This window comes from Rhinoderma darwinii, chromosome 4, assembly GCF_050947455.1.
Source record: "Rhinoderma darwinii isolate aRhiDar2 chromosome 4, aRhiDar2.hap1, whole genome shotgun sequence".
In the NCBI taxonomy this organism is placed as follows: Eukaryota; Metazoa; Chordata; class Amphibia; order Anura; family Rhinodermatidae; genus Rhinoderma; species Rhinoderma darwinii.
Genome location: NC_134690.1, coordinates 257827837 through 258096862, shown reverse-complemented (window position 1 = coordinate 258096862; position 269026 = coordinate 257827837). Strand labels below are relative to the sequence as shown.

The 269026-nt window shown below is 42.3% G+C and overlaps 2 protein-coding genes across 3 annotated transcripts; one reads left to right on the top strand and one right to left on the bottom strand.

Moving 5' to 3' along the window:
• Positions 1-75015: 75015 nt before the first annotated feature.
• CEP85L (centrosomal protein 85L) lies at positions 75016-202183 on the bottom strand. Its single transcript, XM_075862417.1, has 13 exons — positions 201584-202183; positions 169318-169473; positions 139846-140603; positions 109532-109656; positions 105248-105365; positions 97261-97449; positions 95084-95236; positions 89323-89477; positions 87364-87481; positions 87052-87102; positions 85330-85437; positions 81818-82031; positions 75016-80452 (listed from the first exon to the last, which is right to left on the bottom strand). Exons 1-13 carry the CDS (start codon positions 201636-201638, stop codon positions 80286-80288), a joined length of 2367 nt encoding a protein of 788 aa, XP_075718532.1. The 5' UTR covers positions 201639-202183; the 3' UTR covers positions 75016-80285.
• Positions 124420-134269, top strand: PLN (phospholamban). 2 transcript variants are annotated; one of them, XR_012883200.1, is made up of 2 exons: positions 124420-124544; positions 133148-134269. XR_012883200.1 is itself a non-coding variant. In XM_075862416.1 (2 exons), the coding sequence occupies exon 2, from the start codon at positions 127068-127070 to the stop codon at positions 127224-127226; it is 159 nt and encodes a 52-aa protein (XP_075718531.1). In that variant the 5' UTR covers positions 124420-124544; positions 126954-127067; the 3' UTR covers positions 127227-127395. The 2 variants fall into 2 exon arrangements, 1 of the variants encoding a protein (XP_075718531.1); XM_075862416.1 differs by lacking the exon at positions 133148-134269 and adding an exon at positions 126954-127395.
• Positions 202184-269026: the final 66843 nt, after the last annotated feature.

Genomic DNA, 269026 nt, shown 5'->3' with positions numbered 1-269026 from the left:
TGTGGTACTATGTACAAGGGGGGGGCTGCGTGGTAGTGGCACTATACAGGGGGCACAAAGGGGGCATTATTACTGTGTGGGGCAGAAGGAGGGCACAGTTAAGGGGGTTTTTACACTGGGAGATAATCGGGCAGACAAGCGTTTATAGAACGCTCGTTGTCGATAATTGCCCTGTGTAAACAAGGCAGTGATCAGCAGATGAACGAGCAAACGCTCGATCATCTGCTGATCGTATAGTTTTATAAAAGTAAAATATTATCGTTGTCAGCAGCACATGTCCCTGTGTAAACAGGGAGACACACTGCCGACATGATGATAATGTATTGGGACGAGCATTCGGAGTAACGACCGCTCGTCCCCATCCATAGCTCCGTGTGACAGGAGCAAACGAGCGCCGATCCACGATGTCTTGTTGATCGGCGCTCGCTGCACCGGCCGATTATTGTCCGGTGTAATAGGACCTTTACTTACTGATTAGGCACTTTTATTGTGACGGGCGCTGAGGGATCTTTATTACCATCTGGGGCACTGTGGATTACGAGTTTGTTTAGAGGATGGAGTGAGTGGTGAGTAAGTCGGACTCCCCAATTACAGCACCGCTTGCAGCTTTCCCGCGCTAACTTAGTTTGGGAAAGCTACAAGCAGGGCTGTGATTGGTGATTTTGTTATGTATTCGTGTGGTATCCCAGAGGATGCAGATGTTATGAGAGCACCTGATGGGGGTAGTAGTCCCTCTAATGGCTGGTTTATTAGTGATGTCACGGTCGCGGCAGTGGGGTCCTACCCTGGGCACCTCTCTTAGGACACACACAAAGTCAATTGTCAAAAAATGGAAAGCAAAATCAGACACAGGCCTCTGCTAACCAAAAGTCTGTTTACTGAGGAGAACTTCCATAAAGTGCAGCAATAATTCACAGCAATGCAGTCTCTCATTACAAGTATAGTGGAGTGTGCATGTGAGGAGGACCTCTTGTTAGCTGACTTGCAGGGATATGCTTGTGAGGAGTGATGCTGACACAGTACTTTCCTCAGATTATGCAGTTTATGGTTTTGGGGGAAACACAGTCCTTATTATGGCTACAGAAGGGATCTGCACCGGTTGGCTCCCGGCGGGTGACTAACTTGAGGGAAATGTAGTTACTCACGGTTACTGGGCCGCGGTATCCGACAGCCGGACGCGGACCTAAGACACGTGGCTTGGAAACCACGGAGCACTGGACTTGACCGGAGGCCTACTTTAAGGTCCAGGATTGCAGAAAGGCTCCTCTTGAAACTGCTCCTCTCTGGCAGATAGATTCTCTCCTTCTCGGAGGCGGTAGAAATTTATATGTTATCCCCTCTGTATGGACTGGTGAAGGGTCCTAGGAATATCTGTGCTTTGCATGGGCCGTGAGATTCACCATGCAGCTCCTAGGCGTGGCAGGTAGGTAGTTGTAGATTCCCTGCCATCTCTTGCACAGCATGGGTTGCTGCCACCTCACACTAGACTCCCCAGAAACTCGTCTGCTCTGGTTTTACTAATACACTTTTGCTTTATTTATGGGTCTTTATTTGCACACCTATAAAAGTTTTAGTATCTCCCCAGCAATATGATTTAAGGGGAAACTGTCAGCAGTTTTAAGGCATCAAAACGGCTTACAAAGTGATATGGGGGAAGGGGGAGTATTGTAACAATACTTGTCTTGTTCATTCAAGTTGCATAAACGAGAAATCAATGTTTAAAAAGGCGCTTCAGTCAAGTGAGACTAAGGTGGCCCCTTGATGTGTAAGTTCTCTGGGCTCCTCAGAGATCCCTGCCATACCCTGCCCTTTGAGTGATGGATCTTGAAGTCTCCTGCTTGGAGTACTATTCAGTCGCCGGAGCAAACTGCTGCGGTGCCTCCCTGCACCTGCATGTAAGTCCGGTGCACGGAGGCACCGGAGCAGCTGATCTGTGCGGGGCCCTGGTGTCGGACCTTCACAGATCATGTACTGATGACCTATCCGGTGGATGGGTCATCATCTGTCAAAACCTGGAAACCCCCTTTAAGGGGTTTAGGGTCTGTATATTTAGGGGTCTGTGTTAGTTTAAGGGGTCTAGGGTCTGTATCAGTTTAAATGGTTTAGGATCTGTATATTTAGGGTCTGTGTTTGTTTAAGAAGTCTGTGGTCTGTATTTAGGGGGTCTCTGTTAGTTTGACGTCTGGGGTCTGTATTTAGGGGGTCTGGTCTGGGGTCTGTATTAGTTTATGGGGTCTATTTAGGGGGTCTGTATTTAGGGGTCTGTGGTCTGTATTAGTTTATGGGGTCTGTATTTAGGGGGCCTGGTCTAGCGTCTGTATTAGTTTAGGGGTCTTTATTTAGGGATCTGATTTAGTTTAGGGGGTCTGGTCTGGGGTCTGTATTAAGGGAGTCAGGTCTGGGGTCATTATTAGTGTAGAGGGGCATGTCTGGGGTCTGTATTTAGAGGGTCTGTATTTAGGGGTCTGGGGTCTGTATCAGTTTATGAGGTCAGTATTTAGGGGGCCTGGTCTAGGGTCTGTATTAGTTTAGGGGTCTTTATTTAGGAATCTGTATTAGTTTAGGGGGTCTGGTCTGGGGTCTGTATTAAGGGAGTCAGGTCTGGGGTCATTATTAGTGTAGAGGGGCATGTCTGGGGTCTGTATTTAGGGGGTCTGTATTAGTTTAAGGTATGTATTTAGGGGTCTGGGGTCTGTATTAGTTTGAGGTCTGTATTTAGGGGGCCTGGTCTAGGGTCTGTTTTAGTTTAGGGGTCTTTATTTAGGAATCTGTATTAGTTTAGGGGGTCTGGTCTGGGGTCTGTATTATGGGAGTCAGGTCTGGGGTCATTATTAGTGTAGGGTGTCAGGTCTGGGGTCTGGTCTGAGGTCTGTATTTATTTAGGGTGCTTGTTATGGGGTCTGTGTTTGTTTAGGGGGGTCTGGTCTGGGGACTGCAATAGATTAGAAGGTCTGGGTATGTATGTATTCTATGTTCTAGTCAAGGGTCCAAATGTATTAGTCTGAGTAAAAGGAATTGTATGGTTCTGGGCCTTGGTGTCTAAATTTGTGTGTTTCTATAGAGGCTGGAAATGGCTGCAGAAGTGATGGGCAAAGATGTCTCAGGAAAAGTTGCCATAGCGGTCTGCGTCAGAAGGAGAAGAAAAGAAAACGACTCCCATCAGAGAAGACGTCACTTGTGAATCACTGGATCTATAGGGGATCTGTCCCCTATCCTGACATGTTTGTTGTAGGAAATCCTTGTATTCTACATATCTTTGTGTACCCAGGTCTAATAAACAAATGTGTGTTACCATTCCCATTGTCAAGAGAAAGTGTCCCTGAACAGTGTGATACTGTCAGCGATGGTTGGAGACTGTCAGTATGTAGGGACACAGCCCTTTGACAAGGGGAATTGTAACAACCATTTGTCAATGGTCGTACAAAAAGGTGGTGTTCACTATAGACACGGTAGATCGGCGGTGGGAAAGGGGGCCCAAGTTTGTGGAACAGCCCAGGGCCTATGGTCTACTTAACCCGCCACTGCTCAGAGCAGAGGGTGACACTAAGGGCTCATTCAGACGAGCATGTATCTCGTCATATATTTCAATGGGGCCGTTCACACGACCGTTGTTTCATCGGAGCGTGTAAACGGTCCGTGAAAATATAGAACATGTCCTATTTTACTGCATGTCACGCATCCCTCATAGACTCTAGTCTATGAGGGATGCGTGATAACTCGTCCTGCATGGATACACCTCGGACATGAAAAACTGTCGTTTTTCACTTCCAAGTTTGGCCACGTACGTGTAAATGTAGCCTTGCAAATGCGGTGCTGGTGGAATGAAACTTGCATGACTGAGACAACAATTATCGTTACAATGCGCTCCACCTCCCCTATCCAGCGCTGTCAGCAGTTTTGAGACCTCAAAACTGGTGACAGATTCCCTTTTTTGTTTCACCGTATGGCTATGCTCACACTGTAGATTTTTCTCAGGTTCCACAATGTAAATCTGCTTAGATTTAGCACAAAACAGCATTGACATGTTGTGTCTCTCATAACTTAAATATTGATGACCTATCCTTCATATGCTTTAATCACACCAGCTAATTCGTATGGACAGCTTTACCTGATTCCTTAGTTTTGCTGATTCGCAGGGCAAAATGAGTTAGGCTTCCATTGATTAAACATTGATGGCCTAATATAAGGCACTGATAAGATTTCATAAGCCCATACCTCCATTTATCAAGGCACACAGTGTTTTTTTTTCTTCATATACACTACCATTCAAAAGTTTAGGGTCACTTAGAAATTTCCTTATTTTTGAAAGAAAAGCACGGTTTTTTTCAATGAAGATAACATTAAAATAATCAGAAATACACAATATACATTGTTAATGTGCTAAATGACTATTCTAGCTGCAAATGTCTGGTTTTTAATGCAATATCTACATAGGTGTATAGAGGCCCATTTCCAGCAACCATCACTCCAGTGTTCTAATGGTACATTGTGTTTGCTAACTGTGTTAGAAGGCTAATGGATGATTAGAAAACACTTGAAAACCCTTGTGCAATTATGTTAGCACCGCTGTAAACAGTTTTGCTGTTTAGAGGAGCTATAAAACTGACCTTCTTTTGAGCTAGTTGAGAATCTGAAGCATTACATTTGTGGGTTCGATTAAACTCTCAAAATGGCTAGAAAAAGAGAGCTTTCATGTGAAACTCGACAGTCTATTCTTGTTCTTAGAACTTAAGGCTATTCCATGCGAGAAATTGCCAAGAAACTGAAGATTTCCTACAACGGTGTGTACTACTCCCTTCAGAGGACCGCACACACAGGTTCTAACCAGAGTAGAAAGAGAAGTGGGAGGCCCCGCTGCAATACTGAGCAACAAGACAAGTACATTAGAGTCTCTAGTTTGAGAAATAGATGCCTCACAGGTCCTCAACTGGCAGCTTCATTAAATAGTACCCGTAAAACGCCAGTGTCAACGTCTACAGTGAAGAGGCGACTCTGGGATGCTGGCCTTCAGGGCTGAGTGGCAAAGAAAAAACCATATCTGAGACTAGCTAATAAAAGGAAAAGATTAATATGGGAAAAAGCACACAGACATTGGACAGAGGAAGATTGGAAAAAAGTGTTATGGACAGACGAATCAAAGTTTGAGGTGTTTGGATCACACAGAAGAACATTTGTGAGACGCAGAACAACTGAAAAGATGCTGGAAGAGTGCCTGACGCCATCTTTCAAGCATGGTTGAGGTAATGTGATGGTCTGTGGTTGCTTTGGTGCTGGTAAAGTGGGAGATTTGTACAAGGTAAAAGGAATTTTGAATAAGGAAGGCTATCACTCCATTTTGCAACGCCATGCCATACCCTGTGGACAGCGCTTGATTGGAGCCAAGTTCATCCTACAACAGGACAATGACCCAAAACACACCTCCAAATTATGCAAGAACTATTTAGGGAAGAAGCAGGCAGCTGGTATTCTATCTGTAATGGAGTGGCCAGCGCAGTCACCAGATCTCAACCCCATAGAGCTGTTGTGGGAGCAGCTTGACCGTATGGTACGCAAGAAGTGCCCATCAAGCCAATCCAACTTGTGGGGGGGCCTTCTGGAAGCATGGGGTGAAATTTCTCCCGATTACCTCAGCAAATTAACAGCTAGAATGCCAAAGGTCTGCAATGCTGTAATTGCTGCAAATGGAGCATTCTTTGACGAAAGCAAAGATTGAAGGAGAAAATTATTATTTCAAATAAAAATCATTATTTCTAACCTTGTCAATGTCTTGACTATATTTTATAGTCATTTTGCAACTTATTTGATAAATATAAGTGTGAGTTTTCATGGAAAACACAAAATTGTCTGGGTGACCCCAAACTTTTGAACGGTAGTGTAAATTCAGTGTGCACAAAATTATGGCGTTATCCAGTGCAAGGTTGTGAACATGGACCCTATAGCTGGATTCATACACAGCATTTTGCTGAGATTTTGTGCCTTTTTCGTGGCGTTTTTCTTTGTGTTTTTTTAGTGTGTCCAGCTGTTACATTAAAGCATTAAAGTCTTCAGTAAAATATTTTTGAGCCAATTGAGGGGTCAGTGTAATTTTTTTTTTCCAAACGCATCATGCTCTGGGTATGGTGTTTTTCTTATAGGCTTCTCTATAGGACTTCAAAAACAGCAGGAAAAAAAAGCTTGCTCAAAACTTCACCAAATGAAAAACGCCACTAAAAAGGATATATCCAACCATTGCCACTACTTACTCCACACATACATACATGCATGAAATGTCAGACTGGAGTAACTTGGGCCAATCAGAGGAAATAATTCTTGGGGTCCACCCTTCAGCTAAATAAAAAAAATGCAACCACTCTTAATTATGTAGTAAAACGTGAGTAGTAAAACAAATGCCAATGTTACCTCCATACAGTGGTAGTTCTACACAGGCGCTCTGCATACCATATAAGTTAATACAGTACAGTAACTCACAGGAGACGTCCTCTCAGATTTGAGTCATTCATTTTTCTTCTTGATCCGGCCCAGATCGCCATGACGTCTTCTTCCAGCCAGGATGTTAGGGATCTGCCAGGTACTACGTCCAGGTATACTCCTGGGATTAATCAATCCACACCTGAGGCCACACCTGTTCGACTGACATCGTCTCCCACCAACCAGGGTGGCAGGCTCAGGAGTGGGAGAGCCTATCGCGGCCTGGTCAGTCGGAGTTAGCTCCGCCCCCTGTCCTTTATTACCTGCCCTGTTCTCTTCCTCTTTGCTTGTAATTCTTCTGGATTCCTGGCCTCACTGCTGCTCGCTCCAGCCTGCTTCTGCCGTGCTTCTGCCTTGCTGCAGTTCCGCTTAACCTGCTCTGCTTTGCCCCTGGCTTGCTTCTGTCTCCGTGCCCACGTTGGTATACTCACTTCCTCCTGGTCCTGACTCCCATTCACCGCTCCGTTTCCTCGTGGCGTTCCGTGGCTACTGCCCCTTCCCTTGCGTGTTCCCTGTTTGTTCTCCCGTGCACTTAGACAGCGTAGGGACCGCCACCCAGTTGTACCCCGTCGCCTAGGGCGGGTCGTTGCAAGTAGGTAGGGACAGGGCGGTGGGTAGATTAGGGCTCACTTTCCCATCACCTCCTTCCTGTCATTACATAATTACAAGCCCTTACCTAGTCTACCATTTCTCCTATGCTGACGCTATCATGGACCCCCTTGAGACCCTGACCCAGCAGATGCAGGGCCTCTCCCTACAGGTCCAGGCCCTGGCCCAGAGGGTCAACCAGGGTGACGCTGCTTTAGTAGTACCCCTCACCTCACCTCTAGAACCTGACGTTTCTCTCCTTCCGGGAGAGTTGCAGACTGTATTTCCGCCTAAAACCCCACTCCTCAGGTTCCGAGAACCAGCGGGTGGGTATCATCATATCCCGACTCCAGGAAGGGCCCCAAGAGTGGGCCTTCTCCTTGGCTCCTGACGCCCCTGAACTTTCCTCTGTGGATCGTTTTTTCTCTGCCCTCGGACTCATTTACGACGAGGCTGACAGGACTGCTTTAGCCGAGAGTCAGCTGGTGACCTTACGTCAGGGTAGGAGACCTGTTGAGGAATACTGTTCTGATTTTAGAAAGTGGTGCGTAGCTTCTCAGTGGAACGATCCGGCCCTAAGGTGCCAGTTTAGGTTAGGATTATCTGACGCCCTGAAGGATCTGCTGGTTAGCTACCCCTCGTCTGACTCCCTTGACCAGGTTATGGCCCTAGCAGTACGACTTGACCGACGTCTCAGGGAACGTTAGCTTGAACGCTTCAATGTGCTCCCCTCTGACTTTTCTGCGATTCCCCCCCGAGGTCCCGTCTCCTCGCCCCTCCACGGAGGACTCGGAGGTACCTATGCAACTCGGGGCCTCCATGTCCCCTCGACAACGTAGGGAGTTTCGCAGAATGAATGGTCTCTGCTTCTACTGTGGGGACGACAAGCATCTACTGAACACCTGTCCCAGGCGCAAGAATAAGAAGCCGGAAAACTCCCGCGCCTAAGTGAGCATCGGGGAGGTCACTTGGGCGCACAGGTATTTCCCGTTAATGTGAAACGCAATAAAATTTTGCTTCCCTTTCAGGTCTCGTTTGCTGGCCGGTCTGCTACCGGCAGTGCCTTCGTGGATTCTGGCTCATCTGCTAATATCATGTCTGTGGAATTTGCTATGTCTCTAAAGATGCCTTTTATTGATTTACCTTATCCTATCCCTGTAGTAGGTATCGACTCAACTCCCCTTGCTAATGGTTATTTTACTCAGCATACTCCTGTTTTTGAACTCCTGGTTGGCTCCATGCATTTGGAGCAGTGCTCTGTACTGGTGATGCAGGGATTGTCGTCTGATCTGGTATTAGGTCTTCCCTGGTTGCAGTTGCATAATCCCACGTTTGATTGGAATACTGGGGATCTCACCAAATGGGGTAGTGAATGTCTTATGTCATGTCTTTCTGTTAACTCTATTTCTCCCCGGGAGGAGGTAAACACGCTTCCTGAGTTTGTTCAGGACTTCGCCGATGTGTTTTCTAAGGAGGCCTCCGAGGTGTTGCCCCCCCATAGAGATTACGATTGCGCCATCGATTTGGTGCCTGGTGCCAAGCTTCCTAAGGGTAGGATATTTAACCTTTCATGTCCTGAACGTGAAGCTATGAGGGTGTATATCCAAGAATGCCTGGCCAAGGGTTTCATTCGCCCCTCGACTTCTCCTGTAGGTGCTGGCTTCTTCTTCGTGGGGAAGAAGGATGGTGGTCTTAGGCCGTGCATTGATTATCGTAACCTGAATAAGGTCACCGTAAGGAATCAGTACCCACTTCCTTTGATTCCGGATCTTTTTAATCAGGTTCAGGGAGCCCAATGGTTTTCCAAGTTCGATCTACGGGGGGCATATAACCTTATCCGCATCAAAGAGGGGGATGAGTGGAAAACTGCGTTCAACACACCCGAGGGTCATTTCGAATACCTGGTCATGCCCTTTGGGTTGTGTAATGCCCCTGCTGTCTTCCAGAATTTTATTAATGAAATCCTGAGAGAGTACCTGGGTAATTTTCTTGTTGTGTACCTTGATGACATACTGGTGTTTTCCAAGGACTGGTCCTCCCACGTGGAGCATGTCAGGAAGGTGCTCCAGGTCCTTCGGGAGAATAATCTGTTTGCTAAGACTGAAAAATGTGTCTTTGGGGTACAGGAGATACCATTTTTAGGGCAAATCCTCACTCCTCATGAATTCCGCATGGACCCTGCCAAGGTTCAGGCTGTGGCGGAATGGGTCCAACCTGCCTCCCTTAAGGCGTTACAGTGTTTTTTAGGGTTCGCCAACTATTACAGGAGATTTATTGCCAACTTCTCGGTCGTCGCTAAGCCTCTTACGGACCTTACTCGCAAGGGTGCTGATGTCCTCCATTGGCCCCTTGAGGCCGTCCAGGCCTTTGAGACCCTCAAGAAGTGCTTTATCTCGGCCCCCGTGCTGATTCAGCCCAACCAAGAGGAGCCATTTATTGTGGAGGTTGACGCATCCGAGGTGGGAGTGGGGGCCGTCTTGTCCCAGGGTACCAGCTCCCTCACCCATCTCCACCCCTGTGCTTACTTCTCTATGAAGTTTTCGCCCACGGAGAGTAACTATGATATTGGCAACCGCGAACTTCTAGCCATTAAATGGGCTTTTGAGGAGTGACGGCACTTCCTGGAGGGGGCCAGACACCAGGTAACGGTCCTTACGGATCACAAGAATCTGGTTTTCCTAGAATCGGCCCGGAGGCTTAATCCTAGACAAGCTCGGTGGGCACTATTCTTTACCAGATTTAATTTCTTGGTTACCTATAGGGCTGGCTCCAAGAATATTAAGGCTGATGCTCTGTCACGTAGTTTCATGGCCAATCCTCCTTCCGAGAAGGATCCTGCTTGTATTTTACCCCCTGGTATAATCGTTTCTGCCACGGATTCAGATTTAGCTTCTGATATCGCGGGTGATCAGGGTGCAGCTCCCGGGAACGTCCCTGGGACAAACTGTTTGTTCCCCTGCAATACCGGCTGAGGGTACTCAGGGAAAACCATGACTCCGCTCTATCTGGTCATCCTGGCATCTTGGGCACCAAACACCTCATTACCAGAAACTATTGGTGGCCTGGGCTGCCTAAAGACGTTAGGGCTTACGTCGCCGCTTGTGAGGTTTGCGCTAGGTCCAAAACCCCTAGGTCCCGACCTGCGGGCCTACTACGTTCCTTGCCCATTCCCCAGAGACCTTGGACCCATATCTCCATGGATTTTATCACCGATTTGCCTCCATCTCAGGGCAAGTCGGTGGTGGGGGTGGTAGTCGACCGCTTCAGCAAGATGTGCCACTTTGTGCCCCTTAAGAAGCTACCTAACGCCAAGACGTTAGCTTCTTTGTTTGTGAAACACATCCTGCGTCTCCATGGGGCCCCAGTCAATATCGTTTCTGACAGAGGGGTACAATTTGTTTCCTTATTTTGGAGAGCTTTTTGTAAAAAGTTGGAGATTGATCTGTCCTTCTCCTCCGCCTTCCATCCCGAAACTAATGGCCAAACGGAAAGGACTAACCAATCCCTGGAACAATATTTAAGGTGTTTCATCTCTGACTGTCAATTCGATTGGGTCTCATTCCTTCCCCTTGCTGAATTTTCCCTGAATAACCGGGTCAGTAACTCGTCAGGGGTCTCCCCGTTTTTCTGTAATTTCGGGTTTAACCCAAGGTTCTCCTCCGTTTCCCCTGGTTGTTCCAATAATCCTGAGGTAGAGGATGTTCATCGGGAACTGTGCACTGTCTGGGCCCAGGTTCAGAAGAACCTAGAGGCGTCCCAGAGCGCACAAAAGATTCAGGCGGATAGTAGACGTTCTGCTAACCCCCGGTTTGTCGTCGGGGATTTGATCTGGTTGTCGTCCAGGAACTTGCGCCTTAAGGTCCCGCCCAGGAAGTTTGCTCCCCGATTTATTGGACCTTACAAGATCATTGAAGTCCTCAACCCTGTATCCTTCCGTCTGGAGCTGCCCCCATCCTTTCGCATACATGACGTCTTCCATGACTCCCTCCTTAAACGCTGCTCCCCGTCCTGGTCGCCCTCGAGGATACCTCCTGTTCCCGTTCTCACCCCTGAGGGGGTGGAATTCGAGGTGGCCAAGATTATGGACAGTAGGATGGTCCAGGGCTCCCTCCAGTACCTGGTCCATTGGAGAGGATACGGGCCGGAGGAGAGGACTTGGGTACCTGCCCGTGATGTTCACGCTGGGGTATTGATCAGGAGGTTCCACCTTCTCTTCCCTACTAAACCGGGTCCTCTTAGTAAGGGTCCGGTGGCCCCTCATAAAAGGGGGAGTACTGTTAGGGATCTGCCAGGTACTACGTCCAGGTATACTCCTGGGATTAATCAATCCACACCTGAGGCCACACCTGTTCGACTGATATCGTCTCCCACCAACCAGGGTGGCAGGCTCAGGAGTGGGAGAGCCTATCGCGGCCTGGTCAGTCGGAGTTAGCTCCGCCCCCTGTCCTTTATTACCTGCCCTGTTCTCTTCCTCTTTGCTTGTAATTCTTCTGGATTCCTGGCCTCACTGCTGCTCGCTCCAGCCTGCTTCTGCCGTGCTTCTGCCTTGCTGCAGTTCCGCTTAACCTGCTCTGCTTTGCCCCTGGCTTGCTTCTGTCTCCGTGCCCACGTTGGTATACTCACTTCCTCCTGGTCCTGACTCCCATTCACCGCTCCGTTTCCTCGTGGCGTTCCGTGGCTACTGCCCCTTCCCTTGCGTGTTCCCTGTTTGTTCTCCCGTGCACTTAGACAGCGTAGGGACCGCCGCCCAGTTGTACCCCGTCGCCTAGGGCGGGTCGTTGCAAGTATGTAGGGACAGGGCGGTGGGTAGATTAGGGCTCACTTTCCCATCACCTCCTTCCTGTCATTACACAGGACTCGCCTCTTCAGAATTTGCAACACAAACATCTTTGGCTCCTCGCTTTTCCAGCACCCTCCCCACCTGTTCCTCGCCCACTACAAAAACTCACCGTTTATAGTGACCCATATGGAAATAATACCCCCTCTTGGTTCTCCTACACTGCAATAGTACCCCCAATAGGCCCCATGCAGTAATAGTGCTTCACACAGCAATGTCCCCCTTTTTGCACCCATACAATAGTTAGGTCCCCTTTGTGTCCCATGTTAGGCTCACTTTGTGCTGCCCCTATATAGTAGTTAGGCCCGCTTTGTGCCCTATATAGTAGATAGGTTCCCTTTGTGCTGCCCATGTTAGTTAAACCCCCTTAGTCCCACCCATATAGTAGTTAGGTTCCCATTTTCACCTGTCATGGGTCGCCAACGTCATCTGTGCCCTTCCGACCTCTAGTAGGCCACAGGTCTTAAACAGAGTTTAAGGCCTACAAGAGTAAGCGGCGGCAGTTCACTGCCTGGGCCAACCAGAGGATCCTCCGGTGGGCTAGTATGATGCTGCATCCATGAATCCACATTAACCTTACACACGCTTACCACCATTATTCCTAACCACTCAGCCTTCTTTATCTTCCTACTGCAGTGTGCCTGCCCCCCTCAGATACTCTGCACACATACTTGGCATTAAAATTTGCAGCTGCCGACAGTCCTATTATTAATACAGAAGTATAACTGTAAATACTTGCTAATGTTTTTAATTACATTTCTATGATTATTTTATATCATATAAATAATGTTTAGTTGTATTGCTGTAATTTTTCCTATCCCCATCTTGTTCCATATCACTGTGATTCTATTATGTTGTTTTTCTGTTTACCCACATGAATTGTTTTTTTTTTGCTATCTATTTCACAAACATCTCTTAATTTATTCCCACCATTTACCTCTGTAGTTTTTCCCCTCCCCCTCTGTCATGTTAGACTATAATGTCCCTGCTCCTCTATTCTTCAGATCCTACATCTTATGATGATTTTCTGTCACTTGTCTCTTTTGTTATTTGTTTTATTCACCTCAAGGTCAAACAATGAATATAATTCCTAGTGTATTCCGACTTATCAGATGACACTGCAGTCTGTGTGTGCATCAAACAAGATATCAATTCATTGGAGGATTAGAAAATATGATGAGGCGTAATTTATCTTTTCTTACCCTGTGGCAGCTGGAATCAATTACTTGTACTTCTGAACCTTTGTATTTCTAATGCAACACTAGATATGTGTTACTGAGCACTCGCTCTTGTGATCAAAGGCTGGAAACGTGACCATTGCTGATTTTTTTCACCCAGTTTGCTTTTAAAAAATAAAAAATAAAAAATATTTAGTCTCTTTCATTGGCGAGGATGCCATGTAATGTTTAGAGTTTGGGTATGTGCACACACACTAATTACGTCCGTAATTGACGGATGTATTTCGGCCGCATGTACCGGACCGAACACAGTGCAGGGAGCCGGGCTCCTAGCATCATACTTATGTACGACGCTAGGAGTCCCTGCCTCGCTGACGGACAACTGTCCCGTACTGTAATCATGTTTTCAGTACGGGACAGTTGTCCGGCAGCGAGGCAGGGACTCCTAGCGTCGTACAGAACTATGATGCTAGGAGCCCGGCTCCCTGCACTGTGTTCGGTCCGGTACTTGCGGCCGAAATACGTCCGTCAATTACGGACGTAATTAGTGTGTGTGCACATACCCTTAATCGTTTAAAAAAGAGTTCATTACAGATAATGCAATTCAGTCAACAGTCAGAGAAATGGGAGTTGTGCAAAGGTCAATAGCAGCAAACTGTTCCCACAGTGTACCCCAGGACACGGCATGATCTCCATGTTGTCATTATAATGCCAGCATTGGGACCATTGACTGCAACTCTTTAAAGGGACAGTGTCATTAATTATTATTTTTTTTTATAAATTTGTGATTTTATTTAATAAAATATTATATTTACTTTATTTATTTTTTCACACAATGTTTTTTTTTATTAACACTTTCTTATTTTACTGGGTGCGGCCATGTTTTATTTAGTCTGTGTATGTGTCTCTTAACGACACATGCACAGGTAGAATACGGCAGCACAGTGCATAGGACGTAATGAACGGCTCCCGTCCATTGCATCTGCCATCTGCCATCTGGCTCTGTACTGCGCAAGCGGAGTTCAGAGAGTCCCAGCATAGAAGCTGGTTTTAGGGGGAAAGCCGGCGCCATTTTGAAGTCCGGCCGCACTGCAGGTAGGGTGTGTGTATGTCTGTCTCTCGCTACCCCCTTGCACACCTGCTGTAACTGTGTGTGTGTGTATATGTGTGTGTGTAGCAGAGCTGTGTGTGCGGCCGCGCAGCAGAACTGTGTGCGGCCACGCCACAGAGCTGTGTGTAGTGTGTGCGTGCACACACACATAACACACACACATACCCCCCAAACATGCAACTGCGCCACACACAGTGGTGGGGGTAGTGTGATGGCTGCGTGGGCATGTGTGTGTGTGTGTGTGTGTGTGTGTATGTGTGTGTGTGTATGTGTGTGTGGGGCGGTGCATGCAGGGTGCTGTTGGGGGTGTCTGTGGGGGGGGTGCGTACAGGGTGCTTGTGGGGACCTCTAGTATTTATTGTGCGGAAAAGATAGAAGTCGCTGTAGGTGAGTATAAGTATTTATATTTTTCATACTACTAACTTTATTTTTTTTGTTTTGCAGGTTGCGCTGGACCTATTGGACTACGTCGTAGATTCAGTGAACCACTGCGATGATCTACGTTTTTTGTTTTTAATAAAATGGTTAACGAGTGTTGTGTGGTTTTATTTCAATAAAAGTATTTTCTTATGTTTCTGTGTTTTTTTAATACTTTATTAGCGCCTGGATAATGGCAGTTGTCTGACGGCATCCATTACTAAGGCGGGGCTTGGTGTTAGCCAGTAAAAAGCTAGCACTAACCCCCATTATTACCCTGGTACCCACTTCCACCAGGGGTATCTGGAAGCCGGGTACGATCCAGTACCCGACTATCCGTTGTGATGGCCGGGCACTGGGGCGGCCACAGGCTGGTATTATGAGGCTGAGAAAGGGCCAGAAATCGTGGGCCTGCCCACCCTGGTAATGCTAGGCTGCCGCTTCTGTGTTGTTTCTGGCTGGTTATGAAAATGAGGGGGACCCCGCATATATATATTTTTTTAAATTAATTAAAAAATTACGTTAGGCCCCCTCCCCATTTTTTATAACCAGCCAGATACAACACGGCAGCAGCCGCCTAGCATTACCAGGGTGGGAAAAGTCACGGTTTTTGGCTATTCCCGGCATCATAATACCAGTCTGCGGCCGCAACAGTGCCCGGCCATCACTACAGATGGTCGTGTACTGGATCGTACCCGACTCTTCCCGATACCCCTTATGGCGGTGGGTAGCGGGGTAATAATGGGGGTTAGTTGCAGCCTTTTTACTGGCTAACATTAAGCCCCCGCCTTAGTAATGGATGTCGTCAAACAGACAACTGGCAATACTAAGGTGTTAATAAAGTTATAAAAAAACAGAGACATAAGAAAATATTTTTATTGAAATAAAAACTCCGCCACACAATCCTCGCTAACCATTTTATTTAAACAAAAACCGTAGATCATCGCAGTAGTCCAGCCGAATCTACAACGTAGTCCAACAGGTCCAGCGGAACCTGCAAAAAAAATAAAGTTAGGCTTCAAGCACACTTTAGTGAAATGCTTCAGTGTGCTATCCGTTTTTTTAACGAATAGCACACGTACCCATTCATTTCTATGGGGCCATGCACACTTCCTTTTTATCTGCGGGCTGCTTTTTGCAGTATTTGTGTGCGCTTTTTGCAAGTTTTTCGGCATGTAGTTAGGACTCCCACTGACTCTGGGAATATTTCGCGCATTTTATGCACCAAAGAATTGATCCAACGCTTCTTTTTTACGCAACACATTTTTAAAAACGCTTGCTTTCACATTGATGTAAATGGGAAGCTTAATCAAGCGTTTGACGCTTTTTTCAGGTGTTTTTTTTACGCATTTTGTGTTTGCTTTTTGGCGAATAATTAGGACTACCATTGACTATCCTCTCTTTTAGGGGGAGGCGCCCTGGCAACTCGACCCACTTCAGGGTCTATTCTTCATCTTATGCTTGCCAGCACTACAACATCCTACTGCACTCAGGGCTGCAGCCAGTGCACTCAACCCTGTTTGGCGGGAAAAAAAACTTTAGCAAAGCGCAGTGTGGGGCATACAGCGTTATGATGCTGGTTGTGTCCTCACACCACTGTTGGTTCAGAAAATACACTATAAGATTCAGGCTTAAAAAGAAACAAAAACTTTTTAGGTCTGAATATAGCATGAGTGGGCCCATTCTGCCCAGCCCATCACATAACATTTATGTGCCGGCCAGGGTGGCACAGGCCCCCTTCTGCTTGGTGGCGTCGCTAGTGTCGGGCATCCGGGGCCCGGGCGACTGCCACATTCAATAGTATATGCGCAATGACATCATAGATCAGGTTGGCCCACACAAGGGTACCGTCCCGTTATCACTTAGCCTGCTGAGGAGGCAGTGGAGCAGCTCCGTTCATCGCAGGAATTGGGCTAGGTGAGTACAAGTTTCTTTTTTATTTGTTCGGTGGCACTATCTACAAGAGGGAGGGTATGGCACGATCTACCAAGGGGATGTGTGGGGCACTATCTACAAGGAGGGTGTAGCACGATCTACTAGGGGGGTTGTGTATAGCACTATCTACTAGGGGGGATGTGTATAGCACTATCTACTAGTGGGGTTGTGTATGACACTACTAGGAGAGGGGGAGATGATATTCAACTTAGCTGTATTTTTAAATTGAACACAGAAATTATAAATGTTCATTGTCAGAAGGGCGGGGACTGTAGTGGTGGGGGGGGGGGCATTGATTGTGGGGAAGGTGGTTTGCAGAGTCAAAAGTTTGCTATGGGTCTCTGTCTTTCCTAGTTACGCCCCTGTAGGGAAGTTTATTTTTTAAAGGTAGATACACTTGTTCTCTACATGGGTTTGAGCATGAACCAGAGTGGACAAGGCAACTTTCTACAAGTTTGGGAACTTTAGTGTTTGCTGACAGTTTGCTGTTTCCCATTTGCTTTCTTTAAACCTACTGTTTTTCTCTCTAGCTGGCAATACATTATGCATTCTTAATAGAAGCAGTGTTTGAGGGCAGATAAGGAAATGCTGCGCTCCGGAGAGACCGACTCTCTGATTTACTAGGACTAATAATTAACATAAAATGTTTATAAAAGCTTAAGTAAGCTAATCAACTGCAAAGCTTGGAACAGCCTAGGAATTAATGTTTTTTTAAGCATTTTTTAATTATTTGTTATTTCTCTGAAATCCTGCATCTTGGCCAAATACATAGAAAGCCTTCCCTGGTCTGGGTAGGTTCTGAAATGCATCTCCTTAAAGGGTTTTTCCAGAATCATAAATGATCACCTATCCACAGGATAAGTGATCATTTTCTGACCGCTAATTTTCTGACGGAAACAGCCAAGCGCTGTACTCTGCGGTTTCCATTATTCCCACAGACATTGAATGGAGCGGAAGCACATATGCTCAACTGCCTCTCCAATCATTGTCCTTCTTACTGCGGTTGAGTGTTGAGGAAGAACAGCTGTTTGAGACCCCTGTTCTCAAGATTGGTGGGGGCCCCAGTGATCAGAAAATTTTCACCGATCCTGTAGATGGGAGAGCTTAAACATTGCATTGGAGGTTTTGTATAAATAAAGCTGTAAAGGGAAGTGTGTCCCCCCTTTAATGGAGATGGAGGGGGGTATGTGTATATATATATATATATATATATATATGGGTATGTCTTAATGTCCCATGAGCCAGGTCTGTAGAAACACGGGCCTGGCCATGGGAACATACTCATAACAGGACAGTGACAATTAGTCACTGTCCTGACTTGATGTTCAGAGAGTTAGACAGGAGATACTACCTTTGATCTGATTGGACTTGCCCCCCCCTGCGCGCTCATGAGCCGGCCGGTGACATCATATCATCACGCCGACACATGTGAGCCGGGCGCGAGCGGCACTATTGTGCCTGTTCCTGGCTCAGGAGTGAGCGTGCCGGTGGGGTTTAAATAGCCCTGCGACGGTACGTTTGCTCTCTGTTTTCTACTCCCCAGTGTTAGGAAAGTTTTACATTTATGATTACTTTATCTAATGAAGACTAAACCTGTGTATCTGTAAAGCCTTGACTAACAAAATGTCTAATATGTTTTATTGGTAAGATAACTGATATATATGAGGAGGGAGTAGAATTTCCAGACAGAGGTTTAAATTCTAGTTGTCAATTGTGATATATGAAGCAAAATGTAACAAGAACTAGTCCAGACATGTTATTCTCAGAATATGTATAAAAATTCTGTCATTCAGGATAGAGGCAGACATTTTGCAATACTGTCTCCTTATCAATAAGAATAAAAGACGCATAGTATCTCTATTCAGATGACTCCTTTAATCTTCTCGATAAGTACATAAATTCTTCTATCATTTGTTCCTTCGTGAGCCGGGAATCCAACATCTCCTGACCCCTCGTCTACCCGACAACTGCATATATTGTGCACGGGGTGAGTTATTCAATAAACTTACTGAATCTAAAGACCTCCGGCTGAATTGCCATCAAACAGAGGCCAGTCTGATGGGACAGACGGGGTGGAGTGAAGGATTCTAAAAGAGCGTATAGAGAAGAATTGAGCATTCGAGTTTTCATCTGAATAAAGGTAATATAATTTTGTTTATATATGTTTTTATTATTTTTCATATTTAGATGTTCTAAGGTTATGTGATAAAAACCTAAGATGTATCTTCGGCAGAAGAAAGTGAGGCAGCACTACCAAATATATGAAAAATTATCCTTTTATTCCACGTGCGACATTTCAGCTCAGTGTGAGCCTTTCTCAAGCATAACAGTGTGACACACAAAGCACATATATATGCAGATCACAATTATAAATCCAATTACAAACATTTCATAAAATAGTGATGGAACTGTAAAGCTAACACACACAACATTGTGTCAATAGAATCCCTTATGGATATAGTCATATATACATTGGGATATACATATCATGGACATGCCCCAGAGGAAGCCAAAAGGGCGAAACCCAGGGTCGGGCGAGAGTGTTTGGCGTGCCGCCTAGAAATTTTAAAGATTTTTACTTACCTTGATGCTTTTATTTCTTGTTACTTCTGTGAGTATGGATTAAACTTGGCGTGGAGCAATCTTTTTGCAGAGGGTGTTGCACTATGTGTCTTCCTTTTTCCATCTATTAGAGACATAAGATCCTTTTCCTACCAGGAGTTCTTTGAATGTGGAGAGAGACGATAAGGAGCTTGGTGGAACTACAAGGATAAGAATTACCATCCACACCCTCATTGGATTGCGGACTGTCCACTGCATTTTTCTGGGAGAGAGCCCATACTGAATGATATTGGACTGTTACCAGTGCCGTCTGAGCGGTAAACTTCACTGTACTTTATATACTTTATTATACACTCTGTGTGTGAAGTGGCGGGTAACCACTCCAGTCGGCGAATCTGGACAGCACACTTGCATGTCCACATTGTGACTATTATTGAGTTCGTGGTCAGGAGTGAGTTAGTGAGTTAACAATTGAGAAAAGTAAGATAGTAGTGTATGTATGACTCTTTATGTATACATAAATTCTGCATCATTTCTGTTGGGGTTATAAGCGTTTTCTACTATACTTCTATGTTGTGTTTTTTTGTGATGTAAATGTATGGACTGTTCTCTCACTAACAATACAGTGAATGGGTAATAGAAGGACCTTTGAAAGGTGTGTGAATGTATAAGGCAAGTGAAGGGTTACCCCTGAACTGTCTGTCTGCTATGAGGGATGGTAAAAGTCTCTGAACCCCATAAAAGGTTTGCTGTCTAGTTCTAATGCTCCGTGTTACACTCAGTAGCAGGAATTAGTAGAGAGTGAAGCAGGGAATGTTTGTGTACTGGCTGATGGTTCGACCCTTTGTATCTATAAGGGCTTATTTAGACGAACGGGATATATGTCTGTGCAACGCGCATGATTTTCACGCGCGTCGCACGGACCTATATTAGTCTATGGGGCCGTGCAGACATGTGCGTGATTTTTACGCAGCGTTGGTCCGTTGCGTAAAAGTCACGACATGTCCGTTCTTTGGGCGTTTTTCACGCATCACGCACCCATTGAAGTCAATGGGTGCATGAAAACCACGCATGCCACATGGAAGCACTTCCGTGCGGACAGCGTTTTTCACGCAAGACTTAAGTTAAGTCTATGTAAATGAGTTGAGAAAACTTGTCCAAATAAGCACAAACCAGGAAGTTGGTTTTCACTTGTTGGGCACATGCTGGATATTGAAACTGACAACTGCTGCAATGCCGCGTGCTTGTGATGTTGAGAAGCTGATCTGCCTGGTCCAGGAGAGGCCACAGTTGTTGGACACGCGGGCAGAGGCCTACCACGATCGCACGGGCAAGGAGGTTGCCTGGGATGAGGTCGCGCAGACCCTATTCGGCCAGGAGTGGGCTAAAGGCAGCACACGAGACCGAAAGAGCATTGGTAAGTAAATTGGTTTATATATGCCATGTCAAACACACATGCTGTAGTGTATCCATGTGTTAACATGTTCCAAATGTGCACGGTAGCGGCTGTGTCACAGCATCATTGAGCTGGTGCATAATGTATCGTGGTGTGTAAGGAATGGCAACGTTTCGAACAAGCGCAGATTTAAGTTATGTCACCTGGTGACATGCCCATTTTTTTTGTTGTTCCTTTGTACAGTTGATGATGTCAAAACCCACTGGAGGAGCTGCCGGGATCAATTCCAGCAGGAATATGGCACCAGAGGGCGAAGTGGTGACGGAGCATCAAAGAAGCGCAAATATATCTACACACAGCAGCTGATGTTCCTCAAGGACATTATGGAGATGCGCCCGTAAGTAATGACTGTACCTTGAAGAAATGTCTGTGTTCACATGTCATTCAACCTAAACAGGTTGTTTGTCCCTTGTGGCAATGTAAGGAATAACGGAAAATGTTTCTGACAGATGCAATGACAATCTACTCGACACGGAAGAGGAGGCTGGGCATGAAGAGTCGCAGGCGGCACAGGAACCACATCCTGTGCTGCCCTTAACCCCAGAGGCGACTGCACCACAACCAGCCACACAGGCATTCACCCAACCCCAGCTGCCACGGGACCGAGAAAAAGAAAAGATGCCACCAGCCAGGCGCAGGCGCAGCCACGTTGGTTCCGCAGGTGCCCAGGTGGACTCCCGGGTACTCGAGTACCTGCGCCGCTGCGCCGAGGAGGTCGCCTGTGATGCCTTTTGCCGCAGCCTTGCGCCGCTACTCAGGCGAGTACCCGAGCACCATATGGCGCGCGTCCAAGGCTCCATCCTCGGCCTAATCGACTCAGCCACACCTCATAACAATCCATGCCAGTGCTTCCAGGCAATTGAGCATTGGCGTGGATTGCCTGAGCCATCAGTGCCCTACACTGCACCTGGCCTTTCCCAGCCTGCCACCCCCTTGCCATGCCAACAATACCAGCGCTCAATGGCAACCAGAATGTCACCAGTTCATGTGCCGGTGTGGGACCGGCCTTTACCACCCTACAGCCGACCCCTGGAACCCTTTCCCCACAGCCCACCTGCAGGGTACCACACTCACCATCAGCACCACTATGCTGTTGAGGAACATCCTCTGCAGGCCCATGGACAGCATAGTGGTGCTGAAATGGCCAGCTATAACTCCCCATCCCGCCGATATCAGGAGTTGTAGTGCTGTGTCGGCAGAATAGCTTTTGTTTGGAATTTGGGCCAAAACCTCTAAAATGTATGGGGATTGTGCATCATGTTGGTGCGTTTATGTGTTGTTATTTTGTGGTCGTTTATATATAATGTTTAGTTCGCACCTTACACAAAAAAGTGTGGTTTTGTTTTGCAACAAAAGTGTGTGTGTTTGCCTACATATATATGGTGTATCAAACGTTCAAAAACATGTCCTTAGGTAACGTTGGAACATGCAGGCCAGGGCCAAAGATAGTTGCATGCCATAATTGAGGTATTAGTGTATATTTTGCGGTTTAGCTCGAATCCAAAAATTATTCTCTGCCGCCTTGCAGTGCTATGATAAAGGGCGCGCAAAGGACATTTGTGATTGTATTTGTGAACATTGGATATGCCAAAGTGCTTCACGTACAATTACTTTTCGGGCAGAAAAACAATAGGGCGAAACCACAAAATATATAAGCTCGCAACCCACGTCAAGGGTCCTCATGTCTTGCGAGTCCCTAATACTAAACTCCCCACCTTAAATTACTAACTTTTCCCTGACTAATGATACATTGTGGCACTAATCTCCACGAAGCCACCCTTCACAGAGAATCGTCCTGCCATGGCAGTGCTCCATCGGGGCTGTCAAAATATTCTGCAAAAATGTCGCGCACTCGGATACCAGATGTTTGTGCCCTTCCAAGTGGAATTTTGGCCGGAATGGTTGATGTGGTAGCATTTCTTCTAATACATTCAGCATCAAAACCTGCGTCATGTATGCGGCTAAAGTTATGAAGAACGACAGTCGCTTGTATGACACGGGTCACATTTTGCGGCGTCAGTTGCATTGTTGTGAGAAACACCCGCCATTTGGTTGTCATAATGCCAAATGCACATTCAACACATCTACAAGCTCGGCTTAGCTGGTAATTGAAGATGCGCCGACGGTCATCCAAGTCCCTTCTTGCAAATGGACGCAATACTTGGCTTGTGAGGCCAAAACCCTCATCTGCAACGATGACATATGGGACTGGTGGTCCTCGCGAGCCAGGGAGGATGCTCTGTACCGGCACAGAAGGTTGATTGGCCATAAGACGATGGCCCATTCGGGATGAGCGAAATATGCGTGCATCAGCAGAGCTTCCATATGACCCAATGTGTACAATGGTAAAACAATAATTACTGTTGGCCAAGGCCAACAAGACTATGGAAAAATACTGTTTGTAATTATAGTATCTTGAGCCAGAGTGGGGGGGCTTCTTCACACGAATGTGCTTCCCGTCTAGGGCACCAATACAATTAGGAAATTGGGTGGCGGCCAGAAAATCTTCCGAAATAGTAAGCCAGTCATCTGTCATTTGCTGAGGCATCACTGTGGGCTTTAATCTCTGCCACAGCACAACACAGGTGCCTGTCACAATGCCAGAAATTGTGCTCACTCCCAGAAGGAATTCTAAATGTAAGGAATGGTAGCTGTTTCCTGTAGCAAGAAATCTACATGGGCGAGAAACAAACACACAAACAAAAATACACTTTATGTAGGACATGACCCCCACACACTATCCTGTAAGCTGGAATTGTACAAAACACACATACCTCAATGTCACAAGGAGTCGCTCCTCGGGGGAAATGCAGCGCCGCATGTTTGTGTCCTGGTAGGTGATTCCTGTATGAATCAGGTCCAGCAGAATATCAAACGTGGCCACAGACATGCGGCAAAACGACCTAAATTTATCTGGGTGACGGCGGAGGTCATCATAGAGAGTATGAAAGTGGCCTTTGGAGGTGTGCTGTGCCACAAGAGGATGAACCCAAATCCTCCCTCTTCTCCGGGTTCCCTCCTGAAGCATGGGTCGGCGCTCGCCAATCACCGAGAAACCATCCACGATAGCAGCACACGGCCCAGCGGAGTCAACGGCATAATTTCGCTTTTAGACACCAACAAGCCAAGAAACACAGTAAACGACCCAAAGTATTTTGCAAGGTGAGAACATGTGCTCACATGAAGCAGGTGTTTGAGGAGGGTGCCTTTTTGTAGGCTGCCCTCTCCATTACTCCACCCTCCAATTTTTTAACGCGCGCGAAATACGCATGCCATACGTGCGTAAAAAATGCAGAAACGCAGCCATAACACATGCCACGTCACGTCACGTTTTTTACGCGCGCAAAAACCACACGCTCGTGTGAATCCAGCCTAATAGTGTTTCTCTATTGTATATTTCTGTGCCTGTGCTTGAGTTACTCATCTCTGACTGCTATGCTATAGAAGCAAAATGTGATGTGTAGTAGTAAGGCTTAGTACGATGATATTGCCTATTAAAGGTGGTCTGACAAGATCCATATTGTGTCCCTGTAGTTTGGAACTTCCATAGATGAGAGTGAAATTTGGGGTTATGGTAAAACCCCACCGCAGGGGATACGGTGTGTGGCATATCTAGAAGGAAGCCATATGATCATAATAATCTAGGCACATGGTAAGAAAGTATACAAAATGTGGAACGGCTGGAAAACTGTGCTTCCAGCCCCACATTTGAGAGTACTCTAGATATTAAAGTCTTGAAAACTATTGCTCTGTATTGTAAAAATGATGTAGAAAAGAAAATGTATTATAAATGGTTGGATTTAGTTAACACAGATATTAGAGTAATGCTCTTATAGCAAAAAGAGCCCTACATGCTTGGTCACCTAACATGATGATGATGATGATGATGATGATCTACTAACCATGATAAGCAGAATGCCAAAGCCTAGAACAGGGGGAATATATCCAGTTAGTGAGTTACAGGAAGTAAAAGAAGGCTTGATGACAGATGGTTACACTAATGTAGATATCTCCAATGTTATTAAAGGGAATGTGTTGCCAGCAAAACATGTTTTGTTTTTTTTAGTTAAACAATTCGTGTGTAGGTGATTAAACATTGTTCTAATTTTTTTTATTTTTTTCACGAGTCAGGAAATATTATAAATTGGATTCAATTTATAATATTTCCCAGCACTGGTCACTAGATGGAGCAATTCCCAAAATTGCAGCATTGCATGTGGTAAAGCAACCACATTGCTTTATGCTGCAAAATTGGGAAAAAATCCCTCGCTCTAGTGAGCTCTCAGAATCCCCCCCCCCTCCTTTATCCTGGCTAGTGCCGGGAGAAACGAGGGGTTTGAACGGTCTAACCTCCAACACTGTGTGTCGCCATTTTTTGAGCTAACACACAGTGTAGAAGGTTTACATACACTAGTAAACACACACTGAAACACTAACATACATAGAAATCACTTACCTGCTCCAGTTGCCGGCGCTCCCTCCGGTCCGTCCGCTCCGTCTGCTGCCGCTGCTCCATGTGCACAAGTCCGGAAGCCGCGACCGGAAGTAGTAATCTTACTGTCCGGCTGCGACTTCCGGTCCACAGGAAAATGGCGCCGGACGGCGCGCATTTCAAATTGGACTGTGTGGTAGCGGCGCATGCGCCGTTCCCACACACACGGCGTACACCATAGTGGATGGAACGGGCCCCGTTCACATTCCCTATGGGACTGGAGCTGCCGTATTCCATGTCTGTATGTGTCGTTAATCGACACATACAGAAATGGAAAAAAAAATGGCAGCCCCCATAGGGAAGAAAAAGTGTAAAAATAGAAAAAAGTAACACACAAACACACAAATAAATATAAACGTTTTTAATAAAACCCTAACATAAAACTGATATAAAAAAACAAATTTTGGTGACAAAGTCTAGGTGATTATAGAAAGCCTTGAACTTGTACTAAATTGTTGGAGTTGAAGAAACAAAGAGAAAGGTAATAATAATAATAAATATTATATTCATCCTGTGGGCAACCTACGTGTTAAAGCTAGTCTAACAAAAATAGCTGATTTCCGAGAGAAGTAGCTACAAGAAGAAGAGGTTAACAAAGACTCATGGTGGAATAATACCTCTTCTTTCTTAAATCCAGCTAATTGGTTTAAGCGAATAGCAGGATGGCTGATGAGTATACTTCAAACTGTGTTCCAAATTATTTTGTTTTGCATACTTGGCTATATAGGCTTTCATTTGTTAATATGGCTAATGAACTGAAGTATAAAGTTGTGTAAAAAGACTGTTTTGTTGTTGTTTTTATGTACCGTATCTATAAGGTTTAAATAATTAAAGTTGTCTTTGTACAGTCAGGTTTTAGAGTTATAAATATAGCAGAAATTTTGTTTCCTTTCAGCATTTTGGTTCGCTGAAGTTTATAGTGCTAAAAGAAAAGGATGGGGGCAGCAGATGATTGCAATATATGAGCATGTTAGAAGGAATGTAAAATGCTCTCTCTATCTCTCTCTCGCAAGTGAAATATAGATTGCTAAGTTATTAAGAAATAGGCTGATAACTCCCATTGTGTCTCCCTATAATACCCAGTTTTTCTCTAGCCTTCTGTCTCCGGATTGTTACTAATATTTTGCTTTACACACAGAGGCAAACAGTATGCCTGGATGGTGCTTCCCCAGGGTGCAGCAAATTCCCCTGATATTGTCATCTGTGCAATGAAAGAACTGTTGTATAAGTGGTCCCCCATAGACTCCACCACTTGTCTATTGCAATATGTTGAAAATGTGCTTTTGTGTTATATCTCTGTTGATATATGTGCTCAGGAAACAGTCTCATTATTGTTGTAATTTTCCCATATAGGTTTACTGCTATCCAAGACCACCCAGTCCCACACAACCATCACTATGGCTATGGTTGTAGAGAAAGGAAGGGGGGATGCCAGACCCTTAATGTACGAACTTGCAAATGACAATGTCTTGTTTGATATGGAACATGAGCCTGATTGTCCCAGTTTAATGCCACTTGAAGCCCAAGGGTTACCAGGTGTCACTGATGTACCTTTGACTAACTATGATGTTCAGTATTTTGTAGAAGGATCCAGATACTGGAATGAGCAGACGGGACATTTCACCACCGGGTATGCAGTAGTACAGGAAGGTAAGAAAGTGCTGCAAAAGTCACTGCTGACCCAAGAGGCAGAACTCATGGCACTCGCAGAAGCATGTAAGTTGGGCACAGGTAAAAGGGAGAACGTCTACAGACTCAAGGTACACCTTTGGAGTCGCAAAAGATTATGACACAATATGGCGAGCAAGAGGCTTTCTGACTTCAGCAAGCAAACCAATACAACACTGGTTTGCCCCTGGATTTCAGAACGCAGCTGCTCAACATGTAGAGGGTTGCCTGACATGCGCCAGACACAACCCCAGTAAAATGACAAAAACACCCAGTAAGCACACGCCTCGCCCTGATTACTCCTTCCAGCGACTGCAGGTGGACTACATACAGCTACCCAAGGTAGGCGTATATAAATATGTCCTCGTATGTACTGACGTGTTTTCAAACTGGCCTGAGGCATGGCCAGTAACCAAAGCCACAGCTAAAAAACACTGCTAAGAAAATACTCAGTGAAGTAGTATGCCGATATGGGTTCCCTGAAGTAATTGAGAGTGACAGAGGAACACACTTCACAGGAGAAGTACTAGGGCATATACTTACTAGCCTCGGCAACACACAGGCATTCCATAAACCATATTACCCAAGAAGGTAAACATCTAGATGAAGGAAGAAGGTCAGCAATACTCCAAGCACCGAAACCTCTGACAAAAAGGCAAATTATGTCCTTTTTGGGTATGACTAACTTCTGCAGAAGTTGGATAGCCACTTATGCTGCTATTACAGGACTATTGATGTGTTTGATTTATGCAGATAAAACAGGTTCTTGTAGGATCTTCAGTTCTTGGACTACCTGATTATTCAAAACCCTTTATTCAAACTGTAGATTGTAAAAATGGATACATGACTTCAGTGCTAACGCAGGAGTATGGGGGAAAGGATAGACCTCTAGCTTACTACTCATCAAAACTTTACCCAGTAGCTAGAGCCTTACCTCCCCGTGTTCAATCAGTTGTAGCCACTGCGGAAGCTATAAGCTCATTAGTGTTATTTATGTTAGAAAGATGTACCACTTTAAATTCTTCACCCTTGATGTCTACTGCGGAGGATGGTTAACCACATGATTGCCTATCCTCCATAGCAGAAAGAGTGTTACCAAAATCAGATCTTAACCGGTTAAGGACTAGGCTGTTTTACAGCTAAATGACCAGAGCAAATTTCACAATTTTGCTATGCGCTTCTTTAGATGACTATAACTCTGCAGGTGAATAAAGTTCATCTTTGAATTTTACACTCTTTTTAAAGGACAGATAGGGCTTTGTTTTAGTGGCATTTGTCAGTATATATAATTTTTATTTTTTTCTCTAAAGTGGGCAAAATTGGAAAAAAATGCAAGAATTTAGCAATTGCGTCAGTTTAGGCTAGCATTTTTCACACACAGTATGGACCACGGACAAAATTAATCTCCTTTCACATTCTTCCACTTCTCCCGTGCATGGGGATACCAAATATGTGTGCCTTATTCACTGTGCGGGCATGTGCCAGGGCTTGGCATAAAAGGAGGCTTTTTGGCCTTTTCAGTGCAGGAATTCTGCACTTGATTATAGCAGCATACTGTTTTCTGGGGGGCCTAATGCTGCTGAAAGATTAGAATCACCCCATAAATTACTTCATTCACGCAAGTAGATCCCACAAGGTTTTCTTCAAGGGGTTTATCATATTTTTAGACAGTCCTGTTTTCTTCTGAAAGTTTCTTGAATAAGATGGATCAAAATAAAATTAGCAATGTTTTAGCAAATGCGTCAGTTTATACCAGCATTTTTCACACACAGTATAGACCACGGACAAAATTAATCTTCTTTCACATTCTGCCACTTCTCCTGTGCATGGGTATACCAAATATGTGGGCCTTATTATCACATAGAGATGTAGGAGGGCGGACGATAGAAGAAGATTATTTCACAAATCGCTTTTTTTCAAAGCTGGTTTTACAAAACTCAACAGAGTTTCTATAACACTTCCAAAATATCTGCTCTTGAAGCAGAGATCCCAAAATAAGAAATTGCAGGTTTATGCAAATGGAGCTATTCAGCAGATGAACTTTAGAAAACATGCAAATATGACATCCACCCCCCACCCATTCCCTCCCTCACCCTTGGAGTAAAATCAGGGGAAAAATAAAAAAGTAATGTAGGGCAAATATATTTTCAACAAATTAACTAAAATCTAATAATGCAGAACAGTGTGGTATTTTTTAAAACATGGCTCAATGCACAGGCCTGGTTGCGAGGGACATGATGGACAGAAATATCGGGAATCTTTTCGGTGCCCGTCTTTTCTGCAGACGCGGCACTTTTTCTGGGGGTTGCTTCCGGTTGGTGTTGGGGGAATCCGACTGATGAAGTGTCTTTCAGTCAGTCGCATGACATCCTCAGACTGGGGGTATTCTCGGGTGTCCTGAACATCAAATATGAGGCCTTCAATAATTTTCTCCTGGAAATCCAGGTATGTGTCTCTGCCTCTGTTTTTTTTGTAGAGCACAAATGAGTTGTGGATTGCCACCTGTAACAAATAAATGGCCACTTTTTTGTACCAGGTTTTTGTTTTTCGCTTTACTAAATAGGGCTTAAATCCACCCCCCCATGTACTTGTTATATTCGGACACGCTCACTGGTTTGTGCTTGTCCGATGTTGCCCCTCTTTCCCTCACTGCCACTGTTCCTGCGGTATGAATCGTGCTTAGCACATACACGTCTTTGCGATCCCTGAACTTGACCGCCAGCAATTCCTCAGATGCATAAGCACAGGAGTCCCCCTTTACCATGCGCTTCCCCACTAATTGCTGTGGAAAACCAATTCGATTTTTGCGCATGGTACCACATGCCCCAGTACTTGCAGCATGCAAATGCCTAAACAGGGGCACACTAGAATAAAAATTGTCGCAGTACAGGTGGTACCCCTTGTGAAGCAGAGGCTGCATTATCTCCCACACAATTTTGCTGCTGGTGGAAAGATCAGGGGGGAATCCAGGAACATTTATTGAGTGGTTCCGCCCCCTTAATAAATCCTGAAGGCGGTGGTATATCCTGACCCGCTTTCGCATAGTTTATAAAGCTTAACGCCATGTCTTGCCCTTTTGGAAGGTAGATATTGGCGAAAGCTAAGTCTTCCATGAAAGTTGAGGAGGGATTCGTCCACGCTTACATTCTGCTCAGGGGTGTAGAGTTGCAGAAATAAATTATTCAGGGAATTTATCAGTGGTCTAATTTTGAACAACAGATCAACAGATCCCGGTTTGCATCGGTACTTGGGGGGGCCTGTGCGTTGTCGTTGAAGTGGAGGATACTCATTATTGTCTCATAACGAGACCTGGGCATTACTGCAGAATATACTGGGGTGGCTTGGGCGGGTCTTGTTGACCAGTAAGACCTAATAGAGGGCCCCAAAAAAAATTTTAATTCCTGCAAATTGGTGGGCGTCCAATCTCTGGCATGGGTGGATGAAGGTTTCTGCCTTATATATTGAATGGCATATAAATTTGTTTCGTGGACAATCTGATTTAGGATGTCGTCCGTTATAAATAAATGGAAGTAATCCATTTGGACAAAATTTGTATTGTCCACGGTTATGCCAGGAGTGGCAGTAAATCCGTGGATTCTAGGCCAAAAAGATGGTGCAGGTGCCCATACAAGAGCCTGGACTGGAGGGACCAGGCTGTCCCGTGCTACAGCGCTACTTGGCCCTGCGCTTTCATGTTCTGCAGTTTCAACTGCATCAGGGACAACGTCCCCAGAAGATGAACCTGAAGTGACGCTATCATCGTCACTGCCAAAAACAGGTTCCATCTCTGATGCCATCTCTGATGCGGTCTCCGACTCAGAACACAGCATGGCGTATGCCTCCTCGGCGCTAAACAACTTCCTCGCCATAACGTCACTAACACTAACACAACACATTTTTTTATTTTTTTTTATAAAACACACAAACTGGTATATATATCTACACTACCGCTAACATAAAAATAAACCGCTATTGCTATATATATTATATATATATGTGGATATATATATATATATATATAATTATATACTCCCTACCTGCCTATTCTAATAGAATAGAAGAAAGAAAGGTAGATAGAAAAAAGATAGATAGATGGATGGATAGATAGATAGATTGTATAGATAGATAGAAATCTATCTATACAGAGAATGTTTTACAGTGTAAGGGGAGATACAGACAGACGTTGCGTTTTTGCGCGCGCAAACAACGCTGCGTTTTGCTCGCGCAAAAACCATTTGACAGCTGCGTGTGTCATCCGTGTCTGATGCGCGGCTGCGTGATTTTCACGCAGCCGCCATCATAGAGATGAGGCTAGTCGACGCCCGTCACTGTCCAAGGTGCTGAAAGAGCTAACTCTTTCAGCACCCTCGACAGTGAATGCCGAACACAATATCGAAAAACCTGTTGAAAAAAAAGAAAAAGTTCGTACTTACCGAGAACTTCCCAGCCGTTGCTTTGGTGACGCGTCCTTGGTGACGCGTCCTTGGTGACGCGCCTCTCGACATCGGGCCCCACCTCCCTGGATGACGCGCCAGTCCATGTGACTGCTGCAGCCTGTGCTTGGCCTGTGATTGGCTGGAGCTGTTACTTGGACTGAATTGTCATCCTGGGAGGTCAGACTGGAGGAAGACGCCGGGAGTTATCGGTAAGTCAGAACTTCGTTTTTTTTTCTACAGGTTCATGTATATTGGGATCGGAAGTCACTGTCCATGGTGCTGAAACAGTTTAACTCTTTCAGCACCATACCATGGACAGTGACTATCTCCTGACGTCGCGTACCGATAATTTTTTTGCCGGGTTCGGCCAAAACGAGTTTGGCCGAACCCGGTGAAGTTCGGTTCGCTTGTCCAGCTTCGCTCATCGCAAAGACACTCCGTTTGGATGTTCGGAAACAGAAAAGCACGTGGTGCTTTTCTGTTTACATTCATCCTTTTGACAGCTGGTGCGCTGTTTCAGTCAGTTCGCACGGAAGTGCTTCCGTGCAAACTGCGTGGTTTTCACGCACCCATTGACTTCAATGGGTGCGTGATGCGTGAAATACGCAGAGTTATTGAACCTGTCGCGCTTTTTGCGCAGCAGACAAACGCTGCGCAAAAAGCACGGACTGTCTGTACTGCCCCATAGACTTGTATTGGTCCATGCGTGCCGCGTGAAAACCACGCGGCCCGCACGGACCGAATACACGCTCGTGTGAATCCCCCCTAACACTTTTTTTTCACAGTATTCTTCTGGCAGCAATTCTCTCGAGTCTCTTCTTCTCCTCAAACTGAAACAATGTTTGAGGAGAAGAAAAGAGGCAGGAGATTTGCTGCCAGAAAAGTCAAAATAAAACAAATGTGGTCGCTGTGATAGGTTTTCACAGCGACCACATGTTCAGGGACCATCAGATTGGTCCCTGATACTCTGCCCAGTGCCCAGAGCTGCTGGTAACAGCGTGGGCACAGGGCTGTGTGCACGCGATCGCGTGCACACTGTTTAATACGTAGAAATGCATGTGATCGCTGTGATTGGTTGCCACAGCGATCACATGTTCAGGGGCCAAAAGATTGTCCCCTGACATTCTGCCCAGTGCCCATGGCTGTTAGCAACAGCCAGGGCATAGAGCTGTGTGCACGCGATCGCGCGTGCACAGTCTCTGAAGTGCCGCCGTAATTAGTCTATACGGCGGACTTCAGAGACCCTGACCGCTGGCCGTATAAATACAGCCAGCAGTCGGGAACCTGTTAAAGATACTCCACTACTAGATAGTGATCTCATACTGTTTGCAGATGGATCTTGTAAGAACAAATACATCCTACCCAGAAACTTATTCAGATGTGCAGTTATATTGAGCCATGGGACAAGCCATGTCTCAACAGGGGGGATGGTAGAAATCATATCTAAAGTGTTCATGGCATATGGCTTTACTAACTACTCTAAAAATTTGGTTTAACCTGTTTAAAATGCACCAAACATAATCCACTGGGGAGTGCAAAACCAAAAAGAGGACTGTTCCCAACTCCACAATATCTATTCTAACATGTATTGTATGGATTTCATTGAATTAAACAAATTGTTTTTAGCTTCCTGCTGAAAAGTGTAACACCAAGTGCAAATAAAATGTACCCAGTAACTACACATTTTCTATGTGCCCTGTCCAGAGGGACAGAGAATTTTTTCTTATATAAAGGTGTTTGTTGTTTGATTTGATGTACAGGACTTGTCAATGAACTGATGGGACCCAAACCTGAGGGGTAATAGTATGAGATTGGTGATAGTATTATTTTATTAGTTGAAACTCTATTGTTTATATTGTCTGAGGTTTATAATTATAATGTATGTAAACATGCCGCGGTATTGTGAATAACAACTTGAGATGTTTTATGTGGCGTTATGAGGTGAAGGTCACTGGTTGTTATCACTCATAAGTAAAAAATACATGGCAGTAATGAGAGCCCTGAGGTAATGTTACCTGGGTGTCTTTAGGTTTGAGAAAGATGCTGCCCACAACCTGTTATATCTGCAGGGCTAAATGTCCCATTAGGACAGTAAGAGACAGTGCAACACAATTATGACCAATACGTGCCGTGGCAGGACAAGTTTTGATTATTGCCAATATTAGTAAGGTTAGCAGTAAAGAATGCTCATAATATAGAGAAAGTGGCCGACAGATTGGACACTGTTACAGATTGTGTTTGATGTTTTGAATGCTGCCCAAGAGGGCATTTGCCAAGTAGTTGGCCCAGCCTGTTGCCATTGTATAGACCTTTTTGGCATTATGCAGGACAAGTATGACCGTAGAGCAAGCTAAGAAAATAAAGTCTGTAAGGGGGATAAGCCCTCTTTTAAGTACCTGGCTTGGGTAAATGTGAAAGTGATTAAAATAATATTTAAATGAATTCATTTTGTGCAGCACCCATCTTGTCTGCAGACCATATCTTGTTCTTATGTAGTGAATAAGAAATATATTGTTCCTTTAAGACAAGAATATTAATGCTGATTTTGGATGTTATTAAAGTTTGTTAACTTTGACCTTGGTTCTCATGCGAAACTCAAAGGGAAGAAATATTGCTTAGTGATTATTGATGTATTTACCAAATGGGTAGAAGTATTCCCCACAACAAACCCAGATGCTATCACAGTCGCTAAAACATTGCTAAAGTGTACAGCGACAATGGGATACTAAAAAACAAACTTAAAGGAACAGTGTCATCACAAATTATTTTTTTATATGTTAAAGATGTTAGTGCTTTATTAAAAACGTTTATATTTATTTGTGTGTTTGTGTTTTACTTTTTCTTATTTCTACACTTTTTCTTCCCTATGGGGGCTGCCATTTTTTGTTCCATTTCTGTATGTGTCGATTAACGACACATACAGACATGGAATACGGCAGCCACAGTCCCATAGGGACTGCGAACGGCTCCCGTCCCATTGACTTCAGTGTACGGCGTCTGTGTGGGAACTGCGCATGCGCCGCTCCCACACAGTCCAATTCGAAATTGGCGCCGTCCGGCGCCATTTTCCTGTGGACCGGAAGTCGCGGCCGGACAGTAATATTACTACTTCCGGTCGCGGCTTCCAGATTTGTGCACTTGGACCAGCGGCAGCAGACGGAGCGGACGGGCCGGAGGGAGCCGCGGCGGCAGGAGCAGGTAAGAGATTTCAATGTATGTTCGTGTTTGTGTGTGTTTACTACTGTATGTAAACCTACTACACTGTGTGTTAGCTCAAAAAATGGCGACACACAGTGTAGGAGGTTACACCGTTCAAACCCCTCGTTTATCCCGGCACTAGCCAGGATAAAGGAGGGGGGATGCTGAGAGCTCACTAGAGCGAGGGCTTTTTACCCAATTTTGCAATGCTGCAATTTTGGGAATAGCTCCATCTAGTGACCAGAAATGGGTAATATTATAAATTAGAATTAATTTATAATATTTCCTGACTCGTGAAAAAAATAAAAAAAATTTGAACAATGTTTAATCACCCACACACTAAATGTTTAATTTAAAAAAAACAAACATGTTTTTCTGGCAACACATTACCTTTAAGAAAACAACGGAAGAGACTGGGAAGAATTTGGTATATTGTTTATCATTAGTAGTCCTAAATATGCATGTGACTCCTATAGCATCAGTTTTGACACCTTTTGAAATGATGTATGATAGACCATTTGTAATACCATATTTAAAACCATTCTCCAGGATGGATGAGGAGTCTGATTTTACACTTGCTGAATATATGGCAAAAATGTTAACCAACAAGGAAGTTCCTATCTCTAATTGTATTCCAGGTGACCCTGTACCTGAACCTGAACCTGTGAAGCCAGGAAATTGGATCCTGATCAAAGTTATAAAAAGAAAACACTGGTATCATCCTCATTGGGAAGGACCATATCAGGTTCTGCTTACCACACCTATGGCCGTAAAGATAGCCAAACGTACCTCTTGGATACACTTATCACACTGTAAAGTAGTTAGGGAATTTCCACTATCCTCCTAGTCTATATAAGACTGATTACAAAGGGTGGTAATTTGTTAGAAGTGACTGGTCTCAAACTTCGGCGAAGAAAACATTCAGAGCCTGGGGGAGACAGGGCAAAATGTTATTAATTATTCTAGGTATCGTATGGGGGTCCAGGTGTGTCAACCTAAAGTATGGGATCCCTGGGAAACAGGGTCAGGGGAAAGGATTCCCTAAAGACTTAGTTTGGAGAGTTAAATATTTTAATTTCACTGAAGGTAAGACTGCAACATATGAAATAGATTTCTGCGCTGTGGTTAGAGACCAATGCAAGGATAGAAACATAACTCACAAACTAGCATATTCAGATAAGTACATTTGTACTATCTATGTAAATACCCTAGGGACAAGAAGATGTTCTTCATGGTCTTCGGACAAATGGATCACAGCCCATAATGATTATGGATATTCCATGATGTCTGCCATTAATCCCTCTTTAAAAGAAAAATTAATTATTATTAAGAAACCTACCTCTCACTGTACAAGTTCCAATAACTGTAACTAGTTATTTTTGACCTTCCGAAATCCAAATAAAAGGATAAGGGACTATATGCTATAGGAGCTGATGTTTCAGGTACTGACCCTATAGGGCATTTCTTTATTGAAGTTAAGAAAAAGGATGTAACTGAAAGTACTTTAGCCCCAAAGATAGACCTACCCTCTATAGTTTATGTGACGAACTTCACTCATGAAGATAAACTGGCTTTAGAAACAAGTTACAGTGATAAGAATGAATGGTTAGCCTGGATGAGATACACTGCAATCTAAAATAAAAAGAACTAACTGTATCGCTTGTGCAAAAGCTAGGCCACATCTGGCTATTATACCTTTCAGGCTATCAGATAAGGAGAACCCACTAGGTCTGCAATGCATGTTATATTTATATAATGCGTCATATAATCCAGGTGATTACCAAGGCAACTACACCTGCTTTCTGAGGAATGGGCAAGGTAAGAAAGTAGGGAACCTCACTGAAGAGTTTTGTGAAACCATCATAGATATTGGTACCGATAATGGTAATTACTCCTTTAATTGGTTTACCAACCAGTCAAGGGCAAGGACTGATCTTGGATGGCTATGTGGAGACAGGAAGCTGAGACCTAGGCTACTGGCCAAGTGGCGAGGAAGCTGTACTCTGATTCAGCTTCTGATGCCATTCCACTTGTTTTCAGCCCTTGAATTTTCAGAGAATAAGAAAATAGCCCTGGAGACTATCTGAATCGCTATAAGCTGTCTATACCTGGAGGTTCCTTTAACCATAGAATATACATAGATGAAATAGGAGTACCCCGAGGGGTGCCAAATGAGTTTAAGGCCCGAAATCAGATTGCATCAGGCTTCAAGTCTGTATTTTTCTGGTGGTCTACGATAAACAAGAATGTCGACTGGATTAATTATATTTATTACAATCAACAGAGAGTTGTTAATTATACCAGAGATGCAATAAAGGGCATTATAGATCAGTTGGGACCTATATCTTTAATGACATGGCAAAATAGAATGGCCCTGGATATGTTACTAGCAGAAAAAGGGGGTGTCTGCAAAATGTTTGCATTTTCTGTTGTACTTTTATTCCCAATGATACAGCTCCTGATGGCAGTATTACCAAGGCAATGGAAGGACTCAATTCCCTGTCCGAAGAGCTTGTGGAAAACTCTGGAATAAATGACATCTTCACTAATTGGCTTGAAGGATGGTTTGGAAAATGGAGGAACCGCATATCCAGTCTATTGATTTCCTTAGCAACAGTGGCAGCCATACTTGTAACTCATGGATGTTGTTGCATTTCTTGCATAATGGGACTAATTCAGAGACTCATTGACACTTCAATTACTAAGACAATGTACCAAGAGATTCAAAATGAGGACTTAATACGATGGCTTGGAAACACCTCATGGCAAAATTCTGATGTATGAAAAAATTGGTGAAAACTTAAACAAGAAAATCTGTTTTGGATGTGTCACAGAACATTCCTTGATAAATTTACAACAGGGGGGAATGTTAGGAAAGTCTTAAATTTATGATTACTAATGAAGACTAAACGTGTGTATCTGTAAAGTCTTGACTAACAAAATGTCTAATATGTTTTATTGTTAAATGAACAGTGTCATCACAAATTTTTTTTTCATATGTTAAAGATGTTAGTGCTTTATTAAAAACGTTTATATTTATTTGTGTGTTTGTGTTTTACTTTTTCTTATTTTTACACTTTTTCTTCCCTATGGGGGCTGCCATTTTTTGTTCCATTTCTGTATGTGTCGATTAACGACACATACAGACATGGAATACGGCAGCCACAGTCCCATAGGGACTGCGAACGGCTCCCGTCCCATCCACTTCTGTGTACGCCGTCTGTGTGGGAACTGCGCATGCGCCGCTCCCACACAGTCCAATTTGAAATTGGCGCCGTCCGGCGCCATTTTCCTGTGGACCGGAAGTCGCGGCCGGACAGTAAGATTACTACTTCCGGTCGCGGCTTCCGGACTTGTGCACTTGGACCAGCGGCAGCAGACGGAGCGGACGGGCCGGAGGGAGCCGCGGCGGCAGGAGCAGGTAAGAGATTTCAATGTATGTTCGTGTTTGTGTACGTTTACTACTGTATGTAAACCTACTACACTGTGTGTTAGCTCAAAAAATGGCGACACACAGTGTAGGAGGTTAGACCGTTCAAACCCCTCGTTTATCCCGGCACTAGCCAGGATAAAGGAGGGGGGGATGCTTAGAGCTCACTAGAGCGAGGGCTTTTTACCCAATTTTGCAATGCTGCAATTTTGGGAATAGCTCCATCTAGTGACCAGCAATGGGAAATATTATAAATTAGAATCTAATTTATAATATTTCCTGACTCGTGAAAAAAATAAAAAAAATTTGAACAATGTTTAATCACCTACACACTAAATGTTTAATTAAAAAAAAAAAACATGTTTTTCTGGCAACACATTCCCTTTAAGATAACATATTATATATGAGGAGGGGGTAGCTGAATTCCTAAAAAGGGAGATTAGAATTTCCAGACAGAGGCTTAACTTCTAATTAGTTCAATTAGTTGTCAATTGTGATATATGGAGCAAAATGTAACAAGAACTAGTCCAGACATGTTATTCTCAGAATATGTATAAAAACTCTGTCATTCAGGATAGAGGCAGACATTTTGCCATACTGTCTCCTTATCGATAAGAATAAAAGAAGCACAGCATCTCTATTCAGATGACTCCTTGAATCTCCTTGATAAGTACATAAATTCTTCTATCACACTGCTATACCAACGGGCATCTCCTCTCCTGGTCTCTCCCCTGCTGATCTCCTCTGCCCTCGTGGTCTCCTCTCCCCTCGTGGACTCCTCTTCCTTGGCTCACCGCTCCACCGACGTCCTCCACTCCACCAACGATCCCCTGGACAACGAGCGCTAAGTATCATCTCCCCTACGCAACAAGCTAATACCTATACCTCCCCAGTAACCCTTTCTTCCATGCTTGCAATCCTCACCTGCACATTCCCATACCCTGTTAACACTTGTTGCCCCGTGCTGTCCCTGAGTAACCCTTGCAGTAACCCTTGCTGTCCCTGAGTAACCCTTGCAGTCCCTGAGTAAACTTTTCAGTAACCCTTGCAGTTCCTGAGTAACCCTTGCTGTCCCTGAGTAACCCTTGCAGTAACTCTTGCTGTCCCTGAGTTAACCCTTGCTTACCTGCATATCTCCTGGTACACAGCAACCCATTCCCCATGTTAACCCTTTATCCTCCTTATCCCATGTTAACCCTTTATTGCATAGGGACAGTTATTGCTAGGAGGGAGTGGGACAGAAATAGTGAGCATGTGTATTGTATTGTAACGTAACTTCTATGTATGTTTAGGTAAGCGGGTGGTGGTATAAGGTAGGATTGTGATACCGTGTTTATACTGTACTACGTATAGTGAGAGTATACTCAGTATATATTAGCTTGTTATATATATTGGGGTATACTGATACTATACTGTGATCAGTTACTGTGTTCTGTGTTTGGTGTATTTTATATGTAAGTGTTATTATTGTTAATAATAAATATTACCCTTTATTTACTATACAATTGTATTTACTGGACGGTCTTATTACCTTATGTAGCAGCAAAAATAATTAGAGTGACGTTAGTATAAAGGAAAGGTAGGGGAACTAGGCATAACCCTAGTGACCCTGAAATATAAAGGAGGTAGTAATAGTGGGCGACACAAGGAAGTGAACCCTGGTATTGCACCAGCTCTTTAACAAAAGAACCACACTTTTTTCACTGGCAAGTTTGGAGTGCTGCCTGATTTTGAAATATATATATATATATATATATATATATATGGTTTTGTTTTTTAGTCCTTACCGTAGCAGGCACCCAATCCGTTTTTGCTGACTGTGCGGCAGTTTTTGTGTTTTTATATAGTTGCATTCATTTTTATTTTTATGTTCGGAAGTGCACATAAAATTTGCTCCAATTTACGCTACAACACATGTGGATACAGGGCTAGACAACAGTGATACCTTGTTCAAGAAGATTATATGGACCCCATGTTCTCCAATAGCCCACCGCATTTTTCCACAATCCACCAGTAATTGTAAACTATGAAATTCATTATATTAGTCCCTTGACTAATCTAATAGACAGTGGAAAGCTGCTGGCTGCTTTTTAGGTGGCACCCAAGGGGCACTCTTACCCACCACAGCTGCATGGGTTGCACATATGGTACGTCTGCCCCCTGTGTGGATAGGATTTTAAAAACCCCATCCACACCTAGCGGTAAAAATCTGCGTGGATTTCAGGGCATGCTGCAGACTTATTTCGCGGAAATGTTCTTGCTTTTCACCACTGGTTTGCAAAGGATAAAACCTGCAGCAAGATCTGCTGCCAAATCCGCATGTTACACATGGTTTTGCTGTGGATTCGCTTCTGATAAATTCTGCCAAATCTGTATTCATCCTAATGGTAGCTTCTAATGAACCTGACTAAAGGATTCTGACTACAGTCTCCTCTGTAGTTAACCTCATAAAGGCTATGTTCACATTGCCTTCAGGGGCTCTATTTGGAGCCTCCATAGACAGTTCTGTCAGATTTGAAGGGAAGAATAGTACTGTATGCAACAGACACCAAGGTGGAACTGCACAAACCCTGCTACGACAGATCCGGCAGTGCATTGTTGTTCCTATTATAAACGGAAACCAAAACGCAAGTGTGAACTTAATTCTTTACACCAGAAGTAAATATACCCAGCAGTAAAACGGGATTAAAGATGGCAAATAATTAAGATGTAATACAAAGTGATATATTTTAAAGGTATTGGCCTCAACTTGTCTACAGGGACCTGTTTTATGACTGGTTCAATGGGTACAGTAATTCATACCATTTCTTTGAACACTTGATCATAAAAATCACATTACCTACCCTACCTTGCACTTTATTTGTTATATACATACATTTATTATGTACTGTTTATAACAACTTATTATGCACAAATTACATCCCAGACAGGGGTAACAACCCTGTTTGGGAGGAGGCAGATAGGTTTGGACCCCAGAGGTCTTAGATCCTATGTCTGCTTTCACTAACCTATTGCTTAAAGTTTTACCTCTACGATATGCCAGCATAGGTGATTGTTGAAATTCACACACCATGGGGAAGGCCTTAGTCAGTAAACGCCAATCCCTACATAGAATATTACCAATTTCCAAGCTGGAGGTGGACAAGGTGGACACAAATGGTATTCGTACATTCTTTTCTTTATCTTTACCCAACAACTGGTATCTATCTAGCTTCTCAGCTCGTCCCTTACAGTTATCCCAAAAAAGTTTTAGGATATCCTCTGTTTGAGAATTTTTTACACATCTGATACAAGCGTGAAGATAATTTATCCTCACCACTTACAATTCTCCTGACCCAAAAGAGTTGGCTAAATGGCAATGATTTAACCATTGCCCTTGGATCTCCACTGTCAGAAATAGTTTATTGCATTATATCTGTCTTCTTGGAAAAAATACCTGTAGTTAGCGTACTACCATGTAATTGAATCCGTGTATCCAGAGACTCAATAGAACTTGAATAAGATATTGTAAGCTTGATCCCTGAACAGACACTATTCAAAAAAACATTACATTTTTGTAGCCCTTCAACAGATCCGGTCCAGATGAGGAAGACAGCATCTATGTATCGCCACCACCAAAGTTGACTAAAGTGGTGGGACACATACACAAGGTCCTCCTCAATCCACCGCATGAAAATATTCACATAACTTGGGGTCATGTTTGACCTCATACCTATACCCCTGCTTTGTAAATAAAATTTGTTGCCCACTAGAAAATTATTTATTGTAAGTATAAATTCTAATAATGCACTAACAAACCCTGTGGTATTGATACTGTCCCCTAAAAAAAGAGCTTTGTATTGATCGTCCGACAATTCAGAATCAATAACAAACGTATCAGCCACTTTATGGCGACTTCTTATGCCTCTCTCCTTTCGTACTGGACCTCTGGGTTCAACTTCATCACTTTATCGGCCACATAATCATCAAGGTCACATTGCCATTTTTGATGTTTGGTTGTCTCAATTTCACTATGAAATTTCTGTATAAAGCCAGATATTTTATCTTTTGTAGGTCTGTAATTCCGGTTCAGACATAATCTTGCTGAGTTGACCAGCCCTTTAATTGAGATGTGTATTAACTATATCGATTTCCTTTTGTAACTCAATATTGAGGAGTAAAAAGTCCTGGGAATATTTGTTAAAAATAGCCTCAAATCTCTCCTTAAAGAGGCTCTGTCACCAGATTTTGCAACCCCTATCTGCTATTGCAGCATATAGGCGCTGCAATGTAGATTACAGTAACGTTTTTATTTTTTTAAAAACGAGCATTTTTGGCCAAGTTATGACCATTTTTTTATTTATGCAAATGAGGCTTGCAAAAGTCCAAGTGGGCGTGTTTAAAGTAAAAGTCCAACTGGGCGTGTATTATGTGTGTTACATCGGGGTGTGTTTACTTCTTTTACTAGCTGGGCGTTCTGACGAGAAGTATCATCCACTTCTCTTCAGAACGCCCAGCTTCTGGCAGTGCAGACACACAGCGTGTTCTCGAGAGATCATGCTGTGACGTCACTCACAGGTCCTGCATCGTGTCGGACGAGCGAGGACACAGCGGCACCAGAGGCTACAGTTGATTCTGCAGCAGCATCAGCGTTTGCAGGTAAGTCGATGTAGCTACTTACCTGCAAACGCTGATGCTGCTGCAGAATCAATTGTAGCCTCTGGTGCCGATGTGGCCGACACGATGCAGGACCTGGGGCAGGAAGTGAGTGACGTCACAGATCTGCACTGCCAGAAGCTGGGCGTTCTGAAGAGAAGTGGATGATACTTCTCGTCAGAACGCCCAGCTAGTAAAAGTAGTAAAAACGCCCCGATGTATGCACATAATACACGCCCAATTGGACTTTTACTTTAAACACGCCCACTTGGACTTTTGCAAGCCTCATTTGCATAAATACAAAAATGGTCATAACTTGGCCAAAAATGCTCGTTTTTTAAAAATAAAAACGTTACTGTAATCTCTATTGCAGCGCCTATCTGCTGCAATAGCAGATAGGGGTTGCAAAATCTGGTGACAGAGCCTCTTTAAAAGCGGTGTTGGTTTGAAACAAATTAGGTCTCAGATGTGAGCGCATTTCATGTGGTATGTGTTGACATTTGAAATATTCACCCAATGTGGATAGATATAGCTCCAAAGAGATCAACCTTTTTGATTCTGCTTCCTATTTTTTTTTCCTCACACCTTCTATAGTGGGTATACTTAGGAAGGTGGCATCTCCAGTGAGCCGCTGTAAAATACGGTAAGCGTCCTCCTGGGTATAGGTAAACACCAGTGGTGCATTTCCGACCGATTCATTATCTTCCAATACTTTCATTATCTTCAAAAAGGGTGAATGTGTTAAGTTTCATAGAATAGAGAGAACGAAAGCAGAAACACAGCACATCTCATGATACTGTAGATCAGGCGATGTGCACTTTACACAAAAAAAAAGAATATTAAATTCCTTGACTTGGAATGAATAGCAAAGATGTAGTACAAGTAACAGTACCAGTTCTTCAAGCTTGATGGAGAGATGTTTGTTTATTCACCACAAAGTGAGCGACTTTTCGGTTTCGCAAGCAAACAAGTGACGCACTTCAGGTTTCGGCGACATCTTGCATATGTGCCGCTATGGATGCAAGACTCCGGTTTTCTACACACACTTCCAAACGTGGCGTTGTAAGTCTATAATGTATTGTTATAATATAGTTATTTAAATATATGTTGGGCCTCTGCCCTACCCCTTGTTAATAAATGTTAATATATTCAATATATTGAGGTATCCCCTAGGTTCTTTCAAATTATATTTCACTATATATTGGATTGTCATATATCATATAATATGGATGGGTAATATATATATATATATATATATATATATATATATATATATATATATAGCAACAGAAAGCAGCAGCACTCACTAGAAACAAATGTATAGGTGCCAAGCAAGTCGTCCAGATCTAAGGACAAAGCAGTATATAAAAGTAGAAATCTTGCAGCACTCCAAAATGTGAAAAATAGGTGGTTTATTCAGCCAACAAACAGCAACGTTTCTGTCCAACAATAGGACCTTTATCAAGCATGGTGACAGACTGAGTAATAACAGTTTATAAAGAGCAAAAAAGCATTTACATAATTGATCTCATTAAAATACAAATAAAGTGCTGAGTGCAAAAAATACAAAGTATTATGTGTATGTATGGTATCAAATACAATTGAAACATTGATATATAAAGTGCAAGTGCATATACATATATAATAAACAACAATACAGCATAACAAGTATGCAACATTACGTGATTACAACATAATCATATATACAGCAGTTGTGTCAGAACTAATCATGCTAGTTCCACTCACCAATCAGAGCTTCAGGACCTTCTTAATGCAAATCGCATACAGGTTATGTATATACCAGCAATCATTTCACAAAACGTGGTATTACAAAATGTGTGGGTGTGTGAATGTGTTGCCGACCTCCGGTTAGAAAACCGGAAGTCTTGCGTCGCTATGCAACAGGATGCTTCAAGAGCGTAATGATGACAATGTATTCTCCGCCCCGAGCACCTCACTCGCAGAGCGTCCACCGATGTCAGGCAACCATCAATCACTAGGCTCTGTGTGATTAAAGGGGTAAGTATTGTAACGCAATTGTTGTTGGTATAGTGTATAGTCACAACCAGGAGAAAGATCAAAACTTAATCTAAAATATGCTCGTAGGGATAATCAGTGCTGATATATAGATAGCGATATCTCTAGTGATTCACATATGTTGACGGATAAAGAGCACCTAGACGAGCAGGACGCAGGAGAAACAACAGAGGACAAAGACCACCGAACAACAGCAACAGGAAAATACTATCCAAACAGTGGTAAATATTTCTACCTATAATTTGTCTGATATACAATTACAGACTTTGTCAAAAGGTCTTTCTTTCTGTCCCAATCAACATACTGATTGGTTCCAATTGGAGTTAGATTTGTATCGGTTTATTAGAGCTATTAAATTGAAAGTCTGGTTTAATATACAGTCTAGAGAGGTGGTGGAGCATGACACTTCTCTAAAATGATCTCTGGGTAAAGTAGGACTTCGTAATAAAAGTTCGTTCCAACCCCCGATTATGTCACATGCTATCGAGACATTTAGAGAATTGGTTCAAAAGGACCTAAATACATTAAGAGCACAGACAAATAATGAATTTTTTAAACACCCTAACATGACCTCTTCTGAGATCATGGCTCTTGATGAACTAATCCATAACCACGATCTTACGATCAAACCCGCTGATAAAGGGGGTGCGATCGTGGTTATGGATACAGTTATGTACATCAATAAATGTAACAGACAGTTACTTGACACTAATGTTTATAGGTTGTTAAAGGGAGATCCTAGACATGACATTGAAAAGAAAATTGGATTACTAATCACCCAAGCAGTGGAAGAGGGTACTATAGATCAACATCTACAAAAAATTTTAGTAATAGAACATCCAACCATTCCCTGTCTATATTTGTTACCCAAGATACATAAAAATTTGTCAAATACACCTGCCAGAGGGTCACCTATAGTGTCTGGCAGAGGGTCACTGTTGAATAACATCTCTATTTTTGATGATAAAGTTCTGAGAGACTTTGCGATCAATGCTAAATCTTACGTGAGGGACACCTCTGATTTTTTACAAAAACTGAGGATGGTTACCCTACCGGAAGGTTTTTTATTGGTCTCTTTCGATGTAACATCACTGTACACTTCAAATAATCATAACAAAGGGCTAGATGCTGTGAGACGTAAGTTGTCAGACTCAGACTATGACGTCACATCTTGTGAGTTTATCATGGCACTTGTTGAGCTTATTTTGACATCTAATTATTTTTTGTTTAACGACAACTATTATATTCAACTCAAAGGAACGGCCATGGGGTCCAACATGGCACAAACCTACGCCAACATATTTATGGACACGATGTAGGAGATGTCTATCTATGTATCCCACCACTTCCAATGGGTCTTGAAGTGGTGGCGATACATAGATGACATCTTCCTCATCTGGACCGACACAGAAACCTCACTAAAAGAGTTTCACCAATTTCTTAACTCCTTGGATAGTGACATTCAATTTACCATGGTATATTCCACAGAGTCCATCCAATTCTTAGATGTTACAGTGATGGTCATCGACAGTATTCTGAAAACTAAATTACATGTGAAAGACACTGATCGTAATACACTTTTGAGATATGAAAGCAGTCATCCTAAAAATATGATTAGATCATCACCTTACAGCCAGATGATCAGGGTAAAAAGGATCACAGATGGTCATGATGATCTGACTAAATCATTGGATATCATGACTTCCAATTTTTTGGAGAGAGGATATCCCAGATCATTGATCTCAATGCATAGAGATAAAATTGGTGATATACCGAGAGAGAAATTATTTAAAACTTCAAAACAACATGGACCCAAACGAATCCCTTTTATCTCCACATATAATGAATTAAGTGGGGACATCTCTAGGATAATGAACAAACATTGGCCCATTGTGAGAGATAGTTATGAACACATTGATGAACTAAATAATGGACCATTGATGTCATATAGACGAACATAACATTTTAGAGATAGACTGGTCAAGACAAAGGTTAAAGAATGCAAAAATGTTTCACAGTCTCTATTAAAACCACTGAAATTGGGTAATTTTCCCTGTTATAATTGCGTAAACTGTACATATATGTGCAGAGGTAACGTCTTCATACATCCTCAAACTGGGAAAAACTATAATATCAGACACACACTTGTGATTCTGATTGGGTTGTCTATGCGCTATGGTGTCCTTGTCAATTAGTATACGTAGGTGAAACTACTTGTACTTTTAAAACTCGCCTAAATAATCACAGATTTTCAATTAGGAAGAAAAAACTAGATTTGCCTGTTGCAAAACGCTTTTCTGAGAAAGGACACACTGAGAGAGACCTAAAGTTTATGATCCTTGACCATATTCCACCACTACACAATGGTGGTGACAGACACATGGCATTACACAAGAGGGAACTGAAATGGATATGCTCACTGAATACATTGAGACCTAATGGACTCAATGTAGAGTTCAATGTGGACAGGATTACTATGTAACGCTTTGTCTCCCCTTCTTCCCCATGTATTCTTGTCTATAGGTCCTCATTGGTCATCTTTTTTGGTGACATGTTTTTATTATATTATTAGTTTATTTTTTGGACATTAACATATTTGTTTTGTATCATTCTATATCCCAGCAGAACTTCGGGACCATTCTCTTATCATCATTGGTTCAAATGTATTCGCCAAAATTGATTGCTGATGTTAGGCTTAGTTCCAACCTATACAATAAAGATAATTTTGATTATATATTGCTTATTTCTTGTCTCTAATGGTGATAATCAGTAGATGATATTGGGTTGATTACCCAGGCACAAACATTTTATTAATATAAATATCGCTTTTGTGGATTTGGTATTGCATCGATGAATATAGGTCCGTTACACGTGCGTGATCTTTTGGACTCCCCATATACATGAAAATGTGTTTGGATGAATCCTATAGATCCTGGGGACTAGAACCCTTTCGACCACGGAAGTGTGGCCGGGGATCTGGTATACCCACGTGTGGACCTCTAGGTGCTCTTTATCCGTCAACATATGTGAATCACTAGAGATATCGCTATATCAGCACTGATTATCCCTACGAGCATATTTTAGATTACGTTTTGATCTTTCTCCTGGTTGGGACTATACACTATACCAACAACAATTGCGTTACAATACTTACCCCTTTAATCACACAGAGCCTTGTGATTGATGGTTGCCTGACAACGGTGGACGCTCTGCGAGTGAGGTGCTCGGGACGGAGAATACGTTATCATCATTACGTTCTTGAAGCATCCTGTTGCATAGCGACGCAAGACTTCCGGTTTTCTAACCGGATGTCGGCAACACATTCACACACCCACACATTTTGTAATACCACGTTTTGTGAAATGATTGCTGGTATATACATAACCTGTATGCGATTTGCATTAAGAAGGTCCTGAAGCTCTGATTGGTGAGTGGAACTAGCATGATTAGTTCTGACACAACTGCTGTATATATGATTATGTTGTAATCATGTAATGTTGCATATTTGTTATGCGGTATTGTTGTTTATTATATATGTATATGCAGTTGATGTATAAATTTTTCGATTGTATTTGATACCATACATACACATAATACTTTGTATTTTTTGCACTTTGCACTTTATTTGTATTTTAATTAGATCAATTATGTAAATGCTTTTTTGCTCTTTATAAACTGTTATTACTCAGTATGTCACCATGCTTGATAAAGGTCCTATTGTTGGACAGAAACGTCGCTGTTTGTTGGCTGAATAAACCACCTATTTTTCACATTTTGGAGTGCTGCAAGATTTCTACTTTTATATACTGCTTTGTCCTTAGATCTGGACGACTTGCTTGGCACCTATACATTTGTTTCTAGTGAGTGCTGCTGCTTTCTGTTGCTATATATATATATATATATATATATATATATATATATATATATATATATATATATATATATATATATATATTACCCATCCATATTATATGATATATGACAATCCAATATATAGTGAAATATAATTTGAAAGAACCTAGGGGATACCTCAATATATTGAATATATTAACATTTATTAACAAGGGGTAGGGCAGAGGCCCAACATATATTTAAATAACTATATTATAACAATACATTATAGACTTACAACGCCACGTATGCTTGAGAATGCCCTCATTGTGAGGGTGAAACGTTGCACCGAGATGTGGTGGTGAATAAACCTTTTTTTTACCTTTGGAGTGCTGCTTCCTTGCCCACTTTTTGTACGTATTTGGAGGAGAGGTCATTCCTTTTGAAGCTCTGCACCCGCCATGAGGTCTTTTGGCTACAGTGCTGCTCCAACGTTCTGCTTTTTATATATTATATATATATATATATTGTAAACAATCAGTGGGTAAAGTAGTTGATGGCAGATATGTGTCATTGAGGCTTCTTGTCTCAGTAATATAAGTAACTGGAGTTCTGGGTCCTGGTTTTATAAGTGACTAAATATGTAAGAAGGTCGCTCCATACTCCAGTCTGGTATTATCTACCTGAACCTGGAGTCCAGGTGAGTCCAGATACACTAATAAAGAAGACTGCGAGAGAGCAGTGTGGGGTGTGAGGTGTTGCAGAAAGACCAGACTGGGAGTGCAAAGCCTGAACTTACCAGGGTGCAAAGAGTATTTTCTACATTTCCTGCTAAAGCAAGCCTGTTTAAATTGCTGTTTGTGACTGTGCACAATAAACTCTGGACAACTGTACATGTAAATCTGCCAGTTTGTGCCTGATTGTTTGGCTACAAGACTGACTGGAAGGTCCCATTTTGCATATGGTGGAGAACGTAGGCAATCGTTGCTAGGGGCAACAGTGTACAGATTTGTTGGTTTTGAAATCTCCAACCTTCCAAGTGGTGAATGTCCTGGGTGAAAGCAGCAGCAGAACTAAAAAAAATACACTGTTGTAATGGAGGATCTTGTTCAACAGATGGTGCACGCCAATATGCAACAGCAGGAGACGAACCGCTTACTAATGGAGCAAATGGCTGCACTCCGAGAAGTAGTAAGAGCGCAACGAGTTGGGTCTATACCTGGTCAAAGCTCTAATGTTGATGGGCGGAAAAAGGTGCAAACTGCTTTACAGAAAATGACTAATGAAGATGATGTGGAAGCCTATTTAACTGTCTTTGAGCGGATTGCAGACAGAGAAAAATTGCATTTAGACCATTGGGCTGAAGTGCTGGCTCCATACTTGACTGGTGAGTCACAAAAGGCATATTTTGACCTCACCATGCAGGAGTCTAAGGACTACAGCATATTAAAGGCTGAAATACTTGTTCGCTTGGGGGTCAGTCTAGCAGTACAGGCCCAGCGGGTACAACAATAGACTTTCTCCAAAGATAAACCACCAAGGTCACAAATGTTTGATCTGTTCCACTTGGTAAGGAAGTGGTGGCAACCAGAGACATTTACCCCAGAGAAGATGGTAGAAAGAGTTGTAATGGAACACTATATCCATGCCCAAGGAGACCCACAGCGGAGAATCTTCTCTCTGGGGGTGAAAATGCAAAGTCCTCTCCGAAGAACTACAAGGTACACGCTGAACTCCGTCAGAGATTATTTAAACCTGGGGGAGAGGGGAGACACATAGCAGTGGACAAGAAAAAGGATTTGGGAAACCTTTCAAAAGCTCAGCCCCACCAAATAATCTGTTGAAGGTGTCATAGCCCTGGGCACATAGCAGCACATTGTCCTTTGGGGTCAGAGCCCATGGAATGTGATGTGACTCGACGATGCTCTTTGTCTGCATACTCTGTCTGCAGTGCAGTGCCATACCGAACAGGGGGTCCCCAGATGTGCCAGGTGACTGTCAATGGCAATGTCAATGGCAATGCACTCCTGGACTCCGGAAGCCTGGTAACTCTTCTTAGGGATAATCCTTCCCATGTGTTGTGTACGCCTGGAAAAAGCATGGCGGTGATGTGTGTACATGGGGATGTTAAGGAATATCCCATTGCTCAAGTGACTATAGAGACTGAATGTGGTAATGTCTCCCACAAAGTGGTCATGGTAAAAGACTTCATGCATGCAGTCATATTAGGGAGTGATTTTTCTTTTTTTCTGGGAGCTGTGAGGTAAATCTCCCAATGTTGATAATGTAATGCACACTGGAATGGTAGAGGAAATCACGGATGTACCTGATTTTCCCTTAGCCGTTCTAGTAGGAGTTGAAGCTGAGACCACAGAGTCTGAACCAGCCTTGCCAGACCTTGAGGTGTCTCGGGTTAATTTTGGGACTGCTCAGTTGCAAGATCTCGCACAAAAAAATGCCTTAGAAAATGTGACTGTTCTAAATGGTGTTCCCCAAGAGCCAGGAGCTGACAATCGATATCCATTTTTTGAAATTAACAACAATCTATTATATCGGATATCCAAAGCTAACAATGAAGTTGTGGAACAATTAGTGGTCCAAGGGACCTATAGAAAAATGGTGTTAGACGTGGCTCATTCTCATGTGTTTGTGGTCATCTCGCTACAGATAAGACTAGGGAGCGTATCTTTCAGAGGTTCTATTGGCCAGGTTGCTATAAAGACATTGAAAACTACTGTAGATCTTGCCCTACCTGCCAGTTAAATGCTCCGGTCTCTCATTTCAGAAGCCCTTTGGTGCCTCTTCCTGTAATCGGGGTGCCGTTTGTGCAGATTGCCATGAATATAGTGGGACATCAGTACATTTTGGTAGTTCTAGATTATGCTACCCGATACCCAAAGGCGATTCCTTTGCGAAGCACCTCGGCTAAGTGTATTGCTCGTGAGTTGTTTCATATAGCCACTAGGGTGGGTCTTCGAAAAGAAATCTTGACAGACCAAGGTATATCATTTATGAACAAAGTGATGAAAGAATTATGTAAAATCCTTAAGATCAAACAGTTAAGAACTTCTGTGTTCCATCCGCTTAACCCCTTCCCACTTTGGTCACTTTTGACCTTCCTGACAGAGCCTCATTTTTCAAATCTGACATGTTTCACTTTATGTGGTAATAACTTTGGAATGCTTTTACCTATCCAAACGATTCTGAGATTATTTTCTTATGACACATTGGACTTTATGTTACTGGCATAATTTAATCGATAATTGTGAAAAACACCAAAATTTAGCGAAAAATTGCAAAAATTAGCATTTTTCACAATTTAAATGTATCTGCTTCTAAGACAGGCAGTTATACCACACAATTGTTGCTAATTAACATTCCCTATATGTCTAATTTATATTGGCATCGTTTTTTTAACTTTTATTTTTCTAGGACGTTACAAGGCTTTGAACTTTAGCAGCAATTTCTCACATTTTCAAGAAAATTTCAAAAGGCTATTTTTACCGGGGCCAGTTCAGTTGTGAAGTGACTTTGAGGGCCTTATATTATATATATTTTTACAGAAATTATTGGAAGTAGGCCGCTAAAATTAAAATCTACGTTTTTTTAGTAAAGTAAATGTAGGTTTAGTGATTTTTGTGCTAGTTTCCACAAGGACTAAAGGAGAAAAGCCACCACAAAATTTGTAAAGCAATTTCTCCCTAGTAAAACAATACCCCACATGTGACCATAAACGGCTGTTTGGACACAGGGTAGGGCTTAGAAGGGAAAGAGAGCTATTTGGCTTTTGGTGATCACATTTAGCAGGAATGGTTTGCAGAGGCCATGTCGCATTTACAAATCACCTGAGGGGACAAAACAATGAAAACGCCCAAAAAGTGACTCCATTTAGGAAACTACACCCCTTGAGGAATTCATCCAGGGGTGTAGTGAGCATTTTGGTCCCACAGGTGTTTCATAGAATTCATTAGAATTGGGCAGTGAAAATAAAAACAATTCTTCTTCTTCAACAAGACGTAGCTTTAGCTCAAAATTTTTCAATTTCTCAACAAATAAAGGAAAAAAAGAACCCAAGATTTGTAAAGCAATTTCTCCAGAGTATGGCAATACCCCATATGTGGTTATAAACTGCTGTTTGGGCACACAGCAGGGCTCAGAAGGGAAGGAAGGGCATTTGGCTTTTGGAGTGCAGATTTTGCTGGATTGGTTTCTGGGTGCCTGTGGGACCAAAACAGTGGAAACCCCCATAAGTGACCCCATTTTGGATACTACACCCCTCAATGCATTTACCTAGGGGAGTAGTAAGCATGTTAACACTGCAGGTGTTTTGTAGAAATTAGTGTGCTTTCGAAGTTGCAGAGTGAAAATGGGATTTTTTCCATAGATATGCCAATATGTGGTGCCCAGCTTGTGCCACCATAAAAAGACAGCTCTCTAATTATTGTGCGGTGTTTCCCGGTTTCAGATCACCCTACATGTGACCCTAATCTTTTGCCTGGACATTTGACAGGGCTCAGGAGTGAAAGAGTACCATGTAAAATTGAGGCCTAATTTGGCGATTTACAAAGTATTGGCTCTAAATTGAAGGACTCTGATGTGAAATTATAAAAATAAAGTGACCCCATTTTGGAAACCACCCCTCCAGGCATTTGTTAAGGGGTGTAGTGAGCATTTTCATACCACAGGTCTTTTCCATAAATGAATGCGCTGCAAATGGTGCAGAGTAAACATTTATATTTTTCCATATATATGCCATTTCAGTGTCAAATATGTCGTGCCCAGATTGTGCCACTAGAGACACATACCCCAAAAATTGTTAAAAGGATTCTCCCTGGTATGGCTATGCCATATATGAGAAAGTAAACTACTGTTTGGGTAGGGTTCAGAGGGGAGGGAGCGCCAATTTGGCTTTTGGAGGGCGGATTTTGCCTGGTAGTAGTTTTGTTTGAGCATTGCTGGTGTTTCAGTTTATAATGTGGGGGTACATGTAAGCCGGGCAGAGTATATCAGAGGCATAATCAGGTGGTATAATAATGGGGTAAAAAAACAATAAAATGATCCATAGATGTGTATTGCGCTGTGACACAATCCTTTCTGCACAGGCCAGTGTCGCACTGATAAATGTCCTTTCTTATCCCCTTTTTGGTCCACACTCCGCACCTTTGCAGTTTGGGGAATTTTGCTGGGAAAGTGTTGTCCTGGTATAAAACGGGCACCGTCGCTTCCAGCAGATATGTTTGGGCCCTTCCCTTCCTGGTTGCCTAATTTTAGGGCCTTGATAAATCGCCTCTTGAAACAGAAGACATTTTCCCCTCGGACCTGCACAACTGCATATTTTTTATTTCCTGACTAATTGGAGACTTAACTAATTTTATTTTTTCATATACATAGTGGTATGAGGGCTGTTTTCTTGTGGGACGAGCTGTAGTTATTATTGGTACCATTTTGGGGTAAATGCGCCTTTTTGATCACTTTTTATCCTATGTATTGGGAGGCAAGATGACCAAAAAAACACAATTCTGGCATAGTTTTTTTTTAGGTCTTTTTTTATACAGCGTTCACAATGTGTTATAAATTACATATTAAATTTATTCTGCGGGTCAGTACGATTCCGGCGATACCTAATTTATAGCACTGTTGTTTCTGTCGCCAAGTTGTGAGAACTATAACTTTTTAGTCGATGGAGCTGTATGAGGGCTTGTTTTTTGCGAGATGAGCTATAGTTTTTATAGGTACCATTTTTGGATACGTGCGACTTTTTGATCACTTTTTATTCCAATATTTGTAGGGCAAAGTGTCCAAATTCTGGTATAGTTTTTTACGGGGAATTTTTACTCTGTTCATCGCGTGCAATAAATAATATAATATATATAGCTCAGGCCGTTATGGTCACGGCGATACCAAATACGTATGGTTTATTATTTTTTTTAAATAATAAAGGACTTGATAAGGGAACAGGGCGATTGTGTTTTATTTTATTACTTGAAACTTTTATTATGTGTACCTACGTAGTGCAATGTATTCGATCTGTCAGTTAATTACTGACAACAAGCCGCTTAGGCTTCGCCTTCCGACGGGGCCTAAACGGCTTCCGTAATGGCAGAGCAGGAGGCCATTGTATCTCCTGTTGCCATAGCAGCAGTCGGCAGCCCTGATTGCATGTCAGGGCTGGCGATCTGCTAGCAACCGCTAAGATGCAGCGATCGCTTTCGATCGCTGCATCGAAGGGGTTAATGGCAGGGATCGGAGCTAGCTCCAGTTACTGCCGTTACAGGTGGATGTCAGCTGTAACATACAGCTGACATCCACCGCTGATGACACGGGCTCAGCTCCTGAGCAGACACCATCTTGCCGGCGGCTATGGAAGCCATTCAGGCTCAGCCGCCGAGCGGGTCCTGAACGGCTTCCATGCTAGGTAGACTGGGAGGCCAGTATTAGGCCTCCGGTGGCCATTGCAGCCACCGGAACCCTGGCAATTTCATTGTTGGGGTTGAGATGAGCTGCAAATACCTGCAAAATGCAGTGATTGCGTTTGATCGCTGCATTTTAGGGGTTAATGGCGGGGATCTAAGATAACTTCGGTCTCCGCCATTACAGCCAGATGTCAGCTGTAATACACTGCTGACATCCGGCGATGATGGCACTGGCTCAGCTTCTGTGCCGGTGCCATGCATTTGGCATATGTATACAGCAAAATGTGGGAAGCACTAGCTTTCCATGGCGTACCCATACATCAAATGTTGGGAAGGGTTTAATAAGACCTTGAAAGCAATGTTAAAAAAAGCTGTTGAAAAAGATGGTAAAGATTGGGATTGTCTTTTGCCATATTTCTTATTCTCAATAAGTGATGTTCTGCAGGCCTCTACAGGGTTTTCCCCATTTGAGTTGCAATATTGTAGGCACCCTCGTAGTCAGCTAAGGAGACATGGGAGTCTGAAGCCACCCCATATAAAAGTGTAATTGATCATATTGCACAAATGCAGGAAAGAATTTCTAAGGTGAGGCCAATAGTGAAGAAACCCTTACAGAGCTGCAAGAAGCTCAACAAAGTATATACAGTGAAGGAAATAAGTATTTGATCCCTTGCTGATTTTGTAAGTTTGCCCACTGTCAAAGACATGAGCAGTCTAGAATTTTTAGGCTAGGTTAATTTTACCAGTGAGAGATAGATTATATAAAAAAAAAAAAACAGAAAATCACATAGTCAAAATTATATATATTTATTTGCATTGTGCACAGAGAAATAAGTATTTGATCCCTTTGGCAAACAAGACTTAATACTTGGTGGCAAAACCCTTGTTGGCAAGCACAGCAGTCAGACGTTTTTTGTAGTTGATGATGAGGTTTGCACACGTGTTAGATGGAATTTTGGCCCACTCCTCTTTGCAGATCATCTGTAAATCATTACGATTTCGAGGCTGTCGCTTGGCAACTCGGATCTTCAGCTCCCTCCATAAGTTTTCGATGGGATTAAGGTCTGGAGACTGGCTAGGCCACTCAATGACCTTAATGTGCTTCTTTTTGAGCCACTCCTTTGTTGCCTTGGCTGTATGTTTCGGATCATTGTCGTGCTGGAAGACCCAGCCACGAGACATTTTTAATGTCCTGGTGGAGGGAAGGAGGTTGTCACTCAGAATTTGACGGTACATGGCTCCATCCATTCTCCCATTGATGCGGTGAAGTAGTCCTGTGCCCTTAGCAGAGAAACACCCCCAAAACATAATGTTTCCACCTCCATGCTTGACAGTGGGGACGGTGTTCTTTGGGTCATAAGCAGCATTTCTCTTCCTCCAAACACGGCGAGTTGAGTTAATGCCAAAGAGCTCAATTTTAGTCTCATCTGACCACAGCACCTTCTCCCAATCACTCTCAGAATCATCCAGATGCTCATTTTCAAACTTCAGATGGGTCTGTACATGTGCCTTCTTGAGCAGGGGGACCTTGCGGGCACTGCAGGATTTTAATCCATTACGGCGTAATGTGTTACCAATGGTTTTCTTGGTGACTGTGGTCCCAGCTGCCTTGAGATTATTAACAAGTTCCCCCCGTGTAGTTTTCGGCTGAGCTCTCACCTTCCTCAGGATCAAGGATACCCAACGAGGTGAGATTTTGCATGGTGCCCCAGATCGATGTCGATTGACAGTCATTTTGTATGTCTTCCATTTTCTTACTATTGCACCAACAGTTGTCTCCTTCTCACCCAGTGTCTTACTTATGGTTTTGTAGCCCATTCCAGCCTTGTGCAGGTCTATGATCTTGTCCCTGACATCCTTAGAAAGGTCTTTGGTCTTGCCCATGTTGTAGAGGTTAGAGTCAGACTGATTAATTGAGTCTGTGGACAAGAGTCTTTTATACAGGTGACCATTTAAGACAGCTGTCTTTAATGCAGGCACCAAGTTGATTTGGAGCGTGTAACTGGTCTGGAGGAGGCTGAACTCTTAATGGTTGGTAGGGGATCAAATATTTATTTCTCTATGCAAATAAATATATATAATTTTGACTATGTGATTTTCCGTGTTTTTTTTTATATAATCTATCTCTCACTGGTAAAATTAACCTAGCCTAAAAATTCTAGACTGTTCATGACTTTGACAGTGGGCAAACTAACAAAATCAGCAAGGGATCAAATACTTATTTCCTTCACTGTACAATCGCTCTACTAGAATTAGGGGATTCAAGCCAGGGGACCAGGTCTTAATACTAGTGCCTACCGTTGAGAGCAAGTTCTTGGCTAAGTGGCAGGGACCTTTTGAGATCCTGGAAAAAGTTGGAGATGTCAATAATAGAGTGCATCAGCCAGGCAAACGGAAACCAGTGCAAATATATCATGTAAACTTGATTAAACCTTGGAGAGAAAGGGAGTCCCTGCAAGCACTAGCTTGCTCTGGTCCTGACCTAGAATTCCATAAGGTGAAAATTCCTGATACTTTGTCTTGTTCTCAAAAACAGGAGAGTAAGGAATTTTTGCAACGCAATAAGGACATGTTTTCTAGTTTGCTGCGTTGCACTAATGTTATTGAACATGATATCATTACTGAGCCACAGGTAAAAGTGAAGGTAAAACCTTACAGAATTCCAGAAGCCTGTAGAGGGGCTATCTCACAAGAAATCCAGAGAATGTTAACGTTACGGGTATTTAAAAAATCCAAAAGTGAAGGGTCTAGCCCAGGGGTGGGCAAACTTTTTGACTCGCGGGCCACAATGGGTTCTAAAATTTGACAGAGGGGCCGGGCCAGGAGCATTTGGAGGGAGTGTTTGGGCCGGATATACTAAAGCATTAAATGTAGTGTGTGCAAACCTCATAGCACAGTAAGAACACTACAACCCAATTTATTAACTGTCTTTCAAATGTGAAAAATAGCCCTTATCAGTTAATAAATTTGTCTCAAGGAATATGCAAGATATGGCATTTACATACTATTTCGCAGATACTGGGAGGAGGAAATGTAAATAGATTAAAATAACATACGCACTGTGATTTATCAAGAAAAAAGTTCTGTTGACTCTGTAAATTAGCTGCCAACCTCTGAGCAGTAGCCGCCCGTTCTTGTGTTGACTGCTTGCTAGCATAGTTTGCATGCTTCGTGGCAAAGTGACGGCTGATATTGTACTCTTTGAAAACCGAAGGGCTTAATGGTGACGTGAAACGAAGTGAAAATTAAAGTGAAATAAAGAGAAATACGCGCCACATTAACCCCTTAATGACCGGGCCATTTTGCATGTTAATGACCAAGGATTATTTTTTGTTTTTCCACGGTCGCATTCCAAGAGTCGTAACTCTTTTTTTATTCCGTCGACATAGCCGTATAAGGGCTTGTTTTTTGCGGGACGAGTTGTATTTTGTAATTGTACCATTTTTAGATGCTTATAACATATTGATTAACTTTTATTAACTTTATTTTAGGAGAGAATTGAAAATAAGCAGCTATTCCAGCATTAATTTTCACGTTATAAATTTACGCCGTTTACTATGCAGCGTAAATAACATGTTAACTTTATTCTATGGGTCGGCACGATTACAGGGATACCAAATGTGTAAAGGTTTTATATGTTTTTTGCACAATAAAAACCCTTTTAGAAAAAAATTACTTGTTTTTGCATCGCCGCGTTCCAAGAGCCGTCATTTTTTTATTTTTCCGTCGATGTGGCCGTATGTGGGCTTGATTTTTGCGGGACAATGTGTAGTTTTCATTAGTACTATTTTGGGGTACATAGGACTTATAGATTAACTTTTGTTTTATTTTTTATGGGGGGAATGGGAGAAAAGAGAGAATTTTGCCGTTGTTTTTTGCGTTTTCTTTGGACGCCGTTCATCCGGCGGTTTAATTAATGTGTTGATTTTATTGGTCAAGTTGTTACGATCGCTGGGATACCATATATGTGTATGTGTGATTTGTTTTGACCGTTTTATTAAATAAAACCACTTTTTGGGGCAAAAAAGTAGTTTTATTTGACTTTGACTGTAATTTTTTTTATTTTTTTTTTCACAAACTTTATTTAACGGTTTTACTTTTTTTTTTTTAGTCCCACCAGGGGACTTCACTATGCGATATGACGATCGCATATATAATGCTTTGGTATACTTCGTATACCAAAGCATTATTGCCTGTCAGTGTAAAACTGACAGGCAACCTGTTAGGTCATGCCTCTGGCATCGCCTAACAGGCAGATGCTGAAGACAGACCTGGGGGTCTTTGTTAGACCCCCGGCTGTCATGGAAACCCGACGGCGACCCGCGATTTGTTTGCGGGGGCGCCGATCGGGAGACAGAGGGAGTTCCCCCCTCTGTCAAACACATTAAATGCCGCTGTCACTGTTGACAGCGGCATTTAATGGGTTAAACTGCCGGAATCGGCGCGTGCTTCGATTCCGGCAGTTGCAGCAGGAGCCAGGCTGTGTATAACAGCCGTGCTCCTGCCGCTGATCGCGTGGGTAAACTGTCAGTACCCGCGCGATCACAGGACGGATATATCCGTCCTCCTGCGCGAACTAGCAGCTGCTGAGGACGGATATATCCGTCCTTCGGCGTTAAGGGGTAAACAACGGTCAATGTGTTTTGAGTGCGCCATCTATTGGGAAAACGTGGGCATTGCAGGGAAAGGGGAAAAAAAAGGAGGTTTTTACTATTATTTGGACAAGTTCGGCGGGCCGGATTAAAAAGCCTAACGGGCCGTATGTGGCCCGCGGGCCGTAGTTTGCCCATGTCTGGTCTAGCCCAATTGTATTAGTCCCTAAACCAAATGGAAGCTGGCGCTTCTGTAATGATTTTCGGAAACTTAATGAGATGTCAAAAATGGATGCCTACCCTATTCCCCGGGTGGACGAACTAATTGAAGGTTAGGACCAGCTAGATACATAACAACTCTAGACCTCATAAAAGGGTAATGGCAAATACCTTTGGCAAAAGAGGCTTGAGAAAATACTGCTCTTTCTACTCCTGATGGGTGTTTTCAGTATATCAGGATGCCTTTTGGGTTGAAAGGAGCCCCTTCCACCTTTCAAAGGGCAACAGATGAAATATTAACCCCTTAAGGACCAAGCTCATTTTGGACTTTAGGACCAGACCCATTTTTTCAAATCTGACGTGTCACTTTATGTGGTAATAACTTGGAAATTGTTTGATGTATCAAAGTAATTCTGATAATGTTTTCTCGTGACATATTGTACTTTATCTTAGTGGAAAGATTTGGTCGATTAATTCATTTCTTATTATATGGCATCGTCATACCCGGGAGAACCCTTTTAACAATTTTTGTGGTGTGTGTCTCCAGTGGCATAAGCTGGGCATGACATATTTGCCACTGAAATGGCATATCTAGGGAAAATATAAATTTTTAATTTGCACCATCCGCAGAGCATTCATTTATGGAAAAGACCTGTGGGGTGAAAATGCTCACTACACCCCTTAATAAATGCATTGAGGGGTGTAGTTTCCAAATGGGTTCACTTCTCAGGGGTTTCTTTTTATTATTTCACATCTGAGTCTCTGCAATTGTGAACCAATACTTTGTAAATCGCCAAATTAGGCCTCAATTTTACATGGTACTCTTTCACTCCTGAGCCTGGTCAAATGTCCAGGCCAAAGATTAGGGCCACATGTAGGGTGATTCTAAAACCGGGAAACACTGCATAATAATTAGAGAGCTGTCTTGTTATGGTGGCACAAGCTGGGCACCACATATTGGCATATCTATGGAAAAAAATCCCATTTTCACTCTGCAACTTCGAAAGCACACTAATTTCTACAAAACACCTGCAGGGTTAACATGCTTACTACTCCCCTAGGTAAATGCATTGAGGGGTGTAGTTTCCAAAATGGGGTCACTTCTGGGGGGTTTCCACTGTTTTGGTCCCACAGGCGCCCAGAAACCAATCCAGCAAAATCTGCACTCCAAATGTCACTCCTTCCCTTCGGAGCCCTGCCATGTGCCCAAACAGCAGTTTATGACCACATATGGGGTATTGCTGTGCTCGGGAGAAATTGCTTTACAAATGTTGGGTTCTTTTGTTCCTTTATTTGTTGAGAAAATGAAACATTTTGCGCTAAAGCTACGTCTTATTGAAGAAAGAGGATTGTTTTTATTTTCACTGCCCAATTCTAATAAATTCTATGAAACATCTGTGAGGTCAAAATGCTTACTACACCCATAGATGAATTCCTCAAGGGGTGTAGTTTCCTAAATGGAGTCACTTTTTGGCCGTTTTCATTGTTTTGTCCCCTCAGGGGCTTTGCAAATGCGACATGGCCTCCGCAAACCATTCCTGCTAAATGTGCTAAAGCCAAATAGCGCTCTTTCCCTTCCAAGCCTTGCCGTGTGTCCAAACAGCCGTTTATTACCACATGTGGGGTATTTTTTTACTCGGGAGAAATTGCTTTACAAATTTTGTGGTGCTTTTCTCCTTCAGTCCTTGTGGAAATGAGAAAAAATTAGCTAAACCTACATTTGCTTTGAAAAAATGTCGATTTTTATTTTCAGGGCCTACTTCCAATAATTTCTGCAAAAAACCTGTGGGGTCAAAACGCTCACTATACCCCTAGAAAATGTCCTCAATGGGTGTAGTTTCCAAAATGGGGTCACTTGTGGGGGGTTTCCACTGTTTTGTCCCCTCAGGGACTTTGTAAATGTGACATGGCCTCCGCAAACCATTCCTACTAAATTTGAACTCCAAAAGCCAAATGGCGCTCTTTCCCTTCTAAGCCCTGCCGTGTGTCTAAACAGCCATTTATTACCACATATGGGGTATTTGTGGTTTTGTTCAGACAGCACCAGTTTTCTCAGGTGCTCGAAATAGGGTCCCAACCCAGTTCTAGGTAAAAAGAATTATATTCGGCACACATTTGTAGTATTTAACGTAGATTTATTTCTTTTTTCAGTATATGCCAAAGACTACATGTGCAACGTTTCGGTCGTAAGACCTTCGTCGGGCACTAAGGAAACAAATACAAGTATTTATAGCATTTTATATAGGTTCCATACAGAAATACAAAAATACAGGATGTGTCAAACATAGACCGTATTGAAACAGATATATACAAAGAACAGGTACAATTATGGTAAAAAAGGAAGATACAGTGTTTAAGTATCTTGGAGCTGTGGGCACATCCAGTGAAATGTGTTCTGTGGACACCAAGTGTTATAAATATGTCGCTGTAACTATATGTAGTTGTATAGTGAAGAATCGAATACATCTGATCCATCTGGATGTAGTCTTCCATGGTCACCAGGTGAATACTCGTAGTGTGAGTGGGTCAGGGGTGTCAAAATGTCGATTCAATATGTTCCATGGGGTGGATGTCCCCGGTGCATAGTTATCTATGAGGTAGTTAAGGCGATATCTCAATGTTTTAGATGCAATAACTGTAGGTAGCAGTTAAGTTATGCATATAGGAAAACCACATACTGGGCAGGGTGGAACAGGACTCTATCCTGAGGTCGGATTCATGTATTTTGTAACGATACATTAACAGGTACATCAGAAGATTAAGTGGAACAGTAAAAACACCAAGGCATTTAGAGGTAGAAAAAGCCACATTTTGATATTGTAACACATACCTGAGCCATACTAGGAACTGGTTTGGCGATTATGCTGGCGCTGCTACTAAAAAAATATGGCAACTCACCGCTCTCTATGGCGCTACTAGTCCCTAATTGCTTCCTACCTCATATTCCCCGCAGGAAGTGGATATGGCGCCTATGCACGTGGAGACCTCTCGTGTGGTGTCGGTGTTACAGCTCTGAAACGCACAGCAAGATGGCCGTGCGTTCCACAGAGCGTTCAATGGGAGGTGTAGAATGAAAGCGCATGCGCAGAGTATCTAATGGGCCGGTGTGGTCACGGTGACGTCTGATGCAGACCAGGGTTTCGCCGTGTTAGTACAGACGGGGTGATCCAGGAAGAAAATCAGGTAATAAGTATGTTATAGAGATATTTTTCATCTCTAATAAAGACTAGGTATAACTTACAGAAGATATTTTAAGATAATGTGGAGGTGAGCAAATTTGGTAATATCATGCTATGGATGTGACTGTGGACTGTTGACAGAATGAATAGGATGTAAATTAGTAAGCTCTAATACGCCCTATTATATAAAGGATACCGTGTTAATGATGAATAAGTGATGAATAGGTAAGATGGTCATAAAAGCAGTCCCCCTTGCGGTACAGACAGACTCGGGGAGTTTCAGCGGGTCTGAGATCTTGAGAAAATGCAGATTATTATGTTATCTATGTCATTTATATTTGAATACAGTAAAGTAATAGTCCATCATAGTACCATACATAGATATCGGCGTCGCAGATGTACAAACAGTATAAATACAAGCAGAATATTCTATTAGATGGATTTAAAGGAAACTGCTAATCCTGTACTCCCTATTGAGCCCCCTAGGTTCCAGGGTCTGGAGTTTGTGTATCCAATACGCTTACCTGCGTTTGAGTTGTTTTATTCTATCACCCCCTCTTCTAGGTGCTGGAACATGTTCGATGTTTTTAGTTGCCAAAGGTTTGCAGCTGGAATAGTGAAGCACACCGTTTTTATCCGTTTCTTTGGTATAGAGATCTGTGTTGAGTTTGCCATGTTCGTCTTTCTCAACCATTGTGTCTAGGAAACTTATTTTGGACCTATTGTGGCTAAGGGCAAATTGCAACTCAGGCCAGACGTTGTTGAGGTAGGCTGTGAAATTTTGAAGGCCATCAGGGGGACCCTCCCATAGGCAAAAGATATTGTCAATGTATCTTTTCCATAAACGGGCATATTTTTTAAAAAGGATGTTGGGATAAATGAAGTGTTCCTCGAAAAAGGCCATATAGCAGTTGGCGTATGGGGGGGGGGCAACGTTGGAGCCCATGGCCGTGCCCTGTAGCTGTATGTAAAAGGTATCTTCAAAAAGGAAATAGTTATCAGTCAATATTAAGTTGAGAAGATCGTCACAGAGGTTCATGATGTTTGGATGTGTATCAGCATTCGTAAGCATATCGTGTACTGCTCTAATACCCTTGCTGTGTTGGATAGATGTATAGAGGCTACAGACATCAAATGCGACTAGTATGGTTTCAGTTGGTAGTTGGTCATGTGCTCTAATAGATGTTAAAAATGCTGGTGTGTCAAGAAGAAATGATTTTGTTGTTTTGACTAGAGGTGTTAATAATTTTTAAAGACAATAGGGAATGGATAGAAAAATAGGAATTTCCCTCTGGCGCATCCTTCGCTGAAAAAGTAGTTTCATTCAAGAGAGGTGTTTCAGGCTAAAACGGACTTTATTCAGGTACAATTACCGAGAGCTCTCGGTAATTGTACCTGAATAAAGTCAGGTTTAGCCTGAAACACTTCTCTTGAATGAAACTACTTTTTCAGCGAGGATGCACCAGAGGGAAATTCCTATTTTTCTATCTATTCCCTATTGTCTTTGAAACATCGAGTTTGTTTACAGACTTCGATTTGGATCCCCGGCTGCACCTGAACCATAGCTGTCATTACTACAAAGGATCTCCTCCTTTATTCCACGCAACTATGGATGTTATGCTCCGAGCATAACTCCACAAGGTGAGCAGATATTATTACCTTGACTAGACCAGCACCATCACTGGTTCATGCACTATTGTGCGCTTTGCATTTTTTCTTTTGTATTTTATACAATAATTTTTAAAGGAATTTGTAAAGAGGTGAAAAGATCGAGTCAGTAGATGCAACTATTGGAGGGGACTTATCAAGTCTTTTGTGGATCTTTGGAAGGATATAGAACACTGGTGTAACTGGATGTCTATTGGTTAGGAACAATGCTGTTTCTCAGTCTATGGTCCCTTTAGCCATGTGTTTGGGACACATATTGAATCGACATTTTGTCGCCCCTGACCCACTGACACTACGACTATTCACCTGGTGACCATGGAAGACTACATACAGATGGATAGGATGTATTTGATTTTTCACTATACAACTACATATAGTGACAGCGACATATCTATAACACTTGGTGTCCACAGAACACATTTCACTGGATGCGCACACAGTTCCAAGATACTTAAATACCGTACCTTCCTTTTTTACCATAATTGTACCTGTTTTTTTATATATCTGTTTCAATACGGCCTATGTTTGACAGATCCTGTATTTTTGTATGGAACCTATATAATATGCTATAAATACTTGTATATGTTTCCTTAGTGCCCGACGAAGTTCTTACGACCGAAACGTTGCATATGTAGCCTCTGGCATATACTGAAAAAATAAATAAATCTACGTTAAAACACTACAAATGTGTGCCGAATACAATTCTTTTGACATGTTGGGTATTGTTTTACTCAGGAGAAATTGCTTTACAAATTTTGCGGTGCTTTTTCTCCTGCTCTTGCTAAACCTACATTTTCTTTGAAAAAATTTAGATTTTAATTTTCACGGCCTACTTCCAATAATTTTTGTAAAAAACCAGTGCAGTCAAAATGCTCACTATACCCCTAGATAATTTCCTTGAGGTGTGTAGCTTCCCAAATGGGGTCACTTTTGAGGGATTTCCACTGTTTTGACACCGCAAGAGCCCTTCAAACCAGACATGGAGCCTAAAATATATTGTAATAAAAATAAGGCCCCAAAATCCACTAGGTGCTCCTTTGCTTCTGAGGCCGATGCTTCAGTCCAGTAGCACGCTACGGCTACATGTGGGATATTTCCTAAAACTGCAGAACCTGGGCAATAAATATTGATTTGCATTTCTCTGGTAAAACTTTGTGTTATAAAAAAAATTGGATTCAAAATTAATTTCTGCAAAAAAATATGAAATTTGTCAATTTCACCTCTACTTCGCTTTAATTCCTGTGAAACGTATAAAAGGTTAAGACATTTTCTAAATGCTGTTTTGAATACTTTGAGGGGTGACGTTTTTAAAATGGGGTGACTTTTTGGGGGGTTTCTAATATATAAGGCCCTCAAAGCCACTTCACAACTGAACTGGCCCCAGTAAAAATAACCTTTTGAAATTTTCTTAAAAATGTGAGAAGTTGCTGCTAAAGTTCAAAGCCTTGTAACGTCCTAGAAAAATAAAAGGATGTTCAAAACACGATGCGAAACTAAAGTAGACATATGGGGGATGTTAGTTAGCAACAATTTTGTGTGTTATAACTGCCTGTCTTACAAGTAGATACATTTAAATTGAGAAAAATGCTAATTTTTCGCTAAATTTTGGTGTTTTTCACAATTAAATACTAAACATATCGAGCAAACTTTGCCAGTAACATAAAGTCCAATGTGACACGAGAAAACAATCTCTTGGATAGGTAAAAGCATTCCGAAGTTATTACCACATAAAGTGAAACATGTCAGATTTGAAAAGTGAAGCTGTCAGGAGGGTCAAAAGTGGCCAAAGAGGAAAGAGGTTAATAAAGTTCTGTAAAAAAGAAACAAACACTGATGAGACAATGTAAAAGCTGATCCTGCACAGACACTTACAGACATGACGCTGAGCTATTGCTGTAGGTAGAAATACTTTTTACTCCTCAGTAACATACTATTAACCTGTTACATACCTGGACAGTGTTACCTGAATGCCAGTGGGTCACATGACTAATGCCACGTTTAGTTTATTCAGTAAACCTGTAGATGCACTACTATCGACTAAGATATTGGCTATATCATTATTTTGGCGTTTTTTAAGACAGTGGCTATTGCATTGTTATTAGAAAGATAGGTCAGCAGAATTTCTAACACCTATATATTAGAAAAGTGTATGATTTCCTATTCTACATTAAAAAAAAACTAAACAAAAACCAGACAACCCCTTTGGGTGGTATTTGGTGTATTCTTTTTAACCGTTCCTTTTTGGTAAATAAAAAATTAAAATACAGATCCTCAGAAAGTATGCCATTCATTTCACTTTTTCTCTGATTTAAGTACTGCAAAATGTGATAAGACACTTGGCTGATTACCAACAATTAAGCACAACTGCTGATCAAGAAGATGGTGAATTTAAATTACAAACAAGTTTGAAACATCTTTATGAATAAGGCGGGATTCAAACGACAGGGTTTCCCGGCCGGGTGCCGGCCGTTCATAAATCGGCCGACACCCGGCTGCATTAAGAATAATAGACCCCTAATGGGGATATTCACACGACCGATTTTTTGACGGCCGGGAAAACCGGCCGTCAAAAAATGGGACATGCCCTGTTTTCGGCCGGGTGCCCGGCCCCCATAGAAGTCTATGGGGCCGGGTAATACACGGCCATCACTGGAATGTGCCCCGAGTGATGGCCGGGTCTACCGTGGCTCGCGCACTCTCTCTCCTCCTCCTCACAGCGCAGAGCGCATGTGAGGAGGAGGAGGGGGGTCTTTTTTTGCTCCCTGTAGGAGTCGGAATCCCCAATCCACGGCCGGGGATTGTGGATTCCGCTACAGTAGAAGTGAGTGACTACAATGTCCATATATGGACACAGCGAAGTCACTCACTTCTGCATCGAAATCCCCGACTCTATGGACGGGGATGCCGCTACAGAAGTGAGTGACTACACTGTCCATATATGGACACAGTGACGTCACGCACTACTGAAGCAGAATTCCCGACCTGTGGCAGGGAATTCCTCTTCAGGAGAAGTCAGTGACTACACTGTCCATATATGGACATTGAAGTCAGTGACTTCTCCTGGAAGGGGGGGGGGGATGGGTGCAACCTACAGGGGGCTGTGTGGCATCACCTACAGGGGACTTGGTGGCATCACCTACAGGGGGCAGGGAGGCATCACCTACAGGGGGCAGGGTGGCATAACCTACAGAGGGCAGGGTGGCATCAACTTCAGGAGGCAGGGTGGGTGGCATCGCCTACAGGGGGCAGGGTGGCATCGCCTACAGTGGGCAGGGTGGCATCACCTGCAGGGGGCTGTGTGGCATCACCTACAGGGGCTGGGTGGCATCGCCTACAGGGGGCTGGGTGGCATCGCCTACAGGGGGCTGGGTGGCATCGCCTACAGGGGGCTGGGTGGCATCACCTACAGGGGGCTGTGTGGCATCACCAACAGGGGGCTGGGTGGCATTACCAACAGGGGGCTGGGTGGCATTACCTACCAGGGGGGCTGGGTGGCATTACCTACCAGGGGGGCTGTGGCATTATCTACAAAGGGCTGTGTGTGGCAACAAATTTAAATGAAATTCATCCGATTTTAAAACGGACAGGGAAAAAAACGGATGCAAATCGGGTCCAAATCAGCTGGTAAAAACGGCAACTCGGCCCGGAACGGAATCGGAACGGATGCAAACCGGCCGGGAAAATCGGCCAAAAACGGCCGAGTTTCCCGGCCGACACTCGGACCCTGTCCTGTGAATGAGGCCTTAGGCGGGATTCACACGACCGGGTCCCGCCCGAGCCAGAGTGTCGGCCGGTAAAATCGGCAATTTTGCATAAAGTTTTGCATCCGTGCCGGGCAGATCTGGACAGTGACATCAGCGGCAACTCCTGAAGGGATTCCGCTTCAGGAGTTTCCCCTAATGTCACTGCCCAGATATGCACAGAGACATCAGCGCTCTGTCCAGGAGTGGAATCCCCGAAAACACGGGGATTCCGCTCCTTCAAGGAGCTAAAGTGCGGCTAGCACATAGCAGAGCGGGGAGATACCTCCCTGCAATGCTATAGTGGCGTCGCTACAGTAGTAGCAGCCGCAGCAGCTGCTAGCGGCGCCATCGAAGGTGTCGCAGGGCCAGGGCGCTTTTAAAACAAGCATGGGAAGGGAGCCAGCGCATCGCTCCCTACCACCTGCTGTACACCCCGGCCCTGCCACACAGCGTAGCCATTCGTCCGAATGGCATCAACTCCTCCTCCTCACATGCACTCTGCGCTGTGAGGAGGAGATAGAGCGCAAGCGACGGGAAACCCGGCCATCACTTGGGACACATTCCGGTGATGGCCGGGTATTACCCGGCCCCATAGACTTCTATGGGAGCCGGGCGGCCGGGTACCCGGCCGAAAATAGAGCATGTCCTATTTTTTGACGGACGGTTTTCCCGGCCGTCAAAAAATCGGTCGTGTGAATAGCCCCATTAGGGGTCTATTATTCCTAATGCAGCCGGGTGCCGGCCGATTTATGAACGGCCGGCACCCGGCCAGGAAAACCTGCGCTGTGAATGAGGCCTAAGTCTTCAAATAAGTATTTTTTGCATCTAGTTTAAAGCAACAAATATGCTCCCCAAAGTCCATAGATTTCACTTTTCCTCAGGCCAATTATGTGTTTGCATTAATACATGCTCATAATTCTGTTTGGTGGCAGTTCAATTATTATTTAATAAGTCTATTGGTTCTTTGCACTCTTATTCCGGTTAAAAACATACACGCAGTCAGTGGTTCTACAGGCATAATAATTTATGAAGATAACCCCATCTCAAAAAGTAGCCGGCGCATCGATCAGCAGATCACTGTGGGTCCGGCTTCTATCACCTCCGTCAAACAGCTGTCATCGCCAGGGAAAGCTACGGCCAGCCACACATGTAGGACACTGAAATGAGTGGCAGTCCATTTAATGCAAGGACGCGTTGGGTCCGCCAGAGCTCAAGCTGCTCTTAGGCCCTGTTCACATGGTACAATTTTTGCTGCAGAACCTGCTGCAAAATTTCACCTCCCATTAATTTCAATGGGAGTTAGACACTTCTTTTTTCTGCTAGCTGACTTTTTTTTAGCTAGTGGTTAAAAGATGCGTCCTGCTCGATCTTCGGGCGGATTCCGCCCGAACCTCCCATTGAAGTAGATGGGAGGAGGAATAATTCCTCTGTGGATTTTATGGCAGGATCCACCACGCAAAATCTGCTGTTTGAACAGGGCCTTACAGATAGGGCAAATGTACCTCTAACCAACATAGAAAACCTGCCACTATGACAGGCCTATTAAAAAAGGACATCAGTTAATACCCTAAGGGAAAGTTCACACGTAGCAAAAGTACTGTGGATTTTTGCAGCATAATACAGTAACAGCAAAATGGATGAGATTTGAACAAATCTCATCCACACGCTGCGTATATAATGAGCGGGAAAATACTTGAGTTTTTTTCATCTGCAGCATGTCGATTGTATTTGCGTAATCGATGCTTTTTTTTTTTTTTAATCTCTTGAGAAAATAAGCAAGGCATAATAACATTTAAAATTACATGTCAAAATAAGTACAAAGCTCGACACATCCAAGTATAATAGACGTATTCCAGGAAAGATTAGGCGCGCAGGCCTCAAGTAGAAATGTATGTGAGGAGTATAAACATCAACATAGAAAACAATAGAACTATATACAAAGTTCCCTATGATCTGTTATCATTTTTGAGGTAAGCATAGCAATAATATGTATACAATTGTGGAATCCATTGTGGAGGATAAGACCAATAGTGGCTATATCAGAGAAAATTAGCTTAGCAGAAGACATAATAAGCAAATTATTTAACTAAATATCTGTCATGTTTACAGAGTTCCCAACTCAAAAGTTCCTCCATCCTGAACATGTCAACCTTGGCAACCGATGCTTGGGTAGATGGGGGCATCACAGACTTGCAGTTAAGTGGAATAAGTAGTTTGGCAGCCGTGATTAGATGGGTAAGCAAGTCATACCGATTAGGATGTAAGTCACCTAATGGAATCCATAGTTATATCAGTTTGGGAGTAAATGTTATCGGACGGTTGGTGCGGGTTCTACATATAGACTATATTTTTTCAAAAGGGTTTAGTCAGTGGGCAGGACCACCATATGTGTGAAATAGTACCCTTATGTAGATCACACCGCCAACATCTATCCGACGCCGTGGGACATATTTTTTGTAGAAACTCTGGGGTTCTATACCACCTGGATAGCATCTTATAGAAATTCTCTTCCACATCTAGAAAAGCCATGTAAACAATGTAATATATTAGACACTTTATTTTTTAGTAAAAGAAGTATCGAGTTCTTTTTCCCAGGCAAGAACAAAGTTGGGTTTACTTGGTGACTTACTGAGAAGTAGTCCAGAGTATATTTTGGAAAGTAGGCCTTTTCTTAGGGTAGGGAGTAGTAAATACATTTCAATCCAGGAAGGCTCAGGTAGGTCACGAAATGTTCGCATGAACTCTTTACAAGTATGTTGGAAGTGCATGTTGTGCAGGAAGAAGGGGTGAGTTGTGTCCTGGACTGGGAGAAGGACATATAGGTCTGGTATCCCTTTATTTTTGACTCCAAAACAGTCAGGTTAGGTAACTTATTCCAGGAAGTTTAGTAAGGGCTGGGGGTATTTAGAAAGCTGGGAAGCAGTCGTGTAAGCGCTAGTGGTGATAGTGTTCTGATTGGGGACAGAGAAGATAGGAAATTATGAGTAGTAGGGCCCATTTAAAAGACCTGTTGTTGTGGACCTTAAAACACCAAACTTGGGCCGAGCCTGCCATGTTAAGGAGTGCTCTTTCCGCATCAAGATTAGGTGAGGAATCCAGATCTATTTAAGGTAACCCATCTACTTAAATGAACCGCTCTGTAGTATAAAAGGGCCTAAGGATCCTAAGGATAAGTAGTCTATGGAGGAGCCTTGGAAATTTATCTTGCCATAGGAATTTTGAGAATATATAACTAATTACGTTAAAGAAGGTTTGAGGGAGAAATATTAGGCTGTTTGTAAAACATAAAGCAGTTGGGGAAGTATGTAGGACTTTAGATAGCTCTTCCTTCGACCCTGTTCACACGGTGTGTATTTCGGTGTCCTTTATGCTTCACATTGACAAAGGGAAAACTCGCTTATCATACATAAGACTCGGTTTTTTTACGTGTTCGTGTTTAAAAAACGCGTCCCATAAAAAAAAGGTAGTCGGGTGAATGCTTTGGAGCTTAAAATGAGACAAAACGTGCCTAATTCCCATGGTCAATGGGAGTCCTAATTTCACGCAAAAAACACGCCGAAAGCTAAAAATACACAACGAAAACGGCTGTAGTTTAAAAAGCAGTTTACAAAAATGCTAGCATTTTTTACACATCAGGTTTTTTTAGCGCCGTGTGAACAAGGCCTTCCAGTCCAACAGATAAAGGGGATATTGAGAGAACCTAAATGAGTTTGAAATTTATGGAGGCAGTGGGGAATAATTTGCAGAGAACAACCTGGAGAGTGGATGCCTAGATATTTTATCTGATTCTCCGGCCACTGAAAAGGATCTAGTTTTTTTTAAGATCCTCAATGCCTTGGCTAGGTGCGGTAACATTAAGAACCTCAGATTTCGTATAATTTATTTTGAAATTCGATATTCAACCAAATGACTGAAAGATCTGAAATATATGTGGGAAAGCTTGTTTCGGATTGGTAATTATCAACAGTAGGTTGTCCGCAAGGGCCGCAGTTTTATGATGCCTGTCGTCTAAACGTTTACCCTGTAGATAGTCTGTTTGGACTATTTTTTGGATAAGTATCTCCATTGCCAAGATATACAAGGTAGGTGATAGGGGGCATCCCTGCCGTTAGTTATATGGAAGGAGGGGTATAGTGTACCATTCAATCTCAACGTGGTCGTTGGGGACGTATAAAAGGGAAAAAATTTCATTAATGAAAAAGTCCAGTAAGCCAAATTTGTGTGGAGTGGCTCGCATAAACGACCAAATGGCTATCAAATGCCTTTTCAGCATCTGTCCCTAGTAAAACTAGAGGGGTCTTTGTTGAGGAAGCGTAATTAATTAAGTGAATGAGTTTAGTGTTATGTCTGCCTTCTCTCATAGGGACAAACCCCACCAGTTCTGGAGAGATCAATTTCGATCAAAGAGGTTATATTCTAGAGGCCATGATTTTTGCCCACCATTTTGCATTCGTGTTCAAAAGTGAGATCGGCCAGTAACTTCCGCAACAAGAAGAATCCTACCCTTCCTTACGTATTAAGGTAATATATGCTTCTAGAGTCTGGGGAGATAATTTGGCACCATACAAAAGATCGTTACATGCTTGAAGAAAATGTGGTGCAAACAGTTATTGAAATTTCTTGTAATAGCTGATGGGCAGTTAGTCTGGGCCTGGGGCTTTACCAACAGGAATTGAAGCGAGCGTTTTAGACAATTCCAGTAATGTGAAAGGTTGTAACAAAGTTTGTTTGTCTACCTCTGATAGTGGGAAGATATATAGAGTCTAGGGAGGGATTAGTGGTCTCTTTAGCTTTTGGAGACTTACATCACCTCTGACAAAAGCTTTATGTGTTTCCTATACAATTGGAGAGGAAACATCTTGGGTAGTATTTCTAGTGTAGAAATCCACAAGAGAGGACTGTAGAGCGCCAGAGTGTTTAGGATAGTCTAACAGGGTTTCATTAAGTGTCCATGTCCACATTCTGGTGGGTAGATTAGAAAATGAAATAGCAAGGGAGATGGGAGAATGATCTGACAAGGTAATAGAGCCAATGGATGTAGATGTCACACTAAGAAACTCCACAATAATAAGATATAATCTATGATGCGAATTGTGAGCTTGGGAAAAATAAGAGTAATCCTTATAATGAGGATGTTGTAGGCGCCATACATCCATTAAGTCAAGCTGGTTTAGAAATGTTTTAACGTTTCCTCAGAGCAGCATAAGCAATGTGAGATTTCTGAGTAGACATCTCTAGGAGCGGGTCTAGTGCCAGGTTGAAATCTCCTCCTATTATTAATATCCCTTCAGCAAACTCTTTACATTTCTCCAAGGTAGAAATCAACCATGTGATTTGTGTTGATTAGGGATATAAAGGTTGGCAATCGACACCTTGGTACCAGCTATGGTTCCCTTGATAAATGTAGCTCAACCATCTGTGTCTGAATAAGAGAGCAAATGAAAATATGGAACATTTGCATTAATCGCTATGCTAATTCCTGTTGATGCCGACGAGGGGTGGGCGCTGTGGTACCAGTGTGAAGAGCGAGTGCAAGTAAGATTGGGGAATTTATGGAGCTTGAAATGCGTTTCTTGTAGACGTTCCGCCTCTGAGCTCCCATTGAAATTAATAGGAGGCCCGTGGTCGAAAAGCGCCACAAAAACCGCGGCAAGAACGTGCAGGCAGGTCAAAATTCCTGAAGGAATTTTGAGGCAGATTTCTTCTACCTGAAAAAAAACCTCAGCGTGAACAGGGTCTTACACTGCTTTTCTTGTTTTTTTTATACATAAAAGACATTAGATGCTAACAATGCCAGAAAATGATAGCACAGATAACCAAAAATGAGTAATGTTATTTTATGGTATTTACCTGAAAGTTTACTTCCAATATCCATTACGCTAGATAAAATAAATATTGCAGTTTTACACTTCTAAATATATTTACTGGAGGAAAGCAAACTGTAAGGCTTTGTTCATATATGTGTTCTTGTTTTCGGTTGTTCTGCTCAGTCATAGTAGAACCCACGAAAAACCAGAAGAACCGGATCCGTCACATGACGGACACTAAGGGTATGTGCACACGAGAACTGTCTTTTACGTCTGAAAAGACAGACAGTTTTCAGGAAAAAACAGCTGCGTCGTTTCAGACGTAAAAGCAGCTCCTCGCATTATGCGAGGCGTCTGTGACGCTCGTAAATTTTGAGCTGCTCTTCATTGAATTCAATGAAGAACAGCTCAAATTACGTTGCAAAGAAGTGTCCTGCACTTCTTTGACGAGGCAGTCATTTTAAGCGTCGTCGTTTGACAGCTGTCAAACGACGACGCGTAAATGATAGGTCGTCGGCACAGTACGTCGGCAAACCCATTCAAATGAATGGGCAGATGTTTGCCGACGTATCGGAGCCGTATTTTCAGACGTAAAACGAGGCATAATACGCCTCATTTACGTCTGAAAATAGGTCGTGTGAACCCAGCCTTACAGTGTCCGAAAAAACCCACTGACTTTAATCAGTTCCATCAGATTTCAGTCATGGTGTCCGTTGTCTTAGCGGACAAAATAGCATAGCATGAATCTGCAACAGGCTCCGACGCAGATGTGAATACAGCCGAAGGTAAAAACAAAGGGGTATTCCACTCTTAAGACTGTTATGACATATTACTGGGATATGCCATAACAATATCATCGGTGGGGGTCCCACCCCAGAAACCTGCGGCAATCACAAAAAAAAAAAAGAGCTTGGCTTTTACTTTGCACAGCGTGTGTGCAGAGGGCCTGAGACATATATTACAATTCCTATTGCAGTAAATGTGCACTTATTGCCATGTGCACCTTATTCCATTTCCCTGTAGGTACTTAACAGAATTTACTCCATATTATCTACAATCCATATTCACCGAATAGAGGAGCATCTTTAGGAATAAAGAAAAACAAGACACGTTGGTTTGTAACAAAATGCATTTTACTCTGCAATAACATATTGAAAAGCATAAACAAAATCCAGTGAAAAAGTTGTACTTGCTAAAATGGAAGATTTCTTTTCTCATAAATAGAACTTTGGCATTCAAAATTCTAGCTGTAAATCTAAAATTACAAAAAAAATAAATGCTGCCTTTGAAAAGTGAAAGGCATAAATTGGCGACCATCCAGTGGCGTCCATCTACTTATAACAACTGTATTTACATGAGGTATTTTCAAGGATTCGCACAAGGAACCCGCAAACAGTTTCCAATTCTCACACGCAAAGCTGTGCTTTCAAATAGCAACTGCCCTCATACAGCCATGTATTGATAAAACACAAATAAATAGTAACATACCCAATGCACACTATGTATAGCAAGTTATATATAGAGAAATTAAAATACATATATGTACAATAATAGTTTAACATATCAGTGTCCTGGGTCATCTTCAACATAAAATCCTACCAATTAAACGACACATTAATGAGATGCAAAAGGGTCTTTCGAGCTACGGCAAGATGTTTTTTATTTTGCTCTTGAAAGACCTCGGTTATGCTCCTTACACGATCTTAAGAACAGGTTAACTAACTAAACTTTTTTTTTTGTTTAAGGAAAATCAGGAATAGATCACATAGAAGGTGGATAGCATAAAAGAAGGCTATAATATTTTTACTGGTTTTCCTCCAAAAAATAGATTTATCGAAGAGTGGAGGAGTTGTCTAAAGAATCCGATCAGGTTTCAGTCTTCTTTCCCCAAAGCGCCTATGAAAAAAGAAACCTGGAATCTAATGGTTTACTACGGGCAACTCCTCTAATTTTCCTTGCTTTGATAGATCGCCCCCCAAGAGTCTCATGTTTTAAAATAGTCTTGGAAGAAAAAGGTGAGTAGCATAGTAACGAGAGTTCTGAAAAGAAAAATAATGGTTGCTAAGGGCAACTGACACTGCTTTGGTAACGTCAACCTGGACTTAAACTTTGCTCCCTGGCTCTAAATACTGATCGTAAATACCCTGTAAAATAATCGTGAAATGCATAAAGTGTTAAATAGAAGACATTCGCCTAGAAGATATATCCTGAAAGGGCAAACCCTGTCCATTTGCCCTTCATGGGTAAATGGACAATATTGAGAGGGACCTGTTTGGGACTCCTCCCTACGTGCCAGAATGAAGGGGCGCTCTATAAGAGTGGCAGACTCGGCGCCTCCATGAATTAAATGGACAGCCATCCACTTGAATGGCCGGCATGTAAAGTTTAGTTTCCCCTTCAGCTGGTCACAGTTTCCACGGTGAGAACAGCTGTTCGCTGGGGGTTAGAGTAGCCAGACTCGCGGCGATCTGATGATCACTGCTGCATTGGCTTCTTTTTGAATGGGGGTTGTCTTTATGAAAAAAGGTCTTTAATAAAAAAGGGTGACTAGATATAGTGGTGATAAATTCAGGCTGGTACAAGGCACAAGTAGGATAATATTGCTAATGAGTCATTTATCATATTTACTACAGTAAAACCTCTGAGATGACCACCCAAAATTGCATTGAAAAAGGTCTTATGGGGACGGGTGATCCTCTCGTAGAAGGGGCTACAATACACAGAAGATAGGGAAATTTGTATAGTATAATAGATGGGCGTCTTCTCAAAGAGGTGGTCTTTTGGAAAGGTTTCACTGTATTTAGAATATGATCAATGTAAGAAACTAGACTATAAATAGGAGATAATGGCATAAATGCCTGAAATGTCTGTTAACAAATATATTTACATCTGCATATTACAAATCTGTACGTCATTGTCACAAAGACTAAACCAAAAACAAGACGTTGTCTGGGTATAACACATTGGGAGAGGATTTATCAAAACTAGTGCAAGGAAAGTGGAGCATTTGCCCATCGCAACCAATTACATTCCTCATACTAGAGGCTATTTGTAAAATGAAAGCAAGAACCTGATTGGTTGCTATGAACAACATCTCCCTTTTTCTTTTGCACTAGTTAGAATAAATCCCCCACAATGCATATCGGGCCGAATACATAAAAACTGTGCAAAGTGTCAAAGCTGTCTGTAGCAACCAATCAGATCAGTTGTTTTATTGTAAAACCTGCTCTGGAAAAATTAAAGCTGGAATCTGATTGGTTAATACGGACAGTTTTTTCTCATGAGGCCTGGTGCTTGTATTACAATTTTCACTCGCATTCAATTAATTACTTCTTAGAAAACATGGGAAAGAAATTAATGCTTTAGCATTCTCTCATCTCTGAGAAACAATCTTAATATTCTTTCATTAAAAAAGTCGAAATCGTGTCATAAACATGGCGTGCCAACTTGTTCTAAGTCTTTAAAGAGTAAGCGTACTTTCATAAAACGTTTGATAGGTCATAGAGACATCAGTAGTCTGGATTGGTGGACCCTGGGTGGGGAGACCCCAATGTCGCTGAAACGAAGGTGCTGAAGCGCTAAGTTGAGCGCTAAGCACCTTCGGCTGTGATCGGCGTTCCCTGATAAGGCTAAAGTTGGCATACATAGAACGTCTATGTGAGCCGTCTTTAGCCTAACCGAGTGCGCCCATCACAGCGGAAGACACAGGGCGTTCAGCTGAGCGCTTCTGTACCTTAGTTTCATAGACGGTGGGGGTCTCAGCACCCAGACCCCCACCGATCTACTGACGTCTCGATGACATATCAAAAGTTTGCTGAAAGTCCTGTCACTCTTTAAGAAAGATAACTACTATCACTAGTGAATTATATTGAGAAATTAAATAAAAGTAGAAAAATATATTCTCTGCCCTCCCTCTGTGCCCATGGATGCAGAAAAGATTTAACTAAAGGTCCATATTTAACAGGTTAGTCATACAGCGTCAGTATGCTATGGAGGCACTACAGATTTTTATGAAAATTCCCATCATGCAGAGCTCATCTGCCCAGAAGGTCAGCCATTAGACAGCCAACATGCAGTATTTTGTGTTGTTTCATTGCTTGCATGAAAAACATTCATCATCTCCCTGTGCATGCAGGACTTAAGAGTGCACTTGAAAAATAGATACAAAGAACAAAAAAAAATAATACTAATAATAACAAATACATTTTGCGGACAATGAAATCATATGTAGCATATTTTTTCAATCATTTATCCCCACTGGTGTATACATAAGCAGTTAGTGGGCACAGCTAAAGCTTTTCAGTGCCATTTTGCTATATCTAAAGGTGGACCTAGGTACTGTGTATATAAATAGTAACGAGTTCTAGTTAATATTCCGATTGTCTTAGCAAGCTGCTGCAGTTATTTTAGGAGTGATGTTAGACTGCGTGATCCTAATAAATAAATTATAATATATACATTTTCCGAACTAATCTCAAATTAGTGTAGCGGTCATAAAAAGGTTTCCCAAATTGTACAAGTAGAAGTGGTATGAAAAGTGACATTGTTTACTGTATATTTAAATGGCAGATTAACCACTAAAATATATATATAGGTTTCTATGTATCTGAATAGCAAGTATAGTAGATGGAAAATACTAAGTGAAAGAAATAAAGTTATGCATAGTGGTTGAAAGGCAGAAGTCGTTTGCCGGTATTATTCTTATGAGATAAAAGCTTTTCCTTGTGACTGTAATCTACTCAAGTACCACGGAAGAATTTCTACGTGGAGGCTGCGAACTTAATGTGCAGAATTTCCTCTAAGAAAAGTAAATTGCAGTCATTTTCCCAGTTTTATCTTGATCACATATTTTACAGAGAAACCATTCAGACAATATCGCTGCAGAAAAAAAATTAAGAAGTCATTTCTGTGAGACTTCAAAACCTACCGGAGAATTCTTTTACTGACATCCTGAATGGTCACCCCACCGACGACACAGGAAAGACTCCGTTGTTTGAATATTCTGAAATGCCTAACAAATTTAGCATTACCAATATTAGACAAGTCCCTGTGATCGAGGTTTTGCAGTCAGTTCACATACAGTCCCTTATTTACTATACGCATGTATGATTAAGCCGAGACTGCTTTGTAATATTGCTTGTCATTTGCTTAGGAACATTGAATACCTCCTCTTTGCCGGTTTCCCCATGACAACACTGCCTGCTTCAGTACTTTGGCAGGTAGGCGTCATCACAACATCACTGTCATAGCAAGCAGATACAGCTTTAATAACCAATGAAAATTGATTTGTGTTCTGTGTATGTGAACGTAACCAGAAACAACAACAAATCTGTTGTACCCCCCCCCCCCAAATAAGTCTACACCGTTTATTATAGTGATCATTGAAATATTCAGACTTATGTTTAGAACCCCATAAACTGCACTATAGCATGTTTTCCTCACACCCCAAATATGAAAAATTATTGCCCTGGTTGTTGTGAGAGATTGTAAATACTGTACAACAGAGTAAAAATACAATAAAAATAAAATCTCTAGACCCTGCTCTAAACGACTTGGAAGTGAAAAGGATTCGCTATTAGGCCTTTCAACCACCAGATTGTAACATAAATGGAGTGTGCTTAATGGGACGGTAAAGCTTCCATTGGAAATAATGGCTTTCTTCACGTTGTGGTGGCTTTGTAAATGGACTAGTTTTGCCTCGCCAGTCCCTCTGAAAATGTAACACGTCTAACAGTACTGTCCATATACAAGGAACTTTTGCAATTGAGAGAATATGACAGATACAAAAGTCACGGCTGTATGAAAATGTTAATTATTGGGAAACATGAAAGACAGCGGGGAGATTTATGAAAACTGGTTCAAAGAGAAAGTGGAGTAGTTGCCCATAGCCACCAATCAGAGAATCTTTCCTTTTCAAAAGGGCCTTTGAAAAATAAAAGCTTGAACCCGATTGGTTGTTCTGGGCAACTACTCCACTTTTACTTAACGTCAGTTTTGATAAATTTTCCCCAAAAGCTCCTAACTAAGAAATTCTGGCCGGTGTCAATTTTCTAACACCCAGACAAAGGTCAAACCCACCAATTGGACATCAATAGATCAATGTATCAAAGATCAATACAGAACACCACAATTGCAGCCTCCACTTTCCAACCAGTCTTTTCTTCTAGTCTTCCACGTTCTTTCATAAGATATTGTGAAATGGGAGGATTTTCTTATACATTCACTAGTTCATTATTCCAGGGTGTCGGATGAGTAGGACAATCCATAAAATGACTGGTTTTATTTGTGTAGAGTGGTGGTGAAATGCAGACAAAGCACCTCAGGTGTTGTGCATAGTATATGGCTCCCAGACAGAAATGTAGCCGACGTATGGAGTCCCAGTCAATCATTGGGTAATACAATTATCCCCCATATCCTGAGCATAGCAGTCTGATAATGTCGTCCGCAATTCGTCAATGTCCTTTCGTAACAGACGTGCATCTGCCAGTTTCTCAGTCAGACCCTCAGTGCTGTGACTGCCGGCTTCACTTTCCTCAGAACAGGAGGTGGCAGCTGTGGAAAACAAGACGTGTAGTGTGGAATGTGAGTGTTGTCACAAAATTGATAAGACACGACACGGGGAACAAATCTACAACCGGATTTTACTATGAAAGCACACGTCATAATGCCTACATAGGTTCAGTGAATTTACGGTCACCTCTCCTAACAGGTCTGTTTTAGTAAATACTTGCATTCCCCAAATAAATAATTATTGGGCATTTTTTGTTAAAACAGAGTGTTGTGGCTTTCCTCTATTATTCCTCATAGAACTGTATGAATAAATTAGGTGGTCCCAGTCGTGGGTGTGTCCCTACATTTTGACAGTGCCATCAGCGCTGACAGTCAGCGTGTGCCTTTTGACAACTGGGTGTTGCCATTCCTCTTGACCCTTTATTCATATATTTCTAGGAGGAATAACAGAGGAACAGCGCAGCACAGCATTTCAAGAAAACATGCTGCAGAATTGTTATTTTATGGGGAAGTATTTACTATAATAGCGGGCTTGTACCCTTAATTATTAAGAAGCCGAGGAAAGCGTCACCATTTGTTGGGAAGTTCTTTGGCGCAAAGATCTGTAAACTGAATATGGATTCACAGAAGATTGACAATGCGCTCACAAAGCAGGCAGCACAGGGAATAGCGGCGGTGTGGCTACTTCAAGAACTCGGCACAGAATTGTTGTCGAATATAGGGCAGACATACTTTACTGAATAAGTTCTCCACGACCATAGGCTTTATGTAGGGCTTAGAAATCTGGCAACAAAGTTTAAAATGGACTACAATAATGTGGAGTCTTCTAAGACAATGTCCAAAGACACGTTTACAGAATGGACTTATCCCTGATCTATGTATTTAGACATCTCTTTTTTCCTCTAGTAGTAAACATGGGCTATTCTTACGATGGACTCCAAATGCTGCTGCTTACAAGCTGGTGTGGTCTACTAATGTCTATAGTTTTTCCCTTATTCTGTACCTGATAAGTATAAACATGTATTCATTGTAGAGGCCGTCCAGTCTTCTGTAAATAAAGTCTAGTGTGCACGTTTAATGAAATTGTCCTTCAACATTTTGATACACTTAGTGTTTTTTTTAACCATTCCGATCTTCAAGATCACTGCTTGCAGTCAGTAAACAAATCATATTACTGAGAACAGGTGCAGAGCTCTTAACTGTAACAGCATTCTCACTTACCAATTGGACATAAGGACAGGTCCTTAGCTTCTTGACGTAAAAATGTTTCCGTTCACTGACATGAAGCAGAAATCTTGAAATGGTGAGGCGTTGAAGCACTTTGTTATATACAATGAATAGGCTTTATTTGAATTAAACAGGAATACTAATTTAACAGCAAGAATAAGTATATTTGAGACGACTTACATCGAATGCCTAGGAGCAGAGAAAGATTGGGCTCCTTGCCCTGTACGCGTTGATTTAGAATACTGCAAAGAGCTTTCAAGTCAAACAGACAATGGGACATCTCCTTAAACAGCTGCTCAGCCACTGGCACTTTCTCTGAGAGTGGTTGTCTGGACACCAGTAACTCTTCCACCTCTATGCACATGGAAGCATTCTCTTCTTTTAACTTCTGGTTCTGCATGGGGTGAAGGAATTTTTTTTAATACTATTGAACGAAGATATCCTCAGCTTGTATTGATACAAGAAAATAGATAGTTATGGAAATGTATCATTCAGGAAAATGAATAATTAAATCAGGTTTTTATCATACACATTTTTTTTGGGCGTTTTTGGTGGTGGTTTAAAAAAAATAATAAAAAAAAATTAATTGTGACTATCCATAGAAAAAACAATCTACTATAAAATATGATACAGTTCACACACTGGCCACTAGAGCATTCACTACAGCAGATATTTCCTGTTCTCTGTAGCGCACTTGTCAGCTTTGCTGTATTTACAGGCACAGGATGAGGAGAATCATTATGATCGGAGGGTAGGCAAGTTAATGACCGCTCTATCGTATTACTAGAAACCTAGATAACATAAGATAGTAAAGGTGATATTACGTGGGCCATGTATACGAAACCCCGATCAATGAGATAGCGCGTTGATCGGCGCTCGTTTGCTCCTTTCACAAAGAGCTAGTATGGCACGAGTGCTCGTTTCTCCGATCGCTCGTCCCCATAAATTTCTATCATGTCGGCAGCACATCTCCCCGTTTACACAGGGAGATGCGCTGCGGACAACAATACTACTTTTGGCATTTAAAGCGATTTAATCAGCTGATGAACAAGCGTTCATTCATTGGCTGATCGTTGCCCTGTTTACACAGGGCAATTATCGAGGAACGAGCGTTCTGTTAATGCTCATTTGCCCGATAATTGGCCGTTTTGAAAGGGCCTTAACACAATGATCTGTATTCATCTCACCGAAACTGGTTGTACTCAATCTGGAAACAGTAAAAAGCTATGAGATTTCACAGTCCATTGACGGCCATTGATTTCAGCTATAATAAAGCACACACACTCTGCTATTCTAACTACACAGGAAGTACAGGGGAAAAAAGCGTGTATCTTCAATATGGCCGCCCCCACTAAATGTTTTTATAAATAAATAGCTACAACATAAAAAATAAAAAAAAGACCAAACACATAATTTATCATCTATAAACTGAAATCTAATTAATGAAATTAAAAATAAACTCTTTTCTGCCAAGAACAAATCTCATACGACCTGGCAGCGAGGCACCTAAGTAGCCAGGAACATATCTGATACATCCTTGGTTCTGAAGGCTCTAAAACAGGCGAGGTCACATCTAGAGCTGCGATATAGGTCTTGTTTTAAAGCCCAAAATAAACGATTCAAAGGGAACCTGTCTGTAGGTCTGCATGATGTTATACAGCGAAGGTTTTAGTGTTCTACAGCTGCCCACACAAAAATAGCTGTTTTTCGAAAAGTTAGTAAAGTAGATTACAACTTACCGTGAGGAGTCCAAGTAAGGAGTCCGGCAATACCGGACACATGGAAAAGGGTTGGAACACTAACACCCCCCCCCCCTGCATAACTACATACTGGTGGTTCAGTGGGTCAAACCTACTGAAAAGTCTGCTACAAAACAAGATCGCAGCTCTAGCAATACCTGTTATACGCAACAGCCATAGCAATAACGATTGTCACTAGAGAGGAATGTCTAATACATTTCTGATGGATGGAAAATATTTCTATCAGTCAGAAAATACATTTTCATCCACTGACCGTCGCCGTAAATGATAATTTCCAACTAGTTCCACTATAAAAAACAAAAACAGAAATAGTTAATGCGTTAGGTTAGGTTTATGGATATGCGATTATGGATGAGGGTTGAGGGGGTTTTACACAGGACGAATATTGGGCAGACGAGCGTTAATATGTTAATGCTCGTTGCCGATAATTGCCCTGTGTAAACAGCGGAACGATCAGCAGATGAACGTGCAAACACTGGATCATCTGCCGGTCGTATTGTTTTAAAAAAGTTAAAAGATTATCATTGTTGGCAGCACATCTCCCTGTGTAAACAAGGAGACACACTGCTGACATGATAATAATGTATGGGGACGAGCGATCAGAGTTTCGACCGCTCGTCCCCATCCATAGCTCCGTGTGACAGGAGCAAACGAGCGCCGATCAACGATGTCTCGTTAATGCTGCACCGGCCGAATGTCTGCCGGTGTAAAAGGGCCTTTAGGCGGTTTTCACACAGTACCAACAATGTGTGTTCTTGCTTCCATTGTCGAATAAATAGCATCAAAATAAAGCCGTTTTGTCGCAAATTTCTTCGCGAGTTTGTTTAGGAGGATGGAAAATTCTAAACAATATAATCCCAATTTAATCTGAATGCAAGCTTTGGTTGGAGCTTTCCTGCGGTTTTAGTATTTTTCATTTTACACACGCACCTGTGAACGTAGAATTGTGTGTTACGTAGAATTTCCTCGCATTTTACAGTTTTTTTGCAGAGTACATTTAGTTTGCATAAGTGGTCTGCTTCAGTACGCATTTTAATCGAAAAGTTTAATTTTGGCATATAATCACTGAAGTCGCGTTTAGGTGGTTATGTATATAAATTATTATGTTGTATTTTTACGCTTGGGGTGCTATGCGCTTGTGCATTTTATATTTTAAACACATTTAAACGCAACTCAGAAAAAAACAACTTATACTTACCCAGAATTCTGTGCGTCTTCGTCCAGGCCAGCCTCCTGGGATGATGGTTCATTTCATGTGACCACTGCAGCCAGTCACAGGCTGTAGCGGTCACATGGGATGAAACGTCATACCAGAAAGCCAGGCTGCAGGACGGCGTAGGGACGTTCCGCCATAGCTACGTAAGTATGATATTTTGTGCAGTTTTCCACAGCGGACATTCTGGCCGAAAAACTGCACCACAATCTGGTGATGTTTTTCCCAGCGGCGTACGGGGTGGATACGCTGTGTGCTTTTACTCAGCGTATACATCCGGTGTCAACGTTACCATAAAGACATTTTAATGAGTGTACTCACAACGTATAGAATACAATCTAGAGTAATTCTACGTTAGAGGTAGCAAACTACTATATGGCTCTGAACCTTTTTTTCTTTAAAGGATAAAGTAGGGAAGAATAAAAGAGCTGCAAGCTTATCCACCTAGGGTGTCACTGCCAATTACATGAGATGGGCCGCGTTGTTACCACCTCTCTGCGGGAAAAAGACGCGTTATCTAGCATACACAGAGGGAATTTAGTGATGTGCGGGAACTGAAGAAATGTTTGCTTCTAATTGTTAGATTTTCCTACAGTCCAAAGTGATTTCACAGAAATGTTACAAAAAAAAGATGGGAGTATTCCACAGGTGTTTCCCCTAACACACATGTCCCATTATATATATATATATATATATGATAAGAGTTTATAGATACATACTTCCAGGGAAAGCGTGTGCAGTTTTTGTGTACAGTCTGCTTGTGCTGCAAACTTCTTCTCAATCTCCAGAACACAGGAACCTTCCTGGAACAATTTATCTCTTAAGGTCTAGAGAGATAGACAAGGCAAGGACATGTGTAGCATTAACCATTTAATCATAACTAGAATAATACAACAGAATGTCATGCATTTATTGTCAAAGTCTGAGAAGTTTCTTCCTCCCATCACATCATCACATTTCAAGATGTCACGGTTACAAAAGTATAATCCTGGATAAAACCAGAAGCCATAAAGGATTGTCCACCAATGTGGACGGGTCTGTAAATTCACTATCGAGTTCTATATTCCTAACATATATACTGTCCGGAGTAAGATTCCCATTATAATAACTACGGGCCATACTACTGGGTATAAGAACACATTAATAGCTCTACTTTGGAAAATAAAGGCTCTCAAAATTCAAGCATCTTACAGTCCAGCAATACATTATGCTAGCCCACAGCTTCTAATTCTTCCATTTTTTTCCTGTAATATACAATATACCTCTAAGACAATAGGAAGCTTGGATAAGCTTGGGCTGATTTTTCCTAGACCTTCGTCCCAGAGGATGTCAATAACAAGGGTTAATGTATAGAGCTCCACTCCAGATTTTTAGTCCCCAGGAATCCTGCATAGACACCTTTTTTCTGCACAATTTATGGATTATGTATCACACGGCCACCTCCAGCATTAGACCTCATTCCATTGCATGAGGCTTCCTCACTCATACAACATTGTGCCCCCTATGTGTATGACCTGGAATAGTTTTTGGTTTGGGAAATCCTGATCCACTGTGATAGGTGGCTGAATTAATTTCCCACTTTTCTAAATGCCAGTGCTAAAACCCCCCCCCAATGAATGTCCTACATAAAATATTGAGAAGTGCACTCCCCGATTTACCGACACAATATGCAGTTAATCAAGCAGCGAGTGCAGCTTGGTGCGGTGGCAGGTAATTATAGGCGTCTGCTCCACCTCAGGCCATGTTTCGGGACAATGAAAAATGAACTACACACCCAAATCCCTTCAGTTATTAATCATTTGCCAAAAAAACACTTCTGAGGTTTGCGAAGTCTTAGCCGCCTATCTACATATTTATGGTACTCCCAAAAGAACTCACGTCCGATCCTAGTTTCAAAGTAACTTTGTAATTTCAAGTTTATTGATTTACATAAAACTATTAAAACATCAAGCTGTGGGTAAAAAAAAGAAAGAATGGTTGTAGCAGCTTAATTACAAATTAACACCTAAATAACAGTGATGAATTGCAGCTTGGAGTCTGGGAAATACACTTCAGTAATACATCAGTGTTGATGAGAATACATTTTTACTTCGGAGTATAACTAGTTTGGAGGAACTCTACATAAAATATTAGGGAACGGACCAAAGACCTAATGTATTGCTATTAATGAAAATAGAACCCGGCAGCTGTCAGCATGCTACAGGCCACTGTCTATGGTAGTCTACAATCTGCAAATGGTAGATTACGATTTCAGGGAGTGTGGTTCTTAATGGGCCATACGGTAAATGTCAAAGTTAAAAGGTAACTTTAATTGCCTGCTCATACACATTAGCAGTTATTAATATATATATATATATATATTAGTTTACAAACATATAGTTTCTTTTTTTTATAGTTTAAGAACATATAGTTTCTTGTGAAACCTTACAACAGGATCTTACCTGTATTTCTGCAGTCATGCCATCAATCTGACTCTGTTGATTGTCTATTACCTAAAAATAAAAGCAACAGTCAAGAATGATGTTCCTTAAAATAATAATAAATCTTTAAAAAGTGGGTGTACAGTGGGCGCAACATGATCCACAAGTTTACTTTATAATGAGTTCTGTCTGTGAAAATCATTCCCCCAAACCATGTCCAGGGATAGTTATATGATAAACTGGGTTTGGGAGTGCTGGTGAGTTCTAAAACGCTTTGCTGTGCAGTCTCAAATTTGAGAAATCTATACTCAGTCCACTCGTTTTGCATCTTACCTTGTTAGCACGTTCAGTTTGTTCTCTGAGCCGTTCATTTTCGCTCTGTAGTTGTTTCGTATCCAACATTGGGAGCCGGACACCATCCTCCAGACAATTTTGGACTTTTTGTTGTAAGCTGCAAGGACATACAAAGAGGTTATATTTACAATAAATTACTGGTAATACGACTTGACAGGTCAAGCAAGATATAAGGTGACTGGTTTATAGATATGAAGACAAGATCACATGTCATAAGTCTCTTTGGAAACCTCATATTTTATCAAATTTGCCTCATATGCTCTCTTCCTAGGTACATTTGGATCAGTATTAATTGAAATATCCTCAGCCATATTATGTCTGTATTCTACAACTTAAATAGAAGAGCAGGGATGGTAAACAAAATTATGGAAAGAATAAAAAAAGGCTCAATGTTTATGGCGATGGACTGATCAGTTATCTACATATGTTGGCAATAACTATATCTCTGTGGGTACACGGGTAGAGAACATTGGTACTTATATGAAGTCACAAAAAAAACAAAAACCTTAATAATTATAAAACATATACAAAAATGACATGTAACAATGAGAGACTTGAATCCCAGGTTACTTTAAAGAGACTGTCACCGGTGAAAACACCCTAAACTATAGTAATCTGTAAATATCTTAAAACACACCGATTCCGAAACTGCAATTTTATTTTTCTACTCACTTGCATTCCCTCGCTATAAGCCCGCAAACGGGCAGTGCGCTGCATGCTGATGTGTAGAGTGGACTACGAAGCTTGGCAATATAATGGAGAGGACTCGTCCTCAGCAGGCAGCACACGACCTGTTTGTGGGCTTATAGTGAGGGAATGCAAGTGAGTAAAAAAATAAAAATTACAGATTTGGCATCATCGTCTTTTACTGATTACTGTAGTTTAGGGGGGTTTCAGAGGTGACAGATTCCCTTTAAGAGATAGGATATCTGAAAGAGTAGGAGTCAATACAATGTTGGAATTACTATGCGGATTTTGTTTTTCTTCAAATTTTTACTATAATTATAATCATCGTCGTCAGTGCTATTCCCATACGACACCACTAGAGTAAGCTTGGAAGCTTACTGCGTACCGTCTGTATAACAGTATACAGTCAGCTTCCATCCTCGCCCTAGTAGCGGCTGCAGGCAGCATGTTATTTTCTGAATTTGTCTTTGCAGAGGATTTGGAGCTCTGTATCAGAAAAACTAAGCTGCGACCACTATAAACATAAGAAAATAAGGTTAACAACTTTTGGCCAAATGACGGCTGTGGTAAGTGAAATGGAGTCTATTACTTCGAACACTGAGAGCACGCGCACAGTTCTCTATGCGGACACCTTGAGTATGAGTCCGATTATTCAAGAGATGCATCGTTACTCCTCCCTCCTGTCGCTCCCTGCTTGTGATTGACCGTTCCTCCCTATAATCTCTCATCTCCCATTTCCTTATTTCTGCAAAACTAGGCAGATTTTCCATTCAGGCCTCTAGGGAGGAAGGTGACAATCTTTGTGGCAGTTGTGCTTGCAACCTTCCCCACTCATCTTTTCCAGATACAATCAATTATTTTCAGATTTTCTTAGCAGTTTGACAAAAAACAACAACTCTTTAATTTAGGCCCCATGTACACGGCTGTGCCCGTAATCACGGCCCCGCATTTACGGGCTGTGCTTCTATACAAAGTATGGGAGCACGGCCCGTAAAACACAAAAAAAAACAGACATGCTTCATAATTCCCGGCACAGTTCTACAGCACGGACACCCATCCGTAGCGATCCGGAAAGGTTTCCGCGGCCAATAGAACTGAATGGGCACGTAATTACGGGGCGATTTTATGGACATGTGCATGGGGGCCTAACTGGTAATTTTTCTTGTATTCAGACTAGTTACCTCTGGAAGATAAACACACATTCACACACGTGTGTGCAAAAGAAACACAACAGTGAGGGAGGGGTCTTACCTTTGAACTGTTAAGACCAGTTCTTTTTCCCTCTGTTTCTGACACTCTGTCTGTGCTTCTTTTTCTTGAAACTGTATCCTGGACTCGTTGGCAAGTTTTTCTAGACACTTAATGGTGTCTTTCAGCTGTTTGTTTTCTTCTTCTAATACCTGCAGCTTTAGACACAAAGTAAAACATTAAAACCAGCATCTTCAATAATGAAGTGAATCAGGCATCAGGAAAGACCCCTTTAACTTAGGGCATCTAACAAATGTCCTAAGAAAAAGAAAACCATTAGGACGACTTGGTTGCCTTTATATTCAAGCCACATTCAATATTCATAAGGGGCACGCTTTCTTGTTGACCCCTAATGGGAGTTCAGGGACTGCTCATTGGATGCAAGACCCCCAAAAGGTCTGTTAGGAGCTCTAAGTTAAAAGGAATCTGTTCCAGTGACCTTTAAAGGGAACTTGTCACATAGTTTTTCTTACCTAATCCGCTACCAGTTATGTAGCCTGTAGTACCCTCAATCATACCCCATTTAGTGTTTGTTTGTTTTTTTAAACTGTCCCATACGTCTGTAATCCCTTTTGAAGAGTGCGAGCACCATATGTAAATCAGCCCCACCGCGTAATTAGTCCTTTTCTTTGTCCTCCTCCCTCCTCCTTGATTAATAGCCCAGTTTCTTCCCCCTTCCCGTCTCAAATCCAACACCCGCGCAGTAAACGATTCTGCGCAACCAGGAGCTCGGCTCAAAGACACTACTGCACATGCTCACTGGCTGAGTAAGCAACATCAGCAATTAGCGGTGCTGAGAAAGGAGGCAGGTCGGACACCACTCAAAGACCATCAGCCCCCCCAGTAAAGTGACCATCACAGACATGAATGGCAGAATGAATACCTACGCTGCCCAGGACCAGTGTTAATGGCTCCTCTCTGTCAGGCTCTTCTGACGGGAAGTGGTGGGCGGTACATGTAGCAGACATGCGTAACGTCGGCTACAAGCATAGTTGAAGTAAGCGTCGGGGGCGGAACTTGTAGCTCACACGCATCAGGTCTGCTACAAGGAAAAGTATTTTATTTATTTTTTTCAGGGCAGTGGATGAGCAAAGTGTCGCGGCACCCCTGGATGGTTCTCCACCCCGGTTGGGAACCACTGATCTAGATATAGAAGTTGCTGGCCGAACTCACGAATACACCATACGCCTATGTATGGAATGCCCAATGGACTCCTTACTGCTGATAAACACACAGCACCGGAAAAGTTTGAGAACAATTATTAATGATTGGACAATACTGTTAATGGGCCACCACTAAGCTTTATTTACTTTACATGACGAACAGCGCAGCTTCAGTGCAAAAAGGGACAGGACTTTAAAATGCGCCTTACATCAGACAGACCTCCTTTAACTGCTTCCCGACCGCCCACTGTATATTCACGTCGGCATTTGCTGGGCTCTGTGCAGTGCCGACGTGAATGCACGGTGGGTGTTAAAAGTGCGATCCGGGTGTCTCAGAGTAGCGCTGACACCCGGATCGTGCTGTTAACCCCTGCCTCTGGTCCCGGAGACATGACCGGGACCTAATTTGTTCAGGTCCCGGTCATGTGATCGCAGGGAAAGCTTGTTGTAGCAACGAACTGGAAAGTTTGTTACTACAACAAACTGGAAAGTTTGTTGCTACAACAAACTTTCCCGGGGACCGATTGCGGGTGCTGCAGTCGGTTATAAGGCAGAACTGGGGGCCACACAACGGCCCCCGGGTCTGCCATGCACGGCAGCCTATGAGAACCAGCCGGAGGCCGGTCCTCATAAGCTTCCTGTCAGTGTGACTCTCAGCGTCACACTGACAGTTTATAATACGTTACACTACCTAGGTAGTGTAATGTATTATAGCAGCGATCAGTGCTGCCAGTCTTCAAGTAAAACAAGTAAAAAATAAAAGTAATAAAAATGTTTTATAAAAAAGTGTAAAAACAAGTAAAAGTTACAAAAACAAAAAATGCTTTTTTTCCTATAATAAGTCTTTTATTATAGGAAAAAAATGAAAATATTAAAAAAAGTACACACATTTGGTATCACCGCGTTCGTAACGACCCAAACTATTATATTATTTTTCCCGCACGGTGAACAGCGCAAAAAAAATATTTAAAAAACAATGTCAGAATCACTATTTTTTTGGTCATCAACCCTCCAAAAATATAGAATAAAAAGTGATCAAAAAGTCGCATGTACCCTAAAATATTACCAATAAAAACGACAACCCGTCCCGCAAAAAACAAGCCCTTACACAGCTTTTTTGACTGAAAAATAAAAAAAGTTATGGCTCTCAGAATATGGTGACACAAAAAATTAATAATTTTATCGAAAAGTGATTTTATTGCGCAAATGCCACAAAACATAAAAAAACTATATACATCTGGTATCGCCGTAATCGTATCGACCCGCAGAATAAAGTAAAATGTCATTTATAGCGCACGGTGAAAAGTGTAAAAAAAATAAAACACAAAAAACAGTCAGAATTTGTTTTTTTGTCACTTTGCTTGCCAAAAAAATCTAATAAAAAGTGATAAAAAAATCACATGTATCCTAAAATGGTACCAATGAAAAGTACAGATTGTCCCGCAACAAATAAGTCCTCGCACGGCTCCGGTGAAGAAAAAATAAAAAAAGTTCTGGCTCTCAGATTATAGCGACAGAAATCAGTGCCATTTATCAGTGCGACATTGGCCACATATCTGCGGATTATTATTTATTTACCGAATTATTATACCCTCTTATTATGTCCTGATGTACTCTGCCCAATTTACACATAACCCCACATTATAAACTGAAATACCAGCAAAACCCCAAACAGAACAGTTACCAAGCAAACTCTGCGCTCCAAAAGCAAAATGGCGCTCCCTCCCTTCTGAGCCCCACAGCGTGCCCAAACACTAGCTTATGTCCACATATATGATATTTTATATCCGGGAGTACCCGCTCAACATTGTATGAGGTATTTGTCTTCAGTGGCACAAACTCGACACAACATATTGTCCGTTAAAATGGCATATCAGTGGAAAATTTTAATTTTCACTTTGCACCATCCACTGCGCATTAACGCCTTCGCAAACCACGACTTAATAGCATGTTGGGGTTATATATGGAGCGGGCTCATGCGCTGCGCCCGCGCCATATTCTGCAGGTGTCCGCTGTGTATTACAGCTGACACCCGGTGCTAATGGACAGGAACAGCGATCGCGCTGTTACAGGAGCCTGTAAAAATGATATTATACTGCAATACATTAGTACTGCAGTGTATTGTACCAGCGACCTAATGATCGCTCGTTGCAGTCCCCTAAAGGGACTTTTGGGAGGTTTCCACTGTTTTGGTACCTCAGGGGCTTTGCAAATGCGACATGACACCCGAAAACCATTCCAGCTAAATTTGAGCTCCAAAAGCCAAATATTGTTCCTTCTCTTCTGAGTCTTGCCGTGGGTCCAAACAGCAGTTTATTACCACATATGGAGTAGTGCTGTAATCTGGACAAATTGCTTTACAAATTTTGGGGTGATTTTTCTCCTTTATTCATTGTAAAAATTAAACATTTCTATGTTTTTTCAGAAAAAAAAATCGATTTTAATTTTCACGGCCTAATTCCACTAGATTCAGCAAAAAAACTGTGGGGTCAAAATGCTAACTATACCCCTAGAAACATTCCTTGAGGGGTGTAGTCTACAAAATGGGGTCACTTTTGGGGGGTTTCCACCGTTTTGCTCCCTCCAGGGCGTTGCAAACGCGACATGGCACTGTAAACCAATCCAGCAAAATCTGCGCTTCAAAATCCAAATGGCGCTTCCTCCCTTCTGAGCTCTGCCGTGGGTCCAAACAGCAGTTTAGTACCACATATGGGGTAATGCTGTAATCGGGAGAAGTAGCTTTACAAGTTTTGGGGTGCTTTTTATTCTTTATTCCTTGCAAATATCTTTTTTTTAAATATTTTTTCAGAAAAAAAAGTAGATTTTCACTTTCACAGGCAAACTCCAATAAATATAGCAGAAGACCTGTGGGGTCAAGATGCTAACTATACCCCTAGAAAAATTCCTTGAGGGGTGCAGTTTCCAAAACCTTCTCACTTTTGGGGGATTTCCACTGTTTTGGCACTACAAGACCTCTTCAAACCCGACATGGTGCCTAAAATATATTCTATAAAAAGGAGGCCACAAAATCCACTAGGTGCTCCTTTGCTTCTGAGGCCGGGATTTCAGTCCATTTTCACACTAGGGCCACATGTGGGATATTTCTAAAAACTGCAGAATCTGGGCAATATATATTGTGTTGCGTTTCTCTGGTAAAACCTTCTGTGTTACAGAAAAAAAATGTATTACAAATGAATTGCAGCAAAAAAAATTAAAACATTTGTAAATTTCCCCTCTACATTGCTTTAATTCCCATGAAAAGACCTAAAGGGTTAAGAAACTTTCTGAATGCTGTTTTGAATACTTTGAGGGGTGCAGTTTTTAATATTGGGTGATTTATGGGGTCTATCTAGTACATAAGGCCCTCAAAGCCGCTTTAGATCTGAACTGGTCCCTGTAAAAATCGCCTTTTGAAATTTTCTTGAAAATGTGAGAAATTCCTGGTAAAGTACTATGCCTTGTAACTTCCTAGAAAAATAAAATAATGTTCAAAAAACTATGCAAATATAAAGTAGACATATGGAATATGTGAAATAGTAACTATTTTGTGTGGTATTACTATCTGTTTTACAAGCAGATACATTTAAAATTAGAAAAATCATAATTTTTGCAAATTTTCTCTAAATTTTGGTGTTTTTCACAAATAAGCAATGAATTTATTGACCAAATTTTTCCACTAATATAAAGCACAATATGTCACGATAAAACAATCTCAGAATCGCTTGGATAGGCAAAAGCATTCCGGAGTGATTACCACATAAAGTGACACATGTCCGATTTGAAAAAAATGGGGCTGGTCCTGAAGGCCAAAATGAGCTCGGTCTTGAAAGGGTTAACTAGAGGCTTCACCAAAATGTCCTAATAGAATTCATAAAATAAATGCTAAGAACCGCCACGATACAGGCCCTTGAACTCAGTTGTCCTACTCAACTTCTAAGTGGATATAGCCTTCAGCTTACTAGACTCTGACTTTAGGGGGTTTTAAAGAGGCTATCTGATCTCGGTATCCACAATGATAACCCTTTTCAGGTACCTTGTAGATGCCCCTCTCTAAGGGCTATGTACAACTTTAAGGCCATTTTTTTTTGTTATTGCATTGGCTGCATTATGTGATAAAAAAATACTTGGAGAACAGCTGGAGAATGAGCCAACAGTCCAGCTCTGTTAAATATGTCTGTGAACGGGATTCTGCAGCCTGTTATGTACTAAAATACATGCAGGCTGCCGAATCCAAATGGAACAACATTTTTAGTCCCAACCAATTGCAAAAGTGTTGTTTTTTTTTCTCCTTCACATAATACAGCGAATGCAATAACAGAAAAAAAGGAGCCTAAAGGTGTCCATATCCATCTTTCTCAAGACGGGTGCCCTTTAAAACAAAGTCACTAATGCCCTTAAAAAGAAAGTACCAAGCTCAGCATTACTGCTCATTGAGGAGTAAGCTCAACGAAAACTATCCCACTGAACTTCGGTCACTTTAAAAGAAAAGGGCATACCTTTGGCATCTCCAATTTAGACAGAGCAAGTGTGGTTTATAAAGAAAGCCAAATGTGCGACAGTAACGCATACCAAGCAGGAGTTTCCAATAAAGAGCTACTTACCCTTTCACTCTGCCGCTGCACATCATCAAGTGTAGGCAGGTCAGCCACGTATTTCTCCAGAGTCTCAATCCGCCTTTGCTTATCCCGGTTTAGCTCATTTTCTTTTTGACATTTCTTTCTTAGGCTGTTAATGTATTTGTCTCTAGTTTTTATCTAAATGTAGGGAGACAAATCAATATCCATATTTATTTAAAGTTTTATTACATTCCAAAGGCAAGTATTAAAGGCTATGAAACTTGTGCAAAGGTTTTTGTTTTTTTTATTCAAATTGATGTTTTATGTGATTTTAAAATTGTTTAAATTGACTTATCAAACATTATGTTTTGTGTTTCTGAGACAGCTTCTATGTTACCTCTGTATATAGAAGGTATATAATTTGTTATGAGCGGATACTTGGCTGAGAACGGGTCCACCATAATATCGATCACATCTACGTTCACATCTAAGGTACATACAAGACCCGCTATCACTTGAGCTGTCAGTTCAGCTTAACTAACAGAATCGCCTCATGACGAAACTGTACAGCTTCTATGTATAGAGGACACATGAAAGATATATCAGAAAAAGTAAACAAAACTTGTAATAAGTCAATTTAATGAATTTTTTTAAATCACATAAAAAACATTGAAAAGTGTACAAAGCCTTTAAGATAAATACCAGTTATTGACCAATATGTGCCCTATCTCCTTTGTAAGAAATTAATAGTAAACACAACTGCAAACTTTTCATCAGAACAGGCAGCCTTTACATTTGGGCTAAAGTAAGCTGAACTAGCGGATTCAACGATACCCATTAGGGTCAGTTCACACATCGTTTTTTGGCACCGATTGACGCAGAACTTACCCAATGGGGCCTTCCTTCTTTTTTTTTTTGATTCTGCATGGGCAGTATGGGCCAAAGGTTCCCAAGTGTCAGTTTAGGAGGCCACTTAGAGGGTGAAATTATGCCCACTGGTTCAGTACTATTATGGCATCTATTTGATGTCTACTGTAAAAAGATCTCTTCTGTTCCCATGTTCCCTTTAATGGGTATCTATTACCTGACAGATTTAGAACGTGACATAATAAAGAGAAGCTAATTTGTGCACATGCACCCACAAAGCAGCCCCTTGATCCACTGGACAGCGGTGCTGCGCTTCATAATGATTGAAAAAGAGAGGAATAAAGATTAAGATTCTAGGAAAGCACAGTGGCTACCCCTTTTGTGCTGGTACTAGTGGCCATATGATCACCCAGCTAGAACTAATTGAGATATAATTAAGAGCTTTCTACTTGGATGCTTAACAACAGAATATATGACACTGATAGATTTATTGTAGAATAATAATTTGAAAAAAAAAAGAAAAGCAAAAAAAAAAGCACAACATATACTGATTGCTCTGCAGTTAAAGAACATACCATACTACATTATTAAATAGGAGTCTAATCTGTTACACATACGGTACTATATACATCTTCCAGCACGGCTGATCACAACAGATGTTTCCTAGATACACATAGTATATCATAATGCTCATCCACCAGCGCTGAATCAATCAGAGCAGAAGCACTAATGTCCAATAGTTATGCACAGAACGAGAAGGAGCAAACAGGAAACAAAAGTCAATTTAACCGCAGCCCCAACGATTATCATGAAGGCTAAAGCTCGACTTCGCACCGCCAAGCTACAACGGCATGGAAATCTCACGACGTGGAGGTAGCCTGTGTGAGCAATCCCTGACTGGCTATGAAGGTAATCTTGCTGCATAGATAATCAGTGGTATTCATCGACATGCTCACAATTCTATAGCAAGACTTCTTATAATCAGGATCTCAATTCAGAGCTGGCAATTTCATCATATGATAACAGTCAGACACCTGCTGGGTTTTTCTCCCACAGATACAGGCTTATTGATTTTATTTTTACAAGACATGGTGAAAATCAAGCACCAACGCCTTCATTATCATGCAAGATCCGTTCATTTGCTGCTTGAAAACGGAGTCCTAAACCGAATGAGTTTGGGAATTTAAAGGAAAAACCAAATACTCAAAAGAAGAGAATGTGATGGTCCCTTCCATTGCTAGCTCCCTATTTCCATTTGTAACGGTGAGCCCCTTTCTTTCAGTCCTTCATGCATTTAAACATTATAAAAAGAATGGTTCCTGCCTGAATTACTACCACTTTATAGAATTGTATACCTTCTCCTCCATCTTCTTTACGTCATCGCTGGGTTTGATAGCGCCCGGTTTCGGGGCCTCATTGAGTTGTGCAACTCCCATTTCAGCGGGGGAAAGTTTTCCCTCCAGTTCACCTCTGTCTCGAAGGAGTGGGTTCAACCTGTCCATAGGCAAGTTCTGCAGTGGTTTACAGCTTTCACACGGAGATCCCTTGAGAAGAAAGTAATGACAAATTGAATGAGATTTGTGTTTCATTTGTTAGTAACGGTACGGGAAGTGGCATATTAGAAAAAGGCGATTTTACCAATTACCATTAACATTGAGATAATGTATATAGACACTTCCGGAGCTGCTAAAAAGGGAGCAGTTAACGGAGTTATCGATGGGTATAAAATGTGGCTTTACCTTTCCATGCCATTTACTGTGATATATAGAAAATATTGTGGACACCGGTAATTTTTTTTCTCCTGAACAACAAAATAGCAGCTCAAAGAGTCTAATTGTCAAGGTAGAACATTCTTAGCCTGCCGAGCCGCCATATTGTATGTCAGAAAGCGAATGGTAGAACACCACCCCAATGTGAAATTTGAGGTTAGCGGTGAAGAGTAAAATCTGAACATTTCTATTCGGATGTCAAGTGTGGAACTTTAGTTTTAATAAATACAGTATGAATTATTAACCGGTTTATTATTGTAATTGCAAAAAAAGTTTTTCAATAAACAAAGAGAATAAGGCCCTGTTCACACTGAGTATTTTTACATGTTTTTTGCCGTGGAAACAAACGGCCGAAATTGCCTCCCATTGTTCCGCGAGCATAAAAAAATGCGTTTTCCACCTCCAAAACCCCATTGAAATCAATGGGAGACGGAAAAACCGGTGCCAACGGCCGCCGCGGTTTTTTTTAGTTTTGCTTTTTTTTTTTTTTTACAAAAAACGCTCGCGGTTTTTCCCTTTGCCTGTTGGCCGGTGTTTCCGCTCCAGGAGAAGTCCCTGACTTCACTGTGTCCATATATGACGTCAGGCACTTCTCCTGGAACGATGGCACTATCTACAGACAGGTAGGGGGGAGGGTGCCATCTATGGGGGGGGGATGCTGTGTAGAACTACCTACAGGGGGCTGTGTGGCATTACCTACAGGGGGCTGTGTGGCATTACCTACAGGGGGCTGTGTGGCATTACCTACAGGGGGCTGTGTGGCATTACCTACAGGGGGCTGTGTGGCATTACCTACAGGGGGCTGTGTTTCATTACCTACAGGGGGCTGTGTTTCATTACCTACAGGGGGCTGTGTTTCATTACCTACAGGGGGCTGTGTTTCATTACCTACAGGGGGCTGTGTTCCACTGCCTACAGGGGGCTGTGTGCCACTACCTACAGGGGGCTGTGTGCCACTACCTACAGGGGGCTGTGTGCCACTACCTACAGGGGGCTGTGTGCCACTACCTACAGGGGGCTGTGTGCCACTACCTACAGGGGGCTGTGTGCCACTACCTACAGGGGGCTGTGTGCCACTACCTACAGGGGGCTGTGTGCCACTACCTACAGGGGGCTGTGTGCCACTACCTACAGGGGGCTGTGTGCCACTACCTACAGGGGGCTGTGTGCCACTACCTACAGGGGGCTGTGTGGCATTACCTACAGAGGGCAGTGTGTGGCACTACCTACAGAGGGCAGTGTGTGGCACTACCTACAGAGGGCAGTGTGTGGCACTACCTACAGAGGGCTGTGTGTGCCACTACCTACAGGGGGCTGTGTGTGCTACTACCTACAGAGGGCAGTGTGTGCTACTACCTACAGAGGGCAGTGTGTGGCACTACCTACAGAGGGCAGTGTGTGGCACTACCTACAGAGGGCAGTGTGTGGCACTACCTACAGAGGGCAGTGTGTGGCACTACCTACAGAGGGCAGTGTGTGGCACTACCTACAGAGGGCAGTGTGTGGCACTACCTACAGAGGGCAGTGTGTGGCACTACCTACAGAGGGCAGTGTGTGGCACTACCTACAGAGGGCAGTGTGTGGCACTACCTACAGAGGGCAGTGTGTGGCACTACCTACAGAGGGCAGTGTGTGGCACTACCTGCAGAGGGCAGTGTGTGGCATTATCTGCAGTGGGATGTGTGTGGCAAAAAATTTACAAATGAAATTCATCCGATTTTAAAACTGCCACGGAAAAAAACGGATGCAGAACAAGTCAAAATCGACCGTTAAAAACGTCAACACGGCCCGGAACGGAATCACAACGGATGCAAAACGGACGTTTTTATCGGCCGACACTCGGACCCTGTCGTGTGAATTAGGGCCTGTTCACATCACCGTTCATTTCCGTTCCGGGGTTCCGTCGGAGGGTTCCGTCGGGCGAACCCCGCAACGGAAAGTGAAACTGACAGCACAGCTTCCGTTTCAGTCATTATTGATCTCAATGGTGACGGAAACATCGCTAATGCTTTCCGTTCGTCACCATTCCGTCTGGTTTCCGGTTTTCCGACGGAATCAATAACGCAGTCGACTACGCTATTGATTCCGTCGGAAAACCGTAAACCAGACGGAACCCTCCGACGGAACCCCGGAACGGAAATGAACGGTGATGTGAACAGGCCTTAAGGCCTTAGGGGCTATTCCCACGGCCGATTTTTTGAAACCTGGCCGTCAAAAAATGGGACATGTCCTATTTTCGGCCGTTTACCCGGCCCCCATAGAAGTCTATGGGGCCGGGTAATACACGGCCATCACCGGAATGTGTCCCGAGTGATGGCCATGTATTCCGTCGCTCGCTCCCTCCTCACAGCGCAGAGGGCATGTGAGGAGGAGGAGTTGATGCCATTCGGACGAATGGCTGTACCCTGGAGGTAAGTATATACACTGTGTGGCAGGGCCGGGGTGTACAGCAGGTGGAAGGGAGCACTGCGCTGGCTCCCTTCCCCTGCTTGTTTTAAAAGCGCCCTGGCCCGGCGACACCTTCGATGGTGTCGCTAGCAGCTGCTGCTGCTACTATTGTAGCGACGCCACTATAGCAGAGCACGGAGGTATCTCCCCACTCTGCTATGTGCTAGCCCCACTTTAGCTCCCTGAAGGAGCGGAATCCCCGTGTGTTCGGGGATTCCGCTCCTGGACAGACCGCTTGATGTCTCTGTCCATATCTGGGCAGTGACATCAGGGGAAACTCCTGAAGCGGAATCCCCGAACACATGGGGATTCCCCTTCAGGAGTTGCCCCTGATGTCACTGTCCAGATATGCCCGGCCCGGAACGGATGCGAAACGGATGCGACAGGGTTTCCCGGCCGGGTGACGGCCGTTCATAAATCGGCCATCACTCGGCTGCATTAGGAACAATAGACCCCTAATGGGGCTATTCACACGACTGGGAAACCTGGCCGTCAAAAAAATGGGACATGCCCTATTTTCGGCCGTTTACCCGGCCCCCATAGAAGTCTATGGGGCCGGGTAATACACGGCCATCACCGGAATGTGTCCCGAGTGACGGCCATGTATTCCGTCGCTCGCGCGCTCTCTCTCCTCCTCCTCACAGTGCAGAGTGCATGTGAGGAGGAGGGTCTTTTTTTGCTCCCTGTAGGAGTCGGAATCCCCAATCCCCGGCCGGGGATTGGGGATTCCGCTACAGGAGAAGTGCGTGACTACACTGTCCATATATGGACACAGCAAAGTCACTCACTTCTGCAGCGGAATCCCTGACTCTATGGCCGGGGATTCCGCTACAGGAGAAGTGAGTGACTGCACTGTCCATATATGGACACAGCGATGTCACTCACTTCCGCAGCGGAATCCCCGACTCTATGGCCGGGGATTCCGCTACAGAAGTGAGTGACTACACTGTCCACATATGGACACAGTGACGTCACTCACTTCTGAAGCGGAATTCCCGACCTGTGGCAGGGAATTCCTCTCCAGGAGAAGTCAGTGACTACACTGTCCATATATGGACATTGAAGTCAGTGACTTCTCCTGGAATGTGGGGTGGGGGGATGGCTGCAACCTACAGGGGACTGGGTGGCATCACCTACAGGGGGCTGGGTGGCATCACCTACAGGGGGCTGAGTGGCATCACCTACAGGGGGCTGAGTGGCATCACCTACAGGGGGCTGAGTGGCATCACCTGCAGGGGGCTGAGTGGCATCACCTGCAGGGGGCTGAGTGGCATCACCTGCAGGGGGCAGGGTGGCATCACCTGCAGGGGGCAGGGTGGCATCACCTGCAGGGGGCAGGGTGGCATCACCTGCAGGGGGCAGGGTGGCATCACCTGCAGGGGGCAGGGTGGCATCACCAACAGGGGGCAGGGTGGCATCACCAACAGGGGGCAGGGTGGCATTACCTACAAGGGGCAGGGTGGCATTACCTACAAGGGGCAGGGTGGCATTACCTACAAGGGGCAGGGTGGCATTACCTACAAGGGGCAGGGTGGCATTACCTACAAGGGGCAGGGTGGCATTACCTACAAGGGGCAGGGTGGCATTACCAACAGGGAGCTGGGTGGCATTACCAACAGGGAGCTGCGTGGCATTACCAACAGGGAGCTGGGTGGCATTACCAACAAGGGGCTGGGTGGCATTACCTACAAGGGGCAGGGTGGCATTACCTAAAAGGGGCAGGGTGGCATTACCTACAAGGAGCAGGGTGGCATTACCTACAAGGGGCAGGGTGGCATTACCTACAAGGGGCAGGGTGGCATTACCTACAAGGGGCAGGGTGGCATTACCTACAAGGGGCAGGGTGGCATTACCAACAGGGAGCAGGGTGGCATTACCAACAGGGAGCTGGGTGGCATTACCAACAGGGAGCTAGGTGGCATTACCTACAGGGGGCAGGGTGGCATTACCTACAGGGGGCTGGGTGGCTTTACCTGCAGGGGGCTGGGTGGCTTTACCTGCAGGGGGCTGGGTGGCTTTACCTGCAGGGGGCTGGGTGGCTTTACCTGCAGGGGGCTGGGTGGCTTTACCTGCAGGGGGCTGGGTGGCTTTACCTGCAGGGGGCTGGGTGGCTTTACCTGCAGGGGGCTGGGTGGCTTTACCTGCAGGGGGCTGGGTGGCTTTACCTGCAGGGGGCTGGGTGGCTTTACCTGCAGGGGGCTGGGTGGCTTTACCTGCAGGGGGCTGGGTGGCTTTACCTGCAGGGGGCTGGGTGGCATTACCTGCAGGGGGCTGGGTGGCATTACCTGCAGGGGGCTGGGTGGCATTACCTGCAGGGGGCTGGGTGGCATTACCTGCAGGGGGCTGGGTGGCATTACCTGCAGGGGGCTGGGTGGCATTACCTGCAGGGGGCTGGGTGGCATTACCTGCAGGGGGCTGGGTGGCATTACCTGCAGGGGGCTGGGTGGCATTACCTGCAGGGGGCTGGGTGGCATTACCTGCAGGGGGCTGGGTGGCATTACCTGCAGGGGGCTGGGTGGCATTACCTGCAGGGGGCTGGGTGGCTTTACCTGCAGGGGGCTGGGTGGCTTTTCCTGCAGGGGGCTGGGTGGCTTTACCTGCAGGGGGCTGGGTGGCATTACCTGCAGGGGGCTGGGTGGCATTACCTGCAGGGGGCTGGGTGGCATTACCTGCAGGGGGCTGGGTGGCATTACCTGCAGGGGGCTGGGTGGCATTACCTGCAGGGGGCTGGGTGGCATTACCTGCAGGGGGCTGGGTGGCATTACCTGCAGGGGGCTGGGTGGCATTACCTGCAGGGGGCTGGGTGGCATTACCTGCAGGGGGCTGTGTGGCATGATCTACAAAGGGCTGTGTGTGTCAACAAATTTAAATGAAATTAAATTCATCCGATTTTAAAACGGACAGGGAAAAAAACGGATGCAAAACGGGTCAAAATCGGCCGTTAAAAACGGCAACACGGCCAGGAACGGATGCAAAACGGATACAAACCGCCCGGGAAAAACGGCCCAAAACGACCGATTTTATCAGCCAACACTCGGACCCTGTCGTGTGAATGAGGCGTTATGCAAACCGGCCGGGAAAAACGGCCGATTTTATCGGCCGACGCTCGGGCTCGGGTGGGACCCTGTCGTGTGAATAAGGCGGGATTCACACGACCGGGTCGTTCCCGAGCCCGAGTGTCGGCCGATAAAATCTGGCATTTTGCCCGGCCGGTTTGCATTAAGTTTTGCATCCGTGCCGGGCCGGGCAGTGACATCAGCGGCAACTCCTGAAGGGGAATCCCCATGTGTTCGGGGATTCCGCTTCAGGAGTTTCCCCTGATGTCACTGCCCAGATATGGACAGAGACATCAAGCGCTCTGTCCAGGAGCGGAATCCCCGAAAACACGGGGATTCCGCTCCTTCAAGGAGCTAAAGTGCGGCTAGCACATAGCAGAGCGGGGAGATACTGCTAGCGGCGCCATCGAAAGTGTCGCCAGGCCATGGTGCTTTTAACAAGCAGGGGAAGGGAGCCAGCGCAGCGCTCCCTTCCACCTGCTGTACACCCCGGCCCTGCCACACAGTGTGCAGCGATGCCATTCGTCCGAATGGCATCAACTCCTCCTCCTCACATGCACTCTGCGCTGTGAGGAGGAGGAGTTAGAGCGCAAGCGCCGGGAAACCCGGCCATCACTCGGAACACATTCCGGTGATGGCCGTGTAATACCCGGCCCCATAGACTTCTATGGGAGCCGGGCGGCCGGGTACCCGGGCGAAGATAGAGCATGTCCTATTTTTTGACGGCCGGATTTCCCGGCCTTCAAAAAATCGGTCGTGTGAATAGCCCCATTAGGGGTCTATTATTCCTAATGCAGCCGGGTGCCGGCCGATTTATGAACGGCCGGCACCCGGCCGGGAAACCCTGCCGTGTGAATGAGGCCTAAGGCATTATCTCCAGGTGATATGTGATGGAAAACATGTCCCAGGGGTGTCAAATAGTGGAGACATTTTCTAGGGGATCCAGAACCACCACAGTAAGGCGGGATTCACACGACAGGGTTTCCCGGCCGGGTGCCGGTCGTTCATAAATCGGCCGGCACCCGGCTGCATTAGGAATAATAGACCCCTAATGGGGCTATTCACACGACCGATTTTTTGACGGCCGGGAAAACTGGCCGTCAAAAAATAGGACATGCTCTATTTTCGGCCGGATGCCCGGCCGCCCGGCTCCCATGGAAGTCTATGGGGCCGGGTAATACACAGTCATCACCGGAATGTGTCCCGAGTGATGGCCGGGTCTACCGTCGCTCTACAGGAGACTTGGTGATTTGGACCCGATTTGCATCCGTTTTTTTCCCTGTCCGTTTTAAAATCGGATCAATTTCATTTAAATTTGTTGCCACACACAGCCCTTTGTAGATAATGCCACAGCCCCCCTGGTAGGTAATGCCACCCAGCCCCCTGTAGGTGATGCCACACAGCCCCCTGTAGGTGATGCCACACAGCCCCCTGTAGGTAATGCCCTCAAGTCCCCTGCAAAGGGATTGATAGGTAGTTGTCAGTCGGATCCCTAGGTATGTAAGGAACTCAGATTGGCATTGGCATGGAATAATTACCTTTCAGCTGTTGCAAGGAGTCAGGGGGAATATGCTAGCTTAGCACCTCAGTTTTAGTGGTATTCACTTTATAACCAGAAATACGGCCGGAATTCTATAAAAGGGCAGGTAGATTAGGAAGTGTAGTATGTAGGCGAGTAAGAGTAAGCAAAATGTCATCGGCAAAAAGGGACAACTTAAATTCTCTGTCTCCTTCACACCGCTATCATCAGGAGAAGACTGTATGGCAGCAGCTAAGGGTTCAATAGAGGAGGCCAAAGCGCGAGGGGACAGGGGGCACCCCTGCCGGGTACCATTTCTAATCTGAAATGGACAGGCAGAGGTATGAGGACGTTTAATCGTAGCTGTCGGGTCAGAGTAGAGATTAGTCCGAGCAGCCAGGAAGGGACCAGAGATGAATTATTGTGTTTTTAAGGGTTCGATGAATACACTGCTATAAACTCAGACAGCCTCCATAAAAGAAACCTGCAGCGTTTAAAAAATTGGAAACGGATAAACATCTTAAAACAAATGAAAAGTGCTCATGCCTACCTTGATTCCATGGGCGGAGCCATCTTCTCCATTCATAACAGGACTTGTAGATGCTTGGTGGGTGCGTAACTCTCCACCCCGGATGGCTTGTTGTAGGTGGCAGATCTGCTGTCTTTGCCTAAAAAAGTTAATGACATTTTATTATAGAATACTTTACTTTCAAAAAACCTCCATAAATGTGCCTTACAAAACAAACGGATTTCCACAATTGGAGTACGATAGTATTTTGTAAAATAAATGTGGATACACAAATACTGAAAAGCATTGATTTTAACATATTAAGAGATACATACATTTCAATCACTATATTTGGAAAGACTAAAATTCTGCACATTAATTTGTGACATTTCAAACTATCCACCAAATCTTTACATTTTACCAAAAGACCATGCTGCCACCTAGTGGTATATTGGCGGTAATGGACATACAATAAAAACTCTCAAGGTCTGTAACATAACATTACATACATATGTCTTTATTAACCAGAACCTTACAACAAAATGTATGAATTAACATCATGGTATTACACATTACCACCCAAGTTCTAAACAAGAATAATAAATCAAAATGCTTATTATAATCCCATAAAATCTATACACACACAATTACTATTACGTGTATATGTTTTTCTATTTATACATTATGAAATAGTGGGTAGTAAAAGAAGACCTATGTGATGCATGCCGCCAAATGCCTTAATCCCGCTGACCTGAGGCAGCCAACAATGGAACGCTTTGTAACAAATGCATTTCTTTGCTAATTTGGGCGCACACAAAAATAGCTTAACATTTATTCTACGGCACAGCTGCTGTGATCTGCTAATCCAGATCTTAACCACGGAGAATGACACTTGTGTCTGATCAACAAAACACGACCACACAATAAATAGTTCCCACATGATCAGCAATGACACCTTTTCTTCCTCATATGTTTTTCTTAACATGAACAAACGGCATTCTTATGTTATATTCATATCTGCGCTAGGAATTCCGTTTTTCTATTCCGTCATAGGAGAAAAAGAGAATTAAATGCTGTGACGAATTTGTCACATGACGAACACAACAACAGCACCCAAAAGACCCCATTGACTTTAAGAAGTTCCGCCGTGTTTTTTCGTCATGATGTCCGTCATTTTAACGGAAAAAGCAACACCGCATGCTGCGCTATTTTTTCTGCAGATTTTACTGCGACGAGGGCTCGCAGATAAGAATACAACATTACTTGGGTTAAAACAGAAATAAGGTTTCTGAACGGCAGAAATACTAGTGTATTTTTCAGACTATAGGGACCTCATGCACACAGCCATATTACCGCTCTGTTTTGTACAGAGATGTAATAGATCTGCCATTGTAGTGCTTGAGGCCTTCTACTGCACTTTTGTTTCATGGGATTCGTGGCACGTGCCATCAGATGAAATATGTAGGGAGGTATATTACTTCTACGGGAGGATAGCGCTGTACATGCGGCATCCAACAGAGCCTGTACGGCAGCACACAGAGGCCATACAGCGCCATATTATGTGGTGTGTAGGAGTCCGAAGAATCACCTTTTAGCCTAAATAAGATGGTGATGGGGATGGCTGCGGAGCCAATTCAGAAAGCAGGAAAAATGGTATTTATATAGTAGAATATTTTTCCAATTGACAGTAGGTCACATTAAAATGTATAAAGTTACCAAAGAATTCCAGGACTATATTCAGATCCCAGAACTTTGTAGTCACGATTTACAATGAAGGGTACATTATTTCACATGATAAACACCTCAGCTGATGCAGAAACTCTTTATGTTAGTCACTGAATAACATTTTGCCTCCTTTACAAAATGAGGTTTGTGTATTACAGTACAAGACCTAGCGTTTCCCTCCATACAGTGTCAGCCACAGAATACCCCCCATATTGTGCCAGTCACAGCGTGCCTTTCTATACGGTGCCAGCCAATGTGTCTCCCCATACTGTGTCCGCCACAATGCCCCCCCCCAGGCTGCAATACTTACATTGTGTACTCTCACTGGTTGCACATAAAAGGACCATCCATGACTGCTCACACGTCACTACTACTTCACAGGACGTTGAACGTCCCACTCAGTAAAGTTTCTATTGTGGGGCATATGAGCAGCCCCTATCTATGTACAGTTGGCAAATTTTAAAGGCAGATCTCGCCTATTATACAATTATTATTACAGACATGTCAACAGCAATTTTCCATGGATATGTATTATATTATGTAGCAGTAGCTGTAATAGTAGAATATTACTCCCTCCATTACTTCTACAAATAATAGTAGTAATAAAGGGTACAAACTTCACTGAGGCAGTGATCAATGTGAATAAGTATATTATACATTAGCACCGTACACAAAGATAAGATAATAAACTAAGGTAATTGTATAAATAATTGATAAAGCACAGTAAAGCTAGGTAAAAGTTCTGATCATCTATCATTACACGTCCGGCCTCCCTGAAATCCCTGGCGCCGGACTTTGGAGGGATATATCAAAACTGGTGCAAAGGAAAAGTAAAGTAGTTGACCATGGCAACCAATCAAGTTGCTGCTTTCATTTTCCAAAAGGCCTCTGAAAAATGAGAGATGGAATCTGATTGGTTGCCATGGTCAACTACTTTACTTTTCCTTTGCACCAGTTTTGATATATCTCCCCTTTGTGTTTTGCTGCTTGGGTAGAGTATACAGTTACTAATATTGTATCTGGCACCGAGGTGAAAAGTAATAAACAGCAGCTGCTTCCTGTACAACATGAGGAAAAAGCCCTCATTGTTACTTCGCCTTAAAAAGCCGTAACAGTACAGCCTGGTCTGTGAGGATTCAGTGCGCCAATCTCTCATGAGACTGGATTTATTTACAAGGGTTTAGATCACATGTCCAGATATTTGGCATAATTCATTCCAGCATGCAATCATTCTTCAAATAAACACTGAGCGGCTTCATGACCCAAATACTTTAACGCCTATTACTTTTTCTAGACATGTGAATACATTTTTTTCTTCCTAACTGCAGTCACAGTATGTTTAGAGGACGCTGCTATGAAGCGAGAAACAAAACAGGCATGGGTGAGATCTATGAAGGTTTAGGACTTCTATGTTGTTGTAATTCATGGTGTCATCTGAACAATACATATACCACAAGAACCTTTGTATCACTGCAGTTTACGATTATGTGATGGCAACGTGCAATCTATACACTGGCATGGATCGTTACATGTATCAGAGTTCTCTTTTAGGGAATGTTCACACATGGCCGATTTGTTGCAAAAGTTTCAGTGACTGAAAATCCACTCCATACATCTTAATGGTGGTGTATCTGCGGCATGTAAATGGATTTTTCAAAACCTGCTATGCCAACGTACCCTTATACTGAGCTGTGTGCCTGTGTAAGGCCCCCTCTGCACACGGCTGTAGGCGTGGGAACGGTCCGTGATTATGGGCACGGGCGGCAACGGACTGTCACCCGTATTTGCAGGCCGTGCTCCAATTATAAAGTATAGGAGCACGGTCTGTAAATTTCAAAAAAAATAAAATCGGATATGTCCTATTATTTTACTGGTCATTTCTATGGCCCGGGCACCTTCCTGTAAATATACGGGAAGGTGTCCATGGGTCATAGAAATTAATGCATCAGTATTTTGATCCGCAATTACGGATCCGTAATAGAGCTGCACTACAAGTGCTACATCCCCTTTGAAAATAGGCACAGCGGGTCAGATTGACGTTGAAGGGTGCTTGAATTCCCCACTGCTGGTGTATTCTATTACCCAGACTGTGCCCTGGGGAGTGACTTGGGTAGTGGGTATAGGTTTGGAAAACGCTCATAATAAATACATCAGAAAATTGCATTAAGGGGTTTCAAACGTTGAGCTTTGCTTTAACATCCCAAGATACTACCAAGAAAAATTAGGTTGTTAATCAGATGTTTATCCACGATTGTATGCGTGTTATTTGCCCAAATTATTTCCACAGAATTGTTTGTTTGAAATTTGTCAGCATAACTTTCTGGTCATGCTAAAAATACAAGCTGCAAGAAGTTATATCTCCTCGGTGCCTTTTATATAGCTTAATGCCAAGTGTTTGAGATTTGCTTTCAACATCTTCTTTCCAGGGCTTGAATCCAAGACCATCACTTATTGAAAATTCATTTCTGCCAAGGGGCAAACCTTTACCTTTTACTGCCCCAATCTGCGTGCTCCTCAAACATACTCCTGTTTAGACCTTGACAGCATAAATCTCCGGACAAAGGTCAAGGATCTGCATACTGTTAGGACATATGGCATTACCTGTCAATTACAATCTCTTTCTGTCGTATTAACCCTTCTTTGATCTTCAACAGAGACTCCCACTTCGAGACATCTTGACTCAGGGGCACAGGAGAAAATGGTGGTCGTGTAGGTGTTGTTCCAGCCTGCATTGGAGGAAATTAAAATGTTACACAGGAACTATAAAGAATCTACAGTACAAAGTAAAATATGTGACATTTATGACTTTAAGACATATGTGACAAATATCACTTTAAGGCCCTATTCACACTGAGGTTTTTTTGCAGGCAGAAAAAAAATCTGCCTCAGAATTCTTTCAGGAATCTTTCGGCAGCATGTTTCACCCGCAGCCATTGAAGCTAATGCAAGGATCGCGGGCAAAAAACGAAGCAAAAACACAATAAGAAATGAGTGCCTCTTGTTTTCTCTGCCTCCCATAGATTTTAATGGGAGGTCAGAGGCGGGGAACCGCGGCAAAGGACAAGCCGTTTTTTTTTGTTTTAAACGCGAGCAATCAAAAGCTGCCCGGGAAAAAAATACGCCTCTGCCTCCTATTGAAATCAATTGGGAGCGATTTCGGCAGTTTCAGCGTCACAATGAGCGCCCATAAGCTCTGTGTGAACTGACCCTAAAGAGTACCAGTCACCTCTCCTGACATGTCTGTTTTAGTAAATAACTGCATTCCCGATTAGGCAACAATTCTGGAGCATTTTTTTCTTATAACTCTACGTTGTGCCAATCTGCTGTTATTCCTCCTAGAAATTCATGAAAAACATTATAACTGGGTGTTACCAGTTGGAGGTGTGTCCCTACACAGACTGACCCTGTCCAATCAGTGCTGACAGTGACACTGGATAGGGACACACCCCTTTGACAAGGGGAATGGTAACACCCAGTTATCAATTTATGCTTACATTTCTAACAGTAATAACAGAGGAACAGCAAAACCCAGAGTGCTAAGAAAATATCCTCCAAAAAGGTTATTTCAAGTGGAATACAATGATTTACTAAAATAGACAAGTCAGGAGAGGTGACAGATCCTCTTTAATGCAAGGTAAACAAAAATGCAGTACAACACAATAATCTGGTGTAATATAATAATATATTGGTATAATATAATAATATATTAAGTTGCTAATAATTACAGCTAAACTCTTTACAGCCTTCTAATAGACCAAACACTTTATTTGGAGAATATGCGATCTATGTGTTTCTACGAAACAGCTTTTGACTTGCATCTTAATCCAGAAGATTTCATCTCTGCGTGTGCCGAAAATCCAAATAAGTGTACCTTACTATGCAAATCAGTTTGAGGTCTGATATATCGTGTTCCGCAGTCTTTGAATTTTTTTAATATCTTTTTTTTTTTAGACACTTTGGATTTGTATCCCATCGACCGATCTTTTAGTTTTGTGACACATTAATACATCTAAATTTATCTTCAGGACAGTGTAGCTACACAACATTTATTTCGTTACATCCAGGTATTTCTCACTCGTCATTCATTACACCCTCCATATGCTATTGCGAGCTGGATTGCCAGCACGCCACAGAAGTAGGAGTGGTATTACCCGTCCTCACGTGATAGAGGTAATGCACAGGTGTAATCTAGTCTTCTTTACCTGCCCAGTATAGGTTAATCTGTGAGCGATTTATTACCGCCCCAACCTTACTCATTGGTTGGGAGACAGGAATGGGAGTACCCATGAACGGGATTATGGATACCCAAGGCAAGGTGCATAACATTTTGTATGGCACGCCAAGATTAAGAACGAGTGATTCGTTCGAAACACGTAGGCTCGTTGCAATTTTAATTGTATATAAAAAAACATTTTTTTCCTTTTAAAATGAACGCTCGTCAGTCCGATCATTAAGGGCCTTTGGCTTTAAAACAGACTTTTGTCATTCATGACATCTCCTGTCCCTATTCTCTTTCAAATGGTTCCCCAAACCACATTCAAATACTGGCTGTTTCATACAAAACTCACAGTGCCACACTAAGATGATGTTAAGCCAAGCACTTAAAGGGACACTCCAGGAACAATGAATACACGATGTTATGCCTCGTACAGGGCCTGAGGGGGCGGAGCTTGACGAGGATTCTCTCTGGTGTTCTTTGTATACCCAAGTCACCCGACACTCCCTCTGCCCATGCACTAGGTGTAATACAGCGTATACGTTTTGCCAGGAATGTTCCTTTAAACACAGGATACCAACAGGAATAATTTTTATATACTGGCTACAGCATTTAACCTATCATAGTCCTTATCAAAGAAGCCTGGCCTGTGTGACAAACACTCTTTAAAATGAATATCATTGCTTTATGAAGCTAGGCAATGACATTGCAATTGAGTATTTATACATTGAGAACTGGAACACAGCGGAAACACATTGTTACCATTAAAGTCTATGAAGTCCAGAACATGTGTCAGTCCATTCCTGGAGTCAAAAGCTGGAACTCTGGTTATACAAGCTTATAGTCGGAGTAAAGTACATTCATGGCACCGAGCCAACAGGCAAGCTTTACTGTTCAGGTATAATGTAGCCATGTATATTTATACAGACAATGTAAAACTCAAAATGAACATCTTTAAACGGATATCCAGGATTCCCCTGAGGTGATGTATGTGCGTGTGGCAGTTACCTAGAAATATTAATACGGGGCCTAGAACTACTCTACCTTGCTACGCCCCACCGAGTGCAATCTACGCACTAGGAGCTGGTGTCTATTTCCACTATAAATCATTCCAGCTTTCTGACAGACATTATTAAAAATGTGCCGGGCCGCCGTGGCCCTGACCCCTTTGGAAGTCAATCCCCATTTCCATAAAAGTGGTTGTGAGGGTGGCGCAAAAAGGCCAATTTGCACATTTCGGGCACTTTTGCAATTTTTTTATGCCAAAAAACGGACATAGAAAGGTTAATAAATTCCCCCCTGTTGACGTACCATATAACTCTTCAGAGGGTCACCCTCCACTCTGTCGCTTCCAACTCTTTCCCTTCCCTCCACCGTTACGGAGTGTGATGATGCTTACTGGGCTAATTATTTCTCACATTATTTTACATACAATTTTTGCACCTTGTTACATTTGTCTGTCTCTCTTGTTATAGACCTCTCAAACATGACTTTTTTAAAAATAAAAATAAAAAATATTGAAACTCACTTATAATAAAGTCAATGGGATCGTTGTAGAACTGATCAGTATCCGTGGAGGATCATGTAAAAAAATGGAACTCATACATCAGTGTGAACAGAGCTGTAGGGACATTACTTTTGAGCCGTATGACCAAATGGAGAAAATTAGGTGGAATAATGTGGGCCGTCAAGAAGAATCATAAGCTCGTCTATTTAAATCCAGTTTTTATTCAACATTTTCAGCTGTTTTTTGTTAAGGTTCTCCAAATTCCTGTAGGGTATGCACTATTGCAGCAATACTACAATCATTCATTTGCGTGTTAAAAAAAAACGAACCCCAAAAGCCAGAGATTATTATATAGCTAACACATTGCTATAATATAACGCTCATGATCTTCACTATTTGGGCTACTACCGTAGTAGTCTTTTCAGAGGGCAGATTTGCCCCTTTCATTTTCAGTTTTGCTCTGGTAATATAGCACAGGTCTGGCTACACTGCAGGTTCTTGGAGGTATTTTCTTCCAGGCAGTTCTGTTTATGTTGAAAACCTAATAAAATGTGACCTTTCCATAAAACCCCAAATGTTGTGAAGTCTTAGAGGCTTTAACAAATGAGATACACACTTAAGAGTTCATAAGCTTGTATTTATAGGAGCAGCCTTGCCAAATACTTACCAGATGACACCATTCAAAATAGCGCAATATGTGGAATCTAAAAGAGTGATAACAGAATGATGGCCTTTCATTGTGGGCCTAGTCTGTACCTGTAAAAGTTCATGCAGCATTCTATCAAGTCTTAACCATCTGCATCAATAGGTTTCCCTTTACATACTCAAGCAAACTATTTTCCATGGTTCTAGTCCCAGGGTCTAGTTTTGCTTTGCCATTAGAGACGTAATAAACAGTTTACAGGCTTTAAAGGGAACTTGTCAGCAGCCGTTTTGATGCGACAAAACGGCTGACAAGGTGATGTAGGTGAGGGGAAGGGTATTTTAAACATAGCTTTTGTCTCGGTCATGCAAGTTGCATGACCGAGAAAACTATGTTTAATATCCCCAGCATGCCGATCGCAAGTGCCAGTAAGGCGGGGCTTGATGTGAAAGTGCTCCCGCACGCTCCGCCCCTCTACTAAGTGACGGCTCAGCAGAGAGTTGCGAACAGTGCCCTAGGGGATTTAAAGGTAAGTATCTCAGTCACGCAACTTGCATAGAATAGGTTATGAAGAAAAACGGGGATAGGAGAACCAGCGCTGCTGACATCAGAGATCGATCCAAGTGATTTTCAAACAAGATTTATTATGGCTACGCATTTCAATACTGAACCAGCATCTTTATCAGGCCACGAGTTAAACAAAGAACATGCAGAACATTTGTGCCTTGTTCTTTAATGCCGCTGTCGGTGCATTTCTGACCAGTATATTTCAACCAATCCTCGACTTACTAAGTATATTGTACATTCTACTAATGTGTATTTTTCAATTTCCTATATATATATACACACACTTGCATTTATATTCTATATTTAGATCTTATATTTTTTAACATGTTCTTTTAACTCTTTTATTTCCCTTTAAATAGACATCTAATAACACCTTGTGGGTCACAGAGATTGTCACGGCTCCACCTCTACTAAAATCATCTAATAATAATAAGCCCTTTTTTTTCTAACGGTCCTGACTGATAATCACAGGAACAAAACTTTGACATTTCGATTCATCAACTAGTGGATTTCATAGAGTTGTGTTTGCCGACTAAAGGACAATGGAGGCTGAAATATAGATCTGAATTTCAGCCTGTGTATATAATACTATAAAAAAAATTATGTTTTTAGGAACTCTCCAAACCTTCAAGGCCTCTTGGTAATAAACTCATCAAAGCGTAGACTGGGGTAGTGAAAGTGCATATTATTCTTTTGTTTTATCACACCAGGCGACATCCTTACCTACAATAAGTGGCAGCAATTTTTTATTTAGATTTTAGGGACGCTTGCTTTTCTTGACACATTGGGACATTCCTGTTGACAGAAGGATGGCATTGTTTTGTATGTGGTTCAGTGAAGTCAAGGACATACCACAATGTGTGATGGTTCTGTGTAAAGATATTCGTGTTGATAGAACTAAATATATAGTAATATATGGGGCTTAGTTATGTCTGTAAGATTAGAAAGTGAAGAAAGCTATAGCCATAGTGTAAAGTGAAGGATGTACAGTACCGATTTTTTCTCTGTATTCTTACATAAGTGTTAAGAAAAAAAAAATGATTTAACATTTAACAATTCATGTAGTAAGAATTGCAAATATCTAGGTAAAGGGTAGGCACATTATTGTACAGTTTAGCAGCCAGACAATAAGAACTCCCATTGAAATTGACAAAAAACTACTCTCGGAACTTTGCCAATCAGCTGTTTTTAAGGAGTCGCGGCACTCACGCAAGCCTTGCTTGCCCTTAATCGCTGACGGTGCTTATTACTGTCAAACACGGACATACTTGTAGCGGCAGTGCACAATATTAAAGCCATCTCCTAATCTGAACACAAATGCAATTTCTGCAACTATACATTTTCAGCAGTAAACTTTACGCTGTATAATGCCATTACCGCCGATGCCTGTGGGTCTGGCTTCTCTAAGAGAGGCGGTCGCGGATGATACAGGAAAATGCAGTATTACAAGCTGGCCATTTAAATAAATTGCCCGCTATGTAACGCATGGACATGTCAGGTACGCCAAAGCAGTGCTCCGTGCTAGAGCAGATACTCTGCTGTAAAGTAATGTATATGTATCATTTCCAAGAAGAACTGAAGGGGTGACACTAGATTCCAGCATTAGATGTGGCGGTACAATGTAGCCCTATATTTTACTTGCTACACTAAGGAATGCTCTTTCTATATTTGACTGGGATGTTGAGAAGACCACAATTTGATAGTGCCTGCTGGTTGGAAAATCTCTGTTGTGCCAAGTTCCATGTAAACACTGCTTATGAGAACATACATTACTGGCCGATGCCATCATATTTCCTACTGCTGGGAACAGAGTCGGTCTCCGGGCTCCAGGACAATTATCCGCAGAAGCACAAGTGAAACTGGAGGCTGAAAAATGACTTTTTATGACATGCTAAACGGATATCACACAATACTCACCGGTCATCTAATATGAAACTGAATTTACAGGGGAAGGTGAGACATTAGGTCCTAACTTTCCTCTAACACTGATCATATATAAATAGCGCTCTTCTTCTTCAGGTCTTGATACTTTTCCACGACAAGGGATCACATCTAGTTTTTTGGACCAAATATATACACGGAGAAGTACTATTGGCAAGTGGTTGCTGCCTTACATATAGAAGGTAGAATACACAGAAGCTGATCTGCTGAATAGCAGTACAATAATTTAAATAACAAGAATGACTCCATTCACTGACTGCAAGCAGACATTCTTGAAAATGGAGATGAATTAAAAATTAAAAGAAAGTATATAAGAAAAATGCAAGCGACTATCGGACAAATATTTTAAACAAGATCAACTACTTTCCACACAATAATAGTCTGTCATTGGTGGGCCAAAACGATCGTTCGTTGTTAACCATCATTTTGATTAAAATAGTCTGTATTGATCAACTTTAGACTAGTGTATATGGCCAGCTTTAGACTGGATAAGACTTTAAAAACAAGTTCACACATAATTTTAAAATGACTACACAAATACTGTAGATGTAAAATGAAAGTGCACACTAACATCCCTGAATGATATAACAAGGCCAATTTCCCACGACCATAACAACGCCACATTAAAGGGGTTTCTAGGCTTTTCCCTGTCAGTATGTAACAAGCTGCAGTGGGGGCATTACTGGGGGGGGGTTACGGCACATGCATGGACCTGAGCTCCATAGGGAGGGATGGCATATTTTTTATAACTTGTATTAGAAAAGTCCTTATACTTCATTAATAAGGGGGCTAGATAAAAAAAAAAAAAAAAAAAAGACAGAAGCCCGGGGAACCCCTATAAAGGTCTATTTTACATCGGCAAAGCCCAGACTCTACTGATCTGAACATAGATTACCACAAGACCCTATTCAGTTCAGTTCGACCATGGGGGGTGTAATCTGGACCATAAAATGAAGCCACACTGAGGCCACATGAAACGTTTCTGTAACAGTGTTCAACAATTATACCCAATAAGCAATGTAACCATGAAAAAGTATTTAATTGGATCTGTGTCTTTTGTGTGACGATCAATCTATTTCCTTCCAATCGTCTCTACATACTGATGCATATTGTTTTTCCGGCTTTGCAGCTTGCTGTAGAGCGGTCTTATCAGAAGATAAGAAAGCCTGTTCCTATGTATAGCAACACTTGTGTACAAGTGGTCATATTATCAGCTTATTACCACAAACACGCTTTATTTAAACATTCACATCTTAACTGTTCACATGCAAATAATGTACATTTAGGAAATATTCATCATGAACAACTGTTGTATAAAGTATGGAATTTTATTGTAGCAGGAGCTCTTAGGCGAAGTTCACGTCACCGTTATTCATTTCCATTGCTCTGTTCCGTCATAGCAGCAGAACAACGAAAATAATCTAGAGCTGGATCCGTCACATGACTGCCACCAACGGCACCCAAGAGAACTCATTGACTTTAATGGATTCCAGTAGGTGTCTGCCACAGATTTCCATAATTTTGACTGAAAAAAAAAAAAATGCAGCGTGAATAGTTATTTTTTCCGGAATCGACAACGGAGCTTCCAATGCAAACGTGAACTTAGCATTAGGTGGTCACTGTGGTAGATAACCAACACTTCTGTGTGGAAAGATGGTGAAAATCTTTAGTAAATAAGTCACACTTTGTGCCAGTCATGTCCCCTTTACCGACTTATAAAAGTTTCCTAAGAAAGTTCAGAAAAACGGTCAGTGGCTCGTTAAATATGGCACTGAGCCTTCGCGGCAGAAAGCAGGAATAATTGCATTAGTAATTATGCCCCCAAGAGAAGTTGCAATCATGTGGCAGCCAACAGCGTTTTCTTCCGACTACAAAATAAGCATATTTCAATGGGGAGAGGGGAATGAGCAACTTCCAGACCTAGAGTACCCCATACACATAAGATGGTTGACTTATCTTCTGTGAATGGCCAGCTTTAGAGAGAACTGCCCCAAACCACTATGTGTGGGCCAAAACTCTCTAATTCCACCAAAGAGATCCCAGATCTAATCACTTGCCACTCAGGTAGACCCGCCAAACCTGCATTGGCAACCAAGTACGTTCCCTTTTATCCATGCAAACGCCTAATTATTTTGTTATTATCACAAACACTCTGTTCTGAAGAGGTTACAGGATTAGAAAACCATTCTCTTCATCTGTCAGACTACGACAAGAGCCGAAATGCTTTTATCATCAGAGAAGATAAACCAGAGCAGAATTTTGCCTTTCAGGTCAACTATGACCTTCAATGTCCATGAAGCTAGTTATCGGTCTCCAGTTATCTTTACTGGTACCAGTCACTCTCAGTTTGTCACAAAGCCCTACTAATCTTTATTTTCTGGGAAGTGCTCTCCACACATGGAAGACACATTCATCTCATTCTTCTTGATGCCAATACTGCCAGACACATATATAATATTTTCATTTTTTATTTGATCATTTGTTCCAATGGGAACGTGGACGTATTTTGAGATTATCTCTCTCGGAGAGTGAATACAAAGGACTATGTCAACAATGAAAACCTATTAAATAAGTCAAAAGAATTAAAGTGTGATATTTTTAATTTTACACTATGGTGGCACTTCAGAGGAATTAAACATTTAATGCAGGTTCCCCCGACAGACTACAGCTGATCACTGGTAAGTAGTGGGACACCCTGTGTTTAGTTTATCGTTGGGGACACTTCTAACTGTCTAAAGTATACAACCCCTGTAACAGCAAGCATGATCAAAACCTGGAAACTGGAAAATGCACTGAATGAGGTGAACTGGGTTCAATACATACTTGTGTTAGAAAAAAATAATAAATACCAGCCCCTATAGCTCTGCTCATTCACATACGTGTTCACTACTTTTACACTTGACGGCCTAATTCTGCTTGCCCCCCATGTGAACTCTTTTCACTAAAAGGTTACCAGCTCATGTAGCAGGAGACTCTTTTTTCACAATGATAATGTTGAAGAGGTTTTATTTTACAACCGGGGTATTGGCTAAATGAACAGAAACAAGTCTTGGATATGAACACTAACATATCTGGGAGCAGACCAATTTCTCTCCTTTAAAGGACATGTCAGGAGCAGTTAGGACACTTTTCATACTAAAAATGCAGCAAGTCCCAGAGTATAAAACGCTCCAATGTGGTCAACAGAGATTTCCACGTTGTGACTTCCGAGATTCTTTTAGATGAGACAAACACGTGCGGCTGCCTACACTATAGGCAAACAGTTTCTAATATACATTTAGGAATGAACACAAAACGCGTTGTACACCAACCATAAATAAATATTTGTGATAGGATGCATATGATATATAAAACAAAAGTCAATAACTAGATAATATTTATACTATATACTTACTTACCTCTTGCTTACTATTCACAAAAGAGTAAGGCCTCATTCACACGACAGGGTTTCCCGGCCGGGTGCCGGCCGTTCATAAATCGGCCGGCACCCGGCTGCATTAGGAATAATAGACCCCTAATGGGGCTATTCACACGACCGATTTTTTGACGGCCGGGAAAACCGGCCGTCAAAAAATAGGACATGCTCTATTTTCGGCCGGGTACACGGCCGCCCAGCTCCCATAGAAGTCTATGGGGCCGGGTAATACACGGCCATCACCGGAATGTGTCCCGAGTGATGGCCGGGTTTTCCATGGCTTGCGCTCTGTCTCCTCCTCCTCACAGCGCAGAGTGCATGTGAGGAGGAGGAGATGATGCCATTCGGATGAATGGCTACGCTGGACATACTGTGTGGCAGGGCCGGGGTGTACAGCAGGTGGAAGGGAGCGCTGCGCTGGCTCCCTTCCCCTGCTTGTTTTAAAAGCGCCCTGGCCCGGTGACACCTTCCATGGCGCCGCTAGCAGCTGCTGCGGCTGTTACTACTGTAGCGACGCCGCTATAGCAGAGCAGGGAGGTATCTCCTCGCTCTGCTATGTGCTAGCCCCACTTTAGCTCCCTGAAGGACCGGAATCCCCGTGTTTTCGGGGATTCCGCTCCTGGACAGAGCGCTTGATGCCTCTGTCCATATCTGGGCAGTGACATTAGGGGAAACTCCTGAAGCGGAATCCCTGAACACATGGGGATTCCCCTTCAGGACTTGCCGCTGATGTCACTGTCCAGATCTGCCCGGCCCGAAACGGATGCAAAACTTTATGCAAACCAGCCGGGCAAAATGGCCGATTTTACGGCCGATACTCGGGCTCGAACGGGACCCGGTCGTGTGAATCCCTACTAACAATTCAATAGCTGCTTAGGTTTAGTTAACCTTTTAAGGCCTCATGCACACTTCCGTCGGCCGTTAATGACGGTTCCGTCAAACATGGGCCTCACACGGATGGCTTCCGTGTGCAGTCCGCTGTTTCACGGATCAAATTCAAATGAAGAGGTCGAGACTGTTCTGACAAAAACGAGTAGGACCTGCACTACTTTTGACGGAACGGCCGCACTGTTCCGTTAAAACAACGGAAGTGTGCATGGCCCCATTGAAATGAATGGGTCAGGGTGCTATTAGTTGAAAAAACGGATAGCACTCTGACGAAAAAAACCGAACGTATATTGTAAGAGTTCAGGTCATATTCGTATTCACTTATAACAGAGAGACAGACTACTGGTTGTTACCATTACCAATGTCATAAGGCCCCATGCACATAGCATGGTCTCTGTATGGTGGAACAGAGAGTCCATACAGGTCCAGGTGTCGCTGTATTGTGCCTCCATTAGCCAGCGGATTCTTTCCTACAAGAATTGCTCTGTAAACCTGTGTGCCTCTATGTAAAATTGGAGGCACACATTGGTGCAGCATGGGTGCATAGAATTATAAAGGCACCAAATTAGTATTCCATAAAATATGGATACGCAACATGGCCGTGTGTGTGTGTGAACATTTAGGAGGTTCACAGGCAACCCCGATCAAAATATAAACCATAAACACCAGGTAAACCAAGAATAGAACAGCAAGGTATTTATCCATGGCAGGTAAGACATATTAGAAGTAAAAAAAAAATAATAATAATAAATAATAATCTGAGCTATCAATTTACCAACTGACCTTGAAAAGACCTTCATCTTCTGTTCTCAAGCGCTTCATCACACAAAGGAAATGTGCAGACAGACACAACTGAAAATATTTATAGCGTCATGCCTAACCCCAAGGGACCACACGCTAATGAGCGATATGTACCTATATATACAGGACTCACGGATGGCTACAGTACGTGTCCTCATGAGTATAAATTAATGTTGTGGGCCCATGGACATATAGACAGCGCAAGCTGAATTGGGGGGGGGGGGACTCATACAAGACGTAATGGACGTTAAATAGTTTGCTTAGGAAGAGATATTCAGACTGGAAAAACAGTTAAAATCTTGGACTATAAACTTCTAGGAAAAGCTTGCACCAGCCAAGGAATTATAATGAATATATTGTGAAGTGAGGTGCTAAGTGCGGAGACTCCCATATCCGATCTGCACCAGCAGACATCCTGTTTAATGAGTGTTCCCCTTGGCAAATCTTTATATTTTGGTTTGTTCTTCGGGCTCCATCACATGACAGGGAAATTCGCAGTATGTAACGCTAGCATATCAAATCTAGTAGATCACGTTATCCTTATACAGATGCTGCAACATGCTCAATAGACAGTATGGTAGTCACCCTCATATGCTACATGCTGAACAGTAAGGCCTCATACACACATCCTTTTCCTTTTATATGGCCGAAAAAAACGGATCAGCAAAACAGACCGCACAAGGATGGGTTTTTTAATGGACCATTGAATACAATGGGTAAGATAGAGCTGAAAAACCGGACAGGAATAGGACCTGCTCTGAGTTTTTAGCGGATCAGGCAATGGATCCGCAAAAAAAAATTAAAAAAACGGATGTGTGCATGGCCCCATAAAGATAAATGGGTCAGTGTGTTATCCAGTAAAAAAACGGGTCACACAATAACTGACGTGTGTATGAACAGGGCCTTTTCTTTGACAGACAAAAATATGAGAAGTTGCCCATAGAAACCATCAGCATTTTAGCTCTTGGGTCTTTCTAAGCAAGGACCTGATTGGTTTCATTGTGTGATCGCTCCTCTTTTTTCATACTTGTTTTTGTAGTAAACATATTCCCCAGAATTACGCAGCTCACACATTCACTCACAATGGTCCCTACATAAGGTGGGACTAGGAAAATCCTATTTCCTTATGACAGGTAAACATGCTAGGTCCAACTACAAAGCCAATTGTGGGAGAAGTGGTTTATGAAAGTAGGGCTAACATATATGGTCCAGTACTAAGGCGGGATTCACACGACCGGGTCGCGTCCGAGCCCGAGTGCCGGCCGGTAAAATCGGCCATTCTGCCCAGCCGGTTTGCATAAAGTTATGCATCCGTGCCGGGCCGGGCAGATCCGGACAGTGACATCAGCGGCAACTCCTGAAGGGGAATCCCCATGTGTTCGGGGATTCCGCTTCAGGAGTTTCCCCTGATGTCACTGCCCAGATATGGACAGAGACATCAAGCGCTCTGTCCAGGAGCGGAATCCCCGAACACACGGGGATTCCGCTCCTTCAAGGAGCTAAAGTGCGGCTAGCACATAGCAGAGCGGGGAGATACCTCCCTGCTCTGCTATAGTGGCGTCGCTACAGTAGTAGTAGCAGCAGCAGCAGCAGGAGCTGCTGCAGCTGCTAGCGGCGCCATCAAAGGTGTCGCCGGGCCAGGGCGCTTTTAAAACAAGCAGGAGAAGGGAGCCAGCGCAGCGCTCCCTTCCACCTGCTGTACACCCCGGCCCTGCCACACCGTGTACAGCGATGCCATTCGTCAGAATGGCATCAACTCCTCCTCCTCACATGCACTCTGCGCTGTGAGGAGGAGGAGATAGAGCGCAAGAGCCGGAAAACCCGGCCGTCACTCGGGACACATCCCGGTGATGGCCGTGTACCCGGGCGAAAATAGAGCATGTCCTATTTTTTGACGGGCGGTTTTCCCGGCCGTCAAAAAATCGGTCGTGTGAATAGCCCCATTAGGGGTCTATTATTCCTAATGCAGCCGGGTGCCGGCCGATCTATGAACGGCCGGCACCCGGCCGGGAAACCCTGCCGTGTGAATGAGGCCTAAACGTTCTTCCAACCATGAACCCTTAGTGCTAGCAATGGGCAAATCAAATAAAGTGCAATGCATTAGGCCAACAAACTCTTACAATCTACTAAAATGAGAAATAAAAGGGTTAAAAGTACAAGAAAATTATTTGATCTATGGAGTATATAACCTCCTGAGCTTTGTAGGGTAACTCACAGTCTGCTAGCTATCTACACAACCAATGCCATGTCAGCGATACTACTACAGCACTAACGGCAGCGGACATGCCGGAAGGAGCAGTCGCATCAGTTTTTGTTTAATGCAGTGGCATTAATGAATTTTCCTTTTTAGGGAAGGTATGGAAAGAAAACCTTCAGCTGACTTTACGTTTCCACTGATATAGCTGTAAAACCTACACAAATCTTTCGGTGGAGACTCTAGTGTAAATCTTTCTGTGCAAGACTTAAGAGGGTGAAAAAAAATAAAAAAACCTACACAATTCAAGAGCTGTGTCTAACAACCTCAGCTGTGATCCATCCAAAATCCAACCAGAAATGCACCCAATGTTAATAATAAGTAAATGGACTATCAGATCTGAACATAATCTCGGGCGATCAGTTATTACTATGATCACAGCTTGTAAACTGATCAGATTATGGGGATGGCATGGGAACAACTTTTCCTGTAAACCTTCCCTATCCACACAAAGTATTACTAGCGTAAATTTTCAGCTCAGACCTTCTTGGTAATGTACTAGGGCAGCACAGAGCCTCAGTAGTTAACTCTGTTGCAATGCAGCACTGGCGTCATGGGTTCGAATCCGACCAAGGTCAACATGTGCATGGAGTTTGTATGTTCTCTGCATATTTTCTCCCACACCAAAAAAAAACCAACATACTATAGTTTCAATGGTTCTTATAAAACTGGTATGTATGTCTGAGATAAGGAAATTAGATTGACACTGGGGACAGGGAAAAATGTGAGTGATACGTTGGCGCTATATAAACCACGCTGAAATAATGTCCTATGGTACACTGGTCTATTACAAAGTCTTCATATGTAACTCTGGCCTCAGTATAAAAATCAAATATATCTCTCAGGAGGTTATCAATAAAACCAGGTGCTGAATATAGAAGCTCAATATATCCAAAAAGAAAAAGCAATATTATATAAGACTATACAGTTAAGACATATGGAACAGTTCTATTTAAATAAAAAAAAATAATCATGAAGAGAGTTGAAAACCTAATTTAAAAATGCAAAAATGTCTTCAAATCCAGGATTGTTCTGGATCAACACTTAATAATGATCACTAGACACACTGAACAGAGGCACTAAACATGAATACAAGGCTGTATACGCAATCCTGACTACTGCTTTATCACTGCTGTAATGAATCAAATGGCTGCAAATCCAAACGGCAACATTCCAGTGTGATGTCAATAGCCCGGCCTCTGAAAGTTCTGTTTTATACAGCCAGCCCCCTCTCCCTTCCTTCCACACCTCCTCAATTGTTCCCATAAACTGAGTGACAAACTTCAGACGTTGCCACACAACTCCAGGGAGGCTGGAAGAAGACTTTCCTGTAGCCCAAGACACACTGACCTCGACCTTCTCCACCACCACTAAACAGTAAGGTAAGGCTTTATGCGCCAATGTGAACAGGGCAGGCAGGCATCTAATGTGCATTATTATCAGACACTCGGGGTAGTCAATACATCTAAAAACCATTGTTCTATGTTCTAGTCAAGAGTTAGGACCTTCTGAGAACTAGGTGACCCTGATTTGTGCATATTGTGACCCCCTATGTTTCTAAACACTTATTTACTATCAATAATGAATAAATAAAAAACAAAAGTTGAAAAGCACGTATTAAAAAATGACAGATTAAAGGACAGATTAAAATGATATAACGCAGATAAACATACAGCAGATGTTTGGAAAATTCCTCACTGAGCAAGTCTGCGTAACAGCGAGCAGAGAATTCTCTGGAGAGCGAAAATTCCATTGACTTTGTCATTTCGAGATCTGAGAGGCGACATGCGGTTGTCCATTTCATGGGAAGGAATGGCCCATCTGAGCCGTATTGTAATTCATCTAATCTGCATTAAAGGGGTACACCGCTTTTTATTTAAAATTAATCGAATGGCCTAAAATATATCCTGAAAATGTGCTGCTCACCCAGGTGTACAGCTTGTTACAGTGTATTACAGCCTTCTTATCGAAGATCCTGGCAGCTTTGTGAGAAGAACTAGGTCTGTACAATTCTTCATCCTCTCAATGTAAACAAAAAGGTTTCTATTCTCGATCTGCAAGCACATATGTTGAAAACTGAGCAATTGATATATAAAGTAGATCAGAAAGTAGCGGGAGGTTTCATCACATTGTGAATTAACCATTTATAAAACACCAGAAAATAGTCATAAGTACATTCATCAAGTAGTGGATGTATACTCTATGATATATGAAGGGGGGGGGGATCTGGAGGACCGAAGCTAGTCTGAAAAAGACTATGCCATGTTAGATTACCGACATATAGTAGAGAATAATTCATCATACAGTGCACAGCACAGAGTAGGTATTAACACTTTGGTTCATAGATTTTCCCTCAGTATGGGAGATAGAGGTTCAGTGTTTGACCTGCCGGACATGAAGTTGACGTGATGATGTCACCCAGTGGTTATCTTTAACTTGACCCTGGAAGGTTCAGTAGCACACAACACAGCAGCCGTTTCCTCAGAGCTCCCTTCCTTAGTGCAAAGGAAATGGAAGGCATTCCACCAAGATATAGCGGAATATAGTAGAACGCTTGTATACACTAACTGGGAACTGGAAGAGTCCCTATATTCCCAGACAACGTTCTGTCAACAGGACAACCCCACATTACATCTGTTCCGGATCTAGCGATATCATTTATTATAATTGATCGGTGAAAGCTTCACACATGAGCAGCTTCCTAGGCAGCTGCTGTAAAACCAGTTAATGCAATAATCCATTGTTTACCAGGAATAACAGCAGGAGCCCCGCCAAGCCACATCACCTACAAGGCAGCCAACACAACAAAGGACTAAAGTATTTACAAGTATTTTTAACTTGTGTCTTATTCCAACTTGTGACCTTCTGAAAATCCCCTTTTATCCATAACACGCTCATGTGGGTTTAGGGGGCACAAACACACAACTCGAGCAATGCCACACAAAACTCATAGATCAGATGAGAACAGAACCATGGGATTAGTGAAAATATCATCGCAAACGTATGAAATCCTAGGACTAGCAGTACAGTCACCCTGTCTACATGGGATTAGGTAACTAGATACCAGGTCTTCAGTGTGGCAAGTCAAACGGACCATCACGCAGGAAACCTTTGATGTCAAATGGAAAATATGGATCCATAATATCTTTATAAATAATATATAAAACAACATATACTACTAAAAATGGTTCCAAATAATAGTGAACACTGCAACCTAGGAGCTATGACCAGGCCACTCACTGGAAGACATACTAGGATCAATCTCCATCATCCAAGCATTGCTGTGCTCATGTTGGAGACATGTATGTGAAGCAGACCTAGTACAGCAAGTCTATATGTGTCTGGTTTATATCTCTGTCTAAGGACGCATTATAAAGCCAAAGCTGAAATATTACAGTGCCAGGACTGACGGCATGTGTCTCGTAGCCTAATATGGACTAGAGAATACACTATAGTTCATATGTAAGGCAGAGAACATTCAATAACTCTTCATACTGTAAGGAGGCAGGAGAAGAGAATTTACAACATAGTTGTCTTCTACGAGTTGCATGTTTTACACATCACGACACAGTTTGATCACTAACATTATTAATACTAGTTGACTTTGGAGTAAAGGAGAAGTGATTTAGAAATGAGCATTTACCGATCAGATCTAGAAAGCTAGATGGTGTAAGTCATACAGGTTCAATGCACGTCAATACATTCATGGAAATGGTTGGATTTCGTTTATTAAATTTGCATGATTCCCTTTCACTCTGAGTTTTCTAACTTTCACTCTCCTGCTCACTCAGCTTCACCAGAGGATCTGTAAAGTCAGGGAGAAGACTAAGGTCCTCAGTACGGGAAGCACTCCGTCTCTTTCTGCACCTCTTCTATAACCCATCACCCTCTGTCCTTCTCTAGCCATGGATAAAGTCCAGCACATAACCCGATCTGCAATGAGGAGAGCCTCAAATATTGAGGTCAACCCGCAGACCCGCAAAAACCTACAGGAACTCTTTGTCAATTTTTCCCTGATTCTCATCTGTCTTCTTCTCATCTGTATCATTGTGATGCTCCTCTGATGTTCTCCACTGCGGTAGATCCCCTCCAGACAGACTAAACCTAGTGAAGCACCGCCATAAAGATGTGATCACCGTGCACCATTTCTTGGCTTTGTATGCAGTGTCTGATGACTTCTTTTCACTTGTAAATTGATATTTATATTATTGTGTAATAAATCTACTGTAACACATTGCTCTCCAGCCTATAATGCAATCTTATATAGACGTACAGATTTGTAGCATGTCGCCATGGAGTAAAATAACTGAATAAAAGCATGATCACACCACACAATGTCACTTTTGACTTTAGATTTGTTGTAAAAGTATTTGTACACTTTGATTTGCTAGACAGGAAAAGACTGTCTGCACTTCGATCTATGAGATTAGAAAATGTAAGATTCGCATACCAACCAAAAAGCCTTTCACATTTGGTTCCTTTACATGCACATCTTACAGATGCCCTAATGACAATAAGGCCATGTTTACACAGGGTTGATGCGCTGTGTAAAAGTACAAGGTGTATCCGTCCTGGAACCACAGGAATTCTGCCAGAAAAAAAATATTAAAAAAAATCGCACCAAATTGTGGTGCAGTTTTTCGGGCGGAATCTCCGCTACGGAAAAAACAAAAAAACAGTTTATACTTACCCCGTTCTCTGCTGCCATAGCAACGCTTTCTTCTGTTTTTGTCCTGGCCGGCCTCCTGGGATGACGCTGCAGCAGTAACCTGGGATGAAACGTCATCCCAGGAGGCCGGGCTGCACGGAAGACAGAGAAAAGCATCGCTATGACAACAGCCGAGCTGGAAGCATAAAAACGTTTTTATTAATTTTACAATAGAAACATTTTTTGGGGGGAGTTGCGATTTTTGCGGCGGAGAAATAGCAACATTTACCATTTGTTGCGGCCTTTACCTCCCCCATTGAATTCCATGGAGAAAACCCACAACAGAAAAGCAGCGATTACAAAGCATAAATTGACATGCTTGCGGATCAAAAAAAAAACAAAACGCACTGCAGGTCAATTTATGAAAGTTTTTTCACCAGAATTTTTACACAGCATGTGGATGAGATTTTTTTCACATCTCATCCACTCTGCTGCTACTGAAATATGCTTCCATTTTCCACAACGAAATCCATTGAGGCAAATCTGCAGTGTTTACGCTACGTGAACATACCCTAATCTAGAAAGCACCCACTTAAAAGTCTCCTTGAAGTACCAATCAAGGGACTATAAAACAGTTGGTGGCTCCTCTACCCCCGTGAGTACCCCGAGATATTCTGCTGCAGTGATCACTTGACACATGTCCCTACAACCCTGACTTTAAAGGGTTTTTCCCATCAGAGACATTTAGGACATATCCACTGGTTATGTCATGTCAGATAGATGCGCTCATGCTCCGCTGCCTCCGTAACTGCCATTCACTACTATGGGAGTTACGGAAACAGAGTAGCTCAGCAAGTTGCGCTGCTTCCATAACTCTCGACCATGCAATCAGGAAGTGGCCGGGAGTCAGCGTGAGCACACAAAGCTATAACGGGGATTAGGGGTCCCCGTTCTAGAGATCGGTGCGGGTCCCAGATGTGGGACCCGCATCTATCTGACATTTAGGACATATCCTGTTGATGTGTCATAAATGTTCCTTATGGGAATATCCTTTTAATTACACTCCCTGTTTCTGAATCTGGTTGAACAGATTAAAATTCAACCCCACGGTCCTTTGCCTACACCGACAAGGGTTAGTGGATAGACGGCCGTCAGCCCAGTCAATATCAGCCAGCTCCACAGAGAAATATCTAATGTGTATGACACCTATGTCTAATGCTCATTCCCTCCACTCTGTACTGCAGCTCGGCCTGTTCAGACAAGCTGCTGGCTTAAAAAACAAGCCCACCAGTGCATGCAGAGCTAGTTTCCAATACAGAATGATTATAATTTACAAGCAACTATTGCAATAATGAGAAAAGGGAAGATTATTACGAAATACCAAATAAAGGCTCCGCACAGAGTGGTATCTGCAGGATTCCTATGCTACACATAGTAAGCAATAGTTAAGCAAACTTTCAAAACGCATTTAAAGAGGCTCTGTCACCAGCTTTTCAAACCCCTATCTCCTATTGCAGCAGATCGGCGCTGCAATAACGTTTTTTGTTTTTTTCAAAAACGAGCATTTTTGGCCAAGTTATGACCATTTTTATATTTATGCAAATGAGCCTTTCTTAAGTACAACTGGGCGTGTTTAAAGTTATGTCCAAGTGGGCGTGTATTGTGTGTTACATCTGGGCATTTTTACTTGTTTTACTAGCTGGGCGTTGTGAATAGAAGTGTATGATGCTGACGAATCAGCATCATCCACTTCTCTTTGTTACCACCCAGCTTCTGGCAGTTCACAGACACACAGCGTGTCCTCGCTCATCCAACGATGAAGTTCCTGTGGGAGGAAGTGAGTGACGTCACAGCGTGATCTCGCGAGGACACGCTGTGTGTAACGAAGAGAAGTGGATGATACTTCTCGTCAGCATCATACACTTCCATTCCCAACGCCCAGCTAGTAAAACAAGTAAAAATGCCCAGATGTAACGAACACAATACACGCCCAGTTGGACTTTTACTGTAAACACGCCCAGTTGTACTTAAGGCTCATTTGCATAAATATTAAAATGCTCATAACTTGGCCAAAAATGCTTGTTTTTGAAAAAAACAAAACGTTACTGTTATCTACATTGCAGCGCCGATCTGCTGCAATACGAGATAGGGGTTTGAAAAGCTGGTGACAGAGCCTCTTTAAGTGCATTTATCAGGCAAGAAAAGTATTATTTATCTTAGCACTGCGGGATATCAGTCTTACAATTATCTGGGATTATTACAATAATAAAGACTATGAAAATGTTCCCAGTTTAAAAGTTCAACACTGCATAATATTGTCTAACTGCCATGGTAACTCAATGATGACCGCCATCCAAAAATCAGGGGGATGACGACGACTGCAAGCTATTCCTTAAAAGTGCTACGAAGTTTTACTTTTACTAAAAATAAAAAATGAAACGGATTAATAAAAATGAAAATAAACATTAGTTTGAATAGCAGCTCAGGACACAAACCGTTGACTCATTCTTCCAGCAAGTAGAAAATGACAACTCGTCCAGTCACTTGTGATCCCTTTATATGCAATGATTTTTCGCACGGTGGTTAGGAAAAAATTGGAGCCAAGGATCTGATGGACATTTCCATTATGACGAGTCTTGCAGCAGTCGGGAAGGAGTTCTTCCCGGCCTGACGGTGAGAATCATTATTGCCTTGCGATGACTCGTGTGAGAAGGTGTTAGACATCAACAGCTACTTTTCGTTACAAGCGGCGTTTACATCTATAGATTGTGCCAATGATAATAATTTTTATGGCAGCAAGATCAATCAGGATAGTTTTATCATTGATCTTTCCCTACATTCACATCGATTAGTTATCAATACAATTGCTTTATACAAGGGTAAATACATGATCATAAACCACTGAAAACAGGGGCTTGACAATGGGGTTACATTTGACAAACTCTGAACTCTAGTCTTAAAGAGGCTGTCACCAGATTATAAGTGCCCTATCCCCTACATAATATGATCGGCACTGTAATGTAGATAACAACAGTGGTTTTTATTTTGAAAAACAATAATTTTTTACCAAGTTATGATCAATTTTAGATTTATGCTAATTCGTTTCTTAATAGACAACTGGGCGTGTTTTTGCTTTTTAGCAACTGGGTGTTGTAAAGAAGTGTATGAGGCTGACCAATCAGTGACCAATCAGCATCATACACTTCTCATTGTTCCAGCCCAGCTTCTTTCACTGCAGAATCACAATATAACAATGGGCTGGAACAATGAGAAGTGTATGACACTGATTGGTCACTGATTGGTCAACGTCATACACTTCTCTTCACAACGGCCCAGTTGGTAAAAAGCAAAAACACGCCCAGTTGTCTATTAAGAAACTAATTAGCATAAATCTAAAATTGCTCATAACTTGCTCAAAAACTATCATTTTTCAAAATAAAAACCATTGTTCTTATCTACATTACAGCGCCGATCAGATTATGTAGGAGATAGGGCACTTATAATCTGGTGACAGAGACTCTTTAAGGTGCCCTTACGCATATAACGTGTATGGGGTGTCCCAACTTTCCTCTGATGTCAGTGGAAAGAAGGATCGGAATGTTGGATTTCAACATGCCCAGTCCTCTTTTCCCGCAGGAGATAAGCACCTGTCAGAGGTGTGTGCCATGGCTTATTCGCTCTCCCCGTTTAAAACGCATGCACCCTGAGCATACATGTGTATAGGAGAGTGGGGAGGCATAGTTGTTGAACATCTAAAGTGTTGATCAACTTTAAGCAGGCCATAGACCTTCGATAAAAATCATTCAAAACGGTCAAAGTAGTATAAAGCAGCAACTTCTCTTCCACCCCTATGGCAATAAACATATATGTTCGGCTGATCTGAGCATTCATGTTTATGGTGGAGATAGTGGGAGTACGGTGAGAATTATGATGACCGCAAACATGAGATTTTACTTTGCATATCCCAATTACAACCTGGCAGATGTTGGGTTGAAGCATGAATCCTATATCTTAAAATTGTTACTGCCTGATCCTCGTTTTTTCACTAAAAGGGTCTGATAGCTGCTTATTTACACCTGACAACAGAAATAACACCAAAAACACCATAACCTGTTGAGCCCAAATAGGGAAGACCAATTGGTTACCATAGGTCACGTGCCTTCAATATACACTCCTCCATAGCAATAACGTCATTACTCCAGAAGATTTATAGTGTGTGGATGGAAGGTCGAATTCAAACAAACCCTTCAATGACAAGATATAGGGGGTGAGCTTAAAGGGGTCCCTAAAAATTAATGGCCTATCCTGGCCTATGCTGATCTATTGGGGTCCGACTCCCAGGATCCCCGCTGATCAGCTATTTTGAAAGGGGTGCAGCGCTCGTAAGTTGAGGATAGGCCATCAATTTTTAGGGACTGGAAAACCCGTTTAAGGTATTTTTTCACACGATTGTTAAATTGATAATTGTTGTCATTAGGGCTAGTCCACACGTGGCGTTAATACTGCAGATTTTTCACAAAGTATTTGGTTGCAGAACATCCGCAGCATAATACAGTAGCAGAGGCGTGGATGAGATTTCAAGAAATTTCATCAATACACTGCGTACGTGATATGTGGAGATTCCGCACACAAATTGACCTGCGGTGCGTTTTTTTAAGCCGCAGTATGTCAATTGTGGTGGCGGAATCGCTGCTATTTTGTTTTGTGTTTTCCCCATTGAATTCGATGGGGATCTAAAACCTGCAACAAACAGTCAAGTGTTACGACTTTTGCGGCAGAATCGCAGCGATTATGCTGTAAAAATCGTAACTTAGGAAAAAACAAAAACCTTATACTTACCTCTGACGTTCTGCAGGCCGGCCTCGTGGGAGGACGTTTCATCCCATGTGACCGCTGCAGCCAATCACAGGCTGTAGCGTCGGTCACCAGAGATGAAACGTCATCCCAGAAGACCGGTCTGGATGACATCAGAGGGCCAAGCTCCTGGGATGACGTTTCATCCCATGTGACCACTGCTACAGCCAATTACAGGCTGCAGCGACCTCCTGGAGTGAATCATCATGCCAGCAGGCCGGCTAAATGCTGCAGTTTTCTGCAGCGGACACTCCAGCCGAAAATCTGAACCACAATTTGGTACGGTTTTTCGGCTGGAATTCCCTGTGGCCACCTGGGCGGATACGCTATGTACCGGTGTATCCACCCCGTGTGAACTTAGCCTTACCTTATGGTTTCACATAGTAATGGAGTCCAGAATGTATTAGGTTAGTTATATATCAATTGTCTCTTAAAGAAGGAGCTCAAATATAACAAAATATGTAAAATGTACTTTCTTCCTAGAGAAAAAGAAAACCAAAAAAAGTCAAAGACACAAGCACTAAGGAGGGCTGAACACAATGGATCTTGCCAACAACAGAGGCCTCAACCTTCTGTTAAATTTTGTTCTGATCATCATGGTTCTTCTCCTAATGTTCATCCTAGTAAAACTACTGTGAGATCCCCTGACTGGAAACCGAATCATGACGAGTCAAAGCCACCAAGGAGCATATAACCCATCTGGGACATAAGTACAAGTTACAAGGACATTACTTTCAGGCGCACTCATTTCTGACAACTGAGATGACATTGGGTGCTAAAATTCAACCAATCAGTGTAAACCTTTGTCCTGACCAGTCTAGTGGAGAACCTAGATCACACAAAATGAAGATGATCTGTATCAAAGTCATACATGACCATACATCTGGCATGATGGATACCATGCTGGAATGTCTGTCAGTACCCGCACCAAGGATTGGATTTACCCAAATGGTCAACAACTTGCCAACAACGCTTACCCATTCCATCTACATGTTCCAGATCATTGAGGAGCGTAAAAGAAAACCCTGGAAAGAACTGCTTGTATATATTTGTCAACCTTGAGCCGTCTGATGAAAGCAAAACGCGTAATGATTTACTGTAATAACCTTAGATCTAGCTATTCCTTCACAAATTAGAGGGCACTAGTACTAAGGCATGCAAGGAAGCACTGATTTCTATACATATACTTGCACTTTTGTATAACTTTTTTCTGAATTCACTTCTATAACAAGTTAATAAATGACACTTGATAATTATTTGTAGATGCAAACAGCTATAGATTAGATCTACCCACATTATCCACAAAAACTCCATATTGAAGTATTCTGCCACAAAAGTAGTTCAATGACAGCTGGGATTATATGCTATGATTTTACATATCTGACATCACTAATAATAATGCTATGTGTAAAAGTGAAAAATCAGCAGATCTGTCCACTATCTAGTCTGCCAAATGTTTGTATTTTTGGGGGGGAAATAACACCACTTTATTTTCAGAAAATAAATAATAAAAAAAACGACATGTAAATCTGAATGTGTAAACATACCCTTATGGAGAATAAAAAAAACGTTAATTTTTCTATGATAGTGCACTGTGACTGTAAATAAACATTATTAAAACAAATAATACTGTAACTTATTTTTACTATCTATACCAGAGCTAGGGATTTTAGAGTCACTGTTTCAGGTCATCAATTTGCCACTAATCTAATGAAAAACTGTTCAGTATATAAATATCATCATCAATGATCTGAACGGTTGTATGATTGTCATGATAATGGTCTTGTCTATAGTACTAAAAAGCAACAGGTTCCATCCATTGGCACCTACAGATACACACCATGATATATTATAGTAAAAGTGCGGTTATAAGTAAACAAATTTAAGATTGTTGATACGAAGATGACAAATCCTTAACATCAGACCTTCCTCTAACCAAATATAAGAACGTTTAACACCTTCGGGACGAAGCCATTTTTTGATTTTTGATTTTCGTTTTTCACTCCCCGTATTCCAAGAGCCATAACATTCTTATTTCTGCGTCAATAGAGTGGGGTGAGGGCTTCTTGTAGTTTATTTTGGTACCATTTATAGTTCCATATAATGTACTGGGAAATTGAATAAAATGCTTTGCGGGCTGAAGTTGGAAAAAACGGCGATTCCTCAATTGTTTTTTGGGTTTCGTTTTTACGGCTTTCACCGTGCGGTAAAACCAACAACTTATCTATATTCTGTGGCTCAAAAACGATTACGGTGATACCATATTTATATAGTTTTTTTTATACTTTTTACTACTTTTATTGATAATAAACTTTGTTAAAAAAAAAATGTTTTGTGTCGCCACATTCTGAGAGCCATAACTTGTGAATTTTGTCACCGATTGAGCCAATGTTTGGGCTTATATTTTGCGGGACGAGCTGTAGTTTTTATCAGTACCATTTTTTTGGTACGTAGATCTTTTTGATCACTTTTTATGACATTTTTTTTACAGCTAAGTTGACCAAAAAATGATTTTGGCGTTTTACATTTGTATTTTTTACGGCGTTCACCGTGCGCATTAAATAACACTATATTGTAATAGTTCCGACTTTTTCGGACGCAGCGATACCAATTTTGTTTACTTTTTTTATATTACTTAGGGGTAATATGTTTTTTTTTCTTTTTCACTACTAAAAACTTTTTTTATATACTTTATCATCCCCTTAGGGGATCGTTAGATCGCTGGTACAATAAACTGCAATACGAATGCAGTATATAGTCATTTTTACAGGCTTCTGTTAACGTTTTTGTGGGACTTAATCACACAGCACAGCTGTGCGGTCATTCACAGTGTGATCTCGCTGTGAGGAAGTCCCACACAAACTTTACCGAAGTGTCAGGATTGTGAATAGACATCGCGTCCTGGCTGGAGGCGATGTCTATTCACTCTCAAGACACTTCAGTAAAGTTAATGTGGGTGTATGTGACAGCACAGCGAGATCACGCTGTGCGGAGCACAAATGGAAATGAATGGAGAGAAGTGTATGACGCTGATTGGTCAGCGTCATACACTTTTCTTTACAACGCCCACTTTGTCAAAAGTTAAAAGACACCCAGTTGGGCATTAAGAAACTAATTAGAATAAATCTAAAATTGCTCATAACTTGCTCAAAAATGATCATTTTTCAAAATAAAAACCACTGTTATCTACATTACAGTGCCGATCACATTATGTAGTAGATGGGACATTTATAATCTGGTGACAGAGCCTCTTTAAAGGTCAGAGTACGGCCTCATGCACACGACCGTAAAAACTCCCGTTATTACGGGTCGTAATCACGACCCGTAATAACGGGCTCATAGACTTCTATTGGCGACGGGTGCCTTCCCGTTTTCTCACGGGAAGGTGCCCGTGCCGTTGAAAAAGATAGAACATGTCCTATTTCAGGCCGTAATAACGGCACGGACAGTCCATAGAAGTCTATGGAGCTCTCGTAATGACGGGTGGCTACATGTGTGCACCCGTCATTACGGCAGCGTTGCTAAGCGACGTCAGTAAATAGTCACTGTCCAGGGAGCTGAAAGAGTTAACTGATCGGCAGTAACTCTTTCAGCACCCTGGACAGTGACTACCGATCAGAATAAACCTGTAAAACATAAAAATAAAAGACGTTCATACTTACCGAGAACTTCCTGCTTCCTCCAGTCCGGTCTCCCGCCCGTTGCCTTGGTGACGCGTCCCTCTCGACATCCGGCCCGACGTCCTGGATGACGTTACCGCCCATGTGACCGAAGTAGCCAATCACAGGTCAATCACAGGCTGCAGCGGTCACATGGACTGCCGCGTCATCCAGGGATGTCGGGCTGGATGTGAAGAGAGGGACGCGTCACCAAGACAACGGCCGGGTAAGTATGAATTTCTTTAACTTTTATTACAGAAAGGGCTGTCCCTTCTCTCTATCCTGCACTGATCGAGAGAAGGGGCTGCCGATTAGTGCAGTGCTATTTTGCCGCCAAAAACGTGCCCGTAAATACGGGTGGAATACGGGTGACACCGGACCCATATTTACGGGCACGGGTTCGTAAATACTGGTGCAAAACGGGTCGAATACGTGTGACACCGGACCCGTATTTACGCCACTATTTACGGGTGGGAAAAAATACGGTCGTGTGCATGAGGCCTCACTCTGTTAGAATAAAATGTCACAAAGCTAACTGGAAATCAAGTCATGTCACACAAACGCTGCAGGTTGTACCCAAGCTTTATTCTGACTGCCATAAGTAAACTACTTCCATAACCGTGAAATTGTTTAAAAGATTATAGTTTAATAAACTATCTATTCACATGGTAATCCTATTACATTAATCACTTCGGTACAGCAGCATTGCCAAAATATTTTCAGAAGGAGAATATGGGAAAAACATTCCTGCTTAGAGCAGCAGCCTTCATCTATGGAAGACAACAGCGACATCCACAGGACATCACAAAGGATTACACACATGCCTGCCAAATAACCGCTCCTTAATCTGACAGTCAGAGGACTACACAATTTATTCATATCATCATCTGTATTACCCGTGGACCTGAAAATATACACCTATCAAATAATGCAGAACAACTACTTATATTGGACCTATTACTACGTTCCATATATTTGTTGTATTAAGGGTCCGCTTTGTACAGATCTGTGAAATGTTGCACATTGTAGAAGTGCATATACTGTAGCTTCACATGCCTCTGATTTTATTTGGAGGCACAGAGGTTTTATGTACAGATCCGAAAGTAATCTGTAAGAAAATAAGTGACCTGCTTCATTGCATGCTGTATCCTGGAGGTATTCTAGGGGACAGTACAAGGACTGAAAGATGCTTCAAGAGGCACCACACTCAGTGCCTATGGGTTCAGATATAGGCCACATTCACACAACAGTATAAAAGAATGAACAGTAAAAACTGATCAACGGACAGTATTTCATGGGCATTTTGAATCACTGTGTCTCCAAATTTTCATCCATTTCCGGTTTGTCTGTCCATTTTTAATGTCCCTTTGTCATGGATTTAATTTGTCGGTTTTATTTTTTGTCCAAACCCCCTGAAAACACCACAGTGCCCACGTAGATAGTGCCGCAATGTCCCTGTAGATAGTGCCACAGTGCCCAGTGTAGATAATGCCCACATAGAGCCAGTGCCCACTAGATAATGCCACAGAGCCCAAATAGTAACACAGTGCCCACTATAGATCGAGCCACAGTGCCCACATAGTACCAGTGCCCACATACAAAGTGCGGGAGCCCACATAGTGCCACAGAGCACATGTAGATAGCGCCAGTGTCTCCTGTAGACACCCGTGTAGATAGCAGCCCCCTGTAACTCCTTGTAGGAACAGAATCCCTCTGGCCGTCGATTCCGCTCATAGACTGAGCACCTGACGTCTCTGTCCAGTGACGTCAGGGGCTTCCTCTAAGAGCGGAATCCTCCACCAAAGCGTCGGCAGCGCTCTGGCTGGGGATTCCACATCAAGAGCAGCCCCGGACGTCACTGTCCACATATGGATAGTGACACAAGGGGATTCTCCAGGAGAGGATTCCGCTCCTCCATGGGGGGGGGGGGGCGGTGTTGGTATACTATCTACAAGGGGGGCTGCAATCTACGGGTGGGGGGCCTATCTACAGGGGGTGCTATCTACATGGGGGTGTCAGAGGGATCCCCTGACGCCACTGTTCGTACATGGACAGTAACGTGAAGGGCTTTCCCAAGACAGGAGTCCCCAGCCAGAGATCTTGCGATGCTCTGGCTGGGGACTCCATAGTTGAAAGCCCGACATCACTGCCCATATATGGACAGTGCGGTCAGGGGCTTCCCCGGGCTCAGAACTCAAAGTGGCGCAGTGTGCGGGTAGTCCTTGGCCAGGTTCAGTTTGTACCGGCCATTACAAGGGTTCATTCCTGAAAAACGACCGGTAGAAACTGATCCATTGACTACCATGGGAGCTGTCTGGCTGTGAAAATGGCCAAAAATAGGACATGTCCTACTTTTTGACGGCTGGTATACATGGGCCGTTAAGAAAACGGCTGTGTGAATAGAACCTCATTGTTCTGAAAACGGCCGTGTGACGGCCGTTCCGTCTCACGGACCTGAGAATTTAGCCTTAGGGAGCCATTCGTACTTTGTGTGCCACCTTACAGAGTCACTGCCTCACACTCTCTCTCTTGCGAGATCACACAGTCTTTCTTTCTTTCACTGTCTGACAAGAGCTGGAGAGAGGAGAGAATGCGCGCGCATGCACGCACAGCTCCTCCACCGCCACGGAACAGAAGAGAAGAAGGTGAATTATTCTTCTCCTCTTCTGTTCCATAGCGGCGGCATTCTTTCAGACAGTGAAAGAAAGACTGATCTCGAGAGAGAGAGATCACACACAGCACAAGCCATCTATGTTGTCCTTAGCTGATTGGACAATGTCAGAGCGATAAGTAACACGCCCCCATGCCATTTAGAAATAAAGAAAACGCCCCATTGACAGCTCAGGGGGTTATTTACATATTGGGCGCCAAATATAACGGCACCGATATCTAAATAACCGAGGTGGATATAAAAAAAATTAAAGTGAGACTTGGTTTATGCAGCAGTGCCTATTACATGCTGCACTCACCTGCACATGTATGGGCTAGTAAAAGGTTCCCTTTAAAAAAAGAATACAGAAGAAAAAATGAAGTAAGTTTTCACATTTAATCTTTTTTTTTGTTTTTTTACTTTCTTCGGGTAACCCTCCTTTACACACACAAAACGAAATATATCTGCACATTATTGATATTCACTGTGACAGTCTGGTCTGGGGTTTTATACCTCTTCCTAAGAATGCGACACAGACCTCCTGACTTTACCTCCTGAATTCCAATGGCTAGAAATACGCAGTATAAAAATACATTGCAATTCCATCCGTGAAGTATTTCAGTACATGTATGTATGACCTTATTTAAAAAGACAAACACTTTAGGCAATTTATTTTTAACTTCTGGTAAAAAAAGGATACTGACCAAGAAATTTCAATATTAAATGTGTAGCCATAATACAAACAAAATTGTAATACAAAATATTGACTATTTATCTTTACTTTCCTTGTGAATAATAAGTGTAACAATATGCATGCCATTGTAAAGAGTGACCACAAGGTGGCAGCATAATCAAATTTATATAGTAAGTACCTGCGTAGGCTCAGTATCTTGACGAAGATGTTCTAAGGGATTCCAAGCGGACAAACAGGATTCCTCTGGAGTTCGCCTGTCTTGAGAATTTGCATGGAGCTGATCGGAAAGCCACATCTGAGTTCTTAAGGAGGACTGAAGGGGGACTCCAGCCTGGTATCCAAAATAAGTGTTTTTTTGCACATATGGGTCACCAGTAGAAGGCTTACTTTCCGGTAAGGCACTGTAGGTCATATCCAAGGTATGCCTCCTACTTTGTGTAGTAGATTTAGTAAAGTCACTACTGCTGCAGCTGTCATATTTATATTTGAGGTCTATATCCATAAAATCTTTCTTCTCTACATCCTTATCATCCAGTTTGAGAGCTTCCATGCTGTAGTGCAGACATGCGGGCCTATAGACTCGCGACTGCTGGGACAGAGAACTCTCTCGACCCATGCGTTCAAGGCTATGCCGTGACTCAACTTTGTCCACCCGGCCATCCTGAACAAAGGCATCCTGCGTGCTCAATTTAGAAAGGGATGACCACTTCTTCATGGGCCTGGAGTCCTTCATGTCAAGTGGAGTGTCAGAATACCCATATGTTCTACCAGCCCCAGGCAAAGAATAGCCGCTATCCCAACAGGAAGTGCCCAGCATGTCCTCTCTACGTCTGGGCAATGACGACCTGGCTGTAGAGGGCATGACATGGGCAGTTGGAAGACAGACCAGCAGGTTCACTGGCTTACATGTGGATGTACCACTGGAAGTTGAATGATCTAAAAGGTAAAAAAAAGAAAAAATAGATTATTAAATCAGAGCAAAAAAATTATTTACTTAATTTTAAGTATTGGAAATACTGCATTGTTCTTGAGATCTTGTTTGACTCCCATAAAAGAAACGGTAAACACTGGTATCAATATCAAATAGTTTTCCACTAGAGACTTTTATGGCATACTGATGTGGTGTTCAGACCCCCGACGACTTGGAGAACATGGATATCCACTGGGTTTCTAGCGGAAAGTTCTCTATAAAATCTCCGCTGGCAATGGGCACGAACATTCTAATGACTGGTGGAGGTCTCAAAATGAGACAATTATGGCATATTAAATCAATATCCCATGACAATCTCTAATGGGGAAACAGGAATCAATTACTGATTGAATAGACAGAGCTGAATCTAGATAAACTATTGGCATCACATCTTTACAATTGTGGTGCTGTATTCTCTATGGACCAGCCACAAGTCATCAAAAGGCACCTACATTTTTGTCCTGTAAAATGATCCTAGGGACTGGACTCCTGAAATGAGCGGTCCTCAGCAGAGCCCGACAGGATTACATTAGGCTAAGCAGCTTGCCAAATTCATCCTTCCCTGTCACGTGTACATACAGGTCAAGGGTAAGGTGCAACCAAACTTCATTTATTGAAAACCACAATACACAATTTAACCCCTTACTGAGCAGCCTATTTTAGGCCTTAATGACCAAGCTTTTTTTTATATGTTTTTCCATCGTCTCATTCAAAAAGCTATAACTTTTTTATTTTTGCATCGACATAGCTGTATGAGGTCTTGTTTCTTGCAGGACAAGTTGTATTTTTTAATAGCACCGTTTTGGGGTACAAATAATTTATTGATTAACTTTTGTTAACTTTTTTTGGGGGGGGGGGGGGATAGAAAAAAAACCCAGAAACTTCGCCCCTTTTTTTTTTGCTTCCTAAATTTATGCAGTTTACCGTGTGGTATAAATAACATAACTTTATTCAGTGGGTTTTTCCGATTGAACACGCACTACTCACACCTAGCATAGATGATGCACACACCACTCACACACTAGACACGTACCAAACACACCCCGCAAACGCTAAACACATACCTCACATAACACTTACACACTAGACATATACCACACATACCACTGACATTGAAAACAACACGCACACAAATGCCACTAAAACGGAGACAGAAGAAGACACAAAACTCACACAAATGCATATTTGTGCTCAGGGGGCAGTAGAAAGAGCAAGCCCATCACGGATTGGCTGATGCTCAGTCAACTAGTGTTAGGTTTGATTTGTACATGCAGATTGTGCAGGTACTGATTCTCCTTTTCCTCTGCGGTGCCAGAGATGTGCGCTAATGAGCGAGACATCAGTGCAGAAAACAAGTCTAGAGCTGATAACCTGTGGCTCGGCCAGAAAGTACTATACTTCTTTTCTGCAGTGCTCTTTCCCATCATTGCAGAGTACACAGCAATAAATCTCAGAAAGATGTCATTTTAAACACCAGGGGACAGCAGTTATTGTAATGTTGGTGCTTGTGTTTACCACTGTCCACAGGGCCGATTCTAGCTTTTCTTTTGCCTGAGGCGTAAATTGAAATGGCGCCCCCCCCCCCCCCCCCCAGATTTTGATTGACATCCCCCTAGCTGTTCTACATCACTAGCAGCCTCCTCAAACTCTTACGAATGCGCCGTTGCCTTGTACTGGCATGCGTGGTGCAGCCGGGCTGAGTACACCTCACTGCACAGTGTGTGCCCAAGTAGTACAAGGCAATGGCACATCCGAGAAAGTTGGAGGAGACTGGTAGTGATGTATAACAGCCAGAGGGATGTCAATCAAGAATGGAAAATTGGGTTTGGAGGCAGGACTATGTGACTCTTCAGGACAGCGGCACCGCCACATGACTCTTTAATGAGTAATTAGTATATAGCGTACGCCGGTTTAAAAAAGTTGATTTTATAGATTTTTCTGCATCTGAAAACAACATACAGGGGAATGTTTGGTAATATTGTCAGGTCATGTATTACCGCATGGTGGCAGTTCAAGGGATTAAAACTACCAGGCAGGTTCCCATTAAATATACAAACAATTGGGAAACAATTCCATCTGCCCTGTAATTTTGTTATACAACACCAGAACCAAGTTCAGTACATATATGCAACACCAGAACCAAGCTCAGTACATATATGCAACACCAGAACAAAGCTCAGTACATAAATACAACTCCAGAACCAACCTCATTAAATAAAAACACAGTACCAGAACCAAGCTCCGTACATAAATACAGCACAATTTAGTGCAACCCCTGCCTTGTAGGTTTGTACGGAGTAAAACTACAGCTCTCAGCATGGACCGAATAATGGCAAGGATATGCTGGGAGTTGCTGTTTCACAAAAAAAACACATCATACCACCCATCATTTCGCTGCTGATCATACAGTGACTACAGTACGGATTAGAGGCAGAATAAACATTTACATTAAGTGACTCACCGGTGACGTCTCAGATTCTACTTGTTCTTTTTATCTTTTCTTCTCCATCTGGTCCAGACCTCTATGATGTCTTCTCCCGGCCACAGCCCATTTCTGCAGTTTGCCGCTCAGATGTCTTCAGCTTCTCACTATTCAAACATTTCTGCACCTATAAACGAAGATAAAATTTTCATGGTGACACACTGTAAATGTGACACACACCCCTAAATATAATAGTTCCATACACTGCACCTCTAATTATAATCGCACCATACACTGTGGCCCTGATTATAATAGCACCATACACGGTCTCACATACACATACAGTGCTTCCCGTAGATAGTGCCCCACATATAGCCCCCTGTAGATAGTGTCCCACATATAGCCCCCCTGTAGATAGTGACCCACATATAGCCCCCCCTGTATATAGTGCCCCACATATAGCCCCCTGTATATAGTGCCCCACATATAGCCCCCTGTATATGGTGTCTCACATATAGCCCCCTGTACATGGCGTGCCACATATAGCCCCCTTTATATGGTGTGCCACATATAGCCCCCCCTATATATGGTGTCCCACATGTAGTACCCCTGTATATGGTGTCCCACATATAGCCTCCCCTGTAGACTGTGTCCCACATATAGCCTCCCCTGTAGATAGTGTCCCATATATAGCCTCCCCTGTAGGTTGTGCCTCACATATAGCCCCCTTAGTGTCCCACATATAGCCTTCCCTGTAAACTCTGCCCCACACATAGCCTCCCCTGTTATTAGTGTCCCACATATAGCTCCCCCCCCCCTGTAGATAATGCCACTCTCACTTTTAAGTGGGGAAAAAAAACCTTTACATACTCACCTTAATCCCGTTCCCATGCCGTCCTGTGTTAATGCAGGCCTGCCCTCTTCTGAGCCGGTCTATTGTGGCTGAACGACGGCGCTGATTGGCAGGGCAGAATGAGTTGCCCCGTCAATCAGCGCCTTTCAACAGCGGAAGCAGTGCGATAACTTTATCGCGCCGCTAGTATCGTTGAAAGGCGCTGATTGGCGGGGCAGGTCATTCTGCCCTGCCAATCAGCGTCATTGTAAGGCGGCCAGAAGGCAGCCCACTGTTCACCAGCCCATCTGGCATTTGACAGAACGGTCAGATGGCCAGTCCGACCCTGCTAGCAGGCATTAACTAGAGGCAGACCATTTATTAGGCCCCAGGCTGCCATAGAAGACACCGGCACCCTGCAATCTTATCGCAAGGTGCCGGTGGGGTGAGAGAGGGAGCCCCCTCCCCCAAACGCACTCAGATGCGGTGCTCGCTATTGAGCGCCGCATCTGAGGGGTTAAATGGGCGAGATCAATACTTCCTTAGATCTCGCCCTTTCGAGAATGGCTGCTCCCAACCCTCAACTACCTCCGGTAGCTGAGAGCAGGGAAATTTAACAGCTCCCTGCCCTATTTATTTATTCCGATGCAGCGCCGTAAAAAGGCAATTGCATCAGAATAAAGCCCGATAGTGGCCACCGTAAAAACACTAACAGGCAGTCACTAGCAAGTTAAATATATGCCAAAAACACTGATGGCATATCAATTAGATATTCCATAAACGTCTGATTGGCAGTCCGACTATTGGGACCCCACTGATACCAAGAATAAGAGAGCTGCAGCCAGCGGTGAATCATAGGGGCAATTGGGGTGGACGCCCGAGGCTCTTGGGGGGCCCATGGCCACCCAAAGTACATTGCAGTTTTGTTGCGGCAAAAACCTTAACAAAACTGCATTGTGTATGTCCTGCAAAAGGACCTTCAGAAATAAGTTCAGATGACCTTATGTTTGGTGTTCTTGTTACTGTTGAAAGACCTGCAGGTCACATGACCATGTAGACAGGTCCTAGTACAACTGCAAGACTCCATAGAGAAGACTAAGCTGCTATGTAAGTTTAAGGGGTCTGTATTCGTTTAGGGGTTCTGGGGTCTGTATTTAGGGGTTCTGGTCTGGGATCTTTATTCGTTTAGGCGTCTGTTTAGGGGGTCTGTATTAGTTTAAGGGTCTGGGTCATTATTAGTTTAGGGGATCTGTATTAGTTTAGGGGTCGGGGCTCTGTTAGATTAGGGAGCCATGTCGAGGGGTATTATTAGTTCAGGGGGTCAGGTCTGGGGGGGGCTGTATTTATTTATTTAGTGCTAGTGGAAGTTAGTGGAGTGACAACCCCAGTAATAATAGCGGACATGTGTGGTCACCCAAAATCTATTCTAGGTGCAGAGCAAGATAACTCTGAGCCAAGTGAAATATGAAAAGACTTCACACAAAAGGACAATTTAGTAACTAACATTTTTAGGGAACGTTTAGATTTTAGGGTGAACCTCAAACAACAAAAACTGATAAAAATAAAAAGTTTAATAAAAAAAATAAAAAAATTATATAGGTAAATAACAGTGGTACGGTTTGATAAAAACAGAATTCAATGATAAATCACATGGATTTAAATCTCTAATTTATTCCAAATCTTTAATCCGGATGCCTCCCAGTGTTCTCACAGCAAACACTGAACGTCTGCCTTATACAATTCCTATAATACAGGTAAACGGATATATAGAAATGCAATAGGCTGCTACACAGGTAGAGGAGATAAGAGGATTTATTTGAGAAGCCTACAGAAAAGAAATGTCTGGAATGTAACGTGGCGCTAAGCTTCTGCCTGTCACCAGCTTCCATTTTGTAGACAGATTGGTACTGGATATTATTAGGACACAAGATGGCACAGCACATACAGATGCTGCAGCCTAAACAGATGGCTGGGACGGGTACTGCTCCTGCAATCATTTACTTTTATGTTACTGAAATGTATTGGGGGTAAGGAAACGTCAGTACAAATGCTGACCTGCTGCAAGAGCGAGAAATACTATACAGTAGCAAAAAAACCTTGAAAACAGGAAACTCTCTCGGGTCAATTCAAACATACCGGCAGGAACAGATCGATATAAAGCATGAATCAATCCACGTAATACTATGCCCTCTAATGACTTAACACCTCCCCTGCCAGTCTGCCTGACGCCACTTCATTCACGTTCCGAAGTAACCTATGGGCAAGACTCAAAATCCCCACCCCCTTCCCAAATGCAAACGTTTTACACAACGACACAATGAAATCCCTGCACAAGACGTGTATGTCTGGACTTTTTCAATGTGTGAAATGAACACACACTTAGAAATACTTAGGATTCTATGCAGTGAATGTGCCATACAAATGGGTTAAGAGATACAAACCATGTGCCAACAGCAGCAGGTTTCCCTGGCTGACACATGTGGGCATTAGGCCATGCCATACAACAGCTGAACTGCCCGAGTCTGGGAATCTCGCAGTACAATGAAACACAACACAGCCACTCACAACCAGTTAGAAAAAAAATCAGCGCCTCTTAGGGCTCATTCACACATCCGTGACCTTTTACACGGCCGCAAAACACGGACCACACAAGGATGGCTTCAGTATGCCATCTGGATTTTTAACGAACCAATAAATAGAATGGATGAGACTGATCTGCAAAAACGGACTGATATAGGACCACGGATCCGCAAAAAAACAAAACAGATGTGTGAATGGTCCAAAAGAAATGTATGGGTCAGTGTGCTAGCTGTTAAAAACTGCATAGCACACTGGAGAATTTCACTGAAGTGTGCATGAGCCCTTAGATTAAGGCAATAACCGAGATTTATACTCGCAATCACTCATAATATAAAGAACATAAAAGATATGAAAAGACAACACATTAGTGCAGTTTGCTCTTCGATAATTGAGGCATTAAAATCTAATGTTACCGACTGGCTGACTAGAGAGTTCCTCCAAGGGATCAGTGACAGGAAGCCATTAGAAAGATGTCTGCCCTCATGGTCACTACATTACCTCACATACCTCCAGTACTAAGACTATCCAGAAACATTCATATACAGATGTGCAGCATTTTCTAGACGCCAACTTATTTTAGCTGCAGGCTTTACGTTGGGAACATAAGGCCATTCATGTAGGTTTCTATTTAGTCCGTTGTTACTGCTGCTTTCATTCATTCCCTGACTATATTGCCTGCCGACAGGAGATGGGTCTGTGTGCAACCACAGAAAAGGCTCATACTACTAGTAAAGCGACAATACTGCCTGTATGCGAGCAAAGTCAATGCCACCCTTGTCTCGAGTGTAGAAGTACATGTGATCGTGCAGCCATTTATATAATCGCACAATACAGCACAAAGGCGCATCCCTCCAATCCAGAACAGTGACTGACACATACACAAGACAAGCACCCAAGAAATGGCGCTTGTACCAGGATCCTCGCACTCTTATATTATACAAGGATATCGTGTCACATCTTCTCAGCTTGGGGATACCTTACAGGTGACATTAGAGGCTACACACATTTCAATACCATGGAGGCGCAGTATCATTTTCACATTTCACTCTTGATATCACCCAATTGTCATGTGCTCTACCATGAGGTCTCAAAAGCTTTGTACTAGGATTTGGCAGATGTGAAAGATTTGGGACTTTATGGAGAGCAGCATCCAACATGGCTGGTTGCCAGAATCAATTTGGGGATGAACAAATGGAACTATCGAATTTACAAAAAGTCTGGAATGCAGCCAAGCAGTACTGGTCTGCGGCCATAATAAATCTCGGTCGAATGGACCTCACAAAAAAGTACAGGTCTAGGAACCAACTGGAGATCCCTGGTCGAATATTTTAGTGTGCCATACACGGTGACCTAGAAAATATGACCAATGACATCAGTGAAAGCTGTGATTTGATTGGTTGCCCTGGTAACTCCACCACTTTTAGCCCATTGACTAACAACATTACCAGTACCTTTAGTATATTTGTTCATTTGCATTTATAAACCGTCAGATTTATTTTTTTTGCAATTGGCACAATCTGGCAGCTGAAATTGTTACTCATGGTCGTCACAGATAGGTAGGTTGCAATAAAATATGGGAGATATTTATAAATAGAGTTGTAAGATGCACGCATCTACGTGTCTGGAAAGAATAGTGCACAGCGCGCCAAATTTATCAAAATGTCAATTCGGCATGTTACATACACCTCTCTTGCTTACCCCACATCACAGATGGTGTACTAACACATTAATAAATTGTACCCCCGCAACAAATAAAAAAAAAGAATAGTGCATCTGCCCGATAAATTAGGCTCATTTGACTCAACTGAGCCGCACCCTTTTTTCTATCTAAATTTTATTTTTTAAACCGATCCAAAGTGTTCCAAACCCTTTCTTGTATTAGATCAGTGATTGGGGTTTAGTAGAATATGTGATAAAATAATAAAAAACAATGCTCACCTGTTAAATCCCCGCCACTCCTCCACGTGACTGATGTAGCCAATCACTGGGCTCAGCGGTTTCGTTCCGTACATGGAAGCATCTCTGCTGAGGCCAGTGGTTGGCTGCAGTGGTCACGTGACTGTACAGCACAACATTGCTGCAGCAAAGTAAACAAAGACTGTCGGGGACCACTGGGGTGTTAGCACTGGATGTGACAGGTGAATATTGTAGTTTTTTTTTTTGTTTTTTTTAAACTCCCAGAATAACCTTTAACATATTTATATAAAAATTGTGATTCTAGTGTTACCACTTATGTAATATTGGAGCACTTCACAGCATAAGTTAACAGCTGCAACCAAGTTTCATCACCTGAAAATGTTCCCTTCACGGTTTCATTTTCACATATTGTATGAAATATTAACCAAGCAAACCTTAATATACGCATGATCATTTACTCCAAGTATTGCGTGGGATCAGTTTATTATTTGAACAGCATTTCCATGAAGAAAATAATGTCCAGATACGGCCATAATTATCATCCATATGTATAAACACCATAATACAGGGTATAAGAAGAACCTCGAGATGTCATTTTTAATGGTTCCTAACTGGGTCAAGTCCTAAACCATTATTTTATTTGTCAATGTCCGAATTCAAAAAAATGTTCCAAGTCTGAGAGGAATTTCCACCAAGTTTGATGCTAATCACTACAATGGCGCAGGGGGAAAAATGGTCCCGGGCAGCTTCACCTTCGTATTCTATTCAATTGTTGGCACTTTTGTTGTCTGTGGTTATACGGAAGATCACGGCACACAATCCGTTTCAAGTGAAAATATTTTTAACAGAATAGGCAATTATCCATGTATCAATAGTTAAGATCCCTCCAAATACAGCAATGAGGGCAAAATATGCCGATGTTACGTCCTTCCAGGACCTTTTTCAAGTTCGGACACCCAGGAATAACAATGCAAAGAACGGGACGGCTGACCGGACATTAGTATTAGTAGCTTTACCTTGTGACTACACTTTTTACTAAACATTGGGGAACGGTTTTAATAGCAACTTCCTGATATACTTCTATTAGATACTCCCATTTTTTTCAGCATACGCCGAAACTTATCCATAGGCTTTAATTGAACAGATGTACAACAAATGAGCAGCTCTTTAGCATGTATTCGTATTGTAAAAGGAATAGTAGACTATGATTTTCAATACACAGGAGTCCCGCAAGTCTATAAAGGATTTATGCAACTGTACGGCATACATAGAACCAACGTGTCAGCTCACCTGTCTGCACAGGGAGGAGGATATAGCTTATGCACAGCCGGATTGGAGGCATGATCCTAAAACGATGCAATAATAAAGGAAAAGCCCAGCACTAGAAATATTCCCTGATAAAATCCAACAAATTTAAAAAGTCCATAGAAAGTGGGAGATGTCCTAAGTCATAGCCTGTCGTTCATCATCTGAAACAGGTTTTATGGGAGCCTTTCTAGTGCTTGGGTTTTTCTTTATTATTGCATTATATGGCATACAGTTGAATACTTCTGGGCTATACGTTCGTCGCATATAATGAGGGAATTTGTAATGAAAAAAACAAGATGCGGACAGTCTACATTCTGATTCAGTAACAAGAAGTGAAATTAGACTAAAACTATAAGAAAACAAAGTTTTTCTTACAGTTTCTGCTATACCGAGTTACACGGTGAACACTCCCGGGCACGCTTTCCTCTCTTGAGAGAGCTCACGTGAGGCTACCATTAATTAGGGAATAGAACAAAGTGAACCCATAAATAATAAATTATGCTATAAATATTACTGTTTTATGCAATATTCATGGCAATTTTTGTTCCAACAAAATGCATATTTCGGTCTCTTTTCAAGGTCTTGAAAAAGAAATGTTTTCCTGACTTGTGCTTCGTTAACATCTGCGTCAGGGCTCTGTTCCGCCAGAGCTTCCCATCGGAACGGAGCCCTGACTGACACATACTGAAACCGTAGGTTTCCGTTTCCATCACTATTGATTTCAATGGTGACAGATCCGGTGCCAATGGTTTCACTTTGTCTCCGTTGTGCAAGTGTTCCAAAGCTCAGACGAAACGGAGCCCTGATGCAGATGTGAACATAGCCTTAGTAGTAATCTGTCCACAGTGACTAAGAAATGTGACAACGGAGGAGGATCAGGATTAATTAGATTGCTATGAGGGAGGTCAGAAGAAGTGCTAACAAGTAGCATATGGCATCTACACGGAATCACAGGAGAAACCACTAACTGTAAAAACAGGGAAAATTCTTCTAGTTCAAGAAGAACACATATACACACAATATACAACCTGGTCAAAAAAAGTGACTAAACAGAGGAAAGGCAGAGTAACCATGGAGGGAATATAAAAAAAAAAAAAAAAAGGTAAAAAACACCCATGTGCGTTTCACACTTCTCACCATATGCACAGTCAGGGCATTAACAAATCTAATGGGATGCGTCACAGACAATGAATGTTATCCCAAATGCTAAAGGTATTACAACCCCCATTCCCTACTTTTGATTGTGCAGAACTAGCTTCTACGTACCCTGAAGCCATGTTCATAGTTAACATGACATATACACATTCATAAATGTGTTTGTTTGCAATATGCATTTCATCTGTATAAACAACAAAAAATAAAGTTGGTCAGCAAATCCTAACAAAATATGTTAGAATGTGCTGCCGAACATTGTTTTATGTTTGTATTGTACATTGGGGGTGAAGATTGCCTTCATATTCATTGTGCACTCCTATCTATCCATGGCTGTTTTTAATAAGAACGGAGCTGGGTCCTACCTAACCGGACTTCATTTTGTAGGCCTAGGTCCAGGAGAGAGGACCCACTTAAAAAAGTTGACCTTGTCGTGGCAGGTGGGCTCATAAGAACATTACATTTGTAAGCATTGTAAATATAACAGTAACACAATTTAAAATAATCTATATATTCAATATTTGAATATTACTTAGCGCTTGCAGTGCAGATGCAGTGTGTTTTGTTTTTGATCTGTATTGGATGGATCCCTAATATGGCGCCATAGTTTGCTATGGGTTCATACTTTACCTACCGTTCGGAATACAGAATTGGAGGTGGCGAATCTTAATTTTTTTTAGCGCCGTCCCCATCCACCCTTGTTTCTTAATGCAAACAAAGCTAAGGCTTTCCTAAAAAATATCCCTAAATGCCCATACATGTGCTTTTTACAAAACAGGCAAAAAAACGGACTCATTTGAAACAAAAAAAAAGCTGACAGGTAATGGACGTCCAAACAGACAAAATAAAAGGCCAGAAAAGGACTGCATTTAGAAAATATAATCGCAGCACAGGATAAAAACCTTTTAGCTGTAGGTCTGTGGCACCGGATAACAGAGTTGACTCACGCTGATCCCAGATTTAGACAAAACCATCATCCTGCAGCTCCCAGGAGACCAGCAAAAGAGATTATCAATTCCCCAGCCCCAATCTGTGAGCAGGATCCTATTCATATGAAAATCTCCTGAATGTGTGAAGAACGTAATTACTCTAATGGCAGGGCCTACACCTGATGCCAAACGACAGGGACACTGCAAACAAAGACACACATTCACAAATAGCAAGCAGATGCAACGTCCCTCAAAATCCAATTAAAAGAGTTCTCCGAGATGTGGCGAATATGGTTTACACACCATTAGACTTGATCATTCTACCTAATGTTTTCCCTGACCACTGATCTTGGGGATTGTGGCTGCAGGTGGGGGCAATATTTACATATATCCACTTCATAACACAATGAATGGGATACACAGGATATGCCCATAGACTATTATAGACATTCTGTTTAGAGCTTCTGCGATGAAAAAGACGCATACCCTCTTTAGCTGTAGCCCCCTAAATAAAAGCTTTAATTAGATTTTAAAGTTGTTTTACGGGACTGCGATTTTGATGGTCTTTCCTTTCATTCTTACGATAGGAAATCAAAACCTGATCGGTGGGGATCTGACCCCGGCAGCCTCGGTGACCAGTTGAATGAAGGGGCCCGTGAGCACAGCATTCACCTTCACTGTTTACCAAAGCACAGCGTCGTACATGTGGTTGCAACTGTATCATTGTACAGCAGTTTGGTCGCAAATGCCACTCTCTGAGTGACGGTTGTAGCGGTCAATCATGAGACCATTAGAGCAGTCACTCAAAGCAGAGGGGCGGGGCTTACAGAGTGCAGAGCACGAGCTTTTGCACATCAAATGCCCCCATTAGTGCCACTTGCCATCAAACTAGAATTAGGTTTCATTTTCTCAGTAATACAGCCTGAATGACCAAGGCAAACATGGTGTTTACAATGCCCTCCACCTCCACTCTATCGCAGTTTGGAGGCCTAAAACTGCTGACAGATTCCCTTTAGCTGTTGTCAATGTGCATGTTTTGTCATTAGCATAAATCGGTCCCATTAAAAAATGTTGGGTTTTCTTATGTACCGAATACAGCAGCATCTTGGCAATGATTTTAATTCGGTCAGTATATACACATATATATATATATATATATATATATATATATATATATATACACACACAGGTCATTCCACTGACTTTCAATAACTAAAAGAATTTAGAGGGGGAACTAGAATATATGTGCTAAAAATATGTATCAAAGCTAAAAAGACTAAAAAAACGCAAAAGGTGTAGATGGATGTGTCGCCTATAAACTTTGTGCAGGGAAAGGCTAGACATAAAATAGAGAAGCTTTCAGTGATATTCCCTCTCGATTGCTGTACTGACCTACATGGGTGCCCCCCTAAGGGCTTCAGACGAGCGTGTTCCTCGCCCGTGTGCTGTCCGTTGATATAACTCACAGCACACGGACCCATTCATTTCAAAAGGTGCTATTCAGACACACTTGAGTTTTCACGCAGCGAGTGTACGTTGCATGAAACTCAGTGCATGTCCTATATTGGTGCGTTTTTGCGCACCGTGTCGCCCATTGAGGTCTAAGGGTGCGTGGAAACCACGGACAGCACACGGACGACTTACACGTGTGGTCTGTGTTTCTCGCATCAGTTACAAAGAAATTCAGAAAAAAAATATATATAAAAAAAGTGGTGCTTGCACAGACGTAAAAAACGCATGCCACACGCAAAACACACTGATGCCATACGCAACGCACACGGACATGAAATATAGGAAAAAATTTAGTGTTTTTCACACGCACAAATCGAACACGATCGACTGAAGGTAGCCCTAGTAATGAATCATTTGCAGGCACAAGAGAGGTACCTTTATTTATAATGCAAATGACAACATACAAGGCAGTATGTGTATAACAAGTGGAACATTAGCTCATAACGGCCAACCAGATCACACCTTTCATTTTCCTGCAATTAAAGCATGAATCCCATAGGCTGTTTTTATATTTGAGGCCCACAAAAGCTTATGTACAAAAATCAACCCATCCTCTAATCTCCCTGTATAATATTGAAAGACAATTGTGCTGTGTGATCAAGTAGTGAGTAGATTTCATCCAACAGGGTGAGAGATGTGAGCAGCCATGTGAATGGTGCCAATTAGGGCATTACATATCCTGGGCAATGTGCACCGCCAGCTTACATCCCAGATCTGTGAGGTAAAAGTGACCACAGACCTGGGAATATGTTGATAATGCTGACCGATCAGAATCACAGCATAACTAGACTGACACTCTAGCACTGCAATGTCACATTCAAATTGACTACAATTATTTTGGATGAAGCCACATCGTAATAGTGAATCACAGATGGGCACAGGCACATGACCTTGTCTAATGTAAACAGAATATAGAAAATATTCAGTAATGAGCAGATGACAGTATATGACCAGCTGTGCTTTACCTAGTATATACGCATCCCCATCATGTATTCTGTAGATAAGCTGCTTTGATGCAATAAATATTGCAAGCCACGTGCAGCAGTCTGGATCCTGAGAGACACTCACAACCGTTATTATGTACTCAGACACACAAGGGAGAAGCCATGAACACTAAATCTGTGACATCAATTACCCCAATGGCCATTCTGAGAAAATGATGAAACAGCTTCTAAGGATCTACTCCACAAAACCATAGACTGATGCAGCATTGCTAACAAAAACAGGACCCTCATATCAGATTCATGAATAAAACGCAAGAACTACGTTTAAGACGGACACAAATACCATCCACAAAAAAATATATCAAATTATAAAGTGTTTCTATAATTTATTAACCACATAAACTTGAATATATTGAGTTTAAAGAGGCTGTCACCAGATTATAAATTCCCTATCTCCTACATAATGTGATCGGCGCTGTAATGTAGATTACAGCAGTATTTTTTTTTTATTTATAAAAACGATAAATTTTGAACAAGCTATGACCTATTTTAGATTTATGCTAATGACTTCCTTAATAGACAACTGGGCGTGTTTTTACCTTTTGACCAAGTGGGCGTTGTAAAGAGAAGTGTATGACGCTGACCAATCAGTGACCAATGAGCGTCATACACTTCTCTCCATTCATGTCCTCAGCACAGCGTGATCTCGAGAGATCACGATGTGCTGTCACATACTCCCACATTAACTTTACTGAGGTTTCTTGAGAGTGAATAGACATCACCTCCAGCCAGGACGCGATGTCTATTCACAATCCCGACACCTCGGTAACGTTTGTGTGGGACTTCATGACCGCAAGCGTGATCTCGATGTGCTGTGTGAGTAAGTCACACACAAACGTTACCGAAGTGTCAAGATTGTGAATAGACATCGCGTCCTGGCTGGAAGCAATGTCTATTCACTCTCAAGACAGTTCAGTAAAGTTAATGTGCGAGTAAGTGACAGCACATCGTGATCTCTCGAGATCACTATGTGCTGAGTACATGAATGGAGAGAAGTGTATGACGCGGATTGGTCAGCGTCATACACTTCTCTTTACAACGCCCACTTGGTCAAAAGATAAAAACACGCCCAGTTGTCTATTAAGAAAGTCATTAGCATAAATGTAAAATAGGTCATAACTTGGTCAAAATTCATTGTTTTCCTAAATAAACAACACTGCTGTAATCTACATTATAGCGCCGATCACATTATATAGGAGACAGGGCACTTATAATCTAGTGACAGAGCCTCTTTAAATAATAGGTCTGAACACAACCTACAAACAGAAGCAGCCTACTTTGAGCTATCATGTTTCTTTTCAAATAACCTCTAGGTAAAGCAGTGACATTCAGAACGTTTCTGACCACAGTGAAAAAAAAAAGCCTGATCATCTGGCACAGCTACCTCTCTGCGTAACAGAATCCTGCCAAAAGTCTCTAGAGAGCGCTGCCTGCTACCTCAGGATAGACAACTTCTTATACCGCCATATTTCCTCTGCATTGCCTTACATTAAGCTTTAAAAAAAAAATCACAGAACTAGAGAACAGGCATTCTAAAATGCATATCAAACATATTTTGTCGCATTAGGAAGAAAATATGGCTTCTTGGGTGCTGCTCATAACGTTACAATCTGTCAGCAGTGGTAACGTGTGAAAGTAACGTCCCTCCAGTTACTGAAAAACAATAAGGCCATATAATTATCACTAGGAAGAGACGACTTGGAGGATGAAAGCTCCAGGGATGAAATGGTAGTGGTGTGCGCTCCAGTATTATCAACTTACTGGGGGAGATTTATGAAAACTGCTGCAAAGGAAAAGTAGACCAGCAACCAATCAGATTGCTTCTTCATTTTTTTTTTTTAAAAGGGCCTCTAATGAATGAAAGCTTGAACCTGATTGGTAGCTATGGACAACTACTCCAATTTTACTTGGCACCAGTTTCGATAAATCTCCTTTAAAATGTAAAAAAAACAAAAACTGATTTACAGCATTGGTACTCGTAGATGTTTTCATGCAGCTACAAGAGTAGAAATTCCAAACAAGTTCAAAAGGTCTGCAAGGAGTTTTAATGTGATTTTTTTTATTCCATTTCTGGTTTACAAATAGGATTTTATTTTTTGTTTCAATAATTTTTATTGAAGATTTTTAAGTAAGACAAACTATACATCAAACAGAGAAAATAACAGTCGGGGGCATTCCCCGTAAATCGAATCGTAACAGACAAATATCAAAATATATGATTTTTAATGAACATTTGCTAAGAATGTTGTATCAGATTTCCATGAACAGAAATCTCTGAGAAACGTCAGAGCGGTTTGATCGCTCCATAGAGTTGGTTCCTTCTGTTAATAACTAGACGACAGACTTCACCAATGTGATCTTCTCACATGTATCTATGACCTATCAGAAGATCATGATGACTGGATTTCTCCTTTATGCACCAGTACCCTGCAAAGTCACTAGTTATTGGAGGGTTGCTCTGTAAAGGTCCTTAGCACAGCTACTTTGTATGGATTAAAATTCCGTAAATGTAAAAATACATAGCGCTGAGGTAGTGCTAAATGATCGTCACGCTGTGGGCAGCACGTATAGGCACCACATTTTTACTCAATCTGAGGTGATCAGCTTGCAGGAAGGTCAGTAAGCAGAAGACTTCTGGCCATCCTCCCATTACAGCACATGTATGTTCTCCACAGATCATCTGTGTGGTAGGATTTGCATTTCGTGAATTCCAAGGAAGTGAAATGAATGGCATGTAGAGTATTTAGGGTCTTTCTATCCCAGGCCACCAGCAAGTGTGAGGAATCTTCAGCCATTGAAATTCTAAAAACAACAATGTTCCCAAAAATATATCTCAGCTCACAGTCTAGGTGTAAGCTCCATGAACAAGTCTGAACTCCTAAGCAAAGATTCCATTTCTACATGAAGTGATTTCAGGGAATTCCTGTGGTTTACAGTCATATCACTTCATTAGACAACATGTAAGGAGCGAAGTCATTGGACCTTATCGATCACAGATAAAACAAAAATGAAAACAAAATGTACAGCGCCGTAGTCAATCTTCACTAACTAAAAAGAACCAAAGTATAGTAATAGCATTAGAAGCTTTCCCTCTTCAGTACCCATCCTGTTTATTAACAGATTCAATCTCGAATACTGGATTTTCCTCGAACAGGTTTAAAGGGAACCTGTCACCAGCATTTCACCGATTGAACGTTACTTATCCCTGACTGGCCGCTGCTATCAAAAGTTGATTGCCGTTATCCCCTTTCCTAAACTCATCCTCCAAATGTAAATAACGGTCTACGAACATTTCGTGCCTTTTATCGTAATAATCCGGTGTCCCTTTGGGCGTACACACCACAAGAGGACATCAATGTACAAGCACGGGATTTTGTGTGTGCTGGGGAAGGCGAGGAGCTGTCAATCAAAAGTAAGGAGGCGGGGTAAACTCGGAAAGACTTGAGGAATGAAGATTTGACTATTTTATGCTCATTAGCATACGGTGTGGGAACACTAAAAAACGGAATACTAAAGCTACAGACTAAGAAGACAATTATAGGTTATATAGAAATGATTTTTCACCCACTACCACCAGGTATTGCTGGTTTAATAGGTGAAATGCGGGTGACAGGTTCCCATTAAAGATAAACTGTCACATTGACTGTGGGGTCTGCAGATTGATACTATATATAGCATTGTGGGACGATATTCAGTAAACCTTAATTTAATGATTTCGTCCTTGATCACTGTGGGTTTTATAAATCCAGGGGGCGAAGTGACTCAATGATTGACAGCCTGCCCTGCATGAGGGAGTAGGACCACCCTCTGGACTCCTAAATCCAGAATGAGCAGAGGTTTAGATCAATAGATGACAAGTTATACTGAATATTTTCCCACAAAACTATATAACAAAGCTTTATAACATGGCCACAGATCAGATATGTTCAATGTCACAGGTTGCCTTCAAAGGTTTAAGAAACAAATTTTAAAAACCATAAATTGGGAATTTTGGGTTGGAGAGGGAAACCTCAGTGCCCTTATTTTAAGGGGTTTGCCAGGACTTGAAAAAAGTATTTGCATTTATTCTCAGAGACAGCTCCCCATCTATCCATGGGCAGTGCCTGGTATTGCTGCTCATTCACACTCAAGTGAAAAGTGCTGAGTTGCAATACTAGACGTGGACAGACATGGCGATGTGTCTAGAAAAAAAAACAATATGTTTTTCCAGTTTTAGGGGGGATTCACACGAGCGTGATTTGGCAGCGTGTAGGGCGCGTGGTTTTCGCGCGGCACGCAATGCCCTATAGAAGTCTATGGGGCAGTACACACAGTCCGTGTATTTTGCGCAGCGTTTGTTCGCTGCGCAAAATACGCGACAGGTTCAATAACTCTGCGTATTTCACGCATCACGCACCCATTGAAGTCAATGGGTGCGTGAAAACCAGGCAGGTCGCACGGAAGCACTTCCGTGCGAACAGCGCACGAGCTGTCAAAAGGATGAATGGAAACAGAAAAGCACCACGTGCTTTTCTGTTTCCAAGCATCCAAACGGAGTGTCTTTGCGAGGAGCGAACCCCGACAACCGAAGCTAACTTCACCGGGTTCGGCCAAACTCGTTTTGGCCGAACCCGGCCAAAAAATTTCCGGTCCGCGACGTCGGGAGACATTCACTGTGCATGGTGCTGAAAGAGTTAAACTGTCCACCATGGACAGTGACTTGCGATCCCAAAATACATGAACCTGTAAAAAAACCTGAAGTTCTAACTTACCGATTACTCCTGTCTCCTTCCTGCAGTCCGACCTCCCGGGATGACACTTCAGTTCAAGTGACAGCTCCAGCCAATCACAGGCCAAGCACAGGCTGCAGCCAATCACAGGCTGCAGCGGTCACTTGGACTGCCGTGTCATCCAGGGAGGTGGGGCCCGATGTCAAGAGAGGCGCGTCACCAAGGACGCGTCACCAAGGCAACGGCCGGGAAGTTCTCGGTAAGTAGGAACTTTATCTTTTTTTTTACAGGTTTTTCGCTGTTGTGTTCGGCATTCACTGTCGAGGGTGCTGAAAGATTTAGCTCTTTCAGCACCTTGGACAGTGACGGGCGTCGACAAGCCTCATCTCTATGATGCCGGCTGCGCGAAAATCACGCAGCCGCGCATCAGACACGCATGACACACGCAGCTGTCAAATGGTTTTTGCGCTCGCAAAACGCCGCGTTGTTTGCGCGCGCAAAAATGCAACGTTCGTGTGAATCTGCCCTTAGACTGAATAAAAAGAACATATCTAGCTCCAAGGAACATTACATGGGCAGGCCATTCATTTCAATGAGAATTGTGTAATGTTTCCTTTTCCTGTGGAGGCGCTGCAGGGAAATTTAAAGGAACAGTGTCATCACAAATAATTTGTTTATATGTTAAAGATGTTAGTGCCTTAATATAAACGTTTATTTACATTTGTGTGTTTGTGTTTTACTGTTTCTTATTTTCACACTTTTTCTTCCCTATGGGGGCTGCCATTTTTTGTTCCATTTCTGTGTGTGTCGATTAACGACACACACAGACATGGAATACGGCAGCCACAGTCCCATAGGGACTGCGAACGGCTCCCGTCCCATTGACTGCCGTGTACGGCGTCTGTGTGGGAACTGCGCATGCGCCGCTCCCACACAGTCCTATTCGAAATTGGCGCCGTCCGGCGCCATTTTCCTGTGGACCGGAAGTCGCGGCTGGACAGTAATATTACTACTTCCGGTCGCGGCTTCCGGACAAGTGCACATGGAACAGCGGCAGCAAAGGGAGCGGACGGGCCGCGGCGGCAGGGACAGGTAAGCGATTTCAATGTATGTTAGTGTTTGTGTGTGTTTACTACTGCATGTAAACCTACTACACTGTGGGTTACCTCAAAAAATGGCGACACACAGTGTAGGAGGTTACACCGTTCAAACCCCTCGTTTATCCCGGCACTAGCCAGGATAAAGGAGGGGGGGATGCTGAGAGCTCACTAGAGCGATAGCTTTTAACCCAATGTTGCAATGCTGCAATTTTGGGAACTAGCTCCAAACAGCTCCATCTAGTGACCAAAAATGGGTAGTATTATAAATTTGAAAAAATTTATAATATTTCCTGACTCGCGAAAAAAATAAAAAAAATTTGAACAATGTTTAATCACCCACACACTAAATGTTTAAATTTTTAAAAAAAAACATGTTTTTGGGGCGACACCATGCCTTTAACTCTTGCTTCTGTGTTCCCACACAGTTTGCAGCAGTTTTCTGGGAACCCGAGCAGCAGGACACGATGTGCTCAGCTTATTGTCCCTAGCATCCAACCCCTTCCTGGAAAGGTTTCTAGGTCTGCTTGCTTGCATAACCTCAATTGCGATACCGAGATTATGGATTGTGCCCTGTTTTTCTTCTTCAATTTCAGGCTTTACTTGAAAACGTACTTTAGTAAGATAGTAGGATCCATCAGAGTAATTTTGCGTAGAAAGTAGTCTGGTGAAGAAGTCTCACTTTACTTTGAGCAGCACATCTGGTTATTAGTGCAATGATTCATAAGTGGAGCGGCCTCCCACACGGCCTGTCTCCATCATGTGTGGGAGTACACCGAATACAAGACGTCAATAACAGGCAGAAAAACTCATATTCATTTAAACAGACATTACATACCTTGGATAAAAGCATTTCTAAGAAAACAAGGGTTGGTTTGTTAACAAAGAATTAATATCAGTTGCAAAAACGGATATCAAAGTAAATCAAACACAGAACTATAAGGCCGGGTTCACATGTAGCATAAATACTGCAGGATAATACAGTAGCAGCAGAGTGGATGAGATTTGAACAAGTCTGATCCACATGCTGCGTAAATAAGCGGAAAAAATACACAGAAACTGACCTGCGGTGCGGTTCTTCAATCCTGCGATTCCGTCATAAAACGTCTGTGCTTCGGCGGCCTCCTGGGAGGACGTTTCATCCCATGTGACCGCTGCAGCCAAATCACAGGCTGTAGAGGTCACATGGGATGAAACATCCCAGGAGGCCGGGCTGCAGGACGGCAGAGGGACGTGTTGCTATGGCTACGGGTAAGTATGAATCTTTTTTTTTTTCCGTGCAATTTTCCGCAGCGGACATTCCGGGCGAAAAACTGCACCGCAATTTGGTGCGGTTTTTTGGCCAGAATTCCCTGCGGCGACCAGGCCGGATACGCGGTGTGCTTTAACGCATACCCCATAGGATACAAAGTTGCAAACTATTTCCACCACTCTTGATTTCTAATTAAAATTCACATTCAACATCCCTCAGAGTGAATGATCTTTCACAGCTCATGAAACGGTCAAATACGTCAGGATTACAAAACAACGATCAATCAGAATTTCCTAAATGATATAAGGGATTTTAATCTATTGTATCCAATTGTTCTGGCTCCACAGACACAACCAATGATTTTTTTTTTTATAACAATAATCGTTGCATCATACTAAAAATAATTTTTTATCTATAACTTTATGTAACATTTTCCATAGACAGATCAGCCGACAATCTTATGTGTATGGGAGCCACCCGAATCTCCCGTCGGCAGATGTCGGGTATAAAAAAATAAAAAAAGAACATTTAAAAAAAAAAAATCGGACAGGCATGTTGGATTTCAACATACCTGATCCTTTATTTCCACAGGAGATAAGCGGACGCTGGAGGTGTCTGGCAGCGGCTTATTCCCTTTTCCTCATTATGAGGTAGTCAGGAGAAATAACTTTCAGTCGACAGTTATTTAATATGTATGGCCATCTCAATTTAAAAAAAACAAAAAACACTCAGAGAACTTATGGAAGTATAAATAGAACCTATGCTTTTCTCGGTCAAGTTTTCTTTGCTCTTTAGTGGCCAAACTGGAATCCATCAGGTTGTGTTACAATATAGATCATAACAAACTGCTCATATCGGTCACAGCTCTTGTAAGGCCCTGTTCACACGGAAGAATTTTTGCAGCAGAATCCGCCACGGATTCCGCCTCTCATTCATTTCAATGGGAGTTAGATGCTTTCTTCAGATAGCGGGAAAAAGAAGCGTCCTGCTCAATCTTCTGGCTGATTCTTGGAGCAGAAATAATTCCGCGGCGGCACCCGCCACGCAAAATCCGCCGTGTGAACAGAGCCTAAAACAAAGAAGCCATAACAATAGTTGGACCAAGACTTAAAGGGATTGTCCCACGTTTATGGCAAATCCATGCCGTGTGAACATAGCCCAAGATGTGTTGAGTGCTGGTGAGAAGAAGTAGGTTCTATTGCACCAATTCCGATAGCTGGCCTGTACAATAGCGAGTATCATTCGGCCAGCCACCCGTGTACAAGGGGATCTGACCAGGGTGCATCATAAGTATGTAACGGAAATATCTAGACACAGGGGTATTTTTTTTTTTTTTTTTGCTGAATCCAATTGAAAAAGTGATAAGAAAATTTAAACATAAGGTATTTTCAGTACATCGTGCACACTAAAAAAAAAAAAACATTGAAACCAGTCATTTATCTTTCCGCTCAATACAATTCTACTTTTTACCGGAAGGTTTTCAAACATTTCAATGTAAATTCAAAACAACAAGTAAAACCATAATTTACCATGATATAAAAGGACTCACGTACGACGTCTGTTATAGTACATGTCCAGCTCCCGCACATTACGACATATAAGAGGAGCGTGGGGCAATAGAAAAGTCATGCGTCTCAAAGTAGTGAATTCGGAAACTGCAATCATAACTCGGTACAGAACAATACAGCGTTTCCTGTGTAACTATATGAACAGGAAGTCTTCGTTTTCAAACCTTATAAACTCGCTCGTGTCTTGCCAGCGTGCAAAGAAAATACCACAAATGTGAATTTAAATGTAACGGTAGAGAACTGAAGATGCAGTCAAACATGAAAAACAGGCTATACTGCTTTACATGAGGAACTGCGGACAGAAAATGATGCGTTTCCAGCGCTGACAAACAGAAGGCAGATTTTACTATACAAAGTTGAACCCATTCTATAATTATTCTGTTCAGTGATAAATCCTTTCCCAGCTCGTAATGGGGTTCTGTGCCCCCTTAGCAGCGATTAGGTCAAAATTCTGCTTTTTATATGCCCAAATCTCAGCACCTTTTGCAGGAATGGTGCGATTGTTGGTTCACAGTGGTCCTGCACATCAAAGACCTGTTGTCCTAAAGCCCCACCGCTGTCCTCTGAATAATTGGGATAGGGGCTATATTAAAAAGATGATTTTTTGTCCCGGAGCTCTATTTTATGAGCGTCTACCCATATTTACGCACTTCTTGAAGACTGTCAAAGAACACCAAAAAATAGTGAGGCCCCAAAATGAAATACAGGTTCTGCCCTTCATCTCCTACCCCGTATCCGTTTCATCTTCAGCACACATTCGCATTACCAGTTATCAGTTTCAAATCTTCAGCCGCTTTGTATGGAAAAGCAGTCACCTGCCACCACAAACAATATTTCCCACAAGATATTAAATACCATGATATCAATGACTTAGTAGTGGAAGGCCTACTGTATTATAGGGAGGGAGATCTATGCTTTGGATTCATGACAGTGACTGTTGCATGGTAAAAGAAAGATGTATTATGATATAAGAAATAAAAAGTAGAAAAACTAATAAAATGATTATAACAGTAATTAGAATCAGTACAGAAAAAGAGCAAAGTACCAGCACATCATAGGACAACACCCTGACCTACAGAGGTGAGGAAAGAAGTACAGGGAGAAAACTGCTGGTTTATGCTCACCTTGAGTTGCACTAGATAGACAACATTATAGAATCTTTTGGGGTACCCAGATAGGTCACCCCTGCACCCCCTTGCATGATCATTACGGTAATCACACAAAGGACCAAGACAGTAGTAGTCTGGAGTCCTTAGTTACAGAGCAATGAATGATGCAGAATTTCTGGGGCGGTCATATATGATATACCGCCTGGGACCGATAAAACAGTTCTTAGGACTACATCTGCAGTGCCTTGATCCTTACTCACAATGAATCATTCGCTTTGCGCGTATTGCTCTGTAACCAAGGCTCCAGCTTGTAATTGAAATAGTCTTACATGGTTAAAGCGTATTAACAGCTTAAAGGCATTAATAAAGGGATGCATCCACAGCATAAGGAGCGAATAAAACTGTGCCCAAATGCTATTTTCATGTTTAACACTCAATTATTGGGGCTCAGATCTGCTGGAATATTGGACTGCAATAACCGGTCACCTTTTCATCGTGCGGGCAATAAGCCAGAGAGGGAGACAAGCATTGCTTAGTGGCACTGCGTGTTCAGCCCCTTCTCATGGAGCAGATTAAAGTAGCAATTCCAGGAGGACCATCTGTGCAAACAAAAACCTATTAACAACAAAGAAACCAATCCCCATATAGTCCATATCACTTTGTTGATGTGACTACTTGATGCAAAAGTGTTTTAAAAACTTTTTAAGCTGCTCTGCTTAACCCCTTAATGACCGGGCATGTTTGTACCTTAATGACCAAGCCAGATTTGTCAAATCTGGTATGTCTGACTTTATCAGAGAATAACTCTGTGAAAGTTTTGAATATCCAAGTAATTCTGACATTGTTTTTTCGTCACATGTTGTACTTTATTTTAGTGGTAAAAGTAGACTGATACGATTTGCGGAAATTAAAAAATAGAAAAATGGAAGAAATTTTGTAAAAATTACCATTTTCCCCTATTTTTAACTGCAATATGTCACATATGTACACACATACAGTACAATTTTTTTAATTAAATATATATTTCTATCTCTTTACTCCATTTTGGCAGCACTTTTGAAAAAATAAAATAAATTTTCAGCAATTTAGAGGACTTACAAATTGAATAATAATTTTATAAATTTTGAAGTACATTTTGTTTTCCTGCACCAAGCCAGGTTTTTAGAGGCTCATAGGTCTCAGAGTGATGGAAACCCCCACAAATGACCCCATTTAGAAAACTAGACCCCTTAAGGTATTTACCTAAGGGTATAGTAAGTATTTTGACCCCACAGTTTTTTGCTAAATTTAATACATAGCAGGTGAAAAAAAAAAATTCACTTTTTTTCATAAAAGTATCAGTTTGAAGACCAATTTCTTTGTAAAGCGACCATGAGAATGAAGAAACACACCACAAAATCTATCACCCTGTTTCTCCTGTTTTCAAAAATACCCACATTGTGGCCCTAATGCGCTGCCTGGACACACGGCAGGACCCAAAAGGAAGGGAGCACCCGGAGGCTTTCAGGACTCATATTTTGCTTGAAAATGTTTTAGGCCCCACTGTACATTTGGAGAGGCTTTGAGCTGCCAGAACGATAGAAACTCCCCATAAACGACCCCATTTAGAAAACTAGACCCCATAAGGTATTTATTTAGGGGTATAGTAATTATTTTGACCCCACAGTTCTTTGCTAAATTTAATGCATATCAGGTGAAAAAAATAATAATTTCACTTTTTTCATAAAAGTATTTGTTTGAAGACCGATTTCTTTGTAAAGCGACCATGAAAATGAAGAAACACCCCCAAAATCTATCACCCTCTTTCTCCTGTTTTCAAAAATACCCACATTGTGGCCCTAATGCGTTGTTTGGACACACGGCAGGGCCCCAAAGGAAGGGAACACCCGGAGGCTTTCAGGACTCATATTTTGCTTGAAAATGTTTTAGGCCCCACTGTACATTTGGAGAAGCTTTGAGCTGCCAGAATGATAGAAACTCCCCATAAACGACCCCATTTCGAAAACTAGACCCCTTAAGGTATTTATCTAGGGGTATAGTTAGCATTTTGACCACACAGGTTTTTCGCTAAATATATTGAAATTAGTCTGTAAGAATTAAAATGTACTTTTTTTCTGAAACATAGAAATTTTTATTATTTACAAGGAATAACGAAGAAAATGCACCCCAACATTTGTAAAGCATCTTCTCCCGATTACGACAATACCCCATATGTGGTAATAAACTGCTGTTTGGACCCACAGCAGGGCTCAGAAGGGAAGGAGCGCCATTTGGATTTATGATTTTGCTGGAATGGTTTTCGGTGCCATGTCGCATTTGCAATGCACTGGAGGGACCAAAACAGTGGAAACCCACCAAAAGTGACCCCATTTTGGAAAAACCTTCAAGGAATTTTTCTAGGGGTATAGTGAGCATTTACACCCCACGGGTCTTTTGCAGAGTTTATTAGAATTAGGGCGCGAAAATTAATATCAACATTTTTTCCACTAAAATGTTGCATTTTCTCATTTTCACAAGGGATAAAGGAGGAAAAAAACAACCATTTTTTATAAAGCAATTTCTCCCGAGTACGGAAATACCCCACATGGGGTCATACGTTTTATCATTAGAAATGAATTAACCCTTTCAGGACTGATCCATTTTTTGCTTTCATATTTTAGATTTTCACTCCCCGCTTTCCAAGAGCCATAACTTCTTTATTTTTCCATCAATAGAGCTGCGTGAGGGCTTATTTGTTGCGGGACAATCTGTAGTTTTCATTGGTACCATTTTGGGGTACATGCGATTTTTTTTTATCACTTTTTATTAAATTTTTTTGCAATCCTGAGCAAAAAACAGGAATTCTGACACCGTTTTTTAGGTGTTTTTTTTGCGGCGCTCACCGTACGCTATAAATGACATTTTTACTTTATTCTGCGGGTTGGTACGATTACGGCGATACCATATGTATATAGGTTTGGTCCTTTTTTTTAGCGTTTGCACAATAAAATGACTTATTTATAAACCAAAAAAATTCTGTGTCACCATATTCTGAGAGCCATCATTTTTTAGTCAAAAAAGCTGTGTAAGAGCTTGTTTTTTGCGGGACGGATAGAAGTTTTTATTGGTACTATTTTCGGGTACATGCGACTTTTTGATCACTTTTTATTCTTTATTTAGGGAGCGGTGGTGACCCAAAAAAATTGCGATTCTGTCGTAGTTTTTTATTGATTTTTTTTGGGGTGTTCATCGTGCGGGAAAAATAACATTATAGTTTTATAGTTGGGTTCGTTACGAACGCGGTGATACCAAATATGTGTACTTTTTTAATGTATTCATTTTTTTTCTATAATAAAAGTCTTATTATAGGAAAAAAAGCATTTAGTGTTTATAGAACTTATAACTTTTATTTTTACACTTTTTTTAAAACATTACTTTTTTTAACTTTTTTAACTTGTCCCACTAGGGGACACTTAGTCTTGCAGCTTTGATCGCTGCTAGAGTACATTACACTACACACGTAGTGTAATGTACTCTGTCATTGTGACGTGACTGTCACACTGACAGGAAGCAGAGGAACGGCCGGACGCTGTTCCTCCGAGGCTTCCGTGCATGGCAACACGGAGGTCATTATCTGACCTCCGATTGCCGTGACAAGCATCGGTAGCCCCCACGATCACTTCGTGGGGGCTGCCGATGTGCTTCAAACCACTTAAATGCGGCAACGGCAATCCGTCGCCGCACTTAAGGCGTTAACTGCCGAAATCAGCGGCGATGGTCCGCTGTCCGGCGAGACTGATGTCTCAGCTGTCGGGGACAACTGTCAGCGTGGGTCTGTCACTCTGTGTTTACACAGAGTGACAGTTTGAAATGCGGACGAAAATGAACGTCATGGTGCGGGAACTAGCAGCCGACAATGACGTTCATTTTCGTCCTTGGTCGTTAAGGGGTTAAAGCGAATGTATCACCTATTTTTTTATTTATTTTCTTTTTACAAAATTAAAACAGTAGGTCAAACATTTTTTTTTCAGATTTTAGACTTTTTTTAAAATCTATTTTTTGTACATGACTATAAGGGCAGCCATGAGCAGCTGCTTTGCTCTGTTCACAGCATGTAAACAGGAGGGAACCAATTGACTGCTTTGGGAGCATTTTCTAGGCATGCTCTGTGAGAAGTGCAGAAGTCATTGTGCAACACTTATTGTCAATGGTGGATCCTGCCTGATCTTTCATTGTAATCCTGCCTGGGATGATAATGTGAGGACTGCTGAGAAGTGATCTCTACAGAACAGGAAGTGTCAGCCTATTGTCAATGGTGGATCCTGTGTTATCTGTATATAGAGGTGTTACCTTTCATTGTAATCCTGCCTGGGATGATAATGAGATGACTGCTGAGAAGTGATCCCTACAGAACAGGAAGTGTCAGCCTATGGTCAATGGTGGATCCTGTGTTATCTATATAGAGGTGTTACCTTTCATTCTAATCCTGCCTGGGATGATAATGAGATGACTGCTGAGAAGTGATCTCTACAGAATAGGAAGGGTCAATGGTGGATCCTGTGTTATGTATATAGAGGTGTTACCTTTCATTGTGATAATGAGATGACTGCTGAGAAGTGATCTCTAAAGAACAGGATGGGTCACTCTAGTATGAGGCTCAGCAACCATAGTGAATACTGCAAGATTTTAGGATTATTTTTTTTATATAGATAATGACAGAAAAAAATATATGTTTAATATAAAAACTTGATTTAAACAATAGCTCACTTTCTGATGACACTTTCCCTTTAATTTTTGACTAGACTTCTTAAAACCCTTTATTCCAGCATTTTACCGTATAAAAAAAATAGAGACGTGTAATGCTTCTTTCTGCCTTAGTACTATAAAATAATCTGGAATTTCACAAAACCAGAAGCAAAAAAGACTGCGTAGAGAAAATCTATTAAAGTAACAGTAGCATATGTTATGTTTTTTTTATATCATTTCAAGTAGGTTCTCTACCGTTACAAGTAAACTTTACTTTTTTTTTTTGGTAGTCTGATAATCCAGAATATTTGACACTCTAGCAAACATCAGATCTTGCAAGATAAAAGGAGTTTTCTGTATACTGGTATTTCCTGCACCACCCTTACACACATTTATTTTCCAGATTGAAGCTCTGAGTAGTTGCTATGCCCTTCGTATGGATAGATACACCCTAAATCACTCTGTATATGGCTATTTGTCCTTTATTCAAAGTAACCACAAAATTGGAAGTGTTCAAGGTTTATGGATACAGCTTCAGGGACAAAAGGTTAAAATAGTACTCACCTTCCAGACTGTCTGAACAAGAGGTTCCTATGCCAGTATCACCACTGTCAGAAGTAATGCTGTGTCTCCGTGTGTGGCTAGTTCTGCCACTCGGTGGGGCAACGGAAGAATGCCACAGTGAACTTGTAAGCCACCCAGATGTGGGAAAATCGGTGCCTGAAGACATAACAGGAGAAGGATTTAATTTAAAAAAAATTGTTATATTGAGCACAAAATACCCATTCAAAACATAAAACCGATAAACATAAATCAATAATCCAAGTGCTGAACTTGAATGGGGCTGAGCAGCAGTACTAGGTGCAGGTGTACAGGTGCCCTGATGTGTCTGAAGAAATATTGGAGGGGCCGCAGTGATCCAGAGAGCAGCGGGAGCCACTTCGGTTTGCTGATCAGTTGTGGTCCACTATTGCCTTATGGACAAGAAACCCATCTTTCTGCATGGATTCCAAATTGCCAAAATGTACCACCACCGTAAAGGGACATTATAAAGAAAGACTATTAAAGAGAGCACCGTACGCACATACACATTTTATTACATTTTCTATAGCAGTCTGGTCCCAGGCAGCAGGGCAAATCCTAAAACATTTCACACACTCGTTGCTTTGTTGTTATTTTTTACAAACGATGGCATCTCCCTGACATAAGGAATACAACAGTTATGTGACAGTGCTGTTTTATCCAACAAGTAGGTTTAGAAGCATGTACCTTCATAAAACATACCCTTTAAAAGGGTATAACAAACTTTGAAAGACATTTCACATGTATAGATAAAATCCACATAAAAGCAGAGTATTTTTGTAGATACCCTTAATTGTTTAGTTGGCGCTGATCCTGAGTTAGTTTTTTTTATAGTCCAGAGCTGAAATCACAATTCTGCTGGTTGTCCTAGGAAACCGTCGACAAGCGTGTCATGCTATGCATTTCAACAGCTTAAACTAGCTCCTATAATGCAGGGGGTTCGTAAATTCATCCTACATGAAAATGTAAAAGATTGCAAATCCCCCAGAGCAAGCTCTACGCACATATAGATCCAGCAGGCTGGACTTTTTTGGAGAAATTACTGCTCGAACAATTAAGATTCATACCATGATCATGCACAGATGAGAAGACATTCTGCTTTGTTGAACACTCCATATGTCTAACTAGTAACAGTGGCATAAACGACTCTATATTGAAGAGTACGGAATGAGCCGAGTATCCATCTGATATTTATTACAGTTGTAGATCACAATTGCATTACATCATCTGTCGCTGCAAACATTCGTATGTAATGACTTCATCAAGCAGATTGAGTCTGTATGAGGGCTTTAGTATGTAACCCTGGACTTGGCACTAGTGGCACATGGGTTTACCGGTTACTTTTCTTGTATTATATTAATTTATCTGCATGTACACCGTTGCGGAGTAACGGCACAGCATAGCTGGTCACCTACACAGCAATGTGTGCATGGATAGTAGTGTCCACCCCACCTACTCCCATAATTTATACAGAAGAGTCCTAAAAATACTCACTGTAGAATTTTGTATAGGATACTCTCCAGGTATACAGTTTAAGGCTGGGTTCACACAGAGTTTTTTGCAGGCAGATTTTGCAAAGCTTGCACGCCGATTTTCGCCCATGGCCATTAAGCGCCGCAGGCAAAAAACGCCGCAAAATATGCTTTCTCTGCCTCCCATTGTTGTCAGTGGGAGGTCAGAGATGTAAACGCCCGAAGATAGGGCATGTCGGTTTTTACCTGCAAGCCGTTTTTCCCGCTCGCGAGAAAAAAACGCATCCGCCTCCCATTGAAATCAATGGGAGGCATTTTCGGCGCGTTTTCCAAAGTGGTTTCCGCGTCAAGAAACGGGTCAAAAAACTCAGTGTGGACTGACCCTTAGCCCTGATCACATCACGTTTATGGTCTGCGTACCTCGAGAAAGCTCAAGATGCACATGTTAAATGTGTCCATATGGTTCCATTGTCAGACAGAGTGTACTTTTGGCCTCCGTCTGAATGGTATACGTCAGCCTAAAAAAAAAAATAGAGTAGACCACGCTATTCTATCCCACGGAGTCCAGTAAGAAAAAAACAATATTTCACAGTAGCCTATGGGTGATGTAGTGCATACATGACAGGCCTCTGTTAAACCCATACAACATGTGCATTTCAAGACGCATCCATTAAACGGATGCCATTTGTAGCCAACGAGTAAAAGATGTGTTAAACTAATGCCTAACACTGGAATCTGTCACCCACAGGCGTTTCACAAATACATCATTAAATGGGTCATGAGAGTTCATTATGTATCTGTTTAATGTATATTAGAACTTATAAAAGCCTAAGGGTGATCGGGGTGCTTTTTTCATATAGCCTATGGGTGACAGGAGATTTTTCCAGCGTAAACATCAACATGATGTTAATGGGGCCTAATACATGTATCATTCACATTAGTAGTATCTTTCGCTGTACATCAAGCCTCATGGATTCTTCCAGTTTAAGAACAGTTTTAGCATTGACTTTTCTGCATTATTTAATCGCCCATCCGCATAACAGATTGCTGACGTAACCAGTATAGCAGCACTGGGGATATATATATATATATAAGCAGGAAAGGGATATATATATAAAATCTAACACACATAGTAAAATATGCTAAGCAGGCCAAACACTTATTTAACGTCTGTATGACATCATCTCTACGGAGGTGCAGTGGAGGCTGACCACAACACTGGAAGGCTGCCATTTGGAAAGCGGTGCTATAATTATACGTTTCTTTTGTTTCTTTATTTACTGTAGCCATAATTTTACCCATTTTCTTTTCCCGTGTTGATGATATATACAAGAGTTGGATTACAAATTTTTAGTAAATTAAAACTTTATTTGGATAGGTTATCAAATATATGTAAACGTATTCTATATGCAGAGCTGAGCCAAGCCAAGAGCAAAAGTAGTCCATACACCCATTAGTAGGGAATTCTGGGCGAAAAACCTCACCAAGCTGTGGTGCAGCTTCTCGCCTGGAATGTCCGCTGCGGAAAACTGCAGGAGACCGCTGCAGCCTGTGATTGGCTGCAGTGGTGATCACATTGAATAAAACGTCATCCCAGGAGGCAGGCCTGGAGGAAGAAACACAGACTCCTGGGTAAGTAGAAGTTTTGATTTTTTTTGTCCCCGCCGCAAATAGCAGTTGTTGCGGGTTTGACTTCCCCATTGAAATCAATGGGGAAAACCTGCTAATACAAAGGTCAATTTCTGAGCGTATTTTCCGCTCAGTATTTACGCAGCCTGTGGATGAGATTTGTTTTATTTCATCCACTTTGTTGCTACTGAATTTCCGCAACTAATTCCGTTGCGGAAAATCCACAGTATTTACGCAACGTGTGAACTGACCCTAAAAGGGCTATTAGTATCTAAATTTCTCAATTATTTTCTATAGATGTTAAGCCACTAAAAATCTGGTTAGGTCCTGGACTGGTCTTTGGGATTCATTATGATACACAAACTATGTAGTGTGGGCACCTACATTTGTCTTCATAATTTATACCCAGTCAAAATGGTTGCTAAGCAACAGGTAATGCAAGAGAAATATAAATATATCAGTTTATGTTCTTAACCCGTTAGTGACCGGCCCATCGTGTTTCTACGTCGGTCACTAACGGGCCTTATTCCGATGCCATAGACTTTTTACGTCGCGGAATCGGAATAAGTTTACAGAGCAGGGAGCTGTCAAATCTCCCTGCTCTCGGCTGCTAGAGGCAGCTGAGGGCTGGGAGCGTCCCTGCTCTGCCGTGTGAGATCGATATTAGTATCACACGTTTAACCCCTCAGATGCGGTGCTCAATAGCGAGCACCGCATCTGAGTGGTTTTGGAGAGAGGGAGGGAGCTCCCTCTCTCCCCCACCGACACCCGGCGATACGATCGCCGAGTGTCTGTGTCTCTAATGGCAGCCGGGGGTCTAATAAAGGCCCCCAGGCTGCCTGGAGCGAATGCCTGCTAGATCATGCCGCAGGCATGACCTAGCAGATGCCTGTCCGTGTTAAACGGACAGGCAGTAATACACTGCAATACAAAAGTATTGCAGTGTATTATAAATGCGATCGCAGAATCGCATATTATAGTCCCCTAGTGGGACTAGTAAAAAAGTGAGAAAAAAGTTTAATAAAGTTAATTTTAAAAAAAAATGTGAAAAAAAATGAAAAACCCAGCTTTTCCCCTTACAAAATGCTTTACTATTAAAAAAACAAAATAAAGTTAAAAAGTTACACATATTTGGTATCGCCGCGTCCGTAACGACCCCGACTATAAATCTATTACATTATTTAACCCGCACGGTGAACGCCGTAAAAAAAAAAAAAAAAACTATGGAAAAATTGCTGTTTTCTGTGAATACTGACTTTAAAAAAAATGTAATAAAAAGTGATCAAAAAGTCGCATCTACTCCAAAATGGTACCAATAAAAACTACAAGTCGTCCCGCAAAAAAAAAGCCCTCATACAACCGCATCGGCGAAAAAATAAAAACGTTACGGCTCTTCAAATATGGAGACACAAAAACAAATAATTTTGAAAAAAAAGTGTTTTTACTTTGTAAAAGTAGTAAAACATACGAAAACTATACAAATTTGGTATCGTTGCAATCGTAACAACCCGCTGAATAAAGTTATTGTGTTATTTATACCACACGGTAAACGGCGTAGATTTAGGACGCAAAAAAGTGTGGCGAAATTTCTGATGTTTTTCTATTCCCCCCCAAAAAAAGTTAATAAAAGTTAATCAATAAATAATGTCCCCCAAAATGGTGCTATTAACCCCTTGAGTACCCAGCTCATTTTGGCCTTGAGGACCAGACCCATTTTTTCAAATCTGACATGTATCACTTTATGTGGTAATAACTCCGGAATGCTTTTACCTATCCAATTGATTCTGAGATTGTTTTCTCGTGACATATTGTACTTTAGTTTAGTGCAAAAATTTGGACGATAAATTCATTGCTTATTTGTGAAAAACACCAACATTTAGCGAAAATATGAAGAAATTATGATTTTTCCAATTTTAAATGTATCTGCTTGTAAAACAGATGGTAATACCACACAAAATAGTTACCAATTAACATCTCCCATATGTCTACTTTATGTTTGCATCGTTTTTTGAACATCCTTTTATTTTTCTATGACCTCACAAGGCTTAGAACTTTAGCAGCAATTTCTCATATTTTTAAGAAAATTTCAAAAAGCGATTTTTTCATGGACCAGTTCAGTTCTGAAGTGGTTTTGAGGGCCCTATATATTAGAAACCCCCATAAAACACCCCATTTTGAAAACTGCACCCCTCAAAGTATCCAAAACAGCATTCAGAAAGTGTTTCAACCCTTTAGGCGTTTTACAGGAATTGAAGGAAAGTAGAGCTGAAATTTTCAAATTTCATTTTTTTTTACAAAATTCATATGTAATACATTTTCTTCTGTACCACAGAAGGTTTTACCTGAGAAACGCAACACAATATTTATTGCCCAGATTCTGCAGTTTTTAGAAATATCCCACACGTGGCCCTAGTGCGCTAATGGACTGAAACACAGGCCTCAGAAGCAAAGGAGCTCCTAGAAGATTTTGTGGAAACCCCCAAAAGTGACCCCCATTTTTTAAACTAAACCCCTCAGGGAATTTATCTAGGGGTATAGTTAGCATTTTGACCCCACAGGTATTTTGCTATATTTTCTAGTTAGTCTGTGAAAATGAAAATCTACTTTTTTTCTGGAAAAACGTAAAAATTTCTAATTTTTGCAAGAAATAAAGGAGAGAAAGCACCCCAACATTTGTAAAGCAATTTCTCCTGATTACGGAAATACCCCATTATGTGGTAATAAACTGCTGTTTGGACCCACGGCAGGGCTCAGAAGGGACGGAGCACCATTTGGATTTTGCAGCTCAGATTTTGCTGAATTGGTTTCTGGGGGCCATGTCGCATTTGCAGAGTCCCTGAAGTACCAGTACAGTAGAAATTCCCCAGATGTGATCCCAATTTGGAGACTATACCCCTGAAAGAATTATATTAGAGGTGTAGTGAGCATTTTGAGCCCTCAGGTGTTTTATAGATCTTATTAGAATTGGTCCGTGAAAATGAAAACATTTTTTTTTTCCAATAACCTGTAGCTTTAGCTCAGAATTTTTCATTTCCACAAGGAATACAGGAGAAAAGACACCCCAAAATGTGTTACACAATTTCTCCTGATTACGGAAATACCCCATATGTGGTTGTAAACGGCTATTTGGACATACGGCAAGGGTCTAAACGGAAAAAGTGCAATTTCGTTTTTGGAGTGGAGATTTTACAAAATTTGTTTTTGACGCCATGTTGCATTGCGCTGAGGTACGAGTACAGTGAAAACTCCCGAGAAGTGACCCCATTTAGGAAACTACACCCCTCAAAGAATTCATCTAGAAGTGTAGTGAGCATTTTGACCCCCAAAGGTTTTGCAGAAATTAGTGCACAGTGGATGTTGCAGATTGAAAATTGACATTTTCCACAGATATGCTATTTCAGTGCCCAATGCGTTGGGCCCAGCTTGTACCACCGGAGACATACGCCCCATAAATTGTTAAGCGGTTCTCCAGAGTACGGTAATACCCCATATGTGGTCATAAACCGCTGTTTGGGCACACTGCCAGGCCCAGAAGGAGCGCCATTTGGCTTTTGGAGCGCAGATTTTGTTTAGTGTTTTACTGGTGTTTCAGTTTATAATGTGGGGGCATATGTAATCTGTGCGGAGTACATACATTTTTTGCGTGACACACTGTCGTTTTTATTGGTACCATGTTTGGCTACGCGCGACTTTTTGATCACTTTTTATTCCATTTTTTTGGAAACAACGTGACCAAAAAAGGAAATTCTGCCATTGTTTTTTATGGTATTTTTTTTACGGTGTTCACCGTGCGGGATAAATAATAAGATATTTTTTTAGGTCAGGCCGATACGAACGCGGCGATACCTATTATGTCTAGTTTTTGTCTTTTTTTTAAATTTTTTTCTAATTATAAAGGGCTTGGTCAGGGAAACAAGGCGATTATTGTTTTTATTACGTAAAACTTGTATTTATTTATTTATTTAAAACTTTTTTTTTACTTTTTTTTCACTTTTTATTTTACACATACTAGGGGACTGGAAGATCTGATCTTCTGATCCCCTGTACAATACACTGCACTACTTCTGTATGTACTGATGTAGTGCAGTGTATTGTAACTGTCACTTTACAACTGACAGTTGAGCCTATTATGTCCTGCCTTGGGCAGGACCGAATAGGCTCCCGTACCTGGCAACCAGGAAGCCGTTGCTAGGCTTCCTGGTTGCCATTGCAACCATCAGAACCCCGCGATTTTTCGCGGGGGGGGGGGCAATGGGGTGCAGAGGGAGCCCCCTCCCTCTGTATCAATCACTTAAATGCCGCTGTCGCTATTGACAGCGGCATTTAAGGGGTTAAACTACAGCGATCGGAGAGGACAGTGATCGCTGTAGTTGCAGTGGGATGTCGGCTGTATATTACAGCCGTCATCAGATGAAGATGGAGCGAGCACAGCTCCTGTGCCCGCTTCATCCTCAGGGCGTTACTATACGCCCATTTTCGGGAAGGGGTTAATAAAAATAGTGTTTTGTTTTTTTACACCGCTTTCTCTGATCTCCTCACGTATCTCACAGAAGTGAGGAGATCAGAGAAAGTGACAGGAGCTTTCTCCTGCAGAAAACGTCACAGACGGCTGTGATTGGTCAGTCTTCAGAGACTGACCAATCACAGCAATCGCCGGCATTGGGGACTGCTAATTGGTCCCCAGGCCGGTAGCAGAGACGGTTAGCTGTCAATGACAGCTGCCGCCGCTGTTCTGTCACTATGTGATTTCACATAGTGACAGTTTATTCCTGCGCCGTAATAGTACGTCGAAGGTACGCTGGAATAAGCGGCCAGCGACGTACTATTACGTCGAAGGTACGCAAGGGGTTAAAAAATACAACTTGTCCCACAAAAAACAAGACCTTATACAGCTATGTCGACGCAAAAATAAGAAGGTTATAGCTCTTGAAATGCGACGATTGAAAAACGTAAAAAATAGCTTGGTCATTAAGGTTTAAAATAGGCTGGTCATTAAGGGGTTAACCAGGGCAAAACCATGAAAGACTTCATAAAACAACAACAATCTACATGCCTTCAAAGACTAGGGCTTCGTTCACATCTGCATTGGGGTCCCGTTCTGTCGGAGCTTTCCGTCGGAACGGGACCCTGAACAGACACAAACGGAAACCAGGGGTTTCCATTACTATTTATTTCAATGGTGGCGGATCCGGTGCCCATGGTTTCCATTTGTCTCTGTTGTGCAATGGACCCATCGTTTTGCCAGAAGCAATAGCGTAGTAGACTACGCTATTGCTTCCACTAAACAACGGGTCTGGTGCACAACAGAGACAAATGGAAAACATGGGCAACGGGTCCGTCACCATTGAAATAAATGGTGATGGAAATGGAAACCTCTGGTTTCCGTTTGTGTCTGTTCAGGATTCCGTTCCGACGGAAAGCGCAGACGGCATGTCAGAACAGGACCCCAACGCAGATGTGAACAAAGCCTTAACTGTATCAATCCGTTACTGCATTTTGTATTATATACATCGTTAAATGGCTTAAAAATTTTGCTGTCAAGCAATGGGATATATTGGGCAGCAAGTAAACAGTCAGTCCTTGAAGTAGATGTGTTGGAAACATGAAAAACGGGTAAGTGTTAGTATCTTAGCAACTTTGATCAAAATGGGTTAAGAAAAAAAATTAATAAAAAAAAAAGGCCAAAATGAGATGGGTAGACGACCTAGATGGCATCTCTTGTGGGATATTCCCGGTATCTAGTGGTTAGTACCTATCAAAAGTGATCCGAGGAAGGACAACCAGTGGACTGGCCACACGGTCATAGGCACACAAGACTCATTGATGTGCGTGGTGAGCGAAGGATAGCTCGTCTGGTCCAATCAGACAGAAAAGCTACTGTATGTAGACAAACCGCTGAAAAAGTTCATTCTGGTTATGATAGAAAAGTGTGGGAACACACAGTGCATCACAATTCGCTGCATTTTGGGGCTGCGTACCCGATAACTGGTCAGAGTGCCCATGCTGACCCCTGTCACTGCTGAAAGCGCCTAGAATGAGCATCATGGACCATGGAGCAATGGAAGAAGGTACCTGGTCTGATAAATCATGTTTCTTTTACATCACGTGGACGGCCGGGTGTGTGTGCGTAGCTTACCTTATGGCACCAGGATGCACTATAAGAAGAAGACAAGCTATCAGAGGCAGCGTAATGCTCAGGGCAACGTTCTGCTGGGAAACTTTTGGTCCTGGCATTCATGTGGATGTTACTTTGACACGCACCACCTTCCTAAACATTGTGGCAGACCAAGTACACCCCTTCAACGGTTTTACCTAATGGCAGCGGTCTCTTTCAGGAGGAGAATGCGCCTTGCCACACGGAAAAAAATTGTTCAGGAACGGTTTGAAGAACATGACAAAGAGTTCACAGGACTTAAATAATCTGCTGCAAACATCTTGATACTACAGGACACCTTCAGAGGTTTTGTGGAGTCCATGCCTCGACGGGCCAGTGTTTTGGAGTCACGAAGGGGGGGTACACAATATTAGACAGGTGGTTTTAATATTATGGCTCAGCAGTATATATTACTTTTCCAAGCTCTTTGAATAAAAAGAAGGCCTATTGATTTGCGAAATGAAAGACGCATCAAAACAGAATCCTAACGTAAAGGGATTTTTCCCATCAGGGACATTTATGGCATATCGTCAGATCATGCGGGTCGCACCTATCTATAGAACAGGGCCCCCTAAACCCCATTCTACCTTCATGCCACTTGTGATTTCCGAGCATGTAAGCAGAAAACTCCCATAGAAGTGAATGGCAGTTACGGAAACAGCGTAGCTCAGCGAGTTTGCTATTTTCGACTTACAGAAAGGTAGAATGGGGTTTAGGCGGCCCGCGTTCTAGAGATAGGTGCGGGACCCGCATCTATCTGACATTTATGGCATATCCTATGGATATGCCATAAATGTCCCTGATGGGAGAACCCCTTTAAAGGGAACCTGTCACCAGCATTTCATCTATAAAACCAGCAATACCTGGTGGTAGTGGGTGAAAAATCATTTCTATATAACCTATAATTGTCTTCTTAGTCAGCTCTGTAGCTTTACTATTCAGCTTTTAGTGTTCCCACACCGTATGCTAATGAGCATAAAAGTCATATCTTCATTCCTCAAATCTTTCCGAGTTTACCCCGCCTCCTTACTTTTGATTGACAGCTCCTCGCCTTTCCCCAGCACACAAAATCCTGCGCTTGTGCACTGATGTCCTCTTCTGGGGTGTGCGCACAAAGGGACACCGGATTATTACGAAAAAAGGTGCAAAATGTTTGCAGACCGTTATTTGCATTCGGAGGACGAGTTTAGGAGATGGGATAATGGCAATGAACTTTTTATAGCAGCGGCCAGTGAGGGATAAGTTCAATAGGTGAAATGCTGGTGACTGGTTCCCTTTAAGACTTGAAATCAAACAGAATGGAAGCACAGACAAGCTGAAGGGATGCAGACCACATGAGATGTGCCAGAACACGGTTTGCTGTGCAGAGATATAATTTAGCACAGCTTCACACTAGGGATCTCATTAGATGATCCTGTTCTACAGCATTCATACCCCCAAATGCCAGTCAGCTAAGCATCTGAGAGCTGTGGGAATATCCAGTGGGTGATCATGTGACCTTTATAGAAACCTCGAAGCTGGACAAATTCATTACATTTCTTCAATATACTAGCAGAAAGGGTTAAAGGAACACTACAACATTAAAAAATGCACACATTTTCAGCTTCTCCCCTTTGATCTCATATTTCAATTAAAGCTGAGAACTACGGTATATAAATAAATCTGCTCTGTGTGTCCCAGGAGCTAAGCCATGGCCCACCTCCTCCAGTCCTGTATCTTGCTGTAAAACAAAATTATTATTAACCCCTTCCTTCTTTACTTTTGACCCTCCTGACAGAGCCTCATTTTTCAAATCTGACGTGTTTCACTTTATGTGGTAATAACGCCGGAATGCTTTTACCTATCCAAGCGATTCTGAGATTGTTTTCTCGTGACACATTGCACTTTAAGTTACTGGCAAAATTTGCTCGATATGTTCAGTATTTAATTGTGAAAAATTGCAAAAATTAGCATTTTTCTCAATTTAAATGTATCTGCTTGTAAGACAGGCAGTTATAACACACAAAATTGTTGCTAATTAACATCCCCCATGTGTCTACTTTAGATTGGCATCGTTTTTTGAACATCCTTTTATTTTTCTAGGACATCACAAGGCTTAGAACTTTAGCAGCAATTTCTCACATTTTCAAGAAAATTTCAAAAGGCTATTTTTACAGGGGGCAGTTCAGTTGTGAAGCGGCTTTGAGGACTTTATATATTAGAAACCCCCAAATAAGTCACCCCATTTTAAAAACGTCACCCCTCAAAGTATTCAAAACAGCATTTAGAAAGTTTCTTAACCCTTTAGACGTTTCACAGGAATGAAAGCAAAGTAGAGGTGAAATGTACAAATTTCCTTTTTTTTTTTTTTTGCAGAAATTCATTTTTAATTCATTTTTTTTGTAACACAGAAAGTTTCACCAAAGAAATGCAAATCAATATTTATTGCCCAGGTTCTGCAGTTTTTAGAAATATCACACATGCGGCCCTAGTGTGCTAATGGACTGAAGCACCGGCCTCAGAAGCAAAAGGAGTACCTAGTGAGTCTTGGGGCCTTTTTATTAGAAAATATTTTAGGCACCATGTCAGGTTTGAAGGGCTCTTGTGGTGCCAAAACAGTGGAAATCCCCCAAAAGTGACCCCATTTGGGAAACTAGACCCCTCAAGGAAAATTATCTAGGGGTATAGTGAGCATTTTGACTCACAGGTTTATTGCAGAAATTATTGGAATTAGGCCGTGAAAATTAAAATTTACATTCTTTCAAAGAAAATGCAGGTTTAGCTAATTTTTCTCATTTCACAAGGACTAAAGGAGAAAAAGCAGCTCCACATTTGTAAAGCAATTTCTCCCGATTAAAACAACACCCCACATGTAGTCCTAAATGGCTGTTTGGACACACGGCAGGGCTTAGAAGGGAAAGAGCGCCATTTGACTTTTGGAGCTCAAATTTAGCAGGAATGGTTTGCGGAGGCCATGTGACATTTGCAAAGCCCCCGAAGGGACAAAACAGTGGAAACCTCCCACAATTCACCCCATTTTGGAAACTAAATCCCTTGAGGAATTCATCTACAGGTGTAGTGAGCATTTTGACCCCACAGGGGGTTTATAGATTTTATTAGGATTGAACAGTGAAAAAAAATAAAAAATCCTTTTTCTTCAATAAGACGTAGCTTTAGCTCCAAATTTTTCATTTTCTCAATAAAGAAAGAAAGAACCCCAACGTTTGTAAAGCAATTTCTCCTGAGTACGGCAATACCCGATATGTGGTCATAAACTGCTGTTTGGGCACACAGTAGGGCTTAGAAGGGAAAGGAGTGCCATTTGGCTTTTGGAGTACAGATTTTGCTGGATTTTCTGGTTGCTATGTCGCATTTGCAAAGCCCCTGTGGGACCAAAATAGTGGAAACCCCCCACAAGTGACCCCATTTTGGAAACTACACCCCTCAATTATTCACCTAGAGGTGAAGCGAGCATTTTAACCCCACAGGTGTTTTGCAGAAATTAGTGTGCACTCGATGTTGCAGAGTGAATATGATATTTTTTCCATAGATGTGCCAATATGTGGTGCCCAGCTTGTGCCACCATAACAAGACAGCTCTCTAATTATTATGCTGTGTTTCCCGGCTTTAGAAACACCCTACATGTGGCCCTAATCTTTTGCCTGGACTATCGGCAGGGCTCAGGAATGAGAGAGTACCATGCGAAATTGAGGCCTAATTTGGCAATTTATACAGTATTGGTTCACAATTGCAGACGCTCTGATGTGAAATAATAAAAATAAACCGCTGAGAAGTGACCCCATTTTGGAAACTACACCCCTCAAGGCATTTACTAAGGGGTGTAGTGAGCATTTTCACCCACAGGTCTTTTCCATAAATTATTGCGCTGCAGATGGTGCAAAGTAAAAATTAACATTTTTCCCTAGATGTGGGAAATATGTAGTGCCGAGCTGTGCCACTGGAGACACACACCCCAAAAATTGTTAAGAATTCTCCCAGGTATGGCGATGCCATATATGTGGAAGTAAACTACTGTTTGGGCACGCTGTAGGGCTCAGAAGTGAAGGAGCGCCATTTAGCTTTTTGGAGCGTGGATTTTGCTTGGTAGTAGTTTTGTTTGGAGTTTTACTGGTGTTTCAGTTTATAATGTGGGGTATATGTAAGCTGGACAGAGTACACCAGGGGCATAGTCAGATGGTATAATAATGAGGTAAACAATAAAATAATCCATAGATATGTGTTACGCTGTGAAGCAATCCTTTCTGCACAGGCCGGTGTCGCACTGATAAATGGTGTCCTTTCTTATCCCCTTTTGGTCCACACTCCGCACCTTTGCAGTTTGAAGAATTTTGCTGGGAAGTGTTGTCCTAGTATAATACGGGCACCCTCGCTTCTAGCAGATATGTTTGGGCCCTTCCCTTCCTGGTTCCCAAATTTTAGTGCCTTGATAATTCGCCTCTTGAAACAGAAGAAATGTTCCCCTCGGGCCGGCACAACTGCATATTTTTATTTCCTGACTTAACGGAGCCTTAACTAATATTATTTTTTCATAGACGTAGTGGTATGAGGGCTGTTTTTTTGCGGGACGAACTGTAGTTATTAGTGCTACCATTTTGGGGTACATGCAACTTTTTGATCACTTGTTATCCTTTTTTTGGGAGGCAAGGTAATAAAAAAAAACAGCAATTCTGCCGTAGTTTTTTTTTAGTTTTTTTTTTATACAGCGTTCACCATGTGTTATAAATTACGTTACCTTCATTCTGCGGGTCAGATACCTAATTTATAGAACTTTTTTATGTTTTACAACTTTTTGCGCAATAAAATTAATTTTGTAAAAAAAACAATTTTTTCTGTAACCATGTTCTGAAAGCCATAACTTAATTTTTTCATCGAAGGAGCTGTATGAGGGCTTGATTTTTGCGAAACGAGTTATAGTTTTTATAAGTAACATTTTTGGATACGTGCGACTTTTTGATCACTTTTTATTCCAATTTTTGTAAGACAAAGTGCCAAAAAATAAAGCAATTCAGGCATTTTTTACAGCGTTCACTGCGAGGGACAACGAACATAATATTTTTATAGTTCAGGTCGTTACGGACGCGGCGATACCAAATATGTATTGTTTTATTATTTTTTTTTACAATAATAAATTACTTGATAAAAAAAAAGGGCGATCGTGTTTTATGTTATTACTTGAAACTTTTATTTTATTTTTTACAACTTTTATTTTTACACTTTTCTTTAGTCCCACTAGGGGACTTGAAGCTCCAACTGTTTGATTGATGTTCTAATACATTGCACTACCTATGTAGTGCAATGTATTAGAACGGTCAGTTATTCACTGACCGCAAGCTGATCAGGCTCTGGCTGGGGCCTAATCAGCTTCCGTAATAGCAGACAGGAGGCCTATTGCCATAGTAGCAGTCGCCAGCCTTGCCATCGCATGGCAGGCTGCCGATTTGCTACAAACCACTTTGATGCAGCGATCGCATTGGATCGCTGCATCGAAGGGGTTAATGGCAGGAATCTGAGCTAGCTCCAGTTCCTGCCGATACATCGGGATGACCACTGTAACATACAGCGGACACCCACTGCTGATAACGCCGGCGCCATCTTGGCGATGGTACCAGAAGCCTTTTAGGCCCCGCCGCTTCCCTTGATGGCAGACCGGGAGGTAAGTATTGGGCCTCCGATCACCTATGCAGTCACCGGCAACCCAGCGATCACGTTGCTGGCGGCTAAAAACTCCTCACATGCTGCGATCTCTATTGAACGCAGCATCTGAGGGGTTAATCGGCCGGATCGGATGCTAGCTCCAGTCCTGGCCGATACCTCAGGGTGCCAGCTGTAACATATAGCTGGCCCCCGGCGTTGATGGTGCGGGCTCCGCTCCTGAGCCTGCACTATCACCGCAACGTAATGGTACTGCGCTTTGCGGGAAGCCCTTCCCGATTGCGCTGTATATATACGGCGGATGTCGAGAAGGGGTTAAAGAGTAGAAAATGTTGCAGACTGGCAAACAATGGGGGGCAAATGTAACTCCTGTACTTTAATAGCAAGCATAAAGGCAAAGATAAAGAATTAATTTCCAGATTCTAACATCTAACCTAAGACGACATCTTCAGACTCAACATTCCATTTTCGACAGTGGACTACAACTTCTGTGTCGCACTCCCCAGAAGTCAAGGGAACTTTATTGAGTAATATTTCAATTAATATCTTTGGATGATCTCTTTGCCCTATTAAAATCGTAAGTGGGGTGACATACAGTGGGTGCTTTGCAATGAGCTATATACTGTTCTGGTATAGAAGCCGTCTGCTGTCTGTGCCCGCCCTTGCACAAAGTCTTCACTGAGCCCCTCTAATGAATGTGGGAATTTTTACTTTTAGATAGTACTATTTTACCAATAGTTATTTATACCCTCAGAGGTTCAGCATCAGTCATGCCACATACCATCTGAAGAGACCCCACGCCATAAACATTATACGTGTTTTATATAAAAATAAATAGACGTTCCAGAACATGGCTTCTGGCACTTGTAACTTGGTACTAAAGCTTCTTTTTGAAGACGGGCGGCTTGACAAATCCCTCTTTTGTGTGTTCAAGAAGACAACAATGTGGGGTTTTATGGGATGAAACCGTTAATTTCTGCTATAACAAAAATCACTCGGGTACAAAGTGTTCTTAGTTGCAAGAATACTTCAGCAGTGATGAAAACCATAATTTACTCCTTGTGACATTGTGCTTGTGATACAGAGATAAAAACAAACTAAACTTTCCGCTTTAGTGGCAGTAATCAGACTAGCAAGCTACACAGGCCAGACTATAGCCAGCGGAATAAAATCTATATATTATACAACTCCCGTGACCTAGATTTTGCATTCAGACATTTCAAATCGATGTCAACATGTCTGGTGTGGGCTCTAAACGGAAAAAAACCACAACACAATTAATGTCAATCATTTATTATAGTAACGTAAAGTCAAATGCAGAAATTTAAAAACTAATTTAAAAATAAAATTCTATATTCCGCACAGGTCTTGTGACACTTCGGATACCCACACACGTAGTGGATTTGATGTGGAATCTCTATAGCAAAAATGGCATGTGCTGCGAGTTTTGCTGCAAGTTCACAAGGCGTACGCTGAACATGCACCTAAAAGTCGCATTTTATTATGCGTTTTAAGTGCAAATTTTACCTGCGGAATTAACCGAAGTTTTCATGCAGATTTTCCACATCAAACTCCGCAACGTGTGTATGTAGCCTAAAAGTAAAAAAATAAAAAAAGTCGACTTCCATTCATAAGCAGAAAGTTACAGGATGACTAAGGATAGAATGTGCTAGAAAAGAGGTATACAAACATTATGAATCATACCTAGGGTGCATTGAATGAGAACATATTAGAGGGAAATGGTAGAGTAACCGCAGACATACATTCCAACGAACAGACAAACAACTCCAAGTGCAAAATCTATTTCTTGCTTCTTAGTTCATTTCTCGGGCCTCCAACTTCCATTCACTTATTATTAGCTCATCAGAAATCCTAGCCAGTCTCAATAAGACGGCCATCGCTGTGTGTGGGTATAACTAGACAAACAAACACGTCGAGGTTATATTCTCCTGTCTGTAGTCTGGCAACAACAAATTCTACACCAAATATAACCACGGAATAAACAAGATGCTTTCAAGTGGCAGAGCGACAAACAGCTACAGGAACTTGTTTCAGGAGGGGGGGGGGGGCAGCTTGACTTTTGTCTCATGTGAACCTGCTCTTTATCTCGCACTTTTATATTAGCGTACTGAATATCCAGAAAAACTGCAACTACATCGAAAAAATGCACATGGTTGTTATGCAGCTTTACTCACACCTCAGCCGCAACGTCTGAATACACCCTTAGGGCCTGTTCACATCACCGTTCGCTTTCCGTTCCGGGGTTCAGTCGGAGGTTTCCGTCGGGTGAACCGTGCAACGTGAACCTCCGACAGGTTTCCGGTTTTCCGACGGAATCAATAGCGCAGTCGACTCCGCTATTGATTCCGTCGGAAAATCGGAAACCTGCCGGAATGGTGACGAACGGAAACCATTGATAACAATGGTGACTGAAACGGAAGCTGTGGTTTCACTTTCACTTTCCGTTGCGGGGTTCACCCGACGGAAACCTCCAACGGAACCCCGGAACGGAAAGCGAACGGTGATATGAACAGGCCCTTACATGTTTTTTAAAAACGTCCATCCTCCAGCACCCACCATGCAAACTCCCTGCCAGTCTGTGCCATGTATCTCCTTGTATCTCCGGTTTCCTCAAAGCTTGTAAGCTCTTGTGAGCAGGGTCCTCACTCCTCTTGTATCTCTTACTATTTCCTCATAGATTGTAAGCTCTTGTGAGCAGGGTCCTCACTCCTCTTGTATCTCTTACTATTTCCTCATAGATTGTAAGCTCTTGTGAACAGGGTCCTCACTCCTCTTGTATCTCTTACTATTTCCTCATAGATTGTAAGCTCTTGTGAGCAGGGTCCTCACTCTTGTATCTCTTACTATTTCCTCATAGATTGTAAGCTCTTGTGAGCAGGATCCTCACTCCTCTTGTATCTCTTACTATTTCCTCATAGATTGTAAGCTCTTGTGAGCAGGGTCCTCACTCCTCTTGTATCTCTTACTATTTCCTCATAGATTGTAAGCTCTTGTGAGCAGGATCCTCACTCCTCTTGTATCTCTTACTATTTCCTCATAGATTGTAAGCTCTTGTGAGCAGGGTCCTCACTCCTCTTGTATCTCTTACTATTTCCTCATAGATTGTAAGCTCTTGTGAGCAGGGTCCTCACTCCTCTTGTATCTCTTACTATTTCCTCATAGATTGTAAGCTCTTGTGAGCAGGGTCCTCACTCCTCTTGTATTTCTTACTATTTCCTCATAGATTGTAAGCTCTTGTGAGCAGGGTCCTCACTCCTCTTGTATCTCCTCATAGATTGTAAGATCTTGTGAGCAGGGTCCCCACTCCTCTTATATCTCTTACTATTTCCTCATACATTGTAAGCTCTTGTGAGCAGGGTCCTCACTCCTCTTGTATCTCTTACTATTTCCTCATAGATTGTAAGCTCTTGTGAGCAGGGTCCTCACTCCTCTTGTATTTCTTACTATTTCCTCATAGATTGTAAGCTCTTGTGAGCAGGGTCCTCACTCCTCTTGTATCTCTTACTATTTCCTCATAGATTGTAAGCTCTTGTGAGCAGGGTCCTCACTCCTCTTGTATCTCCTCATAGATTGTAAGCTCTTGTGAGCAGGGTCATCACTCCTCTTGTATCTCTTACTATTTCCTCACAGGCCGGCTGACACACGGACCGTTTGTCACGGTCAAGTCACGGTCGTGTGAATCGGGCCTTAATGTCCTTTATTTAAAACCCCATCGTGGGGTCGGTACTGACAGGGTCCTGCTCAGACCTCAGACACTATAATGTAATCTCGCCCCAGAGTGGCCGCTCGGCGCTATCTGCCTGGCCCTGCTGCAATTTACACTGCTCTCGCCTGCAATGTCGGAGACTGGCTGAGGTGGTGACGGGCAGATGTTTGATGCGCTGCGTGCACTTTGATTATAGATTCTGTTAATTCATGTTAATAAAGAAAATTATCTCTTGGTATTCTTTTATTTAACAGTAATAAGAAATCAAGATTCAAATCGAAACTCGCCGATGGGGATGAAAAAAAAAATCTAGGATTTTTTTTTTGGGCAAAATCACCCAGACCTACGTAGAACTGTGCCGGGCATTATGTAGCATGTTTGTTTTTTCGTGTTTTACGGGCCGTACTCCCATACTTTGTATGGGAGACCGGCCTGAAATGTGAGCAGCCGTCAGCAGCTGGCCGTGCCCGCGGGCACGGACGTGTGCATGGGCCTTAGCCTGTGGATGCATTACACAGGACTAATCTGTGGAATATACCATTCTACTGTGACAGGGGCCTCATGGACTATAATTAAGGTATGTGAGCAGAATTTCTAATGCATATATATTAGAAAACTGTATGGTATCCTATTCTACAATTACATAAATAAATAAAAACTGGACAACCCTGTAAACACAAGACTGCCATGTTCTGGACTAGGAGGAGGCCTGGAGATCATGGGGCCTATGAACATAATAGCACTATCACAGCACAGTGGAACTTCTATTATCCAATAATGAAGATTTAGAGGACCCGGATGGCGTCATTATTTTTCCTTACGTACAGGGATTTGGCCCGTTGCCTCAGTGAATTTGAGTCTCATCACACGCACTATTTGTGTGGCCACTAAATGAGATGAAGGCAGTAAGCAGCTGAGCCCGAGCCTGCAATCTGCCAGAGTAGCATTGTGAACAAATAACATGACCTTTCACAATTCTTTTTATAAATCACCGCTGCGAACAACAAAAAGGGCATGAAAAAGCCAAGAACAAATAAATATTCATGTGGCAGCCAGGACAAAACACTACAGGTTAATATTACAGTATCTGAACATCGCAGAAAAACACAGGGTCTGCTGGCAGGAGATACACAACAGAATATATCAGGGGAAATCCACGGGACTGTGAGGTTACCTCCAGTGAACACTACAGCAGTGCCACAATAGAGGTCAGATAAAGCTTCCCTTCACTTAACCCCTTAGTGACCACTAATACGCCTTTTTACGTCGGTCACTAATGGGCTTTAGGCTAGGCTGACGCCTTTTCACGTCAGCCTAGTCTAAGTCCTGCACGGGTCTCCCGTGCAGGCAGGAGCCGGGGCTCTGCTGTCTGATGACAGCTGAGCTCCTGCTCCAACGCCCGCGATCGAAGTTTACTTCGATCGCGGCCGTTTAACCCGTTAAATGCCGCCGTCAATAGCGACCGCGGCATTTAACTTTGTTTACAGAGGGAGTGCGCTCCCTCTGTCACCCATCGGCGGCCCGCGAATGAAATCGCGGGTCTCCGATGGGGTGTCATGGCAGCCGGGGGCTTGATAAAAGCCCCCAGGTCTGCCCTGGACATATGCCTGTTAGGACGCGCCGGAGGCACGTCCTAACAGATTGCCTGTCAGATTTACACTGACAGGCAATAATGCTCTGGTATACGAAGTATACCAGAGCATTATAGCAGCGATCGGAACATCGCACAGTAAAGTCCCCTAGTGGGACTAATAAAATAAGTAATCAAAGTGAAATAAAGATTATTAATAAAAAGTACAGTAAAAAAATAAATAAAACCATTTTTTCCCATAAAAAGTGGTTTTATTTAGTAAAAGTGTAAAAAAAAAAAAAAAAAAGTACACATATGTGGTATCGCCGCGACCGTAATGACTCCATTAATAAAGTTAATATGTAATTTAAACGGCAAAGTGAACACCGTAAAAAAAAACCGCAAAAAACCATGGCGAAATTGCAATTTTTTTCCATTGCCCCCCAAAAAAGTCATAATAAAAATGAATCAATAAGTCCCATGTACCCCAAAACAGTACCATTCAAAACTACGTCTTGTCCCGCAGAAAACAAGCCCAAAAAATCACTACATTGATGGAAAAATAAAAAAATTACGGCTCTTGGAAAGCGACGATGCAAAAGCAAATAATTTTAGTTCAAAAGTGTTTTTATTGTGCAAAAGTCGTAAAACATAAAAAAAACTCTACACATGTGGTATCGCCGTAATCGTACCGACCCATAGAATAAACGTAACATGTTATTTACGTCGCATAGTGAACGGCGTCAATTTAAAAACGCATAGAACAATGGCGGAATTTCAGTTTTTTTTTATAATCCCCCCCAAAAAGGTTAATAAAAGTTAATATAAAAATTATATGTACCCAAAAATGGTGCCATTAAAAAGCACAACTAATCCCGCAAAAAACAAGTCCTCATACAGCTATGTAGACGAAAAAATAAGAACGTTATAGCTCTTTGAATGCGACTATAGAAAAACGAATAAAATAGCTTGGTCATTAGGGCCTAAAATAGGCTGGTCACTAAGGGGTTAAAGAGGACCTCACACCTCTCCTAACATGTCTGTTTTAGTAAATAATTGTATTCCTCATAAAAATAATTCTGGCGCATTTTAATTTTTAGAACTCTGTTATTCCTCCTAGAAATGGATGAAAAAAAGTGAAAACTGGGTGTTACCAGTTGGAGGTGTGTCCCTACAGACTGACACTGTCCAATCAGTGTTGACAGAGTAAGACTGTAGGGACACACCTCTTTGACAAGGGGAATGGTAACAACCAGTTGTCAATGGGAGGTCAGAGACGTAAACTCCCGAAGATAGGGCATGTGGCTTCTTTTTCCCACGAGACGGTTTTTCCGCTCAATGGGAGGCATTTTTGGCCATTTTTTGTGCGGTTTCCGCGTAAAAAAAAACTGTGTGAACTGACCCTAAGAAAATATGTTTCATATAGTTATTGCATGGGAAATACAATTATTTACTAAAACAAACATGTCGGGAGGGGTGACAGGTCCTCTAACTTGAATACATACTCTGAATTACTAGTCCTTCTCAATGAATTCGAATATCATAAAAAAGTTAATTTATTTTTCAGTAATTCAATTCAAAAAGTGAAACTCATATTGCATAGATTCATTACACACAGAGCGATCTATTTCCAGCATTGTTTTCTTTTAATGTTGATGTTTATGGCGAACAGTTAATGAAAACCCAAAATTTTGTCTCAGAAAATTAGAATATTGGGTAAAAGTTGAAGATTGTAGACTCACGGGGTCACACTCTAATCAGCGAATCAACACAAAACACCTGCAAAGGTTTCCTAAGCCTTTAAATGGCCCCAGAGTCTGGTTCAGTAGGCTAGACAATCACGGGGAAGACTGCTGACTTGACAGTTGTCCAGAAGACAGTCATTGACACCCTCCACAAGGAGAGTAAGCCACAAAAGGACATTGCTAAAGAAGCTGGCTGTTCACAGACTGCTGCATCCAAGCATATTAATGGAAGGTTGGGAGGAAGGAAAAAGTGTGGTAGAAAAAGGTGTACAAGAAACAGGGATAACATTAGCCTTGAAAGGATTGTCAAGAAAAGGCCATTCAAGAATCTGGGAGTGGACTGCGGCTGGAGTCAGTGCTTGAAGAGCCACCACACACAGACGTATCCAGGACATGGGCTACAAGTATCGCATTCCTTGTGTCAAGCCACTCATAACCCAGAGACAACATCAGAAGCGTCTTATCTGGGCTAAGGAAAAAAAGGACTGGTCTGTTGCTCAATGGTTCAAAGCCCTGTATTCAGATTAAAGAGGCTCTGTCACCAGATTTTGCAACCCCTATCTGCTATTGCAGCAGATAGGCGCTGCAATGTAGATTACAGTAACGTTTTTATTTTTAAAAAACGAGCATTTTTGGCCAAGTTATGACCATTTTCGTATTTATGCAAATGAGGCTTGCAAAAGTACAACTGGGCGTGTTTAAAGTAAAAGTACAACTGGGCGTGTATTATGTGCGTACATCGGGCGTGTTTACTACTTTTACTAGCTGGGCGCTCTGATGAGAAGTATCATCCACTTCTCTTCAGAACGCCCAGCTTCTGGCAGTGCAGATCTGTGACGTCACTCACAGGTCCTGCATCGTGTCGGCACCAGAGGCTACAGTTGATTCTGCAGCAGCATCAGCATTTGCAGGTAAGTAGCTACATCGACTTACCTGCAAACGCCGATGCTGCTGCAGAATCATCTGTAGCCTCTGGTGCCGATGTGTCCTCGCTCGTCTGACACGATGCAGGACCTGTGAGTGACGACACAGCGTGATCTCTCGAGAACACGGCTGTGTCTGCACTGCCAGAAGCTGGGCGTTGTGAAGAGAAGTGGATGATACTTCTATACACAACGCCCAGCTCGTAAAAGTAGTAAACACGCCCCGATGTACGCACATAATACACGCCCAGTTGTACTTTTACTTTTCAACACGCCCAGTTGTACTTTTGCAAGCCTCATTTGCATAAATACGAAAATGGTCATAACTTGGCCAAAAATGCTAGTTTTTTAAAAATAAAAACGTTACTGTAATCTACATTGCAGCGCCTATCTGCTGCAATAGCAGATAGGGGCTGCAAAATCTGGTGACAGAGCCTCTTTAAAGTCAATTTTGCCTTTCATTTGGAAATCAAGGTCCCAGAGTCTGGAGGAAGAGTGGAGAGGCACTCAATCCAAGTGTCTTCCGGTCCGATGTGAAGTTTCCACAGTCAGTGATGGTTTGGGGAGCCATGTCATCTGCTGGTGTTGGTCCACCGTGTTATATCAAGTCCAGAGTCAGCGCAGCGTCTACCAGGACATTTTCGAGCACTTCATGCTTCCCTCTGCTGACAAGCTTTATGGAGATGCTGATTTCATTTTCCAGCAGGACTTGGCACCTGCCCACCCTGCCAAAAGTACCAATACCTGGTTTAATAAGCACAGTATCACTGTGCTTGATTGGCCAGCAAACTCGCCTGACCTAAACCCCATAGGGTATCTATGGGGTATTGTCAAGAGGAAGATGAGGGACACCAGACCCAACAATGCAGACGAGCTGAAGGCCACCATCAAAGTAACCTGGGCTTCCATAACACCTCAGCAGTGCCACAGGCTGATCGCCTCCATGCCACGCCGCATTGATAACACCTCAGCAGTGCCACAGGCTGATCTACTCCATGCCACGCCGCATTGATAACACCTCAGCAGTGCCACAGGCTGATCGCCTCCATGCCACACCGCATTGATAACACCTCAGCAGTGCCACAGGCTGATCTACTCCGTGCCACGCCGCATTGATGCAGTAATTCATGCAGAGTCGGAGCCCCGACCAAGTATTGAGGGCATATACTGGACATACTTTTCAGTAGGCCTACATTTCGGTATTAAAAAGCATTTTTGAAATTGGGCTTATATAATATTCTAATTTTCTGAGACACTAAATTTGGGGTTTTCATTAACGGTTACCATAACCATCAACATTAAAAGAAAAAAATGCTGGAAATAGATCACTCTGTGTGTAATAAATCTATATAATATGTGAGTTTCACTTTTTGAATTACTGAAATAAATTAACTTTTTGATGATATTCTAATTCATTAAGAACTAGCAGGTCTCATGTACAACATCATATTGATTTTGTATGGAGACGTAAAAAGGCACCCATAGAGGTGCATGGGGCCCTCATTATACTTCCGTATGCCTCTCTCACTGATGTTACTATTAAACTACATTATAGTAAAAATTTAGGGTGTAGGCTCTGGTGCAGATGACATCACTAGTTAAACATTAAAGAGGCTCTGTCACCAGATTTTGCAACCCCTATCTCCTATTGCAGCAGATCGGCGCTGCAATGTAGATTACAGTAACGTTTTTGTTTTTTTCAAAAACGAGCATTTTTGGCCAAGTTATGAGCATTTTTATATTTATGCAAATGAGCCTTTCTTAAGTACAACTGGGCGTGTTTAAAGTTAAGTACAAGTGGGCGTATATTGTGTGTGTACATCTGGGCGTTTTTACTTGTTTTACTAGCTGGGCGTTGTGAATAGAAGTGTATGATGCTGACGAGAAGTATCATCCACTTCTCTTCGTTACCACCCAGCTTCTGGCAGTGCACAGACACACAGCGTGTCCTCGAGAGATCACGCTGTGACGTCACTTCCTGCCCCAGGTCCTGCATCGTGTCGGACGAGCGAGGACACATCGGCACCAGGCGACAGAGGCTACATCGACTTACCTGCAAACGCCGATGCTGCTGCAGAATCAACTGTAGCCTCTGTCGCCTGGTGCCGATGTGTCCTCGCTCGTCCGACACAATGCAGGACCTGGGGCAGGAAGTGACGTCACAGTGTGATCTCTCGAGAACACGCTGTGTCTGTGCACTGCCAGAAGCTGGGTGGTAACGAAGAGAAGTGGATGATACGTCTCGTCAACATCATACACTTCTATTCACAACGCCCAGCTAGTAAAACAAGTAAAAACGCCCAGATGTACGCACACATAATACACGCCCACTTGTACTTAAGAAAGGCTCATTTGCATAAATATAAAAATGGTCATAACTTGGCCAAAAATGCTTGTTTTTGAAAAAAATAAAAACGTTACTGTAATCTACATTGCAGCGCCGATCTGCTGCAATAGGAGATAGGGGTTGCAAAATCTGGTGACAGAGCCTCTTTAAGTTAAACATTTGGTCACCAACTTATGTTTTACACACTACAGTAGTGAGCAGTGGTCCTGTGCCTCCCTGTTGTGAAACTACAACTCCCAACATTCAGTAAAAGTCTTTTTATCTAGACAGATAAATGTATGCATGTATTGCATCTATAGCACAGTTTACACCAGGGTTCTCAGCATGTCTTAAGCCAAATACCCACCTAATCAAAGAAACGTCAACCAGGTACCCCAAAAACTCTGATCAGAAGTCATTTTGAACACAATTGCTCAGCTGAAATTACGTTGTGCTGAAGGTTTTACAGTTAAATAGCTGTTGCCTTGATTCATGTGTGAAGTTTGGGGCAGTGATTGTATCTTCTTACGTCACATGATTTAGCTACTTCATAGCTAAAGGGGTTTTTCAGGATTAAAAAAAAAAAACATAGCTGCTTTCTACCTAAAACAGCGCCACACCTGTCCATGCCCTTGTGTCTGGTTTTGCAGCTCAGCTCCATTGAAGTGAGCTGTAATACCACACACAACCTGTGGACAGGTGTGGTGTGGTTTTAGGAAGAAGGCAGCCATGTTTTCTAATCCTGGATAACCTCTTTAAAAAGAAGCGGTCAGCTCTCTCTGTTTTATTAAAGCCATGATTTTCCTATAAAATATTTCTGGGACACCTTTTCTTAGAACTTTGTATTGTGCCATTCCGCTGTTATTCTTCCTAGAATGGTTTCCATTTGTTTTATATGGAATGCAAATTTCTGAAACAGACAGGAGAGCTGACAAACCCTCTAAAGTAGCTAAAACGTGTCAGGGGCAGAGTGGAAGGGCGAAGACCATATCTCCTACTTTTGGAGATGGGGGAAAAAGGGTCATAAATATGTGGTGTGTGCTCTGCAAAGCGGCTACAATCAATTAGAATATCAATGCCCTTGCCTCTATTACAGTGCCAGTCACAGTGCCCATATAAATCAAGGCAGCCTGTCACAATAGAAGACGAAGAAGAAATCTGTGACAGAAGGGAGAGACACACACACACCTGTAACCTGTGCCCCCTAGGGGTAAGTTTGAACCCATTTACAGAAACGGAACTTCTTAAAAGCTGTGATTCTGTTATTTGAACCGAGGTGATGCTGTTAAATGTAAAACAATGTTTAATAAATACTCCCAATTTACTTGTATGGTAATGTTCTTTTTTTTGTTCTTTTTTTTAGCATTATGTATGCGTAGTATTTTGTGGTGGTTTGCCAAATGTCTGATATTTTTTGTATTTGACACTGCCAGTATCTATCACCAGAAAATAGTTCTAGGGAAAATTGGTTTCTTCTAAAAGTAAAAAAAACCGTTAAGAATAGTGTATGGAATATCGTCCTACAGACAGTCATTGTATTACGGCAATGCGACCTCAGCAATCTGTTTTATGGGGTCACCTGTTACAAGAACTGCTGCAAGCTTAGCCGTGCTGACCGGCGTCTTACCAAGAAGCAGATGACAGCCTGCATTGTACGCTTCCTCTATCAAGACTTCCCACACTGGTATCAGCAGCTGTAGTCACTAGACAATTCTCACTGGACCCATGAAACCACACGAATAATCCTACTATAGTGCAGACTTCAGCGCACAGATACTGTAACAGGTGTAAGAAGACTACGATGCCGTGTCTCTGTGGATTACACTACATATAAATGTCTTGCTATATTGCAGTAATATCGTTCTATGCATTTATCCGCAGCCAATACTTGTGCTTACACTATACAATGTTGCACCCCTTGAGGATTATTAGGCGGTTACTGCAGACAATAGGTCAAGCAGCAAATGCCATCTGGGTTGAACTTAGTCTTAAAAACAGTTATTTCTTTGTATAATTAAAAGTTATAAAATTGTCCAATATAATTTCTGTATTAATTCCTCAGTTTTCAAGATCTCTTCTCTTTGGTATTCAGTAGGAAGTTTTATTGGTTACTTCTAGTGGATAAAATTCTGTCCATGGTCATGTGATGGACACACAGGTGTGCGGCTCGTTACAGTATGTGTATCAGTGTCTTCTAATGATCCCAGCACCTGTGTATCCATGGACAGAATTTTATCCACTAGAAGTAAGCAACGAATGATCCTACTGAATGCCATCAAGCAGAGATCTTGAAAACCCACGAGGAATTCATACAGAAAATATATTGGAAAATTGTCTAACTTTTAAATATACCATAAAAAATATAAAAAAGGAAAGATGTGAGAAAACCACACTGGTGAACTGGTTTTCAGCATGAAGAGTCTGTAGCTCTATAAAATACAGGAAACTCTAAGGGACATTGAATATTCTCCCTGCAATGTAGATATTGTATTTAGGGTTTTAGTCTTTTCTTTTTTAACATATTTTATCTTACCACATCTGGAATTGTTGGATTTGTACGTGCCATGCGATGCTCTTGTATGCCATTTGCTCCATTATGTTAGGTTTTCTATTTGTTTTTATTATGTTATTTTTAGTTACTATCTGACATTGCCGTACTTATTTACGATTTTATACATGTCTTATGGCTATGGTGCTATATACAGCATTGATGTTATCATATACATATCTTTTTGTATCATGTAATTTGATCGTAAATTGCCATAGGTCTATGAATAATGTTATTTCTTTTAATGAAAATAAAATACGTTTCAAAAGAAAAAAAAAAAAGAACACTTATTGGTATTGCAGAGATCTCAGATACAACATGCTAAGCAAAGCCCCGTTGATTTAAATGTCCCTTTGTTTAGGAAGGGGTTCTGGCTTCTTGTTTGCTGGTAAATCTTAATAGCTTCCATATGTTACCCACAATTGCAGTAGTAAAAAAAAAAAAACACTGTAGTAATAGGGCAGCAGATTGTCTGAGCCTGCGACACTGCCCACAATCACTCCCCACATCCTCTTACCAACTGCTCAAAAACCAACAGCCAAACGGACTACACAACCCTCACAAGAACGTACCCTACACCCGATACTGGGAGTATTAGCCTTTTTACAGGTACATGTTGAGGAAGTATTCAACCACACTGGAACATTTATATACATTACTGCTGTCCTTTATTACATGGCACTACGTCCTACAACTCAATCAAAGTGTCCGTCCCATACCAAGCTACTACCAGATGGGCGGTGCAGTAACTATTCATTACAATAGGACCCATGCTCAGTATTCTCTGGGGTAGTATAGGACACTAAGGACCCATGCACAGTATTCTCAGGGGTAGCACAGGACACTAAGGACCCATGCACAGTATTCTCGGGGGTAGCACAGGACACTAAGGACCCATGCACAGTATTCTCTGGGGTAGTATAGGACACTAAGGACCCATGCACAGTATTCTCAGGGGTAGTACAGGACACTAAGGACCCATACACAGTATTCTCGGGGGTAGTACAGGACACTAAGGACCCATGCACAGTATTCTCGGGGGTAGCACAGGACACTAAGGACCCATGCACAGTATTCTCGGGGGTAGCACAGGACACTAAGGACCCATGCACAGTATTCTCGGGGGTAGCACAGGACACTAAGGACCCATGCACAGTATTCTCGGGGGTAGTACAGGACACTAAGGACCCATGCTCAGTATTCTCTGGGGTAGTACAGGACACTAAGGACCCATGCTCAGTATTCTCTGGGGTAGTACAGGACACTAAGGACCCATGCTCAGTATTGTCGGGGGTAGTATAGGACACTAAGGACCCATGCACAGTATTCTCGGGGGTAGCACAGGACACTAAGGACCCATGCACAGTATTCTCGGGGGTAGTACAGGACACTAAGGACCCATGCTCAGTATTCTCTGGGGTAGTACAGGACACTAAGGACCCATGCTCAGTATTCTCTGGGGTAGTACAGGACACTAAGGACCCATGCTCAGTATTGTCGGGGGTAGTATAGGACACTAAGGACCCATGCACAGTATTCTCGGGGGTAGCACAGGACACTAAGGACCCATGCACAGTATTCTCGGGGGTAGTACAGGACACTAAGGACCCATGCTCAGTATTCTCTGGGGTAGTACAGGACACTAAGGACCCATGCTCAGTATTCTCTGGGGTAGTACAGGACACTAAGGACCCATGCTCAGTATTGTCGGGGGTAGTATAGGACACTAAGGACCCATGCACAGTATTCTCGGGGGTAGCACAGGACACTAAGGACCCATGCACAGTATTCTCGGGGGTAGTACAGGACACTAAGGACCCATGCTCAGTATTCTCTGGGGTAGTACAGGACACTAAGGACCCATGCTCAGTATTCTCTGGGGTAGTACAGGACACTAAGGACCCATGCTCAGTATTGTCGGGGGTAGTATAGGACACTAAGGACCCATGCACAGTATTCTCTGGGGTAGTACAGGACACTAAGGACCCATGCACAGTATTCTCTGGGGTAGTACAGGACACTAAGGACCCATGCACAGTATTCTCTGGGGTAGTATAGGACACTAAGGACCCATGCACAGTATTCTCAGGGGTAGTACAGGACACTAAGGACCCATGCACAGTATTCTCAGGGGTAGTACAGGACACTAAGGACCCATGCACAGTATTCTCGGGGGTAGCACAGGACACTAAGGACCCATGCTCAGTATTGTCAGGGGTAGCACAGGACACTAAGGATTCTCAGAGTCTGTATGACAAAATATAGAACTTGCAGTAAACTCATAACGTTTGCGCCTCTACCAAACAAAAGTTATGGGCCAAAAGACTCTGCTTCTACTAGAGCTCTGCTGCGGAAAACTGGGCTATTTTTTACAGCCAACGTGACTTACACGTTCTGCGTTCCTAAAACAGCCACAACTGTAATCCCGAAGAAACCAGTATATATTTCCATGAAGTTTTGTAATGCAGCAAGTTTTTTTTAATTTTATCTTACCTCCAGTATGTGTGAACAAATCCTAACAAAGCAATAGAAGAGTCACCATGACCCACAACAAGCCCACATCAGAATCATTAGATGCCAAATCAATTAGAGAGAACAATGGGGCATTAGTAGGCATTAACTCTACAACGGCAGGCAGCACACAAAGCAGTCTGTGATAGTGCCAATCACTCAAATAGGATTGTGCGGGCGACGGCCACCAACAGATCAGGCCTTGTGCATCACAATTGTAATGCAGCTGCTAAAAAGAACATAGCTGGCTGTGAATGGAACATCTGCCCCTGATGCAATCAGTGATATTATGGTCATTAAAGGGGCAACTATTTTTAGGGTCATTGCCGCATATGTATCTTCTCACATCTGATTATTACAACCCACAGCATTTATCAGCAACGCAAAACCAAGTCCTATATTGTTCCGATCAATGTAACTAACGTCAGTTAGAACTGATCCTTTTAGTAGCACAAACCTATTTATTCCTGTTATTATACATATCGATAGGTCTATGGCCGCCTTACGTGCTAATGTTATTCCTAGATTATTGTAATTAAAGCTTAATATTGTATCATGAAAAGTGCTGCAAAATATGCATTAGGTTTCATTTGACCATTCTCAAGATCTCCGCTTGCTGTCAGATAATGGAAACATCGTTTACAACTTGTAATGGGAGAGCGCTAATACATGTGTATTTACATGAGTCGCTTTGTTTTCTGTTTTTTTTACAAAAATGGTAGGGTTTTGCTGCGATAACAAAAAACCACTATGGAAACCGTGATGAAAACAACTTGTATACATACACACTTAGGCTGCGAATTTTCAGTTGGGATTCCACACAATACATGTGGATGGGGTTTTTAAAAAGCCAGCAGATTTGCGGGAATAGTGCAGATTTTCTAATCTGCGGCATGTCCATTCTGTTGCGGATTTGTCAGGGATTCTCATTATGGAACGCATAGGGTGAAATCTGAAGCGCGTGAGCCCTGCACCAGTGTCAACTGGACATGAGCAGAACAGGTTTTCTACCACCGGATGCAAAAACAATAAAACAATCACTTGACAGCAAGCACATATGTTGAAAATGGTAAGGAACTGGAATATTAAATATATTGGAAAGCGGCAGAACTTTTCATTGTACAAACCTATTTAAGAATGTAATTCAAAGAGAACCTCAAATTCTTTATGAGCAGCCATTCATTTGTACTATAAGACATTTGGGGAGATTTACTGACACTGAAGCCCTGTCCAAGTTTTCGGACACGTGTTGGAAAAAGTGACGCAGGGTCTTTATAAATATGGTGTTTGGTCCAAATGCCATATAGAAAACTGGCAGAAATACGTGCCAACATGAATGATAAAGTCAAAATAACAAGTAAAGACTGGTAAGGATTAGCCAACATCAATAAACTGAAAGCGGGAGCACCCCTACTTTATTAGGAAACCCTTCTGCGGGTACAGTGGAGCTCTGACATGAGACACCTCAACATTACCAGTAATAAACTGTGGAGATGACCCTGGCTCCATCTACAGAACAGATAACATGGTCTGAACCAAGTCATAGAGATACTTATCCAAAAAGTGTACGACAGATGGACTCCCATCATGGTCATTCCATTAATGCGAAACTATGACCCATAAGGGCAGCAGGACCCCTATGTATTAGTGGTGATCACACTCACCTATATTTACCTGTATACATACCAGTCCTCACAATATAGGACTCAGTAGTTCTACAATCAATAATGTGGACACATGGCAGACAAGGAAGCCTGCTAGAAAGTACACAGCACAAGTGCGGATCTATGGGCATACAGGAGGGTATACAGCAGTCTTTGTTGTGACTGTCCCAGCCCTCTGAGGTAGATCTATAGGCACGGGTGCGTTATATAACGGTGCTCTCCATTGTGTGTAGTATTGAGGCATCAAGGGGCATGTGGAGGTACTGGGGGAGGGGAGAGTCTTTGTACAGTCCCAGGACAGTAAGTTCATGGTCAGTCGGCACTTACCTGTGGTGAAACTGTTGAACCCAGAGCCGTAATCCGAGATCATCCTCCCCCACATACCTGCAGGGGGCGTCACAGCAGCTCAGAAGGAGCAGAGTTCACTAGTGATCGCACAGGAGAGATCACAGATTGGAGCGGCCTGTGTAGCGGAGAGTGGACAGATCACTTCTTCATCTCATGATCCCAATATCGGGATCCCCCTAGTCGTGATCCAACAGCGGACATATCCTCCCCTCACATCAGGGCTTTGTGTGAAAGCTGCGGGGATCTTGGAGCGATCAGGGCCGGGATGCTGTGGTTGAGTCCTGCCTGGATTACGTGCGCAGAGGGTGGGAGAGCTGAGGAAGACGGGGAGGAGGAGCGAGGACTGAAAGCAGAGCTCAGGCACTCGTCTGACTGACACCTCCACTTCGCTGCAGTACCCTCGTTTACCGCCAGGGGGAACCTTCAGCCTCATGTCTTCACTCTTCCAACTAATCCGTTTTACTTCATGATTATAACGTGGCGGCTTCAGAAACCTAATACACGCAGAATGTTTTCTCTCTTTGACTGAAATTAGTTTTATTGAAGATGAACTCAAAAAGTGTGTCTTACCTCCATGTGTAGTTCACTAAAATGTATTGTTTTCTGTTATCAGCCATTTCAGCATACCTCCCAACTATAACGTATTGTACTTTTCCGTTAAGCCACGCCTCTAACCCCGCCCATACACACCCATTTCAGCCCAGAGTATCATGCATGCTCCCATAGTGCGCACACACGCACTATACTGTCCTGTAGTGCCCACATACAGTTAAAGCACCCATAGTAGCCTCCACGCAGAATTACAGCCCAATGGCTGCCCACAAACAGTATAATGCCCCCCCCCCTCCCCCGTATCAGCCCCTCATACAGTATAATTCCCCCAGATCAGCCCCCATGGAGTATAATGCCCCCCATATGAGCTCCCTATACAGTATAGTGCCCCCATATGAGCTCCCTATACAGTATAATGCCCCCATATGAGCTCCCCATACAGCATAATGCCCCCCATACAGTATAATTCCACCATATCAGCCCCCCATGAGCTCCCTATACAGTATAATGCCCCCCCATATCAACCCCCCATACAGTATCATTCCCCCCCCCCCTGCAATATCAGCCCCCCATACAGTATAATGCCCCCATATGTGCATAATAGAAAAATAGCATAATTACTTACCTATGCCCGTTCCCACGTCAGGTGGAGGATCCTTCGCCTCCTCCGGTGTGTGTTATGAGTGACTCGGCGCAGACAGGCGCGAAGATGTCGCTGCATCCCGCCAGCCTGCGTCGAGCCGCTCAGGGCACAGTGAATGCTGGAGCAAGGAGATGTCAGCTCCTTGCTCCAGCATTGAATGGAACCGGGACCTCGGTGAGTGACTCGTGACCCCCCCCGGAGGTCTTCACACGACCCCCCCCCCCCCCCCCCAGGGGGACGTGACCCACAGTATGTATTGTATTGTGCAGTTTGCGGTGGAGAGAGGAGGCGAGGAAGTAATTTAACGGGCCCCCAGTCTCCACCGCAAACAGCACAACACAATACATTACAAGGCAACACAATACATTACAATATATTACAAAGCAACACAATACATTACAAGCCAACACAATACATTACAATACAACACAACACATTACAATACAGACTCTGCAGCTCACCTGGAGTCCTCCGCACCGGCTCTTCCACTGCACTGACTGGAAGACGTGTCACGTGATAACATGGTCACATGGTACATTAAGTGTACCATGTGACCGTAACCAGGAGGTGCCGGCTTCACGGCACAGAAAATTAATTTAACAAGCATGCTGTACGGCAACGGGGACCCGTGGGCACCCCAGGCTTATGGGCCTGGTCGCAACTGCGACCCCTATAGCTACGCCACTGATTTCAGGGTCAGGAGAGGCTACCTGTAGTGTTCCTCAAAAGCGTACTAAGGAAGCCCAAAAAGATTTGACCCCATAATCCACTTTTCCATGGTCTTTACCACCAAAATTATGCGATATGCTTTTTAATACTGTATTATTATTTTTTTTCAAATTTATGCTGGAAGCCGCCTGCTTCTAGTGACCAACATGGTGGCAGGGTTTTCCCAGCACCACCAGTAAGCACACAGCTGGGTCACTTTAGTGGGTGGACACTTGTGTATATAAAACGATAATAGTTACAGGAAATTTATGGGAGCATCTGTAAAAGGGGATAAAGCCCCATTCACATGTAGTAGTAAAAAATCAGTGCAGATTTAGAGCATGCTGCAGATTTTCAAATTCACAGCATGAGAATAAGGCCTTGTTCACACAGTGCAGATTTGCAGTGCCCACCAGAGGATCCCCCGATGGGCCAGTCCGACTCTGCACAGATATTTTCTGGCAATTTAAACTGCATAAAAAAACGCTGCGTTTTTCAAATGTTGCAAGCGTTTTATTTAGGCCAGGATCACACACACACACACACACACACACACACACACACACACTTTTGATACAGTTTTTGGCGCATTTAATATTTTACTATAGACTTTAATAAAACATCTGGCCACACTAAAATAAAAGCACCACAATACGCTCAAAGAAACGCAGGAAAATGCTGTGTGTGAATCCAGCCTAAGGGTAAGGTCACACGTAGCGTAAATACTGCGATTTTCCGCAATGGATTTCGTGGTGGAAAATCCGCAGCATAATAGAGTAGCAGCAAAGAGGATGAAATTCGAACAAATCTCATCCACATGCTGGGTAACTGATAAGTGGAAAAAACATTCATAAATTGACCTGCGGTGCGGTTTTTCGATCCACAGCATGTCAATTGTATTTGCGTAATCGCTGCTTTCGTGTTGCAGGTTTTCCCCATTAAATCAATGTGGCGCTAAAACCCGCAACAAATAGCAGATTTTACGTTTTTTTTGCGCCAGAAAAGCAGCGATTTCACCGCAAAAAACCGCATCTCAGAAAAAAAAATCCTTTGCTTAAACAGAATTCTGTGTTTCTTCGTCCAGGCCGGCCTCCTGGGATGACGTTTCATCCCATGTGACCGCTGCAGCCAATCACAGGCTGCAGAGGTCACATGGGATGAAACGTCATCCCAGGCGGTCGGCCTGCAGGAAGGAAGAGGGACACGTCGCCATGGCTTTGTAGGTATGAAAGTTTTTTTTTGTTTTTATTTGCAGTTTTCTGCAGCAGACATTCCAGCCGAAAAACTGCACCACAATTTGGTGCGGTTTTTCAGTTGAATTCGCTGCGGTGCCCAGGGTGGATACACTGTGTGCTTTTACTCTGCATATCCGCCCTGTGTGAACATAGCCTAAGAGCTTATTCACAAGAATGTTGTATACTTCCGTGTGACGGCCGTTAAAACAACGGGCATCACACAGATGCATGTATTTCAATGGGGTGTTCACACGGCCGTTGATTCAACGGACCGCGTGAAGGGTCCATTGAAAAATAGAACATGTCCTATTTTCTTCCCTTAGACTCAAGTCTATGAAGGATCCGTGAAATCGGTTCCCGCACGGGTGCACTCGTTCATGTGAACATGCCCTAAGTCTGAACGTAGCCTTAAGGGGACATCTGAAGCTGGAATAGAGATAGAGAGAGACTCTTTTTTTTTTTAATTCTGCATGTGTACAAACTACTTGCTTTATGTTAAGCGCTTTTTTCAGTAGAATTTTACTCCAAAGTTATCTAAATGTCTCCTATCAATAAATGTTAGTCTCTTTCCTATATTCCCTAAAATGTTTTTCATTCTCCTAGGTGAGAACAATGCTGTGAACGGATTTCTCTGCAGACTGTAATGAGGAAAATTCGCAATAATTCCGTGCACTATCCGCAGCAGAAATTTACATACTGCGGAATTAAAAATCTGCACCGTAGGCCAGTTTCTGTCCAGAGTTTTGTTCAAATCTCATCGACTTTGCTGCTACTGTATTACGCTGCAGATTTTCTGTCTGTAAATTCTGTCTAAAGATTTGCCGCAAATCCGCTACGTGTGAACGTAGCTTTGTAAAATGATCTCACTAGTGTTAAATCCCACTACCCCCTTCCCGTTTGTATTGGACGGTCCTTAATTTTCTTTATGATGACTCTTCTTGAGTCAGGAGTTCTCAGGGTTCTTTTTAAGCTGGATTCACACGAGCGTGTGCGTTTTGCGCACGCAAAAAATGCGGCGTTTTGCGTGCGCAAAAGGCACTTAACAGCTCCGTATGTCAGCCCTGTATGATGCGCGGCTGCGTGCTTTTCGCGCAGCCACCATCATTATGACAATCCATTTGGATGTTTGTAAACCGAAAAGCACGTGGTGCTTTTCTGTTTTCATTCATCCTTTTCACTGCTGTTGCGCGAATCACGCTTGTCCCACGGAAGTGCTTCCATGTGACATGCGTGGTTTTCACGCACCCATTGAGTTCAATGGGTGCGTGATGCTCGAAAAACGCAGAAAGAACAGACAAGTACATTTTGTTTTCCTGCACCAAGCCAGGTTTTCAGAGGCTCATAGGTCTCAGAATGATGGAAACCCCCACAAATTACCCCATTTAGAAAACTAGACCCCTTAAGGTATTTATTTAGGGGTATAGGAAGTATTTTGACTCCACAGTTTATTTGCTAAATTTAATGCATAGCAGGTGAAAAAAAAATTATTTCACTTTTTTCATAAAAGTATCAGTTGGAAGACCGATTTCTTTGTAAAGCAAACATGAAAATGAAGAAACACACCACAACATCTATCACCCTGTTTCTACTGTTTTCAAAAATATCCACATTGTTTCCCTAATGCGTTGCCTGGACACACGGCAGGGCCCAAAAGGAAGGGAGCACCCGGAGGCTTTCAGGACTCATATTTTGCTTGAAAATGTTTTAGGCCCCACTGTACATTTGGAGAAGCTTTGAGCTGCCAGAACGATAGAAACTCCCTATAAACTACCCCATTTTGAAAACTAGACCCCTTAAGGTATTTATCTAGGGGTATAGTTATCATTTTTACCACACAGGTTTTTCACTAAATATATTGGAATTAGTCTGTAAAAATAAAAATCTACTTTTTTTCTGAAACAGACATTTTTTATATTTACAAGGAATAACAAAGAAAATGCACCCCAACATTTGTAAAGCAATGTCTCCCGATTCCGACAATATCCCATATGTGGTAATAAACCGCTGTTTGGACCCACAGCAGGGCTCAGAAGGGAAGGAGCGCCATTTGGATTTATGATTTTGCTGGAATGGTTTTCGGTGCCATGTCGCATTTGCAGTGCACTGGAGGGACCAAAACCGTGGAAACCCCCAAAAGTGACCCCATTTTGGAAAAACCTTCAAGGAATTTTTCTAGGGGTATAGTGAGCATTTAGACCCCACGGGTCTTTTGCAGAGTTTATTAGAATTAGGGTGCGAAAATTAATATCAAACTTTTTTTCCACAAATATGTTGAATTTTCTCATTTTCACAAGGGATAAAGGAGGAAAAAACAAGTTTTTTTTATAAAGCAATTTCTCCCGAGTACGGAAATACCCCACATGTGGTCATACGTTTTTTCATTAGAAATTAATTAACCCTTTCAGGACTGATCCACTTTTTGCTTTCTTATTTTAGATTTTCACTGCCCGCCTTCCAAGAGCCATAACTTTTTTATTTTTCCATCAATAGAGTGGTGTGAGGGCTTATTTCTTGTGGAAGGAGCTGTAGTTTTTATTGGTACCATTTTTTGTTACATAAAAAGTGATTAAAAAGTTGTATAACATTTTTTTTTTTTTAGAGCTAAGAGGACAAAAAGAAAACAGCGATTTTGGCGGTTTCAATTATTATTTTTTTTTTAAGGTGTTCACCGTGCGAATTAAATAATGCTATATTGTAATAGTTTGGACTTTTACGGATTTTGTTCATTTTTTTACATTACTTTAGAAGAAAAATGGGAAAAGGTTGTTTTTTTAACTTTAAAAAAAATTCTCACTACTAATAACTTTCATTCTTCGACACATTTTATTAATCCCCTTAGGGGACTTGATCCAGCGATTATTGGATCGCTGGTACAATACACTGCAATACTAATGTATTGCAGTATATTGTTATTCTTACAGGCTTCTGTAACAGAGAGATCGCTGTACCTGTCCATTAGTCCCGGGTGTCAGCTGTAATACACAGCTGACACCCGCAGCGTATGGAGCGGGCTCACCCCATCCGCCGGCTCCATACATCAACCCCCGCACCATAACGGGCAATTAAGTCATAGTGCGCAAAGGGGTTAATTCACAGCGGATGGTTCAAAGTGAAAATTTGCAATTTTCCACCGATATGCCATTTTAGTGCATAAAATGTTGTGCCCAGTTTGAGCCATAGAAGACAAATACCTCATAAAACGTTGAGGGTTTTGCCGGGTATGGCGATGCCATATATGTGGGCGCAAACTGCTGTTTGGGCACGCTGCAGGGCTTAGAAGAAAGGGAGTGTCATTTGGAGCGCAGATTTTGCTTTGTAGTTTTGTTTGGGGTTTCGCTGGTATTTCAGTTTATACTGTGGGGGCATATGTAATCTGTGCGGAGAACATCAGGGCATAATAAGAGGGTATAATAATGCGGTAAATAAATAATATTTCATAGATATGTGGCCGGTGTCGCACTGATAAATGGTGCCCGATCTTATCCGCTTTTAGAACACTGCACATTTTGCATCGCCATATTCTGAAAGCCAGAACTTTTTTATTTCTTCACCACCGGAGCCGTGCGAGGGCTTATTTGTTGCGGGACAATCTGTCGTTTTCATTGGTACCATTTTGGGGTACATGCGATTTTTTGATCACTTTTTATTACATTTTTTTGCAATCCTGACCAAAAACCAGGAATTCTGACGTTTTTTTATTATTTTTTTTGCGACATTCACCGTACGCTATAAATTACATTTTTACTTTATTCTGCGAGTTGGTACGATTACGGCGATGCCATATGTATATAGGTTTTTTTCCTTTTTTTAGCGTTTGCACAATAAAATCACTTATTTATAAAAAAAAAAAAAATTCTGTGTCACCATATTCTGAGAGCCATAATTTTTTTATTTTTTAGTCATACAAGCTGTGTAAGGGCTTTTGCTTTGAGGGACGAATTGAAGTTTTTACTGGTACTATTTTTGGGTATATGCGACTTTATCACTTTTTATTCTTTATTTAGGGAGCGGTGGTGACCAAAAAAATTGCGATTCTGTCGTAGTTTTTTATTGATTTTTTTTTTGGGGTGTTCATCGTGCGGGAAAAATAATATTATAGTTTTATAGTTGGGGTCGTTACGAACGCGGTGATACCAAATATGTGTACTTTTTTAACGTGTTCATTTTTTTTCAATAATAAATGTCTTATTATAGGAAAAAAAAGCATTTTGTGTTTATAGAACTTAGAACTCATATTTACACTTTTTTTTAAAAAACATTTATTACTTATTTTTACTTGTCCCACTAGGGGACATTGAGACTTGCAGCTTTGATCGCTGCTAGAGTACATTACACTTCACACGTAGTGTAATGTACTCTAACTGTCATTGTGACGTAACTGTCACTGACAGGAAGCCGAGGAGGATCGGCCAGAGGCTGCTCCTCCGACGCTTCCGTAAATGGCAACCCGGAGGCTATTGTCTAGCCTCCGATTGCCACAACAAGCATCGGCAGCCCCCACAAGCACGTTGTGGGGGCTGCCGATGTGCTTCAAACCACTTAAATGGGGCTACGGCAATCCGTCGCCGCACTTAAGGGGTTAATTGCCGAAAGCAGAGGCGATGGTCCGCTGACCGGCAAGATTGATGTGTCAGCTGTCTAGGACAGCTGTCAGCGCGGGCTTGTCACTCTGTGTTTACACAGAGTGACAGTTTGAAATACTGACGAAAATAACGTCATGATGCGCGATCTAGCAGCCGACCATGACGTTCATTTTCGTCATCGGTCGGGAAAGGGTTAAGTCCTTTTTACACGGGCCAAAGATCGGGCAATCAATTGTTGCCCTGTGTAAACAGGGCAACAATCAGCCGATAATCTAGCAAACGCCGTTCATCGGCTGATCGTATCGTCTATGCAGCACAAAATATTATCGTTGTCGCAAGCGCATCTCCCTGTGTAATCAGGGAGATATGATGAAAATGAATGGGGACGAACGATCTCGGTAACTTTTTTTATTTTTCCATTAATATAGCCATATGAGGGCTTGTTTTTTTGCGGGACAAGTTCTAGATTTTCACAGAACCATTTATTGTACCATATAATGTGGGAAACTGTAAAAAAAATATTTGTGGGGTGGAATAGTAAAAAAACTGAGATTCCTCAATATTTTGGGTGTTTTTGTTTTTACAGCGTTTACCATGTGGTAAAAACGGCACGTTAACTTTATTCTGCAGGTCAATACGAATATGACAATACCACATTTATATAGTTTTTTTATGTTTTACTACTTTTACATGAAAAAAACTGATTGTTAAAAATAAAATTAGAATTTTGTCACCATATTCTGGCGTTTTGTCGCCATAACTTTTTTTAGCCGCTGATTTAGTGGTATTATTTTTGAGGGCGGGCTGTAGTTTCTATTGGTACTATATAAGGGTACATGCAACTTTTTGATCACTTTTCATTCCATTTTTTGTGGGAGATAAAGTGACCAAAAAACAGATTCTGATTTTAATATTTTAGTTCTAACGGCGTTCTCTGTGCTGGCTAAATAATAATATATTGTAATAGTTCAGACTTTTACGGATGCGGCGATACCAGTTATGTTAATATTTTTTTCTTTTTTACATTGTGTATTTAGCTTTTTTTACTGGTCCCCCTAGGGGACCTGAACCAGCGATCGTTGGGCACGGGCAGGCTATACTCCCCCACACGACGTGCGCCGTACATATACACTGCGGATGTCGGGAAAGGGTTAAGGGTAATAGAAGTCAGGAATGGTTGATGTTTATAAAATTTGTGTATTTGCAAAGACCATTGGTTTTAGGCATAGAAGACACTGAGCCACCAATGTGATCTTGGGAATACCCCTTTCATTTGTTTGGTGTCAGGTGAGATTTTTGCTTTTCATTAAAAAGCTGAGGCATTCAGTATTGTCGGTCACCTTATGGTATGTAATGAGATATTGTGATATAATATCTCATCCGTTGTAGTCAGCAAATTACTTGTTAAATATTGCTGATGTTACGGCACTCAATGCCAACTAGTCATAGGCATAAATTGAAGTATTTTTAACGCTTCTGAATTTGAAGTTGGTTCTTCTCTAGATATTATGAATGATTGAATACACCTAAACTCCATAATATCTGACACGAATGATTATATAGCATGCAGCAAATACCATAGACAGAGCTCATCTAAAAGGCAACCTTAGAAGATGCTTGATGAATACAGGTCCGGCGTTAGCACCTGGCGAATCCGGGCAAGTGCAGGGCCCACTACCCTTTGGGGGGCCACCCGGACATCTTACGCTGCCGTCATGGCTCCTCCAGGAGCGTAATCCCCGACTAGAGCGTTGCCGATGCTCGTGCCAGAGATTCCCTCTGTCCAGGAGCGGATTCCCCCCCCCCCCCCAGAGCATTGCCGATGCTCTGGCCGGACATTCAGCTCCTAGAGGGAGCCTCTGACGTCCCTGTCCATTTATGGACAGGGTCATCAGGGGCTCTTCCTGGACCGGAATCCCCAGCCAGAGCGTTGCTGACGCTCTGGACGGGGATTCCGCCGCTCAAGAAACCCCTGACCTTACTATCCATATATGGACAGTGACATCAGGGGCTCCTCAAGGAGAGGAAACCTCGGCCGGTGCGTCGGCAACTCCTAGAGGGAGCTCCAATGGCACTATCTACAGGGAGGGGAGGTGTAATGCTATATACAAGGGGGGGGGGGTGTGGCACTATCAACAATAGCCTGGAGTGACATGGACAATATCTCATATATATAGGAAATGCCAACTGGTATAAAGTAGGGCAGAAGTGCAGCTGTGGTTTTTAACCCCTTAGGCTAGGTTCACACTTGCGTTGTATAATCCGTTACCTTGATCCGTTATTACATCAGAATAAGGATAAAAACGGATCAGTTGAAAATCCCATTGAAATCAAAATAACGGATGCAAACGGATTACAATCAGTTTGTGTCCGTTTTACATTGACACCAATGATAAAAATAACAAATACGTTAGACATCCCTTTTTTTGAACAGAGTAAAAATATCCTGGACTCTACACTTTTATCTCAGTAGAAAACAGGGTGACCAACATAACGGATGCAAACGGTTGCAACAAAAAATCCCATTTCAGTCGGATTTTTAACGGATCCGTTTTTATCAAATTCTGATCTAATAACGGATCAGAGTAATGGATTATACAACGCCACGTGTGAACTTAGCCTTAACCCTTTCGATGTCATGGTGTTTCTGGACATTTTCCACTTCTGGTATTGTTGCAAATGTTCGCAGTTTGCGATGCGGTTTTCGCCCGTGTCCTGTTTACAGGTGAAAACACATTTATTTTACAAGTTTCATTTGTAAAAAAAACGCACAGGCAAAAATTGGATCCCAATTTGTGGTAAAACCATGTGCAGGGTCGTGGATACCTCCATCTTGGTCAAGCATTCCTACTATCTGTCCAAGGCTGTTTTTATTTAGTATAGAATAAAGCTGCTTCTACCTATCCTGAATACATTTTATAGTCATCAGCAATGAAAACGTTTAGTAAAGAGCAGGGGCATTGCTTGGGTCTTAAAAGTTTAGGGGCACAGATCTTCTGCCCCTTCCCCCACAAAAAATAAATAAATATATATATATATATATATATATATATATATATATATATATATTTATTTTTTTTAAAGACTGCTTAGCTATAAGACAAATCTTTAAACACAAGACAGGCTTCGATACACCACACAGCAGTACACTTTCCCTAGATATTACTTTATTCTGGAGCCTGTATCCATAAATATTTGTCCCGTATCAGCACTGTCCTCAATTTGCACCTATCATAAACACTTATCTGTATATATTATTACAGTCACACGGTTACCAAATAATACTATACAGGGACCATCATAAGTATTAGAAGATACTGATCACCTGCAGTCAGAGGAGGGAAAAAACATTTACATTCAGTCACTCACAGGTGACATCTTCTTTACTTGTAGACGTTCTCTTTCCTGTTTCTCCTTCATCCGTCCCAGACTTCCACAATGACTTCTCATGGGCATGACTCTGCAGAGTTTGCTGCCAGACATCTTTGGCTCCTCACTTTTGCAGTACATCCCCAGCTTCTACACACAAACTCCCAATTCTGCTGCCCCCCCCCCCCCCTAATAGTGCCATCCTGCTGCTGCTGCTACTATTACTGTGATGCCGAGTTCCACAAATACTGCAGAAAAATTAGTGCCATACAGATAGTCCTCCTTGAAAATACTACCTGACAGAGATAGTGCCCCTACAGTAATTAGTTCCAAACATAGTGGCCCTAAAAAGAATTGTGCCAAGTAAATAGTGCCTCTGACCGTAAAATGCCACATAATGGGCCACAAAAATAAGCTGAAAGTGCCCCTGAAAGTAATAATGCCCACTAAGTGACCAGAAGAGTATAATATTGTGCCAAGCAGTGATCCTCACAGTTTTAGTGCTCCCCTACAGAACCCCAAAAGTTACTGTGCCAGAGTGCCCCCGCTTCCTTACCTGTTCCTGGCATCTTGGTCCACGCAGCACTCCTCCTTCCTCCTCAGCGGCTGGTGGCTGCTCCCTCCACTGACGCTTCACACTGTTCCTGGTTATAAAAAGGAAGTCCTCTTTGTACTCATTGCCAGAGCAATTTAGTTCTCTAAGTGTTCCTAGTGTGCCTTGAGTCCCATCTATCTCGTTTATTGATTTCTCGTGTTTTGATCTCAGCTTGTACCATTGAAAATCCGTGCCTGCCGCCTCCCCTGGCCATTTGCTATGATACCCGTGACAAACCTCTGCCGTCTGCTTTCACCATTTGCTATGAATCCCAATGACTAACCTCTGCCACCTGCCTTGAACTTTTTGCCGTACCGGACCACACTATTGATACTATATTTATATACAGAAATATATATATATATACACACACACACTATTACGTTGGTTATCACTAAGAAAGACTATTCTGAGGGGAAGCAACCTGGGGTTCCCCTGCAGTGAACTCCAGATCCCTGTACAGGGGTTAAAGGGTGAAGACCAGGGGTTCTGTTAGTCTCTGCTCCCCTGACTTTGCCTCTACACACTTAACTAATTTTGCTACCTTCAATCCTACCTGGGCTATATTTGGCCAATATACATATAATTGTACCCCAGAAGTCATAAAACTATTTATCATAACCCTCTAGCCTTCTCAAGTTCAAAAGTTGATCCGACACTGCTTTATACTTACCACTTGGTTCCAAGAGAGGATACTGATAGGTGATCCACTAATCGCATCCACATAACTGTCATCCATGGGATTCAGGTACCACTGGACATACGTCACCCACGCATCACAATAATGGGATCCTCTACCCCTGCTCCCACCTCTGTTTCTACCATGACTTGGGTAAAATAGTTCGGCAATTGCTTTGAAATGTTTTTTTTTATTTCATTCTGATATTTAATTAGCTTATCTATTTTATTTGTATACTTTTGAAATATGACTCTTTAACCTGACGGATTAATATTCGGTTAACTGATATTCTTTTTGCTTTACGGATGTGATTTCCCATCTGCTTAGCCTTATTACCATATAACTTCGGTATGCGAATCTGTTCAATGTTGTTTTGTTTGAAAAAAATTCAATAAAAACATAAAAAAAACTTCAAATGACAAATTTACATTTGAATTACACTTATAGTTCAACGATACGATTTCTTGACTTAAATATAAAGATAAATGAGGATAAATGGTTAACCCTAACATTGACCATGGACGCTGTGTATCAGGTTTCTTCATCTAGCATATTTATTTGTGTTTTATACTGTCTGCTGCAATGATAGATACTTTATCTGCAATTGTTATATAGAACTAGAACATTTTGATATAAATACTGGCCAGTATGTTTTGATTATGAAAGTATTGTACTTTGTGTTACTTTGTACTTAAAGAGGCTCTGTCACCAGATTATAAATGCCCTATCTCCTACATAATCTGATCGGCGCTGGAATGTAGATAACAGCAGAGGTTTTTATTTTGAAAAACGATCATTTTTTAGCAAGTTATGAGCAATTTTAGATTTAGTTTCTTAATGCCCAACTGGGCGTGTTTTTACTTTTGACCAAGTGGGTGTTGTAAAGCAGTGTATGAGGCTGACCAATCAGTGACCAATCCGCGTCATACACTTCTCATTGTTCCAGCCCAGCATGATCTACAGCACAGTGTGATTGTGCAGTGAAAGAAGCTGGGCTGGAACAATGAGAAGTGTATGATGCTGATTGGTCACTGATTGGTCAGCCTCATACACTGCTTTACAACACCCACTTGGTCAAAAAGTAAAAACACGCCCAGTTGGGCATTAAGAAACTATATCTAAAATTGCTCATAACTTGCTCAAAAATGATCGTTTTTCAAAATAAAAACCACTGTTATCTACATTACAGCGCCAATCAGATTATGTAGGAGATAGGGCACTTATAATCTGGTGACAGAGCCTCTTTAAATGTATACACATGTCTGATCATGAGGGTTATTACCATCTTTTTAATACTTTAGGAAATAATAAAGTTTCTCTTTTATCCATACACCTATCCGAGTGCTATTTATATCCCCAGTGTTTTTTTTTTAAGTCTTGCCATTACAATGTTTTAATTTTTGGAAGCTAAATTGACAACATATTATTTGGTTTGTATATACTAGTACATTTATGTAAATTTATGCAAAGTTATTTAAATCAGCTGCTTGTTGTTTTTTTCGTGTTTTTTTTTTAGTGAAAGGATAACAGAACTCAGGAATGATCTCATTTAAAAGTCTTAGCTGTTTTTGGTTTCGAAAGAGCCCATTTATGTAACCTAAGCCATGAACTGTGACAAAGGTGACGTGAAGAAAGCTGAGCCTTGCACAACCGTACGTTATATACCCGGTAACTGCTATCTCCTGACTGATAGCCAGCTGTTTCCTTCCTTCATACTGGGCACTTATGCAATCTTTTGGCAGCTTGTTTGTTGGCCTGTTTATTCGTAGCAGACAGCCCCCTCCTTGACATTTATAGCCCTAAAGTAGTTTCTTTTAGTGTTCTGCAAAACAGAGGGCAGCAAACTGCAGGCCACACTAGCCTTCTGTCATCTATGAGCATTTTCCATAGGACTGTAGCCAATAAAACATTACAAATTCAATCCGATGTAAAAAACATGTAACACATTTTACAAATAAAAGTCAGATCTCAAAACGTAGGACATTTTTAAAAAAACCAAAAACAAACCATATAATCAAACATATTGTAAGCCAGATCCATTAGTATATTGCATATATAAAGAATATATAAATATAAACAAGAGAGTAATGAGAAATTTGGAACCATGAACTCTGTTTCTTTAAACTTTAAATTTAACGTCACAATCTTTACACATCAGATTGAGAATATATTTCGATTACTACTCAGGTTTGCCATGGGACTCTACAGCTGCCGACATTTTTTAGTAACTTTTTTAGTGGCCTCCAATTGATTTCCATTTATACCACTACTCCTGTTGTTGTAACGGCCACGGACCGTCGTTCCGACTTACCCCTCGACGGCCGCAGCCAGGACTTGTGAATGCTGGCCGACATTTCCTTCCTAGGAGACGCCAACACTCACTTCCGCTCCGCAGGGTCCCGTAGGGTGCTCGCGCCTGGCCTTGAAGGACCCGCGTGCGCGCATGTAAAAAGTTACCAATTAGCCCATGATCACCCTAGACTATAAAAAGGGCTCAACCCCTTCACTCCTTGCCTGAGCGTTGTTGTGTATACCCATGTTAGTCTGAGGAAAAGGTCCCATAGTGTTATCCTGTTCCCGTGCCCTGGTACCTGTATCCTGTATCCCGTGCCGTATTTGTTCCTGTGCCTTAGAATGTTGGAGTCGTGTTGCTGTCTTACACCATGTCTGGTGTCATCTGCCACGCCTGATATCATCCGCTACGTGTGGCGTCATCTGCCTTCAAGTTCATCTGTGCCTAAGCCTCTGCTACTGTCTGGACTATCAAAGGTACTCTTGTACTAGGATTTTGTATAGACTGTTGTTTGGCCAGCTGCTATTCTGCTACGGCGGTGCGGCCTAGTGGGTCCACATACCAACGGATCCTGACAGTTGTATGTAGCCATCAGTGATATAATCATAGGAATGTACAGGTGACTAATCAGCAAACCCATGTCCTACTGCTGGGGACATTGAAATGACCCATGACAGCATGTTCTGTCCATGACCACTACCCATTGCCATACAGGAAATGCTTAAAGGGGATTTTAGCTTTGAACGATCCCTTTTTATAAGAAGTACCTGCCAAAAATAAACTCATCACAGGGTGTTCTGCTATTTACACCACCAGCAACCAAACGTAATCTGTGGGGAAACCCGGAATCAAGTGTTTAATTCCCTACAGCGCCAACACAGGGAAAGAAAAGCATTAAACAGTTCCCCTTGAAATTTTTGCGCTGTCCGTATAAAGTACAAACATGTTGGAGCCTACAGAGCTAGAGACACTCTTTTGTAGTCGCTCTGGCTAACAGAGAGGGTACTGAACATACGACAACCCTCTTAACTCAGAATTATCTAATCGTGTATTTAAAAAGTGGGTTTTCTAAACCGGATAAGTGATTTATGAAACAAAACAAGACAAAACTTCTTATTTGTTAGTCTGCTAGACTCTATGCAAGCTTCAGAAACAATCCTTTTTAAAAAAAAAATCTGGTAAGGGATACCAGGATCATTGACCTTCATATTCTGCAGAAAAATCAGAGACAGCTCTTATCTAAAAGGGGCAACACTTCGATTAGCTAGGTCTTCAGTACAAACAGAATAGTGGGTGAAGAATAAGCTGCAACAAGCTAATTCCCAAACAAAGAAACCTTACACTGTTTTCTGAGTCTATTGTTCTAATGTTGTAGCTTTAGAGGTAAACATGGAAGTTTTCCTGCTTTTGATTATTTTGCAATATTGTTTCTAAGAAACAATGTTGGTCCTATTCCGATTAAACTAATATCTATTTTTAAAATCTTGTCCCACAAGACTGTAATCACAGCGATCGCATGCTCTTTATCCTAAACCACACAACACTATATTATCTTTGGCTTCTCTTCTTAAAATGACTTAACTGAATACCAAAATATTTTGGAGCTGCAATATTTTTGGCCATTGCTCACCGTTACATTATGTTCTTTACAGAATGGAATGCAAGATACAATGCAAAGTTCTTGGAAAAAAAATAAAAGTATTTGAACAAAAGACCATGAATGGTTACAGAAAATCTAACAACACCAATGTTCCAAATTTAATACCCAGAGAAGTTAACTACTTCCTGACCAGGAGCTTTACCCCACATCCCGACCAGGCCAATTTTTAAGTTTCAGCCATGTGCCAATTTAAAACAAATTGTTGTTCTATTATTTTTCCAACCTACATGTATTTGGTCTTGTTTTTCTCAAAACAAATTGGGCTTCCAAATTGTGTAAAAAAAGAATGGATATATTTTTCTTTTTTTAAAAATATGGAAGGAAAAATGCAAAAAAAAGTAGAAAAAAAATGTGATGGTGTCATTTTAGGTGATTTAAAAAAAAATATCTGGTGCATGCCACTGGGTAAACACACATGAATACATATTTGGCCACTTCTGCCTGCTTCAACGATACCAAATATGTGTGCATTTCTTACACGCTGGGCGCAAGGTGGAGCCCACAATGAATGGTTGTTTTCAAGGGGCCACAGTCCTCGCACGAGCGCTGCTTCCCCTCCATTTCCTTTACTGTTCACACTGCGAATCGCAGACACACTTGTAGCGGCAGCTCACAGTATTACAGCCTTCTCCCATTGAAGTGAACAGACTAATACTGTGAATCGCGGACACGCCTGTAGCGGTGGTTCACAGTTTGAGCAGTAAAGGAAATGAAGGGGAAGCGACGTACGAGCATCGCGCCCCTTCAAAACAGCTGATCGGCGGGGCTGCGGGGAGACGGGCCACCACTGATCAGATATTGATGGCTTATCCTGAGGATAGGCCATCATTTTTTGCAGACTGGAAAACCCCTTTGACACCCCAAAAATTATTATTTTATGGAATTTAAGATATGAAAATCTGCTGTGTAAAATGTCTGTAGCATTCAGATGAGTTTTGTAAAATCTCATCTACTTGCCTTGTACTGTAATCCGCTGCAGACTTTGCCTGCGCAAAGCCACAGGTAAAATTTGCAGTGAATCCGCCACATCTAACCTCACCCTAAGGCCCAGTTCACACAGAGTTTTTTGGTACGGATTTTGACGTGGAAACCGCGTTGGAATCTGTGCCAATATATGGCTGAAATTGTTGTTTTTTCCTGGGCGGTTGGGAGGCAGAAAAAGCATTTTACGGCCTTGGTCCTGAATGGCCTCGGGCGAAAAACACGGCAAAAAAGTGCAGGCAGGTCAAAATCTGGCTCAAAATTCCTTCAGGAATTTTGAGTCAGATTTTTTTCTGCCTGCAAAATACTCCATGTGAGTTACATGGTAACTTTGGCCACGACACAAGTAGACCGGCCAAAGATCGATATGTCCCATAGCCTACAACGCAAGTAATGAAAGTCAATGTGGTTGTGTTGCGACCTGCAAGTAACTGCGACACGACAGTTTGGATTTATCGCAACTGTCATGTCATGGCAACTTGCGTGTTGCGACACAACCACATTGACTTTTATTACATGCAATGTAGGTTACGGGACAAAGCGATCTTTGCAGATAGACAAATTTATTTATAGAGAAAAAAAATTATTGGAAAAAAAAAAAAGTGTGTGTGTATGTGTGTGTGGTTCTTTTTTTTTTTTTTTTACATTACATTATTCTTCTCCCTTTCTGGCAGTCTGCCAGAGAGGGAGAAGATACAACTGGTGATCGCTGTGACAGGCTGATCACCTGACCAGAGACCACTCTGAAGCTCGGTGATACAGCTGTCTCTAGATAGCTGTATCATGGAGCTCCTTACCGTCGGTACGCATGTGATCGCTGTGTCAAGCTGTCACAGCGTTCACATAGCTGAGCTCCTCACCGTCGGCGCGCAAGCGCTGCTGGGAGGAACAATGTGATCACTGTGACATGCTGTCACAGCGATCACATGACCGGAGACCACACTGAGTGGTCTGCGGGTGAAAGCTCCGTGATATCAGCTGTCTCTAAACAGCTGTATCACAGAGCTCCTCACAGTCGGCGCGTAAGCGCTGCTGTTAGGAGCAATGTGATCGTTGTGACAGGTTGTCACAACGATCACATGACCGAGACCACGCTGAGTGGTCTCCGGTTAAAGTTCCATGCTACAGCTGTATCTCGGAGCTAAAGGCCACCGGGGAGCGGCAAAGTTGCTAACTCTGCAGGACGTTCTGGAACGGCCCTGCAGAGTTAATTGCGGACCACCCTGACGTTTATAGTCTATGGGCGGTCCAGAAGTGGTTATGGATCAAGTAGTAATTAAACACACACACACACACACACACACACACACACACACACACACACACACACACACACACACACACACACACACACACACACACACACACACACACACACACCATTAAAACAACAGACAGATGAACTGATAAAAAACATTGATCATCGCATTACAATGGTACCTGTCAAGAGGTGGGATATATTAGTCAGTAGATGAACAGTCAGTTATTGAAGTTGATGTGTTGAAAGCAGGAGAAATGGGCAAGTGTAAGTATCTAACTGACATTGACAAGGGCTAAATTGTGATGGCTAGACGACTTGGTCAGAGCATCCCCAAAACAGCAGGTCTTGTAGGGTTTTCCGGGTTCAAAGAAGGACAACTGGTGAAATGGCGACAGGATCATGACGCAAGGCTCAATGATGTGCCTGGGAAGCAAAGGCGAGCCTGTATGGTCTGATCCCACAGAAGAACTGTAGCACAAATTGCTAAAAAAGTTAATGCTAATGATATAAAGGTGTCAGAACTCAGAGCATCACAGTTTGCTGTATTTGGGGCTGCGGAGAAGAGAAGCCGACAGAGGCAGTGTGATGCTCTGGGCAATGTTCTGCTGGAATTCCTTGGGTCATGACATTCATGTGGATATTTCTTTTACACCTACCACCTACCTAAACATTGTTGTAGAAAATGTACACTCCATTATGGCAACGGTAAGCCTCAGTGGTCTCTTTCAGCAGGATAATGCGCCCCGCCACACTGCACGAGTTGTTCAGGAATGGTTTGAGATGCATGCGCCAGTCTTATATCAAACTGTGCTGTAGTAAGTTGCACCAAATTTATTAAGAGACACATGCTTCTTAATACATATGGTGCATGTATATGGCTGTCCATGTGCCAGAAAATCAAACCAAATCTAAATAGACTAGCGTAATCATTTTCACCAATTTCACCTGATGTAAATTATAGTAAATCCGCATACTTTTCTCGCCACTCTAAAGTGGCATAAAGAAGTGCAGAAACAGCAAAAAGGAAAATTAGTTAGAAAATATGGCATGCGCCATAATTTGCGACTTTTTAATGCCACAAAAGTGTAGTAAATCCATTGCTAAATTCCCCCTTTGCGTTCTAAGAGCAACAATACCAGAACAAAATATCAAAATTGTAGTGTAAGATTGAATAGAACTATATGCACAACTCTGGTAGTGTTGTATTACAATGTCACGTGGAGTTATCTTGTTGTATAAGGCTTTGTTCAGAATTGCATTCAATAATCATTGCAAATTAAAATTGCATGCAGCGCTATTCCTTCCATCAAACTGACGGAAATCACAAAGGCACATGACGAACCCCATTAGAAGTGTATTGGGTCTGAAGTGCACCGGTGGTATGAAACGCACATTTATCCAGCACTGAATCATGGCTTCTGTTATAGATGGAAGCCATGACGCAGATGTGAACAGAGCCTTATATGGACGATTTGCAAAGTACAGTATATGTTTGTTTTTTTAATAAAAAATAATGTAGTTACATCCACCAGTGATGTGTTTTGGTGCATTCAACTTCCATGATTTCCAAATAAAATTCTTCAGAATAATTTTTTTTTTTGAAGAACATGCTCATGGACTGTATTATTCCAAAAAAATTGTGCTATTAATACATTTTATGAACCACTTTTTGAAAATTGAATATTGTTTACAGTACTAAAAAAATTGGCCAATTTTGATAATTTTAATTTTTTCTTTAACACCCTAGACGCACCAGGACGCAACTGTACGTCCCTGCTGCCAGTGTCTTAGCGCACAAGGACGTACAGTTACTGAGTTTTTCCCGGTGCACACTGTCGGCGACAGTGTGCACCGGGAACCGGGAGGTCAGCTGTCGCCGACAGCTGACACTCCACTCTTGCCGACCAGCGGTCCTTTGCCGCTGGTTTCAGCGAATTAACCCCTTAAATTCGGCGATCGGGTGCAATCGCCGAATTTTGGGGGTTTCTAACATATCGGCAGACCCCGGTCCGAAATCGCACGGTTTGCTGATAGTTACTATGGCAAACGGAAGCCAAACAATGGCTTCCGGGTCTGCCATGGACGGAAGCCCATCAGGACCAACTTTCGGCTCGTCCGGATAGGCTTCCTGTCAGAGTGACAGGAAGTCACTGTGTCGTTCCCGATGGCACACAGTCGGCGACAGTGTGCATCGGGAACTTGGAGATCAGCTGTCCCCGACAGCTGACACTCCAGTGTTGCCGATCAGCGGCTCATCGCCGCTGATTTCGGCAATTAACCCGTTACATGCGGGGCTCGATTGCGATCTCAGCATGTAGCGGGTTTGTAGCGCATCAGCAGCCCCCATGCAATCGTTTGGGCTGCTGATGCTTGTGATGGCACCCGGGGGCCAGACAACGGCCCCCAAGTCTGCCATGTATGTCAGCCTATGAGGATCAGCCTCTGCTGATCCTCGTAGACCAACTGTCAGAGTGACTGTGACGTCACACTGAGAGTTGGAATACGTTACACTACCTAGGTAGTGTAATGTATTCTAGCAGCGATCAGAGCTGCAAGTCAAAAAAAGAAAGCGTAAAAAGTAAAAGAAAAGTTAACAAAAAAAGAAAGTGTAAAAAGCAAAAAAAAGTTAATAAAAATGTTTTATAAAAGTGTAAAAATAAGTTTTTGTTTTCCTATAATAAGTCATTTATTATAGGGAAAAAATTAAAACGTTAAAAAAAAGTACACATATTTGGTATCACCGTGTTCGTAACGACCCAAACTATGAAACTATGATGTTCATTTTTCCGCACGGTGAATGCCGCAAACAAAATAAACGGAAAACTATGTCAGCATCGCTATTTCTTGGTCACCACCCCTCCCAAGATATAGAATAAAAAGTGATCAAAAAGTCGCATTTACCCCAAAATAGTACCAATAAAAACTACAACCCGTCCCGCAAAAAACAAGACCTCCCACAGCTTTTTTTGACGAAAAAATAAAAAAGTTACGGCTCAGAATAGCGTGTCCCAGAAAATAAATTATTTTATAGAAACATTTTATTGTGCAAACGCTGCAAAACTTAAAAAAAAACTATACACATATGGTATCGCAGTAATCGTACCGACCGGCAGAATAAAGTAAAACGTAATTTATTGCGCACGGTGAACGCTGTAAGAAATAAAGAATTGAAAGTGCCAAAATCGTTGTTTTTTGGTCACCTTAGCTCTAAAAAAGATCCTGTGGGGTCAAAATGCTCACTATACCCCTAGAAAAATTCCTTGAGGGGTGTAGTTTCCAAAGTGGCGTTTCCACGGTTTTGGTCCCTCCGGGGCGTTGCAAACCGACATGGAACTAAAAACCAATCCAGCAAAATCTGCGCTCCAAAATCCAAAAGGCGCTCCTTCCCTCCTGAGCCATGCTGTGGGTCCAAACATCAGTTTACGACCACATATAGGGTATTCCCGTAATCGGGAGAAATTGCTTTACAAATGTTGAGGTGCTTTTTCTCCTTTATTCCTTGTAAAAATGAAAAAATTATATGTTTCCACAGAAAAATAGGGGATTTTCATCTTCACGGACTAATTCCACTAAATTCTGCAAAAAACTGTGGGGTCAAAATGTTAACTATACACCTAGAAAATGCCTTGAGGAGTGTAGTTTCCAAAATGGGGTCACTTTTGGGGGGTTTCGACTGTTTAGGTACCACAAGACTTCCTCAAACCTGACATGGTGCCTAAAATATATTCCTAAAAAAAGGAGGCCCCAAAATCCCCTAGCTGCTCCTTTGCTTCTGAGGCCGGTGCTTCAGTCCATTAGGACACTAGGGCCACATGTGGGGTATTTCTAAAATCTGCAGAATCTGGGCAATAAATATTGAGCTGTGTTTCTCTGGTAAAACCTTCTGTGTTACAGATTTTTTTTTAATTACAAAAAAAAAAATTACATTTGTAAATTTCACCTCTACTTTGCCTTAATTCCTGTGAAACGCCTAAAGGGTTAAAATACTTTCTGAATGTGGTTTTGTATACTTTGAGGGGTGCAGTTTTCAAAATGGGGTGATTTATGGGGACTTTCTAATATATAAGGCCCTCAAAACCACTTCAGAACTGAACTGGTCCCTGAAAAAATGGCCTATTGACATTTTCTTGAAAATATGAGAAATTGCTGATAAAGTTCTAAGCCTTGTAACGTCCTACAAAAATAAAAGTACGTGAAAAAAAATTATGCAAACATAAAGTAGACATATGGGGGATGTTAACTAGTAACTATTTTGTGTGGTATTACCATCTGTTTTACAAGCAAACACATTTAAATTTAGAGAAATTGTAATTTTTGCACATTTTTGCTAAAATTTGAAGTTTTTCACAAATAAATATTGAATTTATCGACCAAATTTTTTTCACGAGAAAACAATCTCAGAATCGCTTGGATAGGTAAAAGCGTTCCGGAGTTATTACCACATATAGTGACACGTCAGATTTGAAAAAATCGGCTGTGCCACAAGGCCAAAACAGGCTGCGTCCTAAAGGGGTTAAAAGTACATTTTGTTTACAAAGTAAGGAATCTCTGAATCTTTTAGCCTTATTAGACCTATCTTTTATCTTCACTAGACAAGGGTGTTTTGAGCCGTTGCTAAGCAAGATTCGAAGGCTGCTCACAAAGAAGGAACAAGCTGAAAAGAGTAAAATGGGTCAGTTTTTGTACTCAAAAGTTGCAAGAAATCAAAGAAGCTTTGTAAAGAACCTTGCTTAAGGCATCAATTTACTGGCCTAGAATAAACATCAAGAAGCTATTCAAAATGATGCTAGGACTTCAAAAGCACCCGGCATCTGAGAAGTCATGTGTACGTTTGACCTAATGGTAATGTTAGACTATTTAGCCTAAATTACAATTTTTTTGTTAGAAAGTGTCAAAATGTTATTATGAATAGTTCTTAGTAAAAAACTCATTGTACTCTTTAATAAACGTCTCTTGTTTTATTACACATACCTTCGTTCCATCCTTTGTGGTGGTTCTGAAGGAGCAGATACCCCTATAATTTGGTGGTTCATGTGAACAATACAGATGTGTATACCCAAAGTAGTAATTTTATTTAGTAAAGGTCCGCTTACCTACGTCTGAGGTCAGGTGAATTAACACTAAATATGTCATCTTGTTAAAGTCTCGCAAACTTTGTAGAACTATTTACTGTACTTCAAGATTTACTATTATTTGTTAGACCCCCAAACTTTTTCAGACTCTAGACCCCAAAATTTTAATTTAGACCAGATAGAACCCTAAACTTTTTCAGACACCAGACCAAACCCCTACATTAATTCAAACCCCAGACCAGACCCTAAAATTTAGATCTTAGACCAGTCCCCTAAATTTATCCAGACCGGAGTATAAAATTCAGACCCTATACTAGCCCCTAAAATGAATTCAGATCCCAGACTAGCCCCTGAATTTAATTTAGACCCCAGACCTCAAAATTAAATCAAACCCCAGAGCAGTCAAAAAAAATGTAAATGATGGAGAAATATATAAAGTCCTTTTAGCTTCCACATCCTCTTTACGTCCATGCACCGGTGCAAACAACGTCCTGACATTAGCCAGCATCAGGCCCTTGTGTGATGGGCCCCGCTATGGTGTTAGACACCGATCTCCTCAAATGCACCTATGATGGAAGGTCTGTGGGGTCCAGACAGAAGGCGTCCCTGCTCCAGATTCAGACCGCAGTTGAAGAGCACTTATCTAGATCATGTGTCCTCCACAGAAATTCTTGTATATTGAGTAAAGTATTGTGGGATGGGGAAACAAACAGTGCTAATATAAGTAATAATTAATACAGTATTTTTTTTATACTTTTCTAATCTAGTATAGTCTACTTTTGCCATAACGGTGTTTCACGGCAGTATTTTTAATTTAATATACATATTTTTGCTGACCCAAGAAAGGGGCATATGCTGTAATAAAATCTATGTATCATATTTTGTCATAATAAAACAATTTATTATGGGACTAAAGTTTTAAAGGAACATCTAGATCTATAAAAAGTCAAGATTTCCAAGAAAAGAACTAGACAGTCACATGATGTTTTTGACCTTGTCAGCAATCCGTAACATTACCTCCTTCCTTGTACATATTGCCCAGACAAACAACCGGTACATAGATATTCTCAGTCTAGAGGAGTAGACTACACTACGAGTAGCAAATATTATATTGTGCCATGCTAAACACAAAATCACCTTACTCTGCATTCACCCCATGCCTATATGTTCATGCTAGATGTATGCTAGGATACTAGATCATTTTCTTCATTGATTTTAATATAGATAGGACTGTTTTTGTAGACAGGGGTACATAATGGTGTCTGGGGGTTAATACAAGTTACATAGCTGAACTGTAATAGGATATGGTCTAAGTGCAATCTATATGACCACAATTTCACTTTCACTATATGGATTACAGGCTGAAGCAGAATAAGTAACGCTCGCACATGACCAAATGATGACAGTGTCTACATGGATGTTCTACATACTTAAAGAATTGTGTTTGTTTTTTTTCTCAATTTCTCTCTTATATGAGATCAGTTATTATGTTAAAATATAATGATGAGAAGTCATTCTTGAAGCTCCTGGGTCACAACCAAAAAACGTTATCATGTCATTCCCAAGCAGCACATGCCATTGATAGTATTGCTGTCCTCTTATGGGGCACAGGGTTTTTAGGGGCCCACAAGTAATACAGTCCCGTTTCAATTGCAACATCTGCACTCGATACAATTATGTCGCCTCCAGCAAGTATAGGATCATGTGTTGTTATACTGAATACTAAATGAATTGTCTTTATCATGTAATACTTGGAATATATTGACACAGTATAAATAAATAATGATCATCTATGGCTGCTGTTTATAGTCAGTGATATTGTACTTTTGCTCTTTTCATTTTGGACCATGAGAGCATGATCGCCAGCAGTAAATTTACGGTTATATTTTACGATCCTAGAAAAAATACTGCTAAGACATCAAAATGAATGCCACAGGGATGAGGAAACCATTAGATTCTAGTCTAAATGTGCCACACTATGAAAAATGTTACGGTCCTGAATAGTATGCTTATTCCATTCCATCTACTCCCACGCCAAAATGCAAACTGCTGCCTAGCAACAGTACATATTCCCGTTACACAAGTCTGGATGTTTCTATATCCCAGGGAATCGGCTCTAGTGAGATTCACGTCATTAGTCATTGTTAGAGCTTCATACACAGGCGCTAATTTCGGTTGTTAGTTTTGTCAGTATTTGGTATCACTATGTGAATTACACGTATAAATAGTCTAAGGATAAAAGAGCAGATTGGGACATGGCTCAGACTAATATTGGAACTCTACTATATCATGCACTACTAATAATTATTTGCCATGAAGGGCAGGTTGATCATTCCTAATACTTGTGAAAATAATTTCTTTCATTCTGTATCTTTAACAGTAGGAAGACATGGGGCATCATGTATCAAATATGTCTAATATAAAAGGCCTTTTTGCTCATAGTAACCAATCAGAGCTCAGCCTTCATTTCTTAAACTGCTCTGAAAAATGAAAGTGGAGCTGTGATTGGTTGCTATAGGGAACAAGGCCAGTTTTTCTTTTAGACAATTTTGATAAATGATCCCAAATGTCTCCTCGCCTTCTTCCACTAAATATATGTCACTTGTGCAATAGATGTCCCTCTGATCTCCACAAGACTATGGAGAGTCAGGGCGGTCACTGCAGGTAAAACCTGGCCTCAGCTGTCTCATGCCATACATTCAAGCCACGGTGGCCAGTGATTGGCTGCAATGATCACGATTGTACAGCGCGTAATCACTGACAACATAGTAAACAAACACCGACGGGGACCACCAGAGTGTCATTGGTGACTGGTGGCGGATTTAGTAAGGGAGTAATGTTTATTTTTTTATTTTAGCGTATTTCCTGCTTTTAGCCTATATTTTTAAACTCCCAGACAACCCATTTAAAGGGTTAAAAGCAAATAAATATATACAATATCAGACAGTCCCGCAGCACTCTTTTTCCTAACTGCTGTAACTGTTAAAGCGAAGGCCTCATGCACACGACCGTGCAGTATTTACTGCCAGTAAATACTGCAAAGACGAGCCGCTGAGTGTCACCCGCATTTGCGGACCATGCTCCTAGTAATAAGTATAGGAGCACGGTCGGTAATTGCGAAAAAAAAGGACATGTCCTATTTTTTGCAGGTCATTTCTACAGCTCGGACACACACCCGTAAATATACGGGAAGGTGTGCGTGTTGGGTCAGTGTTTTATCTGCAATTAAGGATAACAATTACGGTCGTGTGCATTACGCCTAAGAGATCTGACATAAAAAAGTGACTATATTTGTAACTGGTATTTTAAAAGACCAAAATGGTATATGTTAATTGTAACATGTTATTTTATACTTTTATTAACCACTTCCGGACTGCCCATAGACTATCAACGTCCGGGCAGTCCTTAATTAACTCTGCAGGGCCGTTCCAGAACGTCCTGCAGAGGTAGCCTGTTTGCAGGTCTGAAGCGGCATTTAGCTCCGTGACACAGCTGCCTCTAGACAGCTGTATCACGGAGCTCTGCCTAGAGACCAATCAGTGGGGTCTCCGGGCATGTGATCATTGTGACAACTGTTACAATCATCACTATACCTTCCCCATCTTCGTGTCACCCCCGCCCCCCTTGCGGCAAACCCCTGCCCCCCCTCGCGGCACCCCCCCCCCCCCATCATCTCCCTCTCCTGGCAGGCTGTCAGAAGAGGGAGAACAGTGTATAATAAAAAAATAATATATATTTCTATCTACCTATCTATCTCATATCTATCTATCTATCTGTTTATGAATGTCATATCTATCTATCTCTATATACAGTATCTATCTATGTAATAGCTATCATCTATATATATATATATATGTAATATCTATCATCTATATATCTATCTATCTTCTAATTCTCATATCTATCTTTCTCTCTCATATCACACCCACACACTATCTAATATCTATCTATCTATCTAGATCGATAATAGATATATATTAGACAGATAGATAGATCGATTGATCGATATGAGAGAGAAAGAGAGATAGATATGACAATTAGACGATAGATTGATATGAGAGATATTTGATAGATGGATAGAAACTGTATATAGAGATAGATAGTGTGTGCGTGTGTCTATCTAATATCTATCTAGCTATCTAATATCTATCTCTATCTATCTATGTAATATCTATCTATCTATCTATCTATCTAATTGATACATACACACATAGATAAATAGATAGATATATATGACATAGATAGATATGACATACATAGATATATAGATATGACATAGATAGATAGATCTAAATTGCTAATTTTTTTTTGTGTTATAAGAATAAAGATTATTATTATTTCTATCTACCTATCTCTTTATCTATATCTTTCATATCATATGTATAGATGTACTGTACATTTTTAGGCTGCTGCTACCCGGCGACTTTGGTTTCAACACTGGTCACATACACAAAGATCGCTATGGAACCAGCTTTGGAAAATTTGCTCTCCAAAAGCCAGTTTGCGCACCATTCATTGTAAACTCCGCCTTGCGCCCAGCGTGTATGAGATGTGCACATATTTGGTATCGTTGAAGTCGGCAGAAGTTGCCAAGTATGTATTCAGGTGTGTTTACCCAGTGGCATGCACCAGATGTAAAAAAAAAAGGTCGCCTGAATTCACATATTTGGGAAAAAAAATACCAGTTTTCATTTTTTCCATCAAAGTAAAAAAATAGAGGTCTAAAATCTCTTATATGTCGCTAAACTAATACTGTGAGGGGTCTAATTTAAAAAAGAAGTCATTTTGGGGGTGTTGACAGTGTTTTGGCTCTTCACAACATCTGTAATGGTCGTATGATGTCCGCAAACCAGCTTTGGAAAATTTGCTCTCCAAAAGCCACTTTGCGCACCATTCATTGTAAGCTCCGCCTTGCGCCCAGCGTGTAAGACATACACACATATTTGGTATTGTTAAATACGGCAGCAGTTGCCAAATATGGATTTAGGTGTGTTTACCCAGTGCCATGCACCAGATATAAAAAAAAAACATCACCTAAAATTACATATGCACATTTTTTTTTTATTTCCCGTTTTTCCTTTTACATTTTTTAAAAAGTAAAATATATCTATCTATTCTTTTTTTTATACAATATGGAAGCCCAATATGTTCTGAGAAAAACAAGACCAAATACATGTAGATTGGAAGAGTAATAGAAGAACAATTTGCTTTTAAATTGGCACATGGCTAAAACTTGAAAATGGGCCTGGTCAGGAAGGGAGTTAAAGTTTCTGGTCAGGAAGTGGTTAAAACACTTTTTTTTCCCCGTTTCAGCAAGTTTATTCATTGTGCAATGAAAAATTATTCAATTATTTAATATTATTTCCTTTATATGTTGAAATCAGAAAATCCCATTAAATTACATGTTTAGTGTTAAACTCTAACTTGAGAAATATAACCAAATAAAACTTGTGATTAACTATTAGCATTCTACCAGTACTTGCCTAATAACAGTACATGTGTATCATAATATTTATTTTTATGATAATGCAATGAACACATATTGAGCTACTGTGCTTTACACGTGTAAAGAAAAAACTGAAGACCATTAACATATCAATCCTTCAAAAAAACACAAGGAAACTATATATACTACGAATATATTATTGACTTGTGAAAGAAGATCATACGATGAAGAAACGACTGGGCCTATTCCTCCACCGAATACCACATTGCAGGAAAATACTTAGGGATGTCATTGCCGGTGAAGGAAATTATCGTAAAGGATCACCACGCTATTGCTACTCCAAGTACATAAGACACAGAGTTTATGAGTAAAATCACTATTTCCAAATCCAGTAAGGGATTTTTATGGTGTTGGGTCTGAAACTTGGACCAAAGTCTTAGTTTTAGAAATACAATGTACGACGCTAGGAGTCCCTGCCTCGCTGCGGGAGAACTGTTCCGTACTGAAAACATGATTACAGTACGGGACAGTAGTTCCACGGAGAGGCAGGGACTCTTAGCGTCGTACATAACTATGATGCTAGGAGCCCGGCTCCCTGCAGTGTGCTCGGTCCGGGACGTGTGGCCGAAATACGTTACGTCCTTTACGGACGTAACATGTTTGTGTGAGTCCAGCCTAACACTCAACAATTTACTGAACTTGTCAACTAAAGTTTCCCAAATTTGAAATACACCATCCAATTTCTAATGTGCAGTACCCTGATCATATGCCAGGAACAGACACTGACTTTATTCTTTACTGCCTCTCCAAAATATTCCTTACAAAAAAACCTAGCCAATTCTGGTAACACGGTGATGATTATGTTCAAGAAAACCTCCCCAAACTAAATACAACTGATAAACCAGGCATCTACGAGGGAAAGAAATTAAAATAGGATATTTCCAAAAATATTTCTCACACAGGACTGGCTGTATGGACAGACCTATGCAAAGAAACAATCCTCTCCCCATCCCCTGAGGCCCCCACACAAGACCGATAGATAGATATATGTGTGTTAGGGTCCTCTGACACAGCCCGATGTGGGCCTTGTAAACGAGCGCTGATCAACGAGACAGCTCGTTGATCGGCACTCGTTTGCTCCTTTCACAAGGAGTTATGTATGGATACAAGCGCTTCTTACTACTACTATCGCTTGTCCCCATGCATTTCTATCATATCAGCAGCACGTCTCCCTGCAATCATTGGGCAATCAGGAACAAGCTAGTTTGCCCGATAAATGGCCACTGTAAAAGGGCCTTTACATGTGCTCTGTTATCTGAGCCTAGCTTACAAAGTGGTCCCTCTAATATTATCAGTACAATGATTGATTAAACTATGTTATAAAGGATGAGCAATAATTAATTGTGCATCTAATGTCAAAAGGGATAAGATGTGAAATGTAGGCAGGAACCAAAGTTTGTTTCTGATATGGGGGCTCTGTGGCTAAAATAATAGAAAATCTAGTATTTATGGCAACCTATTGTCTGTCTATGGGGCACAGTCTGTAGACAGTCTATAGCCAGTTGATGAACTGCAGACAGATGGCTTCCTTGCTGTATGTTTGCAACTAATAACAATATGTTAATCTAAAAACAATATATTAAGGGGAACCTGTCACCAGCAATTCTACTATCCCCTTGCTGGCCGCTGCTATCAAAAGTTCATTGCTGTTATCCCCTTTCCTAAACTCCTCCTCCGACCATAAATAACGGTCTGCAAACATTTAGCATCTTTTATGGTAATAACGTGGCAGTCTCGTTCGTTCCTCTTCTTATGCCCGCCCACTGCCGAAAACTGGCGTGCCCTGAATGCCAAAATCTCGCGCATATGCCCTTCATGTATGGTCCGACACCCTTCCCTGCTTCGTCTGGGCCTCATATCTAGTTACTGCGCTTGTGCCGCTATGGTGTTCCGTTGTGCGCATGCACCAGAACAGGATATTGATGCGCAAGATTTTGTGTGTGGTGGAGGAAGGCGAGGAGCTGTCAATGAAAAGTAAGGAGACGGGGAAAACTCGAAAGGGCTTGAGGAATGAAGATATGACTCTTTTTAAACGAAGATATAACTCTTATGCTAATTAGCATACGGTGCAGGAACACTGAAAAACTGAATACTAAAAGGTACAGAGAATACTTAAAAGATAATTATAGGCTACATAAAAATTATTTCTCACCCACTTCCACCAGGTATAGCTGGTTTAATAGGTGAAATGCTGGTGTCAGGTTCCCTTTAAGGTGTCACAAACAAAATGGATTTATACATAACTTCTCTTCTTTGTGATATCTATTGATCAGTAACAAAATATTAAAACACTCGTCATACAGTAACCCCTTCTTTTCTTTATCTGCATCTAAATTAGCAATTAGAATATTCTCGCATTGGCACCTTGTCTCACTGAAGCATTCTATTTTGGTAAAATTGAGAACTTAGTTGTCCTCAAATTATTACTGCAAAAGGTAGACATTGTGTTATATAAACAGGAAATTCTGACTTCCAACTACTACTAGTTTTAAGTGTTAAAAGTTCAAAGCAGACATAATAGGTTATAATGAAAAAAATATACAACGTACTAATATTTCTTCTGTATAAATTCCTCACCACTTAAAGATCTGCTTGGTCTCTTGTAAACGTTCTTGTTTACATCCAGAATTTAAAAAAATGTGTCCTGATCCAATGGTGAACACACAGATTAACAGCTCATTACAGTGTATCAGAGCGCTCTCCTAAACATCGACTTGTGTAATTTGGACAAGATCAAAACAGTTTTAAAGGCTATGTACTCATTTGCACTGAATTTATGATATTGTTCATTTGTTTCCTGAATGCAAAACGAAACAACTTTCTAAATAGTCGTCATTAAAGATGTCCTATTATTTGGCTGCTGTATAGTGTGTGAAATTCCTGTTCAAATTCTAACTCAAATCCATCAGTCCACTGTTCTTGATGGCTGACTCTCATCTCTCAGTGTTACATGTCAGATCAGAGAGTTGAGAGGGGGGAAGGCATCCAAGTCATCAGAGAGGGCAAATCACAGAGGCTGTCAGTATCAGAGTGTAGATAAGAAGAAAAGCACAGGGGACGGAGGTGGGAGAGATCATACAGGCTATCAGTTAGATGCTTTCTCCCCTCTCCACACTCTGACTTGCTGTGTACAACCGCCTCTTCCTCCTTGCTGCTATATCTAACACTGAGAGAAGGGAGTGGTAGAGCAGTTGAGTCAGCCATCAAAAGCAGTAGACTAACGGATTTGAGTAAGAATTTGCAGGAGACCAGATGTCTACAGGAGTTATACAGAATCTATAGCAGCCAAATGGTATGTATTTTCTAATGAAGATTATTTAGAAAGTTGCTTCATTTTGCATTTAGGAAGCAAATAATAATTTAAAAAAAGTGTGTGCAAAGGTGTCCATAGCCCATAAGCCTCTGTATGTAAACAGGATTGGTTACATTCACTGATCACTAGCATAAATCTTGCAAACTATGAGGATTGAAACACAACGTTTATTGGAAAGTCAAAGAACTTTTCATTATACAATGAATACCTTTCTTTTAACCCCATCCCTCTTTAGCCACTTTTGACCTTCCTGACAGAGCCTCATTTTTCAAATCTGACATGTTTCACTTTAAGTGGTAATAACTCTGGAATGCTTTTACCTATCCAAGCGATTGTGAGATTGTTTTCTCTTGACACATTGGACTTTATGTTACTGGCAAAATTTGATTGATACATTCAGTATTTAATTGTGAAAAACACCTAAATTTAGCGAAAAATTGCAAAAATTTGCATTTTCTCAACTTAAATGTATCTGCTTGTAAGACAGGCCGTTATAACACACAAAATTGTTGCTAATTAACATCCCCCATATGTCTACATTAGATTGGCATCGTTTTTTGAAAATCCTTTTATTTTTCTAGGACGATACAAGGCTTTGAACTTTAGCAGCAATTTCTCACATTTTCAAGAAAATTTCAAAAGGCCATTTTTACATGGGCCAGTTCAGTTGTGAAGTGGCATTGAGGACCTTATATATTAGAAACCACCAAAAAGTCACCCCATTTTAAAAACTTCACCCCTCAAAGTATTCAGCATTTAGAAAATGTATTAACCCTTTAGACTTTTCACAGGAATTAAAGCAAAGTAGAGGTGAAATGTATAAATTTCATTTTTTTTGCAGAAATTAATTTTAATCCAATTTTCTTTATAACACAGAAAGTTTTACCAGAGAAATGCAACTCAATATTTATTGCCCAGGTTCTGCAGTTTTAGGAAATATCCCACATGTGGCCCTAGTGCGCTACTGGACTGAAGCACCGGCCTCAAAAGCAAAGGAGCACCTAGAGGATTTTGGGGCCTTATTTTTATTACAATATATTTTAGGCACCATGTCAGGTTTGAAGGGCTCTTGCGGTGCCAAAACAGTGGAAATCCCCCAAAAGTGACCCCATTTAGGAAATTACACACCTCAAGGAAATTATCTAGAGGTGTAGTGAGCATTTTGACCGCACAGGTTTTTTACAGAAATTATTGGAAGTAGGCCGTGAAAATGAATATCTACATTTTTTCAAAGAAAATGTAGGTTTAGCATTTATTTTTCTAATTTCCACAAGGACTAAAGGAGAAAAAGCATGACCAAATTTGTAAAGCAATTTCTCCCGAGTAAAACAACACCCCACATGTGGTCATAGACGGCTGTTTGGACACACGGCAGGGCTTAGAAGGGATGGAGCGGCATTAGGCTTTTGGAGTTCACATTTAGCAGGAATGGTTTGCGGAGGCCATGTCACATTTACAAAGCCCCTGAGGGGACAAAACAGTGGAAACCCCCCACAAGTGACCCCATTTTGGAAACTACACCCATTGAGGAAATGATCTAGGGGTATAGTGAGCGTTTTGACCCCACAGTTTTTTTGCAGAAATTATTGGAAGTAGGCCCTGAAAATGACAATCTAAATTTTTTCAAAGAAAATGTAGGTTTAGCAAATTTTTTCTCATTTCCACAAGGACTGAAGGAGAAAAAGCACCTTAAAATTTATAAAGCAATTTCTCCCGAGTAAAACAATACCCCACATGTGGTAATAAACGGCTGTTTGGACACACGGCAGGGCTTAGAAGGGAAAGAGTGCTATTTGGCTTTTGGAGCTCAAATTTAGCAGGAATGGTTTGCGGCGCCATGTCACATTTGCAAAGCCCATGAGGGGACAAAACAATGAAAATGCCCAAAAAGTGATTCCATTTAGGAAACTACACCCCTTGAGGAATTCATATAGGGGTGTAGTAAGCATTTAGACCCCATAGATGTTTCATATAATTTATTAGAATTGGGCAGTGAAAATAAAAACAATCCTTTTTCTTCAATAAGACGTAGTTTTAGCGCAATATTTGTCATTTTATCAACAAATAAAGGAAAAAAAAGAACACAACATTTGTAAAGCAATTTCTCCCGAGTACGGCAATACCCCATATGTGGTCATAAACTGCTGTTTGGGCACACGGCAGGGCTCAGAAGGGAAGGAGCGCCATTTGGAGTGCAGATTTTGCTGGATTGGTTTCTGGGCGCCTGTGGGACCAAAACAGTGGAAACTCCCCAGAAATGACCCCATTTTGGAAACTACACCCCTCAATGCATTTACCTAGTAGTGTAGTGAGCATGTTAACCCCGCAGGTGTTTTGTAGAAATTAGTGTGAACTCGATGTTGCAGAGTGAAAATTGGATTTTTTCCATAGATAAGCCAATACGTGGTGCCCAGCTTGTGCCACCATAACAAGACAGCCCTCTAATTATTATGCAGTGTTTCCAGGTTTTAGAAACACCCTACATGTGACCCTAATCTTTTGCCTGGACATTCGACCAGGCTCAGGAGTGAAAGAGTACCATGCGAAATTGAGGCCTAATTTGGCGATTTACAAAGTATTGGTTCACAAATGCAGAGGCTCTGATGTGAAATAATAAAAAGAAACCCCTGAGAAGTGACCCCATTTGGAAACTACACCCCTCAAGGCATTTGTTAAGGGGTGTAGTGAGCATTTCACCCCACAGGTCTTTTCCATAAATGAATGCGCTGCGGATGGTGCAAATTAAAAATTTATATTTTTCCCTAGATATGCCATCTCAGTGGAAAATATGTCGTGCCCAGCTTATGACGCTGGAGACACATACCCCAAAAATTGGTAAAAGGGTTCTCCCGGGTATGGCAGTGCCATATATGTGGAAGTAAACTGCTGTTTGGGCCGCTGTAGGGTTAAGATGCGAGGGAACGCCATTTGGCTTTTGGAGAGCGGATTTTGCTTGGTAGTAGATTTGTTTGATTATTGCTGGTGTTTCCGTTTATAATGTGGGGGTACATGTAAACTGGGCAGAGTAAATCAGGGGCATAGTCAGGTGGTATAATAATGGGGTAAAAAAAAACAATAAAATGATCCATAGATGTGTGTTACGCTGTGACACAATCCTTTCTGCACAGGCCGGTGTCGCACGGATATATGGCATCCTTTCTTATGCCCCTTTTGGTCCACACTCCGCACCATTGCAGTTTGGGGAATTTTGCTGGGAAGAGTAGTCCTGGTATAATACGGCCTCCGTCGCTTCCAGCAGATATGTTTGGGCCTCCCTTTCCTGGTTCCCTAATTTTAGGTCCTTGATAAATCGCCTCTTCAAACAGAAGAAATGTTCCCCTCGGGCCGGCACAACTGCATATTTTTTATTTTCCTGACTTATTGGAGCCATAACGAATTTTATTTTTTCATAGACGTAGTGGTATGAGGGCTTTTTTTTGCAGGACAAGCTGTAGTTATTATTGGTACCATTTTGGGGTACATGCGACTTTTTGATAACCTTTTATCCTATTTTTTGGGAGGCCAGGTAAACAAAAAACCACAATTCTGGCATAGTTTTATTTTATTTTATACAGCGTTCACCATGCGTTATAAACTACATGTTCACGTTATTCTGTGGGTCAGTACAATTCGGGCGATACCTAATTTATAGCACATTTTTATGTTTTACAACTTTTTGCACAATAAAACCACTTTTGTAAAAATAATGTATTTTTTCTGTCGCCATGTTGTGAGAACCATAACGTTTTAATTTTTTTGTAGACGGAGCTGTATGAGGGCTTGTTTTTTGCGAGACGAGCTCTAGTTTTTATAGGTACAATTTTTGGATACGTGCGACTTTTTGATCACTTTTTATTCCAATATTTGTAGGGCAAAGTGACCAAAAATCAGAAACTCTGGTAAAGTTTTTTACGTGTTTTTTTATGCTGTTCACCGCGTGCAATAAATAATATAATATTTTGATACTTCAGGTCGTTACGGTTGCGGCGATACCAAATACGTATGGTTTATTATTTTTTTTCAATAATAAAGGACTTGATAAGAGTAAAAGGGGGATTGTGTTTTATTTTATTACTTGTAACTTTTATTGTTTTCAAACTTTTATTATTTGCACTTTTTTTTTTTTACACTTTTTCTCAAGTCCCACTAGGGGACTTGAAGGTCCAGCTGTCAGATTTATTTTTTTCTAATACATTGCACTACCTACGTCGTGCAATGTATTAGATCTGTCAATTATTCACTGACAGCAAGCCGATTAGGCTTCGCCTCCCAGCGGGGCCTAATCGGCTTCCGTAATGGCAAAGTATGAGGCCATTGTGTCTCCAGTTGCCATAGCAGCAGTCGCCAGTCCTGATTGCCTGTCAGGGCTGGCGATCTGCTAGTAACCGCTATGATGCAGCAATCGCTTTTGATTGCTGCATCGAAGGGATTAATGGCAGGGATCGGAGCTAGCTCCGGTTCCTGCCGTTACAGGTGGATGTCAGCTGTAACATACAGCCGACTTCCACCGCTGATGACGCCGTATCAGCTCCTGAGCCAGCGCCATCTTGCCGGTGGCTACGGAAGCCGATCAGGCTCAGCCGACGGGCGGATCTTGACCAGTTTCCGTGCTAGGCAGACGGGGAGGCCAGTATTAGGCCACCTTAAGTGCAGCACTCGCGTTTGAGCGCTGCACTTAAGGGGTTAATGGCGGGGATCGAAGCTAATTTCGGTAAGATACAGCTGAGATCCGGCGATGATGGCATCGGCTCAGCTTCTGAGCCGGTGCCAAACATTTGGCGTATGGGTACGGCAATTTGCGGGAAATCCATGCTTTCCATGGCGTATCTATACGGCAAATGTCGGGAAGAGGTTAAAGGAAACTGCTTTATGAGAAACTAGAGCTAGTGAAATTTATAATTGGGTTAATTTATTTGTGACTAGTCTCTTGCACTTCTTTCATTTATGTTGCAATGTTAGTACCAACCACCACAGGGAAGCTTCAATGGTGGTTTCTACTACACAACCAACACAATTGCGTTGGGCTTCCAGAGTTCAGGGGCCCCTGATGGCCCCCTGACAGCACCACAACTTTGAACTGTATCTGTGTCCTCAGGAAGTAAATACAGTTGCGGACAATGGCGTAACTACCGCCAAAGCGGTTGCTACGGGGCCCAGGCTGTTGGCACCACTTTGAACTGTATCAGCGTCCCTAGATACAAACTTTAAATTGTATCTGCATCCTGAGGACACAGATATAATTGGATACAATGGTGGAGCAGGTAGCCATCAACCTGTGTCGAGCCGCCAACTCCACAGGCCGGAAGTGGCCTTAAGAATAGGCTGCTGAAACGAGTAATACTTTTATTATGTTAGAGGGAACTATTTCTGTGTGGGGAGACACTAAGGCTAAGGAAGTCTCACTACTGTGTGGGGGCATAAACAGGTCATCACTACTGTGTGGAAGGCACAAACAGGGTATCACTACTGTGTGGGGGGCACTAAGTAGGTATCACTACTGTGTGGGGGCACAAACGGCATCACTACTTTGTAGGGGCCACTAAGAGGGCATCACTACTCTGTGGGGGGCATTAAGTAAGATTCATTACGGCGAAGGGGCCACTAAGGGGAAATGACTGCTGTGAGGGGGCAGTAATGGGGCAAAAAAGTATTTGATTAGAGCCACCAGACATAACTTTGCTTGGGACCCCAGAAGTGCCAAATCGGCCCCTGAGAAGCTGTATACAGTAATACTAGTTTTACAGCCTTTATTCTTTGTGTGAAAAATCTGTCATAAGTATCAATACAAGTTCATGGCTGATTTTACTCTGGTTACTGCCCTAGGTGTATACGTATGTACCCTAAATTCTAATTGAGCTTTAGATTCCTGATATCCATTACTCAACATTCCCTCTTCTGCTGTTTTATTATAAATAAGATGGTTAGTAGCAACAAATAGCATAACTAATATGATAGAATGTACATCTTCCTATTTATCTTCTCATTTAGATATCATTGGCCTGTGCCCTAACTGATGAATACAGTATCAACCTAACATAAAAATACATGCATATTGTAAAATAAAGGAATAAAATACTCAATACCAATGAAGGGAATGTAGATCTAAAAGTTGGAGGAACTTAACAGAACTGAATATCAGATCACACTGTGCGAATACATTTCTATGGGTTAATGCAGAGAATAGATTTACATATTGTGATAGTATGTGAAACATATGGTTACATGAGGCAGCAGCTTACACAGCATGTCCCCAGCCAGGACACCTGCTATACTTTATGTACAGAACTTAAATACCGACCAAATCACAGGAGACAAATTAAAAAACCTTACTTGACTTCTTCATATTTCACACACGCAGTCAGTATATTCCGTCTTTCGTTTTTCTCCTTTCTTCAATGTGCCTTGTGGGAAAGAGCAGTGTTCATAGTATAGGAAAGAGAACCTAAGAGGCAATCACTATGACTCTGTAAATAGTAGCAAGCTCACAGCTCCCTGGTTACAGCAGAGTCCGTCAGAAAACTTCTAACTGAAAGAGTCAGCAGGGGAGGCACAGGATTTACAAGCCCTCAACATCCCTAATAGTCTATAGCATTCTGTCCTGCCAACTAATGCGATCAACACTTACAGGACTCTCTTACAGCGACCCAGCTTCTACGGTCTAAGGTTTTATAGTAAATTTATACTAGTTGTTAAATAGATAGGCCCATAGAGCAAAGAGTACCAGGGCAGAAAATTTAGGCTCCACGTTTTACACCTAATGGTATAGCATTTGCAGCACGCCACCAATAAAAATCAGTTTTTATGACATAAGCATAATTTCTTATACATAGTCATATTCCCAGGTCATAGTCAAGGGAATTTCCAAAAGCGGAAATATAGGGTCGTTTATTAGGGCCTTCACATTGGAGAGCTGTATTTGGCTGCCAAACTGACATGGAGTCAGGACAGATTCAACTATAGGACAAATTGTGCATCTGCACAGAGCACCATAGAGGTGGCTCCACTTTCAGCTATATCCACATCCTCAAAAACACAAGAAAAGCATGAAAAAAATACACCCTTAAGCCAGGATCGCACACGCAGTTTTGATATAGTTTTTAGCACAGTTTTTTTTTTAAGCCAAAGCCAGAAGTCGATCCACAAAAAAGGAAAATATAAAGAAAAGACGAATATATTTCCTTTTTTTGTGTCCACTCCTATGTTTGGCTCAGTTTTTTTTAGAGTCAAATACTGCATCAAAACTACGTGTGTGATCCTGGCCTAAAGATGACTATACATATTAAATTACAGTCAGCTGAATGTATACATTTCGGGCTAGTGATCTAATGTACATGTTTATGAGGAAGTCAGGAGAGACAGCTATTGGCTAATATGTATAGCTGAAATAACAATAGTAAACGTAAAAAAAACACCTTTTCATTTATTTGCCTTTATCCTCGGTTCCCCCCACCTTCCCCCGCCACAACATCTGTGTGTGTGTGTGTGTGTGTGTGTGTGTGTGTGTGTGTGTGTGTGTGTGATAGGGCAATGAGATTGTGATAGGATTGATGTGAGTGCTGCAAAATATATTAGCACAATATAAACAACAGGAAATAAATACAGCTCATGTATTACGGTTTTTTTCTAGTCAGAGAATGTAAAGTATATAGGGGAAAGCAGAAGTGAGCAAATAGAGGAAAGACCTTATAAGAGTCTATTCACAGGGCACAGGGTTTTTTTTTTACACACATTTCACAAAATTGCGGCGTTTTGCAACAATTTTGTGAAGATTGCCCAAAAAAAAAAAAACACAATTTGACCACATTACATAAATATACCCTTACCATCGAGATGATTTCTTTGTTCTGACTTTTACTTAAAAAGCAGTTTATTTTTTTTAAAGCAACAAGTGGGATTGAGAGGGTTAAAGGATATAAAAAAAAAAGAAAAAATTGGGTTAAAAATGCACTGTGATGTGAAGTATTGTTTGGTTATATTTAATTCCCAGTTTCTAAAATTATGTAATACTAGAAATCATGGTAAACTTCAATGTATTTTTGTCCTTCAATGTCGGCCTTTCAGATTTCATATAAACCTTTTACTTAAAGCTATTTTGTTACTTTTGAGCAGCTACAACTAAATATTGCATTGTAGTGAATTGGATTTAGGGTGGATTTACGTTTTGCTGCGTTTTTCGTAATGGTATTTTTTTTGCTGCATTTTTTGAATGCATTTTTAAGTGCGGTCAAGTCTATAGTAAAATATTTAATTATCTACACACAACTGCCTTTTGGTTTGTGGCATTTTTGAGGCAATTTTGTGGTCAGTGGCATTTCTTTCCAAACGCAGCATGCTCGTGGTATGGTGTTTTTTTCAGGCGTTTTTCACATATGCTTCTCGATAGGACTTTAAAAACGGTAGAAAAAAACATCAGCGGAGCGTCAGGGGAGATAATGTTGGCAGAGGCTCTGGGGGTGATAAACGACACAAGATGGCAGTAGCTAGGTAATGGAAGCAGGGGGCACTTATGTGGCAGGGCTCTGCTTGGGGTATGTAAGGGGGACAGGAATGAAAAGAAACCTGGCTCTGTGGAACGACAGGGCCACTTGTCCGTGGACTAGAGACACTAGGAGACAGGGCTCTGTGGGGGCAAGGGGATGGAAAGAGGGGACATGGAGCATATGTGACTTGGCAGGGGCGCTGTGGAGGGGTAGGGGGAAATAGTAGATGGAGAGACTCTGGCGGGAGTAAAGAGGAGACAATAGGTAGTAGAGTTATGTGGGGAGAGGCGTAGGAAAGACATAGTGGCAGGGCTCTGTGGAGGGAGGGGGAAGGGAATGTAGCAGTGGCAAGAGGGGCATCATGGAAGAGAGGGCCAGGGCCTTGTGGAGGGGCAGGAGGACAGTGTGTGGCAGGATCTTTGTGGAGGGGCAAGGGGAGACAGTGGGTGTCAAGGGCTCTGTTGTGAGATGGGTAAGGGGGACACATAGTGGCAGGGATCTGTAAGGGGAGGAGGGGGGAAGGGAAAGTTGCATTGGTAGAGGGGGACTAGGAGGAGAATTATCCTGGCAAGGGTTCTATGGAGGGGCAGGGGAAAGACAATGGGGGGGGGGGGGGGGGGGCAGGGATTCTGTGTATGGATAGGGCGAGGCAGTGGTTATGTGGAGGGGCAGGAGAAAGACAGTGGGAGGCAGTGGATGGCACGGGCTCTGTTGGAGAGTAGAGTGAGGCACATAAAAAAGAGAACAGAACAGAACAGAAGTTTTAGTACCCCCCTAATCTCCCTCTTACAGACACATTTAGCTTATGTTGCTTCTGATTGGCTCTGCTGCAGGGTGCCTCCAAGGTCTCATTCCACCGTGGCCAGTCTGATAGAAGTCTCCTCCTCCTCACAGGCAGCATGCACATAACATCACTGAGGAGTAGAGAAGAAGAGGAGCCCGACCACCACCGCCCACCGAACCACAGCCATTGAACCCTTTATAATTTTACTTTGGTGAAATAACCGGCACCATTCTGTCACAGGGCCCATTCCTTTCCCCATAGTAAAATTATATTGGCTCCATTGTGGTAGCGGGCCCCCTTTTCCGACTTATTGCTGGGCCCGTGACAGCAGTACTGGCTGTACTGCCCTGATGGCAGTCATGGCTGTACCAGTAGTAATGAATACTACAAACTTCTCTAGGTCCCATAGTGAAGTATTTTATTTCTTTGCAATTATGGACAAGGGAATGGAAGGTGAAATGCACAGATATTTATTAACTTTTACTGTTAAAATGATCATTTTTTTGGACCTAGGGCAGTCACAGCCAAGTTATTGTTATGTGTAATACTTTGTTAACAGTGAGAGATGATCTATGAGCAGCAAATCCCTTCTCATTGTTGATTAAATGTCAAGGACACTTGATGTCTGTTTAAATCGGGCAGGTTACCCACCAGATAGGTTAATTGCCAACTGTTTACCTGCCAAGTGATTCCGTTGGGACAGCCCCATTTTATGAGGCAAGGAGGTTGGAGTTTATTAAAAGTAACTGGAGGCAAGGGTCTGGGGTGGACACAGACAGCTAAGGGCCCCTGTGCAAGATTAGTTTATGGGCCCCTTATTCTCCAAATTTTCGTTATAGATCACCCACATATGTTGCTCTATCATTGCATCAGTAATTGTTAGCCATAAAATTCATTATCATAGGCATGTACGTGCACTCTAACAGACAGAAGAAGGTTGCTTTAAGGTAACAGTGGACCCTTTTACCTACTGGGGTCCTGTGCAGCTGCACAGGTTGCACAATGGTATGTCCACCCCTGGCAAGGATGACACTGGTGTATTAATGCACATTTATTTCTTGATCCCTGTTTGGTTACTCCATCGCTGTGTTTTACTTTGGGGCCTGCATGCCCTGTGTACATCATTATTATATGTGCTACATACAGAGCACCAATCACAATATGCAACCTATATTTAGTGTATGTTTTGCTTAAATTGCAGTCAGCCAGACATATTGCTGCCTCCAATATATCCACCTGTGAAGACAAGTTTTCTGTTTATATATAATCTACATAAAAAGATAAATAACTGCAAAAAACTTTTTTTTTCTAAGTTACTGCCCGTTGTCATCAAAGCCGTATTCATCTTAAACCGATAATTTACATTCTAGAAAGTGTTTTTTACATATTTAAGATCTAAATTCTTAAATCTGCTGAGCATGTATATTTATTGCAAAAGAGTAAGCCACTGCCAGACACTATCCATCATAACGGATCCCTTTTTTCACCTGACCATTGCTATCTGGCTGCGCCAATATTGCCTGCCTCAGGAATACCAGGTTTCCACCTTTTGGACTTTGCTACAAATGAATATCTAGGTTATGGTTATGTACCAAAGACAAGAACAAGGGCAGAAAATGTCTGTGGGAGCATTGAATAGGAACAGGCGAGTAACAGTGTTATCTTTATACCAGGTATTGTATGGGAATCTGATGTAGGAAACATAAGGTTCTGTTCACACTTGCGTTAAAGGTTTCGGAAGGAATACTGATGCATGTAGGGTAATAGGGTCCTTCGGCACTGGTGGTATTGGTCATACGACGGCTTTCCCTTAAAAGGTACTATGCAAGTGTGAACATAGCCCAATTCTATTAGAGTGCATTGCATTATAGGAGCTCAATTGACAATTACAGTGCAATTGTCCAATCATATTTTCATTATACCGTATACTGACACAGTATGTATGTATTATATTACCACGCCAGCTTGCCAGGTATATTGTTATTATCATGCACTTTGCTATTAATACTAGTATTAGTATTGACTGTCCCTCAGCTGAGGAAACCCTGCGATTTCATACCCAAAATATTAGCCAATCTCATAGCACGATGATGCCTATTTAACTTCTTTGCATGACACACAGTGGCAATATGATTAATGCAAAAATCAGTTTCCACCTTCCATGGCACAGAACCTGATAAAGAACGCCCTAGCAGAGGGGAAGCTGTCCCGGCCTGCAAGCTGGTTGCTATATTCACAAAGAAGCTCTTCTTTCTCCCTCAGTGGAAAATCTTTGGCTAGGGTTGCACAGGAGCTATTTTTGCTTGTTCTCTCTGAAGTAACACGAAGGTTGAACTAGGTGAAGATCTGTTTTCATCCTGGCTAAGTATGTAACATTGTAACTTGATAAGATGATAGGATTAAGAGTACTTTAATATTCCAAGAGAGAAGCGTCCACAGTACCAGCTAATACTAAACTTCAGAAAAAGACAGTTGCGCCAAATGTCATTGGAACATAATGTGACATATTTCCAAGTCCATGAAAACAGCAGAAGTGACTTTACCCTGACAGCGCGTTGTTTGTGGACTGCATCCAGCTCGGTGGTTCATGACATGTTCAGTTCTGAATGTCATGTCTTCCAATGACTTCATTACTGTGACATAAAGTAATGCCTAGTATACAACACACAACAAGATCAATTAATACTTCAGACAACAAAAAAGTATTAGCTGGTCTGGCGACCTAACAAGACACAATGACAGGCCCCGATTGTAGGTGAAAAAAACAGAACCTATAGAAATTATTTACATGGGCTTCATTTTACCGGAATGACAGTCATCTGCTTATTTTAAGGGTATGTTCACAAGGCAGCGTCTGTTACGGCTGAAATTACGGTGCTGTTTTCAGGAGAAAACAGCACCGTAATTTCAGCCGTAATGGCATGTGCAGGCGTCTTTTGCTGCGTCCATTACGGACGTAATAGGCTGTTTTTCCATGGTGTCAATGGAAAACGGCTCCATTTACGTCTGAAGAAGTGACAGGCACTTCTTCAGACGCGGGCGTCTTTTTTACGTGACGTCTTCTGAAAGCGGCGCGTAAAAAAATTGACTGTCGGAACAGAACATCGTAAGACCCTTTCAAATGAATGGGCAGATGTTTGCCGACGCTTTTGAGCCGCATTTTCGGACGTAAATAGTGTGTGTGAACCCAGCCTAAGGCGTATTATGCCTCGATTTACGCCTGAAAATACGGCTACAATACGTCGGCAAACATCTGCCCATTTATTTAAATGGGTTTGCCGACGACCTGTCATTTACGCGTCGTCGTTTGACAGCTGTCAAACGACGACGCGTAATATGACTGCCTCGTCAAAGAAGTGCAGGACACTTTGGACGTAATTTGAGCCGTTCTTCATTGAAGTCAATCAAGAGCAGCTCAAATGATTGGCCGTCAAAGACACCTCGCAAAATGCGAGGAGCTTCTACGTCTGAAACGACGCAGCCGTTTTCTCCTGAAAACAGTCTGTCTTTTCAGACGTAAAAGCCAGTTCTCGTGTGCACATACCCTAAGAGGAAACAGTTTGTGTTGGAAGAAATTGCTTGGTCAGCATCATACACTTCTCTTTACAACGCCCAGTTGGTAAAAAGGTAGAAAGGGCCAGTTGTCTATTAAGAAAGTAATTAGCATAAATCTAAAATTGTTCATAACTTGCTAAAAAATGATCGTTTTTCAAAATAAAAACCACTGCTGTTATCTACATTACAGTGCCGATCAGATTAAGTAGGAGATAGGGCACTTATAATCTGGTGACAGAGCCTCTTTAAATGCTAACATATTTTAAAGAAGCACTCCAGGGTTAGTTATTTTTCTGCACCGCCCTCGCTGTGATCTCACGAGATCACGCTGTGCTGCGAGTACAGCTAAAAATCAATGAGGAGAAGTGTATGACGCCGATTGGTTACGGATTGGTCAGCATCATACACTTCTCTTTACAACTCTCAGTTGGTAAAAAGGTAAAAAAACGCCCAGCTGTCTATTAAGAAACTAATTAGCATAAATCAAAAATTGTTCATAACCTTATAAAAAATTATCCTTTTTCAAAATAAAAACCACTGTTACCTACATTCCAGCGCCGATCAGATTATGTAGGAGCTAGGCTCTGTCACCAGATTATAAGTGCCCTAGGTAAATGGTTGGTGACCGCCCTGCTATTTTACCTTTGCGCCTTAGGGTAGGTTTACACGCTTACTAAAAAACGTCTGTAAATACGGAGCGGTTTTCAAGGGAAAACCGCTCCTGATTTTTAGCCGTTTTTTAATCAAGCTCACGGTTTTCGCATAGTTTTTTACGGCCGTTTTTGGAGCAGTTTTTTCTATAGAGTCCATGAAAAACGGCTCCAAAAACGTCTCAAGAAGTGACATGCACTTTTTCGTGGGCGTTTTTCTACGCGGGCATTTTTAAAAACGTCCGTGTAAAAAATGCCCCGTCGAAACAGAACGCCGTATTTCCCATTGAAATCAATGGGCAGATGTTTGTAGGTGTTCTGCTTCAGATTTTTCAGCCGATTTTTGGGATGTTTACCGCCCGAAAAACGGCTAAAAATACTATGTGTGCACATACCCTTAGCTTGCAGATTTATTTATTTTTAAGTGTCCTGCACAGTTTATCAGAAAGCATATTTTAAACTGGACTTGGATCTAAATGTCTATGAACAGAACTCATTAAACAGCTAATCTCTCAGTCCTTTCAGATGATATTGGCTAAAAATTCCAGTTGTCCTATGTAATTGAATTTTAGCACTTCACACAGCGTCTGCCTTGTGGCTGTGCACATAATGATTCTGGAAACGTGCGTTTTGCATGAATTCGCAAGTATTTTACAGCCAGCTGGAGCTTCTCACCAGACATTTTATTTTTATAAAATGTTTTGTATCGGTGGTTCACACTATAATACAGGTTTTTTTTCTGTTATTTTATTTGTTGACTTTTAATGCTAAACCACACGCACTCACATAAAGCCTCCACTGATCTACTTTAGCACAAAAGTCCACGCAGTGATGTACAGTTAAAGTGAATTTATCGCCTTCATATATTTTTACTAATTAAAACCAGATAGTGAAATATTGATGTTTTTATTTTCTAATTGTAGATTTTTTTAATACTATTTTCTATATATTATGGTGGCAGTCATTTTGTCTAAGCAGCTGCTCTGCTCTGTTAACAGTATTCATAATTTTGTATAATCGTGGCTTCACACGCAGCATTTTTAGGAAAAATTTCTTTTTTATGGCATTTTTCCTGGTATATTTTGCTCTGTTTTTTTTATGCAAAAAAAACTGTATATCAGATGTTAGCTTGAAGTCAATGCTGAATTATACAACGTGCTACAAACAGCGGGGAAATATATTAATCCTGCCAGTCAAACTAATTTATGTTGGTGGAAAATGCAGCAAACATAATAAGCGGTGCACACTTCTTAATATATTTGGGGCATCTATGAGCAGGTGTAGATTTGCGCTGTTAACTTACGCCAGGAAGTGGCATAAATTATGATAAATCTATAGTTCAAGCGGAAGCCCCACCCCTTCAGCCAAACTCGGCCCCATTCTCTCGTCACTTTTGGAATGTGACAGAAAAGTAAATACTTGCACATTTTACAACTTTTTTACGCTAGAAAACTAGTGTAAATCTTTCGATATGTTTCCACCTTGCATTTATTTAGGTGGTTTCTTTTTCTTTTGTCTTGTGTTTTTTATCTCAAATTTTTAAAAATGGCAGCAAGGATTTGGGCTTTTTTTTTCTCAGCAAACGCTCGATCATCTGCTGGTCGTATCGTTTTAGAAAAGTAAAAGATTATCGTTGTTGGCAGCACATCTCCCTGTGTAAACAGGGAGACACGCTGCCGACGTGATAATAATGGATGGGGATGAGCGATCAGAGTAACGACCACTCGTCCCCATCCATAGCTCCGTGTGACAGGAGCAAACGAGCGCCGATCAACGATGTTTTGTTGATCGGCGCTCACTGCATCGGCCGATTATTAGTCGGTGTAAAAGGGCCTTTACAGCAGCCACATGGACCACATTCTATGTGAGGGTGTTCTAGGCACGCTCTGTGACCTGTGCAGAGGTCATTGTGCAGGTAGGGAAATGAGGGGAACTATCACCATCGCCTATTGTCAATGATGGATCCTGTGTTATCGGCCTCCAGCATTATAATAGCATTATAAGGGTATGTTCCCACACAAAATCAAAAACGTCTGAAAATACGGAGCGGTTTTCAAGGGAAAACAGCTCCTGAATTTCATACCTTTTTTTTTAGAAACTCACGTTTTTCGCGGCGTTTCTTACGGCCGTTTTTGGCGCTGTTTTTATATAGAGTCAATGAAAAACAGCTCAAGAAGTGACATGCACTTCTTTTTTGCGGGCGTTTTGTTATGTGGCCGTTTTTTAAAATGGCCGCGTAAAAAACCGCCCTGTCGGAACAGAACGCCGTGTTTCCCATTGAAATCAATGGGCAAATGTTTGGAGGCATTCTGCTTCCGATTTTTCAGCAGAGAAACGGCCGAAAATAAGCCGTGTGCACATGCCCTTACCTTACATTGTAATCCTGCCTGTGATGATAATGAAATGACTGCTGAGAAGTGATCTCTACAGAACAGGAAGTGTAAGTCGATTATGAGGCTCAGTGGCCAGAGAAAAAACGGCAAGATTTCAGGATTTTAATAACATACATAATAAAAAGAAAATTTGAAAAAATTAAATAAACCACAAAATATGCGTAAAAAAATATGTTTAACATAAAAAACTAGATTTAATTAATAGGTCATTTTCTGCTGACATTACCTTAAGGCCTTATTCGCACCAACGTGTTAAATGTCCGTGTGATGGCCGTTAAAACAACGGCCGTCACACGGACCTATATAATTCAATGTGGCCGTTCACACGGCCGTTGTTTCAACGGATCGTGTGAAAGGTCCGTGAGAAAATAGGACATGTCCTATTTTTCCACACTTCACGCATCCCTCCATATACTCTAGTCTATGGGGGATGCATGATTTCGCGTCCCACAGCACAGAGCACGGATGCACCTCGGACGTGAAAAACTGCAGTTTTTTACGTCCGAGATGCTCAACGCCCGTGTGAATCAGGCCTTAAGGTGATGTAAAGTTATTGGTCAATGCACATCCGACTTGTATGGACTACATTGTCTATGTACAGAGAAGATCTGTACAAGATAATCTGGAGCTATACAGGCCTGCATAATAAAAACAGTGAATGACACTTTATGTGGCATTGGCAGTTATAGCTCCCATACGAAGCTGCAGAGGCGGAGGTGATGCCCAGGTGCAAGATGACAGAGAGAGACAGCTGTCACACTGCCTTCTGGCTGAAGGCCTGTGATGACAGTGAAGCATAGTACAAACACATCTTAAAAGGGACATCCAGTTCAATTTTTTTAGGATTACAGCAGATACCTCAGTGGCAATAAGACATAACACAATATAATATTGCTTAGATGACAAACTGTCCATTTGTAAAACAAACTGAGATCAGCGGACATTGCTTAGGCTTTATTACCTGTCATAAAAGGTTTGAAAATCGATACAGCAAGTCAGTGTGTGGATGAAATTTGTTGAAATCCTATCCACTTTACTGCTACTGTAATACGCTGCGGAATTTCCGCACAGAAAGTCCTGACGGAAATTCTGTATGGAAATGCTGCAGCATTTAAAGCAGCAGCAAAGTGAATGAAATGTAAAAAATCTCATGCCCACGCTGCGGCATAAAAATGCAGCATAAACATAAACCCATAACAGAAAGCCAGTGTTGCAACTTTTGCGGCGGAATCCACCACAAAAATCGCAACTCAGGTAAAAAAAACAAAAAACTCATACTTACCCAGAACTCACTCCTTCTTGAAATCCGGCCTCCCGAAAGGACGTTGCATCCCATGTGACCAATCACAGGCTGCAGCGTTACATGGCCTGCAACATCATCCAGGGAGGTCGGACTACACGCAGAGAAGAGGGAGGGGTTAAGTATGAACGGCTTTTTTCAATCCACAGCGCTGCTTTCCGCATCAAAAATTCAGTTCGAAAAACCGCACCACAATGTGGTGCGGATTTTTGGATGGAAGGTGCCGTGGATTCCAGGTTGGTTACGCTGCGCAGTTTGCGCATCCGACACGTGGGAACCCGACCCAAGTGTGACCTTACCCTTAGGCATGTAAGTCCTCCAGACCAATTACTGGCCTATATTTTTCTATTAAAAAATGTATAAAAACATTTTAAAAAGGTATGTTCACACGTGGCACATTTGTTGAAGAAATTTTTTCGACCGAAAATCTCTTCCATTCATCTGAATGGGGTTGTTTCGGCATCAGGTGCATGGATTTTTAGAAAACCCATCCAGATGTAAAGATACGCCAAGACAAAAAGTTACGTTTTGCACCACTGTGTTCTGACCACCACTGAATTGCTTTTGCAAAATCATAATTGGACAATTTGCTTCACATAGGCATCAATTTTTTTTCAACAATGTAATGCATGGCTTAAACTCCAATTTCATTAAAATTCTAAATATTAGGGTACATGCACATTACTGTAATATGACTTCGTACAACCTCCTGTAATACGGCACTCAGAATTCTAAGGGAACCATACTGTACTTCTGTATGTTTCTGTTTTATCCTAAGACATTTTTGCCATGCTCCATCAGATGCGGTTTCCCTTTAAAACAATATTTAATACGCCGCCATACTGGGAGGCATGACGGCACATGGAGTGCCTATGTCTCCTGCGTACAAGATCCGTGTACATAGCTCTGCCATGTAGATCAAGCCCTAGACCACATACACACGACCGTATTTTTCATCCGTAATTACGGACCCATTAATTTCTACGGGCTACGGCCACCTTTCCGTATTTTCACGGATGGGTGTCCGAGCCGTAGAACCTAAAGTACATTTCCTTTTGTTGTCCATAATTATGGCACGGACTCCCCATAGAAGTCTGGGCATCCGTAGCCATTCGTAATTATGGAAGCGTTTCTATGCAAAGCCAGGGGATTACCCAAGATTCCTCCCTTTTTTTTGTGGATCCGTAAATACAGATGCATTACGGACCGTATTTACGAACACTGGTCCGTATGTACGGATAAGTTGCGGATGACTACGGATCCGTATTTACGTACAGTATTTATGGATGGATGAAAATATGGCGTGTGTATGCCTTAGTCAGAGGCGTAGCTAGGGTCTCCAGCACCCGGGGCAAAGATTCAGTTTGGCGCACCCCCCCAACCTCTTTCCCGACATCTCCTTCCCCCTCGCCGTGTTTATTTTCTCTACCAATCGCCGTATCATTGCTTTTTATGTAACACATTTGTACATCTTACAAGCAATATGGTTCTATACACAACACCAGAACCAAGCTCAGTACATAAATACAACACCAGCACAAATACAGCTCAATTTAGTGCAACCCCTGCTGTATAGGTGTGTACGGCGTAAAACTACAGCTCCCAGCATGGCCCGAACAATGGTAAGGATATGCTGGGAGATGCTGTTTCACAAAAATAAATCCTATCATAATCATCTCACTGCAGATCATACAGTGACTACATTACTGATTAGGCAGAATAAACATTTACATTAAGTGACTCACCGGTGACGTCTCAGATTCTAGCTCTTTTTCTCCATCCGGTCCAGACCTCTATGATGACTTCTCCCGGTCACAGCCCATTTCTGCAGTTTGCCGCTCACATGTCTTCAGCTTCTCACTTTACCAACATTTCTGCACCCATAAATAAATATAAAGTTATTATTATACCACACACTACACCCCTAAATATAATAGTGCCATACACTGCACCTCTAATTATAATAGCACCATACACCGTGTCACACACACACACTGTGCCCCCTGTAGATAGTGCCCCCATATAGCCCACCCCTGTATAATGTCCCACAAATAACTCCCCCTATAGTGCTCTACAAATAGCCCACCCCCGTATATAGCCCCCTGTAGATATAGCCCAGCCCTGTATATAGTGCTCCACGTATAGCCCAACCCTGTATATAGCCCCCTGTAGCTATAGCCCACCCCTGTATATAGTGCTCTACAGATAGCCCACCCCTGTATATAGCCCCCGTGTAGATAAAGCCCACCCCAGTATATAGTGCTCCACAGATAGCCAAACCATGTATGTAGCCCCCCCTGTAGATATAGCCCACCCCTGTATATAATGCTCCACATATAGTCCACCCCTGTATATAGTGCTCCACATATAGTCCACCCCTGTATATAGTGCTCCACATATAGCCCACCCCTGTATATAGTGCTCCACATATAGCCCACCCCTGTATATAGCCCCCCTGTACATATAGTCCACCCCTGTATATAGTGCTCCACTAGATAGTCCACCCCTGTATATAGTGCTCCACAGATAGCCCACCCCTGTATATAGTGCTCCACATATAGCCCACCCCTGTATATAGCCCCCCTGTACATATAGTCCACCCCTGTATATAGTGCTCCACAGATAGCCCACCCCTGTATATAGTGCTCCACAGATAGCTCACCCCTGTATATACTATATACAGGGGTGGGCTATCTGTGGAGAACTATATACAGGGGTTGACTATATGTACAAGGGGGCTATACAGTGGTGGACTTTCTGTGGAGCACTATAGGGGGAGATATTTGTGGGATACTATATACAGGGGTGGACTATATCTACAGGGGTGGACTATATCTACTGGGGGACTATATCTACTGGGGTGGGCTATATACAGGGGTGGGCTATATACAGGGGGACTATATCTACAGGGGGACTATCTACAGGGGGGCTATATCTACAGGTGGGGCTATATACAGGGGTGGGCTATATACAGGGGTGGGCTATATACAGGGGTGGGCTATATACAGGGGGGGCTATATCTACAGGGGTGGGCTATATCTACAGGGGTGGGCTATATCTACAGGGGTGGGCTATATCTACAGGGGTGGGCTATATCTACAGGGGTGGGCTATATACTATATAGCCCCCCCTGTAGCTATAGCCCACCCCTGTATATGGTGCTCCATAGATAGCCCACCCCAGTATATAGCCCCCCCTGTAGAGACACCCCCCCCGTAGATAAAGCCCCCTGCGTGTAGATAAAGCCCCCCCCCCCGTGAAGAAAAAGTCCCCCCCCCCCCCGTAGATACAGCCGCACACTTTTATTACAATAAAAAAAAAAAAAACAAACAACAATTTAAACTCACCTTATTCCCGCTCCCACGCCGTCCGGCAGCAATGGAGACCTGCTCTCTTCTGCGCAGGTCTCCTGGGGGTTGAACGCAGCGTCTATGAAAGGCGCTGATTGGCTGGGCAGGATAACTTTCCCTGTCAGTCACCCAGCGCCTTTCATCGACGGAAGCGTCACTGGTACAAAAGGTACCAGTCGCTTCATTCGTGGAAAGGCACTGAATGGCCGGGCACGGAACGTGCCCGGTCATTCATTGCTTCTAATTATACCTGTGTCCTTGCAACACAGGTACAATTATAGTGCAGGAGGAGGTGGCGCTGGCGCCCTCCTCTATGCTGCGCCCCGCTTGCCCCCCCCCCTGCCTTAGTCCGTGTTTGGATGCACTGGTTTTGCTAAAATTATAGAAAACAGCATTTTCCCCGACACTTAAAAAAAAAAAAAATTGGAAAAAATTGTGCCACAAATGGTGTGTGTGAACCAATTAATTCAACTTGCAAAAAAAGCTTCATACTTTGAAAGAAAATGAATACTCAGTTTGAAAGATTTTACATTTGTGACGGCTAATTTAGAAATGAGTTATATTAAGTTATTATTTTAGAATGATATATCTAGGAAGCATTAAATCGCATTAAGGCCCTGTTCACATCTGCGGTTGGCATTCCGTTGTGCTGCTCTGTCAGAGGAGCAGATCAATGAAAATGTCGGAAGCGAAGGCTCCGTTGAACAACGGACACAACCGGCCCCTAACGGAACCCACTGACTGTTCTAGACAAAAAAATGAATTATGAGCACATTATACTAGGGGTCAGTGGCACCAAACATTGCATAGTAGCGAATTGTCTACACTTTTCTTATTGTATAGATGTCAACATCAGTTTATGTAACAAAGTGAAAATGGCCTACATTTGTATTAACCGTATATACAAAGCACATAAGTCATCTGTCCTGCCAGAGGCACATAGCAGCTCTCATCGTCTGCAATTACTTTTATTACCGCTTGCGGCTGACAGAAAAGTTTTGCAATTGAAAGACTAGGAACAAAGACTGATGTTTGTAACATCAAAACCAGTCAGCAATCTGGAGAACGATATTTAATACTACACATTTCAGTCCGTGAAGATAAATCTTGTAATATTTTAGGGAAAATCATGTCAATCATTATTTTGGATTTTCTGGCTTGTCAAAAGAGGTTGGGTAAATAGCTGGATAAGCATTTTTAAAACCGCATATATCTGTCTATGTTCCAGGGTTAATTCCAGACATCCATAGTGCTAAGTTACATATCCATAGCTCCCAACTGTCCCGGATCCAGCGGGACAGTCCCATTTTTTTTCACCGTTGTCCCGGGCGGTCTGAAAAATGTCCCGCCATGCCTCGGACCCTCCCTGTCACCAGCCACGCCCCCCGCTATGTCCTTATCCCTGTCCCTTGAGCTGCCTGCGCTCAGCGTGACCACGTCACTGTGACGCTCAGCACAACATAGCAGAAGCAGTCTGCCTGGAGCGAGGGAGCAGGACGTTGCAGACACACCGGAGCGGAGCACTGCAGAGAAAAATAAAGCACGGAACAGTGAGTAGAGTTTAAACAATTTAGTGCCTGGGAACACTAGAGTTTCTAAAATCATAAAATAAATAACATTATTTTATGATTTTAGAAACTCTAGCGTCTCCAGGCACATTCTTTGTAAATATAAAAAGACCCAAGTGGATGCCCCATATGGAGTTAAAGGGGCTTTCCAGTGCCTAAAATTAATGGCCTATCCTCAGGATAGGCCATCAATAGCTGATGGGTCGGGGTCCGTTTGGTCAGGTGACTGGACTGTGCCGGCCCAGGAGTGGACCAGTCTGGTCACCTGACCTCACGACACTGACTCAGGTTAGGTGACCGGACTGGTCCACTCTTGGGCCGGCACTCGCTGACCTCACTCAGACTGCCGCCACCATACTTGGCGGAGTAGGGTGGACGGAGCCAAGCAGTGAATGATGCAGCGGCCTGAGTGAGGTCGGGACGGACCAAATGATCTTGCGGGCCATATATACAGCCCGCGGGCCGTTTGTTCTCTAGCCCTGCTATAGACGAACTAGTCTTCTCTCAAGCAGTCCACTCAGCCACTTACAGAAAGTGTCACAATCAGGGGTAAAATAGCAGTCGGTTCGCAGAACTGGGCGGAAGCAGGATCTCGGTGCAGTCCCCCCTGCAATTAATTGTATCTTGCGGATACAATTAAAACAGCCTAACAAGTGGGATTTTGAGGGTCTACTGTAGATGTGTCCGGGGGTAGTAACTCACATAGAGGTTTGAAGGAATCTCGGAGTAAGGTATATCTCTGTGTTTAAATACGCCAAGTTACCCTCTGACAAATGGGGAGCTAATGGTTTTCTGACGATTAATGAAACTGTATATGTGTCTGCCCTGCGTGGCGAGAACTTCCTGTGTAATTGCTATCGTCCTTTCCTTCTGGTTCTCTCTGGCTGCTTGGTTGAGTGGAAAGGGTGGGGGAGTTATGGGTGGGTGTTTACCTTTATGTATGTTACTGTATTTGTTGAAAATGCACAATAAAAAGTATTTGATTAAAAAAAACAAAAAACAGCCTAACGAGCACTGCAGGTTAAGGGAACTATTAGTTTCCTGTCCCGCCATCCGGTGCTTTTAAAGAACAGGCCAAGCATGCATCACTGGATGACAAAGTAGGAACATGGACAGGTGAGAATGTGTTTTAGGGGACACAGAGTGTGGCACTAACTACAGGAGGCACTAAGCATGTGGCACTATCTACAGAGGGCACTAAGCATGTGGCACTATCTACAGCACAGGGACAAAGAGTGTATGGCACTATTTACAGGGGGCACAGAGTCTGGTACTATCTACAGGGGGCACAGTGTGTTCGACTATCTAGAGAAGACACAAAGCGTGTAGCACTATGTTTGGGGGCATAGCATGTGGCAATATATTTAGGGGGAAGTGTGTGTGTGTGTTTTGCTTTATTTTCAGGAAGCACAGCTTGTCACACCATTTTTAGCAGGCACTGTGGTGTGGCACTTTATTTGAATGGGGCAAAGTCTATGGCACTTTTCAGGGGACCGAACGTATGAAAATATTTTTATGGGGCACTGTGTTTGGCGCTTTATATTTAGGGACACAGTGTAAGGTACTATTATATTCAGGGGTCACAGAGTATGGTACTATTCTTTTCTGGGTGCACAGTGTGTGGCACATTGAACATTTTGTGTTAGTATATAGGGCGCAGATGTTGGAAAAGCAGGGTGCCAAAGCCATCTGGCCGTCAAGCCCTGCAGAGATGAGTCGTGGTCGGGAGAAGTAGTCATAGTGGTCTGAACTGGATGGAGAAGAAAAAGAAAGAGAACTATCAGAAAAGACGTCACCTTTAAATCTTTGAATGGAAATGTTTATTCTGCCACGGACTATGTCTGATCAGTACTATAGTCACTGTAGGATCTAAAGCGAGATGATGGGTGGTAGCATCTTTTTTTTTTTTTTTTATGAAACAGCAACCACCAGCATGTTCTTACCATTATTCAGGTCATACTGGGAGATGTAGCTTAACGCGGTACAAACGTTTATGGCAGTGGTTAACCTGGCTTTGCAAATGATCTCTCTATTGAACTGTATTTGTGCTGGTGCTGTATTCAGGGCTGGAGACAGCACCTTGGCAAGGTCGGGCAGATGCCGGGGCCAACTAATGCTCTCTGCTCTGAATGCACATCCTGTGTGACAGTAGGAGAAACTACACAGCACACTGCTACATTCTAAACATGCTGGGTAGGTTCTCCGACACAGGACGATGGAGAAGGGGTCCTCCAAGCACTCTGACAGAGAGGAATTGCTCTCTCTATTTAAACTATTATTCTGCCTCTTGAATCCAGGACCTGCTGAAACACTAAGGCCTGATTCACACGAACGAGTGCAAACTTGGACATGAAAAATGTCAGTTTTTCATGTCCAAGTCGCACCCATGCATGACCCGTTTTCACATATTCCTTATAGACTTGAGTCTATTGAGAGATCCGTGAAAACGGACATGTCCTATTTTTCACGGGCCCTTCACACGGTCAGTTTAAACAACAGCCGCCTGAATGGCCCTATTGAAATACATGCGTCCGTGTGACAGCCGTTAAAAAAACTGTCCGTCACACAGATGTATACTATGTTAGTATGAATAAGCCCTTACAGTGAGCCACAGATTACACTGTTAGCTACGAGAGGATTTTCTCTGCCTAAAAATCTCAATAGTATTTTTCTTCACAAGCATTTTGTACTGGGATATAAAAATATATATCTTTATATGCCAGAACATTATAGGTGTAAAAAAAGATCAAATGTATAAAAGCATTTTTTTTTTTTTAAAGTAAGTTATATTAAACTTAACAGCACAACAACAATTACAATAAAACACATTTTTTTAAATAACGTTTATTTAACAAACATCACAAAAAAGTTAATAACATAGACAAACTTGGTTGTAGCGTCCACGGCTGTGGACCGCCGTTCTTACTCACCCCTCGGCGGACGCGGCCATAGATATGAGAGTGCTGGGCGGCATCTCCTTCCTAGGAGACGCCAGCACTCACTTCCGCTCCGCTCGTGCCCGGTCTTAAAGGGCCAGTGCGCGCATTATTACAAATCAGCCCCAATCTCTCTGGACTATTAAAGGGGTCCTCCCCTTTCACTCCCTGCCTGAGCGCTGTGAGCAATTCCCACGTTAGTCTTTGCAAATGGTTCCTCTGTGTTATCCTGTTCCCAAGCCCTGCTACCAGTTCCTGTATCCTGTGCTGTGTTGGTTCCTGTCTAGTGTTGGAGTCGTGTCCTGCTGTACCTGCTGTCGTCCGCCAAGTCTGGCGCAACCTGCTGCACCTACTGTCGTCCGCCACGTCTGGCGCAACCTGCTGCACCTACTGTCGTCAGCCACGACTGGCGCAACCTGCCACATCCAGTTCCATCTGTGCTAAGGCCCCTGCCACTGTCTGGACTATTCAGGTACCCTTGTGCTGGACATTGTATTGATTGGGTGCTCTGTTTGGCCAGCTGCCTCCCCGCTACGGCGGTGCGGCATAGTTGGTCCAAATATCATGACAGTATGTTCAGGCCATGGATCCCGCTGGTAAACCCAAGACCTTGACGACGTCACAAGCCATGCAGGCAGACATGCAACACCTTCAGCCACGACAAGACCAACTCCTCCTGGCGGTGAACACCATTGTATATCGGCTGGATGCACAAGCCACAGTAGTCACCGCACCTATTCCTGCTGTTCCTCCTGCTACACCTCCCGTCAGTACCAGTGCCAATCCCCAATGCTCCCTGCCGATACCTCCTCGCTATGACGGAGACAAAAGGTCCTGCAGGGGATTTCTGAACCAGTGCCAGATCCACTTCAGGCTACATGCCAAGCCCTTCCCCTCTGATGATGCAAGGATCGCCTTCATAATATCTCTTCTTACTGGCAAGGCCCTGGCATGGGCGTATCCTCTTTGGGAAGACCAGGGACCAGAAACTTGTGACTTGGTGTTTTTTACGGACTTTCCTTTCTATATTTGAAGAACCTGGGAGTTTCTTCCGCTGCTGCATCCCTGCTGAGCCTACACCAGGGAGACATCTCCGTGGGCGAGTATGCCAGTGTCGTACCCTGGCTGCAGAACTAACCTGGAACAATAAGGCCTCGGTGGCTACATTCTGGCAGGGACTGTCTTCTGGGATTAATGACGGGCTTGCCACTCGTGATCTGCCACCTACCCTGGACGATCTCATTCTACTAGCCACCCGTTTTGACATGAGGATCCGGGAGCGTTCCCGAGAGGTTCACCGGGAGAGAGGATTTCCTAGGCTAGCTTCTACTTTCCAGCAATCCCTACTGTCCTCATCAGTTGTTCCACCAGAGGAGCCTTTGCAGGTGGACTGGGCCAAATCTACCCAGGAGAAACAACGCAGACGCACTTCAAGACTTTGTCTGTATTGCAGCCTCAGAACATGTGCGTTTGTGTCCCCAGAAGCCAAAGAAACACCAGTGCCTAGGATTGGTTGGAGAGACAACCGTAGGCGGAACGGCACTAAATAAAAAATTCTCTTCCAAACTGACCATTCCTGTGACCATAGTGTCAGGCGAGAAGACACACCGGGTCTCTGCTTATCTGGACTCAGGATGCGCGGCAAACTTCATCCAGCAAGACCTAGTGGATCATCTCCAGTTGCCCACTGTTCCTCTGGAGACGTCTTTGGCCGTTGCCTCGGTGAATGGTCTTCCTCTGCCCGATCCAATTGTGTCTGAGACCAAGCCGCTGAAGCTCCAAGTTGGAGTCCTTCATACCGAATGGATTACCTTCTTAGTCTTGCCTAAAGCAGTCAATACGGTTCTACTGTGCCTGCCTTGGCTCCGGTTTCATTCTCCTGTCCTTGAGTTCCGGAGCGGTTCTCCAACGGGGCCCTAAATGGCCCCACCGCTGCCTATTACAGATCCATCCCGTCCTGCCTCAGTCATTAGCGGGATTGCCTACTCATTTTTCTCAATTTGCAGACGTCGTTAGCAAAAAGGAGGCTGAGATGCTTCCTCCACACCGGTCTTACGACTGTCAGATTGAACTGGTTCTAAATGCTTCTCCCCGTGGACAGGTGTATCTTCTCTACTTGCCAGAGACTCAATCCATATCAGCCTATATCGAGGAGAATCTAGAGGAGGTGTTTCATACGAAAGTCCTCCTCTCCGGCCGGGGCCGGGTTCTTCTTCGTTAAGAAGACAAACGGATCTCTTCGACCCTGCATGGACTACCATGGTCTCAAGCAGATCAAGGTCAGGAACAAATACCCGTTGCCACTAATATCTGAACTATTTGACCGTATACGAGGAACAAGGTTTTTTTTTTTTAAACTAGACTTGCAAGGGGCTTACAATTTGATCCGAATCCGTCAAGGTGACGAGTGGAAGATGGCATTCAACACACGAGACGGGCACTACGAATACCTGGTGATGCCCTTTTGTCTATGTAATGCCCCCGCAGTCTTCCAGGAATTAGTCAATGATATCTTCCGAGATCTCCTCTATGTCTGTATTGTGGTCTGTCTAATGATATTTTGATTTTCTCTCCAGATCAGATGACTCAACGGAGGCATGTTCGTCAAATTCTACTGCGATTAAGGGAGAATCGTCTGTATGCCAAACTGGAGAAGTGCGTCTTTGAAAAAAATTCTCTGCCCTTCCTGGGCTACGTCATCCCAGATCAAGGTCCCAAGATGACTCCCGAGAAGGTATAGTCCATCCTGGAATGGCCACATCCTCAGGGCCTGCGGTCCAAACAACATTTTTGGGATTCGCCAACTTCTACCGGCAGTTTATCCCAAACTTCTCGTCACTGACGGCTACCAACTCTACCCTTACCAAGAAGGGTGTGAACGCCAGAAGCAGAATCTGCATTTAATAGCCTCAAGAGTGTTTACCTCAGCCTCAATCCTTCATCATCCTGACGTATCTCGACAGATCTCGTTGGAGGTGGACGCTTCCTCTGTTGGTGCAGGTGCACTTTTGTCCCAGAGAAGCTCCAAAGGAAAGGCAGAGGTGTGTGGCTATTATTCAATACTTTTTTCCTCCGCTGAGCGCAATTGCTCTACTGAGGATCGGGAGTTATTGGCCATCAAATTGGCTCTGGAGGAGTGGAGACATCTGCTAGAGAGTGCAGCTCATCCCATCCTGATATACACCAACCACAAGAACCTCACTTATCTCCAGTTGGCTCAACCCCCATCTAACCAGGTGGTCGCTGTTCTTCACCCGTTTTCAATTTGTGCTCCACTACCATCCTGCTGACAAAAATGTGAGGGCTGATGCCCTATCCAGGCTGTATGAAACAGAGGACATTGTGGAGTCCCCACAATGTATCATAGACCCGTCCTTTAATATTACGGCTAATCCTCTGCAAGTTCGAGACATCCCTCCGGGGAGGACTTTTGTACGGTTGGCAGACAGGAGGAGAATCCTTCGCTGGGGCCACTGCACCAAACTGGCTGGACACGCGGGTGTTTGTAAGACTCGAGACCTGATAACTCATTTCTGGTGGCCCACGCTGCCCAAGGATGTGGTGGGCTTTGTCTCTTCCTGCACTATGTGTGGTTCTCATAAGGTTGCTCACTCCAAGCCTGCTGGTCTGCTCCAACCTCTGCCTGTGTCCAACGCACCATTGGGGATCGGTTCTCCAAGATGGCTCATTTTGTTCCGCTGACTGGCCTACCTTCTGTTCCTCGACTGGCTAGCCTCTTCATTCAGCACATCTTCCGCTTGAATGGCTTGCCATTTCACATAGTGTCCGATCGGGGGGGTTCAGTTCACCTCGAAATTCTGGAGAGCCCACTGTAAACTCCTGGATGTGAAAATTGACTTTTCCTCAGCCTACCATCCCCAGTCTAATGGTCAAGTCGAGAGGATTAACCAGATCATGGAGAATTATCTCTGCCACTTCATCTCCATGCAGCAAGACGACTGGGTACAGCTTCTTCCATGGGCTGAGTTCTCATACAACAATCACACAAGTGAGTCTACCACTTCCACACCATTCTACATTGTGTACGGTCAACATCCTAGAATCCCTCTTCCTGTGTCGGCTACATCCCAGGTACCCACTGCTGACTTTGCATTTGGGGACTTTCTGCAAATCTGGCAAAAGACCCGGTCCTCTGTTCTGCTAGCAGTTGATCGCATGAAGCGAAAATCGGATATTAAAAAAGGAGAGAGCCGCCACAGTATCTTCCAGGTACCAAAGTCTGGCTGTCCTCACGGAATATCCATTTAAAGGTGCCTACATACAAGTTTGCTCCCAGGTTCCTTGAACCCTTTGAGATACTGCAACAGATAAACGCTGTCTCCTATAAGCTTCGGCTGCCCCGTAGCTTCAGAATCCCCAACTCCTTTCTTGTGTCCCTCCTGAAACCGGTGGTCCTTAACCGCGAAAGTAAGACTCCTAGTCCAGCAGTTGCTCCGAGCGGTTCATCTGATGTGTTTGAGGTGAAAGAGATCCTGGACTGCAAGAGGGGAGGTGGAAGGACTTTCTATTTGGTGGACTTGAGAGGGTTTGGTCCTGGGAGCTGGAAGAGAACCTTATTGCCCCTGCCCTCATTAAGAAATTTCTCTCTCGCTCTTGTCCCAAGAAGAGGGGACGTAAGAAGGGGGATACTGTAACGTCCACGGACCGCCGTTCCTACTCACCCCTCGGCGGTCGCGGCCATGGATCCGTGAGTGCTGGCCGGCATCTCCTTCCTAGGAGACGCCAGCACTCACTTCCGCTCTGTTGTATCCCATAGGGTGCTCGTGCCCGGTCTTAAAGGGCACATGAACTTTATAACAAATCAGCCCCAATCTCTCTGGACTATTAAAGGGATCCTCCCCTTTCACTACCTGCCTGAGCGTTGTTAGTATTTCTCTTTAGTAATAGTCTTTGCAAATGGTCCCTCTGTGTTATCCTGTTCTCAAGAGTTCCCGTGCCCTGCTACCTGTTCCTGAGTCCTGTCTAGTGTCTAGCGGTCATCCACCACAACCTGATGCACCTACTGTCGTCCACGTCTGGCGCAACTTGCTGCACCTACTGTCATCCTCCACATCTGGCGCAACCCGCCACATCCAGTCCCATCCGTGCTAAGGCCTCTGTCACTGTCTGGACTATTCAGGTACCCTTGTGCTGGAATTTTTGTATTGATTGGGTGCTGTGTTTGGCCAGCTGCCTCCGCACTACGGCGGTGCAGCCTAGTGTATCCACATACCCACAAATCGTGGCATGTATCCCCGTAACCGTAATAACCCATACAATACAGTAAACAAGTTATTCATAGTGATCTATAAATAAAAATGACGCAACTGCTTTAACCCATAATAAAAGATAATATAAATTAAACACTTATTTATGTGTATGACTAAATGGAGTAAAAAAATAAAAATGCAACTCCTGTCGCAAAAAAACAAGACTTTAGACAGCTACGCCTACATAAATGTGGAAAGGCCAAAACCCCCAAAAAATATTCTGGCTATCTGAATAAGGAAAATTGAAAATATACACTACCGTTCAAAAGTTTAGGGTCACTTAGAAATGTCCTTATTTTTGAAAGAAAAGCAGTTTTTTTCAATGAAGATAACATTAAATTAATAAAAACTACACTCTATACATTGTTAATGTGCTAAATGACTATTCTAGCTGCAAACGTCTGGTTTTTAATGCAATAGCTACATAGGTGTATAGAGGCCCATTTCCAGCAAACATCACTCCAGTGTTCTAATGGTACATTGTGTTTGCTAACTGTGTTAGAAGGCTAATGGATGATTAGAAAACCCTTGTGCAATTATGTTAGCACCGCTGTAAACAGTTTTTCTGTTTAGAGTAGCTATAAAACTGACCTTCCTTTGAGCTAGTTGAGAATCTGGAGCATTACATTTGTGGGTCTGATTAAACTCTCAAAATGGCTAGAAAAAGAGAGCTTTCATGTGAAACTCGACAGTCTATTCTTGTTCTTAGAAATTAAGGCTATTCCATGCGAGAAATTGCCAAGAAACTGAAGATTTCCTACAACGGTGTGTACTACTCCCTTCAGAGGACAGCACACACAGGCTCTAACCAGAGTAGAAAGAGAAGTGGGAGGCCCCGCTGCAAAACTGAGCAAATAGACAAGTACATTAGAGTCTCTAGTTTGAGAAATAGACTCCTCACAGGTCCTCAACTGGCAGCTTCATTAAATAGTACCCGCAAAACGCCAGTGTCAACGTCTACAGTGGAGAGGCGACTCCGGGATGCTGGCCTTCAGGGCAGACTGGCAAAGAAAAAGCCATATCTGAGACTGGCTAATAAAAGGAAAAGATTAATATGGGCAAAAGCACACAGACATTGGACACAGGAAGATTGGAAAAAAGTGTTATGGACAGATGAATCGAAGTTTGAGGTGTTTGGATCACACAGAAGAACATTTTTGAGACGCAGAACAACTGAAAAGATGCTGGAAGAGTGCCTGACGCTATCTGTCAAGCATGGTGGAGGTAATGTGATGGTCTGGGGTTGCTTTGGTGCTGGTAAAGTGGGAGATTTGTACAAGGTAAAAGGGATTTTGAATAAGGAAAGCTATCACTCCATTTTCCAACGCCATGCCATACCCTGTGGACAGCGCTTGATTGGAGCCAAGTTCATCCTACAACAGGACAATGACCCAAAGCACACCTCCAAATTATGCAAGAACTATTTAGGGAAGAAGCAGGCAGCTGGTATTCTATCTGTAATGGAGTGGCCAGCGCAGTCACCAGATCTCAACCCCATAGAGCAGTTGTGGGAGCAGCTTGACCGTATGATACGCAAGAAGTGCCCATCAAGCCAATCCAACTTGTGGGAGGGGCTTCTGGAAGCATGGGGTGAAATTTCTCCCGATTACCTCAGCAAATTAACAGCTAGAATGCCAAAGGTCTGCAATGCTGTAATTGCTGCAAATGGAGCATTCTTTGACGAAAGCAAAGTTTGAAGGAGAAAATTATTATTTCAAATAAGAATCATTATTTCTAACCTTGTCAATGTCTTGACTATATTTTCTAGTCATTTTGCAACTCTTGATAAATATAAGTGTGAGTTTTCATGGAAAACACCAAATTGTCTGGGTGACCCCAAACTTTTGAACGGTAGTGTATATATAGGTATAAAGGGAGGTAAGATATAACCATACAGTGAAAATAAGAAATAACGTAAATGAGACAAAAACCAGCAAGTCAACAGAGAGATTAAACCAGATGATTTTGTCCAACCAAAAACCAGATACCAACAGAGTAGATGTAATAGTATATATATTATAAATCTGGGCTATTAAAAAAGAATTGTATCCAATACCGCAAGATTCCAAAGTGTATCAAATACTGTAAAGTTCCAACGTGTTTCTCCTGACAGATAACAGGTTCATAAGGGAACTAAAAAGAAATCTCACAACATAAAATGGCAAGGAAGAAATTGCTGGAAAAGATAGCTACTAAATAAAAAAAAGCTAGAATTCATGACGATTGCATGGGATTACCTCAGTGGATTTGGACGATTTATAACTTGCTTGTCCTCACTTTGCCGTCATGACAGGGTCGTGAGTAACAGTATCTAGCACAGTCTGATATCCTGTTTTTTGCCGTCGTGAATTGTAGCTTATTTGTTTAGTAGTTATTATTTCCAGAAAAAGCCGCCCCAGGCATACAATCTCTCCTAACACGCCCAAGCCTCTTCTTTCTAGTAATCACTCACTTACTTCTGCCCTCTATAATCCCCCTAAACTTCCCTTCAAATCCTCAGGTACCAGGATGTATTCTGAAATTTAGCCATTAGATCATCTATTTCAGTTACAGAAAATTGACCGATAATAAACCATATCCACTTTTAAGAAAAAAACCTAAGTTTGTGTTTCCCTATGTCGTTCTGTCTCTACCCTATCAGAATGTAGGTAGACTTCCAACTGCTTCACCAATTTAGCTACTGTCAGTGTCATCAGCGTTTCTTTAACAGATATATTTTCTGTGTATCCACGTTGGTAAGGTCGTCAAGGCATCTGTAGAATCATGGGACACCAATGAATAAAAAAGAAGAGGTATGTATGGGAGCCATATGGAGCGCACCATCAAGCGTTTGGCGTCAGCACAAAGTCACATACCTGGAAACAAATCAGTGCTTGGTATATTACATTTTGGGCATGCATGGAGTCTATCTGTATTACAAGGACTCAAAGGAATATCAAAGGCATCCCTCCAGACTTCATTAATGATGTGTTTTCTCACAACACACGCCATCCATACAGTATACGTGAAAAAATATATCAGATGTTTTTAGTAGTTGTCTCCAATATGGAAACTGCTGCATCGGGTCTACTTTTACATATTGGTCCTTAAAGTGAATTTCTACTTTTATATAGAATTTTTGTTTCCCTGATTCCATAGTCTCATCAGCTCATCAAAAGTTTTGAAATGTGGTTGTGAATTATGCAGCAAATGTCCTACCGTGTGTATTCCCCTTGTTTCCATTTATCAAAAAGACTACTGGTCTTTCCCACTGGGAATTCTACATGGGACCACAGCGGCAAATACTTGGACAACTGGAACGACAACGGGCATTTCTTCTGTACCTCTTTCCATGTCATTATCGTATCTTTAACCAGTTAGTGACCGGCCCATCGTGTTTCTACGTCGGTCACTAACGGGCCTTATTCCGATGCCATAGACTTTTTACGTCGCGGCATCAGAATAAGTTAACAGAGCAGGGAGCTGTCAAATCTCCCTGCTCTCAGCTGCCAGAGGCAGCTGAGGGCTGGGAGCGTCCCTGCTCTGCCGGGTGAGATCGATATTAGTATTGATCTCACCCGTTTAACCCCTCAGATGCGGTGCTCAATAGCGAGCACCGCATCGGAGTGGTTTTGGAGAGAGGGAGGGAGCTCCCTCTCTCCCCCACCGACACCCGGCAATACGATCGCCGAGTGTCTGTGTCTCCAATGGCAGCCGGGGGTCTAATAAAGCCCCCCAGGTCTGCCTGGAGCGAATGCCTGCTAGATCATGCCGGAGGCATGACCTAGCAGATGCCTGTCCGTGTTAAACGGACAGGCAATAATACACTGCAATACAAAAGTATTGCAGTGTATTATAAATGCGATCGCAGAATCGCATATTATAGTCCCCTAGCGGGACTAGTAAAAAAGTGAAAAAAAAGTTTAATAAAGTTAATTTTAAAAAAAATTTGAAAAAAATGAAAAACCCAGCTTTTCCCCTTACAAAATGCTTTACTATTAAAAAAACAAAATAAAGTTAAAAAGTTACACATATTTGGTATCGCCGCGTCCGTAATGACCCCGACTATAAATCTATTACATTATTTAACCCGCACGGTGAACGCCGTAATTTTTTTCATAAAAAACTATGGAAAAATTGCTGTTTTCTGTGAATACTGACTTTTAAAAAAATGTGATAAAAAGTGATCAAAAAGTCGTATCTACTCCAAAATATTACCAATAAAAACTACAAGTCTTCCCGCAAAAAAAAAGCCCTCACACAACTGCATCGGTGAAAAAATAAAAACGTTACGGCTTTTCAAACATGGAGACACAAAAACAAATAATTTTGAAAAAAAAGCGTTTTAACGGTGTAAAAGTAGTAAAACATACAAAAACTATACAAATTTGGTATCGTTGTAATCGTAACAACCCGCTGAATAAAGTTATTGTGTTATTTATATCACACGTTAAACGGCGTAGATTTAAGACGCAAAAAAGTGTGGCGAAATTTCAGGTTTTTTTCTATTTCCCCCCAAATAAAAGTTAATAAAAGTTAATCAATAAATAATATGTCCCCCAAAATGGTGCTATTAAATAATACAACTTGTCCCGCAAAAAACAAGACCTTATACAGCTATGTAGACGCAAAAATAAAAAAGTTATAGCTCTTGGAATGCGACGATGGAAAAACTTAAAAAATGGCCTGGTCATTAAGGTCTAAAAT

Excerpts from the sequence above, each read along its gene's own strand:
- PLN (XM_075862416.1), top strand. The coding sequence starts at position 127,068 with ATGGATAAAGTCCAGCACATAACCCGATCTGCAATGAGGAGAGCCTCA.
- CEP85L (XM_075862417.1), bottom strand. The coding sequence starts at position 201,638 with ATGTGGGGGAGGATGATCTCGGATTACGGCTCTGGGTTCAACAGTTTC. Across the intron at positions 95,237-97,260 it reads TAAAGAAGATGGAGGAGAAG|ATAAAAACTAGAGACAAATA; the intron begins GTATACAATTCT and ends CCCTACATTTAG. Across the intron at positions 89,478-95,083 it reads TGCAGCGGCAGAGTGAAAGG|CTGCAGGTATTAGAAGAAGA; the intron begins GTAAGTAGCTCT and ends TTGTGTCTAAAG.